Source organism: Bos indicus, chromosome 12 (assembly GCF_029378745.1).
Source record: "Bos indicus isolate NIAB-ARS_2022 breed Sahiwal x Tharparkar chromosome 12, NIAB-ARS_B.indTharparkar_mat_pri_1.0, whole genome shotgun sequence".
Taxonomy (NCBI): domain Eukaryota; kingdom Metazoa; phylum Chordata; class Mammalia; order Artiodactyla; family Bovidae; genus Bos; species Bos indicus.
In genome coordinates, this window is record NC_091771.1 from 71366019 (window position 1) to 71654376 (window position 288358).

General features: G+C 41.2%; 1 protein-coding gene across 1 annotated transcript; it reads left to right on the plus strand.

Annotated features, from left to right (window-relative positions):
• Positions 1 to 8536: 8536 nt before the first annotated feature.
• LOC109567082 (ATP-binding cassette sub-family C member 4-like) lies at positions 8537 to 179767 on the plus strand. The gene is given in 32 exon segments (XM_070799964.1): positions 8537 to 8610; positions 18829 to 18939; positions 19476 to 19596; positions 34266 to 34481; positions 38302 to 38345; positions 38347 to 38383; positions 39672 to 39835; positions 41012 to 41137; positions 42086 to 42335; positions 44538 to 44639; positions 54335 to 54424; positions 57642 to 57833; positions 67884 to 67978; positions 68200 to 68286; positions 76910 to 77006; positions 80932 to 81129; positions 82703 to 82843; positions 83602 to 83639; positions 84366 to 84457; positions 91406 to 91552; positions 96078 to 96157; positions 117071 to 117221; positions 122531 to 122650; positions 123819 to 123929; positions 124855 to 124961; positions 126064 to 126255; positions 135138 to 135293; positions 154083 to 154172; positions 167473 to 167645; positions 168081 to 168186; positions 172120 to 172254; positions 177878 to 179767. Coding segments are annotated over 32 exon segments (3864 nt in total). The 3' UTR covers positions 177899 to 179767.
• Positions 179768 to 288358: the final 108591 nt, after the last annotated feature.

Genomic DNA, 288358 nt, shown 5'->3' on the forward strand with positions numbered 1-288358 from the left:
AGTCACAGACATGTGCCAGACCTGTGCTTGGCCAGTGGCCTGGAGCTCCGAGTTTCTCTGCCTAGGAGTGACTCCTAAAGTTACTGCAGAGCTGCTCATCCTGTACATTTCCCAGGATTTCCCTCCCAGCAAGCCACATCTTGGGACTCAGATGTGTGAAGCTCAGGTTTGTGAACTAAGACTGTGGTGGTTTAGTTGCTGAGTCTTGTCCAACACTTGTGAACCCATCGACTGTAGCCTGCCAGGTGCCTTTGTCCATATGGGGTTCTCCAGGAAATAATATTGGAGTAAGTTGCCATTTCCTTCTCCAGGGGATCTTCCTGACTCAGGGATGGAACCCGGGTGTCCTGCTTTGCAGGCAGATACTTTACTGGCTGACCCATGAGGAAAGCTCCAGAAGTGAAAGTAAAGTCACTCGGTTGTGTCCCGACTCTTTGCAATGCTATGGACTCTAGCCCGCAAGGCTTCTCCGTCCATGGGATTTTCCAGGCAAGAATATTGGAGTGGGTTGCCATTTCCTTCTCCAGGGGTTCTTCCCAACTGAGGGATCAAACCCAGGTCTCCCATACTGTGGGCAGACTCTACCATCTGAGCCATCAGGGAATCTTTTAAAAGAAGTAACTATAGGAGTGTAACCCTTGGAGAGGCACTCATACACACTGTAGACTGTTCTGTAGTCAGCTTTTAATAACATGAGTGAATTGATACTGTCAGTGTCTGCCCATAAATCCTGCATGGGTGTGTGTGCTTAGTCATGTTCAACTCTTTGTGACCCCATGGATTATAACCTGGTGGGCTCCTCTGTCCATGGAATACTGCAGTATTGGGTTGCCATTTCCTTCTCCAGGGGATCTTCCCAAATCAGGGATTGAACCTTGCAGCTTCTGTATTGGCAGGGAGATTCTTTATCACTGAGCCACTGAGTTGGATACCCAACTAGGCTGGTATGAAACCTCCAGGGACAACCATGCTATACTGAAAATCACCACCAGGGGGCAGAAGACTCATGTATCCAGGTGACCAGCGTGGAAAGGCCATGGAATGAGGGGCCAGGAAGACCTCACAGAGGGCAAGAGGTGTCACAGGCCCCCACCTCACCCACCTCATCTACACCCTAGACACAGAAATGCACCTTTCTGCTCCTACAGAATCACCTAATTTGTTTACTTTGTTCCTCATCCAAATAGAGTCCTTATAACTTCAACATGGCAAAGGCCAGTGGTTTGTAAAATCACCAAGGGAGCTCTGTAAACCCAGTGCTGAAGCCTCATCTCAGTAAAATCAGAATCTCGGGAGAGGGGAGGCAGGAATCAGCACTTTAAAAAAACCACAAGAGAGCAGCCAAACAAAAACCTCTGTTGGAAATATAAGATCTCATTTCTTCCCAAATGGCAGCTGCTTTCATTGCTAGAAAATGTTAGTTGCTCAGTTTTGTCTGACTCTTTGCAACTCTATGGACTATAGCCCACCAGAATTCCATGGAATTCTCCACATAAGAATACTGGAGTGGGTTGCCTATTCCCTTCTATAGGGGACCTTCCCAACCCAGGGGTCAAAAACCCTGGTCTCCTCCATTGCAGGCAGATTCTTCACTGTCTGAGCCACCAGGAAAGCGGAAGACAGTTTGATTTCTTCCTGTTTTACTACTGACTCTCCCTAGTCAGACCCCAAAGGCCAGGGGGTTTCATTTGACAGCTGTGCATGTGTGTATATGAGTCACTCAGTAATGTCTGACTCTTTGCAACCCCATGGACTGCAGCCCGCCAGGCTCCTCTGTCAGTCGGATTTCCCAGGCAAGAATACTGGAGTGGGTTGTTATTTTCAGCTCCAGGGGATCTGCCTGACCCAGGGATCAGGCAGATTTTCTACTGCTGATCCACCTGGGAAGCCCCTCTGTCAGGTATGGCTTGTGCCCATAGAATGTGCTCCAGAGGACATGCTTTCCCCTTAAAACACCCCTGGGACTGCTCTATGTGATTCCTGTCAGCTGGGGGATGGGCGATTCTCACAGGACAGGCTCAGCTGTGCTGCCCGTGGCTCCAGATCATAGTGTCAGGCTCAGCATCTCTGCACATGGCCCTCAGAGCTGAGGTGTTGATGCAGCCATTTTGCATCAGGGAGTCTTGTCTGAAGGGCCGGGTTGAGGTTTCTGCATGAGGCGCCCTGTGAACAAGTGAAACTTGACTCAGCAACAAAGGGAGAGAAAAAAGGTAACACTTTATTTCATTAAGTAAGTATTAGTCACTTAGTCATGCCCAACTCTTTGCAACCCCATGGACTGCAGCCTACCAGGCTCCTCTATCCATGAGATTTTCCAGGCAAGGATACTGGAGTGGGTTGCCATTTCCTTCTCCAGGGGATCTTCCCAACCCAGGGATCAAACCCAGGTCTCCTGCACTGCAGGCAGATTCTTTACTGACTGAGCTACAAGGGAAGACCTTGTAGCCCTTATTTCATTATCCAGATTCTATTTTACTCCCAGGGAATGGTTGATGGGCTTTGTCAGTGACTGTTCTGTCTCAGCCCAGCCTCCCTGAATATTAAGGGCCCCACCTTACCTTTAATGACCGTTTCCTTGGTTACCTGTGGAGATAATCTTGATGAAGAGAAAGAGACCGATTTCTCCTCTATGCCTGAAGATCCAAAAGGGAAGGTATTGATATAATAAGTTTTGTTTGTTTTTTAAGGTAACTCCCTCTTGGCTGGGGCTTGATGTTGCTTCTGAAATAAGTGGGAGTCTGTGGTGCCCTTCATCTGAGGAAGACAACCTGGTATTAGTTAAATGGAAAAGGGAAGGACCTAGGCATCAGGGTACACAGAGAACCAGGTCCTGATTCCCAGATAAGAGGCTAAGAAGGCCTCATCACTGTGGAAACAGTGTTTCTATGCTTGTGAGACAGGAAAGAAGAGGATACAGATATTGAGAAAAACAGGATCTCACAAAAACTGGCTTGAACCAGCTAAAATCAATATAGTGTTGAGCATGGTCTGGTCTCTGATCTCTAACTCATTACACCTTCATTATAACACTAAAATTCATTCCCCTCTCACCATGACTGGTGCTGTGATAGTTCCAAGGCTGACCACAGAAGGCCAAAAAGTGATACCGAAGAGGAGCGTCTGGCTGCTCGCCACTCAAAAGCCAATAAAGAGGCCAGGTTGGTGGAAAGGAACATTTACTTTATTTTGGATGCCAGTATGTACTCTTGTCTGGAAAATCCCATGGGCGGAGGAGCCTGGTAAACTGCAGTCCATGGGGTTGCTACGAGTTGGACACAACTGAGCGTCTTCACTTTGACTTTTTACTTTCACGCATTGGAGAAGGAAATGGCAACCCACTCCAGTGTTCTTGCCTGGAGAATCCCAGGGAGGAGGGACGGGTGGGCTGCCGTCTATGGGGTCACATAGCGTCGGACAAGACTGAAGCAACTTAGCAGTAGCAGCAGCAGCATGTGGTGAGGGGGGAGGGTGGGCACCTCTACAAAGGCTGACTCCTCCTCCCTTGACAATGAATGGACAAGAACTTTTATAGACAGAGGGAGAGGGTTACGTGTAGAAACAGCAGAGTCAATGCTGACAGTCATCTTGAAATTGGTCATTGGTGGTCTGACCAGTGTCATCTTAATTGTTTTAAGTACAGTTACTCTTCAGTTCCAGGGTTGGTTTGTTCCCATTTCTCGAGGTCAGTTCTCAGAACTGTGGCAGTTTATGTCACGGCTACAGTCCGGTCATTATGTAGTTCTTAACCTGGAGGGGTTTTCAGTACCTATAAGACAGCTCACAGGATATGGCTCAGAATATTATCTATAGCCCTTGAGAAGGAATTAAGAGGTCCTTGACTATGCTTAATGACTATATTATTATTATTAACTGTTTTTCTTTGTATCTACATGTTCTCACTTCTGGAATTAAACATATTTTTTGGCTAAAGATTTTCCACAGACAAAAGGTAGGCAGAGGACATGGGGGGCAAGGACCATAGGGTCCTGCTCCATTTCAAAAGTGTGCAGTGGTTCAGTTCTTGAAAATCCCTGTTCCTTCCCTGGAATAGCAAGAATATTCGTCCCACTTATTATCATATGAAATTACCCAGACCATGACAATTAACAACCCCATACCCTGGGCCCTCTCATCTTCTGAGAGGGTCCACATTCTGACTATGGAGTGTGTGTCCCTGAATAACTCCATTTTCACTCTACTTCAGCTTCCTCTTCAACTCTCTCCTGCAGGAAGCCAAAGACCCTCACTTGGAAGCTGGTCCCTGGTACTCCCACGTTTCCCAGGATGAGATATTTCCTTCTCCTGCACCACTTGTAACGTGGAGGATGAAGAGTAGGGACTATAAATCGAAACTGATGATAAAGCAGATAATCTAGTTTGAGGAAGAGTTCTTATTTATCCTCCTGGTGTTGTTTCTTAAACTTTAGCAAAAGTCTGATTTCCACTTTTCTGGGCAAATATTTTTTTTAAATGTATTCTGTTTTTAAAATCAACTCTGCTGTGGAATTTTTAAGGAAGGATGTTACTGGGTTCTCATCTGCTCCCTAGCTGGATGGCACATGCTTCATCTCCCTCTATGGCATTCTTTCATCCTGGCTCACAGACTCTGTAAGCCTGTTGCCTCCCACTTTCTGAATTTTCCAGACCCCATGTGGGAAATCAGGTTTTTACTTGTAACACAGATGATGGTATGGGAATCTCTTCTGCAAAGCGGCCAACTCACCTGGCTTCTAGCAGGAGGTAAGGCACCAGTCATACTTGGGGTGGGGGTTCTATCATTTCTGATATCCCCCTACTTCGTCCTTGCCTGGGAGGTTGAGGATGGTGACCACGGGGGACAGGGATTCCCGCTCTCTGCCTCTTGTCCCCAGATCTTTGCTCTCCTCTGACTTGGGTTTCAGTCTCTCTTCTCTGGAGGAAAACTCAGTTGATTAAGTTTTCTTGAAAACTGTGCTCTTTATGCCAGCACCAGTGGCCTTTAAGCTATAACCTCAAGAATTGCATTTTCACTCCTTTATCACAAACATTTATACCATAGAAAGGACAATTTACTTACTCCTTGGAAGGAAAGTTATGACCAACCTAGACAGCATATTAAAAAGCAGAGACATTACTTTGTCAACAAAGGTCCGTCTAGTCAAGGCTATGGTTTTTCCAGTGGTCATGTATGGATATGAGAGTTGGACTGTAAAGAAAGCTGAGCACAGAAGAATTGATGCTTTTGAACTGTGGTGTTGGTGGAGACTCTTGAGAGTCCCTTGGACTGCAAGGAGATCCAACCAGTCCATCCTAAAGGAAATCGGTCCTGGGTGTTCATCAGTCCTGCGACTGATGTTGAAGTTGAAACTCCAATATTTTGGCCGCATGATGCAAAGAGCTGAGTCATTTGAAAAGACCCTGGTGCTGGGAAAGATTGAAGGTGGAGGAGAAGGGGACAACAGAGGATGAGATGGTTGGATGGCATCACCGACTCAATGGGCATGAGTTTGGGTAAACTCCAGGAGTTGGTGATGGACAGGGAGGCCTGGTGTGCTGCAATTCATGGAGTCACAAAGAGTTGGACATGACTGAGCGACCAAACTGAAGGACAATTAATTTCATATTCTGATAAAGTATCTTGCTATAATAACCTCCACTTATTAAACATCCCTTCTGCATCAGAAATTACAACAAGCACTTTCACATAAACAATAACTCCATGAGATAGTTATTAGTTTTTGTTTTTTACTTTTTGATTTATTGTGGCACTTGGGACCTATGTTGTGTCATGCAAGATCTTTTGTTGTGGTGCATGGACTCTCTCATATGGAGCAGCGGGCAGGCTCAATAGCTGTGGTGCTCAGGTTTAGTTGCTCTGCTGGCATGTGGGTTCTGAGTTCCCTGACCAGGGATTAAACTGACTCCCTTGCATTTCAAGGCAGATTCTTAACCACTGGACTACCAGGGAAGTCCCAGATATTACTTTTAAATACCCATTTTATAGATGAGAAACTGAGTTCAGAGAACATTGTCACTCAACTAGAGGTGGAAGAGTCGCCCTGTTATGAGGCAACTGACACAGCTTCTGGGAACCTAAGAGTTTCTAGTTTTTGGAGGGATCAGATAGAAAGAAAAGACAAATGTTTTAATTCTACTTACAAAGATGTAATTTTCCAAATTGTTTTAAGTCATAATTAGCTTAAGGGAAAGGATTTTTTTATGTTGGGAAAACACTAAATTAAACCAGTAATATTTTAGACAAAAACAATAAAATTTATAAGCATATTCTCCAGTTCACTCAGCAACTAGTCCTTTTTGTTAATGGTTTTATGAAGGCATCAGGTTTTCCATTAGGACTCTATAATTTCTTACAAAGTTTAGCTCTTCATTTGAAACTTATCAGAAATCTGTACTTGTCAAAAGTCCTTCCTATGGATCTTCTTGAAAATGAAGCACTTTTACAAACACATCTTAGTACAGCAACAACTGTCTGTGAATGATGAAAGATTTTTGCATACATGGGCATGCTGCACAGGTTAATAAACTTTTTCTCTTGTTCATATGTCTTATATCAATTGAATTTCCCAGGTCTCAGCCAGAGGACCTAGAAGGGTAAAACAAAAAGGAATTCTCTCCTCCATTACATGGTAAAATATACATAACACATGTGAACTATCTTAACCATTTTAAAATGTACTATTGTGGGCATTGATTAGATTCACATTGCTGTGCAATCATCACCACAGTCCATCTCCAGAGCTTTTTCACCTTCCAACTGAAACTCTGTGTCCATTAAACACTCCCCACCATCCCCCCTGCCCAGCAAACACCATTCTACTTTGTGTTTCTATGAATTTCACTAGTCTGCTGCCACTACTGCTAAGTCGCTTCAGTCGTGTCTGACTCTGTGCGACCCCATAGATGGCAGCCTGCCAGGCTCCCCCATCCCTGGGATTCTCCAGGAAAGAACACTGGAGTGGGTTGCCATTTCCTTCTCCAATGCATCAAAGTGAAAAGTGAAAGTGAAGTCGCTCAGTCGTGTCCGACTCTGGCGAGAGCCTGGACTGCAGCCTACCAGGCTCCTCCATCCATGGGATTTTCCAGGCAAGAGTACTGGAGTGGGGTGCCATTGCCTTCTCCGACTAGATCACTAGTTTATCATAAAAGGATTCAAGTCAGGAACAGCCAGATGGAAGAGATGCAGAGAGCAAGGCAGGGGGAGGGGCAGGGTCTTCCAGGCCTCTCCAGGTGAGTCACCCTTCCAGCACCTGCACATGTTCACCAGCTGGGAAGCTCTGTGAACCCCATCCTATTGGTTTTTTATTGAGGCTTCATAGAAGCATACTTAGGCAAGGTTGATTAAAGCATTGGCCATTGGTGGTTGAACTGTTTCCAGTCCCTCTTCTCCCTGGATTTTGGGGGTGGGGCTGAAAGCGCCAACCCTTTAATCAGGTGGTTGGTTTTTCTGACTAACAGATGCATTCACTAAAACTCAGGTGTAGTTGAAAGGGGCTTGTTACAATTATCAAAAGATATTTTTTCACTCTTAGAGCACCTAAGGGTTTTAGGAGTTCTGTAACAGCAACAGCATGAAGACTAAATAAATATTCTAATTGTAAGTCACAACCTCATAGTCTTCGAGGCTCATCTATGCTGCAGCACATGGCAGAATTTCCTTTCTTTTTAAGGCTGAATGATACTCCACTGTATGTTTATACCACACTTTGTTTATTCATTCCAGAAATAATACTTTTGAATGCATTTTTCTTCATATATATTCATGCGGGCTTCATATATGGGGAAAACGTTGGAAGTTCTTTATTTCCCTCTTGTACACCTGCTTATTAGCTCATTTAAAATTTATTTAGCTGAGAGATAAAGTAAACCTTGACTTCTTGCTTATGTACTTTTCTTTGTGCATCAGTGCACTGCTGAGTAACTGTCCTTCATGCCACAAGAAGAACGTGTTTTGGTCTTTCCTTTTCCCTCCTCTTATCAAAACAGGATTCCTCCAGGGCCAGCCTAGCAGTAGAACAGACACCAGGGAGCCTGAGGCTGTCATCTCAGTAGCTTGGCAGCTTTGTGCTTGTCATCTGTGCTCACCTCCACTGACCAGTATTGGCCACTAGCTCAGTGTGTCTCGTGATTGGGCGGGGGGGGGGGGTAGCTTATCCCAGGTAAGCCCCCCAGGATCCTGCTCCATTCCAGTTGGAGACCTTCCCACAGCGCCCTTGTTTTGTCCTGATGAGGGCAGCGTGCCGGGAGGGCGAGCTGCTATCTCCTTCTGCCAGCTTTCTCTGTCTTCACCACAGCTGAGGGGCGTTTATGCTGCAGCCTGCCTCTCCCTCTCCATCTTCTGGGTGGGGGCCTGGGCTCAGAGTTTAGTAGAGTTTGCAGCCCAGTTAGGGAACGTGGGCGCCTGGGGTCTTGAGCCCCGTGCCTTGCGGTTCCCCCACCGCCTCCATCAGCGGCGCCTGCGGCCTCGCTTCACACCTGCGTGTGGCCCCCGGCTGCCCCCACCCCACGCCCCTGGCTTGCGCTGGTCCAGGCCGGCAAGATGCAGCCGGTGTCCCCGGAGGAGAAGCCCAACCCGCTGCAGGATGCGAACTTCTGCTCCCGGCTGTTCTCCTGGTGAGCCCCGCCTGGGCTGAGACACCCCGCCCCTCAGGGCCAGTGCCTGACGCTGCTGCGCCTTGCAGGGGCTGAGGGTCGAGGGTCAGGGCGAGGGAGCGCTTTCCGATGGCTGCTTGTAGCGGTGGGGTCTCCCCACGCCGGCCACGGGGGTCCCTGTCTGCACCCTCTGGGTGAGGCGACGGGAAGGGGTAGCAGGAACGGGAAGAGGGACCTGGTGGCGGGGCACAGGGTCTCCCTGCCTTGCAACTCGCTGCCCCGCCAGCCTCCTTAGTCCCGGGGAGCAGGAGGGGCAGTGGGAGCAGGAGGCAGGGAGGCTGAGAACCTAGGCTGCCCAGGGCTGGTCACCGCCAGCGGGAGAAGGACTGGACCCCCATATGCCATCCTTAGTCGGCTTCCGCAAGACAGCTCCAGATTCACAGTGAACTATGAATTCAACGGGACTTTGAAAACTCCGGATTCAAAGGGAACTAATTCGCACCCTTTCCCCACTAAGCAAACAGCCCTGAGCCGCTTCCTTTATCTAGTCAGTGCTCTGCTCCTGTTGTCATCTTCTGGTAATGTCCCTACCTTTCCCCATATTCCTTAGGTGACGGCTGAGTCCAACTGCACTGGGTTCCCTTGTCCCTGTGTCTGTGACCAGGTCTCCCTGCCTCCCTCTTTCTCTCCGTGTGCATCTCTCACTGTATATCCTGGTGTCTAGTTGTGACACATTTCATGTGTGTAAGAACACTATTGTTTTTTATTTAATGAAAGTGAAAGTGAAGTCGCTCAGTCATGTCCGACTCTTTGCGACCCCATGAATTGTAGCCTACCAGGCTCTTCCATCCATGGGATTCTCCAGGCAAGAGTACTGGAGTGGGTTGCCATTTCCTTCTCCAGGGGATATTCCCGACCCAGGGATCTAACCTGGGTCTACTGCATTGTAGGCAGATGCTTTTACCGCCTGAGTCACCACCGTTTAATGAATGGGGACACAATTCTTGAACCCATTTTAATTTTACCTGGGATACACTGAGGACTGGAGTATGGATTTGACCAGTCCCTTTCCTTACTGTGAATATTTCCACTTCCACCTTTGAGAGTCACCTTGGAGATGGGGTCCCTGAAGCCTGTGGGGTCTTATCTGCATCTCTAGCCTTTCCAGAAGCAGTGCAAGGTCTTGATGCAGGTGGTCCTGCCCAGGAGTCCTTTGGTCCTGAAAACACTGAAGGGTCCCTGAGCTGGGAGGAAACACACAGATGAGAAGGGACTCCGAGAGATGAAGCTCTCAACTAAAGTTTTCCATCCAGTAGCTGGGACCACTAACTAGATGGGCCTCAAACTCTGGGTTTAATCACACTTGGGTGATTATTATTCATTTCTGGACCCTAAATCATTCATCTTTCTCACAAATTCTGACATTTCCTTTTTTTCATATGGGAAGGCCTCGGGGAGCCCCAGGAAACCGAACCTTCTATGCTTGTTCTGATGGTGGTGTATTCAGTGTGTGTATCTACATCTCTTGGGTTTTTCGTGGCCCTTAAGGAAAGAGGGACAAGAAGGAAAAATATGGGTGTAGGTTTCCCTATTGGCTTAGTGGTAAAGAATCTGCTACAATAGCAGGAGACCAGGTGACATGGATTTGATCCCTAGGTGAGGAAGATCCCCTGGAGGAGGCAATGGCAATCTACTCCAGTATTCTTGCCTGGGAAATCCCATGGACAGAGGAGCCTGGCAGGCTAAAGTCCATGGGGTTGCAAAAGAGTTGGACATGAGTGAGTGACTAAATAGCAACAACTGTAAATGATACTGAAGTAGAGACACCTCCCCTTAACCTCAGGCAGGGCAAGGAACTCTCCAGGGATGTTCTGTTTGTGGATTTTCAAAATGTGTGTGTATGCAAATGAGACGGTGAGGTGAGGACTTCTCATTGGTTTGGGTAGACACCCATTTCCAGTTTTCCTGATGAACTGGAAGGAGCTATTACCTCTTATTTTACGTGTGAAGTCACTGAAGCAGAGAGGATGAGTAATTTTTTAAAAACTTTTAATTTTATATTGGAGTACAGCCAATTTACAATGTTGTGATAGTCTCATGTGGACAGGAAAGGGATTCAGTCATACCTATACATGTATCCATTCTCCCCCAAATTCCAAGAGTTTGAGTAACTTGCCTGCATCACACAGCTTAATAGCGAAAGTTGGATCCCAAACCAGGAGTCTGGCTCCTGAGTCTGTGTTGCCCTGTATGTAACTGCTATTCTGAGAATATTCTGTGAATTTTAGAAAAGAATATATATTTTTTCTATTTATATAAAAATATTAAAACTATAGAAGAAGAAGGGCCTCCCAGATGGGTGGCACGGGGGTAAAGAATCCATCTGCCAGTGCAGGAGACTCAAGAGAGGTGGGTTTGACCCTTGGGTTAGGAAGATCCCCTGGTGTAAGAAATGACAACCCACTCCAATATTGTTGCCTGGAGAATCCCATGGACAGAGGAGCCTGGTGGGCTATAGTCCATCAGGTCGCAAAGAGTTGGACATGACTGAGCACACAGAAGAAGAAAGGAATAAGGATTTGTTTTTTTAGCCAGGTCTACTTGTGGATATTTTGGTTATTTCTTAGTCTTTACCCTAGAAATCTTGGCATATCTGCACATGCAGTTTTTTTTTAATCAAAATTATAGCTCATGATTTTTTAGAATTAATTTTTGTTGGCATATAGTTGCTTAACCCTGTTAGTTATGCACCACAATGAGACACCAGCTCATACATATTAGGAGGGCTCCCATGGGGAAAAAAAGGAAGAAAAAATAGTGTTGGCAAGGATGTGAAGAAACTAGAATCCTGCACACGGACGGTGGGGTTGTAAAATGGTGCATCACAAAGGACAAATATTTTATGATTTGATTTACATGAAGTCCTCAAAGCAGTCAAATTTAAAGAGAAACAAAGTGGCCTTGTGGTTGCCAGGGGCTGGGGGCAAGGGAAGTGGGGAGTTAGTGTTTGATGGCACAACAGTGCAGGAGGAAGAGAGTGCTGGAAACTGGTTGCATAGTAATGTTAAGATAGGTAACAATAATGAGCCGCGTGCTTGAAAAATCATCAAGATGGTAAACTTTATGTCGTGTGCATTTTCCACAGTTTTGACAAATTTAATGAGAAAAAAAATGGCACCTGATGTGCCTCATTTGGAAGTGTTCCTGTGTTAGAGTCTAGACTTTGCCACTTCCTGATTAGTGGCTAGTACCTCTAAGTATTGGCCTCGGGAAAGTGGGGAGAAGACCTGGAGAGAACACCTCCCTGGGATGCTGAGAGGGTCAGTGATGCTCTGAACAGCACAAGTGCCCCCAGACAAACAGCAGTCATCACCACCACAGAGCGCTTGAGTAATCCCATGTGGTCCCCAGTAGAAAGCCTCTGAAAGTTTGATACATGAGATTACAACAACAGCAGCACCAACAGGAAGAAGAAGGACTGCTGTCCTTTCCTAGCAAGGATGCAGGCAATGAAAAGCCATGGACTCTGTAAGAGCCCTTCCAACCTCCTCTTCCCATCTATAAAAGTGCTCTCCAGCCCTGGCACTTTGGGGACTTACACTTGGCTCTCCACAAATGCAGACCTCAAACTGCAATTCTCTGCTGATTCTGGATAAGCCCATCTTTGCTGGGGAAATATTTTGCAGTCTGTCTGTTTCAGGTCAACAGAGGGTAGGAATCAACACACTGGGGGACCCATGGAAGACTCTGAACAGCAAATTATCCACTTGATACCTCTTAAAGGACACATCAGGCTGATCAGATGCAGAACTATAAAGACCAAAAAAAAAAACAAGAATAAACTACAGGAGATAAATTTAAATTTGTTAGGCAGTTTATTTTGCTGTAAGGACATACCAATAAATTTGACTATACCTTTGGAATGTTCTACTTCTTGCTTGAGGCTGTGGTTATTGTATAAAATTACCAAAACTCATCAAAGTAAACACTCACTGGGAACAGATCAAGGTCAGAGAAAGAGCCCTGGAAAGCTCACCCAGCTTCCATCTACAACATGTGGGTTTCTGACTGTTAATGAAGAATAACAACTGGTATTCTAAAAATAGTGCAAAGAATCCTAGTTTGAAATTAAACATTTCTATCTATTCACAATTGCTAGTTACTGAGGGCCTAACAGGCCCAACCTCCCTAAACCATCTCAGCTCTTGGCAAGTTCACATCCCACCTCATGTCATCAGCTTCTCTGAAAATTATCTCCAGAGAGTCTGTCTTGACATCAATGACAGTCTTCGCATCCACACTCCTTTTGCAAGGGGACAGTTCACTCACTGAGACATGGCCAGTGTCAGGGAACAAGAATTTAACAGCTCCCTGATGGGCCAAGTGCATGTAGTCCAAGATACTACACCACCCTTATCTCTGGGGACAGGTCCTACACTCACCCCCAACCTGCTGGCCTCTGGGACGAGGGAGAGAGAAATGCAGAGCTCATCCCAGAGGCTGCAGTGAGGACAATGGGGCCATCGCCAGGGAAAGTCTCAGCAGGCTGGACAGTCCATTCCCAGCTGGACACGGTTCATTAACTGTACTTCTTATTTCCAATAGTGAGGAATAAGAAATACTCAGTAAACCACAATGGGAAAATGGACTGTTTTAGGAAAAAAATGGGGCCTATCCTATAACAAAAACTAAAAAAGTTCTAGCTGCCTTTACTGTTAGAAATAAAATAAGTTTGCATTCCTACCAGCAGTGTAAGAGAGTTCCCTTTTCTCCACACCCTCTCCAGCATTTATTGCTTGTAGACTTTTGGATCCGCAGCCATTCTGACTGGCGTGAAATGGTACCTCATAGGGGTTTTGATTTGCATTTCTCTGATAATGAGTGATGTTGAGCATCTTTTCATGTGTTTGTTAGCCATCTGTATGTCTTCTTTGGAGAAATGTCTATTTAGTTCTTTGGCCCATTTTTTGATTGGGTCATTTATTTTTCTGGAGTTGAGCTGTACGAGTTGCTTGTATATTTTTGAGATTAGTTGTTTGTCAGTTGCTTCATTTGCTATTATTTTCTCCCATTCTGAAGGCTACCTTTTCACCTTGCTAATAGTTTCCTTTGTTGTGCAGAAGCTTTTAAGTTTGCAAACTAGTACAGCCACTATGGAGAACAGTGTGGAGATTCCTTAAAAAACTGGAAATAGAACTGCCTTATGATCCAGCAATCCCACTGCTGGGCATACACACTGAGGAAACCAGAAGGGAAAGAGACACGTGTACCCCAGTGTTCATCGCAGCCCTGTTTATAATAGCCAGGACATGGAAGCAACCTAGATGTCCATCATCAGATGAATGGATAAGAAAGCTGTGGTACATATACACAATGGAGTATTACTCAGCCATTAAAAAGAATACATTTGAATCAGTTCTAATGAGATGGATGAAACTGGAACCTATTATACAGAGTGAAGTAAGCCAGAAAGAAAAACACCAATACAGTATACTAACGCATATATATGGAATTTAGAAAGATGGAACCAATAACCCTGTGTACGAGACAGCAAAAGAGACACTGATGTATAGATCAGTCTTATGGACTCTGTGGGAGAGGGAGAGGGTGGGGAGATTTGGGAGAATGGCACTGAAACATGTATAATATCATGTATGAAACGAGTCGCCAGTCCAGGTTCGATGCACGATACTGGATGCTTGGGGCTGGTGCACTGGGACGACCCAGAGGGATGGTATGGGGAGGGAGGAGGGAGGAGAGTTCAGGATGGGGAACACAGGTATACCTGTGGCAGATTCATTTTGATATTTGGCAAAACTAATACAATATTGTGAAGTATAAAAATAAAATAAAATTTAAAAAAAGAAATAAAATAAGAAAAAAGCTAAAATAAAGCACATAGATTTAGATGTTTGGATTTTTAAAAGACATACTACAAAAGCAACAGGAGAATTTGAAAGGCTCAATTTTAATTAATGATATATAATTTAAAACCTGTAAAGAAACATTAAAATCTGAAAAAAAAATATGCACTATTACAAGTTATTTCAAAAATATAAAAGCTCTATAGGAAAAAAAAATGTGTTATAGACATTTGAAAAAGACAAGTAAATGATCAATAGACATAAAAAGTGTTCCATCTCTACAAGTCAAATAGCAACCCACCCTAGTATTCTTGCCTGGAAAATCCCATGGACAGAGGAGCCCGACAGTACAGTTTATGGGGTTGCAAAGAGTTGAACAGGACTGGGGTTGTAAAATGGTAGAATGTGGGGTTGCAAAGAGTCGAACAAGACTGAGTGACTGAGCACGCATAAATCAAATAAATTCAAATTAAAGCTGTTTGAATTATTTTTAACTTTAGGCCCAGAAAAAATGTAGTTCAGGTATTCAAAGCTGACAATGAAATAAGCTCACAAACAGCTGTTAAGAGGGCAAATTGGTCTGAACCTAATGGAAAACAGTTCAGCCTTTCACTAATTTTTCTACTCCTGGGAATTTGGAAAAAGGAAAGATGCACCAAAATATATGGTCATAGATATGTATCACATCTTGATTAGCAATAAACTCTATTAAACAAAAGTGAGAGACTTCATACATTTCAATTAAATACCGATTTTTACAGAAAGAGACTCTCAGACTTTGGAGAATGAATTTATGGTTGCCAAGGAGAGTGATGGGGGAAAGGGATAGTTTGGGAGTTTGGTAGGGACGTGTACACACTGATGTATTTAGGATGGATAACCAACAAAGACCTACTGTATCACACAGGGAACTCCGCTCAATGTTATGTGGCAGCCTGGATGGGAGTGGGGTTTGGGGGAGAATGGATACATGTGTATGTACGGCTCAGTCCCTTTGCTGTCCTCCTGAAACTACCATGTCGTCAGTTGAATATACTCCTTTACAAAATAAAAAATTTAATTAAAAAATAAATGCCACATTTTGAACATTATTTAATGCTATAAATAAATGTTAACCATCAAAAGTTAAGGAAGCAGGATCCAAAGATATTTTGATGTTGAGCATTTTTTCCTCCTCAAGCAGAATTTTAAAGAGGGTCTTTTATGGGCTTCCCTTGTAGCTCAGGTGGTAAAAAGTCTGTCTGTAATGCAGGAGAACCTGATTCAATCCCTGGGTTGAGAAGATCCCCTGGAGAAGGGAATGGCTATCCACTCCAGTATTCTTGCCTAGAGAATTCTGTGGACAGATCATGGGGTTGCAAAGAGTTGGACACAACTGAGTGACTAATGCTTTCACTTTGGGGGCAGGGTGTCATCATCTGGGTAAGTCCCAGTGTTAATTCCCTGAGCATTTTATATAGGGGACATTTTATATAGGGGACAAGTGTGGAATAAATTACCCAACTTGTGTCAAACCTGCTTAGTGGTAAAGCTCCTAGATGTGCACCATTGTTTCAGAAGGAAACTGAGACCTAGAGATGTTAAAGGTCATGGAGCTGCTGAACTGGAGTGGAGACGTGGAGCAGAGGACAGCTGAGGTCCTGGGTGCTCAGCACCATTGCTGGGACTAGAGTCCAGTATTCTGACTCCTGGACCAGGGTTCTTTAGAGGTGCCAAGGTACCTGGATTAGTAAAATCTGAAGTTCAGTCTATCTTATCACTTCTTTAATGAGTCATGGATATTCATACATTCAACAAATAGTTCTTAAGCATCTATACCCATGTTGTCCTAGGAATAACAGGATAGAAGAAATGTGATCTCTGTCATTGTTATTCAGTTGTTCAACCATGTCCGACTTCATGACCCCATGGACCAGCACACCAGGCTTCCTTGTCCTTTACTCTCTCCCATAGTTTGCTCAATTTCATGTCCATTGAGTCGGTGATGTTATCTAACCATCTCATCTTCTGCTGCCCTCTTCTCCTTTTGCCTTCAATCTTTCCCAGAATCTGGGTCTTTTCCGATCAGTCAGCTCTTTGCATCAGGTTGGCCAAAGTATTGGAACTTCAGGATCAGGCCTTCCAATGAATAATCAGGGTTGATTTCTTTAGGACTGACTGGTTTGATCTCTATCCATGGGTTATTATTGTCTGGCCTTGGAAATTTCCTTACCCTGGCACATCAGTAAAATGGTGTTTACCAATGGACTGCCTCTGCATGCTATTATCATTTAAATAATGCATAATCGATCTGAATAAGTTTTTTGGTGGGATCATCTGTACAGTTACTGTTTTTTTCCCTTTATAATAAATAATTGCAGAGAGATAATTTGAGATTATGTAAATATCTCTGCTTCAAGCTTTCACACACTATTTTTAATTTCCATTGATGATTTTCTGACTTGATTGTTCCTTTTTTTTCTGAATTGTTAAACATTTTTATTGTGCAGACTTACAAGGTTGCAAGACATGCAGGATAAAAAAGTGTAAAATATCAGTAAGCATATAAAATTTCAGCCGTCTTTTGGACCAGCACTTGATTTGCACAAGGGACTAAGCATCTGTATAGAACAGACATATCTTGGGATACATAGTTTACAGATTGAATCACAAAACAATTTAAAAATTATTCAGTATAGTACATTTTCAGTTATGTACACAACTTAAAAGTAACTGATTACTCCTTTTATGTTTGTTTGCATTTGTTTGCAAGAGTTTTACTTTCTCTCCTGTTTATGTAGCACTAAGGATTCATGGATTCTTTCATTATTTACTGGATTAAGGTTAATTGCCATTTATTTGTTTTGATGCTCAACGTATTCCAGATTTGTCTAGTAAGAGCCATCCAAGCTTCTCTGTCCTTCTACACATCCTCATGAATCCTTGAGCGCTTCCTTATTTTATGGCACAAGATGTCCCAGACCCATCTTGGACTTTCTCTGCCTGTTGGTCTTGGTCTGTAGATGGTGAGGCTTTTGCTGGGATTGCCTGGGGCTCTGCTCACCAGGACTCATACTAGTTATGAGAAGCCCCCACAGAAATTCTCCTTTTGCAGTCTGTGTTGTGGCTGGATCGGTCCTTGTGGTTCTTAGGATTGTGAGATACATCTCAGCGACAACCATCAGGGAACTTTGAAATGCCAAGGTGTATCACTCACATGCCCCAGAGGATACAAGGCACCCCTGGGGTGACACAGCGAGGTCCTGGGTGGAAAGAGAGAGCTCATGAGCAAGCTTGGACTTGGGGTTCTGCCTTTTTGGGGTTGAGGGTGGTGTGTCTATGATTTTAAAGTTTCACTCTTTATTGATGAATTTTAAAAATAAGAGTGGGAATTAAAGTGCTGGAAGGGAGAAGCAAACAGTCAGTGAGATGGTCTGTTATCAGGACAACCAGAGCTTTCTAAAGCGGGAACTTCACGGGTGGGGTGGCCTGGCTCTTTATCTCATCATGTAGCTGTCACATGTTCACTGGAGATGGATGTCTTTGACATGGATGTCTCTAAAGCTTCATGTCAGGCACTTATATTACAGTGAAAAAAACAGAATTATCAGTGCTGACACACACAGCCTCAACCTTGGAACCAGTCATTTCTTCAGTTGGTTCCTTTTAGGCAAGAAGGATATTACAAAGCCAAGACCTGGGTGAAGGGGGCCAAAGGACACAAACTTCCATTATAAAATAAGTTATACAGTAGGATTAACTATAGTCACCAGACTGCACATTACATCTTCATGAAAGTGAAAGTCCCTCGCTCATGTTCAACTCTTTGTGACCCCATAGACTATACAGTTCGTGGAATTGCTGCCTGCAATGCGAGAGACCTGGGTCTGATCCCTGGGTTGGGAAGATCCCCTGGAAAAGGGAATGGCTACCTACCCCAGTATTCTGGCCTGGAGAATTTCATGAACTGTATAGTCCATGAGGTTGCAGAGTAGGACACGACTGAGCGACTTTCACTTTCATGAAGGTGTAATGTCCAGTCTGGTGACTATAGTTAATCCTACTGTATTGAATATTTGAAAGCTGATAAGAGAGTAGAACTTAAGAGTCCTTCCCACAAGAAAAAAATTGTAATTGTGTATGTTAAACAAAACCCCAAGATCGGGGGGCTAGCATGCTCTTTGCTAACAATGTGTCATTGCTTCCGGGGCCTCTCAGCCTACAGAGTTAGGGAGTGTGTATGTCTCTGTGTGTGAGTGTGTAAATACATATCCAATTATTCCACCATATCTATATATTTAAAATATAGTTTTTTTTAACAAAGCCCATCACTGTAGGATTCTAATTAGAGCTATGTAATTTAGATATATGTCACTGTCCTTTTAATTTTTAACAGGTGGCTAAACCCCTTGTTTAAAATTGGTTATGAACGGAAATTAAAACCAGATGATTTGTACTCAGTGCTTCCGGAAGATTGCTCCCAGCACCTTGGAGAAGAGCTGCAAGGGTGAGCACAGACATCAGGGAGAAGGGGAGGGAGTGTGAGGATTTCCACATGGGGCTAAAGGTGTCGGGGAGGCTTTGCTTCCTCTGGGTTCTTCTGAGCCTCCTCCCCTGACACTGCACACTCACCCCCTCAGGCTGACCATGGGCTCAGCCCACTTTGGAGTCTGGGGGAGCCCGTGTTCCCTGTACATCTGTGGGTGTGGAGGGAGCCCACAGCCACGGCCCTGGAGGCCAAGCTCTGTCCCCGGAGGTGGGGTCCCTGGGAGTCTGCCCTCCTGAGCTGCTCGTGAACTGAGTCCAGCAAAGCTTGGCAGGAACTTGTTTTCTGAGACTAACACTTCTCCCTCAAGGCCTGGTCTTGTACTTTTTCAGGTGCTTCGGTCTACACCGCTCATCCTTCAGGCACATTGTGACCCATTAGCTAGCATCTATGGGGCAGCCGCAGAGCGCCCTGTAGTGCAGGCTCGTCTTCTGCTCCTCCCGCCCCCGTTTTACCTGAACAGGGCTCTTCTTCACTGTGCTTGTTTCTCATCACAGGTACTGGGATCGAGAAGTTTTGAGAGCCAAGAAAGATGCACGGGAGCCTTCTTTAAAGAAAGCAATCATCAAGTGTTACTGGAAATTCTATTTCATTCTGGGACTACTTACGTTTCTTGAGGTAAAAGCTTTTCCACACTGTGCATTGCTTCTCAGTGTGTGCAGATCAGTACTGAGATGGATGAGATGGTGGGGAGAGAGGACAGTGGTTTAAGGTCTGAAGCTAAAACTTGTCTGTGAATCACGATGTAGTTCAGTGGTTGTATTTACTTTTAGAATGGACAGGTGCTTAAAGACAAATGCTCCAGGGGATTACAGTTGGGTTGGCCAAAAAATTCTTTCAGCTTATGGGAAAACTTGAATGAACTTTTTGCCAAGCCAATGTTTTTCTTTTAACCAATTAAAACATAGTATTGTGGAAGGATGGCACTGACATTTTATACCATATGGAGAAGGCAACGGCAAACCACTCCAGTACTCTTGCCTGGAAAATCTCGTGGATGGAGGAGCTTGGTAGGCTGCAGTCCATGGGGTCGCTACTAGTCCGACAGGACTGAGCGACTTCACTTTCACTTTTCACTTTCACGCATTGGAGAAGGAAATGGCAACCCACTCCAGTGTTCTTGCCTGGAGAATCCCAGGGACAGGGGAGCCTGGTGGGCTGCCATCTATGGGATCGCACAGAGGCGGACACAACTGAAGCAACTTAGCAGCAGCAGCAGCAGGACATTGTTAGTGCTCAGTAAATGATATAAATGCTAAAAGTGATCCTTGAGAAAGAGAAGATCCTACAACCTCAAGGAATATGTGCTTCCTGGTTTGGAGGAAGTAAACTTGGACCTGAGCCCAAAACGTAAGACATTTTATAGTCACTCAGCAATTAATTGTTAACTTGCCCAGGACACATCTGATAAATTCTTTGCTAAGAAGGGATCATTGTCTCTCCCTTTCCAGTGGAATAGGACCTGGGGCCCTGCATCTGGGCAGAAGATGCCAGAGCTCCAAGAGCACACCCTTCCCTGGGCTACTCCCTCCCCGTGGGCCAGGTCACCCAGGTCAGAGACCCCCGTGGGGAGGAGCTCCAGCTTCACCATGAATTATGGAGAATCCATGCACCATCTATGCTGGTTTCAGTCCTGACTGTAGGGATGGATTGCTGGTTGAGAGGAGAGTCTTGGTATCCTGGCACTGGCAGAAGGTGTAGGAGGGGATCTGCAGGAGAAAACTGGAGACAGAAAGCCATGAGGTCAGTGACCTCCATGACCCTGAAGATCCTGGGTCAAGACCCCGCAGTGAGACACATCCACCTGGGGACACAGTGCCGTCAGCCCCCTGTTCTGGCTGAGCCTTCTGGAGGTCTGCTGCAGACCCCCCTGGGTGGCTCATGCTCTCCATGGTCCCTTAGCGCTGCCTTAGGGACATGGGTGGGCTGTGAGTGTGTGAGAGCAGAAGGGATGGAAGATGCAGTTGCTGTGAAAGGGGTGTTTTAGGTGGAGAAGGTGTAAGTTGTCATCAGTCCATTGTGTTGGGGGTAAGGTGGATGGGCAAGGTGGTTTACAGGTGGGTGGCATGGCTCTTGTTTAAAGGCTGTGTTTACTAAAAGGCACTGCAGGCAGTGGGCAGCTGGGCAGGTGAAGTCCACCCCACACAACTGGAGAGACAGAGAATCTGTCAGTTCCCAGGGGACTGGGTGGTTCTGGGAGATGGAGTTCTCCTTGATGACAAAGGTGGGTTGACCATTGTGCCAGAGGGTGGGAACAGGTGTGTGTGGCAGAGTGCCACTTTAGACAAGGCTCTTACCACCGAGATACTGAAGTGCCTTGTGAAGGGTGGGGTGGACTGTTGATTTCAAAGTTGTCCAGCCCTAGTAACACTTCCTGCTGGGGATCCAGGAAGGCCAGGCCTGGGGGCTGTGTCAGTTGTCAGTTGGTACAGCCCCTGGCCCCTCCTTCAGGAGGCTGGTTGTTGGGTGGTCATGGCAGAGAAGTGGGGAGTAGAGGACCTTGAAAACAAGGGAGCTCATCCTCTGTAGTACTAGAAGTTCTAGTAGCAGTAACAGGGGCTCATACTCAGTAGTCATGGTGGTGGCAACAAAAATACTATTAGCAGTGCAGTAGGAACAATAGTGGTCATTGTATGGATGTGAGAGTTGGACTGTAAAGAAAGCTGAGCACTGAAGAATTGATGCTTTTGAACTGTGGTGTTGGAGAAGACTCTTGAGAGTCCCTTGGACTGCAAGGGGATCCAACCAGTCCATTCTGAAGGAGATCAGCCCTGGGTGTTCTTTGGAAGGAATGATGCTAAAGCTGAAACTCCAGTACTTTGGCCACCTCATGCGAAGAGTTGACTTATTGGAAAAGACTCTGATGCTGGGAGGGATTGAGGGCAGGAGGAGAAGGGGACGACAGAGGATGAGATGGCTGGATGGCATCACTGACTCCATGGACGTGAGTTTAAGTGAACTCCAGGAGATGGCGGTGGACAGAGAGGGCTGGCATGCTGCGATGCATGAGGTCGCAAAGAGTTGGACACGACTGAGCGACTGAACTGAACTGAGTAACAATAGTAAGTACTCAAAATTAGTTATGTATCAGGAACTGCTATGTGCACTGTATGTGTAATATCACTTTTATTCCTTGGACTAACTCAATGAAGTTGTAGGTTTCATATTACCCCTATTTTAGAAGAGAGGACTCTAAGTCCAAGTAGTTACATAGGATGCCTGTGATCACAGAGGATAAGAAAGCTGTGGTACATATACACAATGGAGTATTACTCAGCCATTAACAAGAATACATTTGAATCAGTTCTAATGAGGTGGATGAAACTGGAGCCTATTATACAGAGTGAAGTAAGCCAGAAAGAAAAACACCAATACAGTATACTAATGCATATATATGGAATTTAGAAAGATGGTAACGATAACCCTGTATACGAGACAACAAAAGAGACACTGATGTATAGAACAGTCTTTTGGACTCTGTGGGAGAGGGAAAGGGTGAGATGATTTGGGAGAATGGCATTGAAATATGTATAATATCATATATGAAATGAGTCGCCAGTCCAGGTTCGATGCACCATACTGGATGCTTGGGGCTGGTGCACTGGGACGACCCAGAGGGATGGTATGGGGAGGGAGGAGGGAGGAAGGTACAGGATGGGGAACGCATGTATGCCTGTGGCGGATTCATTTCAATATATGGCAGAACCAATATAATATTGTAACATTTAAAAATAAAATAAAATTAAAAAAAAAAAAGCATAAAGAACAAATTGAGGTTCCACTTCGGGCTCTCTGACTTACAAGCCTGTTCATCTTTGTTCATTTGACCCTAGATGAGAGGTCATCTAGGGTCAGAAAGGCTTGTCTTTAGAGCTTTGTATTCATGGTTTCAGACACATGCATCCTGAACTATGTCTAAAGATAATAAACAGGATGCCAAGAACTTCCTGGAGCAGGAAGTCAAATTTGGGATCATAAATGAGGGTAGAGTTCAGGTGTCCATGTCCCCTGGATGCCAAATTTGACTAGGATGTTGATGCCAGAAGCAACATTATGCTGTGTTCAGATGGACCAGGAGCCCTTTAACGTTGCCCTCATTACCATCCCGAAGTGGTGATAATTTTAGATAGTGGAAGATCTAAACTCAACTCAGGATTCTCTAAAATGTGAACACATTTAGTCTGTGACCTCCTGCCCTCTTTTAATTCCTCTGGTGCACAGGACAACTCAGGGGTTACCCATGGTTCCCAGACAGTGCTGTGACCAACAACAGTGCAAACCCTCCTGGCAGCACCAGTGGGAAGAGGCAGGATGATGCCAGTCCAGGGCAAGGCTTTTGGGGTTAGGACTTCAAAGTGTGAAACCTCTGTCCTGTGAGAATTCAGGAGTGATCATAATGCTGAGGAAACAAGTACCAGGCTAATGTTCAACCTGGAGCCCATGCGGGTCACCCCTAATTAGAACAGAACAGCCAGGGAATGCCCAGCAAGCCTGGCCCCTGTGTGTACCTCCATGGGGAACTTGGTTGGGGAGAACAAGTCTCTGCCTGCCTGGGGCCCTCAGGGTGGAGAAGAGGAGCCTGAAAGCTCTTCCTGGACCAGAGACACAGAGACCACCACCCCAGGTCATCAGGGCTTCTCTCTGAGATGAAGTTTTCACCTGCCATAGTGTAAATGGGGTGACCTTGAAGAGCCTCAGTGGGTTCACTCACTCCCTTCCCCTGAGCGGGGAGGAGTGGCCAGGGTTTATATCTTCTTCTTGGGAACTTTAGAAATGGCCAGCTTTCTCTAATCACTGACCTTTATCCAAGGTCACTTTTGCTGGTTGTCTCTGTTTTAGGTAGAGGCTATAGGAAGTCACATAATTGTGTAAATCTTCACTTTGAAGCTCAGCTGTTGGGCAGGAAGTAAAGAGAACCCTCTGTGTCCCAAAGTGGGCTTTGTACCTGGACTCAGGGCTGGTTCCCCAATAGCTGAGCGGTCTTTGCATTTATTTCCCAACCCTTTCTTCCATGTATCCCTCACTTCTGCTCAACCTGGCAGGCTGAGGATTGGCTGCTGGTGGCAGAGATACTGTGGGCTCAGAGCAACCACTGACCACCACACAGCAAGGGAGAGTAGGAGAGGTCACTGAGCCAAGTGGATGGGAACCTGCAGAGCAGACCTGCCCTGCTGATTCTTGAGAGCACACCATGAGCCATCGGATGTCAGTAATATCCACAGTGACGACCTTGGGACATATATGAGGGTGATGCTTTTCAATTCATTAAAAAAAAACTGTATTTTTACTGTCTCATTGAAAAATTATTTTTTTAAAATTGAAGTATGATTGACTTACAGTATTATATTAGTTTCAAGTGTATAGCATAGTAATTCAATATTTTTGTACATTATAAAATGATCACCCAGATCAGTCTAGTTACCCTCGGTCACCATACAAAGTTTTCCAATGTTATTGACTATATTTCCTATCTTGTACATTACATTCCCACAACTTATTTGTTTTATAACTGGAAGTTTGTGCCTCTTAATCTCCCTTACCTATTTCACTCATCCTCTAATCCCCCTCAATCCATTTTCTTTAATAATCAAGGAAAGAGGTGACTACTTTTTAAAAAAAGATTGCCTTCATCATGGTTAAAAATTAAAAATTCTGCTTAGAAGTGAAACTTTTAATTTCTGTTCAGAAAAGTTGGCTTCTAGAAGTGACTTTTCTCAAGAGTTCTTATTCTGCATGATGGCCTGTAAACAGCAATGAGTTTTCTAAGCCCTTTGTGAAACCAGCCTCTGCCATTAAGGATAGAATAGGTTTCTTCCCAGGACTCCTGTCTTTTGTGTATACTGTAGACATCTTTGCTAATTTTTTTGCTTTCTGGTGTGACAACAAGTTTCTGGTTTATCTTTACACACACAAAAAGCTGTGCATCCTTAAGTACAAATTTGCTCCAGCCCTGGAATCTCAATTTCTCCAAGCAGCCCTTGGCTCCTTCTAGTGGGAAATGGTATTTAGATTCTATGGCCTGGGCACTAGGGGTGCTCATTGCTGTTGGGTTGGCTATTGTTTCTCAGTTTTTTCATTGAATAAAGCTAGAATACATTGTTTACGATGAACAGACGCTGAGTTTATATGGGTATTTCCAATCTAAATCTGATTCAGGACAGTAGTGCTTTTGCTTTATCTTTTTACTCTTAGATTGGTATCTCTTTTCCTCTCATCATCTATTCTTTTTTCTGCCATGCCTAATGGTGGCTCAGATGGTAAAGAGTCTGCCTGCAGTGCAAGAGACTCACATTCAATCCTTAGGTTGGGAAGGTCCCCTGGAGGAGGGCATGGCAACCCACTCCAGTATTCTTGCCTGGAAAATTCCATGGACAGAGGAGCCTGGCAGGCTAGTCACAAAAAATTGGACACGACTGAGCGACTTCACTTAATCCCAGTTCTCAATGATACCAACATAATTAGTAATTTAAAAATCTTATAGTATCAACACTATTAAACATAATGTGATTTTTGGAAGCTTTTTTTGTTGTCTTTGTTGCTGTTCATATTGTTCTTAGATAGGCATATCACACAGGGAATGTGTTTTCAAATAATTTTTTTAAAAACCACTTTTAATAATTCTTTTTTGTATAACTTTGCCAATCTACTGGATGGATATAGCTTTTGTCTCATTTTACTCTGAAATTTAAGGAATTGATTTTGAAAACTTGATTGTTTTGTAATTACAATTCTGTATAATGTTTTCACAATTCCAATTTCAAATCAATAAAAGAGGCTATTTTTAAAGAAGATCGGTATCCTTGTTCCATTCTAATTCTTCCCCCTCTTTAGATGTAACATAACAAAATTTGATTCATATTTTTATTTTGGAAATAAAATATTTTATAAACATTTTTTTTTTCTGTGATGTCAGATGGAAGGTCTGAATTTCATCATTGAAGTCTCATGAGTTTGGGTTCATAAGGAGTTTTCTTAGAAGCATGATATGTAACATGGAACTTGGGTTAAAACCCTCTGTGGTACTTTTAAGTTCTTCAAAGCAAGTTCATGGCCCCTCCAGGCCCAGATGCCCTGATGATGCAGGAGAATAGCACATGCTTACATGGGATTAGATTCTACATCCAGAATCTTCCAGGGAGAGGGAACTTCAGGGTCCATCTTTAATCAGTTGAATCTAAACCAGTTTTTGGAGGCTTGGCTTTAGGCCTCAGAGTGCTCTTAACCAATCCCAGGTGATGCTAAGATGCAGTCAGGATGAACACCACTGTGTCAGGAGGAGTGAAGTTATATTTAGCATCGTAATGGTTATTATTTTCCCAGATTCATTGATTTTCCTCCTTAGCTCTGGATCTGTCTCAGCTCTGCTGTTTGTCACCTGTTCCCCCATTTCTGAAAGTAAATTTCCCCTTAATTTTTCCCACAAGCTCACTTTTTTCTGCTTATATATTTCACTCAAGCATTTTTTTCTTTGTCTTATATAGCTTGTTTCTGTTTTCTTCATTTTCTTAATTTTTCTCATGAAGCAGAGTTGGTGGAGTTGGGTAAGAAAACTTTTAAGTGCGTGTGAAAATGTAATGGAGAAACTATACTGACTAGGGAAATTTTAGCACTTAACCCTGTGAGAAGTTCCCCTAAGAAGCAGGAAATGGGGTCCAAAAGTCAAGGGCTATCAGGAGGCTGAATACCAAGGACTCCACCTAGAAATGTCTGCCCCAGAGACTCTGAGATGCTTGTAGAAACTTGACTGAATGTTGTCGTTTTATATTGGACTCTTTTTAAAAATCATGGTTTCATAGTTGTGAAGAATTCTTATGAAGATGTAAGAACCATATTCTCAATTGGTTTGTGGAAAGAATATTCACAAATCAAACTTAGACTGATGTTAAAGATGAAGAGTTTTGGGGAACAATTTTTGATCTTGTGCTTGCTTATCCAGAAAGTTTTAATTTGGCTAGTCTTAAGTTTGATAATGAAGATTTTCTCAGTTGTTTTATTACTCACTAGTTGAGGATTAGGATCAAGAACAGACAGAAGAGTAGAAGCTATAGACCATGAACTGGTATTACTCCTCATTGAGTCTGCTTGTGCAACTGGGTGATTAAAGACTGTCTCTCAGCAGATAAACCCAGACACTTAGGCAGTAATGACCTGCTTTTATTTTGCACTCTTTTTTTGCTGAATTTGTTGCATTTATCAGTATTCTTTTAGGTAGGTGACATTACTCTTACTCCTTCTGTAATTGCAGCGATGTTAGGATCAAATAACTGAGTAACAGACAGCTGAGTAATAGCCAACAAAGTTCCATCTAGCCAAAGCTCTGGTTTTTCCAGTAGTCATGTATGTATGTGAGAGTTGGAATATAAAGAAAGCTGAGGGCCAAATAATTGATGCTTTTGAACTGTGCTATTGGACAAGAACAGTATGAAAAGGCAAAATGATAGGATACTGAAAGAGAAACTCCCCAGGTCAGTAGGTACCCAATATGCTACTGGAGATCAGTGGAGAAATAACTCCAGAAAGAATGAAGGGATGGAGCCAAAGTAAAAAGAATACCCAGCTGTGGATGTGACTGGTGATAGAAGCAAGGTCCGATGCTGTAAAGAGCAATATTGCATAAGAACCTGGAATGTCAGGTCCGTGAATCAAGGCAAATTGGAAGTGGTCAAACAAGAGGTGGCAAGAGTGAATGTTGACATTCTAGGAATCAGCGAACTGAAATGGACTGGAATGGGTGAATTTAACTCAGATGACCATTGTATCTACTGCTGCGAGCAGGAATCCCTTAGAAAAAATGGAGTAGCCATCATGGTCAACAAAAGAGTCCGAAATGCAGTACTTGGCTGCAATCTCAAAAACGATAGAATGATCTCCATTCGTTTCCAAGGCAAACCATTCAATATCACAGTAATCCAAGTCTATGCCCGAACGAGTTACGCTGAAGAAGCTGAAGCTTAACGGTTCTGTGAAGACCTACAAGACCTTTTAGAACTAACACCCAAAAAAAGATGTCCTTTTCATTATAGGGGACTGGAATGCAAAAGTAGGAAGTCAAACACCTGGAGTAACAGGCAAATTTGGCCTTGGAATATGGAATGAAGCAGGGCAAAGACTAATAAAGTTTTGCCAATAAAATGCACTGGTCATAACAAACACCCTCTTCCAACAACACAAGAGAAGACTCTATACATGGACATCACCAGATGGTCAACACCAAAATCAGATTGTTTATATTCTTTGCAACCAAAGATAGAGAAGCTCTATACAGTCAGCAAAAACAAGACCAGGAGCTGACTGTGGCTCAGACCATGAACTCCTTATTGCCAAATTCAGACTTAAATTGAAGAAAGTAGGGAAAACCACTAGACCATTCAGGTATGACCTAAAACAAATCCCTTATGATTATACAGTGGAAGTGAGAAACAGATTTAAGGGCCTAGATCTGATAGATACAGTGCCTGATGAGCTATGGAATGAGTTTTATGACATTGTACAGAAGACAGGGATCAAGACCATCCCCATGGAAAAGAAATGCAAGAAAGCAAAATGGCTGTCTGGGGAGGCCTTACAAATAGCTGTGAAAAGAAGAGAAGTGAAAAGCAAAGGAGAAAAGGAAAGATATAAACATCTGAATGCAGAGTTCCAAAGAACAGCAAGAAGAGATAAGAAAGCCTTCTTCAGTGATCAATGCAAAGAAATAGAGGAAAACAACAGAATGGGAAAGACTAGAGATCTCTTCAAGAAATTCAGAGATACCAAAGGAACATTTCATGCAAAGATGGGCTCGATAAAAGACAGAAATGGTATGGACCTAACAGAAGCAGAAGATATTAAGAAGAGATGGCAAGAATACACAGAAGAACTGTACAAAAAGATCTTCACAACCCAGATAATCACAATGGTGTGATCACTGACCTAGAGCCAGACATCCTGGAATGTGAAGTCAAGTGGGAGTTAGAAAGCATTACTACGAACAAAGCTAGTGGAGGTGATAGAATTCCATTTCAGCTATTCCTAATCCTGAAAGATGATGGTGTAAAAGTGCTGCACTCAACATACCAGCAAATTTGGAAAACTCAGCAGTGGCCACAGGACTGGAAAAGGTCAGTTTTCACTCCAATCCCAAAGAAAGGCAATGCCAAAGAATGCTCAAACTACCGCACAATTGCACTCATCTCACACGCTAGTAAAGTAATGCTTAAAATTCTCCAAGCCAGGCTTCAGCAGTATGTGAACTGTGAACTTCCTGATGTTCAAGCTGTTTTTAGAAAAGGCAGAGGAACCAGAGATCAAATTGCCAACATACGCTGGATCATGCCAAAGCCTTTGACTGTGTGGATCACAATAAACTGTGGAAAATTCTGAAAGAGATGGGAATACCAGAACACCTGATCTGCCTCTTGAGAAATTTGTATGCAGGTCAGGAAGCAACAGTTAGAACTGGACATGGAACAACAGACTGGTTCCAAATAGGAAAAGGAGCTCGTCAAGGCTGTATATTGTCACCCTGTTTAGAGTACATCATGAGAAACGCTGGGCTGGAAGAAGCACAAGCTGGGATCAAGATTGCCAGGAGAAATATCAATAACCTCAGATACGCAGATGACACCACCCTTATGGCAGAAAGTGAAGAGGAACTAAAAAGCCTCTTGATGAAGGTGAAAGTGGAGAGTGAAAAAGTTGGCTTAAAGCTCAACATTCAGAAAACAAAGATCATTGCATCTGGTCCCATCACTTCATGGGAAATAGATGGGGAAACAGTGAAAACAGTGTCAGACTTTATTTTTCTGGGCTCCAAAATCACTGCATATGGTGACTGCGGCCATGAAATTAAAAGACACTTACTCCTTGGAAGGAAAGTTATGACCAACCTAGATAGCATATTCAAAAGCAGAGACATTACTTTGCCAACAAAGGTCCGTCTAGTCAAGGCTATGGTTTTTCCCATGGTCATGTATGGATGTGAGAGTTGGACTGTGAAGAAGGCTAAGCACTGAAGAATTGATGCTTTTGAACTGTGGTGTTGGAGAAGACTCTTGAGAGTCCTTTGGGCTGCAAGGAGATCCAACCAATCCATTCTGAAGGAGATCAGCCATGGGATTTCTTTGGAAGGAATGATGCTAAAGCTGAAACTCCAATACTTTGTCCACCTGATGCGAAGAGTTGACTCATTGGAAAAGACTCTGATGCTGGGAGGGATTGGGGACAAGAGGAAAAGGGGACTACAGAGGATGAGATGGCTGGATGACATCACTGACTCGATGGATGTGAGTCTGAGTGAACTCCGGGAGTTGGTGATGGACAGCGAGGCCTGGCGTGCTGCGATTCATGGGGTCGCAAAGAGTCGGACACGACTGAGTGACTGATCTGATCTGATCTGATTGGAGAAGCCTCTAGAAAGTCCCTTGGACTGCAAGGAGATCCATCCAGTCCATCCTAAAGGAAACCAGTCCTGAATATTCATTGGAAGGACTGATGCTGAAGCTGAAACTCCAATATTTTGGCCATTTGATGGAAAGATCTGACTCTTTAGAAAAGAACCTGGTGCTAGAAAAGATTGAAGACAGGAGCAGAAGGGGATGACAGAGGATGAGATTGTTGGATGACATCATTAACTCAGTGGACATGAGTTTGAGCAGGCTCTGGGGCTCGGTGATGAACAGGGAAGCCTGGCATGCTGCAGTCCATGGGGTCACAAAGAGTTGGACATTACTGAGCTACTGAACTGAACAGACAGCAGTGATTCCCAAAGAGAATCACAGTTTTAGGACACTTTGGGATGGCAGGTGTTACCACTGGGCTTCTGGTGGATAGTCCCAGGTTTGTAGCCTGCAGCACTGGGCTGCCCTTGATCATGTCTGGGCTGGGACGGCCATGTGTAGTTTGACTTTCTTGCTTCTCTGTGTAAGTCTCTAGCCTTCTATCTCAGGAAACTGTATAAACTCTGTTTTAAAATCTATGAGGGGCTCTTCTTAAGCTCTTAGTGCCACCAAGTGTGAATGATGGAGCTTGCTGGAAATGTAATAGTGAGCCTTTGTGTTCTTGAGAACTGGTCATCACTCTGATATGGTCATCTTATTCATAATTTTTCCATTAAACAGTCTTCTTTTCTCTGGAGTAGATGAAATCTCCTGTGACCTTGTGGAAGGTAAGGCAGGTATTACAGCCTGTGAACATATGTGTAGAACAAGACAGAAGTTTAGGGCTTCTGTGTCACAGCCTTTTGAGAGATGGGGTCAGCTTTCTGTAAATAATCTGATCAGGCACTAGTTAGTTGAGCAGAAAATGCATTTTAGTTATGCTTCATGTTTTGAATTTTGAATTCTCCTTCTCTTCCTCTTGTGGGTTCTTCAACTTTGTACAGACTGAAGAGAGCTATCAAAATCAAACTCATCAGAGGACTTCCCTGGTGGTCCAGAGGTTAAGACCACTTCCAATGCAGGGCTCACGGGTTTGATCCCTGGTCGGGGAATTACGATATCACATACCTCAGGGCAACTAAGCTGGTGCTTCCCAAATAGAGAAGTCTGCACGCTAAAATAAAGACCCAACACAGGAAAAAAAAAGTTTCATGCTGGAGATTTCTTGGTGTATGATGTTTTGGAGTCGAGTAGACCAGTTAAAGTTGATAGAGATCAAATCTAGACATTAACTGAGAACAACAATGTTATATCATATGGGAGATAGCCAACATACTCAAACTATCCAAAAAAAAAAACCAAACATTGAAAGTCATTGCACCATCTTGGTTATATTAATCACTTTGATGATTGGTTTCCACCAAAGTTAAATTCAGTTCGGTGGCTCAGTCGTCTCTGACTCTTTGCGATCCCATGGACTGCAGCACGCCAGCCTCCCTGTCCATCACCAACTCCCAGGGTTTACCCAAACTCATGTCCATTGAGTCAGTGATGCCATCCAAACATCTCATCCTCTGTCATCCCCTTCTCCTGCCCTCAATCTTTCCCAGCATCAGCATCTTTTCAAATGAATCAGTTCTTTGCATCAGGTGGCCAAAGTATTGGAGCTTCAGCTTCAGCACCAGTCCTTCCACTGAACACTCAGGACTAATCTCCTTTAGGATGGACTGGTTGGAACTCCTTGCAGCCCAAGGGACTCTCAAGAGTCTTCTCCAACACCACAGTTCAAAAGCATCAATTCTTTAGTGCTCAGCTTTCTTTATAGTCCAACTCTCACATCCATACATGACTACTGGAAAAACTATAGCCTTGACTAGATGGACCTTTGTTGGCAAAGTAATGTCTCTGCTTTTTAATATGCTGTCTAGATTGGTCATAACTTTTCTTCCTAGGAGTAACCATCTTTTAATTTCATGGCTGTAGTCACCATCTGTGGTGATTTTGGAGCCCCCCAAAATAAAGTCTGCCACTGTTTCCTCATCTATTTGCTGTGAAGTGATGGGACTGGATGCCATGATCTTAGTTTTCTGAATGTTGAGTTTTAAGCCAACTTTTTCACTCTCCTCTTTCACTTTCATCAAGAGGCTCTTTAGTTCTTCTTCACTTTCTGCCATAAGGGTGGTGTCATCTGCATATCTGGGGTTATTGACATTTCACCCGGCAAGCTTGATTCCAACTTGTGCTTCATCCGGCCCAGCGTTTCTTGTGATGTACTCTACATAGAAGTTAAATAAGCAGGGTGACGATATACAGCTTTGACACACCCCTTTTCCCGATTTGGAACCAGTCTGTTATTCTATGTCCAGTTCTAACTTGCTTCCTGACCTGCATAAAGATTTCTCAAGAGGCAGTTCAGGTGGTCTGGTATTCCCGTCTCTTTCAGAATTTTCCACAGTTTGTTGTGATCCACACAGTCAAAGGCTTTGGCATAGTCAATAACGCAGAAGTAGATGTTTTTCTGGAACTCTCTTGTTTTTTCTTTGATCCAACAGATATTGGCAATTTGATCTCTGATTCCTCTGCCTTTTCTAAAACCAGCCCAAACATCTGGAAGTTCATGGTTCATGTGTTACTAATGCCTGGCTTGTAGAATTTTAAGCATTACTTTACTAGCGTGTGAGATGAGTGCAATTGTGCGGTAGTTTGAGCATTCTTTGGCATTGCCTTTCTTTGGGACTGAAGTGAAAACTGACCTTTTCCAGTCCTGTGGCCACAGATGAGTTTTCCAAATTTGCTGGCATATTGAGTGCAGCACTTTCATAGCATCATCTTTTAGGATTTGAAATAGGTCAACTGGAATTCCATCAACTCCACTAGCTTTGTTTGTAGTGATATTTCCTAAGGCCCAGTTGACTTCACATTCCAGGATGTCTGGCTCTTGGTGAGTAATCACACCATCATGATCATCTAAGTTGAGCGAGGAGAAATACAAAGACCTTCTTGATCATATTTCTGCATACCATTCTCTACTGAAATGTAACTATTAATAAAATGCTCCTTTTCAAAAACAAATTGTGATGGGTGATGAAAAGTGAATAATGTACACTAATGCTGAATGGAAGAGATCCTGAGGTAAATGAAATTAACCACCACCAACCACACCAAAGTCTAGTATTCATCCAAAGAAGGTGACCTGTATAGGGTGAGACTGGAAGGGAGTCCTCTATTGTGAGCTCCTTTTGGAAAAACAAACATTTAATTCCAATGAGTACTTCTCCCAATTAGGTCAACTTAAAGCAGCTCTTGATGAAGTGTTGGAATTAGTCAACAGAAAATACATAATGTAAGACCATATATTTCTTTGATGACCAGGCAAAAACTGTTACAGCCTGGCCTGGAAATTCTGACTCATCTGCCATATTCACCAGACATTGCACTTTCAGGTTTCCATTTATTTTGTTTTTTACAAAATTCTCTTAATGGAAAAAATTCTAATTCCCCAGAAGACTGTTAAAGGCACCTGAAATAGTTCTTTGCTCAAAAAGATATAAAGTTTTGGGAAGACGGAATTATGAAGTTGCCTAAAAAATGGCAAAAGATAGTGGAACAGAATTTTGAATACATTGTTCAACAAAGTTCTTGGTGAAAATGAAAACTGTATCTCTTATTTTTACTTAAAAATCAAAAGAACTTTTTGGCCAACCCAATACTAAGGCTTTATTGTCTTTGAATGTAAAATTTTGGTTTACCTTAAAACTTTGTCTGGTTGTCTTACTGGAAATAGTGACTCTGTGTATTTTTCCTTTAGATTAGCAATGAGTGTAGCATTTTGTCAAGATGGCTTTTTAACATGCTAATAATAAAAGTAAAGTTTGTGTTAAAAAAAATTGGCATAACTTGTAGCTCTAATTAAGGCTTTTGTTCTTTCAGGAAGGCACCAAGGTGGTTCTGCCCATATTTATGGGGAAAATTATTAGTTATGTTGAAAACTATGATTCTGCCGCTTTGCACGAAGCCTACGGCTACACAGCAGGGCTGAGCGCCTGCGTGCTCATATGGGCCGTTCTACACCACTTGTGCTTCTACCACATGCAGCATGTGGGGATGAGGCTGAGAGTAGCCGTGTGCCATATGATCTACCGCAAGGTGAGTGTCGCTCGGTACCACGGTGTGTACCTCCCCTAGAGGATCAGGAACATTTTGGGAAAGTTCTCTGTAAATTAAACATCTTATAACTGGGATCATTTACACCTTCCTAGAGAAGCTTGCTATTTGCATCAGGCCAATTTTATTTTCATCATTTAAGCAAACTTTACAAGTGAATAATTAAAAGTTTTGTATTGAGATCGGATCAGGGCTGCCTTTGATAACTCTTATCCACAGGTTGTTGTGTGATATCCACTCAGCTTGCAATGGAATTTAATTAAAAAATAAGTATAAAAAGTATCAAATTTTTTTTCAGTGTTTTCATGCCTTAATCTTGTAGCTGTATTTGTGGCAATTTTGTTGTTCATTAAGGCCGTCTTTTACATCAAATTGGTATTTAAAAGTAAACTTCATTGATTGGATTTATAAAATTATATCTAGGAGCACAAAATGTATTTGAGAAAGGGAATGATTATATGTTTAAATGACTCATCTAGTCATATTTAATGTAATTGTGTGAACTAAAGAAAAATATAAATGGAATCCATGCCAAACATAGATTCTCTCGCTATATTCTATAGCTATGATTGTTTATATTGGTATTAAAGAATATAGCTGAATGTTGGGATGAAACTTGAAATCTTATGCAGCTTTTAGTAATTTTGGTGGGAATTTGTTGCTATTCATTCAAGTTATTTTCTTAATTCAATATTTCCTTTTTATTTAGTATGCATTTTAGTACTTTTAATAAGACCTGACTTGGTGTGTTCAGTGATTTTGTGTTGAGAATTGCCATGGAATTATTCTATAGTTTAACCTAGACTTAAGTAGTTTAAAAGAATTCAGGATTTTAGCTGTTTTCACAAGGGAATTTCCACAGTGTTAAGAGCTGAAGGGCTCATTATAAATTTGACCCCGCATATCTCTTTGCCCTGGGCTGTTTCCTTTTTCCTAGAAAAAAATTTTTTATTTAGCTGTATTTTATTGTTGAAATTTGATGAGAGAATAGATCTTAAGTGTTCTCACCACATACACGAAAGGATAACTATGTGCAATGATGGGTTTGTTCATTTGTTTTCCTACTGTAACCATTTCCCAATGTTTATTTACATCAAAACATCACACTGAGCATATTAAATATATTTAATTTTATTACAAATGAATAAAATCCTCAATGAAACCTAAAACCAGGTGATTTAAATGAAAATTATTGCTTCTTTTACTATTTGTTACTTATCTAGAGCTCCTGTTTCCTGGGAATACTTTTCTGGGCAAAATGTAGAATGTCTTCTCCCATCTTTAAATCTCAGGACTGTGTGGACTCAGGGCCCTGACCTCTCACTGTCTGTGTTTGGCACATAAGCCTGGTTTCTCCTTGGGTGACATACCTTCTAGTTAAGGGTCTTCATTGTCTGCCATCATCATTTTTGTTATTCTCTGGCACCTTCTGCCATTTAGTAGACAAATACTCAGATTTCCCCACAAATTAGCTAGATTTTTATCTTTCCAGATCATGCTTAGCTCCCATGAGTATGCAGGAAATTTCACCAGAACTGCACTGTGAAAAGCCTTAAGTTAGATTTGAGATGATGGTTTAGTCAAAAAGACCTTGTTCTTTGCTGCATAGCTGAGCCACTGTCCACCTGGTTTTTCTTTCTCTTCCAGCTAACACTTTGGAATCTCTCCTTTGGGAAATCTGATCTGACCTTGCATGTTGCTTATGTGAATGTAAACATCTCCCACAGTGTTCATTTACCAGCTTCAGTTCAGTTCAGTTGCTCAGTCGTGTCCAATTCTTTGCAACCCCATGAATCACAGCACACCAGACCTCCCTGTTCATCACCAACTCCCGGAGTTCACTCAGACTCACGTCCATCGAGTCAGTGATGTCATCCAGCCATCCCATCCTCTGTCATCCCCTTCTCCTCCTGCCCTCAATCCCTCCCAGCATCAGAGTCTTTTCCAATGAGTCAACTCTTCGCAAGAGGTGGCCATAGTACTGGAGTTTCAGCTTTAGCATCATTCCTTCCAAAGAAATACCAGGGCTGATCTCCTTCAGAATGGATTGGTTGGATCTCCGTGCAGTCCAAGGGACTCTCAAGAGTCTTCTCCAACACCACAGTTCAAAAGCATCAATTGTTTGGCACTCAGCTTTCTTCACAGTCCAACTCTCACATCCATACATGACTACTGGAAAAACCATAGCCTTGACTAGATGGACCTTTGCTGGCAAAGTAGTGTCTCTGCTTTTTAATATGCTATCTAGATTGGTCATAATTTTCCCTTCAAGGAGTAAGCGTCTTTTAATTTCATGGCTGCAGTCACCATCTGTAGTGATTTTGGAGCCCAAAAAAATAAAGTCTGACATTGTTTCCACTGTTTCCCCATCTATTTCCCATGAAGTGATGGGACCGGATGCCATGATCTTCGTTTTCTGAATGTTGAGCTTTTTCATCCTCCTCTTTCACCTTCATCAAGAGGCTTTTTAGTTCCTCTTCACTTTCTGCCATAAGGGTGGTGTCATCTGCATATCTGAGGTTATTGATATTTCTCCCGGCAATCTGGATTCCAGCTTGTGCTTCTTCCAGCCCAGCATTTCTCATGATGTACTGCATATAAGTTAAATAAGCAGGATGACCAAATACAGCCTTGATGTACTCCTTTTCCTATTTGGAACAAGTCTGTTGTTCCATGTCCAGTTCTAACTGTTGCTTCCTGACCTGCATACAGGTTTCCCAAGAGACAGGTCAGATGGTCTGGTATTCCCATCTCTTTCAGAATTTTCCACAGTTTATAGTGATCCACACAGTCAAAGGCTTTGGCATAGTAAATAATTAGTGTTTTGAATATTATACTGGTTAGTTTTAGAATGAGGAAACTAAGACCAAAGTTTTTAAATGATGTCACACCTGGAATTAATGAATGATCACATATATAGTCCAAGTCCTCTAATCTCTTTCCTTGAGGCAGCCTTTCCACTCTCATCTTGTTGTTGTTGTTCAGTCACTCAGTCCTGTCCAGCTCTCTGTGACCCCATGGACTGCAGCACACCAGCCTTCCCTGCCCTTCAACATCTCCTGGATTTTGCTGAAACTCATGTCCATCAAGTCAGGGATGCCATCCAACTATCTGATCCTCTGTTGTCCCTTCTTCTTCCTGCCCTAATTTTTCCCAGCATCAGGTTCTTTTCCAATTTGTCAACTCTTGGCATCAGGTGGCCAGAGTATTGGAGCTTCAGCTTCAGTATCAGTCCATACAATGAGTATTCAGAGTTGATTTTCCTTAGGATTGAGTGGTTGGATCTCATTTCAGTCCAAGGGACTCTCAAGAGTCTTCTCCAGCACCACATTTCAAAAGCATCAATTCTTTGGTGCTCATCCTTCTTTATGGTCCAGCTCTCACATCTGTACATGACAACTGGAAAAACCATAGCTTTGACTATATGGACCTTTGTCAGCATAATGATATCTGCTTTTTAATATGCTGTCTAGTTTTTGGCTCAAAATGACTTTAGTTGACCCCTAAGTCTAAGTCTATATTCCTTTATCCTTTGGGCAGGTCCAAGTTCACTGAGAAACAGGGTGGAGGGTTGTGTGTCTACCTCCTGCTCCTCCCTTTGCTGTCCTTGAAGGCAGGGCTGCCACCATATTTAATCATCTAAGGATGAACATGGGTCCCTAGAGCCCTGATTTCAGGCATCGTCCTGCTAGTCCTGACACCACATAAGACCCCATGAACATTCACTCCTTTTTGCTATGTTCTCAGACTGACGTGGTATCACTGTAGAAATCCTATTCTCTGTATGTTTCTCTCATTTCAGTCACTTCGCCTGAGTAGCTCAGCCATGGGAAAGACCACCACAGGTCAACCTCCTGTCCAACGATGTGAACAGATTTGATCAGGTGAGCTGCCCCTGAGGGATCCCCTTCCATTTCCCCTCCTTCTCACTGTGTTTAGCTCATTGGGATGCCAGGTGCCAGGGTTTGGTGTCAGCGAGGGTTCTGTTGAGGACATAAGACAAATGTTCTCTTTATCCAATGCTCATTTCCTCTGTGTGCAGCTTGGATGTGATAATATGTGTTGTCCTATAGATGAGGGTTTGGTTTTTCTGACAAGGTCTGCAACATACTTAAGTAATAGACAGGCAGCAGTGTTCTTGCCCAGCTTGGTTAGGGTTCCTGGGGTCCTCCTGGAGTGGTCCTTCTTGGCAAGTGGTGTTGGTGTTGCTGGACTGTATTCCTCCTCCTCCGGATGATGAAGGCTTGGTGGGCAGGGATTGTTCTTTTTCTGCACCAAGTTCAGTGCCTGCTGCATAGGGAGCCTTTGAGGAATAATGCCAAATGTGTGGTCCCTAGCCAGATACAGCTTCCCCTCTGCTGTCCCATGGTACCCATTTTACACTTACCTTATGAACAGATCGTGTTATCCATGCCATTGTAGCTGTTGGCCAGATCTATATAGACAACTTCTCTTTCCTGGCCTTTAAGTTTGGGGGCTTCCCTTGTGGCTAAGGTGGTAAAGAGCCCACCTGCACCACAGGAGGCCTGTTTTCTATCTCTGGGTCAGGAAGAGTCCCTATAGAAGGAAATGGCACCCCACTCCAGTATCCTTGCCTGGGGAATTCCATGGACAGGGGAGCCTGGTGGGCTACAATCCATGGGATCGCAAAGAGTCAGACAGAACTAAGCAACTAACACTTTCACTTTTCTTTCAATTATTCATTCATCAAACATAACATAAGGCCTCTACTTAATTTGAAAGATGAAAAAGTCTTAATTTCTGTCCTGGAAAGGCCACAGCCTGTCTGGAAGGTAAATACACGAGTAATTATCAGAGAGTGTGGTAGGTACCATAATATAGGCTCTTCTGAGGAGATAGGGGCTGAATTTTGGGACAGAGAGAGTTTGGGGAACCCCTGAGCTCATCTGTGTTGTGGACAAAATCAACATCTTCCTTCAGTGTGACTGGTCAGGTTCTCCTGGGACCTAACCGAGGCTGACCCTGTGCTACCCCGGAACAGTGTCATCTGGGGTGGACACTTGGATTTCTGCTTCATCAGGTTTAAAACTCACTGAGATCACTTCCTTTTAGATTCCTGTTTGTTCCTTCAGAGAAGATTGTTTGTATGCTGTCTCCTTACTGGTTTTGACTTTATACAGTCCTAAGAAGGCTTTGTCTTTCTCTTTTAAGGTAACAACGTTCTTGCACTATCTGTGGGTGGGGCCACTGCAGGCTATCGCAGTGACTGCCCTGCTCTGGATGGAAATAGGAATATCGTGTCTTGCTGGGATGATGGTTCTCATTATTCTTCTGCTTTTGCAAAGCTGCACTGGAAATTCATTTTCATCACTCAGGTAAGGGAAACACTGGTTTAAAAAATAGGTGATATGTGCTTGGTAGCATTCACCATTTGCTTAATGCTTCTGTTCAAAAACAAAACCAATGCCTTTTCTAGTCTCTTCTTTGCATGTATTGTAGGCCCTTCAGGCTTAGCCAGTGGAGGCTCCAAGCCTAAGCTGCAGGCTGATTTTGAAGGGAAAAAGGTGACGGCACTCACTGGCTCCTCCCAGCACCATACCTGAATAAGTGGAATGTCCTTGAGCAGAAGTTACCTATATTGAAGTTATTTAAGCATTATTAAATAGTAATAATCCTATAGGCTCAATTTTAGCTGCATGTATTTTTGTTATGATTGTAGTAGAGCAATTTTCAGGTACCTATGTTCATGTCTTGTTTCAATTCAGTGTTTCCATTAACTTATAAGAGCCTCAAGGACAAAGTCAGTCTTAATTAACTAGGTCTTTATACAGCCCCACAGTCCCAGCAGCATATGTGATAGAACAGTGGCTGGTGATGAAGGATCTAATGGTGATGAGATAGACCTGAAGCAGGTCCCAGAGGGTTGGAGGTGGGTCATTGTCCAGGTTGTCAGGTGATGGGGGTATTGTGCTGTTTGAAGCTTTTTTCCCTTCAGTTTTTTTTTTTTTTTTTTTTTCTTCTTCTTTTTTGTGATTTTACATGTGATAGTTTTGTTTATTCAAAATTTCTTTCCTGTCTTGCTGTGGAGAGATGTTCCTTACCCTTCGAGGCCCTGTTCCAGTGCTGCCAGGTCTCTGAAGCTCTTGCTCTCCTTTCCCAGTGGAATTAACAGCCCGATCTTTCCTGCTCCCCAGCACTTCACTCCTATTTTATCACAGCACAGACACTGTCTTCCCATTAGATTCAGTGTCTTTTGCCTTCCCTGCCCAACTTCGGCCTCCTTGGGCGGAGAGTTTGTACCTGACTACTTTGGGTCTTCCTCAGCCAGTACTGTGAGTTCTCCAAGTTACTCCTTGAATTAGGCTGAATGGTTGACTTCCTAGAAGTCTTTTTCTCCATTTGCACTTTGAGAAGGACCTGTCTGTGATGTCAGCACAGAAGAGCTGTAAGGAATCATGGATCCCTGGTCCCTCCCTGTGCCCCCTAGTGCTGCTGCTACAGAAAGTTGGGGTGTGGTCACTGAGGTTCATGTCTCCCATCTGTCCCCTCAGGAGTAAGACCGCAGCTCTCACCGATGATAGGATCAGGATCATGAGCGAAGTCATAACTGGCATCAAAACAATAAAAATGAATGCTTGGGAAAAGTCATTTATAGACCTTATTACCAGACTGAGAAGGTAAGTTTTTGTATATATCACACCATATTTTTGTACTTTCCCCCCTATTTTTACTGATTGAATTTAGAAGTCTTATTAAGTTTTCACATGAAGATGAACTTAAATATGAACTTCACACCTCACATGTGACAGGAGGGTTAAGTAGAATAGGGGAGATGTCATTTTAACCTACTGTTCCATTTACCATCTTCTTAAAAGAAAAATTATATATGCTTTTGAACACATACAGATAGCCAATAAACACATAAAAAAATTCTCAACATCGCTCATTATGAGAGAAATGCAAATCAAGACTACAATGAGGCATCACTTTATACTGGTCCAAATGACCATCAACAAAAAGTCTACAAACAATACCCTCCTCCTGTTGGTGGGAGTGTATATTGATATAGCTGTCATGGAAAACAGGATGGAGGTCCCTTAAACAACTAGGAATAAATATACCATATGACCCAGCAATCCCACTACTGGGCATATACTCTGAGAAAGCCAGAGTTCAAAAAGACACGTGTACCCTAGTGTTCATTGCAGCACTATATACAATAGCCAGGACATGTGCTTCCATGGGGTCTATGGTGCCTGCATCTGGCTGATGTTTTGGTGTCTCACAATTTTGGAGTGTCTTATTCTCTTCTGCACAAGTTCATGAGCTCCTGGAGGGGGCAGGCTGTGTCCTTCTGTCATCAGTGGGAAGCCTGGCCCAGGACTTGTGGTTATGAATGCTTGTTGAAAGAATGTTCAAACCCAGTCCAATTGACCCACAGTGTTTAAAAGGGTGACATGAAGCCTCTATTTAGTTGGAAGAGTGAAGTGGTGATGAAGTGTGTGGTCCTGGTGTTGGGACGGAGCCCCGGGTGTGCACTGTGTAGTGTCTCCATGTGAGGACTTGAATTCATGCCTTGGATGTTGATGCTTCTTTTAAAACTTCTTTCCTACTCTCTTTCTCAGGAAGGAAATCTCCAAGATTCTGAAAAGTTCCTACCTTAGGGCCATGAATTTGGCATCATTTTTTGCTGTGAGCAAAATTATGATTTTTGTCACCTTCATCACCAATGAGCTCCTTGACAACCGGATCACTGCCAGCCAAGTGTTCGTGGTGGTGATGCTGTTCGAGGCTCTGAGGTTCTCGAGCACCCTCTACTTCCCCATGGCCATTGAGAAGGTGTCAGAGACCGTTGTCAGCATCCAAAGAATCAAGGTTTGGGGACAAATAATTTTTTTTCAGTTGTAGGTGGATTTTTTGTAAAATGCCTCCTTTTGTTTGGTGTTACTATGTTCCAGTTAGGTGATATTTAACTTTCTCAGTGCCAAAGCTGGAAGTCTTCCCAGAATGTTGTAGGTACTCCCTTTTCTTATTAGGTAGAGTGTGTTACAGATCTCATAAGACTGGTTCTCATGTAGGGGCAGTAGTATATATAAGTAGCAGTAGCGCAGGGCTCTAGTGTAGTGATGTCTGCAGAGTGACTAAAATGTCTAAAAGCGGGAGCAAACAGAGTGCATCTCCTGTGCTGACTCCAATGACTGGGTAGTGACTGTGCACAGTCTCTGGGCCGGGAGGAGAGGAACTTGCTGAGAGCTCCCTGTTCCCTGCGGAGGAAGAGTAGCCTCAGTTCAGTCGCTCAGTCGTGTCCGACTCTTTGCGATCCCATGAATCACAGCACGCCAGGCCTCCCTTTTCATCACCAACTCCCAGGGTTCACTGAGACTCACGTTCATCGAGTGAGTGATGCCATCCAGCCATCTCATTCTCTATCGTCCTCTTATCCTCCTGCCCCCAATCCCTCCCAGCATCAGAGTCTTTTCCAATGAGTCAACTCTTCGCATGAGGTGGCCAAAGTACTGGAGTTTCAGCTTTAACATCATTCCTTGCAAAGAAATCCAAGTGGCCTCAGATTGACTTAATTCTCTGGGTTCGAAATAAGTTCTTTCTTCCACAGATGTTTTGCTTGTTGGTATCTGAGCCTACCTTTTGTATCTGCCTTTCATCCATGGCCCCTTTTTATTTACTGCTTAATTCGTTCTCTCTAGTCGCCTTCTTCTTTTTAAATTTGTAATTCCTACCGCTATGTGAACTAAGAACTTCCAGGTATACACTGGATTTAGAAAAGGCAGAGGAACCAAAGATCAAATTGCCAACATCCATTGGATCATAGAAAAAGCAAGAGAATTCCATCTTGCTTGAAACATCTACTTTTTCTTCATTTACTACACTAAAGCTTTTAACTGTGTGGATCACGACAATCTGTGGAAAATTATGAAAGAGATCAAACCACCTTACTTGCCTCCTGAGAAACCTGTATGCAGGTCAAGAAGCAACTGTTAGTACTGGACATGGAACAACAGACTAGTTCCAAATTGAGAAAGGAGTATGTCAAGGCTGTGTATTGTCACCCTGCTTATTTAACTTGTATGCAAAGTACATCATGTGAAATGCTGGGCAAAGGAGAATGAAAAAGCTGGCTTAAGACTCAACATTCAAGAAACTAATATCATGGCCTCTCATCCCATCAGTTCATGGCAATAAATGGAAAACAGTGGAAACAGTGGCAGACTTTATTTTCTTGGGCTCCAAAATCACTGCAGATGGTGACTACAACCATGAAATTAAAAAAATGCTTACTCCTTGGGAGAAAGGCTATGACAGAACTAGACAGCATATTAAAAAGCAGAGACATTGCTTTATCAACAAAGGTCTATATAGTCAAAGCTATGGCTTTTCCACTCATTGTGTATGGATGTGAGAGTTGGACCATAAAGCAGGTTGAGCACGGAAGAAATGATGCTTTGAAACTGTAGTGCTGGATAAGACTCTTTTTTTTTTTTTTTGTGGAGAAGACTCTTGAGAGTCCCTTGGGCTGCAAAGAATTCAAACCAGCTAATCCTAAAGGAATCAACCATGAGTATTCACTGGAAGGACTGGTGCTGAAGTATCAATATTTCCTTTGCCACCTGATGCCAAGAGCAGACTCATTGGAAAAGACCCTGATACTGAGAAAGATTGAAGGCAGGAGGAGAAGGGGACAACAGAGGATGAGATGGTTAGATAGTGTCCCTGACTCAATCAACATGAATTTGAGCAAACTCTTGGAGATAGTGATGGACGGGGAGCCTGGAATGCTATTGTCCATGAGATTTCAAAGAGTCAGACACAACTTAGTGACTGAACAGCAACAAATACACTGTATTATATTATTATATTGATATATACCATGACCTGTAATAATAGTATATATTATTCCATATATTATTTAATATGTTCTGATGTGAACTAATACTTTAAGTACAGTTAGCAAAACAGTATTTAGACTGTTCAAAGTTTGCAAATTCCAGGAAAGCAACTGCTTTTGTTTGTGCTTTCTTCCTGCAGTTTAACAATCTGTTTTTTCCCTCTTTTCTGTAGAATTTTTTATCACTTAATGAAATACCACAGCTCAACACTCAGCTGCCATCAGATGGTGAAATGATGGTGAACATGCAAGATTTCACTGCTTTTTGGGATGAGGTAACATATTTTTCTTTCCAAGATCCTGACTGCTAAGACACAAGTGTGATATAGATTTATAGGAGAATTTTTAGATTGTACCATGGTGTAAAATATGACTTGCTCATTAACTAAAAGTATGTTACAAAATTGGCACTAAGGTTTGTATCTAATGGAGATTAAGTATAATATCAACCTAAAATGTTTGACATGTTGGTCTCACTCTCATTTTCAAGACAGTTTTCAAAGTATTAGCACATATTGAATTTAAAGTCCATACATCTGTAATGTTAGAATTTACGGAATTGGACAGACAAAATGCGGCAATGTGGAATGGGTTAACTAACAAACATGCAACTGGTTGTTAAAGATGCTTTGGGGAATTAGTGTATATTTTTGCCTTGATTATCAGACCATTTTATTATACATAGAGTGAGGCCATGATCTGGATGTTTGCTGTGGGGTAGGGTGGGGGCTCCTGCATCCTGAGCTTCTGGATACTTTGGTGGCAGCTGGGGCAGGAGGAGACAGCAGGTAGGCATAATGACCACCAGTGATTCCCTATTAAAGGACTGCAATGTATGGCAAGCTGACAGGGAAAACTGGTGATTCCCAACACTTGGTTTATTTGTTAGGTTCAAGCAAACATTAAAAAAAAAAAAAAAAACACACAAGAAAAACAGGGTCTGGTCTCAAGAAGTTGTCAGCATCACACACCCATTGCGGCCCCTTTACCAACTGAAATGCTCCCCCTGCCCCCTGGTTCCCTGGTCCTCTGTGCACATCCTCCCCTAACAGTGTGAATTAGTCAAGAAAACAGAACCCCAGCACGGGAGAGGGAATTCCATGCAGGGAATTAGTTATGGAGATGATAAAAGAGGGAGAAAAAAGCAGAAAGGGAAAAACAGTGGTGTGTGAAACAACCCAGGGGTTATCAAAGGCAGAAAGCTGCTGCCACCCCCAGGGCTGGAGGACCTCTGGGAGGAGGCGCCTCCACCAGAGGGTCCACCCTCTAGAGCAGAGCCTAGAGCCCAGCTGCTGTCAGAGCGGGGACCACAGAGCACGCGTCCTGACTGTAGACTCACCGTCTATCATGCCTGTGACTCTGTGCTGCCACCTGCATCGTGTTCACCTGCTTCTGACTCAGCACCTGCCGTCCCCACCGATAACCAATGGTTTGTTCCCAGATACATGAAACCACATCCCTGTACCTTCTGTACATGGAAACTCACACAGGGTACCTGACCTTCCCTGATGGTTTCTCCTGCCTTAATATAGTAGATTTGCCTCCTGTTTGGTGTTTCACGGCATAATGCTCTTGAAACATTTATAGAAAGCACCACTAAAATTCTGTTATGAAGTCCACTTTTTGTGAATGCTACCACATTCTTTGTATGAAACTCAATAGCGGATTTCTTTAGTTCCTAGTAAACACGTAGATTTATTTTAAATCAATTTGGTATAGGATACAGATTGTTTCTGCAGTTTTTAATGAACTGAAATAAAAATATATACAACAGTATCTGCCTGTGCAACAAATGGCTGTAAGGTAGAAAAAGGGATTTTAGTTGTACTACAGCCTATGTGAATAAATCAGATGAAAAATCTGAAAAGGTTTCTATATACCTTCTAGAGTAAAAAAAATCCAAATTGTTAATAACTCAATGATTTTAATAAAAAATATTAATAACTCAAGATACTAAACTGCTAAAGGAAGAGGAGAAAAGGTTGTGAGTTCTGCAGTAAGGCTCTTGTAAAATCTAACTAATTGCCTGATTCTGTTAGAGCAGTATTCAGAATTACAGAGATGAGAGCCTTCATCAGCTACATTTTCACAAAAATAGCTACCATGTTAACATTAATGTGTGGCAAGATTTCCTTGGAGAAGGAAATGGCAGCCCACTCCAGGATTCTTGCCTGGAGAATCCCATGGACAGAAGAGCATGGTGGGCTACAGCCCATAGGGTCACAGAGTCAGACATGCCTGAAGTGACTTAGCAAAGCAACACAAAGGTATTCCTATCTAGGTAAATGATAATTATGCTATTGCAGCTAATTTTTACCACTTTGGGGGAATGAAAATTCTAAATATTTTCAACTGAATCTTATCTCTTATGCTACTGCTAAGTCACTCAGTCATGTCTGACTCTGTGCGACCCCATAGACGGCAGCCCACCAGGCTCCCCCGTCCCTGGGATTGCATTCACTAAAAACTAACAGCCATGGTACCATAATAAAATTTTTTGCGAGGTACCTAGACTGTTACTACTGAGACACAAAAATGTGAGGTAAGCATACCTTTTCCCAGAAGTCTTTGAAGCCAAAGATATTAAACAATTAAGGCACTTGAAAACATTAGGGATATGCATAAACTTTCAAATAAAACAAACTATAGCTGTACTAGCAAGCAATGACAAAATAGTAAATCTTCATCTTATGAATGTTTAATTAACTAAATGTAAGGAATTCTGGCTTAAGAAATGGTCAAAGCAACTTGTCATTTCTTATGGTAAAATATTGAAAACCAAGTGCTAAATTCAGCCACTATAGGATAAAGAAACTAAAACAAGAAAGCCTTAAGGACCTGGAGACTTAGTGAGCAAAAGCTCATTTTAAACTGATTGAGGCCCCTGAATTAATCTTGTGTGTCAAAGGCAGGGAAGAAGGATCTCTCTAAACTTGTAAAAGCTAGTGATTCATAAGGAAACTAAAGAAATAAAAATATGCATGCTTATCATATCACAGAAATAAAAACTGACAAAGGATACAGAAGAAAGAAAAACTGTGAACTGTTTACTCAGGGCAATCATCATTAAAAATCTACAGTAATCTGATCAACTAAAATTTTTCTCTGAAATTATACTGCTTCCATTTCCTGTGTCAAAACTTAAAATGACTGTCTCATTAAAGAGTTAGTAAATTATTCTAAAACAGCTTCCTTCTTGCCTAATAGAGGTTCAGTTCAGTGCAGTCGCTCAGTCATGTCCAATTCTCTGCTACCCCAGGAATCCCAGAAGCTAGGCCTCCCTGTCCATCACCAACTCCCGGAGCTTACCCAAACTAAAGTCCATCGAGTTGGTGATGCCATCCAGGCATCTCATCCTCTGTCGTCCCATTCTTCTGCCCCCAATCCTTCCCAGCATCAGGGTCATTTCCAGTGAGTCAGCTCTTCACATGAGGTAGCCCAAGTATTGGCTTCAGCTTCAACATCAGTCCTTCCAATGAACACCCAGGACTGATCTCCTTTAGGATGGACTGGTTGGGTCTCCTTGCAGTGCAAGGCACTCTCAAGAGTCCTCTCCAACATCACAGTTCAAAAGCATCAATTCTTTGGTGCTCAGGTTTCTTCACAGTCCAACTCTCACATCCATACATGAACACTGGAAAAACCATAGCCTTGACTAGACAGACCTTTGTCAGCAAAGTTATGTCTCTGCTTTTGAATATGCTGTCTAGGTTGGTCATAACTTTCCTTCCAAGGAGTAGGTGTCTTTTAATTTCATGGCTGCAATCACCATCTGCAGTGATTTTGGAGCCCCAAAAAATAAAGTCTGACACTGTTTCCACTGTTTCCCATCCATTTTCCATGAAGTGATGGGACCAGATGCCATGATCTTAGTTTTCTGAGTGTTGAGCTTTAAGCCAACTTTCTCACTCTCCTCTTTCACTTTCATCAAGAGGCTCTTTAGTTCCTCTTCACTTTCTGCCATAAGGGTGGTGTTATCTGCATATCTGAGGATATTTATATTTCTCCCGGCAATCTTGATTCTAGCTTGTGCTTCTTCCAGCCCAGCGTTTCTCATGATGTATTCTGCATATAAGTTAAATAGGCAGGGTGACAATATACAGCCTTGACGTACTCCTTTTCCTATTTGGAACCAGTCTGTTGTTCCATGTCCAGTTCTAACTTGCTTGCTGACCTGCATACAGGTTTCTCAAGAGACAGGTCAGGTGACCTGGTATTCTCATCTCTATCAGAATTTTCCACAGTTTATAGTGAACCACACAGAAAAGGCTTTGGCATAGTCAATACAGCAGAAATAGATGTTTTTCTGGAACTCTCTTGCTTTTTCAATGATCCAGAGGATGTTGGCAATTTGATCTCTGGTTCCTCTGCCTTTTCTAAAACCAGCTTGAACATCTGGAAGTTCACAGTTCATGTATTCCTGAAGCCTGGCTTGGAGAATTTTGAGCATTACTTTACTAGAGTGTGAGATGAGTGCAATTGTGCAGTAGTTTGAGCATTCTTTGGCATTGCCTTTCTTAGGGATTGGAATGAAAAGTGACCTTTTCCATTCCTGTGGCCACTGCTGAGTTTTCCAAATTTGCTGGCATACTGAGTGCAGCACTTTCACAGCATCACCTTTTAGGATTTGAAATAGCTCAACTCGAATTCCACCACTTCTGCTAGCTTTGTTTGTAGTGATGTTTCCTAAGACCCACTTGACTTCACATTCCAGGATGTCTGGGTCTAGGTGAGTGTGAGTGATCACACCATCATGATTATCTGGGTCACGAAGATCTTTTTTGTACAGTTCTTCTGTGTATTCTTGCCACCTCTTCTTAATAGCTTCTACTTCTGTTAGGTCTATACCATTTCTGTCCTTTATCGAGCCCATCTTTGCATGAAATGTTCCCTTTGTATCTCTAATTTTCTTGAAGAGATCTCTAGTGTTTCCCATTCTTTTGTTTTCCTCTATTTCTTTGCATTGATCGCTAACTTTCTTACCTCTCCTTGCTATTCTTTGGAGCACTGCATTCAAATGGGTATATCTTTCCTTTTCTCCTTTGCTTTTGGCTTCTCTTCTTTTCACAGCTATTTGTACAGCCTTCTCAGACAGCCATTTTGCTTTTTTGTATTTCTTTTACATGGGGATGGTCTTGATCCCTGTCTCCTGTACAGTGTCACTAACCTCCATCCATAGTTCATCAGGCACTCTGTCTATCAGATGTAATGGCAAAACTCTTCGGTATTCTTCCTTTGAGAACCCCATGAAGAGTATGAATAGGCAAAAAGATAGGACACTGAAAGATGAACTCCCCAGGTTGGTAAGTGCCCAATATGCTACTGGAGATTAGTGGAGAAATACTCCAGATAGAATAAAGGGACGGAATCAAAGCAAAAAACAAAACAAAACAAAAAACAAACAAAACCCAGTTGTGGATGTGACTGGTGATAGAAGCAAGGTCAGATATTGTAAAAAGCAATATTGCATAGGAATCTGGAATGTTAGGTCCATGAATCAAGGCAAATTGGAAGTGGTCAACAGGAGGTATCAAGAGTGAACATTGACATTCTAGGAATCAGCAAAGTAAGATGGACTGGAATGGGTGAATTTAACTCAGATGACATCCTGGAATGTGAAGTCAAGTGGGCCTTACGAAGCATCACTACAAACAAAGCTAGCAGAAGTGGTGGAATTCGAGTTGAGCTATTTCAAATCCTAAAAGGTGATGATGTGAAAGTGCTGCACTCAATATGCCAGCAAATTTGGAAAACTCAGCAGTGGCCACAGGAATGGAAAAGGTCACTTTTCATTCCAATCCCTAAGAAAGGCAATGCCAAAGAATGCTCAAACTACTGCACAATTGCACTCATCTCACACGCTAGTAAAGTAATGCTCAAAATTCTCCAAGCCAGGCTTCAGGAATACATGAACTGTGAACTTCCAGATGTTCAAGCTGGTTTTAGAAAAGGCAGAGGAACCAGAGATCAAATTGCCAACATCCTCTGGATCATTGAAAAAGCAAGAGAGTTCCAGAAAAACATCTATTTCTGCTCTGTTGACTATGCTAAAGCCTTTGACTGTGTGGATCACAACAAACTGTGGAAAATTCTGAAAGAGATGAGAATACCAGACCACCTGATCTGCCTCTTGAAAAATTTGTATGCAGGTCAGGAAGCAAGTTAGAACTGGACATGGAACAACAGACTGGTTCCAAATAGGAAAAGGAGTACGTCAAGGCTGTATATTGTCACCCTGCCTATTTAACTTATATGCAGAGTACATCATGAGAAATGCTGGGCTGGAGGAAGCACAAGCTGGAATCAAGATTGCCGGGAGAAATATCAATAACCTCAGATATGCAGACAACACCACCCTTATGGCAGAAAGTGAAGAACTAAAGAGCCTCTTGATGAAAGTGAAAGAGGAGAGTGAAAAAGTTGGCTTAAAGCTCAACATTCAGAAAACAAAGATCATGGCATCTGGTCCCATCACTTCATGGGAAATAGATGGGGAAACAGTGGAAACAGTGTCAGACTTTATTTTTTGGGGCTCCAAAATCACTGCAGATGGTGATTATAGCCATGAAACTAGAAGACGCTTACTCCTTGCAAGGAAAGTTATGACCAGCCTAGACAGTATATTAAAAAGCAGAGACATTACTTTGCCAACAAAGGTCCATGTAGTCAAGGCTATGGTTTTTCCAGTGTTCATGTATGGATGTGAGAGTTAAAGAAATCGGACTGCAGAAGAATTGATGCTTTTGAACTGTGATTTTGGAAAAGACTCTTGAGAGTCCCTTGGCCTGCAAGGAAATCCAACAAGTCCATCCTAGAAGAGATCAGTCCTCAGTGTTCATTGGAAGGACTGATGTTGAAGCTGAAACTCCAACACTTTGGCCACCTGATGCGAAGAGCTGTCTCATTTGAAATGGCCCTGATGCTGGGAAAGATTGAGGGCAGGAGGAGAAGGGGATGACAGAGGATGAGATGGCTGGATGGCATCACCAACTCGATGACATGGGTTTGGGTAAACTCCGGGAGTTGGTGAAGGACAGGGAGGCTTGGCATGCTGCAGTTCATGGGGTCGCAAAGACCTGGACATGACTGAGTGACTGAACTGAACTGAGCCAATTAGAAAGAAAGTCACGCATGCAGGATAAGGACATTTCTGCGAAAGAAACCAGTTGCATCAAAGCTGGCTTTGACACAGGATGTGAGGTTGTAGATAGAGTTGTGTTAGTTGTAGCTGAGAGTAGCTGTAGTGGGAGCTGAGGTGGGGAAAACAGCACTGTGGTTTTCATGGTGGTTGCTATGGTGTGTCAGCTGTGTTCATCACCTGGCAGTCACTAACGCTGAATTATCTGAACAGTAGCTTTTGCCTTTCATTCAATACAAAAGCAGGTAATATTAGCAGCCTTAGCATCTAAACAGGAGACATAGCTGTTGTCGTTTCCCCAGATTTCTGGTGCTGGAGAGGTGACCCTCAGGAGGCACGGCATTGGGGCTCTCATGGTGGTGGTCAGTAAAGCTGGGTGTGTAGTTACATTCAGGGCCACGGTGGTGTCCTGAGCCATGATCATCCCACAGAGTATGACCAGGCAGCCTGTGCCCAGAGCAGCAGGTGGGAGAGCCTGGACATCGCATCCTCTATGCAGGTGTTCAAGTGCAACTGGGGTGCCCAATGCTATGTCTGTCCTTTTGTCCCCTACACACGGCCCGCCCCCCGCATTGTGTACAGGTGTCCACTGAATTTCTTTTGTACCAAACTATGCAGCATTTTAAAATTAACTATTTTGTTCTTTCAAGAGCTGAATATCATGTTCTCAGACTTCTTGCCCTTAGTACAGAACACCCTGTTCTGTTGTCCTGGCCTTGCCTATGAAAGGACTGTGCCCCTTGCTGGCATCATTAGTAATTAGGGGCTGTCATAGGTCATTGGTGAGAGAGCCCTTGAAAGGGGGAGAAGCACAGACACTGGGAGTTTTGGAGAGAGGCTGAATCTGAATGAAGCCCCTGCTGGGTTGGGAGGCAGGAGATAGACATGAGCTCTGTAACCTTCTCACTATACAGCCAGGTGGACAGGTGGGGAAGGTCTCAGCTTTAATATAAATGGTCCCAGGGACTTCTCTAGTGGTCCAGTGGTTAAGAATCCACCTTCCAATGCAGTAGACTCGGGTTCCACCCCTGGTTGGGGAACTAAGATCTCATATGCTCTGGAGCAACTAAGCCCACACACCGCAACAAAGACCCAGTGCAGCCAAAATAAGAAAAAAAAGTAAAATAAAGGTTCTGTGGGGGCCTCCAAATCTCATGGGACAGGGGTTTGGAACTGTATCTGCACACAGTCGGGGTGTTCTGTTGAGTCAGTGTCCCCTGAGCCTGGATAACCAGTGGGGGAGGGGACCCAGTGCCTCTGAGCTGTCGAGTGCTGCCCTCTTCTGGTCATCCTAGATCAGTGCTGGATACTGAAGCCTGAATAGGGAGGGAACTCAGTCTGGCCGTGACAGACTGAGGGCTGCGATGGGAAGCTGATGTTTGTAGGTAGTTCACTATTTTGTAGTCATAATTGAGTGAAAAGTAGTAAAATAGGAATCCTAAGTTTCAGGCAGGAAGAAAGAAGTGGAGAAATTTAAAAAGCTTAAAAAAATATTTCTCATGTATTAAAATCTAGCTTTTTAATTCCTAAAATCTGGAGCAAGTTTTTTGGTGATGAAAAATCATTGTCAAATTTTTTTAGTATGTGAACATTTTTTAATCAGTTCAGTTCTTTCCAGAAAAAAAATTCAATTTGAAGATTATCCAGACTTTTACTTAATCATATGTAACCATTGTGTGTGTGTGTGTCTTTCTTCAACATAGCAGTTACTGAGAATTCTCTTAACATTTAGATATGTAAAGATGTACAGACACCCTAAGTCTTTCAGGAATATGACCCGTGATTGGCATGATGGTACTTTTCCTTCTCCGTCATATTGGACTATGTACTGTCTCGTGTACATTCATGTTTTTTGTTTTCCTTGTAGTAGAAGCACTTTATTGCTCCTATTTAGCCAGAATAGGTAATGCATGTATCACATATAAAATTGAGGCTTTATCACTCTGACCCATGATGTCATAATTAATTTCTTTATTCTTCATTATTTTGTTGTTGGTGTTACATTAGAGCTCTTGTTAAATTAGAACTCTGACTGTTACTTATAGGAGTTAATTTAGCATGAGTGACTTCTTCATAGAAAGTGCCCTTTTGCTGGCTGAGCATTACTGAGGTTTATTCTATATCAAATGAAAATGGAGAGATTAGTGATTTCAAATTATTTATTAAAAGACGAGGCATGCTAGGTACTTATGCTGCCACCTTGTGAAGATTAATGAGAAAGACAGGTAAAACCAGAGGTCATGATAAAAACTTATAAATGATTAAAAACCTCCCCTGAATATTCTAAGTACATTATATTAATAAGTTCGTGTGAATCATGCAGTTTGCATTTCAGGCAGGCACCTTGTCATCTCTACTACTTAAATTCTGTGGGTGTCTAAAGCTGTGTCTGTATGGAAATCTGGTGAAAGAAGATATCTTCCTAAAGGCAATTATAGCTGCTTCAAACCCGCAAAGAGATAGGATTGGATGAAAAGGCCTCCAGGACACAGTATCTTAAAATAGGAAGGATAAAAATTGTGGGCTATATTAGCATGAAAGTGAAAGTTACTCAGTCATGTCTGACTCTTTGCGACCCCCATGGACTATACAGTCCATGAAATTCTCCAGGCCAGAATACCGGAGTGGGTAGCTATTCCCTTCTCCAGGGGATCTTCCCAACCCAGGTCTCCTACATTGCAGGCAGATTCTTTACCAGCTGAGCCACAGGGGAAGTCACCAGGGAAGGTATATTAGCATATCAATGACTATTATATTATTTTCAACTACTTTCTGAAGTAATTTGTGTTACTTTGTTGAAATGAGTGTGTTTTTATACACTTTAATTTGCAGGAATCGGAATCACCAACCCTAAAAGGCCTTTCTTTTACTGTCAGACCGGGTGAACTGTTGACTGTGGTTGGACCTGTGGGAGCAGGAAAGGTAAGTTGTGATGCCTTTCGTCAGTTTGACGCAATGCTGCAGCTCCTGTTAAATTCTCAGAGTGGAGCCCAGAGCTGAGTGTGACAGGGTTTGAATTGGGTGTGTCTGGAACAGTGTTTCTCTAGGTGTGTTCCATAGAATGTTAGTTTGCAAGAAGGTTTCATGACCAAATAAGTCTGGATAAACACACACTGTGTTTTCCTTCTTGATGTTTTATGTTGCACAGTTGGGAACTGCTTGTGGGGAGTTTGGCTGTTTCAGTGAAGGAAATTATTGATGTGATAGCTGGTCAGGATAGACGGAGACAGTGGGGACTTCTTTTTGTCACAGTGGCCCCTCCAGGAAGTCTGGAGGTGGTGAAGGCTCTTGCCAGAAGCTCTGAGCATTTCCTCATGTGACTTTACCTGGTCCCGCCAGTGTACATGTAAGTGAATGTGCAGTCGTGTGGTAGAGCTCAAGATACAGACGTGAGGCAGACCCGACGCCTCTGCCTTTCAGAGGCAACTAGATTCTGAGGTGAGACAGATATGCAGGCAGATTATTTCAGCCCAGTGTGGTGCGTGCTCTGATGGTGTGGACATAGACATGACGCTTCTGTGTGTTACAACAGATTTGAAGGACATGTGTACGTGCACTTAGTCTCCTGTGTTTTGCACAACAAAATACAGAAACCTAAATGTGGGATTTGTACACGAGAGGGAGATGATTACCTCTATGATGGACTTTTTAAAATATTTATTTATTTATATTTCTTTTAAAAATTTATGTATTTATTTTATATTTAAAAATTTATTTATTTTTTAATTGGACAATAATTGCTTTACCATATTGTGTCAGTTTCTGCCATACATCAACATGAATCAGCCATGGGTGTATGTCTGTCCCCTACCTCTTGAACCTCCCTCCCACCTTGCACTCCTCTAGGGTGTTACAGAGCACTGAATTTGAGCTCCCTAGGCATGATGGACTTTTAACTCTTTGACCACAACAACCTCAGAGTTCTCTTAATTAATAATCTTTGGATATATTCTTCACGCATCGCTTTAAGTTAAAAAAGAATATTTATTTATTCGGTTGAATTGGGTCTTAGTTGCAGTACATGGGCTCTCTAATTGTGTGTTGGCCTAGTTGCCCTGCGGCATGTGGGATCTTAGTTCCCTGACCATGTATCTAAGCAGAGCCCTGGCAATGGAAAATAGATTTTTTTTTTAATCTTGGTATAATTATTAATTTTTTAAACTTTTTACTTTATATTGGGATATAGCCAATTAACAGTGTTGTGATAGTTTCAGGTGAACAGTGAAGGGTATCTTTCAACCATACATATATACATGTATCCATTCTCCGGCAAACTCCCCTCCCATCCAGACTGCCACAAAGCATTGAGTAGAGTTCCATGTGCTATACAGTAAGTCCTTGTTGGTTATGCATTTTAAATATACAGTGTGTACATGTCCATCCCAAACTCCCTAAATATCCCTTCCCCACATCCTGGAAGGTGGATTCTTAACCACTGGACCACTAGGGAAAGTCCCCACATACCTTTTTAAGAACAAGTATTTGTCAAGTAACAGATACCCAGATGCAGGAACAACTGCATTAAACATCAGATACAGAAAGTAGCGCACAAACTACCGCACAAGTGCACCCATCTCAGACGCTAATAAAGTAATGCTTAAAATTCTCCAAGCCAGGCTTCAGCAGTACGTGAACCACTAACTTCCAGATGTTCAAGCAGGTTTTAGAAAAGGCAGAGGAACCGGAGGGCAAATTGCCAACATCCACTGGATCATGGAAAAAGCAAGAGAGTTCCAGAAAAACATTGATTTCTGTTTTATTGACTATGCCAAAGCCTTTGATTGTGTGGATCACAACAAACTGTGGAAAATTCTGAAAGAGATGGGAATACCAGACCACCTGACCTGTCTCTTGAGACACCTGTATGCAGGTCAGGAAGCAACAGTTAGAACTGGACATGCAACAACAGACTGGTTCCAAATAGGAAAAGGAGTACGTCAAGGCTGTATATTGTCATCCTGCTTATTTAACTTATATACAGAGTACATCATGAGAAACGCTGGGCTGGAGGAAGCACAAGCTGGAATCAAGATTGCCGGGAGAAATATCAATAACCTCAGATATGCAGATGACACCACCCTTATGGCAGAAAGTGAAGAAGAACTAAAGAACTTCTTGATGAAAGTGAAAGAGGAGAGTGAAAAAGTTGGCTTAAAGCTCAACATTCAGAAAACAAAGATCATGGCATCTGGTCCCATCATTTCATGGCAAATAGATGGGGAAACAGCGGAAATAGTGGCTGACTATTTTTCTGGACTCCAAAATCACTGCAGATGGTGATTTCAGCCATGAAATTAAAAGACACTTGCTCCTTGGAAGGAAAGTTATGACCAACCTAGATAGCATATTAAAAAGCAGAGACATTACTTTGCCAACAAAGGTCCATGTAGTCAAGGCTATGGTTTTTCCAGTAGTCATGTATAGATGTGAGAGTTGGACTATAAGGCAAACTGAGAGCCGAAGAATTGATGCTTTTGAACTATGGTATTGAAGAAGACTGTTGAAAGTCCCTTGGACTTCAAGGAGACCCAACCAGTCCATCCTAAAGGAGATCAGTCCTGGGTGTCCATTGGAAGGACTGATGTTGAAGCTGAAACTCCAGTACATTGGCCACCTGATGTGAAGAGCTGACTCATATGATAAAACCCTGATGCTGGGAAAGATTGAGAGCAGGAGAAGGGGAGAACAGAGGATGCGATGGTTGGATGGCATCACTGACTTGATGGACATGGGTTTGGGTGGACTTTGGGAGTTGGTGATGGACAGGGAGGCCTGGCGTGCTGCAGTTCATGGGCTTGCAAAGAATTTGACACGACTGAGTGACTGAACTGAACAGAAACTACACATCCTGCTGGTCTGCTCTGCTAGTGAAGAATGTTACACATTCTTAGTCTTTGCTGAGTAGAGCACTCTGTTTGGGAAAACTCACGCAGGGTAGATTGTTACGGTATTTATTTATCCAACTTCAGTTTACATTGACCAATAGTGTTCTTTTCCATGTTTTTCCTTCAATATTCAAAGCTGCACTTTATCCTGTTCTGATATCCTTGATTAAGCACCAGGGTGGGGACTGTGCGGCATGCATGTCCCAGCCTGAGTGCTCCCTGTTCACATGTGCATGTGTTGCCGTCTTTTTCAGTCGTCACTGTTACGTGCTCTGCTGGGGGAACTGGCCCCGAGCCAGGGGAACGTCAGCGTGCATGGGAGGATCGCGTATGTTTCTCAGCAGCCCTGGGTGTTTCCAGGAACTGTGAGAAGTAACATTTTATTTGGGAAGAAATACGAAGAAGAGCGATATAAAGAAGTAATAAAGGCTTGTGCTTTGGAAGAGGTGAGTAATGACTTGTGAGCTGCATATACTTAAATTTCAAATGATAGTGTTGGCTTAAGCTACAAACAAAGCTAGTGGAGGTGAAAGAATTCCAGTGGAGCTATTCCAAATCCTGAAAGATGATGCTGTGACAGTGCTGCACTCAATATGCCAGCAAATTTAGAAAACTCAGCAGTGGCCACAGGAATGGAAAAGGTCACTTTTCATTCCAATCCCAAAAAAAGGCAATGCCAAAGAATGCTCAAACTACCACGCAATTGCACTCATCTCACACGCTAGTAAAGTAATGCTCAAAATTCTCCAAGCCAGGCTTCAGCAATATGTGAACCATGAACTTCCAGATGTTCAAGCTGGTTTTAGAAAAGGCAGAGGAACCAGAGATCAAATTGCCAACATCCGCTGGATCATGGAAAAAGCAAGAGAGTTCCAGAAAAACATCTATTTCTGCTTTATTGACTATGCCAAAGCCTTTGAATGTGTGGATCACAATAAACTGTGGAAAATTCTGAAAGAGATAGGAATACCAGACCACCTGATCTGCCTCTTGAAAAATTTGTATGCAGGTCAGGAAGCAACAGTTAGAACTGGACATGCAACAACAGACTGGTTCCAAATAGGAAAAGGAGTATGTCAAGGCTGTATATTGTCACCCTGTTTATTTAACCTATATGCAGAGTACATCATGAGAAATGCTGGACTGGAAGAAGCACAAGCTGGAATCAAGATTGCTGGGAGAAATACCAATAACCTCAGATATGCAGATGATACCACCCTTATGGCAGAAAGTGAAGAGGAACTCAAAAGCCTCTTGATGAAAGTGAAAGTGGAGAGTGAAAAAGTTGGCTTAAAGCTCAACATTCAGAAAACGAAGATCATGGCATCTGGTCCCATCACTTCATGGGAAATAGATGGGGAAACAGTGGAAACAGTGTCAGACTTTATTTTTTTGGGCTCCAAAATCACTGCAGATGGTGACTGCAGCTATGAAATTAAAAGATGCTTACTTCTTGGAAGGAAAGTTATGACCAACCTAGATAGCATATTCAAAAGCAGAGACATTACTTTGCCAACAAAGGTCCGTCTAGTCAAGGCTATGGTTTTTCCTGTGGTCATGTATGGATGTGAGAGTTGGACTGTGAAGAAGGCTGAGCGCCGACGAATTGATGCTTTTGAACTGTGGTGTTGGAGAAGACTCTTGAGAGTCCCTTGGACTGCAAGGAGATCCAACCAATCCATTCAGAAGGAGGTCATCCCTGGATTTCTTTGGAAAGAATGATGCTAAAGCTGAAACTCCAGTACTTTGGCCACCTGATGCGAAGAGTTGACTCTTTGGAAAAGACTCTGATGCTGGGAGGGATTGGGGGCAGGAGGAGAAGGGGACAACAGAGGATGAGATGGCTGGATGGCATCACTGACTCAATGGATGTGAGTCTGAGTGAACTCCTGGAGTTGGTGATGGACAGGGAGGCCTGGCATGCTGCGATTTATGGGGTCACAAAGAGTCGGATACGACTGAGCGACTGATCTGATCTGAAGCTATGAGGTTTGTTGAAAGTTTTTTTTTTTTTTTTTTTAATTTGAAAGGTCTTTGATTGTTGCTTTAAGCTGGTCTGGGTAAATATGCAGTTGTGTACGCAGTTGTTTTAATTCTGATGTGATAATCACAGAATGCCTTTATTTCATTGGTGAAGCTTCATTCAGTTTTAGGTTCTTTTTTTTAATGGACAGTTAAAAAATTTGTACAAACAGAGGGCACACTGTAATGATCCCTCATGTACCCACCCCAAGCTCTAGCCAGGATCAGCTGGTGGCCAGTCTTGCTGCATCTCCATCCCTGCCCTCTGACAGCCCCACCCTCCACCCCATTATTATTCTGGAGCAGATCCTAGACCTCAGATTAGTCCATCTGTAAACATTTCATCTGTTTTTGTCTAAAAGATAGGAAAGCCTTTGGGAAAAAAAAATTACCAACATTATTTCACCTGAAAAATTACCCTAATTCCTGAATATCATCAACTTTCTCATCGGTGTTTCCATGTTGCTAATCATCTCACTGAAAAGTCTTGTTCACCATTGATGGAATCAGACTCCACATGAGGTCTGCCCACTGCACTTGGTTAGTGCCTCCTCAGTCTCTTTCAGTCTCCAGGTTTCCCTCTCTGCTTGGTTTTGACTTGTAATTTATTAAAGAAAATGTAATGCTTTAAAATTTCTTCTTAATCCTGCTTCATTTCATTGGGGGAGAGATTGTTTTCAGAAATTGCATTGAGTTTCACAGAAAATGGCAAGAAGAAACATTTAACTCTACCTTGGAATTTAGATGAAATTAGTAAATGAATGATAAAAACTGAACTTAATAGGAAAATGTAATTTGGCAAAAAGAAAGAAAAACATAAATACAGATTAAACAGTATTTTACTCTCTTGAGTTGTAAAAATCCATGAACAATAGTGTTAAAGGGCTCCCCCTGTGGTCTGTTCAGATTTATACTGTGAGGAAAAGGCTGGGACTGTCTTTCAAAGGTGTGGTGGTGGAGACGCCAAACCTGCTTTCTGAAGAAACAGTAATTTTGCTTGAGTAATGCTTGAACATCATAGATTTTTATCAGGTGAATATCAATTTTTGATGATGTGGACAAAACGGAATTGCTCACTCTTCTGTTTCTTTCTCCTGGTCTGTGGTTGGTTAATGGGAGATTGTGTTTGCAGAACCGATGCCAAGTTAGCAGTAATCAGCAAATATTTTTATTAAATAGTGTTTATACTGTGTAAGAAAAGAAGGGGAAAGCAAACATAAAACATTGAGACAATAGCTCCCATTTATTTAGAGTCTACATGCAAACCATTTCTCTTTCTCAGGCATGCACCCAGAAGAGGGTATATGAATTATTAATTCTTTATGAATATCTTCAGTGTTACCATCTTCATTTTATAGTTGGTAAAACTGAGGCTTGGAGAGAGAACTTTTTAAAAAGCAGGTGATGAATAAAGCTGGAAGGTGGGATGAGGAATAAACAGATTTCAGGCGTTTCTTCTTTACCTTAATCCTGTCAACCTCCTGATGCCCAGATCAGACTCCAGAGACCCAGACCAGTGTGTGGGTGTTTCTTTTATGACCTTGCCTTTCTGGTGAAGCTCAGCCTTGTCTTTCTCCCCACATTTGAGTGTCTCTGCAAAAGAGCAGGTGCTGGACAGTGGCTGATATTCAGTGTTTCCCTGGGGGCCAATGCCTTGCCGCAGCCACATGGAGTGACAGGACCAGTAATATGGGCAGCGTCCGGGGCTTCACCCATCCTTGGGAGTCTGTGCAGCACAGACTCTGGTGGGAAAGGGCCCTGCAGGACTGGGCTGCACAGCGATTCTTCTGTACATGATGTGATGTTTATAAACATGGACCGCTCTCCTGTTCTCTGCACAGTCAGGACATGCAGGCAGGCCCCTCGTGCCCATTCCCTTCTTGGCAGGAAGGGAGGCCCAGGGCAGAGAAGTAGTGAAGAAATGAGCTGTGGCTTAGTCTTGCCTGCTGTCACTTTGGGTATGTTCTGTTTCCTGCCTGGGCCTCTGACATTTCAAGAGGATATTGGGTCAGAAAGTTTCCAGGAGGTTTTGCTGCTGCTCTGAAGTGTCATCTCTGCCTCTGAATAGCAGGGGTCAGCAAGGTCGTTATGATACCTGGGAACCACCTAACGAGTATTGATCCTCTGCTCATCTCCTTTTAGAATCCATGACTCAGTGGATGGGCATCAGGTGGTCACATAATAGTGGTGTGCTGGAGGTATTTTGTCCTGTAGATACGGAGACTATATGTGCAGTAGGAAAGGCTTGGCCTTTGGAGAGAAGCAGTCCTAGGAGGTATCTCTAAGTGTTTGTCTCAGTTTCCTTTCTTATTAAAAGCAGGAGGAGTGAGGTTATTGTAAAGGCTATAGGCCATGTCTGTGAAATGCAGGCATGTCAGGGTTTCAGTAAATGGTCACTGTCCTTACTATTCTAACCCTTTCTCTACATCTGTCCATCCACACATACATCCCTATAAGTATAATCAAGATTTTGTTCCCAAGGTTCTTCCTCCTCCTACATCCCCCAAGTCCTAGAGGAACGAGCACTGGAAAACAGCATTTCTTAGAATACGTATGTCAATAACAACTAGATGTATTAAACTAGGTCAAATTGAAGTAAATGTTTAAGTTCATCCAGATGAAAACATTCTTCTAATAAAACATGAAGTAATCCCATTGGCAACATCAGTTCAGGCTGATGTCAACTCCAAGGCCCAGGAGTCAGAAGACTCAGAGATTGAGTCTCAGTTTCTCTGTTTTTAGGTGTGTGGTTTTGGCTGATTGTCTGAACCTTACAAGCCTGTTTCTTCATTTGTAAAATGGAGATAATAATACTGTCAATCTTGTAAGGTTATTTCAAGAATGACATGCAATAGTGATTTTAAAGCACCTGATTGCTAGGGACATAACAAGCACTCTATAAATGTTAGAATAATTTGGAAAATAAATTAGCCTCTAATTGTAAGTTCAACCAGTTTTTGGTAAAGTCACATCCATAAAATGTGACTTGTAAGAAAGAAGATATCTTTTTGATATATGTCACTTTCATTATTTGAGCTGATAATTTATATAGGTGCTGTACATATAGTATATTACATAAATCAACAGTAAACATATTCTGTTATCAAAAGCAAAAGTGTATATAACATTGGTCTTCAGGTCATCTTTAACCGTTTTTAAAAACTTTTGAGTTTTAAGTTTTTTTTTTTTTTAACAAGTTTTTACAAAACATTTTTAAGGCTTTTAAAAACTTTTAGGCATTACACAATTAAAGGTGTCAAGCTGATAAATTCTAGTTTGATATTTTCCCACATAGATCACTTGACCTTACAAATCCCTCTTGGATGAGCTTGTACTTTCATCTCATATTTACCACATTCCTGCCAGCATGAATGTTGCAGGAAGGGGGACCCCTTCCAGGGCCCAAAACAGGGCTCTTGTCTAACACTCAGAAATGAATTGCCAGAGGAGATACATGTGCTGACAAAGCAAGACATTTTATCCGGAAAGGGCACCTGAGTGGAGAGCAGTAGGGTAAGGGAACCCAGGAGAACAGCTCTGCCATGTGGCTCGCAGTCTTGGGTTTTATGGTGACAGGATTAGTTTCAGGGTTGTCTTTAGCCAATCATTCTGACCCAGAGTCCTTCCTGGTGGTGCCTGCCTTGTTCAGCCAAGATGGATGCCAGCGAGAAGGATTCTGGGAGGTGGTCAGACATTTGGCGTCTCCTTGTGACCTTTCCTGAACTCTTCTGGTGGGTGGTGTCTTATTAGTTCCATGTTCCTTACCAGGACCTTATGCAAATGGTTACTGTGGTGCCTGGCCAGGGTAGGTGGTTTCAGTCAGTGTGCTTCCCGTAACATGAACATTTTCTTTTCAGATTGCCTGGAAAGTCATAGGATAATAAGTTAATTGATCCTTCTATGTCTAGGTATAGAGGCCTTCATGTCTTGAGTTAGTTTAGTGTTGTCTTCATTTCAAATACACTCTTTAGTCACAACCTGGGCAGCGTGATGTGAAAGAGCAAAAGGCTCTGAACTGACATGACCTGGTTCAGAGTCCAGCTCTTCTGTTTAACAGGTAACAGTCCTCATACCAGTAACGTGACCTCACTTAATCTCAGTTTCCTCATCTGTGAAATGGGGCCAGTACTTCCTGTGCAGCTTGTTGTGAGGCTTAGAGATAACCAGTATTATGGTCCAGCACAGTGCTTGGTGCACAGATCTTATCCCCCAGGAGCTGAGAAAAGCTGTCTGCATGTGTATAAATGATGGAGCAGGACAAGACGGGTCCTTCACAAGAGATGTAAACAGAGCCTTAGGAACCCAACAAGAAGAGAGATAAATCCAGGATGGTTTCATGGGAGAGTGTGTTTGGGCTGAGCCTGGAAAGAAGGGCAGGATATTAACAGGCTGTTACTGCAGTCTTCTCCACGGTGTTTGTTGTTGTTGTTCAGTTGATACTTTTGAACTGTGATGCTGGAGAAGACTCTTGAGAGTCCCTTGGACTGCAAGGAGATAAAACCAGTGAATCTGCAAGGAAATCAATCCTAAATATTCATTGGAAGGACTGATGCTGAAGCTAAAACCCCAATACTTTGGCCACCTGATGTGAAGAACTGACTCATTAGAAAAAGTTCCTGATGCTGGGAGAAATTGAGGGCAGGAGGAGAAGGGGCTGACAGAGGATGAGATGGTTGGATGGCATCATTGACTCAATGGACATGAGTTTGAGCAAACTCCAGGAGATAGTGAAGGAGAGGGAAGCCTGATGAGCTGTGTCTATGGGGTCGCAAAGAGTCAAATACGACTAAGCAACTGAACAACAACCGAACTGTGGTTTTTGAAATCTCACCCACAGAGCGGATGTGCTACCTGGCTCCTTTGCCTAATTCATTGTAGAGAAGAAGCCAATTCTGACTCCATATTGAAACTATTTCCTTGACTTGTTTTTTGTTGCTTTTGTTATCATAGTCATACTGAATGTCCTACCTCAGAGAATCCTGCTACTCTGCCTGTTAAACTAAAGTGCCTTTGTTCAGAATCCTGACCACTTGTAGATGGCAGGAAGGAAGAAATTAACACATCCCCTGCCTGCGTCTTGCCATTCTAGATTTGCAATATTAATGGCCTTTTTACTTTGCTTCCTCAACGTTGCTTCCTCAACTTCCTCAACTTTAACTTTGCTTCCTTAACTTTTTTTATAGGTCAGCTTTGACCTATAAAAGAACCTGGCATCTAGATGCCAGGTTCTATTATAGCATCTAACCAAGAAGATGGTTATTTTGAGATGCTAGCTTGGCATCTTCCTGGTCAGCGGACTCCCCAAATAAATTCTCTTCTTCCTGGCCTCAACCCCTCATCTCATTGGCCTGTTGTGTGGCGAGCAGAGTGAGCTTGGATTCAGTAAGGAATTGAGACCCCAGATGTGCTGCATCATGGGACTTCTCAGCACTGTTTGAGTCTGGATGTTGGTCAGAACCCAATTTTATGATGTATCCCTTGCTGTTTCTATTTCTCTTTTCTTTTAATGTTAGTATATTGAAAGTAAGCTAGATAATCCTATAATAAATATTGGTATTATTTATTTGTATGTAATGAGTGGCTTACTTTGTTAGCAAATCCTGGGAACCTGACATGAAAGTGAAAGCTTTTTACAAAACAGTGTTTCTACTGTAAGTCTCCACCATCGCTGAAGGGCCTTGGGTGAGCTTCTGGATGATGGCATCAAACCAGTGTCACCGTTTCCTAGTCTGCCTCTCATTTGTGTATCTATTCTTCAGTGAAAATTGGTGAAATTTAACTTAGAGGAAAATAACGTGAATAAAAACACCTTCCTGTCAGTGGGAGGAATTGTAATATATTCTCAGGATTTTCCCTCTAATTTAAGTCAGGCTTTTCCCTCTAATTTAATCAGAAGATGGTGACTGGGAAATTAGTCTACCTTGGATTTTACTTCAAGTCCTCTGAAATGTTTTGCCCATCTGGGGCTCATGCATGAATGATTTCAGAGTCACCAACACACTTGAAGTCCTACCACCACAGTTGAAGAGAGCCTGTTTCTGTCCTCTAATGTACTAATTGAAAGAGTGGATTTAGCTGCCTTTTCTAGAGTGTGGTTAATATTTTTGTGCTATGACATGTTACTATTTTGAGAAAGAAACCAAAACAATGTAAAATCAAAGCATAAAAGCTAAATGGAATAGTTTGCAAGGACTAACATTAGTGAACTGGAGGCCAAGTAACTCGTGTGTGTGTGTGTGTGTGTGTGTGTGTGTCTGTGTGTGTATGTATGTATAAGGCTTGGAACCTATCTTAAAATGGTTCATTGTAGTTCATGAAAACCAAAGTAAGAGATGGTATTAATTTCTGAGCTCCAGAAAGAAAGAAGGTGAAATAATGAAGAATTTTCACAACAGAGCAATTGCTGCCCTTCATGGGTTGCACCCAAGTTAAGCTTTGAGTGAGCAGGAAACCTGTGTGTGTCTGTGTGTCTTTGTGGCTGTCAGGGAGGGTTATGATGGAGACAGTAACTCTATCTTTTCCCTGTGGTCGTGTGCTTTGTATATTGTGATCCACACTGTGCATGGAGTCCCACTGTTGGTTTAAAGAGAAAATAGACATCAGTCACCAATAGCAAGTTATAATCAATTCATGTCCTTTTTCCATTTATGGAGGGTGTTCATACACTTCTTTAGATTCTCACAGCTTCCTTGAGTTTAGTGATTCTGGTTTCTGCAGCACATTATGTAGAAGAGGAAAATGAGACTTAGGGAGATCAGAGGACTTGTTTATCATGGAGACCCCAGTGTGCTACTTGCTTCCCCCCCAAATTTCTAAAGTAGAGACAGAAGTAAGGGCATCATCTGCAGAAAGGTACTGCTGTGTATCTTAGGTTGATGCCTGAGGGGTTTAATAGATAATTTGAAGTAAAGATTTCTCATGTAATAACTGTGTAACTTAAACCTGATTGTTACCTGGTCATTTTGGAGGTTTTCTTGTCATTTTTTAAAAATTTCCCCAGATACTCTGGGGAAAGTAGACTGATTTGTCTACTTCTTAAATAATACTCAAATATAACTTATGATAGATTCCCAGATCCTCAAGCCAAAACTTCATATCCTTCTTAACTTTGAGTATTTCCTGCTTCCATGGGCAAGCATATACTTAGTCCAACTGATCTGCTTGGTGTCCCTCAGCACATTGTTTCTTTCCTTTTGGTTTTCCTGCCCAGCCTTCTCTCTTTTTGTTCCCATTTCTTGTACAGACCTTGTCTGTCACTCTATGAATTGCCTTAAGTATCACTGTGAAGGCTCAGGTCAGGTGTTATCCCTTCTCTGAAAATGGGAAGTGGATACCAAGATCAGCAAAACTGATAATTTAAGATAAAATGAATCCTGTGCCTTTACCACCCTGGGCCACCAGCTCTCACACCTGTGTCTCTAGCACAGACCTTCACACTTGCATGTCCAGCTACACAGTGACATCACCGAGAGCTCATCTCAGCTTGTCCACAAGTGATGTCTCCTAAACCTGCATCCACCACCTTCCCCAACATGGAGACCCTGTCCTTCCCCTTCTTCACCCCAGACACCACAGTCCTCTTCTCTTATATCCCCCACCTGTCCCATCAGCAGGTCTTACAGACTCCGCCTTATAAGTGTGTCTGGAGTGTGACCCCATCTCTCCATTTCTACTGCTCCCTAGATTATTCTAGTAGCCTCACTTGTATCTGCCCTCACCATTCTCCCCTGCCCTCCACAAACAACCTTACTGTCTGTTTACTGCAAAACACAAGCGTAATTCCTTACAAACCTCAGACCAGTTCCCTCCTCACCTCCCTCTCCCCCTCTTACTGGCAGTGACACCAGTCTCCTGCTCTGTCTCTGCCCTCACTCCCCTCATTCTTACTCAGCTCTGCTCTCCTGCCTCCTTGTCCTGAACCCCTTGGGCATCTCCCCGTAGCCCCTGCATTCACCCCTCCCTCTGTGAGGAGCAGCCTCTCCAGGTCTGACTGAGCTCCACCCCCTTCCCCCAGATATGCTCAGCCCCCTCTGAGCAGAACCCTCACACCCCATGTGGACTCACTTCCCCCCTTTAGTCTCCACCCCCCTGAGCCAGCTTGCTTTTCCTTCTTATCCTCAGTACATGTGCTCAGGTTTACTCTCCTTATTGTTTGTCTCCCACCATAGAGAGAAACTCTAGGGGCTCTGTTTCCTCATGGCTGAATTCACTGTGCCCAGAACAATGCCTGGTGTGTAGTCAGTCCTCAATAAATACCTGTTGAAATGGTAAAATGTATAAATGCTTTGAAAAAATACAGAATGAAAAGCCCTGAGAAGTTTTTTAAATTTTCCTGGTTACAGTTTAGTCACTGTGAAATAAGCCCATTGCTGTTAATTAAACACTTGTATGAAGAAATGATACTAAAAGGTTAGGATGGCGGGAGGACAACACATTTTAAATCTTCTTTTTTTCCCTTTTTTGTCTCCGTATAGGATTTGCAGAATTTGAAGGAAAAAGATCTAACTGTGATAGGAGATGGAGGAACCCCACTGAGCGAAGGACAGAAAGCCCGGGTCAGCCTCACCAGGTAACTGGGGTTTCATTTGCCATCCTGCCTCTCCTCCTCCATGGCCTCTAGTGGATGTGAGCATGCAGACCCCGCTCACCGGGTGGGCCTGTGTGAAGCAGGGTCTTGGTCCTTCCTCTGGGCTCCTAGAATGAACCATGGAGTTGTTGGACACCAACATGATTCAGAGATGAGACCCAGGGAGTGTGTAGTGTCTTCTTATGTCTCTCTATGTTTTCTAGAGCCGTCTATCAAGATGCAGACATCTACCTCCTGGACAATCTGCTCAGTGCAGTGGACGCAGGAATCAGCAGACTCTTGTTCGAACAGTGAGTTTGCTCCTATTGTCTGTCATTTCTGCTTTCCAGGAACCCTGTAGAGATCAGGGAAGAGAACTCAGGAAGGTCTTTGTGCTTCAGGAGACTCAGCTTTGTCCTGGTGTCCCTTCCTCCCCTCCCTTCCCTCCACAGAAGATCCATCATAGAGAAATTTTGCATCATGATAAGGTCAGGACAGGAAGATACATAAGGTGCTTCCAGTGTGTGGGGGCCAGTGGGGTCTGTGCTTTAGGGAGTCAAGGATAGCTGGCAGATTCCTCCACGACTTGCGGTTGATGGATCCAGACCCCAGGGATAAGAAGGCTGATGTAAGGTTTTTAAATCAGAGAGTAGGACTTGGTAACCTGGTAACTGGCTGCCAGTTCTTTTCCTTTGTCATTTGTTAAAGGCACGTTAGAAGTGAAAGACCCTGTTGGTTTATGCTTAGTATTCTGTTGGTCTAGAAATACTTAGTAAAGTCTAGAATTTACAGATGATTTATTCCACATCTGAGTATGGCTCAATTATTTAACTTTTCTTCATGGATCCTTACTAGAATTAATACTTAGACCCACATGTAGGGTTAACTCAAATTTGAAACTCGGTATTTAGAATCTTTCTGAAGTCCTGACTCTCACTTTGTTTTTGGAATTTGTTGTCAATGGCTCTTTCTTGGCCACAGAACTCCTGAAGGAGAACAGTTCTGATGTTTTCTGTCCTAACGCACACCGACCAAGGCCTCTGGTAAAGTCTAGACAGGCTTCTTTGAAAGCCTCATGAATTCGCTTTTTCTGAAGCAGCCTCCACATCTACCCCCACAGTTAGTTATCTTGCTGTTATTCATCTTGTTAAAGCCAATGAGCCTTCCAGCTGCACTTATTAATGTCCTGCTGTATACACTGAGATCAATGCCCTTACAGATGTTCCTACACAAAAACTCTCAATTTACAAGGAGGATGGTGAGCCAGGAGAGGGGAAGGACCACACTGGGCCGAATAAGGGAGACTAGGACGCCCAGCTGTCAGTCCTGCCTCTGAGGAACCTGTTTCTACATGGAGCTTGTTAAGACAGATGTCTGGGGAAAGGTCAGCAGAGTCAAGGTTTAAAGAGTTTCCATACAGGGTAGGAAATGCTAAGTGGAAGTGGAAGTGGCAGCTGGAGGCTTTCACTGATGTTGGAAAGCTCCCTGTGCCCGGGGCTGGGTGGGCAGTGCCCTGGGGGTCTGGAGGCTGGGCGGGTGTGTGGAGGCTGAGAAGAGGACCCAGTTCTTTGCTAAAGGAAGAGGAAAAGCTCAGGTGTGGAGGGAGGAGGAAGCAGGGCTGTGAGGAGGACAGCAGGCACGTCCTTGCCTGGAGGAGGTGGGGTGTTCAGAAAAGAGAAGCTGTTTGGAAATTCTAGCTCTCAGGTCCTGTGTTGGTTTGCTGGGGCTGTGTCTGTCCAGGCTGTTCTCACAGGAGACCAGAGCCTGGGTGGCTAATGAGAAACAGAAGTTTATCCCTCATGGTTCTGGAGGCTGGGAAAGTCCAAGTTCAGGGTGCTGACAGATTCAGCATCTGGTGAGGGCATGATTCCTGTGTCCTTATGTGGGGAAGGGGTGAGGGAGCCCTATGGGTCCCCTTTATAAGGACACTAATTCATGTGGGCTCCACCCTCATGACCTGTCACCTCCCGATGGCTACTCTTTTAGTACACTGTGGGAATTAGGTTTCGATATATGAATTTTGAGGACAAAAGCATTCAGTCTATAGCACGTTGTCACAGATGGAGGTGCTTAAAGAATAGAAATTAATTTTCTCACAGTTCGGAAGGCTGGAAGTTCAAAGTGTGGGCAGGTTTGGTTTCTGCTGAGAATGCTGTCCTTGGCTGCTGGTGGCATCTGCCTCGCTGTGTCCTCACATGGTTTTTCTTTTGTCCATGTTCACCCCTGTCTCTGTCCTTTTTAAGGAAAAAAAAAATATTGAAATATAATTGATTTACATTATTGTGTTAATTTTTTTGTATGGTAAAGTTACTCAGTTATATACATACATACATTCTTTTTAATATTCTTTTCCATTGTGGTTTATCTAAGAATGTTAAGTATAGCTCACTATATTGTACTGTAGGACCTTGTTGTCTATCCATTATACACATAATAGTCTGCATCTGATAACCTCAAATTCCCAGTCCTTCCCTCTCCAACACTCCTTCCACCCGTGCAGCTGTAAGTCTGTTCACTATGTCTGTGAGTCTGTTTCTGTTTTGTCTATAGGATAATTTTTGCCATATTTTAGATTACACATATAAGTGATATCATATGATATTTGTCTTACTCATTCTGACTTACTTCACTTAGTATAATAATCTCCGGGTCCATCCATGTTTCTGCAAATGGCATTCTTTTTCCTTGTTTTAATTGCTGAGTTCAATTCAGTTCAGTTGCTCACTTGTGTATGACTCTTTGCGACCCCATGAATCGCAGCACACCAGGCCTCTCTGTCCATCACCAACTCCTGGAGTTTACCCAAACTCATGTCCATCGAGTTGGTGATGCCATTCAGCCATCTCATCCTCTGTCGTCCCCTTCTCCTCCTGCCCTCAATCTTTGCCAGCATCAGGGTCTTTTCAAATAAATCAGCTCTTCGCATCAGATGGCCAAAGTATTGGAGTCTCAGCTTTAGCATCAGTCCTTCCAATGAACACCCAGGACTGATCTTCTTTAGGATGGACTGGTTGGATCTCCTTGCAGTCCAAGGGACTCTCAAGAGTCTTCTCCAACACCATAGTTCAAAAGCATCAATTCTTCGGTACTCAGCTTTCTTTATAGTCCAACTCTCACATCCATACATGACTACTGGAAAAACCATAGCCTTGACTAGACGGACCTTTGTTGGCAAAGTAATGTCTCTGCTTTTTAATGTGCTGTCTAGTTGTTCATAACTTTCCTTCCAAGTTGTAAGCATCTTTTAATTTCATGGCTGTAGTCACCATCTGCAGTGATTTTGGAACCCCCCAAAATAAAGTCTGACACTGTTTCCACTGTTTCCCCATCTATTTGCCATGAAGTGATGGGACTGGATACCATGATCTTACTTTTCTGAATGTTGAGCTTTAAGTCAGCGTTTCACTCTCCTCTTTCATTTTCATCAAGAGGCTCTTTAGTCCTTCTTCACTTTCACAATAACCAGTTAAAATGGTCAGCACTAAAATAGCAATGGTTGAGAGGGTGGGGAGAAAAGGGAACTCTTCTACACTACTACTGGGAATGAAAGTTGCTGCAGGAACTATAGAAAACAGCATGGAGGTTCCTAAGAAAACTAAAAATAGAATTAGCTTATAATCTAGTATTCCCACTCCTGGGCATATATATGCACAAAACTATAAACCAAAAAGACATGCATCCCTATATTCATAGCAGCACTATTCACAATAGCCAAAATATGGAAACAACATAATGTCCACCGACAGATGAATGGTTGTGGTACATATAGATAATATAATACAAAGGTCTGTCTAGTCAAGGCTATGGTTTTTCCAGTAGTCCTGTATGGATGTGAGAGTTGGACTATAAAGAAAGCTGAGCATCAAAGAATTGATGCTTTTGAACTGTGGTGTGGGAGAAGACTCTTGAGAGTCCCTTGGCCTGCAAGGAGATCCAACCAGTTCATCCTAAAGGAGATCAGTCTTAGGTGTTCATTGGAAGGACTGATGTTGAAGCTGAAACTCCAGTACTTTGGCTACCTCATCAAAAGAGCTGACTCATTTGAAAAGACCCTGATGCTGGCAAAGATTGAGGGCAGGAAGAGAAGGGAACAACAGAGGATGAGATCGCTGGATGGCATCACTGACTCGATGGACATGAGTTTGGGTAAACTCCGGGAGTTGGTGATGGACAGGGAAGCCTGGTGTGCTGCAGTCCATGGGTTCATAAAAAGTCAGACATGACTGAGAGACTGAACTGAACTGATTCTGACTAGTGTGAGGTGATTGTAGTTTTGATTTGCATTTCTTTGATAATTCACAGTGGTGAGCTCCTTTTCATGTGCCTATTGGCCATCTCTATTTGTCCTTTGGAAAAATGTCTATTTAGTTCTTCTGCCCATTTTTTAAAATTAGAATTTCTTGTTGAGTTGTATGAGCTGTTAGTATATTTTATAAATTAAGACTTTGTTGGTCACATCATTTGCAAATATTTTCTCCCAGCTGTAGGTTGTTTGTTCATTGTGTTTATGGTTTCCTTTGCTGTGCAAAACCTTGTAAATTTGATTAGGCCCCATTTGTTTGTTTTTTTAATTGAAAGAATAATTATTTGTGGCCATACTGGGTCTTTGTTACTGTGATTATTTTTTTCTAGTTGTGACGAGCAAGGGCTACTCTAGTTGTGGTGTGTGGACTTCTCATTGGACTTCCCTGGTAGCTCAGATGGTAAACCGTCTGCCTTCAACGCGGGAAACCCAGTTTCAATCCCTGGGATGGAAAGATCCCCTGGAGAATTAAATGGCAACCCACTCCAGTATTCTTGCCTAGAAACTCCCATGGATGGAGAAGCCTGGTAGGCTACAGATCATGGGGTCACAAAGAGTCAGACATGACTGAGTGACTTCACTTTCTTTACTTTCTTTTTCTCTTGTTGCAGAGCACAGGCTCTAGGATGTGTGGGCTCAGTGGTTGCAGCTCCTGGGCTCCAGAGCTCAGGCTCAGTAGTTGTGGTGCATGGGTTTAGTTACTCTGCGTGTGTGGGATCTTCTGGGACCAGGAAAGATCCTGTGTCTCCTGCACTGGCAGGTGGATTCTTTACCACTGAGCCACCAGGGCAGCCACCATTTGTATATATTTCTATTGCCTTAGAAGATTGACCTAAGAAAACATTGGTATAACTTATATCAGAGAATATTTTGCCTTTAATCTCTTTTAGGAGTTTTATAGTGTCATATTTTATGATTAAGTCTTTAAGCCATTTTTAGTTTATTTTGTGCATGGTGGGAGGGTATGTTCTAACTTCATTGATTTATATGCCTGTGTCCATGTCCTTATGTCTTAGTCTCCTCTTCATCTAAGCACACTAGTCAGAACAGACTAGGTGCAGTGTATTTAAGGGTAGTGATTACTTCTTTATGGTCGCTGTCACCAAATTCTAAGGTACTAATAACTAAGGTGACATATGAATTTGAGAGGGGCATGATTGGTGTATATAGCAGGCCCAGGATAGCAAAGTAAAAGGACTTCAGTCAGTAGGTATGTGAGGAGCTCTGAGCTCTGGACACAAGGAGCTAGGATTCCATATCCACTAAGCAGGGATTGTTAGACTTTGGCAGAAACTGCCCAGATGTAAGATGTGCCTAGTGTTGGGGTGATAAAAGAGTCATAGAGGTGGATGCTGGTGATGGCTGCACAACAATGTGAATGCACTTAATGCTACTGTATGGCTATATGATTAAAATGGTAAATTTCATGTTAGGTATATTGTAACACACATACACACAAACCTGCATAATAGCACTGAATCTTTGAGAACACTAGAGAGTAGGATAGCTGACAAATGGCATGGTCTCCAGCTCTCTGATCTGACCCCCCTTTCCCACCTTCTCCTGTTCATGGCTTGATGAATTTTCCCTTAGAGAAGTACCTTGTATCTTGTCACAAGTTCAGTGACAGGAGCTCGTACTGTGACAGCGATTCCCCACCCCAACCCTCCTGGCATCGTGAGTATCTCAGCCTCCTTGTTCCCAGCGCCGTGCCCTGAGCTCACAAATGTGTGTCACCCTGTCTTGTGAGCATCTGCACAAGTTCTCCATCAGGGCAGGAACAAATTCTGCTGGTCACTGCATCTGTGTCACAGGGAGAGGAGAGCAAGTCATTTTGGTGCCAAGTACAGCGTGCTGATCACAGAAGTTCTTCTGAGTTCTTTTTCAAACACAGGTGATATTTATAAAATCCTCTCAAATATTTTAGGTGTACCACTTCAGATATATACTTGATAGAAGCAAGGTTAAGATAGTTGTTTGCTAATCAAAACCACTTTCTCTAGGGTGACTTATAGCAAAGAGCATGAAAGCAATTTAGAAAACCACTCAGCAGCAACTGGAGAGTGTTTTCAAGTTAGAGAGCTGGATGGAACAATATGTTGTGAGAGATAGTAGTTGTGTGGGATCTTAGTAATGAGGAATACTTTGTGTTATAAGTTAATGAATCATACTTCTACTTGCCATTAACAGATTCCTTCAGTCATGAATCTATATCCAAGGTTATTAAGCTTTGTGAGATTTGCATTTATACTCTGTGAACACTAAGTGGGTTCTATCACCTATAGAAGGCGAAAGGATTTAGGTGACCTGATGCAGTCTCGTCATGCCATGGGCATCATGCTATGGATCTCAACGAGTTTCAGCCCCACATCCCAGAACACTGCCTCCTGCATCATCAGCTCTTCAGGTCTGTCCTGATCAGATTCCCATGCTTCTACTTACATGGCTCACCCTCCTGCTCCAGCCCTTCTCAGACTATGCCCCACTCCCACATTCAGGATGCAGCTCCAGGTCCTCAAAGAACAGGCTTCTTTCCTGTCTGCCCCCATCAGCCTTTCCAGTTCATTCCCACACCCACTCAGTATCCAGCCATGATGGCTTTGCGGGGGTCCTTTCTCACCCCTGTCTATCTGTACATACTGGTCCCTCTGTCTCAGAGCCAGGGAGCAGTGTGCCAGGACACAGAAAGTGGAAGACCAGCCCTGCTGTTTCCTCCCACTCCTCTAGGGGGCACCCGTGCCCTCTGTCTTCCCACAGCCCTCAATGGGTACACTTGACCATTTATGAGTCCCACCATCCCCTATAAGCTGTGAATGCAGGAAGGCACCTCAGCCCAGCATGTTCTGTCGCAGGAACCCTGCACCTGCTGTCTTCTCCCAGGTTGTTTCCCCAGAGAGTCTCAGGGCTTCCATGTCTCCACATCTAAGACAGCAACTCCCCTTGCTTTTCCTTCAGAGGACATGTCATGGACTGACATGTCAAAAGGTAAAAAATGAATCCTTTTGGACTTAATGAAGCAACTGTGTTTGTGTATACACCACGGAATCTTGATTCTGATCACAGACCCAGTGTCCAGAGTGTCCCCTTGGGACTTTTCTATCCTGAGTCCAAAGCACAGGACTGCTCATGGTTAGGGAGGAGTAGGGAAGGGGGCTGACATTTACTGAGCGGACTGGTGGTTTGGTTTCTCTGAATGTGTGGATGGGTTGTCACTGGCCTTGTTTTGAGATGAAGAAGCTGAGGTTTAGTCACTTGACGTCATCAGCTTCATGAGAGGGACTGAGCTGCAGGGACTGAGCTGCAGTCTGCTGCCTCCAGACTCTTCATCTGACTCACTCAGCTAAGCTTTGGCCCAGGTTCCTGAGATTTGCTCTGTGAGGGTCTTGGGCTCCCAGAGTTCATGCCTGGAGCCCTGCCCATGGTCAGTGGGACCCCAGACCTGGCCACTCGCTTCCCTGAAGGGTTGTGGACCCTGTGGTTGAGACTGGGGCTGAGTTCCTAGAGGTCTGCATTTAGAGTGTAGGAGCAGTTTTTTTTTTTTTTTTCCCTTTGTTTGTTTTTTTTTTTTTTTACTGTGAAAAAAATTTAATGTTGAATAGTGAAGGGTGTCTTGACTACAGAGAACTGATGTGTCCTTTGAGCCATTGGGTTATTTCCACTGTGATTTGGGCCACTTTGATTCTGTTCTTTTATTTACATATTTTAAAGGTTTTCAGTCCTAATGAAAGAAGACTTTCTTCCTGGATGGGACTAGGAATGTTGTAGAGAATGATGGAGGCCATGCTGGCGTTCATTTTCTATTTAATATTATTTAGGAAGAAGTGTCTAGAAAACCAGAGAAGGCAATGGCACCCCACTTCAGTACTCTTGCCTGGAAAATCTCATGGATGGAGGAGCCTGGTAGGCTGCAGTCCATGGGGTCACTGGGAGTCGGACATGACTGAGCGACTTCCCTTTCACTTTCCACTTTCATGCACTGGAGAAGGAAATGGCAACCCACTCCAGTGTTCTTGCCTGGAGAATCCCAGGGACGGGGGAGCCTGGTGGGCTGCCGTCTATGGGGTCGCACAGAGTTGGACACGACTGACGTGACTTAGCACCAGCAGCAGTCTAGAAAACACTCTGACAAAGGTGCTATTAAAGAATCTATTATATTTTGTTGCTAATATTTACATCATTAATTATAAATAATAACCTAAAAAGCTATCTAAGAATGTACACATTTTTATATTATATAGATTCCTCTCCTCCAATTCCCACATAGCATTAAGATAGTCTTTTAGTTCAGTCAAATTTTGGAATCTCAGTATTACTCAGTTGTTTTTCTTTATGGAACATGTAAATAATTGTTAAGCTGAATTTTAGGGGAAAAAAATACTTAGCTCTTGGTGCCTCCTTCACTGGACTCTTTTTCAGAATTTTTAAGCAGAGCTAGGTTCAAGCTTGCTACTGATAAATTTAAGAACCTAGTAAGATTAATTGATTTATGTTTATTTAATTTTTATTATTGACTTGGTATTTAACTTAAAGATCTTTGACTGTCTTTGTCTCACTGTTTTCAAAATACAAGTTTCCAGTGTGAAGCACCCCCATTAATGAGCTTTTGCTTACTGTGTCTTTTACATTTGTAGATGTATTCGTCAGGCCTTGAAGGAGAAGATCACAATCTTAGTGACTCATCAGCTGCAGTACCTAAAGTATGCAAGTCAGATTCTGATACTGAAAGATGTAAGTAATTTATAGAAGTCTGGGGAATTGATAGCACTCAGGTATGTTCAAAGACACACCTCTCTGGAGGTCACTGTCCTTGGATTCATGATAAATGCCCTCTTCTCCCTCAGTTTTTTGCCCCCTTTTTCTAAGAGTTGGTGTTCATGCCTTGGGGCATGAATCCAAAGACCTGTAGAAATGTCACTACTATCCTGTAAGCCACATAAACCCTAAAGTGTATAAAATTGCAAACACAGGGTTATTGAATCATCACTGTTCTAAAGAAATCTGTTAAGGATAATGATGCAATTTTATTTAGAACTTTTTATTTTCCTCTTCCATGAGTTAAGTCAAAGTGTATTACTTAGAAATTAGAGATACTAAGACCTGTCTGTACCCATGCGATTATCATGTGCAGTTTGTCTAAAGAGCATCTTCTATTAGCACCAAAAGTGAGGCTGGGTAGCCGAGCACCTGGGTCAGAGATGCCCACTCTGCTGGTGTAACCAGTCGCTGGTCTCACTGCCCAGGTCTCTATGTGCCTGATATGTGTGGGAGCCTATGCAGCAGGAGGACAAGCACCTGCCTTCATGGAGCTCCTGTTCTTATGGGGAGGATGTGACAGAGAAGGTGACATCCTGGCTGCCTCCCTGAGGAGCTGGTGCCTCACAAGGTCTGAGTGACATGAAGGTGGGGGCCACACAGTCACCTGGGGGAGGGGGTCTAAGGCAGGGAGTCCTCAGGAAGGAGCTGACCTGGCAGGTTGGAGGAACAGCAGGAAGACCAGCGTGTCTGAGGAGAGTGAGCAGGGGGACGGGAGGGAGCTTGTCTTCAAGCAGTGGGCAGGGGACCGGAAGTGGGATGGAAGCCTTGGATGGTCCAGAGCAGAGGAGATATGTGGTCTGATGTGGGAGTTAAGAAAGTCCTGCTGGGCACTGGAGGGGTGACAAAAGAAGCAGTTACAAGGCTTAGTAAAGTTGAGGAGACCAGAAGTGTGGGTTCAGGCTAGAGTATCAGTTTCTAGAGCTACCGTCACAAAGCTGGGTGACTTTAAACAACAGAAATTTATTGTATCCCTGTTCTGCAGACTACGGATCCCAAATCCAGGTGCTGGCAGGGCTGTGCTCTCCCTGAAAGCTCCAGGGGACAATTCTTCCTTCTCGCCTCTGGTGTTCACCAGCCTTCCTTGTGTTTCTTGGCTTCCAGCTGCAGTGCTGTGGTTTCTGCTTCTAATGTCATATGGCCATTGTCCTCATGTCTGAGTCTCTTCTCATAGGGACATCAGACCCTTACATCAAGTGGATGTAGGGTCACCCTGCTCCAGTGTGACCTCATCTTAACTTTATTACATCTGCAAAGACCCTTTTTCCAAATAAGTTTGTGTTCACAGGTGTCATGTTGGAAGTTGTCTTTTTGAGGAGAAGCCACCATCCAGTCCACAGGTCCTAGCATGACTGGGGGTGGGGTGGAGAGTAGTGAGAAGTTTGCAGATTTGGTGGTAGTTTGATGCTTCACTCCTTGGCTCGTTTGCCTCTGGGCCTCAGCACCTCTGCCATTAACCCCTGCCTGTTATGCAGGCTCTTGGTCAGATCCCTGACTTATGAAATGAAATTCTGCTGTAAGAAAGATTATTAAAACGCAGAACCTCTCTCTCTCTGGAAGCAGTTCCATGTGTCAACTCTTCTTCATTCTTCTAGGCAGGGCTAAGGTTTTCAAGGTTGAGAGCAGTTGATTTCATGTTCAGAGGGGGTGATTCTAGAGTGCAAACCCAGTGTTTACAGTGTTATGAGCAAAGAATAACCTATGTAACCAGTCCCTAGATGTTTTGGGGCCCCGTTATGGCCTCCTTTGAAGACACTACCCCCAATTTAGTACTAACAAAACAACTATTTGTCCACTGGTGAGTACTCCTGGATGAGTTGCGGTCCATCCTCACTGTTTGTCTCGTCCCTCTCTCACAGCAGAAGAGGGTATGGCTGCCCCCTTGTCCTCTTGGAATTGTCAGCGCTTGGCTGCTGGGTGAAATTTCTGTCTTTGTACCACTAGTCATTTCATTGTGCATATTACAGATATGAAGTGGTGAGTGGTGATTTCAGTAAAAAGACATGAGAATTTCACCTCCCAAGTGGAATAAGACATACTATATCCTGCATAACTGGCTAGTTCTGCAGTATCAGATGGTACCCAAAGGCTTCACTGGGTTTCTCCCAGTGGCTCACCTCAGGGAATAGGATGAGAGGAGTCCCAGCGAGGGTCCTGGGCCACCTTCTTTCACATGACCTGCCTCAGCCAGAGCTGCTCTCATTTGATGAGGTTAGCATCCTGGGATTTTTTTCCTAGTGTTTTATTTGCCACTGAGTGAATCAGCTGAGTCTTATTCATAAGGTCAGAAGATAATGAAAACATCTGCACATTATTTTATATGATTTTGGAAGGGAGGGAACCTGTGCAAGGATGTGTCACACATTTTCAAAGAGCATGATTAGATTGGCTGTAGCTTAAGCAGTTGCCTGACTTGGGGAAGCCTGGTTGGTTACATGTGGTTGATTGTTCATAAGTATTTTCTTGGATCTGAGTGCCTTGATTCTGGCTTAGATTTTGGTTTGTGGGCACAGGCTGCCAAGGCTTTAGAGACTCAGAGCCTCCTTGTTTAATTACTTGAACAAGTGGAATACTGAATTTTCAGTTGAGAACTTCCTGAGGTGTGTGGGGCAGTTGGACAGATCATAAAGATGCATTTCGTGGATTCCCTGTCCAGGACTGGTTCCTACATGTCTTATCCCATGGGACACATGATACTGTGACAGCAGTCAGCGAAGATCTGCTGAGTGACCCTTACCTATGTATATGTGTTTATGGGTCAAGTTTAACTTTCTTCTGGAATATTCTTCCCAGTTGACTGTTTTTTAAAATTCTGCTTGTCACATGAGGCTTCTCTCAATTCCTATGATGTCTAAAAAGACTGTGCCAATCTTCACACCAACTTCTGTGCTTCTTGCTTCCCTAGGTGCCCAGGGTACTTATGTCAAAGGGCCTCCATTTTTAACAGATGAGACCACATTTCTTTCACATCATCCAGCACCTAACACAGGGTTTGGCAGAGAACACAATGCTCAGTTCTGTGTCGAGTTGACTGAATTAGATTTCTCAGCAAGTATTCTAGACCCAGGGATCTTTTTTTTTTTTTCTTCCCAAAAATCATAATTTAAGACCAGATAACTTTTTTATTAGTATTTAAGTTTTTTTTTTTTTTTAATTTAATTTTATTTTTTTAAACTTTACAATATTGTATTGGTTTTGCCAAATATCAAAATGAATCTGCCACAGGTATACATGTGTTCCCCATCCTGGACCCTCCTCCCTCCCCACACCATCCCTCTGGGTCGTCCCAGTGCACCAGCCCCAAGCATCCAGTATCGTGCATCGAACCTGGACTGGCAACTCATTCCATATATGATATTATACGTATTTCAATGCCATTCTCCCAAATCATCCCACCCTCTCCCTCTCCCTCTCCCTCTCCCACAGAGTCCAAAAGACTGTTCTATACATCATTGTCTCTTTTGCTGTCTCATATACAGGGTTATTGTTACCATCTTTCTAAATTCCATATATATATATATATGTGTTAGTATATGTATTGGTGTTTTTCTTTCTGGCTTACTTCACTCTGTATAATAGGCTCCAGTTTCATCCACCTCATTAGAACTGATTCAAATGTATTCTTTTTAATGGCTGAGTAATACTCCATTGTGTATATGTACCACAGCTTTCTTATCCATTCATCTGTTGATGGACATCTAGGTTGCTTCCATGTCCTGGCTATTATAACAGTGCTGCAATGAACATTGGGGTACACGTGTCTCTTTCAATTCTGGTTTCCTCAGGTTTAATATTTTCAAATATAAATTAAATCCCCTCAATATTTTTTTTTAAATTTCAGGGCAAAACAGTGAAAAGGGGGACTTATTCTGAGTTCCTGAAATCTGGGGTAGATATTTTTTCCCTTTTTGAGAAGGGGAATGAGCAATCTGAACCATCTCCAATTCCAGGAACTCCCACTCTGATCTCTGAGTCTTTGGGTCAGTCTCTCCAGTCTCCCAGACCCTCGTTGAAAGATGTGGCTCCAGAAGACCAAGATGTGAGTTTCTCATCCTGCAGTGTGCCTGGGTCTGTGTGCTCTTGGTGGCCTTGTGGACCTTCAGTCTGCTCTGCTCATGATTCTTCATTTGTCCCCAAGTAGACCCTAAGGTTTCAAAAGTCTTGTTCCATGGAATTGATATGAAGGAAGAAAGCCTGCTTGGAGTTCTCTTTTGAGTGTAGGATGGAGGATCTTATGGAGATCAGTAGTGGGTGCACTGCTGTGAATTTCTGGGTATATGTGGCTCACTCTGATTGAGAACTCTTCAGTTTACCTTAGTTACGTACTACTTGCTCTGAAGGTCCCTGGCTTCCCTTATGCATCAAGAGGCTTAATGTTAAGACCCCCTTAGACTGACCTGCTGTGACTACATTAAATCGGCTACTTTCCCTATATGTTGGAATATTCTGGCACTGCAGGTGACTGATAATATTATTTTGCCTCATTGTCAGAAGGTTTGGCATAAATCAGAGGTAGTGTGTTCAAAGGACCTGATACATGGTAGACACTCTGGAGTTAGTTCCCATCCTCCTTTCTTACCAGTCAAGACCGACCACATCTTATTGATCTTGAATCACAGTGGCCAGCATAGAGTCAAGGATATCCGTGGCTCCAGTGACTCTATAATGCATTTTAAGTCCTCCAATCAGAAATTCAGAAATGCACTAGATCTCCCTTAAAAACATACACAGATATTCTTCTATATTCAAACCCAAGAGCCTGGATGATTCTGATAAGTGTTCGGATTGGTCCCTCACATTCCACACTCAGGAATCACTCTCTGAAACTTAGGAACCAAATAGATCCAGATCTTATGCTTGTCATGTGCTGTCTAAACTCATATTACTCCAACTCTCTCTGTCAACTCAGTTTACTGTGTTTGGCCAATATTTTGAGACCCAAGTATGTTTTATATTTTTATTATTGAGTGACACAAGTCATATAGCAGGATACATCAGCTCCATATCATTTTGTGTATTATTTTAGAGCAAGCTTCTGCATTTATACATTAATTGATTGTGTTATGCATGTGCTATGGACTTCCCTGGTGGCTCAGACAGTAAAGCATCTGTTTACAATGCAGGAGACCTGGGTTCAATCCCTGGGTCAGGAAGATCCCCTGGAGAAGGAAATGGCAATCCACTCCAGTACTATTGCCTGGAAAATCCCATGGACAGAAGCGCCTGGTAGGCTACAGTCCATGGGGTCGAAGAGTTGGACACAACTGAGTGACTTTACTTTCATGCATGTGCTAAGAGGCATGATCTACTTTAAGCAAAGTCACTCAACAGGGAATGATCTCATGCAAATGATGTTTCCTTATTTCTTATAAATTCCTAGGAATGGAATGGCTGGGTCCAGGCGTAAATGCATATGTGGTCTGGCCAGATATTCCCACTTCCTTCTCTGTAGGAGATGTATCGTGTTGCACTTCTACCAGTGTATGAGATGTATCTGTTTCCCCACAGCTTTGCAGTAGAGGGCATTGTTGAACTCTTGCAATTTGGGGTTCATTGTTTAAAATTTCATCTCTTTCAAAATTTCATCTCTCACTGTCATTTTTCCCTTCTAGACTGAGAATATACAGGTTACACTACCTCTAGAGGGCCATTTGGAAGGAAAAGTTGGTTTTAAGACCTATAAGAATTATTTCACAGCCGGTGCTGATTGGCCTGTCATCATCTTTCTTATTCTAGTAAGCTTTGCAGCTCAGGTATGTACGGGCATTTATTTTGGCTTGTGCTCTTAGTTTGATGTTTACATACTATTTATATTATATTTTATAATTATTTTTAAATGTGTGTTAAGAGGTTTATCTCAAAGAATTGACTTATGATGTTTTGGGATCTAGCTGGTTGAATGTGAAATCAGAAAGGCAGGCCTGCAGGCTGGAACCTCAGGCAGGAGCTGACCCTGATATCTTGAGGCAGAATTTCTTCCTCCTCCAGAAAGCCTCAGGTTTTGCTCTCAGGCCTTTGTCTGACTTGATGAGGCCACCACAGTGTTAAGGGTGATCTCCTCTACTTAAGTTCTGATGATGGATATGAACCGCATCCACAAAATACCTTCACAGCAACATCTAGATAAATGTTGGTTGAATCACTGGAGACTGTCCTGGCCAAGCTGACACAGAAAACTGACCATCATAGTACCTGTCAAGATTTTTCCTTTGAAAAATCCCAACATTTGTACTGCTATTATTGCATTTTGAGGTTCATTTGGATTTGCATTGAAATACATTATATGTGGGAACAAAGTTTTCTAGAGAAAAGAGGATATGTTTTAAAGATTTAAAAATGAAACATGCCCTCACCTGTGGTCATCTGGGGTGTGGGGTTTGGTGCAGATTGGAGCCAGAAGAACCTTCTCCATGGTCCTTTGTTCTGGAGCCTTTCTGCCCCTCATCCTAGTGAGTGGGGTATGAGGGCTCAGCGATGTCAGTGTGTGAGTGACTGTTGTTTCCTGCTCCAGGTTTCCTATGTCCTGCAGGACTGGTGGCTTACAGACTGGTGAGTGATTCCTGGTCTGACCCAAAGTGCTCTGAAGTCTACACAAAGCTTCACTTTCCCACAGAGTCAGGGGGAGAGGTGAGGCTTGTTCAGCCTCCTCTTCTGACCCTCACGTAGTTTGCCTGAATTAAAATTAAACTTCTTGTGGGTGGAATATGATTCCCTGGTTGTCTCTCCTCATGTCCCTTCTTTAAGCAGCTTCTTCACAGACAACTTTTTTTCTTTTGTTAGAACTTTTAATTTTGTATTGAGATATAGCTGATTAACACTGTTGTGATATTAACAATGTTCAGATGAACAGCAAGAGATTCAACCATACATCTATATGTATCCATTCTCCCCCCAAACCCCTCCCATCCAGGCTGCCTCATAACACTGAGCAGAGTTCCACGTGCTGTACAATAAGTCCTCGTTGGTTATCTATTTTAAATATAGCAGTTTGTGCATGACCATCCCAAACTCTCTAACTATACTTCCCCATAGTTAGAGGGGAAGCTAAAATGAACTTGGCAACCATAAGTTCATTTTCTAAGTCTATCTTCATAGACAATTTTGAGAACTGAAAGTCATGATTCAAATATTTAACAGAGAGACACCACAGGGTCTTGTGAGTTGGGAAACAATTTCCAGCACAAATACATTTCTCAAATTGAGGTAACTTTTTTGATATTTGTGTTAATTCTATGTATATGTATAGTATAATATTTTTTCTTCCTTGTTCCACAGGGCGAATGTACAAAGTGACCTGTATGCTGGGGCTTTAGTAAAAGATGTCAATGTGATGCTTGTTCTGAACTGGTTCTTAGGAGTTTATTCAGGTAAAGTTGAGTCATCTGCTCTTTTAAACCAGAGTTTAAGGTACTTACAATGAGTCCATGTGAGCAACAAGGACTTCTAGAGTAACTGAGTAATGTCTTAACAGTTTAAGTGTCTGAGTTGCATTTACTCTGTGAGTTAATTAGAATAATTATTTTAAAGATCTACTAGAAGAAAAGAGATTGAATGAAGACTCTTAATTTGCTGTGTACTGGATTTTGGTAGTTATACCAGAATTGTACATTCAGAAATCAGTCACTGGAAATATATTGTTATTTATATTCTCATAGGTTGCTTTTGCTAAATCTTATATCATTATATGGATGGGCAAGGGGATTAGAAATGGATCCCCACCCTGTGGTTCACCTTGATCCTTCACCACGCTGCTCATCTCTTGAGATTCACTAATTGCTTGAGAAGCTAAGCAGGGGAAATCCAGTGCCTCGGATTAGGATTCCTTCTCTTTCTTACTTTGAGATCGGTGTTATCTCCTCCCAAAATGATTAGTTTAACATATGGCTTGCCAGACTAATATTAACATGATTATATTCACAAGAGGGTTTAGAATATATATAGCATTACATGATATTTAAAGGATATCTTCAGCTAAAATTTTAAATACCTTCTTTATCCATTCACCTGGTGATGGACATTTAGGTTGCTTCCACGTCCTGAATTTTGTAAATAGTGCTGCTGTGAACATTGGGGTGCATCCATCTTTTTGAATTATGCTTTTCTCAGGGTATTTGCCCAGTAGTGGGACTGCTGAGTCATACAGTATTTCTGTTTTTAGTTTTTTGAAGAACCTCCATACTGTTGTCCATAGCAGCTGTATCAATTTATGTTCCTGCCAACAGTCCAAAAGCATTCCCTTTTCTCCACACCCTCTCTAGTATTTATTGTTTGTGTATTTTTTTTGATGATGGTCATTCTGACTGGTGTGAGGTGATACCTTATTGTACTTTTGGTCTGTATTTCTCTAATAGTGATGTTGAATGTATTTTCATGTGCACTTGGCCAACTGTATGTCTTCTTTGGAGAAATGTCTGTTTAGATTTCCTGTCCATTTTTTGATTGGGTTGTGTGTGTGTGTGTGTGTGTGTGTGTGTGTGTGTGTGTGTGTTTTAATATTGGGCTGCATGAACTATTTGTGCTTCAGTTCAGTTCAGTTGCTCAGTTGTGTCTGACTCTTTGCGACCCCATGAACTACAGCACGCCAGGCTTCCCTGTCCATCACAAACTCCCAGAAGAAGTGAAAGTGAAGTTGCTCAGTTGTGTCCAACTCTTTGCAACCCCATGGACTATAGCCTACCAGGCTTTTCCATCCACGGGATTTTCCAGGCAAGAATACTGGAGTGGGTTGCCATTTCCTTCTCCAGGAGATCTTCCCAACCCAGGAATTGAACACAGATCTCCTACACTGTAGGCTTTACCGCTTTACCGCCTGAGCTACCAGGGAGGTCCATCATGAACTCCCAGAGCTTACTCAAACTCATGTCCATTGACTTGGTGATGCCATCCAACTATCACATCTTCTGTCATCTCCTTCTCCCTCCACCTTCAATCTTTCCCAGCATCAGGGTCTTTTCAAATGAGTCACTTCTTTGCATCAGGTGGCCAAAGTATTGGAGTTTCAGCTTCAGCATCAGCCCTTCCTATGAATATTCAGGACTTATTTCCTTTAGGATGGACTGGTTGGATCTCCTTGCAGTCCAAGGGACTCTCAAGAGTCTTCTCCAACACCATAATTCAAAAGCATCAATTCTTCAGCGATCAGCTTTTTTTTATACTCCAACTCTCATATCGATACATGACTACTGGAAAAAGCATGGCTTTGACTAGATGGACCTTTATTGGCAAAGTAATGTCTTTGGCTTTTAATATGCTCTCTAGATTGCTCTTCCAAGGTCAGTTGCTTAATTTGAAGTTATTTTCTCCCATTCTTGGAGTTATCTTTTCATCTCATTTATGGTACATATGTACACTGGATTATTACTCATTCATAGAAATGAACAAAATTTGGTCATTTGTAGAGACATGGATGGACCTAGAGTCTATCATACAGAGTAAAGTAAGTCAGAAAGAGAAAAACAAACAAAAAAAGGTTATATTAATGCATATATATGGAATCTAGAAAAATAGTATAGATAAACCTATTTGAAAGGCAGGAATAGAGTTGAAACGCTGGACTGGAAGAAACAAAAGCTGGAATCAAGATTGCCGGGAGAAATATCAATAAACTCAGATATGCAGATGACACCACCCTTATGGCAGAAAATGAGGCGGAACTAAAAAGCCTCTTAATGAAAGTGAAAGACGAGAGTGAAAAAGTTGGCTTAAAGCTCGACATTCAAAAAACGAAGATCATGGCATCCGGTCCCATCACTTCATGGGAAATAGATGGGGAAAAAGTGTCAGACTTTGTTTTTCTGGGCTCCAAAATCACTGCAAATGGTTACTGCAGCCATTAAATTAAAAGACGTTTACTCCTTGGAAGGAAAGTTATGACCAACCTAGATAGCATATTCAAAAGCACAGACATTACTTTGCCAACAAAGGTTCGTCTAGTCAAGCTATGGTTTTTCCTATGGTCATGTATGGATGTGAGAGTTGGACGGTGAAGAAAGCTGAGAGCCGGAGAACTGATGCTTTTGAACTGTGGTGTTGGAGAAGACTCTTGAGAGTCCCTTGGACTGCAAGGAGATCCAACCAGTCCATTCTGAAGGAGATCAGCCCTGGGATTTCTTTGGAAGGAATGATGCTAAAGCTGAAACTCCAGTACTTTGGCCACCTCATGAGAAGAGTTGACTCATTGGAAAAGACTCTGATGCTGGGAGGGATTGGGGGCAGGAGGAGAAGGGGATGACAGAGGATGAGATAGCTGGATGGCATCACTGACTCGATGGACGTGAGTCTCAGTGAACTCCGGGAGATGGTGATGGATAGGGAGGCCTGGCGTGTTGCGATTCATGGGGTCGCAAAGAGTCAGACACAACTGAGCCACTGAACTGAACTGAACTGAATAGAGTTGTAGATGTAGAGAATAGACGTGTGAACACAGCGAGGGGTGTGGAGGTGAGGAAGATGAATTTGGAGATTAGGATTGACATATATACACTACCATGCATAAAACAGATAGCTAGTTGAAAGCTGCTGTATAGCACAGGGAGCTCAGCTCTGTGCTCTGTGATGACCTACAGGACAGGGGTGCAGGGGACGGAGGTCCAAAAGGGAGGAGTTATATGTAAATATAGAGCTGATTCACTTCCTTGTACAACAGAAGCTAACACAACATTATAAAGCAACTATAACCCAATAATTTTTTTTTAAACTCAAATATCCTCATAGGAAGTGCCTGTACAAGTTTTCTACAAAAGAGTGAATTAGTGTAAAATTCCACTCTTTGAAATTTGGTATTTATTTAGTTGATCACTTGCTAAGAAACTTGAATCCACCAGCTATGTACGTTCTTAATTGGTGGATAAGGAGGGCTTAAGGAAGAAGAAGGGATTCTGTTATACCTTCATATGGGGTGGTGGGCTAAGGCAAATCCCTACTGATAGAATTCAGGAATTTGAGCAGCTTTCAGAATTTAAATAACACTGGTCAGCTGAATGAAAAATAAAAAAATGCTTGATGGAGTATTTATTACAGAAGTTATCCCAACTCTATTTAGCACTGTGAATTGATGAGATGTTTGGAGGGCTGTTTTAATTTTTATATGCATAGAAGTGTTCATTTATGTCATTGATAAACAAATTTAAATGATTGTCTTTATTTGCAAATGCTTTGAGCGTCTACAAAACACTTAGGGATTAATTGCTTGTTTAGATTAATTATCTCACATCATAATATAATTTGTAGTTTCTTGCAATTCAATTATTTAAAGAGATTGTCCACTTGCAACTTAACATGGTCTTTTCATACTCTTTAAAGCTACTTGGGCATAGAAGTAGCTACTTTATATTTAATATTTTAAATTTTATTACACTATAGTTGCTCTCCAATGTTATGTTGTACAGCAAAGTGAACCAATTATAAATGTATCATCTCTCTTTGCTAGATTTCCTTCCCATTTAGGTCACCACATAACATTGACTAGAGTTCCCTGTGCTATACAGTAGGTTCTTAAGAAGCTAGTTTACATGGAAGTAAATTTCCTTGTAAATTATAAGGAAATGGTAAATCATTTACCCTATTCCCTCTTAATTCACCTGCTGGTACCAGAGCATGCCTCAGTTTTAGATTACAGGACATGAAGTAAATAGTGAAATTTGAAATGTGGAAAAAGGAAGATCAACTGCTTTTTATAATTATCAATCTTGTGAAAATTTTTTAGAATTTGTAATTGAATTAGGAAAGCCTAAAATGAAACTGTAGTTTACACATGATTCCCTCCCCTCATGTTGCTATTTACTGAGAGGAAAACATTGATTTTTATATTCTTCTTTATAGGACTGGAAAAGGTCAGTTTTTATTCCAATCCCAAAGAAAGGCAATGCCAAAGAATGCTCAAACTACCACATAATTGCACTCATCTCACATGCTAGTAAAGTAATGCTCAAAATTCTCCAAGCCAGGCTTCAGCAATATGTGAACCGTGAACTTCCTAAAGTTCAGACTGGTTTCAGAAAAGGCAGAGGAACCAGAGATCAAATTGCCAACATCCACTGGATCAAGGAAAAAGCAAGAGAGTTCCAGAAAAACATCTATTTCTGTTCTATTGACTATGCCAAAGCCTTTGACTGTGTGGATCACAATAAACTGTGGAAAATTCTTACAGAGATGGGAATACCAGACCACCTGACCTGCCTCTTGAGAAACCTATATGCAGGTCAGGAAGCAACAGTTAGAACTGGACATGGAACAACACACTGGTTCCAAATAGGAAAAGGAGTACATCAAGGCTGTATATTGTCACCCTGCTTATTTAACTTATATGCAGAGTACATCATGAGAAATGCTGGGCTGGAAGAAGCACAAGCTGGAATCAAGATTGCCGGGAGAAAAATCAATAACCTCAGATATGCAGATGACACCACCCTTATGGAAGAAAGTGAAGAGGAACTAAAAAGCCTCTTGATGAAAGTGAAAGTGCAGAGTGAAAAAGTTGGCTTAAAGCTCAACACTCAGAAAATGAAGATCATGGCATCCGGTCCCATCACTTCATGGGAAATAGATGGGGAAACAGTGGAAACAGTGTCAGACTTTATTTTTGGGGGCTCCAAAATCACTGCAGATGGTGATTGCAGCCATGAAATTAAAAGACGCTTACTCCTTGGAATAAAAGTTATGACCAACCTAGATAGCATATTGAAAATCAGAGACATTACTTTGCCAGCAAAGGTCCATCTAGTCAAGGCTATGGTTTTTCCTATGGTCATGTTTGGATGTGAGATTTGGACTGTGAAGAAAGCTGAGCGCTGAAGAATTGAAGCTTTTGAACTGTGGTGTTGGAGAAGACTCTTGAGAGTCCCTTGGACTGCAAGATCCAACCAGTCCATTCTGAAGGAGATCAGCCCTGGGATTTCTTTGGAAGGACTGATGGTGAAGCTGAAACTCCAGTACTTTGGCCACCTCATGCAAATAGTTGACACATTGGAAAATACTCTAATGCTGGGAGGGATTGGGGGCAGGAGGAGAAGGGGGCAACAGAGGATGAGATGGCTGGATGGCATCGTTGACTTGATGGACGTGAGTCTGAGTAAACTCTGGGAGTTGGTGATGGACAGAGAAGCCTGGTGTGCTGCGATTCATGGGGTCACAAAGAATCAGACACAACTGAGAGACTGAACTGAACTATAAATGTATTTGTGTCAAAGCATTAAACTCTTACAGAATTTACTTTATATATTTACATATATAAAATTTATTTATCCTATATATGTAAGTTTCTATATAAATTTTATATATAGAATAAAACACACAATACGTCAATAGGAGTACATCAAGACTGTGTACTGTCACCCTGCTTATTTAACTTATATACATTATGAGAAATGCTGTATATCATCAGAAATTCTGGGCTGGATGAAGCACAAGCTTGAATCAAGATTACCAGGAGAAATATCAGTGCCCTCAGACAGCAGATGGCACCACCCTTATGACAGAAAGCAAAGAAGAACTAAAGAGCCTCTTGATGAAAGTGAAAGAGGAAAGTGAAAATGTTGGTTTAAAACTCAGCATTCAGAAAACTAAGGTCATGGCATCTTGTCCCATCACTTCATGGCAAATAGATGGGCAAGCAATGAAAACAGTGGCAGACTTTATTTTTGGGGGCTCCAAAATCACTGCAGATGGTGACTGCAGCCATGAACGTAAAAGATGCTTGCTCCTTGGAGGAAAAGTTATGACCAACCTAGACAGCATACTAAAAAACAGAGACATTACTTTGCCAACAAAGGTCCATCTAGTCAAAGCTATAGTTTTTCCAGTAGTCATGTATGGATGTGAGAGTTGGACTCTAAAGAAAGCTGAGTGCCAAAGAACTGATGCTTTTGAACTGTGGTGTTGGAGAGGACTCTTGAGAGTCCCTTGTACACCTAGGAGATCCAACCAGTCTGTCCTGAAGGAAATCAATCCTGAATATTCATTGGAAGGGCTGATGCTGAAGCTGAAACTCTAATACTTTGGCCACCTGATGTAAAGAACTGACTCATTTGAAAAGACCCTGATGCTGGGAAAGATTGAAGGCAGAAGGAGAAGGGGATAACAGAGGATGAGACGGTTGGATGGCATCACTGACTTGATGGACATGAGTTTGAGCAAGGCTTGGGAATTGGTGATGGACAGAGAAGCCTGGAGTGCTGCAGTCCATGGGTTCGCAAAGAGTTGGACATGACTGAGTGACTAAACTGAACTGAATTGATCTTTGTAAACTGCCTGCAATCCTTTAGCATCATTAAGGATAAGGCAGAGATCTTGTGCTAAGTGTTATTTCTTTATTTCAGGGTTAACTGTATCTACCGTCCTTTTTGGCATTACAAGGTCTCTGTTGATATTCTACATCCTTGTTAATTCTTCACAAACTTTGCACAACAAAATGTTGGAGACTCTTTTGAGAGCCCGGGTATTGTTCTTCAGTAGAAATCCAATAGGTAAGTCAGACACCAAGTTCCTCAGTGATAATGTCTATATAACACATTTAGTGCCTGAGTACATTTTCATATTTGAAAATGGAAGAGATGCTTGGAAGAAAATTACTGTGCATGCTTATTCATTTTCTACAAAAGTCTTGACTGATACGTTTTCCTACCAGAGAAAATCTGAATATAGGAGCATATAAGCTTTATTCCAATTTGTACATGTCTGTAAAGATTAATGAATGTTTACTTTGCAGGATGATTTAAGAATCCATTTGTCATGTGGCATATAAAACACCCAACATATGGTGTAAATATGTTGAAGTGTTTTTGACTAGTTTTGCTGAAATGCTGGCTGTGTTACATAGTGTTAAGCTAAGTAGGAAGGACTTTCTTCTGGGAACATCTCTACAGAAGACAGGCTGTGTGTTTCTTTCTTTCACTGCCCATCCATTTCTGGTACCATGGAGCTCTGGCATGTGCTCATATTTTGAGGTTTAAATAAATGGTAATGGAAAATTAATTAAAATATAAGATCAGTGAAATGTAAACATCCTCTTCAATAAGATCGGCTTTCTAGTTTTATAATAGACTTTTGGTTACATTTAAGAATCTTGTGGTAGGTAGCAGGTGGATCTTCAGTATAAAATAAGAGTGTCCCTGAAGGTTTCCTAGTGGTTGCTTCCTCCTCCTTGAGGCCTTCGACCTGTCTTGCTTCTGAAGGTAGCCTCTTGACCTGGGTTCCTATGAAGAGCTAGTTCATCAGTGCACATGCCCACTCTGTTCGGGTGGTTAGACTTGTGCTGAGGCCCAGGGAGGCTTTGTTATGCAGGTGATGATTGACAGGGCCTTTTGAGGCCAGGATGTGACTGGAGTAGCCTTGGCCTGGCCATCAACTAGCTGTGTGATCAAGGCCAAAGAAGGTAGATGCTACTATAGGCAAATCTCCAGACAGGATGTTGTCATGGTTATAAATGTGGACTCTGGGGACTTCCCTGCTGGTCCAGTGGTTAAGACTCTGTGCTTCCAGTGTAGGGGGCCCAGGTTCAAACCCTGGTCAGGGAACTAAGATCTCACATGCTGCACAGCACAGCCAAAAAATTAAAAAAAAAAAAAAAAAAAAAAGTATGGACTCCGGAGCCAACTTCCTGGATTCAGTCCTGGAGATAGTTACTAACAGTAATAGCCACTTATAGTTATGTTAATATTTATGTGCTAGTTATTTAATTTCTCTGTGTCTCATTTTCTTACCTATAAAATGAAAATACTATTAACACACTCACAAATACTTTGAAATTGTGCACGTTAAGGGGGTTAATACATTCACAGCACTTACCACAGGGTCAGTACCCAATGAACCTTAGTGAGGATGATGACACAGTGTTTGGGAACTTCCTCTCCTGTGAAATAGGAATACCTGCTGCCCTACCTGTTTCATAAGACTGTTGTGAGGATTAAATAATATTATTCAGGGCAGCATCTTGTGCAGATTTTTTTCAGCACAAGTTGTTTGGTCCAGGCACTGTGTGGAACACAGGATGGTAAAGTGTAGAGGGCCACACAATCTCATCTTATTATGAAGCTGGAGTGAGGAAGTGATAGCCATGCTATTATGGCTGTGAAGTTGCTCTGCTTTGCCGGTTAGTGTGAAAACTACAGTTGTACATTTGGCAGCATCACATGGGACTGAATTTCTCTTATCACAGCCTCTGAATGCTTGTGACCACAGTTAACCAGGCTCTTGATGGCCAGTAGGCTTCTCCAGATACTGATTTATTTATTATTCAAGAATTTTGAACCAAGTTTAAATCTTCAAGTCACTAATCCTGGAGCAGCAGGCATATACAGTGTGTGTCTTTGTCTTTTCTCTCCCTCCTGTACCTGTTATCAGAACATTCCTTCAAGGGCTTCTCTGGTGGCTCAGAGGTTAAAGCGTCTCCCTGCAATGCAGGAGACCTGGATTCAATCCCTAGGTCCGGAAGATCCCCTGGAGAAGGAAATGGAAACCCACTCCAATATTCTGGCCTGGAGAATCCCATGGATGGAGGAGCCTGGTGGGCTACAGTCCACAGGGTGGCAAAGAGTCGGACACAACTGAGCGACTTCACTTCACTTCATTCCTTTAAGAAAATAGAAACCCAAATAAGTACTAGGTTATTTGCAAAGGTTTAGGGGCATAAGTTATTTACCCTTTTAATGGTGTATTAAATCAAACTCTACCTTGTGTTTATTTCTGAAAGTGGAATTTGTAATAGATTGTTTCTGGTGGACTTTGTTTCTGGTATGTTATGTCACGAAGAGAAAACCATGTATAGCCATGTTCCTGAGTTCAAGCTCACTCTGCTCACCACATGACAGGCCAATAAATCTTACAGACAAGTATTATGGTCAGGAATAATGACATTGTTTGGAAAATTGGCAGACTGAGAAGATGGCAGACTAATGCCTCAAAAAACCATCTTATTGGGGTCTGGATGCTCATCTGTTTTATAGAACAAAGAAGGAGAGAAGGTGAGGAAGTAAAGTTAAAAGACCATTTATTTTGCAAAATAGGAGGAAATGTATTACTTTTTCTTTTCTGCAGCCATTCACAGATGGTGAGGATTAGATTGTCTCCCCATGAGCTGAAAAAGAGCCATTTTAATTTAACATTCAGGCAGAGGGGCAAGCTTTGCTGACACAAACAATGAATAGCTAAAGTTAAAGTCAAGCAGATTCAACATGGAGTCAAAATTGACTGTTCCCTGTTACAGTTCCTTTGATGGGCACCTCTGCTATCTGGGGCCAGTACCCTATGCTTTCTCATCCCAAGTTTCCAAAGGGTGCAATGCCCTTGCGGGGGTAGCTGCAGAGTCATAATGGTTGCAGCAACCTTTGTTTACAGAAATGACAAGTGGCATTTTTAGTTCACACTAGGTATTTACTAGAAATTCATTCTCATCTTCTAATCCTACAGCCTTTTGTATATGCTATTGTTGTGATTATGACAAGGGAAAGAAAATCAATGATAAGTGATCCTTAGTCATTCAGTAATATTTCTGTTTTCCTGCCTACATCCCTCTGATATTCTTAGATGCTTATTCATAAGTCTGTGTTTGTCACATCTTGTACACCTCTGAAAATAAAACTCACTATCCCAGTAGTAAACTCACAATTTGGAAATGACCAGAATCCACAATTTCCCAAAATGGGAGATGCTATGAATCATCTCGAGGGAAAAAAAAAAAAAAATTACAGAGAAGTTATGGTAGTTGGTGGTTTAGTTGCTAGGTCTTGTCCCACTCTTTGCAACCCCATGAACTGCAGCCCACCAGGGTCTTCTGTCCATGGGATTTCCAAGCCAAGAATAATGGAGTGGTTGCTATTTCCTTCTCCAGAGGATCTTCCTGACCCAGGAATCAAATCTATATCCCTGTATTGGTAGGTAGATTCTTTACCACTGAGCAACCTGGAAAGCCCAATATGGACTAGAGAGAGCAGTTATTGAAGACACAAAGCCTTGAAGCCAGTGATTTGATTATGGGATCAAAGTCATCTCAGGAATAATATATATATATATATATAATTTATATATATATATATTTATATATATAAATTATATATATATATATATTTTAGAACTTCTAAAGACTTTTATTTATTTATTTATTTTTTTTACTGGAGGCTAATTACTTTACAAGATTGTATTGGTTTTTCCATATAGCAAAAAAGGCACAGATGTATAAAACAGTCTTTTGGACTCTGTGGCAGAGGGAGAGAGTGGGATGATTTGGGAGAATGGCATTGAAACAGGTATAATATCATATATGAAATGAATCACCAGCCCAGGTTTGATGTATGATACAGAAAATATCTTTTTCTGTTACTTAATTATAAAAGAGAGATTATAATTATGTTTATTTAAAAATTGTCACAACAAAATTAATATGGATAACTAAATTATATGGATAACAAAATTAATATGGATTAACTTACTTATTTTGGAACTGTTTATTACCAGTTTAGCACTGGAGTGAATCTTAGATAGACTGAATCTAAAAGAAGGGAACATTCTGAAATTCACCAACCCTTCCTGATGCTGCCACAAAACTCTCCCAATTTTTTAAAAATCAGAGCTCAGTTTCAACCCACTGTCATTTGGTAGAATTTCATCCTATTTTCTTTTTTCTTTTTACCTTGGATGTCAGCTTATTTCATGTGAATCTATAATATATTAATATTTTGTTGTTGTTTAGTTGCTGAGTTTTATCCAACTCTTTTGCAACCACATGGAATGTAGCCTGCAATGCTCCTGAGTCCATGGGGCTTTTCTAAGCAAGGATACTGGAGTGGGTTGCCTTTTCTCCTGCATGGGATCATCCCAACCTAAGAATCAAACACATGTCTCCTGCACTGACAGGCGGATTTTTATACACTGTGCCACTAGAGAAGTTCCTAACTACATATACTTTAAGAATATTGCTTTTATTTGTTCACGAATTGTTTCTCTTAAAGCTCCTATCTGAGGAAATGAGTCATTTCTTGTGTCCTGTTCTTGCAGGAAGAATTTTGAATCGTTTCTCCAAAGACATTGGGCATATGGATGACTTGCTGCCCCTGATATTTCAAGATTTCATCCAGGTAACAAAACAGTCCTGTCAGAGTTCTCACAGGGAACAGAAGAGTGCCTGTTTCTCAAGGCCTTCTCACAGTGGCTGCTGCTGCTGCTGCTAAGTCGCTTCAGTCATGTCCAACTCTGTGCGACCCTATGGACTGTAGCCTACCAGGCTCCTCCATCCATGGGATTTTCCAGGCAAGAGTACTGGAGTGGGGTGCCATTGCCTTCTCCGCACAGGGGCTGAGGGTGGGCTTTTCAGCCTGGTGATGTGTCCTGTTATCTTCACTAAGAGGCTGTGTTTGTTAGAGAAAGGTGCTGTTCTGATTGGAAGGCTGAGCTAACATGAGTAACATCTGGGGCAGGAGTGTCTACACAGTCACGTCAAGGTTGGTCTGAAGCAGCGACGTGCTGGATGAATGGTTCTCCCTCTGCTTTCCAGGTGTCTGATGTGGATTCCCTTTACTGTGAGCATATTTCATGACAGAAACAACCATCTTTCATGGAAAGATAGCCTAGATAAGCTAAATTATGCACTGATTTACCACATAAGACAAATATTTACTGTACCAATTTATTTGGATAAAGCCAGATGTGGTTACTTAGAAAGAAAAGATTGGTAAAAATAAGGTAAAAATAATACTTTAACTAGGATAATGTTGGTGTTTAGTCACTAAGTCATGTCTGACTCTTTTGTGACCCCATGGACTGTAGCCTTCCAGGTTCCTCTGTCCATGGGATTTCTCCGGCAGGAATACTGGAGTGAGTAGCCATTCCCTTCTCCAGGGGACCTTCCTGACCCAGGGATCAAACCCACGTTTCCTTCATTGTCAGGCCAATTTTTTACCACTGAGCCACCTGGGATGCCCAACAAGGACAATCAGATCAGATCAGATCAGATCAGTGGCTCAGTCGTGTCCAACTCTTAGCGACCCCATGAATCACAGCACACCAGGCCTCCCTGTCCATCACCAACTCCCGGAGTTTACTCAGACTCACGTCCATCGAGTCAGTGATGCCATCCAGCCATCTCATCCTCTGTCGTCCCCTTCTCCTCTTGCCCCCAATCCCTCCCAGCATCAGAGTCTTTTCCAATGAGTCAACTCTTCGCATGAGGTGGCCAAAGTATTGGAGTTTCAGCTTTAGCATCATTCCTTCCAAAGAAATCCCAGGGCTGATCTCCTTCAGAATGGACTGGTTGGATCTCCTTGCAGTCCAAGGGACTCTCAAGAGTCTTCTCCAACATCACAGTTCAAAAGCATCAATTCTTCTGCACTCAGCCTTCTTCACAGTCCAATTCTCCCATCCATACATGACCGCAGGAAAAACCATAGCCTTGACTATATGGACCTTTGTTGGCAAAGTAATGTCTCTGCTTTTGAATATGCTATCTAGGTTGGTCATAACTTTCCTTCCAAGGAATAAACGTCTTTTAATTTCATGGCTGCAGTCACCATCTGTAGTGACTTTGGAGCCCAGAAAAATAAAGTCTGACACTGTTTCCCCATCTATTTCCCATGAAGTGATGGGACTGGATGCCATGATCTTCGTTTTCTGAATGTTGAGCTTTAAGCCAACTTTTTCATTCTCCAGTTTCACTTTCACCAAGAGGCTTTTGAGTTCCTCTTCACTTTCTGCCATAAGGGTGGTGTCATCTGCATATCTGAGGTTATTGATATTTCTCCCGGCAATCTTGATTCCTGCCATAAGGGTGGTGTCATCTGCATATCTGAGGTTATTGATATTTCTCCTGGCAGTCTTGATTCCAGCTTGTGTTTCTTCCAGTCCAGTGTTTTTCATTATGTACTCTGCATATAAGATAAATAAACAGGGTGACAATATACAGCCTTTACGAACTTCTTTTCCTATTTGGAACCAGTCTGTTGTTCCATGTCCAGTTCCAACTGTTGCTTCCTGACCTGCATACAGATTTCTCAAGAGACAGTTTAGGTGGTTTGGTATTCACATCTCTTTCAGAATTTTCCACAGTTTATTGTGATCCATACAGTCAAAGGCTTTGGCATAGTCAATAAAGCAGAAATAGGTGCTTTTCTGGAACTCTCTTGCTTTTTCCATGATCCAGCAGATGTTGGCAATTTGATCTCTGGTTCCTCTGCCTTTTCTAAACCAGCTTGAACATCAGGAAGTTCACGGTTCACATATTGCTGAAGCCTGGCTTGGAGAATTTTGAGCATTACTTTACTAGTGTGTGAGATGAGTGCAATTGTGCAGTAGTTTGAGCATTCATTGGCATTGCCTTTCTTTGGGATTGGAATGAAAACTGACCTTTTCCAGTCCTGTGGCCACTGCTGAGTTTTCCAAATTTGCTGGCATATTGAGTGCAGCACTTTCACAGCATCATCTTTCAGGATTTGGAATAGCTCAACTGGAATTCCATCACCTCCACTAGCTTTGTTAGCAGTGACGTTTTCTAAGGCCCACTTGACTTCACATTCCAGGATGTCTGGCTCTAGGCCAGTGATCACACCATTGTGATTATCTGGGTCGTGAAGATCTTTTTTGTACAGTTCTTCTCTGTATTCTTGCCATCTGTTCTTAATATCTTCTGCTTCTGTTAGGTCCATACCATTTCTGTCTTTTACTGAGCCCATCTTTGCATGAAATGTTCCTTTGGTATCTCTGATTTTCCTGAAGAGATCCCTAGTCTTTCCCATTCTGTTGTTTTCCTCTATTTCTTTGCATTGATCGCTGAAGAAGGCTTTCTTATCTCTCCTTGCTATTCTTTGGAACTCTGCATTCAGATGTTTATATCTTTCCTTTTAGATAGAAAGGCTTTAAGCCAGTAATTTGACTATGGGATCAAAGTTATCTCAGAAAATGTCTGGTTCATTTTTTTTTTTTTTTTCCCTCCCCATACCATCCCTCTGGGTCGTCCCAGTGCACCAGCCCCAAGCATCCAGCATCGTGCATTGAACCTGGACTGGCATCTCGTTTCATATATGACATTCCACATGTTTCAATGCCATTCTCCCAAATCCTCCCACCCTCTCCCTCTCCCACAGAGTCCACAAGCCTGTTCTATAAATCAGTGTCTCTTTTGCTGTCTCGTATAGAGGGTTATCGTTACCATCTTTCTAAATTCCATATATATGCGTTAGTATACTGTATTGGTGTTTGTCCTTCTGGCTTACTTCACTCTGTATAATAGGCTCCAGTTTCATCCACCTCATTAGAACTGATTCAAATGTATTCTTTTTAATGGCTGAGTAATACTCCATTGTGTATGTGTACCACTGCTTTCTTATCCATTCATCTGCTGATGGACATCTAGGTTGTTTCCATGTCCTGGCTATTATAAACAGTGCTGCGATGAACATTGGGGTACACGTGTCTCTTTCCCTTCTGGTTTCCTCAGTGTGTATGCCCAGCAGTGGGATTGCTGGATCATAAGGCAGTTCTATTTCCAGTTTTTTAAGGAATCTCCACACTGTTCTCCATAGTGGCTGTACTAGTTTGCATTCCCACCAACAGTGTAAGAGGGTTCTCTTTTCTCCACACCCTCTCCAGCATTTATTATTTGTAGACTTTTGGATCGCAGCCATTCTGACTGGTGTGAAATGATATCTCATAGTGGTTTTGATTTGCATTTCTCTGATAATGAGTGATGTTGAGCATCTTTTCATGTGTTTGTTAGCCATCTGTATGTCTTCTTTGGAGAAATGTCTATTTAGATCTTTGGCCCATTTTTTGATTGGGTCATTTATTTTTCTAGAGTTGAGCTGTAGGAGTTGCTTGTATATTTTTGAGATTAGTTGTTTGTCGGTTGCTTCATTTGCTATTATTTTCTCCCATTCTGAAGGCTGTCTTTTCACCTTGCTAATAATTTCCTTTGATGTGCAGAAGCTTTTAAGTTTAATTAGGTCCCATTTGTTTATTTTTGCTTTTATTTCCAATATTCTGGGAGGTGGGTCATAGAGGATCCTGCTGTGATGTATGTCAGAGAGTGTTTTGCCTATGTTCTCCTCTAGGAGTTTTATAGTTTCTGGTCTTACATTGAGATTTCTTTTTACATGTTGATTGCTCTGTCTTAACGTTTGTTAAGAAAAAAAGAAAAGAAATCGAGCCTTCTATCTAGCCTTTTTTTGTCTGTGAACTTGAGTTTCTGAAGAATGATGTAGGGTCATCTCAGTTCCCTTTTCTTCATTCAGTATTGTTGCTCATGTGGGGTGTTTGTTTGTTTTTTAATTCTATACGCTTTTCGGTGATTAAGCCTGTGGGGAACTTTCTTTTTCTATCCAAGTGTTAATTTTGGAAATGAAAGGAATTTATCAAAAGCTGTACACAGAAATGCAGCATTGAGCATCTGAATGCAAACAGCCTATAAGCAAAAGCTTCTATTGTTTACCAATAAGAAGTGAGCTGAGATTCAGAGGCAGAGGACTTTTAATGCAAAAATTAAAAAAAAAAAATCTGATTTTTTTTTTTAATTTTCTGCAAACTTGCTTTATGAATGTGTCCTGCTGGCTTTAGCTTCATAATTTATCCTCAGAAGCAATCTTTCCCAAAAACATTGTCACATTTTGACAGTGATTGTGAATTACTTTGAAAAGATTTTGTGAATGGTTCTGTTTCTTTGCTATAGCAAGCTAGATCAAGGTTAGGTTTCTACTGCATGCTTAGCTCATGGTTAGTTACCAGTCAGAATCAGAATTCATCACATTTTTGCATGACCATATAGAGGGACAGGGATCAATGCTACCTGATTTCAGTAGGAAACATTTTCATTAATGAGGAGAGAATGTTCTAGTCTCATTGATTTTCAGGTCTAGCTTTCCTGTTATTTTACCTTTTTAGGAAATGATGCACCTTGCACTAACTTTTGTGTATGGAAGAGTAGTTAGTGGTTGAGGTTTATTTTTTCCAGTCATCTTGGCCACATTTATTAAATGACTTTCTTACATTCAGTTAGCACTTTGGTTACAATCCTTTGAATCTATGCAAGTAGGTCTGTGTCTGTATACTTTATTTTGTTCCACTAATATGTTTACCCTTATATCAATACTGCAATCTTGGTTATTGTACATTTTCATAAAAGATGAAACCCATAGTCTAAGTCCTCTAACTTTGTACTCCTTTGTCAAGGTTGTTTTATCATCCTGGATACTTTTCTGTGTAAATTTTAGAAGCCTTTCAATTTTTTTTTCCATAAAAACCCACTGATAATTTTATTAATATTTCCTTTTAACTGTAGATAATTTGAGGAATCTAAGTCTTAACAATGTTGAATCTGCAACTGTAAATATGATGTCTCTCTCCACTTATTTAGGTATTGTTTGATTTTAGAAATGTTTCTTAATTTTTAATATATACATCTTATACTTCTCTGGTTAAATATATTCATGCATATTTGCTTTTTCACTGTATTATTGGGTTTTAAAAAATGTATTTATTTATTTTTGCCTGTGCTGGGTCTCTGTTGCTATGCGTGGGCTTTCTCTAGTTGCTGTGCATGGGCTTCTCACTGTGGTAGTTTCTCTTATTCCAGAGCATGGACTCTAGGGCACATGGTCTTCAGAGCTGCAGCACTCTGGTTCTAGAGCATGGGGTTAGTAGGCGTGGCCATGGGTTTAGTTGCTCCTTGTTATGTGGAATCTTTCAGATCCAGGGATTGAACCCATGTGTCCTGCTTTAGCAGCTAGATTCTTATCCATTCGGACCACCAGGGAAGTCCTATTAGATTTTTTTTTTTAATACCATTATTCAATTTCTTGTTGCTAGTCTATAGAAATATGGTTGATTTATTTATAAATTTGCTTTGCTTTGCCTGGAGTTAGTGTTTTTTTTTTTTTTTTTTTTTAATTATGTAGAATTTTGTACACATACAATTATGTCAGCTGTAAATAATGACAGTTTTGTTTCTTCATTTCCAGTATTTATGACTTTTATTTCCTTTTCTTGACTTGTTGTAGCTAGACTTTCCAGTACAGTGTTGAATAGAAATGATTATATAAGACAATCTTGTACTCTTGGGGCAAAATATTTCAGTATTTCTTCATTACAAATTATATTAACTACAATTTTAAAATAGATATGCATTGTCAGATTGAAAACATTTCCTTTAACTCCTCAATTGCCAAGATTTTGTTTGTTTGTGTTTTTTTTTTTCCTAGTAAAGAATAAGTGTTGAATTTGGACAAATAATTTTTCTACATCTCTTCAAATAATCATGTGATTATTTAACTCTTTTAATGTGAATTATACTGATTGGTATTTGAAGGTTAAACTTGCATTACTTGAATAAACTTTACTTTGTCAAAATGTAGCCTCTTTTTTATGCATTGCTGTATGTAGTTTGAAGACAAAATGATAGGACACTGAAAGAGGAACTCCTCAGGTCAGTAGGTGCCCAATATGCTACAGGATATCAGTGGAGAAATAACTCCATAAGGAATGAAAGGATGGAGCCAACACAAAAACAATACCTAGTTGTGGATGTGACGGATGATAGAAGCAAGGTCTGATGCTGTAAAGAGCAATATTGCATAGGAACCTGGAATGTCACTTCCATGAATCAGGGCAAATTGGAAGTGGTCAAACAGGAGATGGCAAGAGTGAACGTCGACATTTTAGGAATCAGCGAATTAAGATGGACTGGAATGGGTGAATTTAACTCAGATGATCATTATATCTACTACTGTGGGCAGAAATCCCTAAGAAGAAATGGAATAGCCATCATGGTCAACAAAAGAGCCTGAAATGCATTACTTGGTTGCAATCTCAAAAACGACAGAATAATCTCTGTTCGTTTCCAAGGCAAACTATTCAATATCACAGTGATCCAAGTCTATGCCCCAACCAGTATCACTGAAGAAGCTGAAGTTGAATGGTTCTATGAAGACCTACAAGACCTTTTCGAACTAACACCCCAAAAAGATGTCCTTGTCATTATAGGGGACTGGAATGCAAAAGTAGGAAGTCAAGAAACACTTGGAGTAACAGGCAAATTTGGCCTTGGAATATGAAATGAAGCAGGGCAAAGGCTAATAGAGTTTTGCCAAGAAAACACACTGGTCATAGCAAACACCCTTTTCCAATAACACAAGAGAAGACCTTACACATGATCACCAGATGGTCAACACCCAAATCAGATTGATTATATTCTTTGCAGCCAAAGATGGAGAAGCTCTATACAGTCAGCAAAAACAAGACCAGGAGCTGACTGTGGCTCACATCATGAACTCCTTATTGCCAAATTCAGACTTAAAGTGAAGGAAGTAGGAAAAACCACTAGATCATTCAGGTATAACCTAAATCAAATCCCTTATGATTATACAGTGGAATTGAGAAATAGATGTAAGGGAATAGATCCAATAGATAAAATGCCTGATGAACTATGGACTGAGGTTTGTGACATTGTACAGGAGACAGGAATAAAGACCATCCTATTGGAAAAGAAATGCAAAAAAGCAAAATAGCTGTCTGGGGAGGCCTTACAAATAGCTGTAAAAAGAAGATAAATGAAAAGCAAAGGGGAAAAGGAAAGATACAAGCATCTGAATTCAGAGTTCCAAAGAATAGCAAGGAGAGATAAGAAAGCCTTCCTCAGTGATCAATGCAAAGAAATAGAGGAAAACAACAGAATGGGAAAGACTAAGAGATATCTTCATGGAGAAGGCAATGGCCCCCCACTCCAGTACTCTTGCCTGGAGAATCCCATGGATCCAGGAGCCTGGTAGGTTGCAGTCCATAGGGTCGCTAAGAGTCGGACACGACTGAGCGAATTCCCTTTCACTTTTCACTTTCATGCATTGGAGAAGGAAATGGCAACCCACTCCAGTGTTCTTGCCTGGAGAATCCCAGGGACAGGGGAGCCTGGGGGGCTGCCGTCTATGGGGTCTCACAGAGTCGGACACAACTGAAGCGACTTAGCAGAAGAAGCAGAGATATCTTCAACAAAATTACAGATAACAAGGGAACATTTCATGCAAAGATGGGCTTGATAAAGGACAGAAATGGTAGAGACCTAAGAGAAGCAGAAGATATTAGGAAGAGGTGGCAAGAATACACAGAAGAACTGTTCAAAAAAGATCTTCATGACCCAGATAATCACGATGGTGTGATCACTGACCTAGAACCAGACATCCTGGAATGTGAAGTCAATTGGGCCTTAGAAAGCGTCACTACTAACAAAGCTAGTGGAGGTAATGGAATTCCAGTTGAGCTATTCCAAATCCTGAAAGATGATGCTGTGAAAGTGCTGCACTCAATATGCCAGCAAATTTGGAAAACTCAGCAGTGGCCACAGGACTGGAAAAGGTCAGTTTTCATTCCAATCCCAAAGAAAGGCAATGCCAAAGAATGCTCAAACTACCACACAATTGAACTCATCTCACATGCTAGTAAAGTAATGCTCAAAATTCTCCAAGCCAGGCTTCAGCAATACATGAACCGTGAACTTCCAGATGTTCAAGCTGGTTTTAGAAAAGGCAGAGGAACCAGAGATCAAATTGCCAACATCCGCTGGATCAAGGAAAAAGCAAGAGAGTTCCAGAAAAGCACCTATTTCTGCTTTATTAACTATGCCAAAGCCTTTGATTGTGTGGATCACAATAAACTGTGGAAAATTCTTACAGAGATGGGAATACCAGACCACCTCACCTGCCTCTTGAGAAAGCTATATGCAGGTCAGGAAGCAACAATTAGAACTGAACATGGAACAAAAGACTGATTCCAAATAGGAAAAGGAGTACATCAAAGCTGTATATTGTCATGCTGCTTATTTAACTTATATTCAGAGTACATCATGAGAAACATTGGGCTGGAAGAAGCACAAGCTGGAATCAAGATTGCCGGGAGAAATATCAATAACCTCAGATATGCAGATGACACCACCCTTATGGCAGAAAGTGAAGAGGAACTAAAAAGCATCTTGATGAAAGTGCAAGAGGAGAGTGAAAAAGTTGGCTTAAAGCTCAACATTCAGAGCACGAAGATCATGGCATCCGGTCCCATCACTTCATGGAAAACAGATGGGGAAACAGTGGAAACAATGTCAGACTTTATTTTGGGGGGCTTCAAAATCACTTCAGATGGTGATTGCAGCCATGAAATTAAAAGACGCTTACAACTTGGAAGGAACGTTATGACCAACCTAGATGGCATATTGAAAAGCAGAGACATTATTTTGCCAACAAAGGTCTGTCTAGTCAAGGCTATGGTTTTTCCAGTGGTAATGTATAGATGTGAGAGTTGGACTCTGAAGAAAGCTGAGCGCTGAAGAATTGATGCTTTTGAACTGTGGTGTGGGAGAAGACTCTTGAGAGTCCCTTGGACTGCAAGGAGATCCAACCAGTCCATCCTAAAGGAGATCAGTCCTGGGTGTTCATTGGAAGGACTGATGCTAACGCTAAAACTCCAATACTTCGGCCACCTCATACAAAGTGTTGACTCATTGGAAAAGATGTGATGCTTGGAGGGATTGGAGGCAGGAGGAGAAGGGAACGACAGAGGATGAGATGGCTGGATGGCATCACCGACTTGATGGAGATGAGTTTGCGTGAACTCCAGGAGTTGTTGATGGACAGGGAGGCCTGGCGTGCTGTGATTCATGGGGTCGCAAAGAGTTGGGCACGACTGAGCCAGTGAACTGAACTGAAGTGTTTGTAGTTTGTTAATATTTTGTCAAGAATTTTTTGACAAAAACAACAATTTATCTGTTGTTTGTGAAGAATATTGGTCTGTAATTTGCTTTTCTTAAAATATATTGTCAGCTTTTTGTATTAGAATTATGCAGGCCTCATGAGAGGGCATGGGAAAAGTTTCCTTTTTGTGATGGTCATTAAAGTGTCAACTTTAATGCTTGACTTCAGGCTCTACTACAAAGTGACAGTCGTCAAAACAGTATGGTATTGGCACAAAGACAGAAATATAGATCAATGGAACAAAATAGAAAGCCCAGAAATGAATCCACGCACCTATGCACACCTTATCTTTGACAAAGGAGGCAAGAATATACAATGGAGAAAAGACAATCTCTTTAACAAGTGGTGCTGGGAAAATTGGTCAACCACTTGTAAAAGAATGAAACTAAGATACTTTCTAACACCATGTACAAAAATAAACTCAAAAATGGGTTAAAGATCTAAATGTAAAACCAGAAACTATAAAACTCCTAGAGGAGAATATAGGCAAAACACTCTCTGACATAAATCACAGCAAGACCCTCTATGACCCATCTCCCCAAATATTGGAAATAAAAGCAAAAATAAACAAGTGGGACCTAATTAAAATTAAAAGCTTCTGCACCACAAAGGAAACTATAAGAAAGGTGAAAAGACAGCCTTCAGAATCGGAGAAAATAATAGGAAATGAAGCAACTGACAAAGAGTTAATCTCAAAAATATACAAGCAATTCCTGCAGCTCAATTCCAGAAAAATAAACAACCCAATCAAATATGGGCCAAATAACTAAACAGATATTTCTCCAAAGAAGACATACAGATGGCTAACAAACACATGAAAAGATGCTCAACATCACTCATCATCAGAGAAATGCAAATTAAAACCACAGTGAGGTATCATTTCACGCCAGTCAGAATGGTTGCTATCCAAAAGTCTACAAGCAATAAATGCTGGAGAGGGTGTGGAGAAAAGGGAACCCTCTTACACTGTTGGTGGGAATGCAAACTAGTACAGCCACTATTGAGAACAGTGTGGAGATTCCTTAAAAAAACTGGAAATATAACTGCCATACAACCCAGCAATCCCACTGCTGGGCATACACACCGAGGAAACCAGAATTGAAAGAGACACATGTACCCCAATGTTCATTGCAGCACTGTTTAGAATAGCCAGGACATGGAAGCAACCTAGATGTCCATCAGCAGATGAATGGATAAGAAAGCAGTGGTACATATACACAATGGAGTATTACTCAGCCATTAAAAAGAATGCATGTGAATCAGTTCTAATGAGGTGGATGAAACTGGAGCCTATTACACAGAGTGAACTAAGCCAGAAAGAAAAACACCAATACAGTATAATAAGGCATATATATGGAATTTAGAAATATGGTAACAATAACCCTGTATGCGAGACAGCAAAAGGGACACAGATGTATTGAACAGTCTTTTGGATCTGTGGGAGAAGGCAAGGGTAGGTTGATTTGGGAGAATGGTGTTGAAACATGTATATTATCATATAAATAAAAAAGTGTCAACTTGACCACACTACATTCCCCAGTTATTCAATCTGTAGATGATATCTGTGTTGCTCTGTAGGTATTTTATAGATGTGATGATTAAAGTCCATAATCAGTTTATTTTAAGTAAGGGCAATTACCCTGTATAGTTCTATGGACACAGTTCAGTTAATTGAAATGCACTAAGAGCTACAGCTTCCCTAAAGAAAAAAGAAATTCATTCTGTGGATAACAGCTTCAGCTCCTGCCCAAGAATTCCAGCCTGTCCTTTGTAACAGCCAGCCCTGCGGATTTTGGACTTGCCTAGCCAAGTCTGATTGTGAAGTATTATCTATTTTATGTTGTTAGATTCAATTCATTAGTATGCTGTATTATCTTCTTTTGATTCATGTTAATGGTAAATTTTCCCTTCATTTTTTATCTTTTATATTTCATGGTGCTTTCAAAGAACCAGGCTTTGTGTTTGTTGAGTTTTTTGCTTAGAAGTTAGTTTTTTATTTCATTCAGGTCTACTTTTTTCTTATTTCTATTATTATGCATACATATGCTGAATTTTTGAATTATAAGATGGGTCTGAAAACCCTTGAATTTAACTTTTTTAAAAAACTTTTTTTCAAAATTTAATTTTATTGAAGTATAGTTAATTTATAATGTTGTGTTAGTTTCATGTGTACAGCAAAGTGATTTGGTTATACATATATTCATTCTTTTTTTAGATTATTTTCTCAAATAGATTACCACAGAATATTGAGTAGAGTTCTCTGTGCTATTATTTTTAAGGTATTCTTTGTAAAATTAGCAAATAAATGGTTTCCAGTATTGAATTTTTAATAAACTTGAATCCTAACAAAAGGTAGAAAGGAAGCTATTGATCAATGAGATACACTAAACACGAAGGAGGAAGTGCACCATGTTTCCCTAATGCTTTCTGTTGTGCTGGTTAACAGACTATAAATCAAACCCCACCTTTCACTCTTCAATGGAGTTAGCTGTGCTCTCAGTTGTGAGCTGCCTGAAGAATATACAGGTCCCAGAGTTGGTGTGGTTGTGAAAAGATACAAGGCAGCGAAATGAGGGGTGAAGAGTGTGGTTAGTGTATCCCAAGGAAAGGACAAGTTTAGAAAAGCTTTGTCTTAGGGTTTGTATAGACCTCAGCATACAAAGAAGACACCCCAGTGTTTTATAATGTTCTGATTTAACAGAGTTAACCAAGGTGGGTGAGATCAAAACAAACAGGGGTGATAAAGCAAGGATCTGGGAACCAGAGCTGATCTCTGAACTTATTGAGATGTGCAGGGTACCATATCAGCTTACATGCAGATTCAATACTGACCCTACGTTGATGTTACAATTAGGAGCTTACCTTTAAAACCTTCCATGGTTTCTTTTTGCTTCTATTCTCCCTGTAATTGAAGGGTAATGAGTATCATTGGATAGGAATTACATTTTATTTCTCAATCCTTTCAGAATTTCATGTAGTCTGTTCAGGGTTTTATTGCATCCACAAGAATCTTGTGTTATCCAGAAGCACAATCTATGTGATAGTCTTTTCATTGACAAGTTATTTTTTTATCTCTTATATTTCCAGGATAAATGGATAGAAGAATCTCTCCTACACCCACATCCATAAACCACTGATCAAAACTAGTCATCATTTTTTCTCTTTAAAGGAAATCTTGTCTTGTTTTCTTACCAAGAAGTGACTCTTGCTTTGTTTATTGTACTTAAGTTATACTTTTGCAAAATCAATAATAGTGTAGGGCAATCTGGATGATTTGTACCTACCACAACTTGAAACAGAGTTCTTAAGAGTCTGACTGCAGAATTAAAATCTCGGAAATTCTTTTGAGATGTTAGCAGTCTTAACGATCCTGATTCTGTTTTTTTAATACTGTAAACAAATAATAAAAGTACTATCTACTGATTAAATATATATTTCACATTGTACCTAATATAAGTATAAAAGCAAGCAAGAAAGAATTTACATAAAAATGTGTTGCACTTTATCGCTCAGTCATGTCCAACACTTTGCGGCCCCGTGGACTGCAGCCCACCAGGCTTCTCTGTCCATGGTGATTCTCCAGGCAAGAATACTGGAGTGGGCTTCCATTCCCTCCCCCAGGTGATCTTCCTAACCCAGGGATTGAACCCAGGTCTCCCTCATTGCAGGCAGGTTCTTTATTGTTTGAGCCATCAGGGATCCTCTCATGCAAGAATGTAATAAGCCAAAAATATAGATAGCATATTTATTTGCATAAAATAAGGAGAATATATTTTTACTGCTGTTTATAGAAAACATGTTCTTTGGCACAAGCTTCACACAAAATATCAGGAACAAAATCCCTTGGAATTACATTTAAAGTTACATGTAGGTAAATACCTGGGAATTTCTATAGGACTGTAAGCAATTTGGAAATTAAATGCCAAGGAGGCAAACAGGTCCTTGTATTTCAAACTGTGTTTGAGAAAGGAATATGTTAAAATCTGCAGTATTAGTATACAGTGTTAACTCTACATGTGAGATTTTAACATTTCATTATCATCCAAATATAGATGTTAACCATTTAAACTACTGAGTCTAATGTTGTGTCCTTGGGGTTTATGTATTTTTTTAAAATTAGATTTCTGCCCCTCCCCCCCCCCATAATTTTGCTTCCTGGGATTATAACTCATCATTCTTATAAAGAAAGATTTTTCTTTTTATTTTTAAAAGTACAGTTCTTAAATTGACACGTTAGTGTGTTCTATTAGTGAGCACTTTTAGGATCTTTTACTGATCAGTCTGCTCTCTGAACTGAGCAGGCTGTTACTACCTAATTAGCTGGGAATCTAGAACTGGTCCCCTCATGGGAAAGACCAGATATGGCCCCAAGAAACCCAACAAAATTAGAAAATGCAGACAGAAGGAAAAATATATAAAAGAGTATGTTTAGACATTATTTTTTAAATGTGAATTTTATCTCTATATGTGATATAGTATCAGGCAGAAATTAAAAGAACAAACTTGGGGTCAAAATGACAGAATTTTCTGAATTTGGGCAAATCAATAAGCCCCTCTGAACATCACTGCAAAGTTTCCTACTTTGTAAATGGAGAGGATAATCCATCCTACTCATATTGATGTGAGAATGAGATTAAATAAAGCCTATGAAATACTTGCAACATGAGACTCATGATAAGCCTTATGAAATGTCATCTGTTAATGATATTTAGGTGTGTTGGGTGACCATGATTTCTTTGCTTGTTGGCTAGATCTAGAGAATTGTGGAACTTCAGTGTAATGAGAAAATTTGTCATGGACTCTAACAATAAAGCAAGGTCTTATTTTTCAATTTTTTTGGTTGGGCACATTTTTTAAACAAAACCATTAACATTTACACAAGCGTTATTTTCTTTGCTATTTTTTTGTATACTTCACGTACTATTCATTTAGATGCCAGTGTGGCTTGTCATAAACAGCTGCTCATAGCACAGCATCCTTTCGCGGGATGAAAGGTGCTTGTTAGACTTCCTTCCATAGGTGGTGGTGACATGTTCTCTACCTTAGTCATCCTGACATCCTAACCAGGCTACTTACCTGCATTAAGAATGCTGACCTGGAGTGGACACAGTTGAATTTCCTGAGATTCACAAGTTTACAAAATCTAGATTTTGTACTTCTACTGGTATCAATATAACAATTCCTGGTGCATAAAATAGAAAATGTGAAATTTATCTTCTCTTTGACTATATTGAATAATCTGGTTTGGTTTTGTTGATCCAGAGGTCCACCACTTTCCCCCTTAGTCACCCATAAATGCTCAGGAGTTTCAAAACAGTAAATCTGCACCAATAAAAAGGATAACTGGAAAGAGAAAGAATATATAGAATGAGAAAAGACCATCTCAAAAATGTTACTTGCTGCCATATCCCTAAGGATATCAATCTTTGGAAGGCCTAGAATTGGGTAGATAATACAGGGAGGACAGAAATTGTAGTCATGAAGTATACTGGTCATATTATTTTAAAATTGCATCTTCAAACAAAATAGACCTCAGATACATTTTTCACTGTGACCAGAGAAAAGCCACAATCATGTTGGTACATGTGACATCATTACCACATCTAGGCCTTGTGGTTCAGCTAGTAAAGAATCCGCCTGCAATGCGGGAAACCTGGGTTTGAGCCCTGGGTTGGGAAGATCCCCTGGAGAAGGGAAAGGCTATCCACTCCAGTATTCTGGCCTAGAGAATTCCATGAACTGTATAGTCCATGGGGTCACAAAGAGTTGGACACGACTGAGCGACTTTCACTTAACTAAACTAAAGGAAAAATAGCACCTGCTCAAATATGTCCTTGGATAATGCTAAGGTGTTCTAGTGGTTAGAATGAGTGGTCTTTTGGGGTCCAACTTCATGAGATTCTTAAGATTCTTTGGGCGCATAAGTCTTTGAATACCTCATCCCTCCTCCCCTGGCTTCTGGCGTCCAGAACATGCTAAAGGATGTTAATGATGGAGTTAGAGTTTTTATTTGTTGTGTATGAACTAGTTAGCTAGTTAGCACTAGTTAGCATTACCTCATTTAAATCCTACCACCATCCTTTCATGTTGTTGGTATATCCCAGTTTTTACTAAGGTTGAGAGTGAGGTATAGAGTCTTACTCTCCCTGTTTATTCAAGAAGGTTAGCCCTAAACCCTGTCTTAGCACAATACTGGTCTAGTGGAATTTCCCTTTCAGATGTAGGCTGTCATTCTCTACAAACTAAAGAATTTTTCTGAATTGTGAAAAATCACCATTTTCTCTCAAGTGAAGATTTCATCTAAGAATTTTTTTTTTATTTATTTATGTGGATTCATAGACTTTGGATAGAATTTCCCAAACGGTGTGCTCCAAATGGAAAATATATTAAAATAATTATCCTCCTTATTTTGAGGGGCATCAGGACTTGGGTCACTTACTCTGGGTCAGTATGGATTTTTCTGTATACCCATCATTGTCTCTGTGCCTGTGTGAGAGAGGTACAGAAGCACTGTCCATGGTGATGTGGGCCATCAGATGGGCCTGAAATCCAATCAGGGGAATTGTGTGTGTATCTTGAGTTGGACTTTTTGAAATTCCTGGGAATGTCTGAGAAAGAAATGAGATTGGCTTCAAGGAAGCATACTAGAATCTTTTGTTTCCTTCTGTAGATGTTGATTTTTTTCTTGGATGCTATTTTCATCTTCTACAAACTTCTATAATGGGTTTGAGATAGCTGATAATAAAAGACTCACAAATCTACATATGTATAAATGTAAACCCATACATTATATATGTGTATATGTGTGTATATATATGTATAATATCCAATCCACAATAAGAGTGGCTAAAGTATTACCTACAAGTATAAATAAACCTGTTAGAGACATCCTCTTTTAATTACTTCAGAATTTAGGGTCATGAAATCTGAAGGACCTAACCTAACTAGGGAGCTTCTGAGAGCATTAGTAATGTACCGGGGTCCAGCCCCGGTTGGATCCAGGGATTCCCTCAGGAGGTCAGCGTTGGTGAAAGGACAGATAAAAGGAGAAAGAGACAGAGGCTTGAACTAACTGGTTTACACAGAAAGCCAATAAAACCTGTGACATCAGGTTTGCACTGACCACGGAGGCCACAGACGTCCTCTCAAATCACAGAAGGTGCCCCACTTCAGGCACCTTCTCAAGTAGATCTTAGAAGCCTGGGCAAATAAGTGGTCTCAGAGGGCCCCCACGCTCCAAATTAGTCATCCTGAAGGAAGAACAGAGAAGAAAAGAAGAGAAAAGGAAGCAAGAACGACACGGGGAGACCAAGCCTGTTGAGCAAGGTCCGCAACTTTATTTTCCAAAGTAGCTTTTATACCTTAAATTGTGCATAGAGGATAATAGGGGGTGTAGAGTCATGCAAGGTCAGCAGTCCTTGACTATATCAAAGCCAGGCTTTCTTTCTGCAAACTTATCATATACAAAGCTTTAGGTGATTTACATCATCTTCTGGCCAGGAGACCTGTTAACATTTTATGACCCTTTCTTCTGAATAATGGTTAGTCAATCAGAAAACTTATTTTCTCTAAAGGTGATTATTCTAAAGTCAGGTGCCACCCTCTGAAAGCATTAGATAAAGTTGCATTCCTATAGGGAAAAAGTGTGGTGGGTTATAACAAGAAAAGAATTAACTCAAGGGTACAAGGTTACAAACATTAAAGCTACTACTTACATTTCTATATACCAACTATATTAATCAATACACTCCCAGGGACACAGTACATAAGGGATATGGAAACTTGGCAGCAAGCATTAGCTCAACAAAGAAATCCTCTACTAGTTCTATTCTAACAATTTTAACTCTCTGAGAAGCTCTGCATTGTTAGAATATCTTAAACTTCCCATGCCTCTCGTGGTTGGGAGGCTGTGAACAATCACATGCGTAGCTGCAAGAGTCCAAACAAACCTGTCAGGTAAGCTAGAAAGTCATCAGAGGGGTTTGAATTGAAACACTCCTACTATGCCCAGGAGACTTATTAACTAGAGCTCTAAGTTGATTTTTTTCAGAGAAAGGTGGTCAGGGATAGCCCCTGTTAATGTCAGAAGAGTTGGTGAAAGTCGTGAAATAGTAAAACAGACAGATTCTGGTTTTGGGGTAGCTGCTCAGGCAGATCCAGGGGGGCCCTTGAGCCCTGACTCGCCTTGCCCATCAGGGCTCTCCCACATGACCTTGTCATGGGTGGGAACTCCCGTGCTGGCTCCCAGCAGTAATGGGTCTTCAGTTCATTTCACTTCAGTCATTCAGTCATGTCAGACTCTTTGCTGTCCCATGAATTGCAGCATGCCAGGCCTCCTTGTCCATCACCATCTCCTGGAGTTCACTCAAACTCACATCCATCGAGTCGGTGATGCCATCCAGCCATCTCATCCTCTGTGGTCCCCTTCCCCTCCTGCCCCCAATCCCTCCCAGCATCAGAGTCTTTTCCAATGAGTCAACTCTTTGCATGAGGTGGCCAAAATACTGGAGTTTCAGCTTTAGCATCATTCCTTCCAAAGAATACCCAGGGAAAGTGAAAAAGTTAGCTAAAAGCTCAACATTCAGAAAACGAAGATCGTGGCACTGGTCACATCATTTCATGGGAAATAGATGGGGAAACAGTGGAAACAGTGTCAGACTTTATCTTTTGGGGCTCCAAAATCACTGCAGATGGTGACTGCAGGCATGAAATTAAAAGATACTTACTCCTTGGAAGATAAGTTATGACCAACCTAGATAGCATATTGAAAAGCAGAGACATTACTTTGCCAACAAAGGTCTGTCTAGTCAAGGGTATGGTTTTTCCAGTGGTCATGTATGGATGTGAGAGTTGGACTGTGAAGAAAGCTGAGCACTGAAGAATTGGTGCTTTTGAACTGTGGTGTTGGAGAAGACTCTTGAGAGTCCCTTGGACTGCAAGGAGTTCCAACTGGTCCATTCTAAAAGAGATCAGCCCTGGGTGTTCTTCAGTGGGTACCTAAGGAAGAAACATTGGTACAGGCCCCTGTGGAGCCCTTCATTTTGATCTTACCTCTGCTTTCCAGGTTATCTGCCAAGCTAGGTTAGTCATAAAAGGCCCTCACGTGGGGAGAGCCAGATCATTGAAACTGGTGGATGTTGTCCAAATGATGCGGGTCTGCTAAAAAAATGTAATTTGTATTTTTCTCTGGTTGACATTTTAGTAGGATTTTTTGATAACCAACAATGGGGAGCCAAGTGACTAAAGACTAGACATAGCAGGAGCTGGAAGGACCCCTCCCCATGAGCATGGAGAGTCCAGCATGGTGGGATACACAGTTAATGCAGTGGCTTTAAGAAATCATTCATCTGTAGGTCTAATAGGAGAGAGGTCAGACAGCCCTATTTTTCTCCACTTATGATTGGAATTTATTCCTTCAGAATTCTGTCCTCTTCACTCTGAGTTTCATATTGATACCACGGCAGAGATTGGGAAAAACAGGAAAGGCACATGGATCTCTATCCAGAACATGCTGTTTGGCTCACAAGGGCTCCCAGACACAAAGTCATGGTTCCGGACATTTCCTCCTCCTCCTCTCAGGCTCCCCCTGCCTACAGCTATGGCTCTAGGATTTTCTGAGTACAAACTGCTCCTTTCTCCATGACCTGCAGTCCTTCCCTGGAAAACTTAGGACAACCACTTACCCTCCTAGCTTCATGTATTATCTGTAAATGAAAATAAAGTTTTTGCTTTTCTCATTCAGAAGATGGTTGTGAATATCCTCTGAGAAAACTGATCAGGAAGAGCTGTGAAATGATAACCTGAGTCTCTGTGATAACAGACATTACCCCCCTAATCCATCCCTCAGAGACATGACATTCTGGGGCCAGCTGCCCTGGGTGACAAGGTAGGGAGGCTCTGAGGTGGCATATGTGGGATGCAAGTGATAGTGGTGCTGAGAGGACACAGAACAACTGGTGTTAATTTGGACAAACATCTTAACTTAATCCCAACTCCTTTTCCGTCCAAATCTCCATCAACTGTGATTACCACCTACTGTGATTACTCTTTCTATTTGTTAAACCAGCCTGTAAATTTCAGTCCTAAGTCTTCTCAGAATTGTCTAAGAATTTTCAGGTATTCCTCTCTGTGTTTCCCTAGCACTCAGTACCATGTTCAAATCACCATGGATTTGTATCCATCTGAGATCATAAACTCCAGAGGCCTTGGCCTAGGCCTTGTGAATCTGCATGTCTCCACCAACCCACTTCTCTCTTAGCAAGCAGATGCTAAGTATTGACTGTATTCTTATTGCCTGAAGCTGCCCACCACATTATCATACTTTTCCTGATAAAGATGAATGCTTACATCAGCATCAACCAATGATTTGTAGAAGACTATTCTCCAAGATAAAATCATCTCACAGATGATGTGGTAATTAAGTGAATGTTCATGGAACTTTTAGCACAGTGCCTTGCATATAGTAAATGCCTGGTAAATGGTGTCTGCTGTTGTTATAATCACTAACCTTTGAAATGTACATTTTATATACTTAGCACGATGATAGAAAGTTGGCTGTATGTTAGGGGAAAGCTTAAATATGTCATAAAGTCTCATGACATGGGCTTCCCGGCTTTGTGACTTATACTTTGGAGTGTCTATCAGGTTTTCCTCTCCCTGGGCCTCAGTGTCTCCATCTGTAAAATGAGATAATACTGTTACTAGGTAGAGCTCTTGTGAGGATAAACAAGTTAATGCATGTGAAGTATCAAATGTTCAGCCCTGAACACAGTCAGCACTCAGTAAATGTTAACTATGGATAGAAAACCAAGAAAGAGGAATTTCCACTTCCAAAGATCAATTTTCTGGACCCTGAATTTGTAATTAACCACTTCATTATCCCTGCATGTATAGCTGAGGCTTCCGGATTCCTCATCCTTGATGCCTGCTCACTCATCCCTCTAGTAACATCTGCTGACTCCTGATAGTTTGGGATTCAGCTCCTACTCTCTAAACCTCATATATTCTCTTCTGTTAAAGATAGTAATGACTCCCTTATAGTGCTACTGAGTGTATCACAAGAGCAGATAACTAGGAAGTTCTTATCAGAGTGTTTGGCTCATACAATAAACATCATGAGGACCACCTATAATTTTATTTCTTTGGATAGAAAAGCATTCCTTGCTGTTCCAACAAGTCTTTCAAGGAAAGGAGTTCAATCCTAACTACACAAACCATTAAAGTTTATCTTTGAAAAGTATCCTTGACATGGAGGTCTCTGTATTTTTGTTATTTCAGATGTTTCTACTTGTGATTGGTGTGGTGGGTGTGATGGTGGCTACGATTCCTTGGGTGGCTATACCTGTGATTCCCCTTGGCATCATTTTCTTTGTTCTCCGGCGATATTCCTTAGAGACATCACGAGATGTGAAACGCCTGGAATCCACAAGTGAGTACCAAGGCTCTCAGGTTGGGAGGGCAGTACTGGCTGGCTTTCATTTATGCTATAATTAACCACACCCCTGAAATTCTGCAGATTCATTCTTCTTGAATTTCTCACTAAGTTAATTTTAGGTAATTGAATGTATTACCACTGAGTCCATGTGTCCCTTAAGGCAAATGGACCTGGTGATGGGTCAGTTCCAGTTTGAATCTTAGGACAGGGAATATAAGCGCCATGAGGACAGGGACTGTTTCTCTCTGGTTCATGACATACTTCCTAACACAGAGTATCAAGCCTATACATTTTTTAAAAATAAAATATTTCATCATGTTGGAACTAAGCAGAAGGAAAACAGAGAATTTTTCTTCTCCTTAAGTTACCAGAAATGACAAGAAAGGAAACAATTAGGAAAAGGATAGGAGACATCAGGAAATATATGTTAGAACTGATATATTTGAAAAATACATTCTTTCACATGTTTATGTAAGTTGCAGTTGTTAAATGTATTGAAAAGATAAGTCCTGTTATTTTCAGCTTTGCTGTTTATCATCACCAGTATTTGGGGTGATACAACAGGGTGATCCCCTGTTTTTCTAAACTACTCATATAAATAGTGCTGAAAATGATCCCCTAGGAGAACACAGGAGGGGGAATATGTTCAGTATGCATCTGGCCTACTACCCCATTCAACTTTCTAGTTTTAGAATAATGGAGAACAGGGACTTTCCTGGTGGTTTTATGGTTAAGAGTCTGCACTTCAATTTAGGGGGCACAGCTTCATTTCCTGATTGAGTAACTAAGATCCTGTATGGTGCAGCAAAAAAAAAAAAAATGGAGAACACATTTTATGATTAATCATTCTATAGGTAATCACAGATTATGAAATAATTGAATTTATCTCATTATTAATATATATATTTCATCACTAATAAAACAAAAAATAAGGAAAATCGAATTGCTATGTATTTCTTAAAAAGTTATAAGAACTATAGCTGAAAAGTGAGGAGGGAAGGTTTGTATCAGAGACCTCAACCATTAATAATTATTTCAAATTAATACCAACTTAACCTTCTAGATACCAAGCCAAGTAGAGAAGCATATTGAGTCCCATGGTTCTTTGTATCTACTAATGGAAAAATTTCTCAATTCATCCAGTCACAGAAGCTTTTTTCATTGTGACATTTGCATGTTTTGTTTCTGTAGTAAACACTTAAGAAGTATTTATTCTAATTATTTGTGAAAAGGATAGTTATCATCAGTTTCATAAAAGCTATATAAAAAAATTTGGTCATCAAGAGAACCAGCTAAAGTTTCATAAAGTCCATTTTTGTGAGATGTTTGAATGGATGAATAGCAGTAGAGCCCAGATGTGAGTGACATTGTGCTGATGCGACCTGGGGAGGCAGAAGAGGGAGTGATGAGCTCCATCCAGTCCTCTGTGTAGACAAGGCTTCAGACGTTTTATCGTTTGAGGCTGCCCATGAAATTCAGTCAGTCAGCAGTCTTTTTTCAAGAAGAAGTACAGGATTTTCTGTGTTTGTTCTGGGGAGTTTGAGGACTTTGGCATCATCCTTGTACAATATTGGGGCTCTTTGCACCCAGAGGTTGGAGGTTTTCTGAACATAAATAATAATAATATATGATATTAATAAATCGATAATATTTTATTAATAATACAATAATATAATAATTTTTCTGGAAAAAAAATGTGCATCGTCACACATGGGCATCCTTAATCCTGATTATTCTCTCTCTGAGACACTACTGTTGTGATTAAGCACAGCCTTGGAAGTAAGGCATGGTTGACTCTCAACACCCAGGTTTATCACTAATGTGGGTCAATATACTTAATACTGAGCAGAGAGTTCTCTTAATCCTTCAGTCTTTGGAGTTCTCATGAGGATTTATTGAACTGATGCTTGTAAAGTGCTTGGTGGCCACTACTAAAGGCACTAGAACCATGAACATAAAGGGATTAAAAACTTATTCACAACTAGCAGGTCTCACACGGCTTGAATGATAACCTGCAGCCATGCTGTCAACGTGGGGTCCCTTGCCCGGGAAGATCTGCAGTCCTGGTGGGGTGTGTCCCCAGGTGTCCTCAAGGTTGTGGAAAACATAGCTGTCAGGCATGTGAACTGTAGGGTTACACATGTCTGTGACTGCAGACTGCTGCCATGGATGTTACATAGTCTTCTTCAGAACAGCAAGCTCAGTGTTTTTGAGAAAAAGGGTGTTGTTACATTGAGCAGGGTAAGATCAAAGCTTTGACATCCCCTCTACCCCTGTACTAGTTAATTTTCTTTGCAGACACTCCATTTCATTCATTCTGGCATCCTGCTCAGCCCTAAATGAGATTTGAAAGAAACAGGATGGCTTTTCACAGGTCCTGATTCCCTCTGACCTGCTGTAACTCTTGGGCATGAGGTGAGGTAGGTCATGGGGTGTTTGGTTCTCTGGTGTTCAAGGCTGAGATGATACCTGGTTTCTAAAGTCAACCCCACCCTCCATCCCTGCTGGAGAGAATCAGCTGCACTTTGATCTGAAGAGAGAAGCAGGTGAGGGAGGCCGTGCTGGAGAGGTCACTCCAGGATCTCCCTGGGGGAACAGCCACATCTACTTCTTTCTCAGAAGCCTTGTCTGTGTGTGTTGACATCACAACATTTACTCTGGAAGTGAGAGCCTGGTTCTAGTGAGTTCTATACACTCCCTGGAGCTGGACTTGTGGCATCCTTCTAACAGGGTGATGGCCCCAGAATTCACCTGCATCATCCCTGTGAGCACCCTGCTTCCAGACTGACTGGATTCTGGGGTTGAGTTGGGACACCTGCTGGGGTGAAGAAAAGGCCTTTCTAATTTGAAGCAGGAGCTCAGTCTATGTTCATTTTGCTTTTATAAGTGTAAAATTATAGGAAAGTAAAATAAATAGTTAGTTAAATGAAGAGTAGTGTGGATGTTGGAATGAAAACACAGGTACCCAACCGGATGATCAAAAACATCACTGAATCACTTTAAGCTCTGTGCCTGAATTAAGTACAAAGGGGAAATGTTAGAAAATGTAGCTTTTCAGAGAAGGTGTTTTCCCTGTATCAGTTCCACAGGTGAGGCCTCTAACAGTTAAGGTTCCTGGTCAGATGTCCTAGGTGGAAAAAGCCCCAGGGCTGAGTTGATGGTCAGCTGGCCCCCAGCCCAGAGCTTCTGACCCTCTCTAAGCCCTAGTATCTCACGGGAGGAAACCTGTTCCTTCCTTCTTTATAGAACTGGGGACACTAAGCACAGAAGAGGGTTCTGTGTCTTTGCCTGTTTGTGCCCCACCCCACCCCCCACACACACACCTGTAGTGCCTGTGTGCACATTGGTACTGACTGAACCATTCAGATGCTAGGCTAAGGAGAGAGGACTTGAAAACAGTTTAGAGTTTACCCCCTTGATTCTTTTCCCTCATCATTTTATAAAGTCTCTGTAGCCTCCTGTAAGATAAATGATCATAACTTCCTCTAAACACCCAGGTTTTACTAACAGGTCTTATCTAGGAGGGGTTTCCAAGGTGGTGCTAGTGGTAAAGAACACACCTGCCAATGCCAGATTCATAAGAGACAGGGGTTGGATCCCTGGGTCAGCAAGATCCCCTGAAGGAGGAAATGGCCACCCACTCCAGTGTTCTTGCCTGGAGAATCCTATGGACAGAGAAGCCTGGAGGGCTATGGTCCATAGGGTCTCAAAGAGTTGGAAACAACAAGCAACTTAGCACTCATGCTTCTCTAGGAGACGCACAGGTAACAAAGTGATGTCAGTATTTTCTGCTGTTAAAACACGTTACCGCTCATCCCAGACAGAGGTCACAGGCTCACTATCTGCCCCTGAGAAGAGCAAGTTACATCCTCGTTCATGGTGGGGAATGAAAACCATAAGGAGTCCTCTCTGCCTGGGAGCCTGCAGCCCACCTGTTCCCTGACAGGCAAGAGCCTGACCCAGGTGCTTGTGGTCACTATGCTCTTAGAGAAGATGGCAGGAAATGAATGGGCAATCATGTGACACCAGATCCCAAACCCACATGAAGTCACTCAAAAGAAAATGGACACTGAGGCCACTGTCAGAATCTAAAATGGTGATGTGAATGTCGCATGTCACAGTGACCTCCAAATACCAGGACAGGTATCCAGCAGGGCAGTTATGAAAACATCCATCAGGTTCCCAGAGCAGAAGTCAAGACTGTTCCAACTCTCCTCATCTGCCGGGTCCTGTGGGTACAAGGGTGGTGCAGTGCCGGGTGCTCCATGACCTGCACAGAGGCTCCTGGCGCAGGTGCAGGGGGAGGCCCAGGACGGGGGAGGTGGCAGACTGTCTGCTCCCCTTACTCGTCTCACCCTGTCCTGGGTCTGGGTCTGGTGCAGGGTAGGGGATGTACTGACTCTATCCCAGACTTTAGGCTACTCATCTAAGAAGGACATAGCACACAGGTTGCTCATCAAACTTTATCTTGGTGAGGACTCTAATGAGGAATTAAATTTTGGAATGCTACTGACTCAAAAATTAGTGAATAATACTCAGCCATGAAAAAGCACGTAATACTTCCATTTGCAGCAATATGTATGGGCCTAGAGAATATTATTCTTAGTAAAGTAAGCCACAGAAAAATAAATATGATATCGCATCACTTATACATAGAATCTAAAAGATAATATGGCTCAGAGACATAGAAACAAACTTATGGTTACCAAAGTTGGGGGACTAAGAGGGAGGAACATATTAGGAGAATGGGATTAATACACAATACCACTTGAAATAGGTGAGTAACAAAGATTTACTGTAAAGCACAGGGAATTTTTTCAGTATCTTATAATAATCTATAATGGACTATAATCAGAAAAAAATAACTGAATTTCTATACTATATACCTGAAACCAACACAATACTGTGAATCAACTGTGCTTCAATATATTTTGAAAATATGAACAATTTCCACCTGGGAGTATACCAGAAGAATTTGGAGAGAGGCGTGTTTGAGGAGGACCTTGATAAAAGAAGTAGTGAAGAATTCTAGCTGTGATTTGAATTTGGTCAAAGAAAGGTTTAAAGAGAATCTTTCATTTCTAGGTTTTTAAAGTAAAGGTTGGTGTGAGCAAGAGTTTGAGGGTCACATGGAGGACCCTCTCCAGAAGGGATGTTGTCCCTCCTCTCCCAGGCAGCCCACCAAGAAGCCACAGGTGTGTCCTTTGGTGGGACATGTGACCATAAAGCCCAGGAGGCAGTGGGTTTCCTCACATCCAGCCTCCCTGACTTTCTCTGCCATGTGTCTGTCTCTGCTTCCCCAGCACGGAGCCCAGTGTTTTCCCACTTAGCATCTTCTCTTCAGGGACTCTGGACCATCCGGGCATACAAAGCTGAACAGAGGTTTCAGGAAGTGTTCGACGCATGCCAGGACTTGCACTCAGGTCTGTACATTTCTGAAAGTGATTTCAAAGGATGGGGTGTGCTACCTTCTCAGGCCTGACCTCCCCCTTAGGTGGTCTTGCTGGCCAGGTCCTCTTTCTGTGTGCCCCATTGTCCTTCTCTGCACACCTGTGTCCCCCACCCCTTCCTCTCAGCATCCCCTCTGTGCACCCCTCTTCCCCTCTCACATGCCTGCTTTCTCCCCTGACTGCCTTGCATTGTCCTTCCATCACTGTGCCCTATGGCTTTCTGTCCCTTTAGGACAGGAGTCAGCAAACTTTCTTTTGGCAAAAACCTGGATAAAAATATTGTAGGCTTTGTGTACTGTATAGTCTCAGTTGTAACTACTCACTATGGAGACAGGCAAAGATAATACATCAGCAAATGGCTGTGGTTGCATTCCAATAAAACCTTATTTTCAGAACCCAATGGTGGCTATCTTGGCCCCAAAACTGTAGTTTGCCAGTTCTCTTGTCAGAGCATGCAGGGTGGCTGACATGATTAAGGAAAATCATTTCCTGATCATCAGATTTGCTGCTGACTTCATGTGTGTTCTTTATCTCTGAATTTTTTTTTTCTAGGTAGAAATTTCAGAATTTCCTCTAAGTTTATAAAAATTTGGCCTATCTTTCCAATCTTTATTGTGTTTTGAAGGTAAAATGGCATTTCGAAAGACACATGCCAATCTGGTTAGCTCGTGGTCATTTAGATACTGGCTCCTGAGAATAAACACTGTGCAGGACTCCGTAGTAAGATCAGAATGTGTGGGAAACAGCAGGGCTGTGCTGTTTGCATCTGAGAGCTGGGAACAGTCAACCCTATGAGAGGATGATCTTCACGTTGAGGCCCAGCACTGCAGGAAACACAGCAGTGAGACCATTTCCCATCTTCTTTATTAGAATCATGTTTCTGTTTATAAGCCATGGGTTGTATGTTTTGGTTCATGCTCCCCACAAAGCCCTTGAACTTGTTCCTATGTGTCCTATACGTTGTCTTGTGTCAAAATGTAGCTTTCTGGAATCTTTAGGCTCCTTAGGTGTGTATCTTTGCTGTTCTATCTTGTGTAAAAATCTTTTGTATTTCAACTGAGCAAAATGCTCTCCCTCTTTAGAAGCAGCTAACATGGTTTTTCTATTTATGTACTGTGCTTATTACGGTTCAAAAATCCAGAGGCTTGGTTCCTGCTTTTGATGACGTCCCGATGGCTCGCTGTGTATCTGGATGTCATCTGTGCCATCTTTGTCACTGTTGTTGCCTTTGGGGCCCTGGCTCTGGCAGAAAGTAAGTGCAGATGTGAATAATGGTTTGTGGTATGCTTACAGTTTATAGTCTTGTTTACAGTTATTAAATTATTGCCACCTCATCTAATATCATATACTGTTTGGTTCTAATGAACTATATTAAAGTGTTTGCAGCATATGATTCCACAGTGTGGTCTATATGAAGTCATTTGTGTCTTAATATGAGACTTTTAATCATTTCATCTTTTGTTGAATGGGTTGAAGTCTACACAACTGTAGCAAGCTGAACATTCTTGGTAGTATCCTGTAGTTGGGAGGAGAGAACCAAGTTTACTATTAAGCTTTTCCTTCAGCTTAGAGGTTAGGTTTTAGCTTTAGGGCTATTCAAATCTCTTGGTTGTAGATGCCTGGTACACTGGGTTGAGAAAGATTTTCTGCAGCGAAGAACATTGTCCAACTGTGTGGGTACCAGATGAGCTATTGTTGGTGTGTGTGGCATGAATTCACCGTCCCTAATGATTCCATACTAACTGCATTGAATCTTTAACATGGAACAATGAGAGTAGTATTTTACATTTAAAAGCACTTGCTCTTAAAACCTATTGCCTTTTTTTGTGTGTGTGGTTTCAACTGCAGCTGCGTTGGATATGTAGAAAGTTATATTACCTAATGGTTCTTGCAGACATAATGATGGAAGTCTGAATAATGACTTGATTCTTCACCTATATGATATTGTCACATATATGTAAGTCCTGATGGGATTAATAAACACATCTCACAGTATTTCATAGTCATTTTCCCCACTGTATTATGATCTCAATCCACATAGTAAAAGTATGAATAATACGATCATGACATATGAATGATTGAAATATGATAAAGGAATCTTCTTTGTAAAGTTACAGAAGGAGCTGAACAAGGGTTTAAGAACCATTCTGACTTCATTCCTCTTCTTCTATGTTTAGCTTTGAACCCCGGAAAGATTGGCCTGGTGCTCTCTCTCGCCCTCACGCTCACACTTACGGGGATGTTCCAGTGTTGTGTCAGGCAAAGCATCGAAGCTGAGAATATGGTGATGTTAACCTTATTTTTCTTAGCCTTTTCAAATCTGGCCATTAGCTGGCATAAAAGCAATTCTTAGGTTGAACCATAAAATTCTTGCTTTTACATCATGATTAACAGAGTTTTCTTTCTTTCTTTTTTTTTTTGCATCCTCTTCCATCTATTTAAAGTTAATATAAAATAAAATATATATGTGTTTTTCTCAGTCTTTTGTGTGCTGTGTCAGCAAGTTTTATATTCATCACAAACTGTCTTCAAATATAATAAATATCTCTGCAGGAGAAATGTTCTGAAATCCTGGAGAGAATAAAAGCTAATTTCTTAGTGGCTTTTTTATCTTTGTTTCTTAATAGATAATTCCTCATGGTTGGTTAAGATAAAGGATTCAGCATTTTGAGATTTGTTTATTTAATTAGTAGATTCCTCCACTCCCATTTTAGCATCTGTTCTTGTGTGTGCTGAACACCTGAATTTGCTGGTGTCTCTTCTTTCTGGTCATATAAGCACCCACTCAGAATGCACTATCAGAGTTGTGGAATTTTGCCACCTTAAGAGACCTTAGTCAATATGTAAATTGTAATCTCTTTTGAATATTTGCACCTTCTCCCAAAGGGAGAAAAACAAATGAAAATGAAAACTTTCCACTTCTTGCTTTTAATAAAGCAGAGAGTGACTAATTATTAAAATGAGGTTTGATAACCTTCCAGTTCTGCTCATCTATAGCAGATGGCCCTTCTGTAGCTGCACATTACTGATTGGTGTCCATAAGTATTATTTTCTTAAACAAAATTCCCTAATTTTTTTAATTCAGGTGTGAAAACTAGATCAATAAAAGCTTTGCATTCATTTCTCTAATTCTTTTAGTTTTCATATAATATTGAAGAAAGTACCTGTAAATGACAATGTTACAAGACCATGAACAAGTTTGCAAATCATCAAAGGCCTCATAAAACTCCTACTTCTCTCCTTTGTGGATGCTAAGACCTGAGATCTTCTGAACCATGGAAAAGCTGATGTAAAGATATAAAAGCAGAAGGTTTCATTTATAGTCTCTGAACATCCATAAGCAACACCCTCCTTTCCTAACTCCTGTGATGTCTTATGTATTTCAGATGATTTCAGTAGAAAGGGGGATTGAATATACAGAGTGTGAGAAAGAAGCGCTCTGGGAATACAAGTTTCGACCACCACCAGCCTGGCCCCATACAGGAGTGATTGACTTTTACAATGTGAACTTCAGATACAGCTTAGATGAGCCTCTGGTATTGAAGGACCTGATACCATGCATATTCTCAAGTGAAAAGGTTTGTTTAAGTCATTTGCCTCTTTAAAATCGAGCTAAAGATTTAGTGCTATATCCACTATTGGTTTCCTTGTCAGCGAGTCCAGAGGATTCTCTTGGATGCAGATTAGATCAATGACATTACATGAGAATCCTTCTTGGAAACTGACCATGGGATGGGGATCCCAGCGTTTCTTTCCCTGGGTCATGAGCTCACTCATGGTGGTTGTTGGCCCTGGGCTCTGGAGCTGGAGTTTAACCTGACCCGGGACACTATATATGACACCTGATTATTCATAGTTTGGGAAGTGAGCCCTAGCTCCCTGTCATGAACTCTCCCAATATCTCTCCACTTTCTTCCTTTCCATCTTTTCTTCTTTGTATTTCTGAAATATTCTCTTATTCCTATGTTACTCACTGGTTGCAGCCTCCTCCTCTCTCCCATGGCCCTTACCGTAAACTTGTCCTCCACTCACCTACACTGAGCTGTCATCTCCCTGCCCTCCCTCCCACAGACTACTTGTTTCTTTCTTTGTTTTTTAATTTATTTATTTTAATTGGAGGCTAATTACTTTACAATATTGTATTGATTTTGCCATACATCAACATGAATCCGCCACGGGTGTACACGTCTTCCCCATCCTGAACCCCCCTCCCACCTCCCTCCCAATACCATCCCTCTGGGTCATCCCAGTGAGCATATATATGGAATTTAGAAAGATAGTAATGATAACCCTGTATGCAAGACAGCAAAAGACTTCTTCTTTCTTTAGCACAGACCTAATCCTTACCGGCCTAGTTGACCTGTTGCTAGAAGCATAGTGCAGCCCTAAGTCCACTTCAGCAGGGGCCATGGGATGAGCTTGTAGTGAAAACTGAGGAGCCCAGAATCATGACTCAGTCAGAGGTGAGGAACCAGAGCTCCCAGATGGAGTCAGGGCCCAGAGATTCACTCAGAGTAGATGAGAGCTAATTGAAGGGAGCAGAGGAAGATGCACTTGGGAGACGGCAGAGAGGTTTATGATCTGGTCCTGTCAGCGTCCATGTCTGCAGGTGATGTTCCTATTTACACTCAGTTTGGGGCCCTCGACTGGGACCAGGGCAGGATCTTGAAGAAGAGAATAAACCATGACACACAAGGTGGTAGGAAGCTCTTCCCCACCTACCTGTCCAGCACTGAGTCCTAACATGCTCACACCCTCTACACTCAGGTCATGTGTAGATTCTCCCAAAGCACCATGTCCTGCCTGCTTCCAGTGTGCATACACTGCCGCTCCACCTCAGAGACACTTCCCTTCTGTCGTCTGGATGGAGAAAGTCTCCTCATTTTCACAGTCAACTCTAATGCATCTGCCTCTTCAGGCCCCTCTCTGCTTCCATAGCATCTTATATATTCTTTTAAGATAGGGCTTATGGTAGACCTGTGTTCACAGCAGACAAAAGTTGGAAGCAACCCAAGATGATGATGTCCATGATGAAAGTGACAGATGAATGGATAAACAAATATGGTATACCCTTACCATTAAATGATATGTAGCTTTAAAAAAGGAAAAAATGACCAGTGATGAAACTTGAGGTTATCATGACATATGAAATAAACCAGACACAAATGGATCCAATACCATATGATTCATTTTTTATGAGGTTCCTGGAGAAATCAAAGACAGAAAGTAGAATGATGGTCCCCAGTAACGGAGGGAGGAGAATGGGCTATTGTCGTTTAATAGGTGCAGAATTTCAGTTTTACAAGGGAACATGTGTTCTGAGGTTTGGTTATACAACAATGTGAATATACTTGACACTATAATCACTTAATATAGTTAAATTAGTAAATTTCATGTTACATGTTGGTGGTGGTGTTCAGTCACTCAGTCATGTCTGACTCTCTATGACTCACATGGACTGCAGTACGCCAGGCTTCCCTGTCCATCACCACTCCCAGAGCTTGCTCAAACTCATGTCCATTGAGTCCGTGATGCCATCCAACCATCTCATCCTCTGTCATCCCCTTCTCCTCCTGCCTTCAATATTTCCCAACATCAGGGTCTTTTCTAATGAGTTAGCTCTTCCCATCAGGTGCCAAAGTATTGAAGCTTCAGCTTCAGCTTCAGCATTAGTCCTTCTAATGAATATTCAGGATTGATTTCCTTTAGGATTGACCGATTTGATGTCCTTGCAGTCCAAGGAGTTCAAGATTCTTGACAGTCTTCTCCGACACCACAGTTCAAAAGCATCAGTTCTTTGGTGCTCAGCTGTCTTTATGGTCCAACTCTCACATCCATACATGACTACTGGAAAAACCATAGCTTTAAATATATGGACCTTTGTCAGCAAAGTAATATCTCTGCTTTTTAATATGCTGCCTAGGTTGGTCATAAATTTTCTTCGAAGTAGCAAGTGTCTTTTAATTCCATGGCTGTAGTCACTATCTGCAGTGATTTTGGAGCCCAAGAAAATAAAGTCTCTCACTGTTTCCATTGTTTCCTCATCTATTTGGTATGAAATGAGGGGGTCAGATGCCATGACCTTAGTTTTTTGAATGTTGAATTTTAGCAGCTTTTTCACTCTCCTCTTTCACTTTCATCAAGAGGCTCTTTAGTTCCTCTTCACTTTCTGCCATAAGGGTTGTGTCATTTGCATATCTGAAGTTATTGATATTTCTCCCAGCAATCTTGATTCCAGCTTGTGCTTCATCCATTCGGCATTTTGAATGAAGTACTTTGCATGTAAGTAAAAAAAACAGGGTTACAATATACAGCCTTGACATACTCCTTTCCCAAATTTGAACCAGTCTGTTGTTCCATGTCTGGTTCTAACTGTTGCTTCTTGACCAGTATACAGGTTTCTACATGTATTTTGCCACAATTAACATAAAAGATATAGCACCTGTGCTATCCTTTGTAATTTTGAGTCTGTATCTCACAGAACCCTGAGGTTTAAGTTCAGGGAGCATCTTATTTTCATCCTCATTCCCTAGAGAGTGGCATTACAGGTACATAGAGGGTGCTGGGGACTGCTGGATAGGAGAGTAACACACACATGTGAATAACCAGTAACCAAAACATATTCACAAGACAACTGGGTAAGCAATAGATTACATTTAAATAACCACTCTTTAAAACTCTCCACCACAGACATACCTAGAAGACTATAGCTGTGATATAATGAATGATAGCCTTGTAACATGAAAGAATAAACATTCAACTTAATGCCCCAAAGAGACTCAGGGAGCAGCTTCAGTTAGTCACTGAACAAAAGTTGGCTCCTAATTATTTCTAGTCTCACTGTAGGTCAGGAAGAAGGTGAGGACTTCTGTGTTTGGAAACATTAACCACAGCTCTTGACACAGCCCTGTCCCTGAGAGTACTGTAGGCAAATCAATGTTTGATTACTCATAGTTCTGTGTCCATCAGATTTCACCTTGTCAGTATAACTCCACTAATTTGTGTGTGTTTCTTCCAAAGCCATAAATATGAATTATCTTAGAAACTTCATATATAGCTTAAGAACATAACAGTTTTGTATTCTTCCATCTTAAATCTCCCAAAATCGTAGGACTATCTGAGATTCTAAAATGTTTGAGGAAACATTTGATTTGGAGACTCAATTAATAAATATGACAATCTGACTTTTGATCTGTGTCTTGGTCCACTCAGCATCACCATTAGCTTCACTTCTGTGTTGTGAGATGATACCCAGGCGGTGTGTTCTCGAAATGATTTCCCTCCACCTGTGTACAACCCATGGAGAAGGCAATGGCATCCCACTCCAGTACTCTTGCCTGGAAAATCCATGGACAGAGGAGCCTGGTAGGCTGCAGTCCATGGGGTCACCAAGAGCTGGGCACGACTGAGCGACTTCACTTTGACTTTTCACTTTCATGCATTGGAGAAGGAAATGGCAACCCACTCCAGTGTTCTTGCCTGGAGAATCCTGGGGGTGGGGAAGTCCGGTGGGCTGCTGTCTATGGGGTCGCACAGAGTCAGACACGACTGAAGCAACTTAGCAGCAGCAGCAGCAGTGTACAACCCAGTTTTCCTTTCCTACTCACCTGTCCCAGCCCTGTCACTCCAGGACACCCCTTTGGTGTTGGCTTTGATTAAGAAAGGCTGCTGCAGGAGAGGGGAGGACTTGGGCGTGAGCCCACCCAGTAGAAGGGGTGCTCTATTGTCTTTCTGCCATGTCCTCTGCTGTCCTGATTCATGGAAGTTAAAGTTAATAGGAAAGTGTAGTTGGTGCTATGCTGGTTTTTTTTCATGGAAGAAACACCAAGTAAATCTAAAGATCCAGAATGAGATAAATGCAACCCTAGGCTTCCTGGATAGATTTTGAACTTGGGCTGCATTTCTCATTTAGATGATTTTTGGTTGATTTGATAATTTTAAAGAGTCCTGGGCAATTTTAAAGCATTTTCCATCTCTAGAGGTAGATTGACTTTGCTTGTTATTTTTTTCTTGCTCAGAGGTATTACTTGAAATTTAACAGATGCTTGCTATAGTGTGTAAAAATATTGGTTTCCTACATTTTCTCCTTTTTTTAACATATTTTCTCAGTAATTCCTCCCCTCACTTCCAGTTTGTCCCACTTTGTCTCTAAGTTTCCTGATTCCTTGTGACTCAGACTGTGTTGCCAGGGTCAGTATCACCTGCATATCTTCGATCTTCTTATACAGAATCTCAGGCTCATCCAGACCACTTTCTCAGCATTGCATTTGAACAGGACCTTCCAAGAAAGTCCTTTCTCTCCCATAGACAGTTTTTGATGACACATAACCCATGATTTCCAAGAAATGTCCTTTGACAGTTTGAAACCAAATTCATGAATCACCAAAATGCCTGCTGTGTTTGAGCGTGAGGCTCTGGAACATTCTACAGCACTTAATACCCTATAGATTTATTTACTTTCATATTCTGCAAATCACACCCTTACATTATAATCCAATTCTGTGTGATCCCACTGCATTTGTTTGATCCTTTTCATGGAGTCTGTCTTCATCATGGGCAGTTTTCATCCTGCTCCCGCCTTCCCCACATCAGCCTCTTGCAGGGACTAGATGGATTTCCCACAGGCTTAGCCCTGCCTGGACCTGGAGTCAGAGACAGCCCCACCCAGCAGCATATATGTGTGGCTCTTTCACCACCTGATGGGATCCAAAATGAGTCTTGCTCCCCAAGCAGGACAAGAGGTCTGTTTGGCCTGTTCCCCAGGAACAATGTACCCAACTTAGCTGCAGGTTTCTCTCCCAGACCAACTGTGGGTGCAGGTTCTTCCTGCAGACAGCCAGCCCACCTGACCTCACTTTCTCTGTTTTACCTACACAGAGGGACATAATAAAGTGTCAGGCCATCTAGGTGATAAGAAAACCATCAGCAGATGGAAAAGAGGCCAACATATGTGGACTTGAGTCCTATCTTGTGACTTTTAGGCTCTGTTATTTCAGGTAGACTTAGTTGCCTGACACTTTAGGCATGGCCTTAGTTGCCAGGCTACTTAGATGGCCTGATACTTTTATCTTATCCCTCTGTGTAGCTAAAACAGAGAAAGTGGGGAGAGGTGTAGCTGCAGTTAAAGAACATGTCTAACAGAGATCTTATGATGGGAGAGTTGAAACATAACATGAACATAAATGCATAAAATGTGATGGGTGGAACAAGAGGGATGACTTCACTGAGCAAAGAGGGTACCTGAGGTCAGGTGGGCTAGCTGTCATGAGTTTGAGCAAATTCCAGGAGTTGGTAATGGACAGGGAAGCCTGGCATGCTGCAGTCCATGGGGTGACAGAGTCAGACACGACTGAGCAACTGAACTGACTGACTGAAGTAATCTTATGCAGGCTTTCCAGGTGTCTCAGTGGTAAAGAATTCACCTGCAATGCAGGAGACATGGGTTCAGTCTGTGGGTCAGAAAGATCTCCTGGAGAAGGAAATGGCTACCCACTCTGATATTCTTGCCTGGGAAATCTCATGGACAGAGGAGCCTGGCAGACTACAGTCCATGGGATCACAAAAGAGTCAGATACGACTTAGCAACTAAACAACAACAACAACATAATTAAGGAAAGAGTTTATTCTGTTTTTCAAAAGTAGCACAGCTGGCATTCGGGTACTGAATGTGGTCCTTAAAATGAGGAATTGAGTCATGAAGCATTGCAGGGGAAGAATCTTCAGGGCTTGGCACTACACTGGACTTTGGGAAAACTGGAAGTAAGGTAGACATTTTGAGCCTATGAGCCTGGGAAAGAAGTAATGAGATTAGAATGGGGAAGTCAGAGGAAGCAGCTGTTTTGTGTGGGCCATTGGGTGTTGATCATGTTAGGTTTGGTATATGAAGAGAGATCTAGATGCAAATATCTAACAATTTGGTGTGATCATCAGAAACCAACACCTCTGTGGTCTGGGAAAACAGCAAGGGGCCATCACAAAGCAGCTAAAATAAGATTGTCTCCAAATATCTTTTTGTTAGGAATGCAAACTTATTCATGCTGGTGACACTCTGCATGGCCAATTGGTAAAACACATTGATGACCTGGGAAAGACTTGAGACTATAGCTTTGATTGCTGAATGGTAGAAATAGCCAGAGCCTGGTTTTCTTTGAGTAGCCTTTTTCTTACTCTCCTCACTGGGGTTTGGAGCTCACAGTCCTGTTGTGAGCAGCCTGTGGTGCCCCTGAGAATCTTGGCCATTTACCAAAAGTTTGTTCCTGTTTGAACAGGTAGATCAGTTTTAGTGGAACTGAGAGTAACATTCTCATAGACACAGTTCTCACCTGTGTCCTGATTTGTGTTGATTTATATATGGGAACAGCCAGAAATACAGGCATACCTTGTTTGATTGTGCCTCACAGATAGTGCTTTAAAAAAAAAAAAGTTGAGCATTCATGGCAGCCCTGCATCAAGGAAATGGATCAGCACCATTTTTCCTACAGCATTTGCTCGGTTTGTATCTCTCACATTTTGGTGATTCTTGCAAAATTTCAAACTTTTTTGTTTTGCTTTTGTTGTGGTGATCTGAAATTTAATGTTACTATAACCCAATAAAAGCTCAGATAGTGGTTAGTGTTTTTATAGAAATAAAATATTTGAAAATTAAGGTATGTACATTGTAGACATAATGTAGACTATAAAATAGTGTCAATATTGTGATATTTATATTATTGAGGTGGTCTGGAACCAACTCTGCAATATCTTTGAGGTCTGTCTGTACACAGAATACATGAGTTATATATATATATATATATACACACACACACACACACACACACATACATCCATACATACCCTAGACCTGCCTATGTACAGAGACTGGTCCATCTATATTATATAAATTAGGGTGTAATATAAGGTACAAAATGGCCTCAAAGATAATAAAATTAGGTAAACCCTCTTTTCTTACATTTAACCTCTGTAATGATAAATTATTTTTTGAAATGCCATGACTGATTTTGCAGACTAAGATTCGATACTTTGGAGATATTCAAGTGAGAAAATATGAAAGATTCTGAGCATGGGCATTCTGATAACAGTGCTCAGAAAAATTTAGTTCTCTGTTCAAATCCAAGAGTTTTAAAAATTTACTGAGTTAATTTATAAATGATTGAACACATGTCTTACACCCCTCATCAATTCCAAATCCCTAAATAGAGAAATTGAAATCATCTCTTGGGAAGTTCCCACCAGGGAATTTGCAGTTGAGCAAGCTCATTGGTCAGGGGGAAAAAAAAAAAATGTCTCTGCATACATATTGAATGCACACAGTTAAAAGCCAGTCTTTACAGTATAGTTTTATTCCCCCCCAACATTTTTACCTGTATTATACAGATTCTTTAATCTTACTGTTAGTACACTTAATTTTTCTCTGCTTTTTAAAAAAATCTTTAAATTTTATATTATAGTTGATTAACAGTGGTGTGTTAGCTTAATGTGTACAGCAGAGTGATTCAGTTATACATATACATGTGTGTATTCTTTTTCAAATTCTTTTCCATTTAGATTTTTACATAGCATTGAGCAGAGCTGCCTGTGTTATACAGTAGGTTCTTGTTCGTTATCCATTTTAAATATAGCAGTGTGTATATGTCAATCCCAAACTCCCTATCTCTGTTTTGGTTTTAATAACTAGACTGACACTTGACATGTATCTTTCCAAGATTCAGTTGTAAGTATTAATTTGTTATAAAATGCCTTTTGAACTGCTCAAATTAAAGGCCCCATATAAATAGCAAAAGTTGTTTGTGTTGTTGACTCATTATGTGTATTCTGTCTATTGGCCACTGTCTTTTAAGACACTGAGAACTGCGTTTTATAATTTTAAGGTGTTTCCTTTCAAGATAGAATATAATCAAAATATTTAACATAAGTGATTTATTTTCTCTACCAAAGAATAATTCCTATTAAATAACAGATCCCTGAAAAAGTGAGTATTTGGTTATGTATCACACTTCTGACTAGACTTGACATCTCTGTACACTTACCCATATAATTCTAAAAGTCAAAATACCTGGACAAGTAGGGATAAAGCTAATTTATAAGCTGACTTCTTTTGGACCACTTAGAAGACTGCTGGCTTTTCACTGCTAGTGTATTGATTCTATTAGTTTTAACTTGTCTTGTGACCATGGGGTCCCAACCAGGGGACAGTTGTCAATGTCTGAAATTTTTGGTTGCTATAGTTTGTGGGGTGCTTCTGGTATGCAGTGGGTAGAGTCCATGGCTACTGCTAACCCTTCAGAAATACACAGGGTAGTCCCCCATCCCCTCAACAAAATAGCAATAGTGCCATCCATGTTTGAGAAACTTAGAGACTACTCTTTATATAGAACTTTCTAAAATCATCTTCAGCAATCAGATTTTCTGCTATGTTGGTTGCATACTGTTAATTCTTAATTCTTCCTGGATCACTTCACAGGTTGGCATCGTGGGAAGAACAGGAGCTGGAAAAAGTTCCCTCATTGCTGCCCTTCTTAGATTGTCAGAGCCTGAAGGTGGAATTCTAATTGATGACATCTGGACAACTGAAATTGGACTTCACGATTTAAGGAAGAAAATGACAGTTGCACCTCAGGTATGCACATCAGAGTGTTCTTACGTGTTCTTTTTATGAGGCACTTGATTTAATTGCTTTTAATTTGATTGTTTTTTTTTCCAAATTGCATGAAAGGTTGATCTTTTTTCTCCCAGTAGAGAATATCTTTGGCAGCAGGTATTTTCAATGGGCATTTTATCAGATACCAGACTCTGTTTGTTTATTCATTCATTTGTTTCTTTTGTGTGCGTGTTATTTAATAACTGACCCGGACAGATTTCTGGACTTAGACTTTTTTAGGTGTCATGATTTTGTCTATTAATAACCACATAATTCTAAGGCAAAATGATAACTGGTTTGTGCAGCACTGGAGAGGTTTCTATAGGGAAACCTGAATTTTGTGTTTTAATGATGGAATTTTGTTGTAGGAAATAAAACCACCTTTTCAAGGGTGATTACCTCCCTGGAGGACTTTCTGTGAAACTGTGGGGCTTTGAAAATTATAGGGTATATAGGTGCTTTGGGGAGTCTTTTAGAATTCAGCTATTAGTAAATTATTTTAACCAGGGAGGCAGTACAGAATAATGACTTAGAACAGGGGACTTGGAATTCCCTCTTTGTGTACCTCAGTTTTTTCTCCCTTACAAGGCAGCTAACAGTCCAACTCATTGAGCTGTTGTGAGGGCTAAATGGGCCAGTGCATGTGCGGTGCTTCATGTAGACCCCTTATGTGCTGGTTGTGATGGTGAAGCTTTGAATTGATCTCTTCCTGGGCTCTGATTCTGTTTTCCTTTGTTCTGATTCTTTATTTTTGTTTGTTTCGTGTGGGTTTGTTTTTGGTTTGTTGTTTTTGTTCTTCTTGCTAAAGAAATATGATTTTTAGGGAGTGTTTTAGAGGCTGGATTATATAAATATGCACAATGGAAACTCCTGAAAGTTAAAAATAGTATTATCATCAGTTAAGTTCAGTACAGTTGCTCAGTTGTGTCCAACTCTTTGATACCCCAGGGACTGCAGCACGCCAGGCTTTCCCGTCCATCACCAATATCCGGAGCTTGCTCAAACTCATGTTTATCAAGTCAGTGATGCCATACAACCATCTTAACCTCTGTCATCCCCTTCTCCTCCTGCTTTCAATCTTTCCCAGCATCAGGGTCTTTTCAAGTGAGTCAGTTCTTTGCATCAGGTGGCCAAAGTATTGGAGTTTCAGCTTCAACATCAGTCCTTCCAATGAATATTCAGGACTGATTTCCTTTAGGATGGGCTGATTCAATCTCCTTGCAGTCCAAGAGACTCTCAAGAGTCTTCTCCAACACCACAGTTCAAAAGCATCCATTCTTTGGTGCTCAGCTTTCTTTATAGTCCAACTCTCACATCCATACATGACTACTGGAAAAGCCACAGCTTTGATTAGATGGACCTTTGTTGGCAAAGTAATGTTTCTACTTTTTAATATGCTATCTAAGTTGGTCATAACTTTTCTTCCAAGGAGCAAGCGTCTTTTAATTTCATGGCTGCAATCACAATCTGCAGTGATTTTGGAGCCCAAGGAAACAAAGTCTCTCACTGTTTCCATTGTTTCACCTACCTATTTGCCATGAAGTGATGGGACCAGATGCTATGATCTTAGTTTTCTGAATGTTGAGTTTTAAGCCAACTTTTTCACTCACCTTTTTTACTTTCATCAAGAGGCTCTTTATTTCTTCTTCCCTTTCTGCCATAAGGGTGGAGTTATCTGCATATCTGAGGTTATTTATATTTCTCCCGGAAATCTTGAGTCCAGCTTGTGCTTCATCCTGGCCAGCATTTTGCATGATGTACTGTGCATATAAGTTAAATAATCAAGGTGACAATAAACTACCTTGATGTGCTTTTTTCCTGATTTAGAACCAGTCTGTTGTTCCAGGTACAGTACTAACCATTGCTTCTTGACCTGCATACAGATTTCTCAGGAGGCAGATCAGGTGGTCTGGTATTCTCATCTCTGTAAGAATTTTCCACAGTTTGTTGTGATCCACACAGTCAAAGGCTTTGGCATAGTCAGTAAAGCATAAGTAGATATTTTTCTGCAATTCTCTTGCTTTTCTGATGATCCAGCATATGTTGGCAATTTGATCTCTGGTTCCTCTGCCTTTTCTAAATCCAGCTTGAACATCTGGAAATTCATGGTTCACATACTGTTGAAGCCTGGCTTGGAGAATTTTGAGCATTTCTTTACTAGTGTGTGAGATGAGTGCAATTGTGCAGTAGTTTGAACTTTCTTTGGCATTGCCCTTCTTTGGGATTGGAATGAAAACTGACCTTTTCCAGTCCTGTGTACTCTGCATATAAGTTAAATAAGCAAAGTGACAATATACAGCCTTGACATACTCCTTTCCCAATTTGGAACCAGAATTATCATATGATACTGCAGTTCTATTTTAGGGTATAAACCCCAAATATTGAAAGCAGGGTCATGAGTAGATCTCTATATATGTGTGTTCATAGCAACATTATTCACAATAGCAAAAATATGGAGTCACCTAAGGTCCCATTTGGAGAAGGCAATGGCACCCCACTCCAGTACTCTTGCCTGGAAAATCCCACGGACAGAGGAGCCTGGTGGGCTGCAGTCCATGGAGTCGCACAGAGTCGGACATTACTGAGCGAATTCACTTTCACTTTTCACTTTCATGCATTGGAGAAGGAAATGGCAACCCACTCCAGAGTTCTTGCCTGGAGAATCCCAGGGACAGGGAAGCCTAGTGGGCTGCAGTCCATGGGGTCGCACAGAGTCGGACACAACTGAAGTGACTTAGCAGCAGCAAGGTCCCATTGATAGATAACTGGAAAAACAAAAAATGGTTGCTGCTGCTGCTGCTAAGTCACTTCAGCCATGTCCGACTCTGTTTTATATATATATATATATATATATATATATATATATATATATATATGTGTGTGTGTGTGTGTGTGTGTGTGTGTGTCTGTGTGTCTGTGTGTCTGTGTGTGTGTTTATACACACACACACAATGGAATATAGTTCAGCCTTATAAAGGAAGCCAATTCTGATACATGCTACAATACAGGTGAACCTTGAGGAAACTATGTTAAGTGAAATAAGCCAGTCACAGATGATAATTGCTGTATAATTCTATTAATATGAAGTACCCAGATTAGTCAGTTCATAGAGACAGGAAGAATGGTGGGTGCCCGGATTTGCAGGGAGGGGAGTTGTTTAATGGCTATAGAGTTTCACTTGTGCAAAATGGATGGAGTCTGTGGCTAGATGGTGGTGATGGCTGTACAATAATGGGAGTGTATTTAATACTACTGAAATGTACACTTAAAAGTCATTAAGATGGTAAATATTATGTCTTGTTGAGTGACTAAGTCATGTCTGACTTTTTGCACCACATGGACTATAACCTACCAGGCTCCTCTGTTCATTGGATTTTCCAATCAAGAATACTGGAGTGCATTGCCATTTCCTTCTCCAGAGCTCCTCAACCCAGTGATCAAATCCACATCTCCTGCATTGCAGGCATTGGCAGGCAGATTCTTTACTGCTGAGCCACACTATTTTGTCACAGTTTAAAAACAATTTTTTAAAAGATATCCCTTTCAGGAAAAATGGGAAGAAATTTTCAGCACCTGTAACCCTTATATTTAAAGATTTCCTCTGGCTACCAGATTCATGACTTAGTAGTTTCAATAGAATGCAAGGAGTTTAGATTCCCAAGTTTTGATTATACCAATCTCTGAAATGAATCAAATGAGACTAGTTAGCAGAAATAGTGGACGTGTCTAAGTCCTTTTATATCCTCAGAAGAAAGAATCTATAAATGTGCCCTGCATTATTTTTAATATCTCTTAATTTAAAAAAAAAGGTTGTATGCTTGTGTATATAAGAGAACTTTATCAATAAAGAAAAACATGGGATGATTCTTGGCCTTGCTGGTAATATTTGGAATCACATCTGAGCGAAGACTAAACATCCCTCGACATCACCAGGTTTTGGTTCTGTTCTATTAGTCTCCACCCTACTTTTGATCATGCTCTGTGTACACACTCTGGAGGAGGAGGAGAACATGATTACAAAGCAGTGCTAAACTTTGTATTCAGGTAAATAATGATCACCAACCATTATAACTACAAAACTTATTATTCCACTTTATATGCCTTTGTCTCCAAGGCACAATGTTGGTTGATTAAAGAGAGAGCTTCTACAGAGACCCTACTGCTGGGAGCCAGCGCAGGAGTTCCCACCCATGACAAAGGTCATGTGGAGAGGCCTGATATGCAAAGGCAAGCCAGGACTCAAGGGGGCCCCTGGATCTGCTTGAGCATCTACCCCCAGAACCAGAATCTGTCTGTTTTGCTATTTTACGACTTTCACCAACTCCTCTGACATTAACGGGGGGCTATCCCCGACCACCTTTCTCTGAAGAAAATCAACTTAGAGCTCTAGTTAATTAGCCTCCTGGGCATAGTAGGAGTGTTTCAATCCAAACCCCTCAAATGGCTCTCTAACTTGCCCGACAGGTTTATCCGGACTCCTACAGCTACGCATACGATTGTTTACAGCCTCCTAACTGCGAGAGGCATGGGAAGCTTAAGATATTCAAATAATATACAGCCTCTCAGCGAGTTAGAAATTATTAGAATAGAACTGGTGGAGGATTTCATTGTTGAGCCAATGCTTGCTGCCAAGTTTCCACGTCCCCTGTATTGTGTCCTTGGGATTATAATTAATATAGTTGATATATAGAAAAAAATAAGTAGTGGCCTTGGTGTTAGCAAGTTTAGATCCTTAAGGTAATAAATTCTTTCCTTGTTGCAAGCCCTATAGGAATGCAAATTTATCTAACACTTTCGGAGGATGGCGCCAAACTTTAAAATAATTACTCTTAGAAAAAACAAGTTTTCTGGTTAACTAACCTTTATCAGAACAAAGAATCATAAAATGTTAATAGGCCTCCTGGCCAGAAGATGATGTAAATCACCTAAAGCATTTGTATATGATAAGTTTACAGAAAAGAAAGGCTGGTCTCAATAAGGATCAAGGACTGCCGACTTTGCATGACTTTACACCCCCTATTATGCTCTATGCACAACTTAAGGTATATAAGCTCCTTTTAAAAATAAAGCTACGGGCCTCGCTCATCAGGCTTGGTCTCCCCGTGTCGTTCTTGCTTCCTTTTCTTCTCTGTTCTTCCTTCAGGATGACTGATCGGAGCATGGGGGCTCTCTGAGACCACTTACTTCCCTGGGCTTCTAAGACCCACTCGAGAAGGTACCTAAGGTGGGGCATCTTCAGCTATTCGAGAGGGCGCCTGCGACCTCTGTGGTCAGAGCAAGTTCGGTGTCACGAACTTTATCGGTTTCCCATGTAAACGAGTCAGATCAAGCTTCTGTCTCTCCCCTTTTGCTACTCTTTCACCAAAGCCGTCCTCCTGAAGATGTTCCTGGATCCAACCGGGGCTAGACCCTGGTACCCTGCAATGTGAAAGGTCTCAGGAAATCATACAGAAGGCAGCCAGGGATAGAATATTTAAGAATTTAGACCAAATGTTACCATGACCCACATTTTAATTCCTGCTGTGCCTCTTACAACTGTTGAGACTTGATGAAGTCACTCGGTTTCCAAACTTCAGACTCCTTATCCTTAAACTAGATCTAGGAATTACTGCTGCACAGATGTGTTGTGAAGATGTAGCTGGGTAAGAAAATGTTTCTGTTCCATGTCTGGTTCTTGAGAATGCTCAGTCAGTAGTAATTATCTTTATTCTTAAGGATTGGAGCACTGGACTTTCAGAGATTGTTTCTACTTAAATAAAAAGAGTAATACATTCTGAAACAATTTTGCTTTTCAATTTCTATTTATTTTTTTGTATGATTTTATTTATATTTATTGGTTATAAACCAAATTATTTATATAAGTTTAAACAGTAAAGCAAAAAATAAAAACCAGAAAAACACCCCCCACCAACCCAATACACACAATAGGAGTCTTGGGGAAAAGTAAACCAGAAAAATATGTCTAACCTCTTTTCTATGAGGAACAAGAGGAGAGAATATCACTTTTAATTTCATTTTGATTTCATATTCCCTTCCCACCAGCTTCTTTCCTGACTACCACCCTGTACACACTCTTACTTTCCAGTCCCCCACCAAGACCTCTGGCCTTTTTCTCAGCTCTCCCCATATTCTTAACTATTGTCTCCCTGTCCTTAAGGACAGGGCCTGTGTCTCTCATTTCTGTTGTTCCAGTGCTTGTTGCAGACTCTTACAAGCTACACAGGTATTAGTAATATTTTCAAAAGTTTGTGGAATCCCTAACAGGTTTTAGCCTTTATCCCTACCATGTCCTAGCTAATCCTCACAATTCTCCTGTTTTCCTTATCTGACAGATTTAAAAACCACAACATGTGAGTTTAGGGCATCCTTGGTGGCTCAGCAGTAAAGAATCTTCCTGCCAGTGCACAGACGTGGGTTTGATCCCTGGGTTAGGAAGATTCCCTGGAGAAGGAAATGGCACCCCACTCCAGTATTCTTGCCTGTGAAATCCCATGGACACAGGAGCCTGACAGCTACAGTCCATGGGGTTGCAAAAGAGTCATACATGACTTAGTGATTAAACAACAACAACTGTGAGCTTAACCCACTGCCCAGGTAAGCAATAAGCAGTGAAGTCAGGGTTTGAATTCTGTGTATGTCTGTTTATTTTTTTTTAAGTTGAAGTGTGGTTCTTTACAGTGTTTCAAATGTTCAACAAAGTGATTCAATTTTATGTGTGTGTGTGTGTGTGTGTGTGTGTAAGCAAGTATATTCTTTTTCATTCTATTTTCCATTATAGGTTATTACAAAATACTGAGTATAGTTACCTGTGCTATACAATAGATCCTTGTTCTTTTTTTTTATATATATATACAGTAGTGTGTATCTGTTAATCACAAATTCCTGATTTATCCCTTCCTCCTGCTTTGCCCTTTGGTAATCTAGTTTGTTTTCTATGTTGGTGAGATTATTTCTGTTTTATAAATAAGTTCATTTATATCATCTTTTTTAGATTCTACATATAAGTGATATCATACTACATTTGTCTTTCTCTGACCTACTTGGTATGATAATCTCTAGGTCCATCCTAGAGATTACTACAAATTGCATTATTTCATTCTTCTTTATGACTGAGTAATATTCTATGTGTATGTCTTTGTGTGTATATACTGTGTATGTATATATAAATATAGTGTGTGTGTATATATATATATATATATGCATACTACTTGTAAGCACTACTTTAACAAGACATGGAAGCAACCTAAATATACATTGACAGATGAACTGATAAAGAGGTGCTTTTATCAGTTGAACAGATAAAGAGATGCTTAATGTCTTATAAGCACTATTTAACAAGACATGGAAGCAACTGATTTATCAGTTCATCTGTCAATGGACAATTAGGTTGCTTCCATGTCTTGTAAGTAGTGCTGCTGTGAACATTGGGGAGCATGTATCTTTTGAATTAGAGTTTTTGTCTTTACTGGATACATGGACAGGAGTGGGTTTGCTGGGTCATATAATAACTCTTGTGTTTTTTTTTAAGAAACTTCCATACTGTTTTCCATAATGTACCAATTTACATTCCCAATTTACCAACAGTGTATAAGGGTCCTCTTTTCTCCATACCTCCTTCACTATTTGTTTTTTGTAGGCTTTTTAATGATGGCCATTCTGTCTGATGTGAGGCAATACCTCATTGTAGTTTGGATTTGCATTTATCTAATAATTAGTGATATTGAGCATCTTTTCATGTCCCTCTTGGCCATGTGTATTTCTTATTTGGAGAAATTTCTTCTTAGGCATTCTGTCTATTTTTTGATTGAGTAGTTTGTTTTTTTGATATTGAGATTTATAAGCTATTATATATACAGACATCTGTTGCACTTCTATGCATTATCATCAAGAAAACAGAAAGAGAAATTAAGGGAAATACCCATTTATCATTGCATGAGAAAATGAACAAAAAATCTGAGAATAAACCTATTTAAGGAGGCAAAAGGAAACTGTAAGACACTGATTAAAGAAATTAAAGACAACGTGAACAGATGGAAAGATATACTATGTTCTTAAATTGGAAGTTTCAATATTGTTAAAATGACCATACTAGTCAAGGTACCCTACAAATTGAGTGCAATTCCTATCAAGTTAACAATAATATTTTTCATAAAACAAGAACAAAAAAAATTAAAATTTTTATGGAAACACAGAAAATCTTGAATACTAGAAACAGTCTTTAGAAAGAAGAACAGACCTGGCGGAATCACATGCTGTGACTTCATACCATACTACAAAAGCTACTTTAATGAAAAAGTCACTCAGTCGTGTCTGACTCTTTGCAACCCCATGGACTGTAGCCTACCAGGCTCCTCTGTCCATGGGATTTTCCAGGCAATAGTACTGGAGTGGGTTGCCATTTCCTTCTCCAGTGGATCTTCCTGACCCAGGGATGGAACCCAGGTCTCCCGCATTGTAGACAGACGCTTTACCATCTGAGCCACCAGGGAAGTCCATGGAAAGATATACCATGTTCTTAATTGGAAGTTTCAATATTGTTAAAATGACCACACTAGTCAAGGTACCCTACAAATTGAGTGCAATTCCTATCAAGTTAACAATAATATTTTTCATAAAACAAGAACAAAAAAAATTAAAATTTTTATGGAAACACAGAAAACCTTGAATACTAGAAACAGTCTTTAGAAAGAAGAACAGACCTGGAGGAATCACATGCTGTGACTTCATACCATACTACAAAAGCTACTTTAATAAAAACAGTATGATAATGGCACAGAAATCAGACATATAGATTAGTGAAATAACATAGAAAGTTCAGAAATAAACCCCCACACTTATGGTCAATTCATCTAAGACGAAGGTGAGACTATATAATACAATGGATAAATGACAGTCTCTCTAATAAGTGATGCTGGGAAATCTGGACACAACATGTAGAAGAATGAAATTAGAACATTCTATAACACCATATACAAAAATAAACTTAAAATGAATTAAAGACCTAAATGTAAGACCAGGTACTACAAAACTCCTAGAGGAAAATGCAGGCAGAATACTATTTGACATAAATCACAGTGATATTTTCTTGGTTCCATCTCCTACAGTAAAAGAAACAAAAGCAAAAATAGACAAATGAGGCCTAATGAAATTTAAAAGCTTTTGCACAGCAAAGGAAACCATAAACAGAACAAAAAACAACCTATGGAAAGGCAGAAAATACTTACAAACGATGTGACCAACAAGGAATCAATTTACAAAATATATAAGCATTGTTCAAATTTGAGGAGATTCCCAACTCCAGAACCTGAGTAGCTAACTGTTCTATTAGTGACTTCAACATGCTGTTGACTGTGATCCACAGTAAAACTGCTTCGTATTATGATTTCATGCTTGTGCAAACGTCTCTCTCTCACACACACATACACACACATACAGACACACACACGAGAAACAAAAATTTTATGAAACAATGTTATTCTTGCACTGTGCTCCAATATTTTCTATTATATATGTTATATTTTAGTTTATACAAAAGACAAAATGATGGTCACAAGCCCAAAATTGATATCATGATCCACTGACTGCACCTGCAGTTTCCAAACATGGCTCCTCATTGTCATCCCGTTGGACTGGGCTTCACTGGTCTATGTTAGCATCACTTTAGGAGCTTCATTGATGTTTCAGGTTCTCACAGTAGAGCCTATTTTCCAGTAATGGAATTAGGGTTCAGGGAGATTTGCAACATACTCTGAACCAAATAGCTAATAAACGGTAACATGTATACCTGTGGCGGATTCGTTTTGATGTTTGGCAAAACTAATACAGTGTTTGAGGTTTAAAAATAAAATAAAATTAAAAAAAAAAGATTTGTCTTTTTTTAAAAATATGTTTGTTGAATGATATTCTCATCAGATATTTTCCCATTTTTTCCTACCAACCCACTAAAAAGGATTCCCCTAACCATAACAAACATGAATATGTATAAAGCAAAACTGGAAGATACTACTTCTAATGTTATGTCTGTTATTTGGACAGTATCTGTTTAGAAACAGATTTATTCACTTATACACCATGGACTAATAAGTGTCAGGGAAAGATACTCAAAATCTCACTCCTCCCCAGCCAAGAGCCCTTTCTCTTTACAATGTCTAGCTGGCTGTGGAAGTGGAGAAAATCTGTTGGTTTGGTTAATTAAGCTACTTGTTTAAGTACCAATAGGAAGCAATGATGCCTGTGTCTCAATATCCTGATTTAGGGAACCTGGGAAGCTGAGAGCAGACTCTGTAGAGGGGGAGCTGTTTCTGTGAGTTGCCCCACTTAGGTGATCCAGGCCTGCATCATCCTACTTGGTTCCCTGCTCCCTGTGATCCTGGGAGTAGCAGTGAGCTTCCAGTGTCATCTCTCTCTCCCCCAGGCTCACCCCCATCACTGTTGACTCCACCATGAGCAGGTCAGAAGTGAGGGAGGTGTGACATCATCAAGGACCTGCATAGGAACCAGAGGCAGGGTAGTGGTGACATAGACCATCAGTCCTGGAGTCTGGTAGGGAACTTTCAGAGACAAATACTGTATTCTCAAGAAAGTACTCCTCACTTTGTGTTCACAGTTTCAGGAAAAGCAAAAATGAAACTTTTTCCTAAATAATTTCCTTAAACATAACAGGTAGATGAAGTGTATGTATCCTTTGTGCTCACAACCTGAAGTATTTAGTTAAGTATGCTCCCCATAAAGAATATCAAGGGGAGATTATATTCTGGATTAGCTGCTTATCTGAAAGGATGTGGAAAATGGATTTCAGACCCTCTTCAGATGATTCTCTGCACCAAGAGCCCCTTATGCTGTTGGCACAAAGGAAATATTTGCAGTTTAAGAGGGATTCCATACACATTCAGTATTTATGTTTGCACTGCAAGTGTTGGCACATATCAGCAGCTATCATCTTTATCCTGATTAATCAGATTCATTTTTATATTTAATAGTTTTTTTAAAACTCAAAGCAAAAACTTGGTAGTTTTTAAACAGCCCTCTCTGCTCTTTCTTATTTCCATTCTGTGAGTTTTCTGCAGTAGGTCGAAGGTGAAGGTAGAGCTGTCTCTCTGACTTCTCTGTGATTACCTGGCTTTATTTCCATTGTTTCTTGTTGAGAAAAAGAGAAAAAGAAAAAGAAAATAGGTGGATGTACTATACATTTCTTTACTGTTGTTAAGATATACACTGGAATCTAGCCTAATGCAGTTGGCCCTTTGTTCCTGACACTGAAGACTCCATTAAATCCCATGGAATTGCTTCCTGGAGCCCCTGAAGGAGGACTTTAGGGACTTAAACTCTTTTTCATTTCTTGGAAAAGAATGTTTTTGTCTGAATATGGGTGATGATTATAGCTGCTTCCCTCATAGCTCAGTTGGTAGAGAATCCACCTGCAATGGAGGAGACCCCGGATTGATTCCTGGGTCAGGAAGATCCACTGGAGAAGGGATAGGCTACCCAATCCAGGATTCTTGGGCTTCCCTATGGCTTAGCTGGTAAAGAATCCACCTGCACTGTGGGAGACCTGAGTTAGATCCCTGGGTTGAGAAGATCCCCTGGAGAAGGGAAAGGGTACCCACTCCAGTATTCTGGCCTAAAGAATTCCATGGACTGTATAGTCCATGGGGTCGCAAAGAGTCGGACATGACTGAGTGACCTTCACTCACTTTATGGGTGATGATCAGTTCATTCAGAGGGTTTAGGATTAAAAAAGAAGAAAAAGAAAACAAGATTAAAGCAACTTCATATGATTCCCACATTCTTGAAAGAGAGACACTCATTTCAGTTCAGTTCATTCGCTCAGTCATGTCTGACTCTTTGCAACCCCATGAGTCACAGCAGGCCAGGCCTCTCTGTCCATCACCAACTCCTGGAGTACACCCAGACTCACGTCCATCGAGTCAATGATACCATCCAGCCATCTCATCCTCTGTCGTCCCCTTCACCTCCTGCCCCCAATCCCTCCCAGCATCAGAGTCTTTTCCAATGAGTCAACACTTCACATGAGGTCACCAAAGTACTGGAGTTTCAGCTTTAGAATCATTCCTGCCAAAGGAATCCCAGGACTGATCTCCTTCAGAATGGACTGGTTGGATCTCCTTGCAGCCCAAGGGACTCTCAAGAGTCTTCTCCAACACCACAGTTCAAAAGCATCAATTCTTCAGCACTCAGCCTTCTTCACAGTCTAATTCTCACATCCATACATGACCACAGGAAAAACCATAGCCTTGACTAGACAAGAAATAGAGGAAACAACAGAATGGGAAAGACTAGGGATCTCTTCAAGAAAATCAGAGATACAAAAGGAACATTTCATGCAAAGATGAGCTCAATAAAGGACAGAAATGGTGTGGACCTAACAGAAGCAGAAGATATTAAGAAGAGATGGCAAGAATACACAGAAGAACTGTACAAAAAAGATCTTCATGACCAAGATAATCACAATGATGTGATCACTGACCTAGAGCCAGACATCCTGGAATGTGAAGTCAAGTGGGCCTTAGAAAGCATCACTACGAACAAAGCTAGTGGAGGTGATGGAATTCCAGTTGAACTATTCCAAATCCTGAAACATGATGCTGTGAAAGTGCTGCACTCAATATGCCAGCAAATTTGGAAAACTCAGCAGTGGCCACAGGACTGGAAAAGATCAGTTTTCATTCCAATCCCAAAGAAAGGCAATTCCAAAGAATGCTTAAACTACCACACAATTGCACTCATCTCACACGCTAGTAAAGTAATGCTCAAAATTCTCCAAGCTAGGCTTCAACAATATGTGAACCATGAACTTCCAGATGTTCAAGCTGGTTTTAGAAAAGGCAGAGGAACCAGAGATCAAATGCCAACATCCGCTGGATCATAGAAAAAGCAAGAGAGTTCCAGAAAAACATCTGTTTCTGCTTTATTGAGTATACCAAAGCCTTTGACTGTGTGAATCACAATAAACTGTGGGAAATTCTGAAAGAGACGGGAATACCAGACCACCTGATCTGCCTCTTGAGAAATTTGTATGCAGGTCAGGAAGCAACAGTTAGAACTGGACATGGAAGAACGGACTGGTTCCAAATAGGAAAAGGAGTATGTCAAGGCTGTATATTGTCACCCTGTTTATTTAACTTATATGCAGAGTACATCATGACAAACGCTGGACTGGAAGAAATACAAACTGGAATCAAGATTGCCAGGAGAAATATCAATAACCTCAGATATGCAGATGACACCACCCTTATGGCAGAATGTGAAGAGGAACTCAAAAGCCTCTTGATGAAAGTGAAAGTGGAGAGTGAAAAAGTTGGCTTAAAGCTCAACATTCAGAAAACAAAGATCATGGCATCCGGTCCCACCACTTCATGGGAAATAGATGGGGAAACAGTGCAAACACTGTCAGACTTTATTTTTCTGGGCTCCAAAATCACTGCAGATGGTGACTGCAGTCATGAAATTAAAAGACACTTACTCCTTGGATGGAAAGTTGTGACCAACCTAGATAGCATATTCAAAAGCAGAGACATTACTTTGCCAAGAAAGATTCGTCTAGTCAAGGCTATGGTTTTTCCTGTGGTCATGTATGGATGTGAGAGTTGGACTGTGAAGAAGGCTGAGTGCCAAAGAATTGATGCTTTTGAACTGTGGTGTTGGAGAAGACTCTTGAAAGTCCCTTGGGCTGCAAGGAGATCCAACCAGTCCATTCTGAAGGAGATCAGCCCTGAGATTTCTTTGGAAGGAATGACGCTAAAGCTGAAACTCCAGTACTTTGGTGACCTCATGCGAAGTGTTGACTCATTGGAAAAGACTCTGATGCTGGGAGGGATTGGGGGCAGGAGGAGAACGGGATGACAGAAGATGAGATGGCTGGATGGCATCGCTGACTCGATGGACGTGAGTCTGAGTGAACTCCGGGAGTTGGTGATGGACAGGGAGGCCTGGCGTGCTGGGATTCATGGGGTCACAAAGAGTCGGACATGACTGAGCAACTGATCTGATCTGACCTAACTAGATAAACCTTTGTTGGCAAAGTAATATCTCTGCTTTTGAATATGCTATCTAGTTGGTCATAACTTTCCTTCCAAGGAGTAAGCATCTTTTAATTTCATGGCTGCAGTCACCATCTGCAGTGATTTTGGAGCCCCAAAAAATAAAGTCTGACACTGTTTCCACTGTTTCCCCATCTATTTCCCATGAAGGGATGGAACCAGATGCCATGATATTCATTTTCTGAATGTTGAGCTTTAAGCCAACTTTTTCACTCTACCCCTTAAATAAGGTGCTCAGATTAGAAATGAAAATGTAGCCTTTCTACTCAGATTAAAAATGAAAACATAGCCTTTATACATTTTACAAAGGAAGCCTCAGTGGTAGATACACTTGAAAATATACTTCAGTGGAATGCAGTTTCCTGATTTGGGACTGACATGATCAGGGTACAGTGCTGTGCTTCATCTGCTTTGTTTGTAACCACTTGTATGTTTTTTGCCTTCATCCCAGGTCTTTTTAAGCCTCTGAAGGCTAGTGGTTAGGTTTCTTTGTAAGATAATGAGAGGTTCGTCTTCTAGCACCCTCTACAAAGGGTCTAGTATGATCGCTGTACTACATTAAATGTTCTGATTCAGAGTGGCCATTTTTGGGTCACACACTGTCTTTCCACTCATATGGTTCACTAGACCCAGGGTAGATAAGGTGCCACTGGGGAAGCTAGAAGAAGATTTGAGGAGCTGTGGGGACTACAGAAAGTTTTGTTCTCTCTGGGCAGCAGCAGCCAGGAGTCTTCAAAGTCTACTGATATACTAAAACAGACAAAAGTGGCCCATCACCAAGTGGGTGCTCAGGCCCAGTACTACCAATGTCAGTAGTATGTTTTTTTTACAGAGCACAAGGTAAGAGGTGGGGAGAGAGTGGGGCAGGAGAGCCTGAGTGACACTGTGTTGTCAGTTAATTTCTCTACGCACATTCAATATGAACTTGTATTATATTAGTAACAAAGGAAACAATTACTACGGAATATAGCACAAATGATAAATTTAAATAGTGTAAACTTTAAACCATGATGAAAAACAGTTTTGAATCTAATGCTCCACTTAAAATATTACATTGAATAAGTGTCTGTTTTCCTGACTCTGTGGTGCCAGTTGTGCAAGAGTGTGCTCAGTCGTGTCCAGCTCTTTGTGACCCCATGGACTGTACCCCATCAGGCTCCTCTGTCTATGGGATTCTCCAGGCAAAACTACTGGATAGGTGTTCCCTTCTCCAGGGGATTTTCCTGACTCAAGGTTCCAATCCACATCTCCTACATTGTGGATTCTTTACCTGTTGAGCTGCTTACTCTTATTATATGAGGTTTAATTGTGTACCTTCAGAAAAAATGCAAGAGACAATAAATAGTGTATATTTACATGTAGGTTGTGTGTCCTACCATAAATCTCTACACTGTTCTGCCTGCACTTATTTATAAGATTAATTTCTTAACTTTATTGCTTAGAGGTGGGTAATTTAATATCTATCAGAAATGATCATTCATTTGACCCTTATTTGCCCTTGCGGTATATGTTTACTGTGGGCACATTTATTACCTTTTGAAGATAATGGTTTCTTATTTGGCAAATGTTGGAAGTAGAATGAGTAGAAACTGAAATGAACACTATGCATAAAACACTGACATATTAAAACAGATTGATCAAAAATTGCCTGCCAGCTTTAAAGAAAAATATAACTTCAATCAGTTAAACTTTTAATTAGTCATTCTTTTTATTCAGCAAGTTTCGATTAAAACTTTACTGATTTTGAAATGTCTTAGCAAAGAGAAATAGTCTTATTTACTAAACTATATCTTCCATTTAATACTGCAAAATAAACGTTCATAATTCTCAATATATCCTTTTAGATTGATGGTATAGACTTGAGTGGGGACCCTTATTACAATGGGAAATGCTTAATTTCTGTTTTTTGTATGACATTCAGCAGTGGTTTGGTGATAATTAGCAGAACCTCCTTAAGGCCTACGTAGTGTCTGAGGGCTCTGATAAAAGCTCAGTCTGAAGCAGCTGCAGGCACTGGTCAGGGGCTCAGAAGTGAGGGACTCCTCTTTCTGCAAAGAATCCTGCTTTAGTCCCCTAGTCTTTAAAGAACTTCATCCCCTTCAAAGAGTGTTCCCAAGAGAAGAAGGTGAGGGAGGTGACAATAAAAAGAGGCTCTAATTATGTAATTGGTGACTGAATTTTAAATGAGGACACTGTGCCTGTTCTCCTGAATCACCAAAACTGCCCTTCACAAATGTGCTAATACTGTGACACTTTTCATTGTTTAAGGAAGGAAGAAAGGTCTTTAAAAAATAAGCTGAGGTGGGAGGGGGGTTCAGGATGGGGAACATGTGTATACCCATGGCAGATGCATGTTGATGTAAGGCAAAACCAATACAATATTGTAAAGTAAAAAAAAATAAAATATATAAAAATAAAAATGATAAATAATAAGAACTTAAAAAAATAATAAGCTGATTTTTTTCATAGACTATCTTAGATAGCACTTTAATAGACTATATTTTGAAAACCAGGTTGATGCTTCATACCTTAGATGTCTTAACAGGATGTGAATTTGCTTTATGAGAGGAACCTGAGAGAAAAAGTGTTCAGGTCGTGTAAGCCAGGATGAGCAAAGCATTCTTGTCATCATTGTAAGCAGAGAGACCACATCTCACTTTTCCCAATTGAGCTCAAAGCTGGTTGCTTAAGCTGGCCTTTTTCAAGCCCTTTATCTCCTCAAACACAAATGCTTGAAAAGTCTCTTGTTTTGGGCCCCAGAGTAAAATCCTGCCATAGTTTAGATCCTTGGAGGGAAGGTGGAGGAGAGTCAGAGGAAAGGGGGGAATATCACAGACCAGTTTCCTCTCTCCTGGTGACGTCATTTGTGTAAATCTAATGGAAACAGCTAAAGGAAGAGAAATTGCCTGCATGTTGCAATCTTACAAAGAATAAAACGTTTTCTAAAAATCTGAAGTAGAATGATGATTATTCCCTGACAAGGAACTCTTACCATTGCTTAGATGGTTATTTAGTCTTTGATCCTAAATTCCAGAGTTTTAAAGGAGGCCTTAAATGTGGTTCTTGTGATTTTTCAGTTCAATTCAGTAACCATTTTGAAACATCCTGTGACCAGTGATTTTCAGTGCTTTAGAAGCATATTGGCTGTTTGCTCAACAATGTGCAAATGTAGCTCCCCTTATAATGTCTTTTTAATTTTGGATTCTACTTAGGGGTACATCTTTTTTTGATGGCCTACCATGTGTTTTCTGCATCCATTTCTCTCTTACAAGACTTAAAACTAAGACAATAGGGAAAGAGGATGTGGGAGGCGCTCCGAGTGACATTCTTCTTCATGGCTGGAGTGAAGAATTATCTATATTCATTTTCCTTCTCAGGCTTTTGTGAAATGATGAGGAACAGAACAGCTCTAAGTCCAGGCAGGAATTGAACATGGTGATTCTGATCAGTTCCCGGGCACTTGTGGAAGAATCAAGTCTCCTCTTATTCCTACACGTGTGCATCCCCTTGTTCTGCCCCCTTCGTTGAAAAGAGCCAGTTGGGCTCTTCTCTGCTGCTCATATTTTATGTCCTCGCTTACTAGAGCCTTCCATAAGAAACTTAAATGGCCTACATGAGCTTATGTACAAGATTCTCTCTTAAACACAGAATGAAAGAAAAGAAAGAAAATCAAGTCGCTCAGTCATGTCCAACTCTTTGTGACCCCATGGACTGTAGCCTGCCAGGCTTCTCCATCCATGGGATTTTCCAAGCAAAAACATTGGAGTGGGCTGCCATTTCCTTCTCCAGGGGATCTACCCAACCTAGGAATTGAACCTGGATCTCCCATATTGCAGGCAGACTCTTAACATCTGAGCCACAAGAAGAGGGATGCATTTCCAGAGTAATTTACCTGTGGCTCCTCCTAAAATAGATGAATAAAAGGAGCTATTAAATTAAAATAATATTATTATGACACAGGTCACAGTGGGTTTTAGGTCCTCCTGGCTTTGAAGTTAGTAACGAGGCTCTCTGAGGTGTTCTGTGCTGATGTACAGGTGAGAGAATGTGGGACCAGCTGGTGCAGGATCACAGAATCTCTCTCCATGGACAGAGGAGCCACAGGCCCCAGGAGCTGACTTCTCTTTGCATGTGTGGGGATGTTCATTCACACCTATTGAGAGAGTCCCCATCCCAGAATACTGTTTTACCAAATGGAGAAAATATCCTAGTTTATTCTTCATTGCAATGTGAAAATAGTTCACAATTTTGCTTTGAGGCACAAACCTCAACTAATCATGCTTTTGATGTTTCCCAGCATCACACCAGGATTGACAGTTAATTTATGTAAATCTTGATGTAAAGTTTCTCAAATAATTATATCATCATTTTGTGTGTGTGTTTAAGTAGATGTTCATTACCAGGAAGGTATTTAAAACAAATAGACAAACAGATCTTCCTTTCTATTCTTCAGTTTCTTTCTTAATATGAAAAAGCTTCTTCAACACTACCTTCTGTTAGTGTTCAATAGTCCAGAGGATATTTAGTAGCATGCTTTGTACAATGGAAAATTATTTTAGAGATACTATTTTGTAAATATACATTTGAAACCTTATTATTAATGATCACAGTGAATTTTGATATTTTATATTTTATTTCTGTCCTGTAAGCACTGGAATAAAATGAAAAGAGGTTAAGGTAAAAACATTCACTATTTTGTTGCATTTAGGAACCTGTTTTATTTACTGGAACAATGAGGGAAAATCTGGATCCCTTTAATGAGCATATGGATGTGGAACTGTGGAAAGTCTTAGAAGAGGTAATTTATTAAATGTAATGTGTAAGTATGAGTATATGTGTATATACATTTTTAACATTGCAGGTAATTAAAGGGAGCTTATCAGTTTAACTGACTTTGTTTACCTCCTAGGAAAATTCTGATGACATGAGTGCACTTAAAATGTGTGTATTGATGATGGTGATGAAAACCAACAATATAATGCTTCATGTTTCTGTTTTTGCTTTTTCCCTAATACTGTGAGCAACTAGATACATTATCTTGTCCTTAGCAGAACACTAAATTAGATGTTAAAGCAGTGGGATCAAATTCCACTAGTGACCTGGTGAATTAATTACCCTAATTACCCTCCAATGTTCATTTTATTCCTCTGGTCTTAGGAAACATCCATGATGTGGAGACAATAGTAATTTTTCATTATTAACTTAAAAATGTGACAGATTATACCAATAAAATGCTATGCAGTTTCACAGGAAAGTGTTTATAAAGATAGAATATATAACTGGAATGTGCTAATGATTATTTATTGGTGATTATGCCATTTTAATGCTGTAGCATGAATGCAGCTAACAGAACCCTAGAGTGTTTGCTTACTTTTTATGTGGACAGGTTCATTTCTAGAGAATTTTCTGTTATTTGTATCATGTTCTCCCTTTCCCCACTTCTTTGAATTTCCTTACCATTGAATGAAAAAAAAAATTGACTATTAAGTTTCCATTGCCTTGTGTATTTTAATACAAAGTACTTTGTATATTTTCCCTTGTTTTACAAATCAGTTCTACTGATGGCAGAAAGTCCAGATATCTAAACAGTAGACAGACTTCTAATTTCTCATAGAACCTAGCTCAGTCTTGTGCTTTTAAAAAATAAGCATGTGCATTCTTATACACTAACAATGAAAGGTCTGAGAGATTAAGAAAATAATCCCATTTACTATTGCAACAAAAAGAATAAAATACCTAAGAATAAACCCACCTAAGGAGGCAAAAGACCTGTACTCAGAACACTATAAGATACTGACAAGGGAAACCAAATATGACACAACCAGATGGAGGGATATACCATGTTCTTGGGCTGGAAGAATCAATATTGTGAAAATGACTATACTACCCAAAGCAATCTACAGGTTCAGTACAATCCCTATCAGAAAAATCCAATGACATTTTTCATAGAATTAGAGCCCCAAATTTTACAATTTGTATGGAAACACAAAAAACCTCAAATAGTCAAAGCACTCTTGAGAAAGAAAAATTAAGCTGGAGAAATCAGGTTCCCTGATTTAAGATACTGAGTTGGCCAAAAAGTTTGTTACATAAAATGTTATGGGAAAACCTAAATGAATTTTTTGGTCAACTCACTACAGAGCTGCAGTACTCTAGATGTATGGCACTGGCACAAAGACAGAAACATAAATCAATGGAACAGGCTAGAGAGCCCAGAGATGAACTCACAGATAGTCACCAAATCTATAACAAAGGAGGCAAGAATGTGCAATGGAGAAAAGACGGTCTTTTCTCTTTTCAATGGAGAAAAGACAGTCTCTTCAAAAAGACAGCCTCTTCCCAGCTGCTGGGAAAACTGGACAGCTACATGTAAAAGAATGAAATGAGAATACTCCCTAATACCATATACAGAAATAAACTCAAAATGATTTAAAGACTGAATGTAAGACCAGACACTATAATACTCTTAGAGGAAAATAGGAAAAATACATTTTGACATGAAAAAATAACTGCTAGATGTTTTATTGATCTTTTCATTTCAGAGAAGTGCGGTGTATTTCTTTTAAAAAAATTTCTACTGTGCAAATCTGAGTGACCAATTGTTCGTGATGTTTTGAGTTGTTGTGTGTGCCATTTAGAGTCACCCTTCCAGGGAAGCTCTGAAACCTGTAAAAGGTAGGCGAGCCTTGACTATAAGCAGGCAGATTTGGAGGTCTGACAATGTCCATCCAGTAATTCTGGTTTCTGAAGGATGTAAGCACACAGTCTTTACACACCCACCCTGCTTTCCAGCAACTGTGGGGATTTTATTTTCCTAAGTTGGGCCAATTGCTTCACTTTTTCCTGCCTGAAAAGAATTACACCTCTGATTTCATTTAAGTTTGTGAGTCTTTTACAGTGCAATTCTAAAGAGAAGAGGTGGGGAGATTAGTTAACCATCAAATGTGAAAAACAAGAAAGGATGATCTGCTGATCTTGAACTCACAGGACTATTTAATGGTGAAATTATGACATCTTAAAAAAAAGGAAGTACTAGTTAATTATTTTCCTATTTGTTTCCAAGTTTGAGATCTTTTTTTCATGGATTCTCAGGTAGCAAAATTAGTCTAGAATTTCAGAACATATTGTTCCATGGACAGAGGGTCAATGCTAATCTAAATTCTAAAAATGATGAGGTGGTACAAGTGGTAGATAATACTAAGATCTACCCTTATTTAAAGTACATTTGGAGGTTTCTATAAAAATAAATAAATATGAGTTTATTTCAAGAGTGAAGTGTGTGGTTTAGATGTATTGCTTCTGGGATTGACCATGTTAGCTTTAGTGATAATGCTTGGAGAAATCATCCCATCATTGTGTTTCTCTAGGAATTGCTTCTTTATGACTGTTTTAAAGAAAACCTACCAAATCTTTCATTGAAAAACATACAAATGTGATAAATCATTCCTAGAGAAAAAGAATAATGGGATGATTAATCACTCTAAGTGCATGCATGTGCATGCTCAGTCATGTCTGACTCTTTGCGACCCCCTATGTAACTATACTCCGCCAGAAACATCTGTCCATGGAGTTTTCCAGACAAGAAATACTGGAGTGGATGGCCATTTCCTATTCCAGGAATCTTCCCAAACCAGGAATCAAACTCACGTATCTTGCATCTCCTGCACTGGCAGGAGGATTCTTTATCCCTGCACCACCTGGGAAGCCCATCACTCTAAGAGGTATCACTAAATCAGTGAGATCAATTTTTAAGTGAAATCAAAACCCTAGTTACTAGTTTATAAATGATGCCAAACTGGACATGTGAACCCAAACTCACAGAGTTGGCCTGAGAGTGAGTAGGAGGAAACCACTATGTTTCCTCTTTTAAAGTCCTCTAGTTCTATTTCTTCCTTCTTCCTTGGGAGAGGTGGACATTCAGAAGGGATACAGTCCTGTGGATGCTGCCTGTCTCATCTTGGTTACTTTTCAAAATATGCTGAAAATACATTTTTCATATACTGAAAACTAAATAACTTACTATAAACTGACAAAAATTCATCAGAAATTAGTGCTGATTGGGGTGCAAAGGCAACTCCACAAATGTAACAGGAATGTACCTGAAAATGAAGCACTTTATCAAAGGTTAAAAGATCACAGTAGATAAAACTCTCAAAATGAATCATTGAAGTCTTGCTTCTAAAAACAAAAACAAAACAGCTTAGATTCTAGGATATGGAATTAAGTATATGGGCTATTACATCAAAACTGGGAAGAAAGCACGCAGTCAAATGGTCAACACTGATAGTATCTTTATTAGGACAGAAGTATGTCTCATATGTCCATATAGTCAAAACTATGGTGTTTCCAGTAGTCACGGATGGATGTGAAAGTTGGACCATAAGGAAGGCTGAATTGATGCTTTTGAACTGTGGTGCTGGAGAAGACTCTTGAGAGTCCCATGGAGAGCATGGAGATCAAACCAGTCAATCCTAAAAGAAATCAACTCAATATATATTGGAAGGACTGCTGCTGAAGCTAAAGCTGCAATACTTTGGCCACCTGATGCAAAGAGCTGACTCATTGGAAAATACCCTGATGCTGGGAAATATTGAGGGCAGGAGGAGGAGAGGGAGACAGAGGATGAGATGGTTCGATGATATCATCAGCTCAATGGGCATTAGTTTTTTTTTTTTTTTTTAAACTTTACAATATTGTATTAGTTTTGCCAAATATCGAAATGAATGCGCCACAGGTGTACATGTGTTCCCCATCCTGAACCCTCCTCCCTCCTCCCTCCCCATACCATCCCTCTGGGCCGTCCCAGTGCACCAGCCCCTAGCATCCAGTAAGGAGATGGTGAAGGACAGGGAAGCCTGGTGTGCTGCAGTCTGACAAATAGTCGGACATGACTGAGCGACTGAACAACAAAATGTCTCATCACAGAGGAAAACCAAGATACAGAAATCTGGGCATCAGCAGCACGTGCATTAGGAATCACGTGGATCAGTCCTTGCTGTGGGACAGTTTATATGTCCATTTCCTGGGGCCTTATGTTTTGGTGAAGGGGCTCTCCCTCGATTTCTTTTACTGCTGGTCCTGCTCTAGTAAAACCTCTTCCCTGTCTGTTGATTGCATTTCCCTGTCTCATTCTAGCCCACATCAGCCTTTCTTTTTGAAAAGTAAGAAGGTTCCACAAAATATAGAAACTATCTGACATCTATGTTGACTGCCTGTGAGGGGTGCTGGTGCCTGGTTGGTATATACAGTACATTTAGTAGATTATTTTGAAAATGTTTAAGGTGATAGAGTGCCTTACATTTCAGTTTATTATTTTTCAATTTTGCTATATTCTATTTTTTCCCAAGCTCAAAAACAATCTGAAGTATTCTGTACTGAGATTATAGTTTTTTTAATTAATTTATTTTTTTAATTGAAGGAAAATTGCTGTACAGAATTTTGTTGTTTTCTGTCAAACATCAACAAGAATTAACCATAGGCACACCCATGTCCTATCCCTCCTGGACCTCATTCCCATCTCCTTCCCCATCCCATCCTTCTAGATTGTTATAGAGCCCCTGTTTTAATTCCCTGAGTCATAATATTATTTGATCCATTTTCCTTAAGTAATAACTTTTTCAGTGCTTTCCACTGTTTAAAGTGTGATGTTATGATATCTTGGAGCCAGTTAATTGTTATAACAATACATTCCTTTTACACTTATTCTTAATAAGAAAATAGTGTTATATAAAATTATTTATCTATATGGATTTATTTTCTAATTTATAGGAACGGACATGTCACACAAGGAGATTCACTTATGCCTTCATTCATACAGCCAACAAATATCTTCTGAGAGCTTGTTAGACAGGCAGTGTTACAGATTCTGGGGCTATCAGTCATCAAGAGACAAAGTCTCTGCCCTGTTGGAGCTTAAATTCTCTTGGAGAAGATGGAAAACAAGCCTGTGCATATGTAACAAGGTCTCAATGCTGATACATGCAAAGGAAGAAAATGGAGCAGAACGTGAAGAGGCACTGCTGCTGCTGCTAAGTCGCTTCAGTCGTGTCCGACTCTGTGCGACCCCATAGATGGCAGCCCACCAGGCTCTGCCATCCCTGGGATTCTCCAGGCAAGAACACTGGAGTGGGTTGCCATTTCCTTCTCCAGTGTATGAAAGTGAAATGTGAAAGTGAAGTCGCTCAGTCGTGTCTGACTCTTCGCAACCCCATGGACTGCAGCCCACCGGGCTCCTCCGTCCATAGGATTTTCCAGGCAAGAGTACTGGAGTGGGTTGCCATTGCCTTCTCTGGAAGAGGTGCTAGCTGAGGGCATTACTAATATTGGGCAATATCTATTGATCTGTTATAAATTCTACATGTACTGATTCATTTTATACTCTATCAATGTTAGGAGGTTGTTACTGTTATTCAGTTGCCCAGTTGTGTCTGACTCTTTGCTACCCCATGGACTGCAGCATGCCAGGCCTTCCTGGCCCTCACCATCTCCTGGAGTTTGCCCAAGTTCATGTTCATTGCATCAGTGAAGCCATTCAGCCTTGTCATCCTCTGACACTCTCTTCTTCTTCTGCCCTCAATCTTTCCCAGTATCAGGGACTTTTCCAGTGAGTTGTCTGATGGCCAGAAGACTGTAGCTTCATCTTCGGCGTCAGTTCTTCCAGTAAATATTCAGACTTGATCTCCCTTAAGATTGACTGGTTTGATGTCCTTGCTATCCAAGGGACTTTCAGAAATCTTCTCCAGCACCACACTGAAGGAATCAATTCTTTCGCATTCTGCCTTCTTTGTGGTCCAGTTCTCACAACCATATGTGACCACTGGGAAGACCATAGCCTTCACTATATGGATCTTGGTTGGCACAGTAATGTCTCTGCTTTTCAACACACTGTCTAGGTTTGTCATCATTTTCCAGCCAAGAAGCAATCATCTTCTGATTTCATGGGTGTAGTCACCATCTGTAGTGATTTTGGAGCCAAAGAAAGGGAAATTTGTCACTACTTCCACTTTTTCCCCTTCTATTTACCATGTAGTAATGGGATGTGATGCCATGATCTTAGTTTTTTTTTTTTTTTTTTTCTTTCTTTTTCTTTTTTTAGTATTTAGTCTTAAGCCTGCTCTTTCACTCTCTTCCTTCACCCTCATCAAGAGGCTCTTTAGTTCTTTGCTTTCTGCCATTAGAGTGGTATTATCTGCATATCTGAGGTTATTGATGTTTCTCTAGCCTGTCTTGATTCAGGCTTGTAACTTATCCAGCCCGGCATTCTTCATGATTTGCTCAGCATGTAGGTTAAGCAAACAGGGTGACAACAGACAGCCCTGTTGTACTCCTTTCTCTATCTTGAACCAATCAGTTATTCCATACAGGGTTCTAACTGTTGCTTCTTGACCCACATACAGGCTTCTCAGGAGACAGGTAAGATGGTTTGATAGTCCCATCTCTCTAAGAGCTTTCCACAGTTTGTCATAATCTACACGTCAAAGACTTTAACATAGTTGATTAAACAAAGATACATGTTTCTGTGAAATTCCCTTGCTTCCTCTATAATCCAGTGAATGTTGGCAATTTGATCTCTAGTTCCTCTTCCTTTTCTAAATCCATCTTAGACATCTGGAAGTTCTTGATTCACATAATGATGAAGCCTAGCATGGATGATTTTAAACATGACCTTACCAGCTTGGGAAATGAGTACAATTGATGGCTGGCACATTCTTGGTACTACCCTTCTTGGGAATTAGGATGAGGATTGACCTTTTTCAGTCCTGTGGCCGCTGCTGAGTCTTACAGATTTGCCAACATAATGAATGCAAAATCTTGATGGCATTGTCCTTTAGAGATTTGAATAGTTCTTCTGGAATTTCATTGCGTCCATTAGCTTTATTAACAGCAGTGCTTCTTAAGGCCCACTTGACTTTGCACTCCAGAATGTCTGGATCTGGGTGACTAACCATGCCATCGTAGTAATCCAGTTCACTAAGATTTTTTTTTTTTTTTTTTTTATAGTTCTTTGGTGTATTCTTTCCACCTCTTCTTGATCTCTTTAGCATTTACTAGGTCTCTGCCATTTTTATCCTTTATTGTGATCATCTTTGGGCAGAATGCTCCCTTGATGTTTCCAGTTTTCCTGAAGACATCTCTAGTCTTTCCCCTTTTGTTGTTTTCTTATGTTATTAAGCTTTGTTCATTGAAGAAGGCCTTCTTATCTCTCCTACCTATTCTTCAAAGCTCTGTGTTTAATCTGATGTACCTTTCCCTCTCTCCCTTGTTTTTCACCTCTTTTCGTTCTTCTGCTATTCAGAAAGCCTCCTCAGATAACCACTTTGCCTTCTTGCTTTTCTTTTTCTTTGGGATGGTTTGTTTGCCACCTCCTGCACAATATTATGTACTTCTGTCAATAGTTCTTCAGGCACACTGTTATCTAGATCTAGTCCCTTGAATCTATTTGTTATCTCTACTGCAAATTCGTACAGGATTTGATTTAAGTCATAAATGTCTGTCTAGTGTTTTTCATGGTTTTCTTTAGTTTAAGCCTGAATTTTGCTATGGGAGGTTGGTGATCTGAGCCATAGTCAGCTCCCAGTCTTGTTTTTGCTGATTGTGTATAGCTTCTCCATCTTCCGCTACAAAGAATGTAATCATTTTGATTTCAGTATTGACCATTTGGTGATGCCCATGTGTAAAGTTGTCTGTTGTGTTGTTGAAAAAGAGTATTTTTTTTTTTTTATGACTAGTGCATTCTCTTGGCAGAGTTCAATCAACCTTTGCCTGCTTCATTTTGTTCTCCCAGGCCAAACTTGCCTGTTACTCAAGGTATATTTTGACTTCCTACTTTTGCATTCCAATCTCTGATGATGAATAGAATATCTTTTTTAGGTGTTAGTTCTAGGAGGTCTTGGAGAAGGCAATGGCACCCCACTCCAGTACTCTTGCCTGGAAAATCTCATGGGCGGAGGAGCCTGGTAGGCTGCAGTCCATGGGGTCGCTAAGAGTTGGGCATGACTGAGTGACTTCACTTTCACTTTTCACTTTCATGCATTGGAGAAGGAAATGGCAACCCCCTCCAGTGTTCTTGCCTGGAGAATCTCAGGGACAGGGGAGCCTGGTAGGCTGCCGTCTATGGGGTTGCACAGAGTTGGACACGACTGAAGCGACTTAGCAGCTAGGAGGTCTTCTAGGTCTTCACAGAACTGATCAACTTCAGCTTTTTCAACTTTGGTAGTAGGGACATAGACTTTGATTACTGTGATGTTGAATGGCTTGCCTTGAAAACAAACTGAGATCATTCATTTTTGAGGTTGCACCCAAGTACTGTGTTTCGGACTTTTGTTGATTATGAGGGTTACTTTGTGTCTTCTATGGGATTCTTGCCCACAGTAGTAAATATAATGGCTATTTGAATTCAATTCGCCCATTCTCAACCATTTTAGTTTGCTGATTCCTAGGATGTCATTGTTTATTCTTACCATCTCCTGCTTGACCATGTCTGATTTTCCTTGATTCATGGACCTAACATTTCTGGTTCCTATACAATACTGTTCTTTGCACCATTTTATTTTACTTTCACCAACAGACACATCAACAACTGAGCATCATATTTGCTTTGGCCAAGCTGCTTCATTCATTCTGGGGCTATTGGTAATTCTTCTCTGCTCTTCCCCAGTAGCATACTGGAAGCATTAGTAATAATGGGCAATATCTATTGATCTGCTGTAAATTCTACATGTACTGATTTATTTTGTACTCTATCAATGTTATGAGGTACCAACCTTTATAATTATGGTATTATAGTCTGAGAATTTAGGAAGCTAAGGCAGAGTAAGTTTAGTAACTTGCCCAGTTGGCAGAGCTAGGTAGGACTTATGCCCAGGCTGCCTGCCTTTAATCCTCCATTTTTTTTTTTTTTTTGCTGTGCTAGTTCTTCATTGCTGCTTGCAGACGTTCTCTGCTGCTGCTGCTGCTGCTTAGTCACTTCAGTTGTGTCTGACTCTGTGCGACCCCATGGACTGCAGCCTACCAGGCTTCTCCATCCATGGGATTCTCCAGGCAAGAACACTGGAGTGGGTTGCCATTTCCTTCTCCAATGCATGAAAGTGGAAAGTGAAAGTGAAGTCGCTCAGTCGTGTCTGACTCTTAGCGACCCTGTGGACTGCAGCCTACCAGGCTCCTTCATCCATGGGATTTTCCAGGCAACAGTACTGGAGTGGGGTGACATTGCCTTCTCCCAGACTTTCTATAGCTGCAGCAAATGGACTATTGCCGGGAGCCGGCATATTGCATATTGAGTGCATATTGCATATTGCATATTGAGTGCAGCACTTTCCACAGCATCATCTTTCAGGATCTGGAATAGCTCAACTAGAATTCTATCACTGCTGGGAACAGGAGCTCCACCCATGGCAAAGGTCATGAGGAAGGATGCTTGGCATACGCAAAGGTGGGATCGAGCCTCAGGAGTCCCCCTGGAAATTCTCAAGCATCTACCCCCAAAACCAGAATCTGCCTACTTTCTGCTTTGTGCTTTCACCTACACCTCTGACTTTATGGGGGTCTGTCCCCCACTACCTCTCTCTGAAAAAAGAGTTAGCTTACAGCTCCAGTTAATAATTCCTGGGTGTGACAGTATTTAACCTACAAACTCCTTTGGATATCCTCTAGCCTGCCTGAATAGGTTTTTCCAGCCACATGTGATTGTTCAGAGCTTCCCAGCTGTGAGAGGCAGGAGATGTTCTAAATGGTCTAAACACAGATTCCTTTGAGTAGTTAAAAGATTGATTAGAAATTGTATTGGTGAAGGGTTTTTCACTTATTGGGCCAATGTTTGCTGCTAAGTCTCCATACTCCTTACCTACTGTGTCCTTGGCAATGTATTGATTGATATAATGGGTGTATAGAAATGTAAATAGTAGCCTCAATGTTTGTAACCTTGCACCCTTGAGTTAATTCTTTTCTTGATTGAGCCCACCTCACCTTTGCCCTATAGGAATGCAACTCTGTCCAATGCTTTTTTGGAGGCTGGCACCTGACTTTGGAATAATCACCTTTAGAGAAAAATAAGTTTCTTAAAATGTTAAGAGGCCTCCTGGCCAGAAGATGATGTAATTCACCTGAACTTTTGCATATGATAAGTTTGAAAGCCTGGCTTCGATTAGGACCAGGAACTGCTGTCCTTGCATGACTCCACCCCTTCCCCCATTATCCTCTATGCACAACTTAAGGTATAAAAACTACTTTGGAAAATAAAGTGCGGGCCTTGTTCACCGAAACTTGGTCTCCCCATGTCGCTCTCTCTCTCAAATTCTGGCTGAGTCTCCATCTGGAGCACAGAACCCGCCATGCTTGCTAATTATGCCTGGGCTTCTAAGATCCGACCGGGGAGGCCTCAATGTCTCCTCTCCTTCGGGAGAATGGAAGGACGCCTGCGGCCTACGTAAGTGGTGCAAACTTCTTGTCTTGAAGTTTTATTGGTCTCCCGCGTAAACCAAGCTACTCAGCCTCTTTTCTCCACTGAATTTTCCTACTGAGCTATCCTCATTCTATTACTCTTTATATCCTTAATTAACGTTTAATTAAGCAGTTGTTTCCTGATCCTCGCCTACGCCGTCTGTCCTTGAATACCTTGGATCAGCCGGGGCTGGACCCTGGCAGGCTATCTCTTTATTGCAGTGCATGGGCTTCTCATTGCCATGGCTTCCCTTGTTGCGGCTCTTTAGCTCTAGAGACACAGACTTCAGTAGTTGCGACATGCAGGCTCTGTAGCTGAGGCTTGTGGGCTTTCGAATGTGGCCCCAGTAGTTGTGGCACATGGGTTTACTTACTCCATTCCATGTGGGATCTTCCTGAGCCAGGGATCGAACCCATGTTCCCTGCATTGGCAGGTGGATTCTTAACCACTGGACCACCAGGGAAGTACCAAGCCTCCAATTTTTTGTTTTAAAAATTTCAAATTACAGGAACATGAAAGGAATAATATGATGAAGACATATACACCTTCACCTGGATTCATCAGCTATTATGTCTTCCTGTTTTTTCTTCCTCTCTTTTAAAAGTCTATATTTTGATGAATTGTTTGTAAGTTGAAGAAATGTTTATTTAAAAGTTAGAATCACTTTTTAAAATTTAATTTTATTTTTTAACTTTACAATATTGTATTGGTTTTACCATATATCAATATGAATCCACCACAGGTATACACACGTTCCCCATCCTGAACCCTCCTCCTTCCTCCCTCCCTGTACCATCCCTCTGAGTTGTCCCAGTGCACCAGCCCCAAGCATCCAGTATCCTTCATCAAACCTGGACTGGCGACTCGTTTCATATATGATATTATTCATGTTTCAATGCCATTCTCCCAAATCATCCCACCGTCTCCCTCTCCCACAGAGTCCACAAGACTGTTCTATACATCAGTGTCTCTTTTGCTGTCTCATATACGGGTTATTGTTACCATCTTTCTGAATTCCATATATATGTGTTAGTATACTGTATTGGTGTTTTTCTTTCTGGTTTTAAACATATAAATATATACCTTGTGAGAACAGGACATTCTCTTATATGTCCTAATACAGTTATCTCAATCAATAAATTTAATAGTAATATTACACTGTTATCCAGGATATTTTCAGATTCACTAGTTATAATTCCTAGTTATTTTTGTTTACCCCTTCTACTATCCTTTTTCCCATTTTAATACTTAATTATAATTTGATTTTATGATTACACTACAGAAAACCTTTATATTCGTATATTCTCATAGCCATCCCTGATTTATAAATGAAAACAGAGTCTCAGAAAACATCATTTTCTGAAAACATTTCCTCTAACAACCCTTTTTCCTCATAAAGTGGATATGGACAAAATCGAAGGAAAGTAGAAAACCAAATTAGTGATGAGATGTCATCCAAGTCAGGGGCAAGTGTGAGTCAGGATGTGTCTTAAGAAAGTCCAACCACTTGTACCACAGTCCAAGTCTTACACTTTAGATTGTGTGTACTTCTCAGGATAATGCTGCATAACAATACCATATTTAATTCTAACTCAGAATTCCCCTTTCTTGGGATTGGACTCCATCAATAGCACAATTCAGGTTTACATTCATAGATATGTTCCATCATTTAGGATACCTGAAAATAAAAAAATGAAAATACTCCTCACTAACCCTTGGTGTGTTATTATCTGACATTATAATGTGTCAGATAACTTATCGGCCATCACTCATCAATCTGTTGGTCTCTTAATTTGAAGTGCATTTTGTCTTTGTTCTTTAAGTAGAGCCTGAGTTTGGTTCATGCTCTATAATATTTTTCCAAAGTAAATACTTATTTAATTGACCCCTACCACCAAACGTACTTTTCAAGTATCTGTGGTAGTCAAAAATTTGTTTTTCCTCTAATAAGTACAATTTTATGAAGATAGATTAATATAGACATCACCTATATCCATATTCTGGGGGAAATAAGGTGTTGTGTCTTATTTTCATATAATGAGTTTTCATATGAAACTCCGTGAATGAGTTTTCATTCACTGTAAGACATTTATGACACTGAGGAAAATGCATTTGATTGGTCCACTATTTATAGAATTAAACTTGGGAAAGAGTTGTTATCAAAATAGGCTCCAGTTGCCATTGTTTGAATCTGCATATTGTAAACTTCAACAAATGGTAAAGTGTTGGTAAGATTATATCTTCAGAGAAAAAGACTTACTGTAAATATTTTTAAAGTTTTTCTTTAGTGTACCAACTCCTATGCAAAGTGTACTTTGGGAAACTTGACTCAACCATAAAGATCATTTTAACTTTTCTGTTGAAACCACACTGGGAGAAATGGCTTCATTTTTTGAGAGACGTACTTAACTAATCCCTAGGCAGGGTTTCTGGTGTATATCCTGTAGCAGGGATGGAGGACACTGAGATCTTTCTGTCCTTAGTTGACTCCACCATCTTTCTCAGTGAATGCTCATTGGAAAGAGCTCTTCCTATCACCCTGGCTGTACATGCAATATGTGTAAGAAGTCCTGAGGACATCAAAGCTCTAATGTCTAAGAGGTTTGTCTACTTTAGTAATAGTTTGCTTAGGAAAAAGTCATTCTTTCTGTACCTACAGGTGCAACTTAAAGAAGCTATTGAAGGTCTTCCTGGTAAAATGAATGCTGAATTAGCAGAATCTGGGTTGAACTTGAGTTCTGGACAGAGACAATTGGTGTGTCTTGCTAGGGCTATCCTCAGAGAAAATCGGATATTGATTATTGACAAAGCAACATCGAATGTGGATCCAAGGTATGGAGCTGAGACCGGGAAACCTTGAATCTGACTTGTCAGTGTGGTAAATGGAAAACATTTAGTGATGCTTAGAAATGTTTCTAAGTGCTCTCTTAGTCCAATGGATATCTTTTGATAATATCAATTCCAGAAAACAAAGGAAAAACCAAGACATTTTGTATGGCATTAATGTTGTTATGAGGCATCCTGAGAGAGCTATATTCCTAAATCCAGCTCCTTATAGTTTCAAGCAATTTTGAGGGAAGATTATTTTCCATCATTTTATGAAAAAGAGTAAATTTCTAAATAGATTTTTATGCTTAGTTTTTTAGGAACAAGATTATATGTTAACATACTGATTTTTAGAAACATTATAAAAATATCATATATTTTTAAGTCTTAAGTCTGCTTGTCATGTCTTTACTGAACTATATTAACTTTTTTTAAATATAGAACTGATGAGTTAATACAAAAAACAATTCATGAGAAATTTTCCCAGTGCACTGTGCTAACCATCACACACAGTTTGAGCAACGTCATTGACTGTACACGGATAATGGTAAGACCCTACCATTTTAGCTTTTTTCATTTATGTTAAGTTTTTCAGCATATCCATCCTTGTAAAACTTGATAGGAACCTCCAGTAATTTAATTTTCTCTTAGTTTCTCCTCTCATTCCTGAAAATTGTTGTTGTTCAGTCGCTCAGTTGTGTCCGACTCTTTGCGACCCCCTGGACTTTGACATGCCAGGCCTCTCTTTCCTTCACTATATCCCATAGTTTGTTCAAATTCATGTCCATTGAGTCAGTAATTCCATCCAAACATCATCCTCTGTCATCCCCTCCTCCTCCTGCCTTCAAACTTTCCCAGCATCAGTGTCTTTTCCAATGAGTAGGCTCCTCACATCAGGTGGTCAATCTATTGGAGCTTAAACTTCAGCAGCAGTCATTCCAATGAATATTCAGGGTTAATTTCCTTTAGGATTGACTGGTTTTATCTTCTTGAAGTCCAAGGGACTCTAAAGAGTCTTCTCTAATACCACAGTTCAAAAGCATCAATTCTTCAGCACTCTGCTTTATTTATGGTCCAATTCTCACATCTGTATTTGACTACTGGTAAAACCATATATTTGACTATATGGACCTTTGTCGGTAAAGTAATGTCTCTGCTTTTTAATATGCTGTCTAGGTTGGTCATAGCTTTTCTTCCAAGGAGCAAGTGTCTTTTAATTTCATGACTGCAGTCATGGTCTGCAGTGATTTTGGAGCCCAAGAAAATAAAAGCTGTCACTATGTCCATTGTTTCTCTGTCTATTTGCTGTGACGTGTAGGATTGGATGCCATGATCTTAGTCTTTTGAATGTTGAGTTTTAAGCCAGCTTTTTCACTCTTCTCTTTCACCTTCATCCAGAGGTTTTCAGTTCCTCTTTGCTTTCTGCTATAAGGGTGGTGTCATCTGTGTCATATCTGTGGTTATTGATATTTCTCCCAGCAATCTTGATTCCAGCTTGTGCTTCATGCAGCCCAGCATTTTGCATGATGTTCTCTGGATATAAGTTAAATAAGTAGGGTGACAATATACAGCCTTGACATGCTTCTTTCCCAATTTTGAACCTTATTAGTATTGTTTGCTTTAGAAATACAAACATACCTTGTTTTATTGCACTTCCCAGAACTGCATTTTTTACAACTTGAGAGCTTATCATGACCCTGCTTCGAAGTCTATGGGCATCATTTTCCCAACAGTGTTTGCTCATTCCATGTCTCTGTCTCACCTTTTGGTAATTCTCACTATATGTCAAACTTTTCCACAATCGTTATAGCTGCTCTATAATTCTAGTTACTGTATAATTTCACAAACTATGGAAAATTCTTAAAGAGATAGGAATACCAGACCACCTTACCTTCCTCATGAGAAATCTGTATGCATGTCAAAAAGCAACAGTTAGAACTGGACATGGAACAACAGACTGGTTCCAAATTGGGAAAGGAGTATGTCAAGGCTGTATATTGTCACCCTGCTTATTTAACTTATATGCAGAGTACATCATGAGAAATGCCAGGCTGGATGAATCACAAGCTGGAATCAAGATTGCCAGGAGAAATATCGATAACCTCAGATATGCAGATGACACCACCCTTATGGCAGAAAGTGAAGAACTAAAAAGCCTCTTGATGAAAGTGAAAAAGGAGAGTGAAAAAGTTGGCTTAAAGCTCAACATTCAGAAAATTAAGATCATGGCATCTGATCTCATCACTTCATGGCAAATAGATGGGGAAGAGTGGAAACAGTAATAGAATTGTTGGGCTCCAAAATCACTGCAGATGGTGATTGAAGCCATGAAATTAAAAGATGCTTGCTCCTTGGAAGGAAAGTTATGACCAACCTAGACAGCATATTAAAAAACAGAGACATCACTTTACCAACAAAGATCTATCTAGTCAAAGTTATGGTTTTCCAGTAGTCATATATGGATGTGAAATTTGGACTATAAAGAAAGCAGAGTGCTGAAGAATGGATGCTTTTGAACTATGGTGTTGGAGAAGACTCTTGAGAGTCCCCAGGACTGCAAGGAGATCCAACCAATCCATCCTAAAGGAAATCAGTCATGAATATTAGTTGGAAGGACTGATGCTGAAGCTGAAACTCCCCACCTGATGTGAAGAACTGACTCATTGGAAAAGACCCTGATACTGGGAAAGATTGAAGGTGGAGGGAGAAGGAGATGACAGAGGATGCGATAGTTGGATGGCATGACCAAGTCAATGGACATGAATTTGAGTAAACTCTGGGACTTGGTGATGGTCAGGGAGGGCTGGCGTGCTGCAGTCCATGGGGTTGAAAAGAGTTGGACACAACTGAGTGACTGAACTGAGACAGATTCAGGTATTTTTGAACTCTTTAGAGAAAGCTGCCCTTAGCAATGATTCACAGTAGTAAACAAAAGATTAACAGGAAAATGGCCTTTATGCCACTTAATAAAAGTTTCCAGTTAAATACAAAGGATGAAATTAGCTGCAGTATCTGGATGTGGAAAAACAATCCATGTCTTGTTTAGAGTTCCAGCATATTCTCTTCTTTTTTAAAAAATTAATCTTATTTATTATTTTTTCCCTGTGCTGGGTCTTCCTTGCTGTGTGGTCTTTTCTCTAGTTGCAGTGAGTGGGAGCTACTCTTCATTGCAGTATGCAGTCTTCTCATTGCATGGCTTCTCTTGCTGCAGAACACAGGCTCTATGTATGTGGGACCAGTAGTTGTGGCTCCCAGGTTCCAGAGCATAGGCTCTATAGTTATGGAGCATGGTCTTAGTTGCTCTGTGACACGTGGGATCTTCCTGGACCATGGATCAAACTCATGACTCCTGCAATGGCAGGCAGATTCTTTTTACCACTGAGCCACCAGGGAAGCCCATCCAGCATATTCTCTTAAGATACATTTACTCTAAATATGACCTAAATGAATTAAATATCACTGAACATCAAAACTATTTTTAAATTTGTATCACCTTTTTCCCCTCCAGAACCATTAACCACAGTCACTAATACGCAGAAAGAGTTGAGAGCCCCTTCCTCTCCCTTTCAGTTTCAAATTAGCAGACTTACTAATGAGCAATAAAAGGGGTAAAAGGCAGGAAGCTGAGAAAAGAAAGGGGAAGAAAGAGAGTTTGTGAAAATAGATTCAGATCCTAGGCAGTTCAGGTTGGGCTGGCCCTGTGTGCTCTGCAGGCTGTAATCACAGGAATTTGAAGCTCAATTTCTTACTTGCTTCTTTAGTCTTGTCCAAAGAGAAAACTGGTTTTTATAAATTTCTTCTGTGCAGAGCAGTCCTGCAAAAGCTGCTTATGTACCAGATCTTTTTACCAGGCTTTCACTCGGAAAAGTAAACTACACCACATCCAACTTCATGAAGCATCCCAACCTCTCAGATAAGGGATTCTGCTCCTCTTAGCAGCTGACATAATCCAGGACCCTAAAGAAGTCCCAGAAGCACTTACTCTTTTCCTCAAATATTGCTTGAATTTCCAAATCAACTTGGCCATTAATTTGTTGTCAGGGCACTGCCCTTTCATTTATATGACATCAACCTACTTTTTAGATAAATGGACTTTGATTTTCTTGAATCAAGTTATTTTCCAACTCAATGTATCTGTATAAATTGCTTGAAAGCTCAGAGCCTGAGAGTTAAAAGCAGTAGGTAAAGATAACAACACCAAATGCTCTGGGCAGAATGTAAGATGCTACAGAGTGCCAGTAATCCTAGTCTAAAACTTTTGTTTTCTTCCTTTCCTATAATATTATAATATTAAATGGTTGGCTTAGGCCTTTGCCTAGTAAAACAAGGTAATCGAGCCATTTAAACACCAGCCAGTCATACCATCTAAACAGATTCTCTCTATTCTCCCTGTGCTGCCTCTTTTTGAAATACTGTCTGAGTTATAATATGTTCCTGGGAGACATTGTGTGCTAATGGCTTTCTTTCTGCTGTTCAACAGGTTTTGGATTCAGGGAGACTTAAAGAATATGATAACCCATATGGTTTGCTGCAAAATAAAGACAAACTATTTTATAAGATGGTACAACAACTGGGTGAGACCGAGGCTGCTGCCCTCACTGAAAGGGCAAAACAGGTGAGCCTGCTGCGGGAAGTTGTAATTAAAGTTCATCTCCAGGGTTCACCCTTCACATGAGTTCCACCAGGGGTCTGATAACAAGCACTCTGTGCCCTTTTAAGCCTCCAGAGAGGAAGCTTCATGACTTGGTCTTAACAACACATGGCAGATAGAAGGCAGGTCTGCTGAGAATCTGCAGCAGTGCTGTGAGTGGGGTCGGGATATGTGCTCTTCTCTGTGACCACACCTGTGCCTGAGAGAGAGATGTCAAATTGGACTTTCCACATTTTGGACCCTGGATTCAGATTCTCAGAGAGAACAGAACACCCATTTTGCAGACCCTTTACGTTCATTCTGATTGCTGTCAAAGAATATCCAGGAAATTTGAGAGTTTAAGGAAAATTTTGGAATATTTTGGTTCTAGGAAGACTTTACAGGGAAATGTGTAGGCCTGTTCTGTTTTCTGATCTGTAAAGAAAATGCCAACCCAATACTGTCAATTTCTCCCTAATTCTTTGTTGTTTAGAATTAGGTCCATTTGCCTCCCATGCTTCCTCTACCTTCTAGAAGATGTAACTGTCTTCAGGACAAATCAAGAACTTACAATAGCTTCACACTGTAGTCTGAATGATGCTTGAAGGTTTACAAAGCACTTTCACAGAGATGAGGTGTATGAAGCACTAAGCTCTGTGCATGGGTAACATTCAGGTCACATGACATCTTCCTAAAAATGATGAGGTGGTAACTGACGTCTGGTTTAGGAGACTTAGCCATTGTCATACAGCCATCTGTAATTTGAAACAAGGTGGGAGTGGGAATAGGGTTGATGAGAAGATGGAGGGAGAGAAGGGAGGTCTGGTGTTCTTGCCTCTTATCATTCATGGCTTGGGATGGGATGAGGCTTCCAGCTGCCTGTGGTGAGGTTTCCCATTGAAAATTTATCTCTGTTAGATTATGGATATATTTTCCCTTCTTCATACTTTTCTGCATTTCCTAGATTTTCATTTGTAAGTAAAAGAAGTTTACTAAAATATTTCTTAAAGAAAACATGTCCCAATATCTTAAGTACTTCTATATGAAAGCTTTATATGAATTGTTGTCTAAGTTCCCTCTACCAGTGTCTCATCTCAGTCCTCCTTAGAAAGGAGGAAATGCCGAGCAGGACCTTCCACTGTTCACAGGTAGGAAATTGCCTGGGTCGCAGAGCTGGCTGAAGAGGTGGCAGAGTTAGAGTTCATACTTAGGCTTAGGGACAAGGAAGTCTGTGTTCTGAACTTTTCATAAGTACTTATATTGTGTGCAAATGTTGAGAAGCTGAACAAAGAACTCTGTATTTTTCTGCCTGAAATTCACAAAGTGCTTTCATCTACTAGAGTATCTCCTAGTCAGAGCTTCCCTCCTGAGACCAAGAGACCCAGGAACCTCCCAAACCCTTTTGCTCTTTTGACCTTATGCTTTTCGCATCAAAAATAGTTGTACCCACCTATGTGTCAAAGTCTTCATTTAGAAACTATATTATCATTATATATTATTAAGACATTGAGTAATGAGAAATAGATCACAGAACTTTAGATAGGTCCAGATATCATAAGATAATAGGATTCAACACCCTCACTTTATAGGTGAGGAAACTAAGGCCCTTTAGAAGGAAGGTTCAGTTCAGTTCAGTCGCTCAGTCGTGTCCAGCTCTTTGTGATCGCATGAATTGCAGCACACCGGGCCTCCCTGTCCATCACCATCTCCCGGAGTTCACTCAGACTCACGTCCATTGAGTTGGTGATGCCATCCAGCCATCTCATCCTCTGTCGTCCCCTTCTCCTCCTGCCCCCAATCCCTCCCAGCATCAGGGTCTTTTCCAATGAGTCAACGCTTCGCATGAGGTGGCCAAAGTACTGGAGATTCAGCTTTAGCATCATTCCTTCCAAAGAACACCCAGAGCTGATGTCCTTTAGTATGGACTGGTTGGATCTCCTTGCAGTCCAAGGGACTCTCAAGAGTCTTCTCCAACACCACAGTTCAAAAGCATCAATTCTTTGGCACTCAGCTTTCTTCACAGTCCAACTCTCACATCCATACATGACCACTGGAAAAACCATAGCCTTGACTAGACGGACATTTGTTGGCAAAGTAATATCTCTGCTTTTGAATATGCTATCTAGGTTGGTCATAACTTTCCTTCCAAGGAGTAAGCGTCTTTTAATTTCATGGCTGCAATCACCATCTACAGTGATTTTGGAGCCCCAAAAAATAAAGTCTGACACTGCTTCCACTGTTTCCCCATCTATTTTCCATGAAGTGATGGGACCAGATGCCATGATCTTCATTTTCTGAATGTTGAGCTTTAAGCCAACTTTTTCACTCTCCTCTTTCACTTTCATCAAGAGGCTTTTTAGTTCCTCTTCACTTTCTTCCATAAGGGTGGTGTCATCTGCCAATCTGAGGATATTGATATTTCTCCCCGCAATCTTGATTCCAGCTTGTGCTTCTTCCAGCCCAGCATTTCTCAGGATGTACTCTGCATATAAGTTAAATAAGCAGGGTGACAATATACAGCCTTGACGGACTCCTTTTCCTATTTGGAACCAGTCTGTTGTTCCATGTCCAGTTCTAACTGTTGCTTCCTGACCTGCATACAGGTTTCTCAAGAGGCAGGTCAGGTGGTCTGGTATTCCCATCTCTGTAAGAATTTTCCACAGTTTCCCTATGTATATAACTAGTGTTAAGCTGGTTTGCAGCAGATACAGAATTAGAAATCTGTTCTTTCAGTGAATGTTTTAAGTCTAGTGTAACATACATATGGAAGCAGACATAGGTCACAGAGTTAGAAATCTTGTGATTCCTGTCTAGTAATCCTGCACCTACTCTAACGATATTAATGGTAAGTTACATTTGTATAGTTCTTTATCATTTCTTCTACATAGTTCTCACATATATGATTTCACTTAATCTCATGATGGTCCATTTTTATTCATGTCATGGATGAGGAGATTGGGTCCAGGGCTCACCTAAGGTCACAGAGCTGATCCAGGGTGCACAAAGCGGGAATTGCTGGGGGAGGCTGAGTGCCACCTTAAGTACTATGTTCTGTGTTGAGTCTGAGAACACTGCTCCTTTCACATAGTAGCCAAGGTGGGGCCATCACCCAAGTTCACAGAGTGCAGAACCTCACTTTTGGATTTCAGTCCTACACCTGGGTCAGGTCACCTCTTCAGAAATCCATTTCTTGATTCCCATTCCAGTGGAATATTTTCTTGGCATTATTTCTGCATACTCTGCATCCTTTTAGGTAAGCTGTCAGATTATCAATTTTTTGAATGTGCAAGCATCAGATACCAATGCATTGTTCAGAGTTATAACACTGGAAGCATTAGCCTAAATCAGCAAGTTTTTACTCTATATATGCCGTCTTCTCTCTGTGTCTCACATGGTCTTCCTTCTGTGTGCCTGTGTCCTGATCTCCTCTTCTTATAAGAGCTCCAGTCTGTTAGGTTAGGATCCACCTGTATGACTTCATTTTAACTTTATTGCCTCTTTAAATACCCTGTCTCCAAATACAGTCACATTCTGAGGTACTAGGGGGTTTAGGACTTCAACATGTAAAAATTGGAGGGGACACAGTTCACCTCAAAGTGTGAATGCCTATCGTCCATTCTGTTCTGTGATGAAGCAAATCTGGTTGAGGTTTTCTGAAGTTTCTTTGTTCCCAGTGTGTAACAGAGGTGTCAATTTGTCTATTCAGGAAATCACCTAATAGAGCCCAGAAGTTATAAAATCCTCATATTCTAGCTCGAGGAGCCTGGACCAGTTTGAATAGATGGAGGAGGCACTTAGCATCCATGTGGCCTTGTGTCCCCCAGGTCTCTGAACCTCAGGTCTTCACCTGTGTGTAAAGCAGGGATTACAGTCCTGCAGGCTTCTTCAGTTTATCATGGGGATCAGATGATAGAGCACATGCTTACGTACTTTGAGACTGTAGAGCATTTTACAGTGTAAAAGTGTGATCATTTTTCAAAAGGTCATAGACAGAAGCCTTGCATCTCAATAATAAAAAATATACCCACAGTTCTTCTAAGTAACTTTAGAGACTCTAAACCAGGGATCCCCAACCTCTGGACTGCAGTCTGGTGCTGGTCCATGGGCACACAGCAGGAGGTGAGTGGTGGGCAAAGGAGCAAAGCTTCATTTGCTGCCCCATCACTCACATTACACCTGAACCTCCCCCACTCCCCTCCGACCCCTGTCCTGTCTGTGGACAACTTGTCTTCCATGAAACTGGGTCCCTGGTGCCAAAAAGGTTGGGGGCCACTACTCTAAATAATTAAAATGTATTTTAATAATGTTTTAAAACAAATGATACATCTACTGCTAGAAAAGGTAAACACTTTAAAAAATACTTTTAAAAAAATTATAAGCAAAAAGTAAATCACTTTCCATTCCTGTCATTACAAGTTCATCCCCCAGGTGGAGCCCCAGCACCACTGCTGACTGTTCTGTGTGTCAGGAAGAACTTGTGAATATGTGGTCTTCTGGTTTTTAAGCACGAATGATAGTTGTTCTTTCCATATTGTATCTCATTATATTAGTACATACAGTTGTCTCATTCTTTTTCATGGCTACATGAAAAAGTGTTATGCTTTTTCCATGTCCTACTCCTTATTTTCAGTGCTTGTCAATCAGAGTTTATAAAATGTAGAGATTACAACCTGATATTGACATCCAAATTTGTTGTGCTCATTTTATGTGTGAAGATGAGAAACCCTTGGCAGGCACTATTAATAGATTTCACAGCCTCTTTGTCACCTTGTTTTTAACTTATCTCCAGGCTTTGAGTCAGTAAAATGATTTTACTTATCAGTTTACCCTAGTGACAAAACGGAATGATCAGAATGAATCACAATCATCAGAACGCAAGTGTATCTACAAGTTGTTTGGCATTAAGTCAAGTCCCACTGAGGGAGGCTAGTTTCTCCATAGAATAAATACACCCCTGGTTTTTTAAATTGTGCCTCCACTAGTGATATGTTGTAGCCATGCGTTCCAGGAAACAAACTTACTCAGAAGGACAATGCAGATAGTGGAGTGCTGTTTATTAAACCGGCGGGCCCAAGGGAGAGTCTTCTCTTAGCCAAGGACCCCAACCAGTTTTTGTGAAAACCTTATATATCCTAAGCATTCGAGCCCAAACCCACCTCTCCAAAATTCCCTGAAACTAGTCTGAACAAAAGAAAAAGAAAGATACAATCAAAGTTAACCCATGATTCATAAGCCTTAAGCCTAGGTAGTTAAACAGTGAACAGTTATCAATAAGCTTGTGGTTATACCCCAATAAGCATAATAGAATGTATGATTCTATTCGGTCACACAGATAATTAGGGTATTCTTTTAGGCGATGTAGAGCCCTGGGGCTCTTCCTTCTGGGGACCTGGTTTTCCAGTTGGTATGTTGTTTCCATAGATACTGGGCATATAGCTCAAAGTCCACAGTTCGGCCCAAGATGGAGTCCTGCTTTCAAGATAGAGCCTGTTCTGTCTCCTCCTTCAGTATGATTTGCTTCACATGAAGAAATTAACCTAGAAATGTGTTGCCTTTGAAGGACTTTAAAATTCTTAACCATGTTGTTTTTGTCTTTTTCCCCCCTTAGGTGCACACTGAAAGGAAATAGCCAGATATTACAGTGACCGTGTGATTATGAATATTTCCAGTGGACAGCCCTCAGCCTCAACAATTTTTGAGTCAATGTTCTGTTTCTACCATGAGTTCATGTCTATTCCAAAGGCATTTTTCCAATAGGTTTTTGCACTGCATAAATTATATTATACATTTTTTATACCAGCAACAACTATTTACATATTCCAATATGTTAATCTATAATTTTTTCCTCCAACTTCACGCAGTGATTTCAAGCTCTTGCAAAATGATTTATTATGTTTATTTATATGTTAAACTATTTTCTTTCTTATCCAAATCAGAGGTTGCAGGCCATCAATAAAAGCTGTCTCCCAGGTTTTGTGTCTTGAGAGATGCCAGAGCCAAACTGATTTTCTAAGATTTGAGACAAAGTTGTCACAGACTATTTTTTTTACTGTTCCCAGAATTACGTATTACTTTCCAATTACATCAGGGATTCTGTTTACTTGGAGACTGTGGGAAGTTGCCGTTTTGTGTAACCACTTCCTTTAACAGACCTACTGTCCATTTTGCCCCTCAAAGACCTCTAGTTAAAATACTACAGAAAAAACTAATAGGAAAAACATACCTGTAGTTTAAATGACATTATAGAAGAGAGGGTATCACCCTCCAAAAAGAAATATGTTTAAAATACAGAGGGACAATATTATGTGTTCTTCTCCTGTGTCTCCTGCATTGCAGGCAGATGCTTTACTGCTGAGCCATTGGGGAAGTCCTCTAAAAGAGAAGGAAGAGAAAATATGTTTTATCAAAGTAGGAACACTTCCAGGGTATTTGCTAATGAAGGACAGCCATGTTCTAGACTGTCTTCTAGATAGAAGATTTTATTTTTTTACATTTTCTAAAAATTGTGGTAAAGTATATATAGCATGAAATTTACCATATAGCCATTTTTGATCACACAGTTCAGTGGTATTAATCACATTCACAGTGTTGTGCAGCCACATTGTCTGGGTAACTTTTGGTAATTATGTGCTTCCTATTAAGTGTGTTATTTCTGCAGAGTCATTTTGGTAAGTTTCATTTTTGTAGGAGTGGATCTGTTTCCTGTGAGTTTTGAGCTTGATTGGCATAAATGTATTCACAATACCTTATATATTTAAACTGTAGCATCTCTGTGTTCTTCGGGCTTTTTAATTTTCTTTGAGCCTTCTCATTTTTATTAACAACCTTGCATAACTTTTTTCCTGTTTTCAAAGAATCAGCTTTGTGCTTGATTGATGCTTTCTGTTTTGTTTTTCTTTCCCTAGCTCATCGTTTCATTCTTTCCTTCAACTTTTCCTTTACTTTCAGAATTTTTTCTCTAAATTCTTAAATTGGAAACAGATTAATAACATCATTATTTTTCTAATATAAGGATATAAAGCCAACATATTTTTCTGAGATCCACTTTAGCTGCAACCTGCAAGTTTTGATACTTACCACCAATCACTAGCCATAGTATTATGTATTTTCTAATTCCTAATTTAATTAACTATATCTTTTACCTATGAGTTATTCAGAAGTATAATGTTCTCTAAATTTTAAATGCTAATGAATTTTTTCTATTAGAATGAATTATGTCAAACTGCTAACATTCAGTCTTTTTATAAGCTATAAAATGGCACTTTCATATATTCCAACATAATAGTTTTCTTTTATTACTATATAACTTAATTTCATTTTGGTCAGACAATGTTAGATTGTGGATTTTAAACCAAAGGTAACCACATACACACAAAAGTCCTTATTTCTACCATTTTGTGTTTTATTTGGGGGTTTTAAAATGTTATAAATATGTGTGTAATTAGTAATTTTCAAATAAAAATCCTCCCTGAGTACTGGAATGTTTTCTGATACGTGTTTCGGGCTGGTTCTCTGACATGCTTACTCGGATGGAGTTTAGTGCTGGGATGTGTATCAGGGGTGCCCTTGGGGTCAACACTGTGGAATCAAGAGGGAAGAAACAGGGTAGGGCGGAGGGAAGGATCAAGCTGCATCACTGGCCAGATGACCTGAGCTGACCCCGTGTGGATCTGGAGTGATGATGGCCCTTCAGGGTTGTCCTTACACGTCCACTGGCCAGGACTTTATACCTCTCCCTGGATGGATCATTGTACGTAGGCTGCCCCTAGAGGGGCTGGTGGTTTAATGTTGCCCACTGGCAGCACTTACAGCAGTTGGACAACAAGTCCTTGAAGGGAGGTCAGGACAGCATGTCTCCATGTTCCCCCCACAGCATGTATCACAGCTCCAGAGGTGATGAGGGTGTACTGTGGAGGAAATTCTTGACTGATGTGTAAGTCAAAATGGTGACTTAGTGATTCTCCTCACTACCTTCTGGTATAAAAAACAGGGGAGAAGGTCCATGTAGGACAGAAATCCTCATTTTCAAGGGTTAGCCCAGTTTTCACCTCTTCTAAGAAGTCACCTTAAGATCAGTCATCATCCCAGGTAACTCGTACTTCTGTAATACCCTGAGCACCTCTCATGTGTTAAACTGAACCATGCTTGGTTAGTGTCCCATTGTCACCATCCTGAGATACTTTATTTGTAAACAAGGACCCTGTTCTTTCCACTGTGCACTGGGCCATCTAAATCATGGAGTCTGCCCTGTCTGTGAGTGTTCACACATGGTCTGTTTCCTCACTAAATCAAGTGAGAAAAAGACTTGGAATTGTGCCCTAGTCACTTTTTAATTACATCTTCCAGCACAGTGTCTGTCACACAGGGGTTGCTCAGTAAATATTTACTGGATGAATAAATGATGACTGAGAACAAACTTTCCTTCTAAACATTATAATTTTGAAATTTTAAGAGGTAGCCTGGGATAAGAGAAAGCCCTGGTTTTGGAGTCAGCCACACTGTTATGCCTGTCAGGTCTTTCTCTACTCCTCACTAGCAGTGTGGGTGCCCAAAGAATGTACTGTCCAGAGTGGGACACTTGAGAGTGAAAGGAAAATGATAACCAGCCAAGGTTCCAAGACAATAAACTGGCACCATCCTTAACAAAATGGGCTCTGGACACACCCTACAGTCATGTAACCATAGTTACATGCTTGGGTAAGTGTCTTACCCATTGAAATCTCAGCTTCTTTGAGAAATTAATCTAATTCCTGCTCTTGAACAGTTGCTTTGGTTGGGATGATGGATGGACCAAGAGCATCCAAAGACACAGGGTGGAATCATTGACCTAGGTGATTCCTAATCACCAAGAGAGGAGAGCAGGATGGGCATGGATGAAGGAGGTTTGTAGACTGTAGAAGATGTATTTGAGGAGGTCCTCATCTGATGGCCTAAACCAAACTGCTCTTCCTTCACATGTAGTTAAAATGACACAAGCACACAGGAAGGAGCACAAGTTCTGGAGTCAGCCTTCCAGGGACAAATACTGGCTCCTCTGGGCACTGACTGGGTTTGGATACATATTCTGCTACCTGCTAATCATGGGCTCTTAAGGTTGAGAAGTGCACCATGCTTCAGGGTCTTTATCTGAAGGTTGTGGTGGGGATAGTACAATTCTCAGAGCCCTGTTGCAAAGATTAACTATGACAGTGATGCTCCAGTGGGGTCTGTGCACTAGTGCCATGAACTCTTTGCAAATAGGTCTTAAAGAAGTACAGGAAATTTAATAAAGCTGGAAACTCATAGCCATCAGCTATTGCTGTGACAGCCACACTCAGGATGGGTGGAATCCTGAACAGCCCAGAAACCAGTGTGTGTGTTGCACTTTCAGGGAGAGGGGCACAAGGCTGAGCTACACATAGCCATGCTCAGTGGATCAGTGATTAGATGGCAGTGGGCTGAAAATGTAAAATTAAATAAAACTCCTTCTTAACCCCAGATAGGTGAGAAACACTGCTTTTGAACAATGCTTAATGTGTGATTAGCTGTCAGTCAGTACTACCCTCTCTAGCGCTACCTTCTTTATTAATTGTTACCATCATATTTATGTTTAAAATAGGAACATATAAGCTTTCAAAAGGCCCTATTATACATTATCAATATTTTTAATAGAATTTAAAAGTTAGAAATAATTAGATTACTGTTCAAATTTAGAGGTTTTTTTTTTTTTTTAAGTCTAAAAACAATACCATGCATATATTGATACTGATTCTACTCTCTAATCAGCAGCATGGGCCCAATGTTGAGGAAGGTCTCTGGAAACACAACTGGCCACTTTAAAATCCTCCAGAGGTTTGTTTTTGTTTTTTCAATGCACAAGTTTTTATGTGGAAGCTGTTAATTTTCCTTTAAAGATAGAAAGAATATGGATTAATTGAAATTTTGCTTTTTAAACCTAATTTTCCAAAGGAATTTTTTTTTTCATAAACTAAAACAACAATGGGTTGAAAGCTGGGAGAAATATATATATATTCTAACTTAGAACTAAAAAAATAACATTACCAGAAGGAATAAGATGCCCCAGCCCTATGAGACCTCCATCTATACACCAGGCCCATCAGACTTGCCTTAGGAGTCAAATTGGGATTGTGTGATATTTTAAAAACCAAGGTTAAGACTTAGACACACTAAGAATGCTTTACACAAAGCTTACATTGGATGGTTCCAACTAAATACACTCTTTCATTCAGTAATCATGCTCACAATTATCCATCCCAATAGTTGGAGGCTTTGGGTATTCCAAACCAGTGTTTGATCCAATGGTTAATCATATTTAAATTTGGATGGCATTATTGGAAAAAATATTTTTTAATTAAATTTTGCAGACTACCTAGAAAAGCAATGAGTCTCTAAGATGGAGTTTATATCACATTAGAAGTGTTGTAAGTAAGTAGCAAAAGAGGATTGAGGGTTTTTAAACCCTAAATTTTACAACACTAAAAATTTTTAAAATCCTTGAGTATTTTTTTTATTTTATTTTTAAACTTTAAAATATTGTATTAGTTTTGCCAAATATTGAAATGAATCCACCACAGGTATACATGTGTTCCCCATCCTGAACCCTCCACCCTTCTCCCTCCCCACACCATCTCTCTGGGTCGTCCCAGTGCACCAGCCCCAAGCATCCAGTATCGTGCATCGAACCTGGACTGGCGACTCGTTTCATATATGATATTATACATGTTTCAATGCCATTCTCCCAAATCTTCCCACCCTCTCGCTCTCCCACAGAGTCCATAAGACGGTTCTATACTGATTCTGATAAGATATAAAAATTGAAAGGGAAAGTTCTTTTTTGCAATAGAATGCCAACTCACAAATGTAGAAATATTGACACAATAGCACCATATAGCAGCCATCGTTGTTATAAATAATTCAGACAAAATTCATCATTAGCTGAATTGGTGGTGAATATTTGGCGAGTTGGGGAAGACATGGAATTTTCATAGACTCAAAGTATCTTCCCAGATTAATTCTTTAGAGAAGGATTGTATTTTTAAATTGGAAAAATCTGGTAGACTCCAGGCTAAGCAAATGACCAGAGTTAATGTTACTAATAATGAACCTACTGACACCCTTGGCTTTTTTTTTTCCTTGTTTCTTTAAAAATGTATTTCATTGAAGTATAGTTGATTTACAATGTTGTGGTAATTTCTTCTGAGATTCAGTTTACATATCAGTTCAGTTCAGTTCAGTTGCTCAGTCATATCCAACTCTTTGCAACCCCATGAATTCCAGCACACCAGTCCTCCCTGTCCATCACCAACTTTCGGAGTTCACCCAAACTCATGTCCATTGAGTCGGTGATGTCATCCAGCCATCTCATCCTCTGTCATCCCCTTCTCCTCCTGCCCTCAATCCCTCCCAGCATCAGAGTCTTTTCCAATGAGTCAACTCTTTGCATGAGGCCAAAGTATTGGAGTTTCAGCTTTAGCATCAGTCCTTCCAAAGAACAGCCAGGACTGATCTCCTTTAGAATGGACTGGTTGGATCTCCTTGCAGTCCAAGGGACTCTCAAGAGTCTTCTCCAACACCACAGGTCAAAAGCATCAATTCTTTGGCACTCAGCTTTCTTCACAGTCCAACTTTCACATCCATACATGACCACTGGAAAAACCATAGCCTGACTAGATGGACCTTTGTTGGCAAAGTAATGTCTCTGCTTTTGAATATGCTGTCTGGGTTGGTCATAACTTTTCTTCCAAGGAGTAAGCGTCTTTTAATTTCATGGCTGCAATCACCATCTGCATACATAGGTTCTTTTTCATTTTTTTCTGTTATGATGTATTACAGGATATTGAATATAGTTCCCTGTGCTATGATGTAGGACCTTGTTGTTTATCCATTCTAGATATAAATAGTTTGCATCTGCTAATCCAGAACTCCCAATCTATCTCTCTCCTACATGTCCTCCCCCTTGGCAACCACAAATCTGTTCTCTATTTCTGTGAGTCTGTTTCTGTTTCGTAGATAAGTTCATTGCTGATCCTCATGGCTTTTGATGTGTAAGATAATGACAACAGTATATTGTTTCTGGTTTTCTTGCCTGCTACCCATCCCCCAGGCCCCATGAAGAAGAAGAAAGAATTTGTTGTTGTTGTTGTTGTTCAGTCACTGTCATGTCCGACTCTTTGTGACCCCGTGGACTGCAGTAAGCCAGACTCCTCTGTCCTTCACTATCTTCTGGAGTTTGCTCAGACTTATGTCCATTGTGGTGGTGATGCTATCTCATCCTCTGCCACCGTTTTTTTGTTTTTGTTTTTGTTTTTTCTCTCGGCCTTCAGTCTTTTCCAGCATCAGAGTCTTTCCCAATGAGTTGGCTCTATGCATGAGGTGGCCAAAGTATTGGGCCTTCAGCTTCAGCATCAGTCCTTCCAATGAATTATTGTTCAGTCACTCCCCCTGAACTGTAGCATGCCAGGCTCCTCTGTCCTCTACTATCTCCTCAAATACATGTCCATTGAGTTGGTGATGCTATATAGCCATTTCATCCTCTGTTACTCCCTTATCCTTTCTCCTTCCATCTTTCCCAGCACTGGGGTCATTTCTAATGAGTCAGCTCTTTGCATCAGGTGGCCAAAGTATTGGAGCTTCAGCTTCAAGATCAGTTCTTCCAATGAATATTCAGGGTTGATTTCCTTTAGTATTGACTGGTTGGTTCTCCTTGCAGTCCAAGGGACTCTCAAGAGTCTTCTCCAACACCACAGTTCAAAAGCATCAATTCTTTGGTGATAAGCCTTTTTTATGGTCTAGATCACACATCCGTTCATATCTACTGGAAAAAACCATAGCTTTGACTATACAGACCTTTGTCGGAAAAGTGATGTCTCTGTTTTTTAATATGCTATCTAGGTTTGTCATCGGAGAAGGCAATGGCACCCCACTCCAGTACTCTTGCCTGGAAAATCCCATGGATGGAAGAGCCTGGTAGGCTGCAGTCCATGGGGTCGCTGAGGTCAGACACAACTGAGCGACTTCACTTTCACTTTTCACTTTCATGCATTGGAGAAGGAAATGGCAACCCACTCCAGTGTTTGTCCCTGGAGAATCCCAGGGACGGGGGAGCCTGGTGGGCTTCCATCTATGGGGTCGCACAGAGTTGGACATGACTGAAGCGACTTAGCAGTAGCAGCAGCAGGTTTGTCATAGTTTTCCTTCCAAGGAGCAAGTGCCTTTTTAATTTTATAGCTGCAGTCACCATCTGCAGTGATTTTAGAACCCCCCAAAATAAAATCTGTCACTGCTTCCACTTTTTCCTTTTCTATTTGACATGAAGTGATGGAATCTGATGCCATGATCTTAGATTTTTTTAATGATGAGTTTCAAGCCAGCTTTTTCACTCTCCTCTTTCATCCTCATCAAGAGGTTCTTTAGTTCCTCTTCATTTTCTGCCATTAGAGTGGTATCAACTGCCTATCTGAGGCTGTTGATATTTCTCCTAGAAATTTTGATTCCCGCTTGTGATTCATCCAGCCTGTCATTTACATGATGTATTCTGCTGCTGCTGCTAAGTCACTTCAGTCGTGTTTGACTCTGTGCGACCCCATAGACGGCAGCCCACCAGGCTCCCCCATCCCTGGGATTCTCCAGGCAAGAACACTGGAGTGTGTTGCCATTTCCTTCTCCAATGTATGAAAGTGAAAAGTGAAAGTGAAGTCGCTCAGTCGTGGCCAACTCTTTGCGACCCCATGAACTACAGCCTACCAGGCTCCTCAGTCCATGGGATTTTCCAGGCAAGAGTACTGGAGTGGGGTGCCAATAAGTTAAATAAGCAAGACAATATACAGCCTTGTCATACTCTATTTGCAATTTTGACCCTGTCAGTTGTTCCACATCTGCTTCTTAATATTGTTTCTTGACCTGCATATAGATTTCTCAGAAGTCAGGTAAGGTGGTCTGGTATTCCCATCTCTTGAAGAATTTTCCAGTTTGTGGTGATGAATCCATTCAAAGGCTTTAGTGTAGTCAATAAAGCAGAAGTAGATGTTTTTTTCTGAGTAGAGACCTAATGGACTTCCTGGCACTTTATAGGAAAATTCTGCCCACCCTGCCCTAGGGCTCTGCTGTTCTAAGCATGGCCTGTGGGCCAGCAGAACCAGCTTGCCCTGGGAGGCTGTTGGGAACATGGAATCTTGTCTCTACCGCAGACCCACTGACTCAGAATCTCCAGATTCCAGGTGAGTCCTGATCACATTACAGTTTGAGAAGAGCTGGTTTAGAGGCCCTGCTCGGGTCATCCTGTGGTTGCACAATCCCCCAGGTGCAGGCAGCCAGAGAAGACCAGGGGGTGTGACCACCTGGAGCCCCACCCCCTCCAGGCCGTGCTCTGAGCACCTAGACCTTAGAATCCCTGCCGGAACTCCTGATGGAATCCACTGGGTTGTTTATCAAAAATTTAAATTCCCAGACCCCTTGGATCAGATCTTTGGGGCTGGTGCCTACGACTCCGCATTCTCACCCTTTCCTTTTGACTTTTGATCTGCAACAGAGCTACAGGAGCACTTGTAATGGGGGTATGTGTGGAGAGGACCTCCCCCAAGGGGCAGGAAGCATCAGGGGAAAGAGAGGGAGGTCCCAGGTCAAAGAAAGGTGCCTATCACCAGCTCATACCTTCCTGCTTCTCTCCTGATTCTCCTCACAACCTGGCCTGAAACCTGGCCTGACCCCACCCTTGGGAGCTGACTACAGGAGGAACTGCCAGAACGGGGCAAGTGTGTCTTCCTGCCGACCGTGGGGTTCTTGGGGGCTGCCCTGCAGAAGGAAGGATCCAAATCGGGGCAATAGGAGCAAAGGGGCTGTGGGCACCTGGAGAGACCACACGGACCCACCCACAGGGTCAGGCTGAAGCCGCTGAGCAGATCTTTGGGCAGGGAGACCTCCTGGTCCTGCTGGGACATGGATGGAACTGAGATACTGTGTGGTCCTACAAGGGCTCAGAAGCTGCATCTGTCAGTTAAGAGTCTATGACATGGATCAAGGTACTTAAGCTCTATAGGCTTGTTTCCTTGTCTCTGAGATGGGGATCCTAGTACCCTCTAAGCTTGAGTTAAAATTAAACATGATAAGTTAAAGCACATCCTGCCACACAGAGCAGAATAAGGGGCTGTTTCTATTTATTGTGAAGCTTATCACCTTACACCTCGGCACTTCCTGATGCTTGATATCTTAGGCACTTGTCACTGGCTCATAAGACCAATTTCCTCAAACTGCAGGCACAGGAAGGCTCCAGTCACAGGCATGTGCCAGACACGTGCTTGGCCAGTGACCTAAGGCTTCCTGAGCTTTCCTGCTCAGTAGTGATTCCTGAAGTTACTGCCAAGATGCTCATCACATATAGTTCCCAGGATTTCCCTCCCAGCAAGCCACAGCTTGGGACTCATGCTCTTAGGGTTGTGCTTAACTAAGGCCAGGCTTTTATGAAAACTCTTCCCTGTGGCTTAGCTGGTAAACAATCCACCTGCAATGTGGGAGACCTGGGTTCAATCCCTGGGTTGGGAAGATAACCTGGAGAAGGGAAAGTTTACCCACTCCAGTATTCTTGCCTGGAGAATTCCATGGATGCTATAGTTCATGGAGTCCCAAAGAGTCAGACAGGACTGAGTGACTCACTTTCACTTTTCTTTCCATGGATAACTATGCCATACTGAAAACTACCACCAGGGAGCAGCAGAATCCAGGCATCCAGGTGAGCAAAGGGGAAAGGCCATGGAATGTGGGCCCAGTAGGCCACACAGGCAACTAGAAGGGAAGGGGCCCGAGCCTCAGCCTCCCCATCTACCCCACCCTCCACACACAGAAACACACACTCCTGCTCCTGCAGAATCACCTGATCACGTTTACTGTTTCTTTGTCCAGGTACAGTTCTTTATGGCTTCCCTGGTGGCTCAGACAGTAAAGAATCTGCCTGCAACGCAGGGGACCTGGGTTCGATCCCTAGGTCGGCATCTCCAGACTTTCTTTCTTCTCTCCAGCCCGAGCTCCAATGTGTCTTAATCCCTTTCAGTTCCTCGAATTCACCAACCTCTCCTTTGTCCTGGATCTTTGGGCCCATATTTCCACTGCCTGGAAACTCCCTTCTGTCTTTTATTGACTGACTCTTACTCTCAGGTCACACGTGAAACATGGGTCTGCCAAACAGGACTTCTCCTCCATGAGATGAGACCCACACTTCCCTGTCCCCTCTCCTGACTCTCTTGTATCCGCTCCTTTCTTGTCTTCTTCCTCCTTCAGCCTGGAAGAGCAGCAGCTGTGTCTCTTCCACTGACCCCAGCACCTAACTGGGAACCTGGCACACAGGAGGGCTCATCTAGTTCAGCTAGACTTTGAAAGTGCCCAGGCTGTAGGTGAATAACTTTCCAGTCCCAAATGCTTCTCTTTCCCCTTGAACTAGGGACTTAGTGGCTAATACATTTCAGGTGTGGTGGGGGGAGGGCATCAGAGTAAGGACACATGTTTCATTTAAATAGAAGACAGTTGGAAAGGGAAGGGAGAAAAGAACTTGTGAGTTCAGAAAGCAACTTGCTTGCCATTTGCTGTGATTTGTACAAAGACTGTTCTCTGTGTGTGAAGGGGGCTCTCAGGATGAATGTGCCATGCAGACATTCCCTAAGGGCTCACTCTGGCTGGTTCTCTGATATGTTGAGGCTCTGAGGTCAAGGCTGTGAATGAAAACTGAACTTGAGGGAAACACATGTCTCCTTGTATAAATAGTTGCTACTCTCAACCCCAAAAGAAGCCATTTTAGTATGGACATCACACATTTTATAGTGTCCAGATCGAGCATCCCCTCCCAGGGAAGGAAGGATATGGATATCACTAAGTCCTGTCCTTCAGCCTCTGCAAATTCTTCCCTCATCTTCCTCAGAAAAGTAGGGCTGAGGCCAAGAGAAGGCTTGTCGTGTCTCCATCCTCAGCCCCCCTGACTGCTAGTGAGCCCATGACTGAGAGGTGGGGAGGAGGGTGAGATAAATGAGCATCCTCTGACCCTACGGCCAGTCCCCCCCACCCCCCGGTCCCCCACCTCCACCCTTCTGTTCCCTCTGCTGTTGGTCTTCCCCTCACATGCATGCAGGGCTCCCCAGAGTTCTGACTCAGAGCTGAAATATTTCTTAAACCATCTTCTCTGTTGTTTAAAAGCTTAGCCCTTGATATTTGAGTGACTTCACTCAGAAGGAAAAGGTGGAAGGTGGAAGGATGGAAAAGGCAAGAGGGTCTAGGTGTTGATTGGGTTCTTCTCTCAGCTCATAACATGTTGCAAAGGCAAACATCACAGCATTTTCACCAGAACCAGATCCCCTACAACTGTGACAGGGAAGAAAAGTTACCTTTGTTGGCTCATGACCTCCATGTCACCGGCAGCCCCTCCCAACACTCCAGGTCTTTGGTCTGTTCCTACTTCTCCTCAAAGTGAAAGTAAAAGTATTAGCTGCTCAGTCATGTCCGACTCTTTGTGACCCCATGCAGTGTAGCCTGCCAGGTTCCTCTGCCCATTGCATAATAATGACAAAAGAAAAGGAGTGGTATCAAGACTGAAGCTGCTTATTCAGTGTTTCAATGGGAAGAAATAAACCATTCCAGAAACTGCTTTCATGTAAAATTCCAAAGTGCGGTAATAAACCAATGGCTTGTGATGACTTAGAAAAGGAAGCAGGGATCATTAGAACAACCTCTTGGGTTCCATAAATAAAGGATTGTAGTGCTGAATTAAATGCATATACTTATAAAGGCTGATAGATCTGAAGGAAACTGTAGTGAAACCATAGCATTAAGATTTTGGCAGGCATCTTAAGATGTTAGTTTCTTAAGATGTTCTTGAGATACAGTACTGAGTGTGAGTGTATTATGGATATGTATTATATGCACACACACATATATTAATATTAAGGTAAAGGTAAGGATTAGCCGCAGGTGGCTACCCCATGTCCGAGGTCAGGGGCAGAAGCCGGGAGGACTCCACGCCCAAGAGGAGGCAGCCAAGAGGAGTTACCCCACGTCCGAGGTTAGGGGTAGTGACCGAGAGGAGCTACCCATGCCCGAGGCCAGGGGCGGTGGCTGGGAGGAGCAACCCCACCTCCAAGGAGTGGTGGCTGCGTGGGCGCAGGAGGGCCTAGAGGAGCTATTCTATGTTCAAGGTCAGAAGGGGCGGCGGTGAGGAGACACCCATCATCCAAGGTAAGGAGCAGCGGCTGTGCTTTGCTGGAGCAGCTGTGAAGAGATATCCCATGTCCAAGGTAAGAGAAACCCAAGTAAGATGGTAGGTGTTGCAAGAGGGCATCAGAGGGCAGACACACTGAAACCATACTCACAGAAAGCTCGTTAATCTAATCACACTAGAACCACAGCCTTGTCTAACTCAATGAAACTAAGCCATGCCTGTGGGGCAACCCAAGATGGGCGGGTCATGGTGGAGAGGGCTAACAGAATGTGGTCCACTGAAGAAGGGAATGGCAAACCACTTCAGTATTCTTGCCTTGAGAACTCCATGAACAGTATGGAAAGGCAAAATGATAGGATACTGAAAGAGGAACTCCCCAGGTCATTAGGTGCCCAGTATGCTACTGGAGATCAGTGGAGAAATAACTCCAGAAAGAATGAAGGGATGGAGCTAAAACAAAAACAATACCCAGTTGTGGATGTGACTGGTGATAGAAGCAAGGGCCGATGCTGTAAAGAGCAATATTGCATAGGAACCTGGAATGTCAGGTCCATGAATCAAGGCAAATTGGAAGTCGTCAAACAAGAGATGGCAAGAGTGAATGTCAACATTCTAGGAATCAGCGAACTAAAATGGACTGGAATGGGTGAATTTAACTCAGATGACCATTATATCTACTGCTGCGGGCAGGAATCCCTCAGAAGAAATGGAATAGCCATCATGGTCAACAAAAGAGTTCAAAATGCAGTACTTGGATGCAATCTCAAAAACGACAGAATGATCTCTGTTCATTTCCAAGGCAAACCATTCAATATCATGGTAACCCAAGTCTATGCCCCAACCAGGAACACTGAAGAAGCTGAAGTTGAACAGTTCTATGAAGACCTACAAGACCTTTTAGAACTAATACCCTAAAAAGATGTCCTTTTCATTATAGGGGACTGGAATGCAAAAGTAGGAAGAATGAAACACCTGGAGTAACAGGCAAATTTGGCGTTGGAATACAGAATGAAGCAGGGCAAAGACTAATAGAGTTTTGCCAAGAAAATTCACTGGTCATAGCAAATACCCAACAACATGGACATCACCAGATAGTCAACACTGAAAGCAGATTGATTATATTCTTTGCAGCCAAAGATGGAGAAGCTGTATATAGTCAACAAAAACAAGAACAGGAGCTGACTGTGACTCACATCATGAACTCCTTATTGCCAAGTTCAGACTTAAATTGAAGAAAGTAGGGAAAACCACTAGACCAGTCAGGTATGACCTAAATCAAATCCCTTATGATTATATAATGGAAGTGAGAAATAGATTTAAGTGACTAGATCTGATAGAGTGCCTAATGAACTATGGACTGAGGTTCATGACATGTACAGGAGACAGGGATCAAGACTATTCCCATAGAAAAGAAATGCAAAAAAGCAAAATGGGTGTCTGGGGAAGCCTTACAAATAGCTGTGAAAAGAAGAGAAGCGAAAAGTAAAGGAGAAAAAGAAAGATATAAGCATCTGAATGCAGAGTTCCAAAGAATAGCAAGGAGAGATAAGAAAGCCTTCCTCAGCGATCAATGCAAAGAAATAGAGGAAAACAACAGAATGAGAAAGACTAGAGATCTCTTCAAGAAAATTAGAGATACCAACGGAACATTTCCTGCAAAGATGGGTTTGATAAAGGACAGAACTGGTATGGACCTGACAGAAGCAGAAGATATTAAGAAGAGGTGGCAAGAATACACAGAAAAACTGTTCAAAAAAGATCTTCATGACCCAGATAATCATGATGGTGTGATCACTCACCTAGAGCCAGACATCCTGGAATGTGAAGTCAAGTGGGCCTTAGAAAGCATCACTATGAACAAAGGTAGTGGACGTGATGGAATTCCAGTGGAGCTATTTCAAATCCTGAGAGATGATGCTATGAAAGTGCTGCACTCAATTTGCTAGCAAATTTGGAAAACAGCAATGGCCACAGGACTGGAAAAGTTTAGTTTCTATTCCAATCCCAAAGAAAGGCAATGCCAAAGAATGCTCAAACTACCACACAATTGCACTCATCTCACACGCTGCTAAAGTAATGCTCAAAATTCTCCAAGCCAGGCTTAAGCAATATGCAAACCGTGAACTTCCAGTTGTTCAAGCTGGTTTTAGAAAAGGCAGAGGAACCAGAGACCAAATTGCCAACATCCTCTGGATCATGGAAAAAGCATGAGAGTTCCAGAAAAGCATCTATTTCTGCTTTATTGACTATGCCAAAGCCTTTGACTGTGTGGATCACAATAAACTGTGGAAAATTCTGAAAGAGATGGGAATACCAGAGCACCTGATCTGCCTCTTGAGAAACCTATATGCAGGTCAGGAAGCAACAGTTAGAACTGGACATGGAACAACAGACTGGTTCCAAATAGGAAAAGGAGTATGTCAAGGCTGTATATTGTCACCCTGCTTATTTAACTTATATGCAGGGTACATCATGAGAAAAGCTGGGCTGGAAGAAGCACAAGCTGGAATCAAGATTTCTGGGAGAAATATCAATAACCTCAGATATGCAGATGACACCACCCTTATGGAAGAAAGCGAAGAGGAACTAAAAAGCCTCTTGATGAAGGTGAAAGAGGGGAGTGAAAAAGTTGGCTTAAAACTCAACGTTCAGAAAACAAAGGTCATGGCATCTGGTCCCATCACTTCATGGGAAATAGATGGGGAAACAGTGGAAACATTGTCAGACTTTATTTTTTTGTGGCTTCAAAATCACTGCAGATGGGGACTACAGCCATGAAATTAAAAGACTCTTATTCCTTGGAAGGAAAGTTATGACCAACCTAGATAGCATATTCAAAAGCAGAGACATTACTTTGCCAACAAAGGTCCATCTAGTCAAGGCTATGGTTTTTCCAGTGGTCATGTATGCATGTGAGAGTTGGACTGTAAAGAAAGCTGAGCGCTGAAGAATTGATGCTTTTGAACTGCGGTGTTGGAGAAGACTCTTGAGAGTCCCTTGGACTGCAGGGGGATCCAAACAGTCCATTCTGAAGGAGATCAACCTTGGGATTTCTTCGGAAAGAATGATGCTAAAGCTGAAACTCCAGTACTTTGGCCACCTCATGTGAAGAGATGACTCATTGGAAAACACTCTGATGTTGGGAGGGATTGGGGGAAGGAGGAGAAGGGGACGGCAGAGCATAAGATGGCTGGATGGCATCACTGACTTGATGGACATTAGTCTGAGTGAACTCTGGGAGTTGATGATGGACAGGGAGGCTTGGCACGCTGCGATTCATGGGGTTGCAAAGATTCGGACACGACTAAGCGACTGAACTGAACTGAACTGAAGGATTAGTCACTCTGTCATGTCCGACTCTTTTTTACCCCATTGATTGCTGCCTGCCAGGCTCCTCAGTCCATCAGATTCTCCAGGTAAGAATACTGGAGTGGGTGGCCATTTCCTTCTCCAGGGGATCTTCCCAACCCAGGGATCGAACCTGGGTCTCCCACATTGCAGGCAGATTCCTTACCACTGTACTACCAGGGAAGCCCCTATTAATGTTAAGGTGATTATTAAAGGGATAATTGTACTGTGCTTCTCTTTCTCTAGTTTTTAACTTTTAGAAATGTGTACTGGAGTATCAGTGGGTGAAAATATATGAATCTGGGAGTCGTGCTAAATACTGGTGGCTCTGCTGCAAAAAAAAGCAGAGTTAAATGAAATGAGATGGACAACATGAAGATAATTGTTGAAGCTTGTTTTGTGGAAGTTCAATGTTGTATTATACTTTTCTATATGTTTTAAAATTTCCATAATAAAAAGTTTAAACACCTACTTCCCATGATAGGATATGAACAAATAAGAACTAAGGTCAGGGTCTTTGATCAGATGAACTCCCAGTGTTTTAGGGTTGGGAACTCATAATTCCTCATGATACTTCCTTAACTGGCAAGCACAAGATAGAGAATTACTATTCATTATGTAAAAATAAACCTATATGAGGGTCAAGAAGCAAAATTTAGAACCAGATGTGGAACAACGGATTGATTCAAATTTGGGAAAGGGGTACGTCAAGGCTATATGTTGTCACCCTGCTTATTTAACTTCCATGCAGACTACATCATGCAAAATGCTGGGCTGGATGAAACACAAGTTGGAATCAAGATTTCCAGAAGAAAAATCAACAGGCTCAGACATGTGGATAATACCACTCTAATGGCAGAAAGTGAATAGGAAACAAAGAGCCTCTTGATGAGGGTGAAAGAGGAGAGTAAAAAAGCTGGCTTGCAACTCAACATGAAAAAAATTAAGATCATGGTATATGATCCCATCACTTCATGGCAAACAGAGAAGGAAAATTGAAAGCAGTAACATATTTTATTTTTTTAGGCTCCAAAATCACTGCAGACAGTGACTGCAGTTATGAAATTAAAAGAAATTTGCTCCTTGGAAGGGAAGCTATGAGAAACTAGATAGTGTAGTAAAAAGCAGACGTTACATTGCTGACAAAGTTCCGTATAGTCAGAGCTAGGGTTTTTCCCATAGCTGGGTATGGAAGGCTGAGGGCCAAAGAATAGATGTTTTTGAATTGTGGTCTGGAGAAGACTCTTGAGAATCCCTTGAATAGCAAGGATATCAAACCAGTCAATCCTAAAGGAAATCAACCCTGAATATTCATTGGACAGACTGTTGATGAAACTCCAATACTTTGGCCACCTAATGCAAAAAGCCAACTCATTGGAAAAGACTCTGATGCTGGGAAAGACTGAAGGCAAAGGAGAAGGGGGTGGCACAAGATGAGACGCTTAGATAGCTTCATCGACTAAATGGATATGAATTTGAGCAAACTCCGGGAGACAGTGAAGGACAGAGGAGTCTGTTGTGCTATAGTTCATAAGGTCACAAAGAGTTGGACATGACTAAGTGACTGAATATGATCCGCAAAATCCAAGGGAATGAAGGCACAATTATATTTTAAAAGAACATGGTTGCCTCTGCAGAAAGATGTTCTAAGTTTTGCTGCGAGTGCCACATACAAGTTCATTCCAGAGCCCTCTCTACATTGCCCTCATGTCTCAGTTTGCTATTCAGACCTCTAGATTTCCCTCATTCAAAAATAAGCCTGGGAGGAGTTCCCTGGTGGCACAGTGAATAAGAATCCACCTGCCAATGCAGTGGACACAGGTTCAATCCCTGGTCCGGGAAGATTCCACATGCTGTGAAACATCCAAGCCTGTATGCCACAACTGCTGAGTGCCCATGCTGCAACTACTGAAGCCCACATGCCTAGAGCCTGTGCTTCACAATGAGAAGCCAGCGCAATGAGGAGCCCACACACCACAATGAAGAGTAGCCCCTGCTCTCCCCTACCAGAGAAAGCCATATGAAGGCAAGAAAGGCCAAAAGACCACCACAGCCAAAAATAAAACAAGTAAACAAACAATAACCTGCCTTATTTCTTATTTTTTTAAATGTCACACTGTGGCAGGTGGGATCTTAGTTCCCTGATGAGGGAAACTAAGATTAAACCTGTCCCTCCTGCATTGGAAGCACATAGTCTTAACCACTGTACCATCAGGGAAGTCCATTTTGTTGCTGTTGTTTCTTAACTTTTTTTTTTTTCCCTGCCTTGCTGATTTTCAATCAGTTCCTTGATCAAACTTTGGTACTATATGAGTGTTGCATCAGCAAACTACAACAGGGTGAAAGAGAACTTTACATTACACATAACTATCCTTTGCCACCCAACTATGAGTATCCCCAACACAAGACCAGATTCTTTCTTCAGAGCAGGTGGAATGTTGAAGGAGGGAAGCAGAGAGAATACTGAGGACTGGATCATCATGATGTGTCTGTCCACCCAAGTACTGCTGAGTTCATCTCTGGTCTCTGCAGTCCCATCTGCTCATATCAGCTCCTCCTCCACCACTCAAGCCAGGTGATGATAATTTCTCTCCTGGAAGACAGAGGAAACCCTACATTCACTCCAGCCCTGTGGCTCTCAGCTAGGAATTGGCTTCCCCAAGGACATCTTATCAACAATGTCTGGATATGTTTTTGGTTGTCACAACTAAAGTGGGGAGATGACTACTGGCAAACCAGTAGACAGAGGTCAGAGATGCTGTTACACATCCTGCAATATACAGGTCTCTTCACCAAAAAAAGATTTGTCTGGTTCAAATGTCAACAGTGCTAAGGTTGAGAAAGCCTGCTCCAGTCCCCTTGTAAAAACTGAAATGCATTATCATGCCCTTTCTTTAAAGAGAATATCAGATCATGTCACCCTCACTGTGTAAAACTTTTCAATGGTTTCCCACTCTTAGTACAAAGATTAAAAACATAGGAAGAAAAAACTCCTTAGTTCCTTGAACTTGCATGACCTGACACTCACTTCCCCTCTTTTCTTATATTCCTTGCAGTAACCAAAGTAACTTCATTCTGGTTTTTCTAGAAAGCATCATACTTCCTCCTACCTCACAAGGTCTTGGCACATGTTATTCTCTTTTATAAGTCAATTTCCACCCTCTTACCACACTCTGTCCTTTTTGTCTGCTCACCACTGCCTTCTAATCCTTTAGGAGAGGTCAGCACAGAGGTGACTCCATCAGAGACTCACTCCCTGAACACTGAGCTGTCAGCAGCCTGAGATAAGAGGCCACATGAAGAGAGAAACCAGGCCAACCCCACTCCTCCAGCCATCCTCGGCCCACAGTGGAAGTGAGGCCTGTCTGGACACCCAGTGCCAGCGAGGGGCTCTCAGCTGTGGGCAGGCCTGTGAGTGGGCCCAGGAGGCCAGCAACAATCAGACCTCACAACTGTACTGTGTAATAAATAAGTAACCACTGTTTTAAGCCACTTATGTATCAGGTGGCTGATGTAGTGACTGACAGCAGATTCATCCTCCCTGGTGTTTCTGATTGTGCAGTAAAGAGAACTCCCTGCTATTGTGGGGAATTCCTCCCTCACCTCCTGCTCTGTCCCTTTCCCAGAACTGCTCTCAGGACCTGAGCACGGTGTGTCTGTGCTTGTGAGACAGGGAAGAGGGGGCACAATTGTTAACAGAATGAGGAGGGGACACAGATGTTAAGAAAAACAGGATCCCACAAAAACTGGCTCAGACCAGCTATAATCAAGGTGTTGACATGGTCTGGTCACTGACCTCTAACTCATTACACCTTCATCATTACACTGCAAATCACTCCCCTCACACCATAACAGGCACTGTGCTAATTCCAAGGCTGACTATGAAAGGCCAGTATGCAGTGGGGTCAGTGTGCAGTGACCCAGTTCCTGACACTCCCCGTCCCTTCCTCAGAATAGCAAGAATATTCCTCCCACTCGCTATTCTATGAAATTACCCAGTCCATAAAAACTCACAACCCCATACTTTGGGGGCACTCTTGCCTTCTGAGAAAGTCCACATTCTGTCTGTGGAGTGTGTACCTCCCGGAATCAGTCCATTTTCACTCTATTTCAGCTTGCTTTTGTATTCATTCCTGCAGAAGCTATGGACCCTCACTGTGAAGCTAATCTCAGGGCTCCCAGGACATGATATTTCCTTTTCCTGCACCACTGGTAACCTGGAGAATGAAGGATAGCAATTATAGATCTAACCTGATTGTAAAGTAGTTGACCTACATTTAAGAGGAATTCTCATTTATTGTCCTAGTGTCCCTCAAACTTTAGCAAAGTCTGGTTTCTGCTTTCCCAGCAGATTTTGCTTTCTAAATTTGTTTTGTTTTTAAAATCTACTTTGCTATGGGATTTTAGGGCTTCCCTGATAGCTCAGTTGGTAAAGAATCCACCTGCAATGTAGGAGACCCCAGTTTGATTCCTAGGTTGGAAAGATCCGCTGGAGAAGGGATAGGCTACCCACAGTATTCTTGGGCTTCCCTGGTGGCTCAGCTGGTAAAGAATCTGCCTGCAATGCGGGAGACCTTGATTCCATCCCTGGGTTGGGAAGATCCCCTGGAAAATCAAAAAACTACCCACTCCAATATTCTGGCCTGGATAATTCCATAGACTGTGTAATCCATGGGGTCACAAAGAGTTTGACATGACTGAGTGACTTTCACCTCACTTTGCTTCATTGGATTTTAAAGACAGGATGTAATTTTGTTCTCATCTGCTCCCCAGCTGGATGGCACAGGCTTCATCTCCCTCTATGGCATTCTCTCATCCCGGATCCAGACTCCATAAGCCTACTGCCTCCTACTTTCTGAATTTTCCAGACCCCAAGTGGGAAATTAGGGTGTTCTACTTCACTCGTAACACAGGTTTATGGCATGAGAGTCTCCTCTACAAAACTGATAACTCTGCTGGCTTCTAGAAGGAGGTAAGGGATGAGCCATAGTTGAAGGGGTTTCTATCATATCCTGTATCACCCTACTTTGGGGATGGTGATCACTGGGGACATGCGTCTCCAGTTCTCTGCCTCTCATTCCCAGACCTTTGCTCTCCTCTGACTTGGGTTTTGATCTCTCTTCTGTGGAGGAAATATTGGTTGGCTGTTTTCTTGCCAATTGTGCTCTTTATACCAGCAACAGTACCCTTTAAGCTATAACCTCAAGAATATCATTTTCATTCCTTTTACACAAACATTCACACCATAGCAAGGGACAGTCAATTTAATACTCTGGTAAAATACCTTTCCATAATTGTTTCCACTTATTGAACATCTCTTCTGTGCTAGGAACTGCACTAAGCACTTTCACATACAAAATGACTCCATGAAATTGATACTGATTTTCAGTATCCACTTTACAGATGAGAAACTTTGTTCAGGGAACACAATTATCAACTGGATGTGGGAGAGTTGTCCCTGTTAGAAGGTGGCCTTCCTTATTTATCTGATACAGCTGCTGGCAACCTAAGAGTTTCCAATTTTTGAAGGGATCAGGTAGAAAGAAAAGACATGTTTTAGTTCTACTTACAAAGGTCTAATTTTCCAAGTTATAAGTCACAATTATTTTGAAGGGAAGGGTTTCATTATATCTGGAAAATGCAAACTTAAACTGGTAATATTTTAGACAAAAACCATAAAAATCATAACCATATTCACCAGTTCACTCAGAAACTAATCCTTTTTGTTAACAGTATTATGAAGCAATCAGGCTTTCTGCTAGATTTATAAAATTTCTTACAAAGTTGAACAGCATGGTCTGAAATTTATCAGAAACCCATATTTACCAAAAGTCCTTCCTATGAATCTTCTTGAATATAAAGCACTTTTGCAAAACTGTCTGAGTACAACAATAGCAATCTGTAAAGGATGTAAGATTTTTCCATAAATGTGCATGCTGAACAGGTTAATAAACTGTATTTCTCCTGTTCATCTGTCTTACAACATTTGAATTTCCAAGGCTCCATCCAGAGAGCCTACAAGTGTAACAGAGAGAGGAATTTTCCTCTCCCGTACACAGTGAAGTATACATAATATAAAACAAACCTTTTAAACCATTTCTTAAATGCACTGCTCTGTGGCATTAATTATAAATTAATAATATTCATTCATAATCATTCATTGTTGTGAATCCATCTCCAGAATTTCTACATTTTCCCTTTAGATTTTATTAGGTTTGCCATAGCTTTCCTTCCAAAGGGAAAAACCCTTTTAATATTATGGCTGCAGTCACTGTCTTCAGTGATTTTGGAGCCCAAGAAAATACAGTCTGTCACTGTTTCCATTTTATCCCTATGTATTTCCATGAAGTGATGGGACCAGATACCATGATCTTAGCTCTTTGAATGTTGAGTTTCAAACTAGGTTTTTACCTCTCCTCTTTCACCCCCATCAAGAGAATCTTTAGTTCCTTTTTGCTTTGTGCCACTAGAGTGGTATCATCTGCATCAGTTCAGTTCAGTTAGTGGCTCAGTTGTGTCCGACTCTTTGAGACTTCATGGACTGCAGCACACCAGGCTTCAACTGCATATCTGAGGTTATTGATATTTCCCCTGGCAATCTTGATTCTAGTTTGTGCTTTACCCAGTCTGGCATTTTGCATAATGTAGTCTGCATATAAGTTAAATAAGCAGGATTACAATGTACAGCCTTCTTGTACTTCTTTCCCAATTTTTCTTTGTCTGAGGAAGTATTCATTTTCCCTTCACTTTTGAACAATCATTTCACAAATTACAGAATCCTAAGTTGGTGGTCTTTTCTCTCAACACTTAAAACTTTTTCACTCTACTCTCTCCTTGTTTGCGTGGCTTCTGAGAAGATTTGAATATAACTCTTATTTTTATTCCTCTATAGCCAAAGTGTTTTTTCTTTAATTTGAAAATAATAAGCCTAGGGCGGTCCTAAGATGGCGGAGGAATAGGATGGGGAGACCACTTTCTCCCCCACAAATTCATTGAAAGAACATTTGAACGCTGAGCAAATTCCACAAAACAACTTCTGAATGCTGACTGAGGACATCAGACACCCAGAAAGGTACCCATTGTCTTTGAAAGGAGGTGGGATAAAAGATAAAAAGAGAGACAAAAGAGGTAGGGATGGAGATCCGTCCCGGGAAGGGAGTCTTAAAAAAGAGAGGTTTCTAAACACCAGGAAACACTCTCACTGGCAGGTCTGTGGTGAGCCTTGGAATCTCAGAGGGAAACATAACTGGGAGGAAAAATAAATAAATAATTAAATAATTAAAACCCACAGATTACATGACTAATGGCAACTCCCAATGGAGAAGCAGCCCAGACACTCACATCCGCCACTTGCAAGTGGTGGCTGGACAGGGAGGCACGGGCTGCATTTCTTAGGGTAAGGACCCGGCCTGAATGCCCTGAGGGCAATCTGAGGGAACTAACTTAGATAGTAACCCAGACTGTGGGATAGCTATCCCGTGAAAAGCCCTAACCTAAGACACTGCCAGGCCTGCACACAGAACAAGGGACTGAGCAGAGCTAGCTGGCTGTAGACTGGTCCATCCCCCACCAGAGACAGGCAGGTCGGGGGCAGCCAGAGCCGGAAGGGGGCAATTGTGGCCCCAGAGAGGCATCCTCTACCACAGTGCAAGCAGGGTTCATTGCTAACTAAGACTTCCTGGGATTCTGTATGGTCTACATCCACCAGGAAGGTTGAAGCCAGAGACCAGCTCCCCAGAAGAGATGCAAGGCACACCTGAGAAGGCGCACCCATTGTACACCCAGAAAACTGAGTGGCTGGGATGGGAGAGGCAATAAGATGCACTGCTCCACCTAAGGGTGACTGCGCTTGCCAAGCTCCTGGTCACCTGAGCTGCTCGGACCTGGGGAGAGCACAAAACGCAGGCCCAACCAAGTCTGCATCTTGTGGGGTACCCGAAAACCTGGACCTTAGTGGCTTAGACCTGGGAAGTGCACACAACCCAGGGCCCGCCTCAGAGAGTTCCTGGCAGAGCAACCTAGAGCCTGAGAAGTGTAGACCATGAAAGAACACACACCATGAGTGGGAACAAACCCAGTGCAGCTGAAACACTGCAAGCACTCCCCACACATGCTAGTGACATTTGTTTGCAGTGTTCCTCCCTCCCCACAGCACTACTGAACAAGTGAGCCAAAAAACGTGACCACCACCGCCCCCTTGGATCAGGGCAGAAATTAGATACTGAAGAGGGCAGCCAACAGAAGACGCTAAAATAAACGGAGGGAACCACTTTGGAAGTGACAGGTGCAATATATCAACAGCCTGTAGTTAGCACTGATTACATAGGAAGGGGCCTATAGATCTTGAGAAGTATAAGCCAGATCAAGGGACTATCTGAAAATCAACTGACCCCACACTGTCCATAACAGCTCCAGAGAAAGTCCTAGATATATACTTTACTATTATAATTTTTAAATTTTTTTAATTTTTTCAAATTTTTAAGTTCTCTATTACTCCTTTAATTTTTATTTTTATAACCTACTATTACCTTACCAAAAAAAAAGACCCTATTTCTAAAGCAAACTTCATATATATATTTTTTATAATTTTTGTGAATTTGTTTTGTTTTTTTAATATTGTATTTTTGAGAATCTAAAATCTACTCTAAATTTTTAATTTTTGCTTTTTGATATTTGTTATCAATTTTGTACCTTTAAGAACCTAATCTTCAGTACCCATTTTTACTTGGGAGCTAGATTACTGGCTTGATTGCATTCTCCCCCTTTTGACACTTTTTTGTCCACCAGGTTGCCTCTATCTCCTACATCCCCATTCTCTTCTCTACCCAAATCTGTGAACCTCTTTGTGTGTTCCAGGATGTGGAGAACACTTAGGGAACTGATTATTGGTTGGATCTGTCCCTCTCCTTTTGATTCTGGCTTTTATCCTCCTGGCCACCTCTGTCTCCTTCCTCTCTCTTCTGTTCTCTGTGTAACTCAGTGAACATCTCTGAGAGGTCCAGACTGTGGAGAACACATAGGGAAGTGATTACTGGCTAGCTTGTTCTCTCCCCTTTTGATTCCCCCTCTTCTCCTTCTGGTCACCTCTATCTCCCTCCCCCCTTTTCTCTTCTCCATGTAAATCAGTGTACCTCTCCAGGTGTCCCTCATCGTGGAGAAACTTTTCATCATTAACCTAGATGTTTTATAATTGGTGCTGTATAGATGGAGAAGTCTTGAGGCTACTGTAAGAATAAGACTGAAAAGCAGCGGCAGGAGGCTTAAGTCCCAAACCTGAGAACAGCAGAGAACTCCTGACTCCAGGGAACATTAATCCATAAGCGCTCATCAAAAGCCTCCATACCTATATTCAAACCAAGCACCACCCAAGGGCCAAGAAGTTACAGAGCAAGACACACCATTCACATTCTCCAGCAATGCAGGAACATAGCCCTGAGCTTCAATATACAGGCTGCCCAAATTCACACCAAACTCACTGACATCTCAAAACTAACTACTGGACACTTCATTGCACTCCAGAGAGAAGAAATCCAGCTCCACCCACCAGAACACCGACACGAGCTTCCCTAACCCGGAAAACTTGAATAGCCACCCATCCAACCCCACCCACAGTGAGGAACCTCCACAATAAAGAAGAACCACAAACTGCCAGAATACGGAAAGGCCACCCCAAACACAGCAATATAAACAAGATGAAAAGGCAGAGAAATACTCAGCAGGCAAAGGAACAGATAAATGCCCACCTAACAAAACAAAAGAGGAAGAGATACGGAATCTACCTGATAAAGAATTCAGAATAATGATAACGAAAATGATCCAAAATCTTGAAAACAAAATAGAGTTAAATATAACTAGCCTGGAGACAAGGATTGAGAAGATGCAAGAAATGTTTAACAAGGATCTAGAAGAAATAAAAAAAGAGTCAATCAATAATGAATGATGCAATAAATGAGATAAAAAAACACTCTGGAGGGAACAAGGTAGAATAAAGGAGATAGATGATAGGATAAGTGAGGTAGAAGATACAATGGTAGAAATAAATGAAGCAAAGAGGAAAAAGAAAAAAATAATTGAAAGAAATGAGGACAAGCTCAGAGACCTCTGGGACAATATTAAACATCCCAACATTCGAATCATCAGAGTCCCAGAAGAAGAAGACAAAAAGAAAGACCGTGAGAAAATACTTGAAGAGATAGTAGTTGAAAACTTCCCTAAAATGAGGAAGGAAATAGCCACCCAAGTCCAAGAAACCTAGAGGGTCCCAAACAGGATAAACCCAAGGCGATACACCACAAGACACATATTAATCAAAGATCAAGCACAAAGAACAAATATTAAAAGCAGCAAGGGAAAAACAACAAATAACACACAAGGGGATTCCCATAAGGATAACAGCTGATTTTTCAATAGAAACTCTTCAGGCCAGGAGGGAACGGAAGGACATCCTTAAAGTGATGAAAGAGAAAAACCTACAGCCCAGATTACTGTACCCAGCAAGGATCTCATTCAAATATGAAGGAGAAATCAAAAGCTTTACAGACAAGCAAAAGTTGAGAGAATTCAGCACCACCAAACCAGCTCTCCCACAAATGCTAAAGGATCTGCTCTGGACAGGAAACACAGAAAGAGTGTATAAACTCTAACCCAAAACAACAAAGTAAATGGCAACGGGATCATACTCATCAATAATTATCTTAAATGTAAATGGGTCGAATGCCCCAACCAAAAGACAAAGTCTGGCTGCATGGATACAAAAACAAGACCCCTATATGTATTGTCTACAAGAGACCCACCTCAAAACAAGGGACACATACAGACTGAAAGTGAAGTGCTGGAAAAAGATATTCCACGAAAATAGAGACCAAAGAAAGCAGGAGTAGCAATACTCATATCAGATAAAATAGATTCTAAAATAAAGGCTGTGAAAAGAGACAAAGAAGGATACTATATAATGATCAAAGGATCAATTCAAGAAGAAGATATAACAATGATAAATATATATGCACCCAACATAGGAGCACCACAATATGTAAGACAAATGCTAACAAGTATGAAAGGGGAAATTAACAATAACACAATAATAGTGGGAGACTTTAATATCCAACTCACACCTATGGATAGGCCAACTAAAGAGAAAATTAACAGGAAACACAAACTTTAAATGATACAACAGACCATTTAGACCTAATTGATATCTATAGGACATTTTACTGCAATACAATGAATTTCACCTTTTTTCAAGTGCACACGGAACCTTCTCCAGGAGAGATCACACCCTGGGCCATAAATCTAGCCTTGGTAAGTTCAAAAAAATTGAAATCATTCCAAGCATCTTTTCTGACCACAATGCAGTAAAATTAGATGTCAATTACAGGAGAAAAATTATTAAAAATTCCAACATATGGAGGCTGAAAAACATGCTGCTGAATAACGAAGAAATCACAGAAGAAATCAAAAAAGAAATCAAAATGTGCATAGAAATAGATGAAAATGAATACAAAACAACTCAAAACCTATGGGACACTGTAAAAGCAGTGCTAAGGAGAAGTTCACAGCAATACAGTCTTGCCTCAAGAAACAAGAAAAAAGTCAAATAAATAACCTAACTCTACACTTAAAGCAACTAAAAAGGAAGAAATGAAGAACCCCAGTGTTAGTAGAAGGAAATAAATCTTAAAAATTAGGGCAGAAATAAATGCAAAAGAAACAAAAGAGACCATAGCAAAAATCAACAAAGCCAAAACCTGGTTCTTTGAGAAGATAAATAATCTTTTATTTATTATTAGCCAGACTCATCAAGAAACAAAAGGAGAAGAATCAAAACAACAAAATTAGAAATGAAAATAGAGAGATCACAACAGACAACACAGAAATACAAAGGATCATTAGAGACTACTATTAGCAACTATATGCCAATAAAATGGACATCTTGGAAGAAATGGACAAATTCTTAGAAAAGTACAACTTTCCAAAACTGAACCAGGAAGAGATAGAAAATCTTAACAGATCCATCACAAGCATGGAAATTGAAATTGTAATCAGAAATCTTCCAGCAAACAAAAGCCCGGTACCAGACGGCTTCACAGTTGAATTCTACCAAAAATTTAGAGAAGAGCTAATGCCTATCCCATTAAAACTCTTCCAGAAAATTGCAGAGGGAGGTAGAGTTCTAAACTCATTCTATGAGGCTACCATCACCCTAATACCAAAACCAGACGAAGATGTCACAAAAAAAGAAAATTACAGGCCAATATCACTGGTGAACATAGATGCAAAAATCCTTAACAAAATTCTAGCAAACAGAATCCAACAACATATTAAAAAGCTCATACATTATGACCAAGTGGGCTTTATCCAAGGGATGCAAGATTTCTTCAATATCTTCAATCAATGTAATACACCACATTAACAAATTGAAAGATAAAAAAACATATGATTATCTCAACAGATGCAGAGAAAGCCTTTGACAAAATTAAACATATATTTATGATAAAATAAATAAATAAATAAACCCTCCAGAAAGCAGGCATGGAAGGAACATACCTCGACATAATAAAAGCCATATGTGATGAACCCACAGGAAACATTATCCTATATGGTGAAAAATTGCAAGCATTTCCCCTAAAGTCAGGAACAAGACTAGGGTGCCCACTCTCACCACTACTATTCAACATAATTTTGGAAGTTTTGGCCACAGCAATTAGAAAAGAAAAAGAAATAAAAGGAATCCAAATTGGAAAAGAAGAACTACAACTCTCACCGTTTGCAGATGACATGATCCTCTACATAAAAAACCCATAGTAAAGTTGCAGGATATAAAATTAACACGCAGAAATCCCTTGCATTCCTATACACTAACAACGAGAAAACAGAAAGAAAAATTAAGGGAAAAATTCCATTCACCATTGCAATGAAAAGAGTAAAATACTTAGGAATAAATTTACCTAAAGAAACAAAAGACCTATGTATAGAAAAGTATATAACACTGACTTCTCCACCCATGGGGTTTTCCAGGCAAGAATACTGGAGTGGGTTGCTGTTTCCTTCTCCAGGGGAATCTTTCCCACCCAGGGATTGAACCCAGGTCCCCTGCATTGCAGGCAGATGCTTTATCCTCTGAGCCACCAGGGAAGTCTGCATAAAACACTGGTGAAAGAAATCAAAGAGGACACAAACAGATGGAGAAATATACCATGTTCATGGATTGGAAGAATCGATATGGTGAAAATGAGTATACTACCCAAAGCAATCTATAGATTCAGTGCAATCCTTATCAAGCAACCAACCATATTTTTCAGAGAACTAGAACAAATAATTTCACAATTTGTATGGAAATACAAATAAACCTCGAATAGCCAAATAAATCTTGAGAAAGAATAATGGCACTGGTGGAATCAACCTGCCTGACTTCAGGCTCTACTACAAAGCCACAGTCATCAAGACACTATGGTACTTGCACACAGACAGAAACACAGATCAATGGAACAAAATAGAAATCCCAGAGATAAATCCACACACTTATGGACATCTTATTTTTGACAAAGGAGGCCAGAATATACAATGGAGAAAAGACAATCTCTTTTACAAGTGGTGCTGGGAAAACTGGTCAACTACTTGTAAAAGAATGAAACTAGAACACTCTCTGGCACAATACACAAAAATAAACTCAAAATGGATTAAAGATCTAAATGTAAGACCAGAAACTATAAAACTCATAGAGGAAAACATAGGCAAAACACTCACCAACATAAATCAAAGCTGGATCCTCTATGAACCACCTCCCAGAGTATTGGAAATAAAAGCAAAAACAAACAAATAGGACCATGCTAAAGCTGAAATTCCAGTACTTTGGCCACCTCATGCGAAGAGTTGACTCATTGGAAAAGACTCTGATGCTGGGAGGGATTGGGGACAGGAGGAGAAGGGGATGACAGAGGATGAGATGGCTGGATGGCATCACCGGTTCAATGGACGTGAGTTTGAGTCAATTCCCGGAGTTGGTGATGGACAGTGAGGCCTGGCGTGCTGCGATTCATGGGATTCCGAGGAGTCAGACATGACTGAGTGACTGAACTGAATTGAACTGAAACTTAAAAGTTTCTGCACAACAAAGGAAACTATAAGCAAAGTGAAAAGACAGCCTTCAGAATGGGAGAAAATAATAGCAAATGAAGCAACTGACAAAGAATTAATCTCAAAAATATACAAGCAGCTCCTAGAGCTCAATTCCAGAAAAATAAACGAACCAATCAAAAATGGGCCAAAGAACTAAACAGACATTTCTCTAAAGAAGACATACAGATGGCTAACAAACACATGAAAAGATGCTCAGCATCACTCATTATCAGAGAAATGCACATCAAAACCACAATGAGGTACCATTTCACACCAGTCAGAATGGCTGCTATCCAAAAGTCTACAAGCAATAAATGCTGGAGAGGGTGTGGAGAAAAGGGAACCCTCTTACACTGTTGGTGGGAATGCAAACTAGTACAGCCACTATGGAGAACAGTGTGGAGATTCCTTAAAAAACTGGAAATAGAACTGCCATACTATCCAGCAATCCCACTGCTGGGCATACACACTGAGGAAACCAGAATTGAAAGAGACATGCGTACCCCAATGTTCATCGCAGCACTGTTTATAATAGCCAGGACATGGAAGCAACCTTGGTATCCATTGGTAGATGAATGGATAAGAAAGCCATGGTACATATACACAATGGAATATTACTCAGCCATTAAAAAGAATACGTTTGAATCAGTTCTAATGAGGTGGATGAAACTGGAGCCTATTATACAGAGTGAAGTAAGCCAGAAAGAAAAATATCAATACAGTATGCTAACGCATATATATGGAATTTAGAAAGATGGTAATGATAACCCTATATGCAAGATAGCAAGAGACACAGATGTATAGAACTGTCTTTTGGACTCTGTGGGAGAGGGCGAGGGTGGGATGATTTGTGAAAATGGCATTGAAACATGTATATTATCATATGTGAAATGAATCGCCAGTCCAGGTTTGATGCATGAGACAGGGTGCTCGAGGCTGGTGCACTGAGATGACCCAGAGGGATGGGATGGGGAGGGAGTTGCGGGGAGGGTTCAGGATGGGGAACACATGTACACCCATGGCAGACTCATTTCAATGTACAGCAAAACCACTACAATATTGTAAAGTAATTAGCCTCCAATTAAAATAAATACATTTATATTTTTAAAAAAGAAAATAATAAGCCCAGCTGTAGGGATTCTTTTTCTTCATTTCTGTTATACTGCTTTTCATCTCTAGCATTTACTCTTGGTTCTTTCTTAGAATCTCCATCTTTATGCTTCTATTGTCCATCTATTTTTATATGCTGTGTACTTTATCCATTAGAGCCCTTGCCATATTAATCATGTTACTGTCATTATTGTTTAGTCTATCCATCGTGTTCAACTCTTTTGCGACCCCATAGACTGTAACCTGCCAGGCTCCTCTGTCCATAGGATTTCCCAAACAAGAATACTGGAGTGGATTGCCATTTTCTTCTCCAGTGGATCTTCCTGACCCAGGGATCAAACCCAGGTCTCTTGCATTGGCAGGCAGATTCTTTATCACTGAGCCACCAGGGAAGCCATAGTTGCTTTTGAATCCTCATCTGATATTTCCAACATTGCTGACATGCCTGATTCTGATGATGGTTTGTCTCTTAAAATACATTTTTCTTTTGCCTTTTGGTGTGCCTTGTTGAATTTCTCTTGAAATTCAGACATGATGTTCTTGGTTAAAGACACTGCTATAAGAGGGCTTTAGTAATGAGGAGGTGAGGTGTGAAGGCAGGCAGATTCCCATGATTAGGTCTCAGCTCCTCAGTGAGCCTCTTCTTCTGGACTGTGAACCACACAAGTGTTTCTAATTTTTCTCTCCCCCACCCCATCCCTTATGTGGGACATAATGGCTTGAGCCAGCTGGAGCTCCTAGGTCATTTGGGCTCAGTTAATATGCAGATGTTGATTGCAGCCATGAAATTAAAAGACACTTACTCCTTGGAAGGAAAGTTATGACCAACCTAGACAGCATATTCAAAAGCAGAGATATTACTTTGCCAATAAAGTTTCGTCTAGTCAAGGCTATGGTTTTTCCAGTGGTCATGTATAGATGTGAGAGTTGGACTGTGAAGAAAGCTGAGCATCGAAGAATTGGTGCTTTTGAACTGTGATACTGGAGAAGACTCTTGTGAGTCCCTTGGACTGCAAGGAGATCCAACCAGTCCATTCTAAAGGGGATCAGTCCTGGGTGTTCATTGGAAGGACTGATGCTGAGGCTGAAACTCCAAGACTGGCCATCTCATGCAAAGAGTGGACTCATTAGAAAAGATCGTGATGCTGGGAGGGATTGGCAGCAGGAGGAGAAGGGGACGACAGAGGATGAGATGGCTGGATGGCATCATCGACTCTATGCACATGAGTTTGGTTGAACTCTGGGAGTTGGTGATGGACAGGGAGGCTTGGCATGCTGCAATTCATGGGGTCGCAAAGAGTTGGACACAACTAAGCGACTGAACTGAACTGAACTGAATATGCTAGAGGGTTAGACTCTAGTATTAGTTTTCCTCTAGGGGAGGCCTTCTTAAGAGGACTTCTTAAGAGGGTTTTCTGATCTATTTCAAACTGGCTATCCCTCATTGCCCCACTCCCAGCAGGAAGGCTGAGGGGATTTTCCATGGTATTTCCTGTAGGATCCTGGTGAAGTTCCTGGAGGTAAACCTCACAATATTGTGAGTCCCCACACAACTGGGTCCCCCCGGAGTTTTTACTCTCAGATTGTTCACACTGAGCCTCCAGCAGTCTGTCAGTTATGGCTCTGGTTTTCTCCCCAAGCTCAGGTTCCCATGGTAGTTTTCACTGTGAGGAAGCCTCAACTTCCTCTATTCACCCGTGAGCCTCCCCAGTCTTGTTCGTGGCAGTTTGTCTCCACTTACAGATGCAAGAGGAGGTCTTCCTTTCCTTTTTTTTTTTTTTCAATCTACCCTCACCTAAGCTGTCTTATCCAATACCATGGTTTTTGTTTTTTTTAATCTTTTTTTTTTTTTTTTTCTCCCAGGTTTGCAGAAGACTGACTCACTGGTTTTGGCTAAGTTTCTCCTCTGAGCAGCCTTCTTGACTACCCAATTTAAATCAGGGCTTGCCAGCCATCTCCAGCCACTCTCACGTCCTGTTCTTCATATTCCTCATCAAACTTGATGTTATCTTGTTTATCCATTTACTTTTTTACCATCTATCTCCCACTACTTCAATGTAAACACCATGAGAAGATAAACCTTACATATCTTGTGGCCATTGATTCCCAGTTCTTTGAAGGGTAGATGTATGGTAGATGGTCAAAAGCACTTGTTTAAAAATAATTCATAATTTGTTCAATCATGTTGCTATTGCTAAACTTAGAAGTTAGGATATTTCTAAATGCTATTACAATTTAATAATAACCACTGCTCTGAGGAACATTTGTATATAAATAAAGTTGTACATAAACAGTTTTCTATAAATGACTTTTTGCCTTCATTATCTTATAAGTAAAACTCCTACTTAGTCAAAGAAGATGAACATTTTTAAAGCTCTTAATAAATATTGTCAGATTATGTTCTGAAAAGGCTTTTCTAATTTATAGTTTACCAATAGTAGATTACAGTGCCTAGCACACTTTTCATTAGCATGGGGTATTCTGGTTTTTAAAGTGTGTTGCTAATTTTATAGGTGAGAATGAATACATTCATATGTTTATATTATTTTATTATTTGTATTATTTTGCTGTAATTTTCTTTTTACCTATTCATTTTCTAGATTGTGAGCCTAATGAAAGCAGGGTTTTCATCTTTTTTAGGTTTATTCTTTTCTGAGGACACCCTTATTAACTCTTAGCAGTTTCTGGACAACTTATCTCAGTAATGGACTAGTTTTCCAAAAGGCTGAAAGCAAAATAACTGAAGCTCCCAGTATTATTATAATATCTTAATGTTATTGCTTGCTTAGTCACTTAGTCATCCTCTTTTGCAACCTCATGGACAGTAGCCTGCCAGGCCCCTCTATCCATGGGATTTCCCAGGCGAGAATACTTGAGTAGGTTGCCATTTCCTTCTCCAGGGTATCTTCCTGATCCAGGGATCAAACCCGGGTCTCCTAATTGGCAAGCAGATTCTTTACTACTGAGTCCCCAGGGAAGCCATTGGCCCAAATTGAGAAGATTTGCTTAATTTTTTACATCAGGGCTCTATATGATAGAGAAATAATGCAAATATGACTGAGGGCCAGTGGGAAGTGACATGGGAACTCATCGCTAATAACAAAGTTCTGAAATGTGAGTGTAACTTCTTTCCATGAAATGGCAACCCACTCCAGTGTTCTTGCCTGGAGAATTCCAGGGACGGGAGCCTGGTGGGCTGCTGTCTATGGGGTCGCACAGAGTCGAACATGACTAAGGCAAAGCAGCAGCAGCAACAGCAGCAAGATTTATATACTAACATGATTCTTACTTATTTGCTTTCTTGAGTGGGAGAGAAATTTTTGGTGCTAAAGCCTTTCCACTGGTTACAGCAGTACTGTCCATAGAAATATATAGTGACCCACATCTATAAATATGAATTTGTAGTAGCCATGTGAAAAAGTTAATAGGGAAAAATGATATTAATTAGTAAGACATTTTTAAACCAATGTGTCAAAAATACTCTATCAACATGTAATAAATGTAAAAAAATCTTTGAGACAAAAGTCTTATGCTATCTTTGAAATCTGTGGTGTATTGTACAGCTAAAGCACACCTCAATTTGGATCAGATACATTTAAAGTTCTCAACATCATCATGTGAATAGTGCTACTGTATTTAGTAACCCAAGGTTTATAATATTAATATGGATTTTCATGGGCCAAGGGAGTCAATGTGTTTTCAATAATTGGGAGGATGTTCCTCATAGGTTTCATAGTTTGGGTTCCCCAGTCGCAGACCTTGAGGCAAACATTTGAGTGAAATTGGTTTATTTTAGAAGAGATCCTAGGAAAACACATGTAGGGAGTGAAGTGAGACAAAAATAGGAAGGAAACCAATAAAAAGTGTGTTAGCAAGAAAGTTACTGCTTTTGCAACTGGGCTCCTTCTCTCGGAGTCACCTTGGGAGACAGAATTATTCCAACTCACAGGCAAGGGCACTGGGTCATTTATCTACCCATTCCTCATCCATCAGTGGTTAAGGGTTGAATCCAAGGTTTTTGGCTTGCTTTTCATATGGCCCCAGTATGCTTCCATAGCTAGAAAGAGGCCCTAAGTGGAGAGTTGGTGATAAGCCGTGAACTCCCTAGTCCTGGACAAGAGTCAGAGGACACGAGCTGGAAAGTGACAGCTTCTGCTCCAGCAGGTCACATCGTCCAAGTGAGAGGGCGACAGGCAGGAAGGCCAGGGTTCTCCAAATGGAGGAAATAGCCTGCAAGTATCAGACATTTTTATCTCTCTTAAGCGGCAGGAGGAAACAAACTAGCAATATTTTTTTCCTTCTCTATACAAATTTAAAAGGAGGTTTCTCTTAAAATACTGTGTGGCCATAATGACACCTGGTTTCACCTGAAGTTAGCTATTCTTGAGCCTAGAGATAACCAATGCCTTTTTCTTATGGAAATGTTCGTCTTAAGCTATGCTAATGTACTATGCCTTTACCCCAAACTCTGTCTCCAAGTTGGTTCCGCCTCTTGGCCCAGAACCTACTTGACAAACCAGTATGGATATTGTTCTCCTAATCTATGTAAATGAAACTATTTGTATGGTGATCTGTCCTTCTTCAAGATTCAAGTTAATCATTTTATGGCCCAGGATAAACCATTTGGCGCCAAGACTATCCCAAAATGCATCTTATGGGTGAGGGGTCTGGTGCCATTCTGAATTTTAAGGCATTCCTTTCTTTCATTAACAGACTGCTAGTGACTATATAACATCCAGCTGAAGACTAGCAGGCGGGTACTCTTTCTGCCCCCTTCTGATGCCTATGTCAGAAGCTTTCTCTATCTCCTTTATACTTCAATAAAACTTTATTACACAAAAGCTCTGAGCGATCAAGCCTCGTCTCTGGCCCCGGATTGAATTCTTCTCCTCCGGGGGCCAAGAATCCCTGTGTATTCGCGTGATTCAACAACAACCTTTCATCTTGGGGGCTCGTCCGGGATCCTTCAGGACAAGGTAAGGATGCTTGGAGCTTTAGTTCTTTGTTCTCTTAGCAAACACGTTTTCTGCCATGCTTTACTAACTCTACGGTGTGCTTGTGTGAATGGATGGCATGCCCTGCGTGAAGCAAGTAAGGGGCCCTGCTCTGCGGTTCCACGGTGATCTCATACGGCTTATGGCAGAAACCTGTCAGGGTGTTATACCGACCTGCCAATGCCAAGAGGCACCCAATGTCTCCTTCGGGAACCGACCAGAAATGGGCAAAGCGTGTGGACCGAACTCTCCTTTCTCGGTCAAACTTTTCGGTCTCTTTGACCATTTCATAACTCCTTGGGAATTAGAAGTACTAACATAATCTATCGGATCATAGACTTTCAAGGGACTTGTGATCTATACTGTTATTGTGTACTGTGGCTTAGGTCCCAAACTTGGATTGGTAGTCAAGAAAGTGTCTAGCCTCACTAGGAATCAAAAGTTTGGAAGCTAGATGGAGCTCTAGCTCCCAGAACATCTCTGAGGTTAAAGGTTACTCAGATTGGGACTGCAATGGGTTTTTTTTTTCTTTGGTAATGCTGGCTCTTAGTGGATCAGAGGAGGCTGTTATACTGGTGTGGTGATGCTTGGAAAGAACATCTCAGTTTTATGTTCACGTCGGTCTTATTGTGGTCAGGAAATACTCAGGGTCATGCACAGGCACTCAGGTGACAAATGTTTCCCCCGGTAGTCTTAGCTTGGGAGGCATTCCGGAAGGTTACTCTGATTCACCCCGGCTGACATCAGAGGCAAGCAAGGTTAAGGGTGAAGAGCTGGACGTCAAGTAGTGATGCTATCAAGTCTACCCCTGGTACATCCCCACCCCATCTAGGTGGTAGAACCGGGAGGGACGAGTACGGTGCCTGCGTCGGTAAGGGACAGACTAAGTCCGACCAGGAAGGAAAAGCTTTTGGTGTAACGTCTGTCTACACCCCCATCTAGAGCAGGGAGGGACGCCTCTGGTAGAAAAAATGGCGCTAGTCGCTTTTTTTCTCTCTTACAGATGGGAGCTAACAATTCCAGCCTCACTCCTTTGAACTGTATCCTGAAAAACTGGGATAGATTTGATCCCCAGGGCTTAAAGAAGACACCTGGTCTTCCTATGTGATACTGCATGGCCACGGTATCCACTGGAGGATGGCGAATGGTGGCCAGTTGGAGGGTCTCTTAAGTATAATACTGTTCTACAATTAGACCGGTTCTGTAAGAAACAAGGGAAATGGGTAGAAGTAGGATATGTGTTGCCCTTTTTCTCTCTGCAAAATATGCCAGACTTATGTCCTAAGGGTATAGATTTGGGCGTGAAACCTTCAGCTCCCTCCTGTCCTCTTACTTTGCTCCCGTACCTGGGACTCCAAACTGGGATTCAAACTGCCCACATGGAGGTCCAAACAACTCCTGTCTCAGTACGACCTCAGACTACTCTGGTTTCAGTAGAAACTCAGACCATCGAAGTAAGAGATGAGATAGAGGACAGGAGACAAAGAGAAGAGGAAAAACAGGTTTCTCCAATCTATCCCTGGGATTATATGCGCAGAGCAGCCAGAGAGACTGAGGAACAGCCACACAAGCTATTGCCTCTTTATGAAACACCCACCAGAAGAAATAATCAGTCTGTGAGAGTTAATAAGCCTTTTTCTTATCAAGAAATACAAAGAATCAAGGAGGATCTGGGAGACTATTTAGAGGACCCAGAAAAATATATTAGAGCTTTTAAAGGTGTTACTCTGCTTTATGACCTCACTTGGAAGGATGTGATGTATATCTTGGGACAAACGCTGACTCCTGAGTCAAAGACTCGAGTTTTGGGAAAAGCGGTTGCTTATGGAGATGAGTGGCTTGGTAATGAATCAGTAGGGAAGAGGGAGAATGAGATAGCGGCCCTCCCCACTGGGAATCAGGCGGTCCCAACTATAGAACCAGACTGGGACTACAACACAGCTAAAGGAAGATGGGATCAGAGTCATTTTGTTAGATGTATTCTTGAGGGACTTAGGCAGGCACATTCTAAGCCTTTAAACTATGACAAATTGGCAGATATAGAACAGGAGGAGAAAGAAGCTCCTGGTAAATTCCTAGATAGACTGAGAGAAGGCCTTTGCAGATTCACTGAGATTGATCCCAAAAGTGAAGAGGGAAAAGTGATCTTAAAACATAGATTTCTCACTCAGTTGGCTCCAGATATCCGCCGTAAGCTATTAAAACAGGCGTATGGACCAAATCAGTCTTTAGATACTCTGTTACAACTGGCTCAGACAGTCTATTATGGTAGGGAATATGAAGAAAAGAAAGAAAGGCAAAAAAAGACAAAGGAAAAGGCGGAAGCCTTCGCCATGGCTATGAAAAACGTTCTTAAACAGTCTGAGAAAAATGCCCAGAGGGGCCCAGGTGAAAAGGGATGGGCTTGCTACTACTGTGGAAAGGAGAGGCACCTCAAGTGGGATTTCCCTCAGGCATCTAAGCCCCCCGGCTCCATGTCCGGTCTGCAAAGGACCACACTGGAAGAGAGACTGCCCCCAGAGGCGTAGGTCTCCCGGGTCGGACTCTCAAGACAATCAGGACTGAAGGTGCCCGGGGGTGCCCACACAAGCTCCCGTCCTTATTACACCTGAGGAACCCCGGGTATTAATAGTTGTGGGGGGCCAATCCGTCGATTTCGTTTTAGATACTGGCGCAACTTATTCTGTGCTTACTGAAGCCCCTGGCCCACTTTCTTCCCAATGCGCTTCCGTAATGGGACTGTCTGGACGAGCCAAAAGGTATTATTTCAGTTATTCTTTATCTTGCAACTGGGATTCTGTGCTGTTTTCACACGAGTTTCTGATTGTGCCAGAATCTCCCTTACCCCTTTTGGGAAGGGATATACTGAGCAAGGTCCATGCCTCTGTTTTCATGAATATGGAGCCTTCCCTTTCTCTCCCTTTAGTTGAACAAAATGTAAATCCTAGAGTATGGACTGATGGAAAATCTGTGGGTCGAGCACAAAATGCTATTCCTGTAGTTGTTAAGCTCAAAGACCCACACGTATTTCCACATAAGAAGCAGTATCCACTGAAACCTGAAGTTAAGGAAGGGTTAAAACCCATCATCGAAAATTTAAAGGAGCAGGGACTATTAATTCCCTGTAACAGTCCTTGCAACACTCCTATTTTGGGTATAAAGAAATCGAATGGTAAATGGAGACTAGTTCAAGATTTACGAATAGTAAATGAGGCTGTAGTTCCTTTACACCCCGTGGTGCCTAATCCTTATACTTTATTATCTGAAATTCCTGAACGGGCAAAATATTTCTCAGTAATTGATTTAAAGGATGCCTTCTATTCAGTGCCTTTGGTGGAATAAAGTCAATTCCTATTTGCCTTTGAAGACCCTACACAGCCAGCTTCTCAGTTAACCTGGACAGTTTTGCCCCAGGGATTTCGTGACAGTCCTCACTTATTCGGACCAAGTTTGTCACGGGATCTACAAAATTTTAATAGCTCTGAAGCAGTGGTGTTACAATATATAGATGATATTTTGCTCTGTGCTGAGACAGAGGAAGCTTGTTCACGAGCCTCAGAAGATTTCTTAAACTTTCTGGCAGACTGTGGTTACAAGGCATCAAGAGAAAAGGCTCAGCTTTGTCAACAATCGGTTAGATATCTGGGCCTAATCATATCAGAAGGGACTAGGGCCATAGGCCCTGAGAGAATTAAACCTATACTAAATCACCCCCTACCTATGACTTTAAGACAATTGAGAGGATTTTTGGGAATCACAGGTTACTGTTGCATTTGGATTCCAGGTTACAGGGAACTTGCCTGATCTTTATATAAACTTATAGCTGAAACTCAGCAGGCCCAAACTGACAAACTGGTTTGGTCTCCAGAAACTCAAAAGGCTTTTAAGGTTCTTCAGACTGCTCTCCTGCAAGCTCCAGCTCTGGGCTTGCCCACAGGGTCAGAATTTAATTTGTTTGTCACTGAAAGAAAAGGTGTGGCATTGGGAGTTTTGACACAACCCCGAGGGCCTCACCAGCAACCTATTGCTCATCTAAGCAGAGAATTAGATGTAGTTTCATGTGGATGGCCCCACTGCCTAAGAGTAATTGGGGCAGCGGCTTTATTAGCACCTGAAGCTTTAAAAATAATTAATGGATGAAACCTTACTGTACTGACTTTTCATGATGTGAGTGGAATCTTAAATTCTAAGGTTAATATTTGGATGACAGACAGTAGGCTTCTTAAGTATCAGTCATTGTTAGAAGGACCAGTAACTAAGCTTAAAGTTTGTGGAAATTTAAATCCTGCCACTTTCCTTCCTGAGAAGGAAAATGAAACAACTGATCACGATTGTTCTCAATTCCTAACTTTGAACTATGCAGCTCGGGAGGATCTAAAGGATACCCCATTAGACAATCCTGACATGGAAATATTTACAGATGGCAGTTCTTTTGTTCAGGATGGAAAGCGTAAAGCAGGTTACGCCCGTGGTGACTGCTGAACAGGTTTTGAAAGCAAAATCTCTTCCCCAGGGAACCAGTGCTCAGTTAGTGGAGCTTGTGGCCCTGACCCGAGCTCTAGAGTTAAGCAAGGGCAGCGGGTAAATATCTACACAGATTCTAAGTATGCTTATTTGACTTTACATGCTCATGCTGCAATATGGAAAGAGAGACACTTTAAAACAGCAAAAGGAGAACCTATTAAGCATTTCAGAGAGATCGAGAGACTTTTAACTGCTATATATTGTCCTAAAGAAGTAGCTGTTATGCACTGCAAAGGGCACAGCAGGGATGGGAGTAAAATAGCCGAAGGTAATAATCTGGCTGACTGTCAAGCTAGGAAAGCGGCACTTTACGAAACCCCTTCACTACAGACGCCTTTGATCTGGACAGGTCCTGTGGAACAGGAAAGACCACAATATACTGAGGAAGAATTAGAAAGATATGAGAAACGAGGAGCAAAGATTACTGATAAAGGATGGTTACAGTCTGAGGATGGACGATTAATAATTCCTGAAAATGCTCAGTGGAAAATTCTTAAGGGTTTATATCAGAGTTTTCATTTGGGTGCCGAGAGCACTTACCAAATGGTTTCTCGTTTGTTTGAAGGTAAAAATGTAATGAAAACTTTAAAGAATATTATCAAAAGGTGTGAGATTTGTCAAAAAAATAACCCAAAGACTGAAAAGCTAGCAAAATCTGGATTACAACGAAGTGGGATGTATCCTGGAGAGGACTGGGAAATTGATTTTACTCATATGCCAAAAGCTAATGGATATTCTTGCTTACAAGTTTGGGTAGATACCTTTACTGGATGGATTGAGGCTTTTCCCTGTCGTAGTGAACAGGCTAAGGAGGTTATAAAGATTTTAATCCATGAAATTATCCCCAGGTTTGGGCTGCCACGGAGCCTTCAGAGTGACAATGGCTCTGCCTTTAAAGCTGCTGTAACTCAGGGGGTATCTAAAGCTCTAGGAATAGAATATCACTTACACTGTTCCTGGAGACCCCAATCCTCCGGAAAAGTTGAAAAAGCTAATGACATTATCAAAAGACATCTGCGCAAATTAACTCAAAAGACGCAGGACAAATGGATTAAAGTCCTACCCATAGCTTTAATGAGGGCTCGAACTACCCCCAAAAAGGAGGGAGTGTCCCCCTTTGAATGTATTTATGGAAGGCCTTTTCTTACACACAGACATTGTTATATACCCTGAAGCCTTGGAATTAACTAATTATGTAACTCAGCTCTCAGCTTTTCAATAGGCATTAACAGAACTCCGGGAGACGACTCCTGACCCAGCCTCGGAGACAAGCAAGCCTCTATTTGAGCCAGGAACCGAGGTCCTCATAAAAACATTGGGATCTGGGGGCCCATCCCTCGAGCCTCTCTGGGAAGGTCCTTACCAGGTTATTCTTTCTTCTCCCACAGCTGTCAAAGTGCCAGGAATTGATTCGTGGGTACATCATACTCGAGTTAAGAGGTGGCACCCTGACCAAAATTAAGTGACTTCATTTTATGTCTTTACTTTCTATGCTCTGACTTTGTACCTTTTAGATGGGCCTGATAACCTATGTGAGCTTACTTCTGCTGACTCCAAATATCCTGAGTCTGCCGTTGGATCCTCAAGACAATGTCTTCCTGTCCTGGGCTCACTCTTATGCTGCATTCCACAATCAGTCTAACTGCTGGGTCTGCGGAGCGCTCCCCTCTTCGTCAGTGGAAGGCTTCCCGTGGTGGACATCCCCACTTCAAGGAAAAGACTTTCTCCAAGCCTGCAAATACCTTTGACAACAATCACATGCGATGCCTCTTCTTCATCTGATGACATCTACCAACCCTAAAATGGACTGGTGCAACACTTTGTACTCTAACTATGGACATAATGTGACTTTTAATTTTGATTATACATTGTCTCGGTTCAATGACTATTTTGCTACATATAAGGTAAATAGGTCTAGATCTAATGGTTTTTTACCTGATGTTTATCAAATATGGCATGAGGTTACATGGCTAACTCCTGAAAAAGGACGTTTAATATCTACTGCCTCTATATGCTGGGAACAAACAGAGCCGTCCCCAAAAGTTAGCCAACAACTTAATTACAATGATTGGAAACAAGTGGGATATTTATCTCAGGAAACATGCAATGTAATCATTCCCATGTTTTCCAATCCCAGTTCAGGTTCTCCCTTTGTCTGGCCAGGCACGAATTGGGACTGGATATCTCAGTCGCGCTGGCTTGCTCCAAACGAGACTTATTGGATATGTGGCTCTTACCTATGGGCATGGCTTCCCCCTGGTTGGATAGGGAGATGCACCCTGGGTCTAGCCTTTACTCATGGCTTTATATTTTCAGAGCTTCCAGAAAAGCCTGCTAATTTACCCCACCTTAAAACTCAGTGGGCAAGGTCTGTATTTTATTGGTATGATTATTTGGCTGCAGCGTTTGTTCCCTCTTTGGGAACTACAGATGTTATGTTATGAGTGGATGCTTTGACTAATTTTACTCAACAGGCATTACAAGATTCTCAAAAGGCTATTTCAGCTCTTAATGCTGAACAAGCACAAATTAGAAAGGTGGTTTTACAAAACAGATTGGCTCTAGATATTCTGACAGCTGCACAAGGAGGAACTTGTGCCATTATTCATACCCAATGCTGTACATATATACCTGATATGAGCACGAATGTTACTCATTTTACTAACCACACGAACAAGATGATTAGGGCCATGGATACTCCTGAAGCCTCAATTGCTTCACTTTGGGAAACGTTAACTAGTTCCCCATGGTGGACAACTATCTTAATTACAAGAATTCTGGTTGTTTTGTTCTTGCTGTTTGCTCCCTGCATCTGTAATTGTATAACTGGATTTGTTTCTAGCCGCATGAAAGCTTTTAAGTTTCAAATGGTTGCTCAAACTCCTGCTACTGCTGTAGCTTCCTCCAACTACTATTTGGGGCCCCTGGATCAGATATCCTCAATATGAGGATTAGGAGAATATGTTGCCTCACCAATTTAGGGACAATGCCCCTTGTCAGCTCGGAAGTAGTTATGGAATGAGAACGATGCCCCTTTTCCCTAGGCAACATAATTCTCCTAAAAGAAAAGGGGGGAATGAGAGGGTAACAGGCAGGAAGGCCAGGGTTCTCCAAATGGAGGAAATAGCCTGCAAGTATCAGACATTTTTATCTCTCTTAAGCGGCAGGAGGAAACAAACTAGCAATATTTTTTTCCTTCTCTATACAAATTTAAAGGGAGGTTTCTCTTAAAGTACTGTGTGGCCATAATGACACCTGGTTTCGCCTGAAGTTAGCTATTCTTGAGCCTAGAGATAACCAATGCCTTTTTCTTATGGAAATGTTCGTCTTAAGCTATGCTAATGTACTATGCCTTTACCCCAAACTCTGTCTCCAAGTTGGTTCCGCCTCTTGGCCCAGAACCTACTTGACAAACCAGTATGGATATTGTTCTCCTAATCTATGTAAATGAAACTATTTGTATGGTGATCTGTCCTTCTTCAAGATTCAAGTTAATCATTTTATGGCCCAGGATAAACCATTTGGCGCCAAGACTATCCCAAAATGCATCTTATGGGTGAGGGGCCTGGTGCCATTCTGAATTTTAAGACATTCCTTTCTTTCATTAACAGACTGCTAGTGACTATATAACATCCAGCTGAAGACTAGCAGGCGGGTACTCTTTCTGCCCCCTTCTGATGCCTATGTCAGAAGCTTTCTCTATCTCCTTTATACTTCAATAAAACTTTATTACACAAAAGCTCTGAGCGATCAAGCCTCGTCTCTGGCCCCGGATTGAATTCTTCTCCTCCGGGGGCCAAGAATCCCTGTGTATTCGCGTGATTCAACAACAACCTTTCACAAGGAGGGATCCTGTTAGCCTCAGGAGCCCTAGAGACTTGATTTTACTAAACTCTACTTTATAGCACTCATCCTGTTCACTCATGTTTCCCTAGCTCCTGGAAGAGTAGATATTTAATAAATAGTTGTTGACTGTATGACTTTCCCTGAGTGCCTGCTTTATTATTTCAGGCTCTCCATGTAAATGGGGCACATGGTTACAACCATGGGTCATGTCCTTAAAACTCCCTCATCAGAAAGGAAAGAGAGGTTTTCCCTTTCTAGCTCCAGCAAAGCAAAACAAAACACAACAAAAATCACCCCACCTCCCCCACCCCCTACCACCACCGCTCAACATTCTCAAGGAAGAAATCCAGTTGGCTTGGTTAGCCGTGAGGTTATCTGTCAGCCAAGCCCTTTGGACAAGACATGGCATATGATTGGCTAGATTTCAGTTAGGTGCCCACTCCTGAGTTTACAGAGGTGGGTATATTACTAGGGAGGAGTGATAGAGAAATTTTCACTATATTCAGAACTATGGATAGCCACAGGATTATGTTTAAATTGTGAATCCCACTTTCCTATATGTCTTGGTTGAAAACGCTTGAGGACCAGCATTATTTCAGCTGAAACATTTTAGTACTGCTCTTATACCCGCTGCAGATTTAACACTTAAAGCTTTGACTATTTGAAAGAGATCCTGTAGATCAGTCACGTTCAACCTTTTTGGAACCATGGACCAGTTTCATGGAAGACTATTTTTCCACGGACCAGGGAGAGTGGGATGATTTCGAGATGATTCAATCACTTTATTTATTGTGCACTTTATTTCTATTATTATACATTTTGATATATAATGAAATAATTATACAACTCACCATACTGAAGAATCAGGGAGCCCTGAGCTTGTTTTTCTACAACTAGATGGTCTCATCCAGGGTTTGATGGGAGAGAGTGACACCCGAAGTGTGTTGCTTATGTCTAATCTACTCTGTGATCTTCTTTTGGTTGCTGTCACTGCAGAAAACTCTGCTTTACAAAGATAGCTTATTGGAAATGGAAGCAGGATTTTCAGTGCTTTGTGGCAATCTCAGGATATTCTGCCTTGACTTTAATCCAGAACATATAGAAATTTGAAGTTGTCTCAAACATACTTTTTAGGTCATCATAATTTACAATCTCAACAAGTTGATTCCCTTTCTAGCACAAACAAAGTCGATTCACCTGGCTTATTCACAGATGGGTCGCAGATCCATTCCTTCCCAGTTCAAGAGTCTTTTGTGGTTGGGAAGTAATTCTCAGTTCAGTTCAGTTCAATTCAGTCGCTCAGACATGTCACACTTGTTGCGACCTCATGAATTGCAGCATGCCAGGCCTCCCTGTCCATCACCAATTCCCAGAGTTCACTCAAACTCATGTCCATCGAGTCGGTGATGCCATCCAGCCATCTCATCCTCTGTAGTCCCCTTCTCCTACCCTCAATTCCTCCCAGCATAAGAGTCTTTTCCAATGAGTCAACTCTTTGCATGAGGTGGCCAAAGTACTGGAGTTTCAGCTTTAGAATCAGTCCTTCCAAAGAACACCCAGGACTGATCTCCTTTAGAATGGACTGGTTGGATCTCCTTGCAGTCCAAGGGACTCTCAAGAGTCTTCTCCAACACCACAGTTCAAAAGCATCAATTCTTTGCTGCTCAGCTTTCTTCACAGTTCAACTCTCACATCCATACATGACTACTGGAAAAAACATAGTATTGACTAGACAGACCTTTGTTGGCAAAGTAATGTCTCTGCTTTTGAATATGTTATCTAGGTTGATCATAACGTTCCTTCCAAGGAGTAAGCGTCTTTTAATTTCATAGCTGCAATCACCATCTACAGTGATTTTGGAGCCCCCCAAAATAAAGTCTGACACTGTTTCCACTGTTTCCCCATCTATTTTCCACGAAGTGATGGGACAAGAGACCATGATCTTCATTTTCTGAATGTTGAGCTTTAAGCCAACTTTTTCACTCTCCTCTTTCACTTTCATCAAGAGGCTTTTTAGTTCCTCTTCATTTTCTGCCATAAGGGTGGTATCATTTGGATATCTGAGGTTATTGATATTTCTCCTGGCAATCTTGATTCCAGCTTGTGCTTCTTCCAGTCCAGGGTTTCTCATGATGTACTCTGCATAAAAGTTAAATAAACAGGGTGACAATATACAGCCTTGACGTACTCCTTTTCCTATTTGGAACCAGTAAGTTGTTCCATGTCCAGTTCTAACTGTTGATTCCTGACCTGCATATAGGTTTCTCAAGAGGCAGGTCAGGTGGTCTGGTATTCCCATCTCTTTCAGAACTTTCCACAGTTTATTGTGATCCACAGTCAAAGGCTTTGGCATAGTCAATAAAGCAGAAATACATGTTTTTCTGAAACTCTCTTGTTTTTTCTATGATCCAGCAGGTGTTGGCAATTTGATCTCTGGTTCCTCTGCCTTTTCTAAAACCAGCTTGAACATCTGGAAGTTCATGGTTCACATATTCCTGAAGCCTGGCTTGGAGAATTTTAAGTATTACTTTACTAGCCATTTGAGATAAGTGCAATTGTGCAGTAGTTTGAGCATTCTTTGGGATTGCGGGATTGAAATGAAAACTGAACTTTTCCAGTACTATGGCCCCTGCTGAGATTTCCAAATTTGCTGGCATATTTAGTGCAGCACTTTCACAGCATCATCTTTCAGGATTTGAAATAGCTCAACTGGAGTTGCATCACCTCCACTAGCTTTGTTCGTAGTGATGCTTTCAAAGGCCTGCTTGACTTCACATACCAGGATGTCTGGCTCTAGATAAGTGATCACACCATCGTGATTATCTGGATAGTGAAGCTCTTTTTTGTACAGTTCTTCTGTGTATTCTTGCCACCTTTTCTTAATATCTTCTGCTTCTGTTAGGACCATACCATTTCTGTCTTTTATTTATTTATTTTAGAAAGAATTATTTTGTTTTTATTTTTTTTCCTTTGTGCCATTTTTAAATTTTTTAAATTTTATTTATTTATGTATTTATTTTTTACTTTACAATATTGTGTTGGTTTTGTCATACCTCAACATTATTGAGCCCAACTTTGCATGAAATGTTCCCTTGGTATCTCTAATTTTCTTAAAGAGATCTCTAGTCTTTCCCATTCTGTTGTTTTCCTCTATTTCTTTGCATTGATTGTTGAGGAAGGCTTTCTTATCTCTCACTGCTATTCTTTGGAACTCTGCATTCAGATGCTTATATCTTGTTTCCTTTTCTGCTTAGTTTTTCGCTTCTCTTCTTTTCACAGCTTTTTTTAAGGCCTCCTCAGACAGCCATTTTGCTTTTTTGCATTTCTTTACCATGGGGATGGTCTTGACCCCTGTCTCCTGTACAGTGTCATGAACCTCCATCCATAGTTCATCAGGCACTCTGTCAAAAGCTTTACAGACAAGCAAAAGCTGAGAGAATTCAGCACCACCAAACCAGCTCTCCAACAAATGCTAAAGGATCTTCTTTAGACAGGAAACACAAAAAGGGTGTATAAACTCAAACCCAAAACAATAAAGTAAATGGCAACGGGTTCATCAGATCAGATCAGATCAGTCACTCAGTCGTGTCCGACTCTTTGTGACCTCATGAATCGCAGCACACCAGGCCTCCCTGTCCATCACCAACTCCCGGAGTTCACTGAGACTCACGTCCATCGAGTCAGTGATGCCATCCAGCCATCTCATCCTCTGTCGTCCCCTTCTCCTCCTGCCCCCAATCCCTCCCAGCATCAGAGTCTTTTCCAATGAGTCAACTCTTCGCATGAGGTGGCCAAAGTACTGGAGTTTCAGCTTTAGCATCATTCCTTCCAAAGAACACCCAGGACTGATCTCCTTCATAATGGGTTCATACTTATCAATAATTACCTTAAACATAAATGGGTTGAATGCCCCAATCAAAAGACAAAGAGTTGCTAATTGGATAAAAAAAAATAAGACCCCTATATATGTTGTCTACAAGAGACCCATCTCAAAATAAGGGACACATACAGACTGAAACTGAAGGGCTGGAAAAAGATATTCCACGCAAATAGAGACCAAAAGAAAGCAGGAGTAGCAATACTTATATCAGATTAAATAGACTTTAAAACAAATGCTGTGAAGAGACAAAGAAGGACACTACATAAGGATCAAAGGATCAATTCAAGAAGAAGATGTAACAATTATAAATATATATGCACCCAACGTAAGAGCACTGCAATATGTAAGACAAATGTTAACAAGTATGAAAGGGGAAATTAACAATAACACAATAATAGTGGGAGACTTTAATACCCAACTCACACCTGTGGAAAAATCAACTAAACAGAAAATTAACAAGGAAACACAAACTTTAAGTGATACAACAGACCAGTTAGACCTAATTGATATCTATAGGACATTTCACCCCAACACAATGAATTTCACCTTTTTCTCAAGTGCACACGGAACTTTCTCCAGGATAGATCACATCCTGGGCCATAAATCTAGCCTTGGTAAATTAAAAAAAAATTGAAGTCATTCCAAGCATCTTTTCTAACCACAATGCAGTAAGATTAGATCTCAATTACAGGAGAAAACTATTAAAAAATTCCAACATATGGAGGCTGAACAACACGCTGCTGAATAACCAACAAATCACAGAAGAAATCAAAAAAGAAATCAAAATATGCAATGAAATGAATGAAACTGAAAACACAACAACCCAAAACCTGTGGAACACTGTAAATGCAGTGCTAAGGAGAAGGTTCATAGCAATCAAGCATACCTCAAGAAACAACAAAAAAGTCAAATAAATAACCTAACTCTACACCTAAAGCAACGAGAAAAGGAAGAAATGAAGAACCCCATGGTTAGTAGAAGGAAATAAATCTTAAAAATTAGGGCAGAAGTAAATGCAAAAGAAACAAAATAGACCATAGTAAAACTCAACAAAGCCAAAAGCTGGTTATTTGAGAGGATAAATAAAATTGACAAACCATTAACCAGACTCATCAAGAAACAAAGGGAGAAAAATCAAATCAATAAAATTAGAAATGAAAATGGTAGATCAGAACAGACAACACATAAATACACAAGTTAATAAGAGTCTACTATCATCAATTATATGCCAATAAAATAGACAATGTGGAAGAAATGGACAAATTCTTAGAAAAGTACAACTTTTCAAAAGTTACAACTTTCCTGGACCAGGAAGAAATAGAAAATCTTAACAGATCCATCACAAGCATGGAAATTGAAATTGTAATCAGAAATCTTCCAGCAAACAAAAGCCCAGGGCCAGATGGCTTCACAGCTGGATTCTGCCAAAATTTTAGAGAAGAGCTAACACTTATCTTACTTAAATTCTTCGAGGAAATTGCAGAGGAAGGGAAACTTCCAAACTCATTCTATGAGGCCACCACCACTCTAATACCAAAACCTGACAAAGATGCCACAATAAAAGAAAACTACAGGCCAATATCACTGATGAACATAGATGCAAAAATCCTTAACAAAATTCTAGCAATCAGAATCCAACAACACATTATAAAGATCATACATCATGACCAAGTGGGCTTTATCCCAGGGATGCAAGGATTCTTCAATATCCACAAATCAATCAATGTAATACACCACATTATCAAATTGAAAAATAAAAGCTGTATGATTATCTCAATAGATGCAGAGAAAGCCTTTGACAAAATTCAACATCCATCATGATAAACACTCTCCAGAAAGCAGGAATAGAAGGAACATACCTCAACATAATAAAAGCTATATATGACAAACCCACAGCAAACATTATCCTCAATGGGGAAAAATTGAAAGCATTTCCCCTAAAGTCAGGAACAAGACAAGGGTGCCCACCCTCACAACTACTATTCAACATAGTCTTGGAAGATTTGGCCACAGCAATCAGAGCAGAAAAAGAAATAAAAGGAATCCAAATTGGAAAAGAAGTAAAACTCTTACTGTTTGCAGATGCCATGATCCTCTACATAGAACACCCTAAAGACTCCACCAGAAAATTACTAGAGCTAATCAATGAATATAGTAAAGTTGCAGAATATAAAATAAACACAGAGAAATCCCTTGCATTCCTATACACTAATAATGAGAAAACAGAAAGAGAAATTAAGGAAACAATTCCATTCACCATTGCAACGAAAAGAATAAAATACTTAGGAATATATCTACCTAAAGAAACTAAAGACCTATATATAGAGAACTATAAAACACTGGTGAAAGAAATCAAAGAGGACATTAATAGATGGAGAGGTATAGAAAACTATAAAACACTGGTGAAAGAAATCAAAGAGGACACTAATAGATGGAGAAATATACCATGTTCATGGATTGGAAGAATCAATATAGTGAAAATGAGTATACTACCCAAAGCAATCTATAGATTCAATGCAATCCCTATCAAGCTACCAAGCTCTTTTCCACAGAGCTAGAACAAATAATTTCACAATTTGCATGGAAATACAAAAACCTTGATTAGCCAAACAAATCTTGAGAAAGAAGAATGGAACTGGAGGAATCAACCTGCCCGACTTCAGGCTCTACTACAAAGCCACAGTCATCAAGACTATGGTACTGGCACAAAGACAGAAATATAGATCAATGGAACAAAATAGAAAGCCCAGAGATAAATCCACGCACCTATAGACACCTTATCTTTGACAACGGAAGCAAGAATATGCAATGGAGAAAAGACAATCTCTTTAACAAGTGGTGCTGGGAAAACTGGTCAACCACTTGTAAAACAATGAAACTAGAGCACTTTCTAACACCATACACAAAAATAAACTCAAAATGGATTAAAGATCTAAATGTAAGACCAGAAACTATAAAACTCCTAGAGGAGAACATAGGCAAAACACTCTCTGACATACATCACAGCAGGATCCTCTATGACCCACCTCCCAGAATATTGGAAATTAAAGCAATAATAAACAAATGGGACCTAATTAAACTTAAAAGCTTCTGCACAACAAAGGAAACTATAAGCAAGGTGAAAAGACAGCCTTTAGAATGGAAGAAAATAATAGCAAATGAAGCAACTGACAAACAACTAATCTCAAAAATATACAAGCAACTCTTGAAGCTCAATACCAAAAAAATAAACGACCCAATCAAAAAATGGGCCAAAGATATAAACAGACATTTCTCCAAAGAAGACATACAGATGGCTAACAAACACATCAAAAGATGCTCAACATCACTCATTATCAGGGAAATGCAAATCAAAACCACAATGAGGTACCATTTCATGCCAGTCAGAATGGCTGCAATCCAAAAGTCTACAAGCAATAAATGCTGGAGTGGGGAAAAGGGAATCCTCTTACACTGTTGGTGGGAATGCAAACTAGTACAGCCACTATGGAGAACAGTGAGGAGATTCCTTAAAAACTGGAAATAGAACTGCCATACGACCCAGCAATCCCACTGCCGGGCATACACACAGAGGAAACCAGAATTGAAAGAGACACGTGTACCACAGTGTTCATTGCAGCACTGTTTATAATAGCCAGGACATGGAAGCAACCTAGATGTCCATCAGCAGACGAATGGATAAGAAAGCTGTGGTACATATACACAATGGAGTATTACTCAGCCATTAAAAAGAATCCATTTGAATCAGTTCTAATGAGCTGGATGAAACTCAGCCTATTATACAGAGTGAAGCAAGCCAGAAAGAAAAACACCAATACAGTATACTAATGCATATATATGGAATTTAGAAAGATGGTAACGATAATCCTGTATGCGAGAGAGCAAAAGAGACACAGATGTATAGAACAGTCTTTTGGACTCTGTGGGAGAGGGAGAGGGTGGGATGATTTGTGAGAATGGCATTGAAACTTGTATAATATCATATGTGAAATGAATCGCCAGTCCAGGTTTGATGCATGATATAGGATGCTCGGGGCTGGTGTACTGGGATGACCCAGAGGGATGGTACAGGGAGGGAGGTGGGAGTGGGGTTCAGGATGGGGAACATGTGTACACCTGTGATAGATTCATGTTGATGTATGGCAAAACCAATATAATATTGTACAGTAATTAACCTCCAATTAAAATAAATACATTTATATTAAAAAATAAATTTAGTTAAGAAACGGCAAAAAAAAAAAAAAAAAAGAAGAAAAGTAATGAGGAAGTGTACAGCAGTACTTTGTTCATAGGGTAGGAGATTGCCTGGGTCACAGAGCTGGCTGGACAGTTGACAGAGTTAGAGTTCATACTTACATTTAGGGACAAGGGAGTCTATATTCTGAACTTTTCAAAGTATTTATTTTGTATGCAAATGTTGAAAAGCTGAACAAGGAATTCTGTATTTTTTTCTTTTTTTAATTTTATTTTATTTTTAAATTTTACAATATTGTATTAGTTTTGCCAAACATCAAAATGAATCCACCACAGGTATACCCGTGCTCCCCATCCTGAACCCTCCTCCCTCCTCCCTCCCCATACCATCCCTCTGGGTCGTCCCAGTGCACCAGCCCCAAGCATCCAGTATCGTGCATCGAACCTGGACTGGCAACTCATTTCATATAGGATATTATACAAGTTTCAATGCCATTCTCCCAAATCTCCCCACCCTCTCCCTCTCCCACAGAGTCCATAAGACTGATCTATACATCAGTGTCTCTTTTGCTGTCTCGTATACAGGGTTATTGCTACCATCTTCCTAAATTCCATATATATGTGTTAGTATACTGTATTGGTGTTTTTCTTTCTGGCTTGCTTCACTCTGTATAATAGGTTCCAGTTTCATCCACCTCATTAGAGCTGATTCAAATGTATTCTTTTTAATGGCTAATACTCCATTGTGTATATATACCACAGCCTTCTTATTCATTCATCTGCTGATGGATATCTAGGTTGCTTCCATGTCCTGGCTATTATAAACAGTGCTGCGATGAACATTGGGGTACACTTGTCTCTTTCCCTTCTGGTTTCCTCAGTGTGTATGCCCAGTAGTGGGATTGCTGGATCATAAGGCAGTTCTATTTCCAGTTTTTTAAGGAATCTCCACACTGTTCTCCATAGTGGCTGTACTAGTTTGTATTCCCACCAACAGTGTTAGAGGGTTCCCTTTTCTCCACACCTTCTCCAGCATTTATTGCTTGTAGACTTTTGGACCGCAGCCATTCTGACTGGCATGAAATGGTACGTCATAGTGGTTTTGATGTGCATTTCTCTGATAATGAGTGATGTTGAGCATCTTTTGATGTGTTTGTTAGCCATCTGTATGTCTTCTTTGGAGAAATGTCTATTTAGTTCTTTGGCCCATTTTTTGATTGGGTCATTTATTTTTCTGGAGTTGAGCTGTAGGAGTTGCATGTATATTTTTGAGATTAGTTGTTTGTCAGTTGCTTCATTTGCTATTATTTTCTCCCATTCTGAAGGCTGCCTTTTCACCTTGCTAATAGTTTCCTTTGTTGTGCAGAAGCTTTTAAGTTTAATTAGGTCCCATTTGTTTATTTTTGCTTTAATTTCCAATATTCTGGGAGGTGGGTCATAGAGGATCCTGCTGTGATGTATGTCAGAGAGTGTTTTGCCTATGTTCTCCTCTAGGAGTTTTATAGTTTCTGGTCTTATGTTTAGATCTTTAATCCAATTTGAGTTTATTTTTGTGTATGGTGTTAGAAAGTGTTCTAGTTTCATTGTTTTACAAGTCGTTGACCAGTTTTCCCAGCACCACTTGTTAAAGAGATTGTCTTTAATCCATTGTATATTCTTGCCTCCTTTGTCAAAAATAAGGTGTCCATATGTGCTTGGATTTATCTCTGGGCTTTCTATTTTGTTCCATTGATAAATATTTCTGTCTTTGTGCCAGTACCATGAGGCCACCATCACCCTAATACCAAAACCTGACAATGATCCCACAAAAAAAGAAAACTACAGGCCAATATCACTATGAACATAGATGCAAAAATCCTTAACAAAATTCTAGCAATCAGAATCCAACAACACATTAAAAAGATCATACATCATGACCAAGTGGGTTTTATCCCAGGGATGCAAGGATTCTTCAATATCTGCAAATCAATCAATGTAATATACCACATTAATAAATTGAAAAATAAAAACCATATGATTATCTCAATAGATGCAGAGAAAGCCTTTGACAAAATTCAACATCCATTTATGATAAAACTCTCCAGAAAGCAGGAATAGAAGGAACATACCCCAACATAATAAAAGCTATATATGACAAACCCACAGCAAACATTATCCTCAATGGTGAAAAATTGAAAGCATTTCCTCTAAAGTCAGGAACAAGACAAGGGTGCCCACTTTCACCTTTACTATTCAATATAGTTTTGGAATTTTTGGCCACAGCAATCAGAGGAGAAAAAGAAATAAAAGGAATCCAAATTGGAAAAGAAGAAGTAAAACTCTCACTGTTTGCAAATGACATGATCCTCTACATAGAAAACCCTAAAGACTCCACCAGAAAATTACTAGAACTAATCAATGATTATAGTAAAATTGCAGGATATAAAATCAACACCCAGAAATCCCTTGCATTCCTATACACTAACAATGAGAAAACAGAAAGAGAAATTAAGGAAACAATTCCATTGACCATTGCAACGGAAAGAATAAAATACTTAGGAATATATCCACCTAAAGAAACTGAAGACCTATATATAGAAAACTATAAAGCACTGGTGAAAGAAATCAAAGAGGACACTAATAGATGGAGAAATATACCATGTTCATGGATTGGAAGAATCAATATAGTGAAAATGAGTATACTACCCAAAGCAATTTATAGATTCAATGCAATCCCCATCAAGCTACCAACGGTATTCTTCACAGAGCTAGAATAAATAATTTCACAATTTGTATGGAAATACAAAAAACCTCGAATAGCCAAAGCTATCTTGAGAAAGAAGAATGGAACTGGAGGAATCAACCTACCTGACTTCAGGAATTCTGTATTTTTTAATGACTGAGATTTACATAGCACTTGTAACTATTAAGAGCTTCCCTGGTGGCTCAGATTGTAAAAGTGTCTTCACTAAAGTGTCTTACAGCCAGAGTTTCCCTCCTACGACCTGAGAATCATTTGTGATTCCCTGCATAACCTAGAGAGCCAGGAATCTCCCAAACTCTTTTGCTCTTTTGACCTTATGCATTTCACATCAATTGTTGGATGGCATCACTAACTCAATGGACATGAGTTTGAGCAAACTCAGGGAGATAGTAAAGGACAGGGAAGCCTGGCATCCTGCAGTTCATGGGGTTCCAAAGAGTTGGATATGACTTAGTGACTGAGTAACAATTTCACATCAAAGAGAGGTGTCCCCACTTATGTGTCAGATTGTATGGCAAAACCAATATTGTAAAGTAAAAAAATAATAATAATAATAATTAATTAAAAAAAAAAACTTATGTGATCCTTATATAGTCAAGGCACTGAGTAATGAGAAATAGATCGCAGAATTTTAGCTAGGTACAGATAACATAAGGTAATAGGATCAACACCCTCAATTGGGCCTCCTAGGTGGCACTAGGTTGTAAGGAAATGGCCTGCCAATGCAGGAGATATGAGATGTGGGTTCAATCTGTGAGTTGGGAGGATCTCCTGGAGAAGGAAATGGCAACCCACTCTAGTATTCTTGCCTGGAAAATTGCATGGACATAGGGTCCCATGGTGGGCTATAGTCCATGGGGTTGGAAATAGACACAACTGAGCATGTGTGCACACACCCTCATTTTACAGGTGAGGAAACCAAGGCCCCTTAGAAGGAAGGTGGGCCCATGTGTTAAGTTAGTTTGCAGCAGACACAGAATTTGGAATCTTTTCTTTCAATAAATGTATTAAATCAAGTATAACATACATATAGAAACAGGCACTGGTCATAGAATTAGAAAGCTTGTGATTCATGGTCTAGTAACCCTGCACCTACTTTAACAATATTGATGGTAAGTTACACTTGTGTAGTTCTTTATAATTTATTTTACACAGTTCTCACATGCATAATCTCACTTAATCTCATGATGGTTCTTTTTTATCATTTGTCATAGATGAGGAGATTTGTTCAAAGGCTCATTTAAGGTCACAGAGCTGGTCCAGAGAGCACAGAGAGGGAATTGCTGGGGGAAGCTGCTCTAGGTGCTGTGTTCTGTATTGAGTCTGAGAACACTGCTCCTTTCATGTGGTTCTCAAGGTGGGGACCAATCACTGATGCTCACAGGGTGACAGAAAATCACTGGTGGATTTCAGTTCTGTCACTGGTCAGGTCACATCTATGGAAAGAAATATGTATACTGGTTCTCATCCCAGTTGAATACCTTCTTGACTTTATTTCTGTATACTCTGCATCTTCTTAGCAGGATGAGCTGTCAGATTATCTGATTTTTGAATGTGCAACATCAGATGGCAATGCCTTGTTCAGAGCTGTAACACCAGGATGATTAGCTTAAGTCAACAAGCTTTTTCTCTAATAGAGCAGGATTTATTCATCTGAAAAAGGTGCACTTAAACATCTGGAAAAAGGTGCTTCCAAGTCACATTTTCCCAAACAAATAGTTCAGGCAAGCTGAATCACTGTCTCATTGACCTTTTTAGATGACTCCTGAAATAGCAGAGAAAGTACCTGTTAGATATATAAAGCTGAAAGGGGAATTAGTTTGATAGTGCTGCCATGTAAAGTACCACAGAGTAGACGACTTAAACAACAGAAACTAATTTTCTCTTAGCGCTGGATGGAGACTAGAAGTCTGAGGTCAAGTTGTCAGCAGGGCTGGTTTCCTCTGAGGTCTCTCTCCTTGGCTTGGAGATGCCGTGTTCTCTCTGTGTCTCACATGGTCTTCCCTATGTGTGCCTGTGTCCTGATTGCCTCTTATAACTCCAGTCTTTTAGATTAAGACACACCTGTATGACTTCATTTTAACTTTATTGCCTCTTTAAAGACCCTGTCTCAAAACACAGTTGCATTCTGACATACTGGAAGGTTTAGGACTTCAATATGTAAAATTGGAGGGGACACAATTCAGCCCATAACAAAGGATACATGCCTGCCATTCATTCTCTTCTGTGATGAAGCAGACCTGATTGAGGTTTTTTGAAGTTTCTTTGTTCCCAGTGTGTCACAGAGGTGTCGTTTTGTCTATTCATGAAATCACCTAATACAGCTCCAAAAGTTATGAAATCCTCATATTCTGGATCTTGAAGCCAATTTGACCAGTTTGAGCAGATGGAGGAGGCACTTAGCCTCCATGTGGCCTTGTGTTCCCCAAGGTCCCTGAGCCTCAGGTCCTCACCAGTGTATAGATCAGAGATTACAGCCCTGCCAGATTCTTCACACTTATTACAAGGATCAGATGAGAGAGCAGATGCTTAAGCGCTTTGATAATGTAGAGTGTTTTACAGTAGAAAAGTGGGATCATTTTTTTTTAAAGGCTGTAGTCAGAAGCCTTGCCTCGCAATAATTAAGCAAATATACCCCTAGTTCTTCTAAGTAGCTTTAGAGACTCTCAATCAGAGATCCCCAAACCCTGGGCTGCAGACTGGTACCTGTCTGCAGGCTGTTAGGAACTGGGCCCCACTGGGATGTTAGGAGGTGAATGGTGGGCGAATGAGTGAAGCTTCATCTGCTGCTCCCTGTTGCTCAAATTACATCTGGACCTCCCCCAGCTACACCCTCCTCGCTGCATCTGTGGAAATCTTGATTTCCATGACACTGGGTCCCTGGTGCCCAAACAGCTGGGGACCCCTGCTCTAAATAATTTAAATATATTTTTAATAGTAAATTTTAAAACAAATGATACATTTAATGTTATAAAATTTTAACAGTTTTTTAAAATACTTTTTAAAATTTATGAACAAAAGGTAAATCACTGTCCACTCCTGTCATCACACAGCTCCCCACCCTAGGTGGAGCCCCAGCACCACTGTTGACTGTCCTGTTGACTTCTGTGTATCAGGAAGAACTTGTGAACGTGTGGTCTTCCTGTTTTTAAGCACAAATAATAGTTGTTCTCTCCTTTTTTTCCAGTTCATATTGTATCTCAGATTATATCAATGCATATAGTTATCTCATTCTTTTTAATGTCTACATCGTATTATGCTTTCTCCATTTCTATTCCTTATTTTCAATGCTTATCAAGCAGAGTTTATAAAATATAGTGATTACAACCTAATATTAACATCTGAATTTGTTGTGTTCATTTTACCTGTGAAAACGAGAAACCCTTGGGTAGACACTATTTATAGATTTCCTAGCCTCTTTGTCACCCTATTTTTAATTTATCTCCAGTTAGTAAAGTGATTTTACTTATCAATTTCCTGTAGTGATAAAACATATCTGAGAATCAGAATGATCAGAATTATAGTAAATCTACAGGTTGTTTGGCATTAAGTCCAGCCCCATTGAGGGTTTTAATGAGACTACTTCCTCCGCTGAATAAATACACCCTTTTTTTTTTTTTTCAATTGTGTGTCCACTAGTGATATGATTGCTTCACATGAAGACGTGAACCTAGAAATGTGATGCTTTAGGAGAAGGATTTTAAAACTGTTAAATACGTTGTTTTTGTCTTTTTCCTCCCTCAGGTGCATTTCGAAAAGAAATAGCCAGATATTACTTACAGTGACCGTGTGGTTATGAATGTTTCCAGTGGACAGCCCTCAGCTTTAACAATTTTTGAGTCAACACTGTGATTCTACTGTGAGGTCATATCTATTCCAAAGGCACTTTTCCAATAAGTTTTTGCATAAAGTATATTGTACTTACATTTTTCACACCAGCAACAAACACTTACAGATCATAAAGTGTTAGTCTGTAATATTTTTCTCCAACTTCATTCAATGATTTCAAGGTCTTGCAAAAGGATTTATTATGTTCATTTATGTTATATTATTTTCTTTCTTATCCAAATCAGAGGTACAGGCCACCAATAAAAGCTGTCTCTCAGGTTTTGTGTCTTGAGAGACTCCAGAGTCAAACCCATTTGCGAAGATTTGAAACAAAATTGTCACAGATTTTTTTTTTTTTTTTTACTCTTTTCAGAATTACATATTACTTTCCAATTATATCAGGGAATTTGCTTACTTGAAACTGTGTGAAGTTGCTGTTTTGTGTCACCACTTCTTTTAACAGAACTAGGATCAATTTTTCCTCTCAAAGACCTCTGGTTAAATTACTATAGAGAAAACTAATAATAGTAGGAAAATGTACTAATAGGTATTACTAATGTAATAACTAATAGAAAAATGTACAATATGTATGATTTAAGTGACATTATAGGAGACAGAGGTGTCTCCCTCCAAAAAATATAGTTAAAATACAAAAGGACAACATTAAATGTTCATCTCCTGTGTCTCCTGCATTGCAGACAGATTCTTTACTGCTGAGCTATTGAGCCTTCTAAAAGAGAAGGAAGAGAAAATACACTTTCTCAAAATAGGAGCCCTTCTAGAGGATTTGCTAATGAAGGACAGACATGTGCTAGAATGTCTTCTAGATTGAGGACTTTATTTTTTACATTTAAAAAAATTGTGGTGAAATATATAACAAAATTTGCCATAGAACCATTTTTAATCATACAGTTCAGTAGCATTAATCACATGCACAGTGTTGTGCAGCTATCATTGTCTGGGTAACTTGATAATTATGTACTCCTATTCAGTGTGTTATTTCTGCAGAGTCACTCTGGTGAGTTTCATTTTTCTAGAAGTGGATCTGTTTCCTGTGATTTTTGAGCTTGATTGGCATAAATTTATTCACAATATCTTATGTGTTTAATCTCTGCAGCATCTCTGTGTTCTTTTGGCTTTTTAATTTTCTTTGAGGCTTCTCTTTTTTATGAGTAATCTTGTATAACTTTTTCCTATTTTCAAAGAATCAACTTTTTGCTTCATTGATGCTCTGTTTTTCTTTCTAGTTCATCATATCATTCTTTCTTTCTTTCATTGCAAACAGATTAATAACATCATTATTTTTCTAACCTAAGTATATAAACCTGACATTTTTTCTGAGATCCACTTTAGCTACAGCCTACAACTTTTGATACTTACACCAGTCAATAGCCAAAGTATTATGTATTTTCTTTTTTTTTTTTTAATTTTATTTTATTTTTAAACTTTACATAATTGTATTAGTTTTACCAAATATCAAAATGAATCCGCCACAGGTATACATGTGTTCTCCATCCTGAACCCTCCTCCCTCCTCCCTCCCCATACCATCCCTCTGGGTCGTCCCAGTGCACTAGCCCCAAGCATCCAGTATCGTGCATTGAAACTGGACTGGCAACTCGTTTCATACATGATATTTTACATGTTTCAATGCCATTGTCCCAAATCTTCCCACCCTCTCCCTCTCCCACATAGTCCATAAGACTGTTCTATACATCAGTGTCTCTTTTGCTATCTCATACACAGGGTTATTGTTACCATCTTTCTAAATTCCATATATATGCGTTAGTATACTGTATTGGTGTTTTTCCTTCTGGCTTACTTCACTCTGTATAATAGGCTCCAGTTTCATCCACCTCATTAGAACTGATTCAAATGTATTCTTTACTAATTTAATTCATTATATCTTTTACCCATGAGTTATTTATAAGAATAATGTTCTCTGAATTTCAAAAGGCAATAGATTTTTTCTATTAGATTGAACATGTGGAACTGCTAACATTCAGCCTTTTGTATAAAATGGCACTTTCATGTGTTTCAACATAATAGTTTTCTTTTATTATTAATATATAACTTAATTTCATTTTGGCCAGACAACATTAGGTTGTAGATTTTAAACCAAAGGTAATGATACTCACACAAAAGCCCTTGTCTCCACCATTTTGTATTTTATTTGGGGATTTTAAAATGTTTTAAGAGCATATGTAACTAGTAATTTTCAAATAAAAGTCCTCCCTGAGTACTGGAATGTTTTCTGATACATGTTTCAGGTTGGTTCTCTGGAATGCAGACTCAGATGGAGTTTAGTGCTGGGATGTTTATCAGGGGTGCCCTTGGAATCAACACTGTGGAATCAGGAGGGAAGAAACAGGATACGGCAGAAGGAAAGATCAAGCTGGAACAATAGCCAGATGACCTTAGCTGATCCTATGGGGCATCTGGAGTGAAGACGGCCCTTCAGGGTTGTCCTGACACATCCAATGGCCAGGTCTTTATACCTCCACCTGGAAGGGTCACTGCATGCAGCCTGGTGCTTAAGGTTGCCCACTGGCAGCACCTCCAGCAGCTAGGCAACAAGTCCTTGAAGGGAGGTCTGAACAGCAGATCTCCATGTCCCACCACATCCTGTATCATAGCTCCAGAGGTAGGTGATAAAGATGTATTGTGGAGGAAACTTTTGATGACTCATGGGTAAGTCAAAATGATGACTTAGTGATTCTCCTCAATACCCTCTGGTTTAAAAAATAGAGGAGAAGTTCCACGAAGGGGAGAAATATCATTTTCTAGGCTCAGCCCAGAAGTCACCTCTTCTAGGAAGTTATCTTTAGATCAGTCATCATCCTCAGATCAGATCAGATCGGTCGCTCAGTCATGTCCGACTCTTTGCGACCCCATGAATCACAGCACGCCAGGCCTCCCTGTCCATCACCAACTCGCGGACTTCACTGAGACTCACGTCCATTGAGTCAGTGATTGGACTTCACTGAGACTCACGTCCATTGAGTCAGTGATGCCATCCAGCCATCTCATCCTCTGTCGTCCCCTTCTACTCCTGCCCCCAATCCCTCCCAGCATCAGAGTCTTTTCAAATGAGTCAACTCTTCGCATGAGGTGGCCAAAGTACTGGAGTTTCAGCTTTAATATCATTCCTTCCAAAGAAATCCCAGGGCTGATCTCCTTCAGAATGGACTGGTTGGATCTCCTTGCAGTCCAAGGGAATCTCAAGAGTCCTCTCCAACACCACAGTTCAAAAGCATCAATTCTTTGGCGCTCAGCCTTCTTCACAGTCCAACTCTCACATCCATACATGACCACAGGAAGAACCATAGCCTTGACTAGACGAACCTTTGTTGGCAAAGTAATGTCTCTGCTTTTGAACATGCTATCAAGGTTGGTCATAACTTTCCTTCCGAGGAGTAAGCATCTTTTAATTTCATGGCTGCAGTCACCATCTGCAGTGATTTTGGAGCCCAGAAAAATAAATTCTGTCACTGTTTCCACTGTTTCCCCATCTATTTCCCATGAAGTGATGGGACCAGATGCCATGATCTTCGTTTTCTGAATGTTGAGCTTTAAGCCAACTTTTTCACTCTCTACTTTCACTTTCATCAAGAGGCTTTTGAGTTCCTCTTCACTTTATACCATAAGGGTGGTGTCATCTGCATATCTGAGGTTATTGACATTTTTCCCGGCAATCTTGATTCCAGTTTGTGTTTCTTCCAGTCTAGCATTTCTCATGATGTACTCTGCATATAAGTTAAATAAACAGGGTGACAATATACAGCCTTGACGAATTCCTTTTCCTATTTGGAACCAGTCTGTTGTTTCATGCCCAGTTCTAACTGTTGCTTCCTGACCTGCATACAAATTTCTCAAGAGGCAGATCAGGTGGTCTGGTATTCCCATCTCTTTCAGAATTTTCCACAGTTTATTGTGATCCACACAGTCAAAGGCTTTGGCATAGTCAATAAAGCAGAAATACATGTTTTTCTGGAACTCTCTTGCTTTTTCCATCATCCAGCGGATGTTGGCAATTTGATCTCTGGTTCCTCTGCCTTTTCTAAAACCAGCTTGAACATCAGGAAGTTCACGGTTCACATATTGCTGAAGCCTGGCTTGGAGAATTTTGAGCATTACTTTACTAGCATGTGAGATGAGTACAATTGTGCGGTAGTTTGAGCATTCTTTGGCATTGCCTTTCTTTGGAATTGGAATGAAAACTGACCTTTTCCAGTCCTGTGGCCACTGCTGAGTTTTCCAAATTTGCTGGCATATTGAATGCAGTACTTTCACAGCATCATCTTTCAGGATTTAAAATAGCTCAACTGGAATTCCATCACCTCCACTAGCTTTGTTCGTAGTGATGCTTTCTAAGGCCCACTTGACTTCACATTCCAGGATGTCTGGCTCTAGGTCAGTCATCACACCATCGTGATTATCTGAGTCTTGAAGATCTTTTTTGTACATTCTGTGTATTCTTTCCATCTCTTCTTAATATCTTCTGCTTCTGTTAGGTCCATAATATTTCTGTCCTTTATCGAGCCCATCTTTGCATGAAATGTTCCTTTGGTATCTCTGATTTTCCTGAAGAGATCCCTAGTCTTTCCCATTCTGTTGTTTTCCTCTATTTCTTTGCATTGATTGCTGAGGAAGGCTTTCTTATCTCTCCTTGCTATTCTTTGGAACTCTGCATTCAGATGTTTATATCTTTCCTTTTCTCCTTTGCTTTTCACTTCTCTTCTTTTCAGAGCTATTTGTAAGGCCTCCCCAGACAGCCATTTTGCTTTTTTGCATTTCTTTTCTATGGGAATGGTCTTGATCCCTGTCTACTGTACAATGTCACGAACCTCATTCCATAGTTCATTAGGCACTCTTTCTATCAGATCTAGGCCCTTAAATCTATTTCTTACTTCCACTGTATAATCATAAGGGATTTGATTTAGGTCATACCTGAATGGTCTAGTGGTTTTCCCTACTTTCTTATATTTAAGTCTGTATTTGGCAATAAGGAGTTCATGGTCTGAGCCACAGTCAGCTTCTGGTCTTGTTTTTGCTGACTGTATAGAGCTTCTCCATCTTTGGCTGCAAAGAATATAATCAGTCTGATTTTGGTGTTGACCATCTGGTGATGTCCATGTGTAGAGTCTTCTCTTGTGTTGTTGGAAGGGTGTCTGCTATGACCAGTGCATTTTCTTGGCAAAACTCTATTAGTCTTTGCCCTGCTTCATTCCGTATTCTAAGGCCAAATTTGCCTGTTACTCCAGGTGTTTCTTGACTTCCTGCTTTTGCATTCCAGTCCCCTTGGGCGCGCCTTAGCGCAGGCGGCTGTGACGGGCACGCCATAGCGTGGCCGAGAGGAGCCACCCCACATCCGAGGTCCGGGGTAGAAGCCGGGAGGACCCCATGCCCGAAGGGCAGCGGCCAAGAGGAGTTACCCCACGTCCGAAGTCAGGGGCAGTGGCCGACAGTACCAGACTGCGACGGTGCAGGAACAGCTGGGAGGAGCTACCCTGGGTCCGAGGTCAGGGGGTGGTGGCCGAGAGGAGATACCCAGCGCCAGAGGTCAGGAACAGCCGCCGGGAGGAGCTACCCCATACCCCTAAGCCCAAGGCCAGGGGCGGTGGCCAGAAGGAGCAACCCACGCCCGAGGCCAGGGGCGGCAACGAGATGAATTACCCCGTGTCCGAGGTCGGGGCCACGGCCAGGAGGAGATACCCCACGCCCCAAGCCTGAGTCCAGGGGCGACGGGCGGGAGGAGGAGCTACCCCACGTACCTAAGCCCGAGGCCAAGGGTGGCGGCGGGGAGGAGAAACCGACTGAGGCCAGGGGCAGTGGCCGGGAGGACCAACCCCACATCCAAGGAGCCGTGGCTGCAGGGGCGCAGGAGGGCCTAGAGGAGCTATCCCACATTGAAGGTCAGGAAAGGTGGCCCTGAGGAGATACCCCACGTTCAAGGTAAGGAGCAATGGCTGCGCTTTGCTGGAGCAGACGTGAAGAGATACCCCACGCCCAAGGTAAGAGAAACCCAAGTAAGACGGTAGATGTTGCAAGTGGGCATCAGAGGGCAAACGCACTGAAACCATACTCACAGAAAACTAGTCAGTCTAGTCACACTAGAACCACAGCCTTGTCTAACTCAAGGAAACTAAGCCATGCCCGTGGGGCAACCCAAGACAGGCGGGTCATGGTGGAGAGATTTGACAGAATGTGGTCCACTGGAGAAGGGAAGGGCAAACCACTTCAGTATTCTTGCCTTGAGAACTCCATGAACAGTATGAAAAGGCAAAATGATAGGATACTGAAAGAGAAACTCCCCAAGTCAGTAGGTGCCCAATATGCTACTGGAGATCAGTGGAGAAATAACTCCACAAAGAATGAAGGGATGGAGCAAAAGCAAAAACAATACCCAGCTGTGGATGTGACTGGTGATAGAACCAAGGTCCAATGCTGTAAAGAGCAATATTGCATAGGAACCTGGAATGTCAGGTCCATGAATCAAGGCAAACTGGAAGTGGTCAAACAAGAGATGGCAAGAGTGAATGTTGACATTCTAGGAATCAGCGAACTAAAATGGACTGGAAAGGGTGAATTTAACTCATAAGACCATTATATCTACTACTGCAGGCAGGAATCCCTCAGAAGAAATGGAGTGGCCATCATGGTCAACAAAAGAGTCCAAAATGCAGTACTTGGATGCAATCTCAAAAATAACAGAATGATCTCTGTTCATTTCCAAGGCAAACCATTCAATATCACAGTAATCCAAGTCTATGCCCCAACCAGTAACGCTGAAGAAGCTGAAGCTGAACGGTTCTATGAAGACCTATAAGACCTTTTAGAACTAACACCCATGCCCCCGGCAACCAAAAAAAAAGATGTCATCATCCTAGGTAACTCATATTTCTGTAATACCCTGAGCACCTCTCATGTGTTAAACTGAACCATACTTGATTAGTGTCCTATTGTCTGGTACGATGATTTTTAGACAAGAGGCCCTGTTCTTTCCATTTTACACAGGTTATGTAAATTATGTAGCCTGCCCTGACTATGAGTATTCATACATGGTCTATTTTCTCACTAAACCAAGTGATAATAAGATTTGCGACTGTGCCCTATTCATTTTAAAAAATTACATCTTTCAGCACAGTGTTTGTCACATGGGGGCACTCAGTAAATATTTGCTGAATGAATAAATGATGACTGAGAACAAACCTTCCTTGTCAACTTTATAATTTTGGAATTCTAAGAAGTAGCCTGGGATGACAGAAAGCCCTGGTTTTGCAATCAGTCACACTGATTTGCCATTCAGGTCTTTCTTTGCTCCTCACCAGTAGTGTGGGTGTCCAAAGAATGTACTGTCCAGAGTGGGACACTTGAGAGTAAAAGGAAAGCAGTAACCAGCAAGAGTGCCAGGGAAATAAACTGGCACCATCCTTGAAAAACTGGACAATGGACACCCTACAGCCATGTAGTCTTAGTTACATGCTTGGTAAGTATCTTAACCTCTGAATCTCAGCATCTTTATCTAGAAGATGGCTATGATTCCTGCTCCTGGAGTTCTTTGGTTGGGATGATGGATGGACCAAGAGCATCCAGAGACACAGGGTGAAATCACTGACCTTGATGATTCCTAATCACCAGGAGAGGAGAGCAAGACGAGTGTGGATGAAGGAGGTTTGTAGACTGCAGAAGGTGTATTTGAGGAGGTCCTCATCTGATGGCCTAAATCAGACTGTCCTTCCTCCGCATGTAGTTAAAATGACACAAGCCTCCAGGGAGGAGCACAAGCTCTGGAGTCAGCCTTCCAGGGACAAATACTGACTCTGGGCATTGATGACTGGGTTTGGATACAAATTCTGCTACTGTTTACCATGGGCTCTTTAGGTTGGGAAGTCCACTGTGCTTCAGTGTCTTTGTCTGAAAGTTGACATAGGGGTACTATGATTCACAGAGGGTTATTGCAAAGATTGACTATGACAGTGACACTCACTGTGTGGTCTGTGCACTAGTGCCAGTCCATGAACTGTTTATAACTAGGTTAGAATTAAGTACAGGAAACTCAAGAAACTGAGAGCCATCAGCTATTGCCATGACATCCACATTCAGGATACGTGGGATCCTGAACAGTACAGAGACCCATGGAGTGTTGCACTTAAAGGGGGAGGTACATGTGGTTTCAGCTGCACACTAGCCATGCACAGTGGATCAGTGACTAAGTTGCAGTGGCCTGAAAATTTAAAATTAAACTAATATTTAATCTCAGACATTTGAGAAAAACTGCTTTTGAACAATATTAGACATGTGATTAGCTGTCAATCACTACTACCCTCTCCAGCACTGCCTTCTTATTAATTGTTACCATCATGTCTATGTTTAAAATGAGACCATACAGGCTTTCAAAAGGCAGTACTATACATTATCAATGTTTCTAATAGCATTTAAGAGTTAGAAATAGTTAAATTCCTGTAAAAGTTTCAGTTCAGTTCAGTCGCTCAGTCATGTCTGACTCTCTGTGACCCTATTGACTGCAGCATGCCAGGCTTCCCTGTCCATCACCACTCCCAGAGCTTGCTCAAACTCATGTCTTATCGACTCAGTGATGCCATCCACCACCTCATCCTCTGTCGTTCCCTCTCCTCCTGCCTTCAATATTTCCCAGCATCAGGGTCTTTTCAAATGAGTCAATTTGTCACATCAGGTGGCCAAAATATTAGAGTTTCAGCTTCAGCATCAGTCCTTACAACGGATAGTCAGAACTGATTTCCTTTAGGATGGACTGGTTTGATCTCCTTCCAGTCCAAGGGACTCTCAAGAGTCTTCTCGAACAGCACAGTTCAGAATCATCAATTCCTTGGTAGTCAGCTTTCTTTATAGTCCAACTCTCACATCCATACATGACTACTGGAAAAACCATAGGTTTGAGTAGATGGACTTTTGTTGGCAAAGTAATGTCTCTGCTTTTTAATATGCTATCTAGGTTGGTCATAGCTTTTCTTCCAAGGAGCAAGTGTCTTTTAATTTCATGGCTGCAGTCACCATCTGAAGTGATTTTGGAGCCCCCCAAAATAAAGTCTGTCACTGTTTCTATTGTTTCCCCATCTATTTGCCATGAAGTGATGGGACTGGATGCCATGATCTTTGTATCTGAATGTTGAGTTTTAAGCCAGCTATTTCACTGTCCTCTTTCACTTTCATCAAGATGTTCTTTAGTTCTACGCTTTCTGCCATAAGTGTGTTGTCATCTGTGTATCTGAGGTTATTGATATTTCTCCTAGCAATCTTGATTCCAGCTTGTGCTTCATCCAGCCCAGCATTTTGCATAATGTACTCTGCATATAAGTTAAAGATGACAGGGTGACAATATACAGCCTTGGTGTACTGCCTTCCCAGTTTGAAACACGTCTGTTGTTCCATGTCCAGTTCTAACTGTTGCTTCTTGAACTGCATACAAATTTCTCAGGAGGCAGGTAACATGATCTGGTATTCCCATCTCTAAAAAATTTCCACAGTGTGTTGTGATCTACACAGTCAAAGGCTTTAGTGTAGTCAATGAAGCAGAAGTAGGTGTTTTTCTAGAATTATCTTGCTTTTCCTGTGGTCCAACAGATGTTGGCAATTTGACCTCTGGTTCGTCTCCCTTTTCTAAGTCCAGCTTGATCATCTGGAAGTTCACAGTTCACATACATTTGTAGCCTTGCTTGGAGACTTTTGAGTATTAGTTTGCTACTGTGTGAGATGAGTGCAAATGTGTGGTAGGTTGAACATTCTTTGGCATTGCCCTTTTTTGGGATTGGCATGAAAATGACCTTTTCCAGTCCTGTGGCCGCTGCTGAGTTTTCCAAATTTGCTGGGATATTGAGTGCTTCACTTTAACAGCATCATCTTTTAGGATTGGAAATAGCTCAACTGGAATTCCATCACCTCCACTAGCTTTGTTCACAGTGATGCTTCAAGTTTAGAGGTTTTAATTTTCCAAGTCTAAAAACAATTCTGTATATGTATTTATAAATATTCTACTCTTGAATCAGCAGCATGGTCCTACTGTTGAAGAAGGTATGCAGAAACACAACAGGTCACTTTAAACCCCTTGAGAGTTTTTTAAAAATCAAGGTTTCATGTATAAGCTATTAATTTTCATTTTAAAACAGAATATGGATTAACTGAGCTTTTGTTTTTTAAACCTAATGTTCTAAGGGGAAAAAATTTTTTTTTTTTTTTCCAAAAACTAAACCAGCAGTTTGTTCAGTACTGGGAGAAATACATATTTATTTGAGTTTAGACCTAAAAAATAACATTACTTGAAGGAATAACATGCCTCAGCCCTATTAGACATCCATCTATACACCAAGTGAGTTGCCGTAAGATTCAGATTGGGATTGTGTGATGTTTCTAAGAAGAACAAGTTTAAGACTTAGACACACTAAGAATGTTCTACACGAAGTTTGCATTCTTGCATTGAAGGCTTCTGAATAACTTCATTCTTTCTCTCAGCAGCAACACTCACAATTATCCACCCAAATAGGTGGAGGCTTTGTGTATTCCAAACCAGTGTTTGATCTAATAGTTAATCACATTTAATTCTAGAGGACATTATGTGAAAAAATCTTTAAAATTACATTTGCAGGCTACCTAGACAAAAAAATGAGTCTCTTTTAAGGAGTTTATATCACATTTGAACTTTTGTAAGTAAATAATGATAAACAGTAGGTTGAGGATTTTTAAACCCTACATTTTACAACAATAAAAAATTTTAAAAATCCACGAGTTTCTACTCATTCCAATAAGACATAAAATAGGAGGAAGCGAAAGCTCTTTTTTCCCAGTAGAAAGGCAACTTACAAATGTAGACAGATTGACAGAATATTAACATATGGCATCCATTGTCATAAATAATTCAGACAAAATTCATCACTGACTGAACATACGATGAATGTTTGGGGGTCAGGAGAGACACAACATTTTCATATCTTCTCAGATTAACTCTTTAGGGAAGAATTATGTTTTTTTAAAGTGGAAAAATCTGGCAAACACCAGGCTAAGCAAGTAACCAGAGTATATATTAATAGTGAACCTACTGACACCCTTGGGTTTTTTTTTTCTTGTTTCTTTAAAAATGTCTATAAATATAGCTGACTTACAATGTTGTGTTAATTTCTGCTGTATAGCAGTGATTCAGTTATACATATACACACATTCTTTTTCATGTAAGTTTAACAGGCAGGGTGACAATATACAGCCTCATCATACTTCTTTACCAATTTTGACCCAGGCAGTTGTTCCATGTCTGGTTCTAACTGTTGCTTCTTGACCTGCATACAGGCTTCTCAGGAGACCAGGTAAGGTGGTCTGGTACTCCCATCTCTTTAAGTTTTCCAGTTTGCTGTGATCTACCACACAATTGCCCTCATCTCACACGCTAGTAAAGTAATGCTCAAAATTCTCCAAGCCAGGCTTCAGCAATATGTGAACCGTGAACTTCCTGATGTTCAAGCTGGTTTTAGAAAAGGCAGAGGAACCAGAGATCAAATTGCCAACATCTGCTGGATGATGGAAAAAACAAGAGAGTTCCAGAAAAACATCTATTTATGCTTTATTGACTATGCCAAAGCCTTTGACTGTTTGGATCACAATAAACTGTGGAAAATTCTGAAAGAGATGGGAATACCAGACCACCTGATCTGCCTCTTGAGAAATTTGTATGCAGGTCAGGAAGCAACAGTTAGAACTGGGCATGGAACAACAGACTGATTCCAAATAGGAAAAGGAGTACTTCAAGGCTGTATATTGTCACCCTGTTTATTTAACTTCTATGCAGAATACATCATGAGAAACGCTGGACTGGAAGAAACACAAGCTAGAATCAAGATTGTGGGGAGAAATATCAATAACCTCAGATATACAGATGACACCACCCTTATGGCAGAAAGTGAAGAGGAACTCAAAAGCCTCTTGATGAAAGTGAAAGTAGAGAGTGAAAAAGTTGGCTTAAAGCTCAACATTCAGAAAACGAAGACCATGGCATCTGGTCCCATCACTTCATGGGAAATAGATGGGGAAACAGTGGAAACAGTGACAGAATTTATTTTTCTGGGCTCCAAAATCACTGCAGATGGTGACTGCAGCCATGAAATTAAAAGAGGCTTACTCCTCGGAAGGAAAGTTATGACCAACCTTGATAGCATGTTCAAAAGCAGAGACATTACTTTGCCAAGAAAGGTTCGTCTAGTCAAGGCTATGGTTTTTCCTGTGGTCATGTATGGATGTGAGAGTTGGACTGTGAAGAAGGCTGAGTGCCGAAGAATTGATGCTTTTGAACTGTGGTGTTGGAGAAGACTCCTGAGAGTCCCTTGGACTGCAAGGAGATCCAACCAGTCCATTCTGAAGGAGATCAGCCCTGGGATTTCTTTGGAAGGAATGATGCTAAAGCTGAATCTCCAGTACTTTGGCCACCTCATGCAAAGAGTTGACTCACTGGAAAAGACTCTGATGCTGGGAGGGATTGAGGGCAAGAGGAGAAGGGGACGACAGAGGATGAGATGGCTGGATGGCATCACTGACTCGATGGACGTGAGTCTCTGAACTCTGGGAGTTGGTGATGGACAGGGAGGCCTGGCGTGCTGTGATTCATGGGGTCGCAAAGAGTCGGACATGACTGAGCAACTGATCTGATCTGATCTGACACAGTCAAAGCTTTAGCATAGTCAACGAAGCACAAGTAGATGTTTTTCTGAGCAGAAACCATAAGGCCTGCAAAGCCTTAAAATCGACTTCCTGGTCCTTTACAGGAAAAGTCTGGCCACCCTGACGTAGGGCTCTGCTGTTCTAAATGCGTCCTGTGGACCAGTAGCGTTGCCTTGCCCTGGGAGGCTGTTATGAACATGGAATCTTGTCTCTACCCCAGACCTACCGATTCAGAATCTCCAGAATCCAGGTGAGTTCTACTGGATTCACCTACCAGAATCCAGGTGAGTACAGTTTGAGAAGCACTGGTTTAGAGGCTCTGCTCAGTTCATCCTGTGGTTGCACCCTCCCTCAGGTGCAGGCAGCCAGAGAGGATCAGGGGGTGTGGTCACCTGTAGCTCTGTCCCATCCAGGCCGTGCTCTGAGCACCTGGACCTAGAACCCCTGCTCCCAGCCCCAGTGCAGGCCTCCCTCCTGGGGACCATGTCCCAACCTGACAGGTAGTCAAGATACAGCTGTCTATGGGGCAGAAGAGGATAGTCTGAGCTTGGACTTGAAGGCTGTGATACACTTGCTTGAGCAACAGTTCCTCAGGGCCCAAAGAGGGTCAGAGCCAGAGGTGGGAAAAGCAGGGGAAGGGCTGGGGGCCGTGACTGGCTCTCACTCTGCTGTCCTACCTTCTGGCTGCAAACTCCAGGGTTCAGGAATCCCAGTCTTCCAGGTGGTTGCAAAAGTGTACTTGACAGTGTGTTAGCCTGATTTACAACTTTTAAAGATATAGGATGGGCTTCATTCTTGACCTGGGCACACAGATGTGAGTGGCAAGTCTGTTAAATGCTTCTCAAAGTGTATTCAGAGGACCCCCTGCATCCCAATCCACTGGGCTGTTTGAAAAATATTTAAATTCCCATGCCCCACTTGTGTGACACCCTGGATCAGAATGTTCAGGGCTGGAGCCTAGGAATCTGCATTATAACCCCTCCCCTGGTGACTCTGATCCACAACAGAGCTTCAGGAGCACTTGTAATGGGGTGGGGGGAGTGTGGAGAGGAGCTGATCTGAGTGGTGGGAAGCATCAAGAGAAGAGAGCGAGGTCCCAGGTCAGAGGAAGGTGCTTACCACGAGCTCACACCTTCCTTCTTCTCTAATGATTCTCCTCACAGCCTGGCCTGACCCCACCCCCAGGAGTTGGCTGGAGGGAGAAGCTACCAGAATAGGGCAAGGGTGTCCTTCTGCCGACCATAAAGTGCTTGAGTGGGTGGGGTGGTTTCCCTACAGAAGGAAGGATCCAAATCAGGGACAATAGGAACAAAGGAGTTGTGGGAACCTGGAGGACCACATGGACCCACCTGGGAAGTTAGGCTAAAGCTGCTGAGCAGATCTTTGGGCAGGGAGACCCCCTGGTCCTGCCTGGACACAGGAGGAGCTGGGACAGACTGTGTAACCCAACCGGGGCTCAGAATCATCCATCAGTTAGGAGTCAAATGACATTGATCAAGGTCCTTAAGCTCTGTAGGTTTCTTTCATTGTCTGTAAGATGGGGATCCTAATACCTTCCAAGCTTGCATTAAAATTAAAGTTCAGTTCAGTTGCTCAGTTGTGTCTGACTCTTTGTGACCCCATGGACTGCAGCATGCCAAGCCTCCCTGTCCATCACCAACTCCCGGAGTTTACTCAAACTCATGTCCGTTGAGTTAGTTATGCCATCCAACCATCTCATCCTCTATCATCCCCTTCTCCTCCTGCCTTCAATATTTCCCAGCATCAAGGTCTTTTCAAATAAGTCAGTTCTTTGCATTAGGTGGCCAAAGTATTGGAGTTTCAGCTTCAGCACCAGTCCTTCCAATGAATATTCAGGACTGATTCCCTTTAGAATGGACTGGTTGGATCTCCTTGCAGGCCAAGGGACTCTCAAGAGCCTTCTCCAACACCACAGTTCAATAGCATCAATTCTTCGACATTCAGCTTTCTTTATGGTCCAACTCTCACATCCATACATGACTACTGGAAAAACCATACCTTTGACTAGATGGACCTTTGTTGGCAATGCCTCTGCTTTTAAATATGCTGTCTAGGTTGGTCATAGCTTTTCTTCCAAGGAGCGAGTATCTATCTTGCTAAAGATAAACTAAAACTAGTGATATTTTAGATAAATAGATAAAAAAAAATATAACCACATCCATAGTTCACTCAGCAATAATACTCTTTGTTAACACTTTTATGAAGACATTGGGTTTTCTGTTAGGACTCTAATTTCTTCCTTTGAATCTATTTGAAGATGAAGTACTTTTGCAAGAACATCTAAATAGGACAATAACTATAAAAGATGATAAAAGATTTTCCCCATATGTGTGCATGCTGCATATGTTAATAAACTATTTTTCTCTTGTTTATCAGTCTTATATCAATTGCATGTTCAAGGTCCCATGCGGAGAGCACAGAAGAGTAAAACATAAAGAAAATTTCCCCCTCTCCTCAGTTCAGTTCAGTTCAGTCGTTTAGTCATGTCCGACCCTTTGCAACCCCATGAATTGCAGCACGTGAGGCCTCCCTGTCCATCACCAACTCCTGGAGTTCACTTAACTCACATCCATTGAGTCGGTGATGCCCCCTCTCCTACATGGTAGTATATGCTTAACATGAAGTGAATGATTTTAACCATTTTTAAATGTCCTCTTCTGTGGTGTTAATTATATTCACCTTGTTGTGCAACCATCACCACCATCCATCTCCAGAACTTTTTCATCTTCCACCTGAAACTTGGTATGCACTGTAGCCTGGTGGGTTACAGTCCATGGGGTTGCATAGAATTGGACACGACTGAAGTGACTTAGATTCATACACATCTGTTAAACAACTCCTCACCCTCTTTCCCTTTAACAAATACCATTCTACTTAGTGTCTCTATGAATTTGACTACTCTAGGCACCTCATAGAACTGGAATCACAGTATTTGTCTTCCACCATTCTGTCTTTCAGGTCACTTATCTGTTCTTCTGCCTAAATTATTTGCTATTGATTCATTATAGTGTATTGTTCATCTGTTTGTTTTTTTCGTTCTTCTATGTCTTTGGTAAACATTTCTTGCCTCTTCTGCATTCCTTTCCTGAGATCCTGGATCATCGTCACTATCATTATTCTGAATTCTTTTCCCAGAAGGTTGCCTATTTCTACTTCATTTAGTTTTGTTTTGTTTTCTGGGGATTTTTCTTTTTCCTTCATCTGGGACATAATCCTATTTCTTTTCATTTGGGTTAGCTTTCTGTGATTGTGATATTCCTTCTGAAGTCTGTAGAATTGCAGCTCTTGTTTCTTCTGTCTGCCCTCTGGTGGATGAGGAAAAGAGGCTGTTGTGCAAGCTTCCTCATGGAAAGGACTGATTGTGGGGGGAAACGAAATCTTGCTCTGGTGTTTCAGGCCATGCTTAGTAAAACTTTAATCCAACTGTCTGCTGATATGTGGGACTGCACTCCCTCCCTGTTAGTTGTTTGGCCTGAGATGACCCAGTCCTGGAGTCTACAAGCTCCAAAAGTGAAGTGTTACTCATTTAGTCATGTCTAACTCTTTGTGGCCCCATGGACTGTAGCCTACCAGGCTCCTCTGTCCATGGAATTCTCCAGGCAAGTACTGGTGTGGCTAGCCATTCCTTTCTCCAGAGGATCTTCTCAACCCAGGGATTGAACCCGGGTCTCCTGCATTGCAGGCATATTCTTTACCGTCTGACTTACCAGGGAAGCTCTATAGTGGGGCTAATGGTGACATCCAAGAAGACTTAGGCCAAGACACATTTTTCAGGACTCCTGCTGACAGTGCCTCCATCTCCACAGTGGACCACTGCTGACCCATGCCTCTGTAGGAGACCATCAAACACTCACAGGTAGGTCTTACTCAGTCTCCTTTGGGGTCACTGATCCTTTCCCCTGGATCCTGGTGCACACAAGGTTTTGTTTGTGCCTTCCAAGATTCTGTTTCCCCCAGTCCTGTGGAAGTTCTGTAATCAAATCCTACTGGTCTTCACGGACAGATTCCCTGAGGACTGTGAGTCCCTTGGTCAGAACCTCAGGTTGGGGAACCTAATGTGAGACCTAGAACCTTCACAATAGTGCAAGAACTTCTTTTTGGTATCATTTTTCTCCAGTTTGTGGATTACCCAAGAGGTATAAGATTTTATTTTATTGTGATTGCTCCCCTCCTACCAGCTTGCTGCAGCTTCTCTTTGTCCTTGGATGTGGGATATCTTTTTTTTTTTTTTGGTGTGTCCCAATGTCCTCCTGTAGATGATTGTTCAAATAGCTAGTTGTGACTTTGGTGCTCTCACAGAAGATGAGCAGAGTACACGTCCTTCAACTCTGCCATCTTGAACCAACCTGTTGAGGGGTTTGTTGTGTACCAGCCTTTGGTCTAGGAAGATTCAAGGATGTCTCAACCTGAGGGCTTAGTGGTGGGGAAGAGGGAGGCTGACATGGACAATGAAGTGGTGTGGAGCCCAGAGCCAGCCAGAAAATTTACTCAAGGCCTGTGCTCCTGGGGGTGAGAGAGGGGCTGTGCCCACCTACCTTGGGCTCCCACAATATTTGTCTTTCAGTGACTCAATACTTCTGGACACCAAATGTGTGGGCTTCCCCCCCCCCCACCCCCCCGCATAATAACCAGTTCTCTGATTCTCCAGATATAACTGTATCCTACCATTTAAGTCAATTCTAGCACAACATATTTGGAGTTAATGTCAGACCTTGTAGGTTAAGGATTCAGTCCCAGAATACTGCCCCTCTTTCCCAACTTCAGAAGCAACTGTGAGTCCAAGTGGCTACCTGTGCTTCTTACCAACTGGTCATAAAAACCCCTCCTTGGGCTTGGTAATTCTCTAGATTCACAGAAAAAATAGTGAAAGTCACCCAGTTGTGTCTGACTCTGTGACCTCATAGACTATACAGTCCATGGAATTCTCCAGGCCAGAATACTGGTGTGGGTAGCATTTCCCTTCTCCAGGGGATCTTCCCAACCCAGGGATAGAACCTGTCTCTCACCATTTATGCACTTATAACTCAGGAAAACAGTTTGCTTAGTAGGATATTAGTTTACTATAAGGTCTTCCCAGGTGGTGCAGGGGCAAAGAACCTGCTTGCCATGCACGAGCTGCAAAAGACACGGGTTTGATTCCTGGGTTGGGAAGATCCCCTGGAGTAGGAAGTAGCAATCCAATCCAGCATTCTTGCCTGGAAAAATTCCATGGACAGAAGAGCCTAGAGGGCTACAGTCTATAGGGTCAAAAGAGTTGAACATGATGGAAAACACACACAGACAAACACACACACACACACACACACACACTCTCTCTCTCTCTCTCTCTCTCTCTCTCTTTCTGTTATAAAAGGATTCAAATTAGGAAAAGCCAGATGGAAGAGATGGAGAGAGCAAAGTATTGGGGAAAGGATTTGGGGCTTCCAAGCTCTCTCCAGTTGAGTCACCCTCCCAGCACCTTCATATACCCACCAACCTAGAATTTCTCTGAACCCCATCCTAGTGGCTTTTTGTTTTTATTTCTTAATTGAGGCTCTGTAGAAGCATACTTAAACAAGGATAATTAAAGGCCATTGACCATTGGTGACTGAACTGTTTCCAGTCCCTCTCCTCTCTGTATGTGTAGAATAGGGTGGGGTTGAAAGTTCCATCCTTTAATCAAGTGTTTGTTTTCCCTGACAAGCAGAGTCATTCACAAAATCTCAGGTGTGGTTGAAAGGGGCTTGTTATAACCAACAAAATATAACTTGTCACTCTCAGGACTCCTAAGGGTTTTAGAAGCTCTGTGCTAGAACATCATGAAGACCAAATATATTTCTTTAAAAAAAAAAAGTTTGCTTATTTATTTGGCTGCACTGGGTCCTAGTTGTGTCATGTGGGATCTTAGATCTTTTTTGTGTGATGCAGGGTCTTTACTTGTGGCATGTAAACTCTTAATTGCAGCTTGTGGGTTCTGTGTCCCTGATCAGGGACTGAACCTGCATCCCCTGTATTGGGAACACAGAGCCTTAGCCATTGGACAAGCAGGGAAGTCCCAAAAGGCCAGATATATTTCTATTTATAATCACAATATCACAGCCTTCATAGTTCATTCATGCTGCAGCATGTGTCAGAATTTCTTTCCTTTTTAAAGTGGAAAGATACTCTATTACATATTTATACCACATTTTGTTTATTCATTACAGAAATAACACTTTTGATGCATTTATTTTCTTCATATATGTTCAGATGGTTATCATATATGAGAAAAAAGAGGCTGAAGTTACTTATTTCCCTCTTGTACTGATATTCACTTATTAGCATATTTAAATTTATTTGAGGAATAACTGAACTAAAATTTTACTTCTTACTTGGGCAGTTTTCTCTGTGCATCAGTTGCTAAGCAACTGCCTTCATGCAAGGAAAAGAATGTACTGTGGTCTTTCCTCTTTCCCTCTCTTATCACAACAGGATTCCTCCAGGACCAACCTAGCAATAGAACAGACACTAGGGAGTCTAGGGTTGTCATCTAAATTAGAAGTCCTCAACATTTTTGGCACCAGGGGCCAATTTCATAGAAGACAGCTTTTCCACACACTGAGGGTCGGCGGGAGGATTGTTTGGGGATCATTCCAGCACATTACATTTATTGTGCACTTTATTTCTAATCTAATACTACAACTGATCTGACAGACGGCACCAGTCCCAGACCAAGAGTTTGGGGACCCTGATCTAAATTGCCTGGCTGTCTTTGTCTCTGTCATTTGTGCTCACCTCCACTGACCAATGGCACCCCACTCCAGTACTCTTGCCTGGAAAATCCCATGGACAGAGGAGCCTCGTAGGCTCCAGTCCATGGGGTCGCTAAGAGTCGGACACGACTGAACGACTTCACTTTCACTTTCATGTATTGGGGAAGGAAATGGCAACCCAATCCAGTATTCTTGCCTGGAGAATCCCAGGGACAAAGGAGCCTAGTGGGCTGCTGTCTATGGGGTTGCACAGAATCGGACACGATTGAAGCGACTTAGCAGTAGCAGCAGCCACTGACCAGTGTGCACAACTAGCTCCAGGTATCTCAGGCAATGGAAGAAGCATTCTCTGCTTTGGTCCAGAAAGATAAATTTTTAAAGTCACATTAAATGTTTTCAAAGGTTCCAGCACCCTCTTATTTCTGGTGAAGTGTGATACCCTCATCATTCACCAGGCATGTGCTTTTGATGACTCCTGTGGGCAGGCTGTTGAATAGACACTTGAGTCCCAGGAAATGGTCCTTCTCCACCTCTTTAAAAAGCCTGTGGTCCAGGTGTGGTGAACCAGTGCAGAACAGACAGTTACAACTCTTAGCTCCTTTTTTTTTTTTTTTTTGGAAAGCTGAAAATAGAACTAACAGGATTCTTTCTTCTGTTTCTGCTAATAGTTAGTTTACATTTTACCTGTAGATAAGGTAGTGAGTGACTGACATCTAGTAGGTACTCAGCAAATACTGCTGGTAGGTGGGTAAGTAAGAGCTGTTCTCATGTAAAATGTGATTGAAGAATATAACTCTGATCAAAAATTTATTCTACAGCATGTTATTATGTAATCTGTGCCATTTTTAGCCCTTTAAGCTTTAATATACATTACATTGTGTTTTCTTGACCTGGACAATTAAAAAAAATCCATGTCTCTGCTGTAAATGCTGACTTTTCTGCTGTTGTGATCATACTGACTGTGGTTCGATGGTTTGGAGAGCACAGAGTTCCAGTTATTCTACCCAACACGACTCTGGTGACGCCACTTCAACTTGCTCTGATGCAACCATTTGCCCCATCAAAGTGTCTTTATATACATCTGTGCTCCTGATTCTAAATTGCACCAAGTACATCAGACATATTGATACAATGATTACTTCTTTACTTACTGTTGGTGGCTCTAAAATAATAACTGAAGTCGACAGCACTAAGCATCAGAAAGATTATGGGCTTTGAGACCAATCAGTTCAGTTCAGTTCAGTCGCTCAGTTGTGTCCAACCCTTTGCGACCGCATGAACTGCAGCACTCCAGGCCTCTCTGTCCATCACCAACTCCCGGAGTTCACTCAAACTCACGTCCATCGAGTCGGTGATGCCATCCAGCCATCTCATCCTCTGTCATCCCCTTCTCCTCCTTCCCCCAATCCCTCCCAGCATCAGAGTCTTTTCCAATGAGTCAACTCTTCGCATGAGGTGGCCAAAGTACTGGAGTTTCAGCTTTAGAATCAGTCCTTCGAAAGAATATCCAAGACTGATCTCCTTTAGAATGGCCTGGTTGGATCTCCTTGCAGTCAAAGGGACTCTCAAGAGTCTTCTCCAACACCACAGTTCAAAAGCATCAATTCTTGAGCGCTCAGCTTTCTTCACAGTCCAACTCTCATAACCATATATGACTACTGGAAAAATCATAGCCTTGACTAGATGGACCTTTGTTGGCAAAGTAGTGTCTCTGCTTTTCAATATGCTATCTAGGTTGGTCATAACTTTCCTTCCAAGGAGTAAGTGTCTTTTAATTTCATGGCTGCAATCATCATCTACAGTGATTTTGGAGCCCCCCAAAATAAAGTCTGACATTGTTTCCACTGTTTCCCCATCTATTTGCCATGAAGTGATGGGACCAGCTGGCATGATCTTTGTTTTCTGAATGTTGAGCTTTAAGCCAACTTTTTCACTCTCCTCTTTCACCTTCATCAAGAGGCTTTTTTGTTCCTCTTTACTGTCTGCCATAAGGGTGGTGTCATCTGCATATCTGAGGTTATTGATATTTCTCCCGGCAATCTTGATTCCAGCTTGTGTTTCTTCCAGCCCAGCATTTCTCATGATGTACTCTTCATAGAAGTTAAATAAGCAGGGTGACAATATACAGCCTTGACGTACTCCTTTTCCTATTTGGAACCAGTCTGTTGTTCCATGTCCAGTTCTAACTGTTGCTTCCTGACCTGCATATAGGTTTCTCAAGAGGCAGGTCAGGTGGTCTGGTACTCCCATCTCTTTCAGAATTTTCCACAGTTTATTGTGATCCACACAGTCAAAGGTTTTGGCATAGTCAATAAAACAAAAATAGATGTTTTTCTGGAACTCTCTTGCTTTTTCCATGATCTGGCAGATGTTAGCAATTTGATCTCTGGTTTGTCTGCCTTTTCTAAAATCAGCTTGAACATCAGTAATTTCACGCTTCACATATTGCTGAAGCCTGGCTTGGAGAATTTTGAGCATTACTGTACTAGCGTGTGAGATGAGTGTAATTGTGTGATAGTTTGAGCATTCTTTGGTATTGCCTTTCTTTGGGATTGGAATTAAAACTGACCTTTTCCTATGGCCATTGCTGAGTTTTCCAAATTTGCTGGCATATTGAGTGTAGCACTTTCACAACATCATCTTTCAGGATTTGAAATAGCTCCACTGGAATTCCATCACCTCCACTAGCTTTGTTTGTAGTGATGCTTCCTAAGGCCCACTTAACTTCACATTCCAAGATGTCTAGCTCTAGGTGAGTGATCACACCATCATTATTATCTTGGTTGTGAAGATCTTCTTTGTAAAGTTCTTCTGTGTATTCTCGCCACCTCTTCTTAATATCTTCTGCTTCTGTTAGGTCCATACCATTTCTATCCTTTATCGAGCCCATCTTTCCATGAAATGTTCCCTTGGTATCTCTAATTTTCTTGAAGAGATCTCTAGTCTTTCCCATTCCGTTGTTTTCCTCTATTTCTTTGCATTGATAGCTGAGGAAGGCTTTCTTATCTCTTCTTGCTATTCTTTGGAACTCTGCATTCAGATGCTTATATCTTTCCTTTTCTCCTTTGCTTTTCACTTCTCTTCTTTTCATAGCTATTTTTAAGGCCTCCCCAGACAGCCATTTTGCTTTTTTGCATTTCTTTTCCATGGGGATGATCTTGATCCCTGTCTCCTGTACAATGTCATGAATCTCCGTCCATAGTTCATCAGGCATTCTATCAGATCTAGTCCCTTAAATCTGTTTCTCACATCCACTGTATAATCATAAGGGATTGGATGTAAGTCATACCTGAATAGTCTAGTGGTTTTCCCTACCTTCTTCGATTTAAGTCTGAATTTGGCAATAATTAGTTCATGATCTGAGCAACAGTCAGCTCCTGGTCTTGTTTTTGTTGACTGTCTATAGCTTCTCAATTTTTGGCTGCAAAGAGTATAATCAATCTGATTTTGATGTTGCCTATCTGGTGATGTCCATGTGTAGAGTCTTCTCTTGTGTTGTTGGAAGAGGGTGTTTGCTTTGACCAGTGCATTTTTCTGGCAAAACTCTATTGTCTTTGCCGTGCTTCATTCCATATTCCAAGCCAAATTTGTCTGTTACTCCAGGTGTTTCTTGACTTCCTACTTTCATTCCAGTCCCCTATAATGAAAAGGATATCTTTGGGGTGTTAGCTCTTAAAAGTCTTGTAGGTCTTTATAGAAACATTCAACTTCAGCTTCTTCAGCGTTACTGGTTGGGACATAGACTTGGATTACCGTGATAGTGAATGGTTTGCTTTGGAAACGAACAGAGATCATTCTGTCATTTTTGAGATTGCATCTAAGTACTGCATTTCAGACTCTTTTGTTGACCATGATGGTTACTCCATTTCTTCTAAGGGATTCCCGCCTGCAGTAGTAGATATAATGGTCATCTGAGTTAAATTCACCCATTCCAGTCCATTTTAGTTCTCTGATTCCTAGAATGTTGATGTTCACTCTTGCCATCTCCTGTTTGACCACTTCCAATTTGCCTTGATTCATGGGACCAATATCTGGGTTCAAATCTTGTGGGTCTTTTCCTTATTTTGGAGAATTCACTTTATTTTCTCCAAACTTTATTATATGTAAAAAGGTAATAATAACACATACTGTACAATAGTCTGGCAAGGATTTGGTGAGATGATAAAAGGTTATGGTTACACATTCAATAAATGGTAGCTATTGTTATTGATTGAAAAATACTGTTTTGTCAAATGATTACCTTATGTGACATGACCTTCAGTCTGAAGCATACTTCTAGACTAATTCTAAATTCCTTGGAAAGTTGGATTTTTAGTGTGTTTTTCATATGAACATAAACACTTCATTTGATATGTGCTTCTGAGAAAATAGCAGCAGCTGAGAAAACTAGCAGCAGCCATGATTTTATTTAGTGTTTAATAACAGTTTTTGTTCTTGTAAGGTCACCTTTTGAAATTCACAAAACCTCTATTAATCTGCATGTTGTACTTACGGCACTTCTTTACAAAAACTAGAAAACAAACCCAAAGTCCTTCTTTTCTTGGAGAAAAGTAAAATTTGTTTTGATTTTTAATCACCCATAATCTCACAATGCTGAAATAATCATTGTTATCATTTTGGAATACATTTTTCCAATATTTCTTTTTCCATGTATTCTTGTACAAAATTGGAATAATGGTTTCATGTCATTATATGAATATTTTCTGTTGTCTTAGTTTGGGTCTCCTAAAACTAAACTTTAAGAATTTGAATGCAATAGATTATTTGAGAGGTGGTCTCAGGAAACAGTCCGAATGGAGTTGAGACAAGAAAGCTAATGAAAGCAGTAAAGGGTGTATTATCAAGCATGTTGCCAGGATGGGCTGCTGGAGCATAATCCTGTAGGGATACTTAGGAGACTGTGGAGCACAAACCTCAAGATTAACTTCCCTGGATGAGTGAGTTGGCATACATCAGCTCCTGCCTGTCTGTTGACTGAAGGCTGTTGAGGGAGGAAAGCAGAGGTAGACATTAAATTTCCTGGCACTCCTGGGCTGCCTTGTACTTCAGCAAAATTGACTCTGGTGGCAGACAAAGCACTTAGGCAGAGTTGCATGATGTCAGTCTAGTGTGAAATGGAAGAGAGCAGGGCTTATGGGAAGACACTGACAACAGCAACTCACCCATGTTATTAAAAGTTGGCTATAGAACAGTCTACAGTGTAATGAGTGCCTCTCCAAGGGTTACACTTCTGCAGTTACTTCTTTTTCTAGTATCCGTTCCTCCTCACAGCTAAATTTCTCACAGGAGTTGTGTTCAACCAATGTCTTCAAGCCTTCATACACAGTTCTCTGCTCAACATGTTTTACAGGGTTTCTCTCTCTCTTTAAAATACTGCTTTTAATAAGAGACACAGATGTAAAGAGCAGGCTTTTGGACTCTATGGGAGAAGATGAGGATGGATGATTGAAGAGAATAGCATTGAAACATGTATATTACCATATGTGAAATGGATTGCCAGTCCAGGTTGGATGCATGAGACAGGGCGCTCAGGGCTGGTGCTCTGGGATGACCCTGAGGGATGGGATGAGGAGGGAGGTGGGAGGGGGCTCAGGATGGGGAACACCTGTACATCCATGGCTGATTTATGTCAATGTATGGCAAAAACCACTACAATATTGTAAAGTAATTAGCCTCCAGTTAAAAAAAAAAAATCAGTCCCCAAACCCTCCACTTTGCCAAATCCAATTGTTACTTTTCTGTCTTAACAGTATCACAGAAGCCTAGGCTCCAGCTTTTTCTGCAATTCTGTGACTGCATGTGCATGCATGTTCAGTCACTCGGTTGTGTCTGACTCTTTGTGACCCCGTGGACTGCAGCCTGCCAGGCTCCCCTGTCCATGAGAATTCTCCAGGCAAGACAACTGGAATGGGTAGCCATTCCTGTTTCCATGGGATCCTCCCAACTCAGGGACTGAACCCATGTCTTCAGCATTGGCAGATGGGTTCTTTACCATTGAGCCACCTGGGAAGCCCTTCTCTCCCATTTCAGTCTCCACGAGTGGGTCTCTACCCGCAAATGATGGAGGGACCCAGGGCTCAGTCTTTGGCTTCTCACTCCCTCTCTCCTTTTGGTTTGTTTCTATATATCTTACTTCTCTAATGAAAATTCTTACATAACTATTCAAAATGTCAGCACTTTATATAATCTGTTTGGAATATATGTACTAAAGAGGTATCTCCTTTGGTTTATTTCATGCTCACTCCATCTTTGCATTAATTGCTTTTTAAATATTAACATATTAATTTTTCTTTCTTCTATTTATTTTAAATAATGCAGGAAAATGGAAAACAAACAAGTACCATTACAATAAAAAGATGTTATTTTTTTATGGAAATGAAACCTTAGGCAGTTCAGTTGAGTGAGAGGCAGAGATGGATGACAGTGCATGATGCTCATTACTTTCTGCCATTTTTAAGGCAACTTCATAATTCCATCCTCCCAAAACGTACCTTTTTGAGCAAAGATCTGTTCTAGGTGCCTTTTGCAGTCTTCCATGGATTTGAAATTTTTTCCATTAAGAGAATTTTGTAAAGAACAAAATAAATGGAAATCCAAAGATGCAATTCCTGGTAAATACAGCAAATGAATCAGAACTTCCTGGCCAAGATCTAACAGTTTTTGCCTGGTCATCAAAGAAACATGCAGTCTAGTGGTACCCTGATGGAAGATCACGCATTTTATTTTGACTAATTCTGGACACTTATTGTCGAGTGCTGCTTTCAAGTAGTCTAACTGGGAGCAGTGCTTGTTGGAAATAATCATTTAGTTTTTCAGAAGGAACCCATACTAGAGGACTCCCCTCCAATTCCACCATATACACAACATCACATTCTTTGGATGAAGACTGGCCTTTGGTGTTGTAGGTATTGGTTCATTTCACTTGCCCCATGATTTCTTTCATTTCACATTTTTATACAGAATACACTTTTCATCATTTGTCAAAATTTGTTTTAAAAAATGGAACATTTTCATTATGTTTAAGTAGAGAATTGCATGCAGAAACATAGTCAAGAAATTTTTTCACTTATGTGGAATCCAAACATCAAAGAGATGAATATAACAAAGCTGGTGCAAATGATTTTCAATTCTTGATTTAGATATTTTAAGCATATTAGCTATCTCCTGTGTAGTATAACATTGATTGTTCTTAATATCTTGATTTGATTTCTATCAATTTGAACTGGTCTACCCACTGTGGAGCATAGTCCAGTGAGAAATCTTTGCATGACACTTTTCAAATCACTTTTGACATGTTGGGTTAGTCACAGGACCTTCTCCAAACACTGCACAAAATTTTTTATTGAATTTCAGTTATGTTTTTATCTTTCCTGAAATGGTAAAGCATAACGTGCTGAAAATGTTGCTTTTTAATCCACTTTCAATATTAAAATGGCTACACAGAAATTCAGCAATTTTGATAAGGATTTTTAAATGCATGATGATATTCAGTTCAGTTCAGTTCAGTCTCCCAGTCGTGTCCGACTCTTTGCAACCCCATGAATCGCAGCACGCCAGGCCTCCTTGTCCATCACCAACTCCCAGAGTTCACTCAGACTCACGCCCATTGAGTCAGTGATGCCATCCAGCCATCTCATCCTCTGTCGTCCCCTTCTCCTCCTACCCCCAATCCCTCCCGGCATCAGAGTCTTTTCCAATGAGTCAACTCTTCACATGAGGTGGCCAAAGTACCGGAGTTTCAGCTTTAGCATCATTCCTTCCAAAGAAATCCCAGGGCTGGTCTCCTTCAGAATGGACTGTTTGGATCTCCTTGCAGTCCAAGGGACTCTCAACAGTCTTCTCCAACATCACAGTTCAAAAGCATCAATTCTTCAGCACTCAGCCTTCTTCACAGTCCAACTCTCACATCCATACATGACCACTGGAAAAACCATAGCCTTGACTAGACGAACCTTTGTTGGCAAAGTAATGTCTCTGCTTTTCAATATGCTATCTACGTTGGACATAACTTTCCTTCCAAGGAATAAGTGTCTTTTATTTTCATGGCTGCAGTTACCATCTGAAGTGATTTTGGAGCCCTCAGAAATAAAGTTTGACACTGTTTCCACTGTTTCCCCATCTATTTCCCATGAAGTGATGGGACCAGATGCCATTATCTTTGTTTTCTAAATGTTGAGCTTTAAGCCAACTTTTTCACTCTCCACTTTCACTTTCATCAAGAAGCTTTTTAATTCCTCTTCACTTTCTGCCATAAGGGTGGTGTCATCTGCATATCTGAGGTTACTGATATTTCTCCTGGCAATCTTGATTCCAGCTTGTGTTTCTTCCAGTCCAGTGTTCCTCATGATGTACTCTGCATAGAAGTTAAATAAGCAGGGTGACCATGTACAGCCTTGACATACTCCTTTTCCTATTTGGAACAAGTCTGTTATTCCATGTCCATTTCTAACTGTTGCTTCCTGACCTGCATACAGATTTCTCAAGAGGCAGGTCAGGTGGTCTGGTATTCCCATCTCTTTCAGAATTTTCCAAGTTTATTGTGATCCACACAGTCAAAGGCTTTGGCATAGTCAATAAAGCAGAAATAATACAATTTAAGAAAATTGTTTTGAATAGAATTAAAGACAATTAAGCACTATTAGAGCCATCTCATGGGGAAAAATATGAACAAAATTTTGGCATACTGAATAGTTTGCACAGTTACAAATTTGCATCATGTGTCCCTGAGATTTGTCTGGGAATGAATCATCAAGTCCAACAAGACTGAATCTCTGCTTAGATGTTGTCTCATCACCCTCACTAGAGTCAATGACTGGATTCATTAGTTCAGCATAATGTATTCAGTGTTCTTCCATGTTTTAGTAGGAATCAATATATCTTTTTTTTTTAAATTTTTTTGAATTTTATTTTATTTTATTCTTTAACTTTACAATATTGTATTGGTTTTGCCTGGGGCCTATTATACAGAGTGAAGTAAGCCAGTATATCTATCTTGAAAAGTAATATTCCATTGCACAAAACACCACTTTTTATTTATTCATTCAATAGTTGATGTAACTTGTTTCCCCTCACCCAAACACACTTTGACTTTTGCAAATAGTGCTACTATGACATTTGTGTGTAAGTTTTCATGTAGACATGTGTTCCATTTATCTACTTAGGAGTAGAATAGTTGGGTTATATTGGAACTTTGGAACTGTACCACATACCAGTCCCACCAGCTAGTATGAGGATTCTAATTTTTCTACATCTTCTCCAGCACTTGCTATTGTCTTTTTAGTTATAGTACTCAACCATTTAAGATCAGTAAACCTGTGCAGATAAAGCTCTTACGACACTTCCCTCATGTTTGTAAGCTCTGTGCATGGCCTAGTAGTCATGCACTTAGAAGACATTCACTAAGCATCTGTTCAATGAATGGAAAAAAAAAAAAACACAACTTTTATTTGTTAATATTTTTATTAATTTGGTAATTATTTTTATTAATTACTTTTATTAATATGTTGCCTTAGGTTTTAGTTTTCACAAAATGCATTCACAAGTTTTGTGGTTCACAGTAACCCTGCAGGAAGTAGAAAGAGTGGGAATTTCTTGTTGTTGATTTGAGATAGGTTCGCTAATGAGCAAAGCATCTAGGTCTCTGGTTCCCCAACTTCATATTTAGTCTTCTCTGTACAATTCAATACTGGTTCTCAATATCTCTTTGAAATATCATATTAGTTAATGTGAATAAAAAATGCTAAGTTTGAAAACATCTTAGTTAGAAAAAAAAAAGAGAGAGAGAGAAAAAGTTGAAGGGAAAGAACATATTTGGCAGTTTGGAGATGGCTAATTATGGTCTTGAGATAGTCGTGGGGACTGGAGAGTACAGTCTGGGGTAGCCTGACAAGGAAAGTCAGTAGACTTCCAACTTCAGCAAGAAATTTCTTCATCTTTGAAGTAGAACTAGTAGCTGAGAATTTACAGGCCTAGAAAATGTACAGAATGTTACAGAAAACTGAAATCAGCTGATGACTGATTATGTAGTTTGTACATTGCATTATCTGAGAAAGATCTAATACCAGAAAGGCAGATAACTAAAACAAAGAAAAAAAGAAAAAACAATTTCAGTTCTAATTGTCTTTCTTTTTCCACAGAAAATTCAAACATGCATGGAATATCAATAAAATGGCATATTAAACCCCTCATCATGGCCATCAATTGAAAATTATTAAATTTTGCCATTTGTATAGGTTTGATTTATAAAAAATATTTGAATATATTATGGATTTCTTTAAAATCCATTTCCCCTCCAACCTTACTGTGGTATAATTGGCAAACAAAAATTTATGGTTTAAGATGTACAACCAGATTACCTGATAGACCCTGTGAATCATTCACCACAGCCAAGCCAATAAACACAGACATCATTTTCCACCTTAGCCATTTTTTCTTTCTTCTCCTTTATATTGAGAACACCCAAGATTTGTGTTTCTAGCAAATTAAAAGTACATAGTACAATATTGTCGGAGAAGGCAATGGCACCCCTGGAAAATCCCATGGATGGAGTCACAATCCATGGGGTCACTGAGGGTTGGACACGACTGAACGACTTCACTTTCACTTTTCACTTTCATGCATGGGAGGAGGAAATGGCAACCCACTCCAGTGTTCTTGTCTGGAGAATCCCAGGGACGGGGGAGCCTGGTGGGCTGCTGTCTATGGGGTCACACAGAATCGGACACGACTGAAGCGACTTAGCAGTAAAATATTGTCAACTGCAGCCACATTGCTGTATACCAGTGCAACAGTTATTCATCTTGAATAGCTGAAGCTAACGCCATTATTAATACCATTTTAGCCAAGCTACATGAGAAATTATCAGAGTAATAAAATGTTCCTGTTACAAGCACCACGAGCTGTTGATCTTTCTTCAACTAGTGAGTAAGGAAAGAGAAGCTATTGAGTGGGTAAGATGGCCACACAACTAACTAAAGATGAGCAGTAGTTCAAGATTTTGTTCATTCAGTCTTACAGCCATTCATTCATTCAAGCAGTGTATTCAAAGCAGTTTTCAAACACAATGTCTATCCACCAGTGAGACAGATCATGCTGGAATTGGGCTTGGACTTGAGTACAAATCAGGATTCATCATTTACTGATTCAAAGACCTTGGAGAAGTGCTGTCCTTGAGCCTCATTTTTCTCATCCATAAAATAGGATAATACCTTCTTGAATAGGGTTTTGTTAAAAGAAAAGAAAGTTCTGAAGAAATATGTGCAACCTGTGTTCTGCAACATATGTCACTGTTATTTATCTAGGCTCTGAGCATATGATGAAAGAAATCAAAGGCAGTTTCTCTTTCCCCATATTCCCCTTTCCCAGTCTAAGAGGGCAGTAAAAGGCTCACAGAGGTTCGGTTAGCATATGAGATGCCAAAAACCTGTTACCAGTGACAGTATCTATTCATCTTCCAAAACTAATTGAGCTCTAATTTTTTATCACCTTTTTTTTTATGTCTTAAATGGGCTTCCCAGGTGGCTTTAGTAAAGCCAGGTTCTGATAAAGAACCTTCGTGCCAATGCAGGAGACATAACAGACAGGTTTCATCCCAGGACTGGGAAGATGCCCTGGAGAATGAAATGGTAACCCACTCCAGTATTCTCACCTGGAGAATCCCAGGGACAGAGGAGCCTGGCAGGCTACAGTCCATAGGGCTGCAAAAGGTTGGATACAATTGAAGTGACTTAGCACACATGATGTCTTAAACACGACAAACATTATCTGTGCTGAATCCTGCTGTTGTACAGGATCAAATGCTTGCCACAGAGTGTGTTGTCCAACTGAAGTTTTTGAGCCTGACCTGTACACAGTGAGGCCTAACAAACTGAACCTTTGGAGACTGAGGCAGAGAAAGATTTATTACAAGGTCCAAATAAGGAGTACAGACAGCTCATGCTCCAAGAACTTCAACTCCTTGATAAAATTCAGGGGAGGGTGTTTAAAGGCAAGAAGAGGGACAAGGTTTTAGTGTCCATGATTAACTCCTGTACAATTCTTTGAGCGGTTGTTGTTGAGGTAACAAAGGGGCTGCAGGAGTTAAGGTAATCAATCCTTAGGTTCCAGAGGGTCTGGGAGCTATGTGTTCATGGACAACATGCAGTTAACTTATTTCATTTAGTGGGGTGTTCAGTACGTGCAAAAAAACTCAGAAATGTGGATTAGACACTGTTATCTGTAATTTTTTGTTACTGCATGTTCACATTATTTGAATCATTAATTCCTAAGCTAGCCTTTGTGCCCTGGGAGACTAACACTTTTTCATCAATACAAACGAAAGGCAGAAGACATTAGATAAAGAGTGCTTATGTGGGAGAAGGTGAGGTTGGGGGGAGCGGAGGGGAGTGTATTGCAGAATCCGTTCTCCGAAGGCTCCGTAGGGTCCTTCCGGTCACAGTTGAGGAACCTCTCATAGCACCCCTGTTTGATGCTGATAAGGGCAGGGTGAACAGAGGGCAGGTTGCCTTCCACCAGCTTTTTCCTAGTCTTCCTTGCAGGCCTGAGGGCATTTCTGAGTAGCAGTGGCAGTTGATGTCTCAGTTCCCTCCCCATCTTCTGGGTGGATGTCTGGGCTCAGAGGAAGCACTTGGCAGAATTTGCAACCAGGTGCCAGTATGTGTGCGATTGGGCGCTGGACCCAGTGTGCTGGGCAGTCTGCCTACTTGCCTTCATCAACTGCACTGGAGGCCTTGCCTTACACCTGCCTGTGGCTCCTGGTAGCTTTGCTTGCCCCATCTTCATCATGCATGGCAACCTACTCTAGTATACTTCCCTGCAGAATTCCATGGACAGAGGACCCTGGTTGGTTATAGTGTGTAGGGTAGCAAAGAGTCAGACAACAGAGCCAATGATGTTTTTACTTTCCTAATCAAGCAGCCCAGCACCTGGAGTGCAGCTTCTGTCTCCCACGGCTCAGGCCATGGCCCTTAGCTGGCGCCCCCACTCCTGGATGCAGGTGGCTCTCTGGCTTCTATGGAGCTGACCTATGTGGCAGTCGGGACTCCAGCCGCCCCTCCAGCGCTTCCAGAGCTCGCCCTGGCTGGCAAGATGCAGCCAGTATCATCGAAGGTGAAAACCAACCCGCTGCAGGTGGCGAGCTTCTGCTTGCGCCTGTTCGGGTAATGGCTCCGCCTGAGCTGTGACATTCCCCTGCCAGGCCCTTGCCTAGAGTCGCGGGCACCTTTCCTTGGCCAAGGTCTCAGTCCACTGAAAGGAAGTGCTTTCTGCTTGCCCAGTGGTTCCTGCCTGCCCTGGGTGTGGGGGCTTGAGAGGGCACGGCAGGGGACGGGACCCAGGAGGGGGGTCTAGTAGCAGGGATCCAGGGTCTCCCTACATTGCTACTTGCCCTCCCGCCAGCCTTCAGTGCCTAGGAAAAGGAGGACTAGTGGGAGCAACAGGAGCGAGGTGTGGAGTGGCTGAGAACAGAGGCTGCCCAGGAGGAATCCCCACCCAGAGGGAGAACCAGCTCTCCGCACACCCCCCGCCCCAACACCACTTAACCCTTATCTGGCAGCCTCCATATTGCTCAGGAATTCGCAGTTTTGAACTAAATCTGTACCTTTTCCCCTGGAAACAAGCATCTTATTAACAACTTCTTTATCTAACTAGTGCCCTGGAACAATGCCATCTTTTCCCCTTTCTTTAAAATTTATTTTTAATTGGACGATAATGGCTTTACAATGTTGTGTTGGTTTCTAGCATACCACCATAGTGAATCAGCCATAAGTATACACATGTCCCCTCCTTCTTGAACCTCCCTCCCTCTCCTCCTCCCATCCCCCCCATCCCGGGTTGTCATAGAGCACCAGGCTGAGCTCCCTGTGCTAAGTAGCAACTTCCCTCCAGCCATCTATTTTGCATATGATAATGTATATGTTTCAGTGCTACTTTCTCAGTTCATCCCACCCTCTCCTTCCCCAGCTGTCCACAAGTCTGTTCTCTGTCTGTGTGTCTATTCCTCCCTGCAAATGGGTTCATCAGTACCATTTATCCAGATTCCATATACATGCATTATATACAATATTTATTTTTCTCTTTTGGATTTACTTCACTCTGTATAATAAGCTCTAGGTTCATCCACTTCAATTCAGCTGATTCAAATTTGTTTCTTTTTATGACAGTAATAGTCCATTGTGTATATGTACCCCAGCTTCTTTACCCATTATTCTGTTGATGGACACCTAGGTTACTGCCACTCCACATAACTCCCTCTGTCCCTCTGTTTATGATGTCTCTCTCTCTCTCCCTTTCTCCCTGTGTGCCTCTCATTGTTTAACCTGGTACCTGGTCATGACAAATTTCACATCAGTAAAGAATACTTATTTTTTATTTAAAGAATGGGGCCACATATGGTTCTGAAGACACTGAAGTGTCCCTGAGCTGGGAGGAAACACATATGAGCTTCAGAGAGGTGAAGCTCTTAACTAGTTTTGCATCTAATGGCAATTCAGTTCAGTTCAGTCCCTCAGTCATATTCAACTCTTTGCAATCCCAAGGGGTGCAGCATGCCAAGGCCTCCCTGTCCATCACCAACTCTCAGAGCTTGCTCAAACTCATGTCCATTGAGTCCATTATGCCATCCAATCATCTTATCCTCTGTCTTCCCCTTCTCCTCCTGCTTTCAATCTTTCCCAGCATCAGGGTCTTTTCCAATGAGTCAGTTCTTTGCATCAGGTGGCCAAAGTATTGGAGTTTCAGCTTCAGCATCAGTCCTTCACTATAATTACATTTCTTGTGGTGATCTGTGATCCACAGTGATCTTCTGTGTTACTTGCTGATATCTCCGACATTGGTTATTTTTTAGCAATAAATTCTTATTATTAATTAATTTATTTTTTAATTGAAGGACAACTACTTTACAGAATTTTGTTTTCTGTGAAACATCAACAAGAATCAGACTTAGGTACAGCCATGAACAATAAATTATTTTTTTAAATTAAGGTCTGTACATTGTCTTCACAGGCATAATGCTACTGCACACTTGCTAGGCTACAGTGTAGTCTAAACATAACTTTTGTACACCCTGGGAAACCAGATATTTTGTATAATTGACATTGTTGTAAAATTCACTACATTCCGGTGTTCTGGAATTGAACACCCAATATCTCCAAGGGACCCCTGTACCTCTTCCCTTTCTGGAAAGCAGCTGATTGTCTGTTCTGAAAGCTTTAATGTGGATATAAATATGAGTCAGTTCAGTTCAGTTGCTAGGTCTTGTTCAACTCTTTGTGACCCCATGGACTGCAGCACTCTGGGCTTCCCTGTCTGTCACCAACTTCCAAATCTTGCTCAAACTCATGTCCATCGAGTCAGTGATGCCATCCAACAATCTTATCTTCTGACACCCCATTCTCCTCCTGCTTTCAGTCGTTCAGAGCATCAGGGTCTTTTCCAGTGAGTCAGTTCTTCACATCAGGTGGCCAAAGTATTAGAGTTCAGCTTCAGCATCAGTGCTTCCAATGAATATTTAGGACTAATTTCCTTTAGGGTTGAGTAGTTGGATCTCCTTGCAGTCCAAGGGACTCTAAAGAGTCTTCTCCAACACCACAGTTCAAAAGCATCAATTCTTCAGCACTCAGTTTTCTTTATGGTTCAACTCGCACATACATACATGACTACTGGAAAATGATATCTTTGACTAGATCGACCTTTGTTGGCAAACTAATGTCTTTGCTTTTTAATATGCCGTCTAGGTTGGTCATAGCTTTTCTTCCAAGGAGTAAGTGTTTTTTAATTTCATGTCTGCAGTCACCATCTTCAGTGATTATGGAGCCCAAAAAAGAAAGCCTGTCACAGTTTCCATTGTTTCCCCAACTATTTTGCATGAAGTGATGGGACCAGATGTTATGATCTTAGTTTTCTGAATGTTGAGTTTTAAGCAACTTTTTCCCTCTCCTCTTTCATTTTCATCAAGAGGCTCTTTAGCTCTTCTTCACTTTCTGCCATAAGGATGGTTTCATCCGCATGTCTGAGGTTATTGATATTTCTCCCAGCAATCTTGATTCCAGTTTGTGCTGCATCCAGCCAAGTGTTTCTCATGATGTACTCTGCATATAAGTTAAATAGGCAGAACGACAATATGCAGCCTTGACATACTCCTTTCCCTATTCCAAACAAGTCTGTTGTTTCATGTCCTGTTCTAACTGTTGCTTCCTGACCTGGATACAGATTTTCAAGAGGCAGGTCAGGTGGCCTGGTATTCCCATCTCTTTAAGAATTTTCCGGAGTGTGTTGTGGTCCACACAGTCAAAGGCTTTGGCGTAGTCAATAAAGCAGAAGTAAATATTTTTCTGGAACTTTCTTGCTTTTTCTATGATCCAACAGATGTTGCAATTTGATTTCTGGTTCCTCTGTCTTTTCTAAATCCAGCTTGAACCTCTGGAAGTCACAGTTCATGTACTGTTGAAGCCTGGCTTGGAGAATTTTGAGCATTACTTTACTAGCATGTGAGATGAGGGCAATTGTGCAGTAGTTTGAGCATTCTTTGGCATTGCCTTTCTTTGGGATTGGAATGAAAACTGACTTTTTCCAGTCCTGTGGCCACTGCTCAGTTTTTCAAATTTACTGACATAGTGAGTACAGCACTTTCACAGCATCATCTTTTAGGATGTGAAATAGCTCAACTGAAATTCTATCACCTCCACTAGCTTTGTTCATAGAGATGCTTCCTAAGGCCCCCTTGATTTTGCATTCCAGGATATCTGGCTCTAGGTTGGTGATCACACCTTCATGATTATCTGGGTCATGAAGATCTTTTTTGTATATTTAATCTGTGTATTCTTGCCACCTCTTCTTAATATCTTCTGTTTCTGTTAGGTCTATACCATTTCTGTCCTTTATTGTGCCCATCTTTGCATGAAATATTCCCTTGGTATCTCTAATTTTCTTGACGAGATCTCTAGACTTTACCATTCTATTGTTTTCTTCTATTTCTCTGCATTGATTCCTGAGGAAGGCTTTTCTATCTCTCCGTGCTATTCTTTGGAACTCTGCATTCAAATATTGGTCAGATTCTATCAAACCAACTTGACAATTTGCTGTCAGGTCACTGCCATCTGGTTTGTATGATATCAACCTGCTTTTTAGAATAATTGACATTGATTTTCTTGAATCAAGATATTTGCCAACATTGTTTATCTGTATAAATATCTTTCAAAGCTCAGAGTCTGAGAGCTAAAAGCACTAACTAATGATAACAACCCCAAATACCCTGGGCAGAATATAAGATGCTACCTACTGCTGAGTGTCAGTAATCGTACTCTAAAGCTTCTTTTTTCTTCCTTTCCTATAACCTTATAATAAAAGTTCAGGTTAGGCCTTTGTCTGCCTAGTAAAACAGGGGAATCAAACTGTTTAAACACCAGCCAGACCTACCACACAAACAGATTCTCCCTATTCTCCATGTCCTGCTGTTTTGTAAAATATTGTCCAAGTTTAATATGTTACATGGTGAAGAACTCACCTGCCAATGCAGGAGAGTTATAAGAAACATGAGTTCAATCCCTGGGTTGGAAAGATCCCTTGGAGAAGGAAATGGCAATCCACTCAGTGTTCTTGCCTGGAGAATCCCATGGACAGAGGACCCAGGTGGACTACAGTCCATAGGGTTACAAAGAGTTGGACATGACTGAAATGACTTAACACACACGCACACATAATATGTTATTGTGAAACATTCAGCTTATTGGTTTCTTTATGCTGACTGATAGGTTTTGAATTCAGAGAGATGGAAACTATATAACCAGCCATATGATTTGCTGCAAAATTCAGATATCCTGTTTTGCAAGATGGTGCAAAAACGGTGAGGCAGAGGCCTCTGCCCTCCCTGAAAGGGCAAAACAGGTGAGCCTGCTGCAGGGTGTTGTAATTAGTTTGTCTCCAGGTTCACTCTTCAGAATCTCCACCAGGGGTCTCTGTGCCCTTTTCAATCTTAAACCTCCAGAGACTAAGCTTCATGACTGGGTCTTAACAGCATGTGGCAGGTTGAAGGCAGGCCTGCTGAGAATCTGCAGCAGTGGTGGGGGTTGGGTGTAGGGTGAGTGTGCACTTCTGTGCATGCACACCTGTGCCTAAGAGACAGATTTCGGATAGGACTCACCACATACTTGGACCCTAGGTTCAGATTCCCTTAGAGCATGGAACACTCTCATTTTTCAGACCCTTTACGTTTCTTTCTGACTGGGGCTCAGCACATTTGCGATGCGAGTGCTGTCAAGGAATATCCACAAAATTTAAGAGTTTAAGGAAAACAAATTAGAATATTTTGAGTCTAGGAAGATTTACCAGGGAAAGGTATAAGTTGCTTCTGTTTCTAACCTGTAAACTCCTACATGATGCTGTCACTTAATCCCTAATTCTTTGTTTTTTAGAATTTTATTCAGTTACCCCCTCCCCAACCATGCTCCCTCTTCCTTCCAAAAGAAGGTAGATTGTCATCAGGATAAATCAGGAATTCACAATACCTTAACATTACTCTGAATAGTGTGTGAAAGCACTAAGCACTGAACATGGTTTGAGGAAGGCCCTCGATGAGTGACCTTCAGTCACGTGGTGTCTTTCTAACAAAGGTGAGGTGGTAGTATCTTGGACAGATGTGACAACTGAGGTCTAGTTTGAGGGACTTAGCCATTGTCATGCAGCCACCAGTAATTCATTCTGGAACAAGGTGGGATTGACACTGATGGGAAGATAGAGGGAGGGAGGGAAGGAGTGGTTTTCTTGCCACTTGAGATGTGTGGTTCAGGGTAGTGTGAGGTTTCCAGCTTCCTGCAGTGAGGTTTCCCATTGAAAATTTATCTCTGAGTATAAAATGATGTATGCATTTTACCTTCTTCATACTTTTCTGCCTTTCCCAGATTATCACTTGTTGAGTAGAATAAAATTATTCATGTAATATTTAAAATATCTGTTAAAGAAAGCATGCCCCAATATCTAACAGTATTTCTATATGAAAGATTTATCTAAAATGTGGCCTAAATTCCCTCTATCACTGTTTCATCTCAATCCTCCTTAGAAATGAGGAAATGCACAGCAGTACCTTCCACTGTTCATAGGGTAGGAGATAGCTTTTTGTAAGTACTGTACTGTATGCAAATGTTGAGAAACTGAACCTGGAGCTCTGTATTTTTTGTGCCTAAAATTCACAGAGTGCTTTCATCTACTAGATGTCTTCCAGTCAGAGTTTCCCTCCTGAGACATCTGACAATCGTTTATGATTTCCATATAACCTAGTCACATAGCAGTCAGGACTCTTACAAACCCTTTTGTTCTTTTGAACTTAGGCATTACACATCAAAGAGAGGTGTCCCTACCTATGTGTCAGTGTTCATTTAAAAACTATATTATCCTTATGTATGATCAAGACATTGAGTAATGAGAAATTGATCTCAGAATTTTAGATATGTCCAGATAAGATAATAGGGTTCAATATCCTCACTTTACAGGTAAGGAAACTAAGTCCTCTCAGAAGGAATATGGTCCTATGTATATAACTGGTGTTAAGCTAGTTTGCGGCAGACACAGAATTAGAAATCTTTGCTTTAAGTAAATATTTTAAATCATGTGTCACATATGATATGTTCAGAAGCTGGCATACATCATAGAATTAGAAATCTTTTAATTCCTGGTCTAGTAATTCTGCACCTAATCTAACATTATTAATGGTAAGTTACATTTGTGTAATTCTTTATAATTTATTTTACATAGCTTTCACATGTATGATTTAACTGATATTTTTTATCCCATGTCTGGATGAGGAGACTGGGTCCAGAGCTCACTTAAGGTCACAGAGCTGGTCCAGGGAGCACAGAGGGGGAATTGCTGAGGGAGGCTGAATGCTGTCCTAGGTACTGTATTCTGTGTTGAGTCTGAGAATACTGCTTCTTTCACGTGCTAGCCTAGGTAGGCCATTACCCAAGTTCACAGAGTGGAACTAGAGGTCCAAGAACCTCACTGTTGAATTTCAGTTCTGCCACTGGCTCATGTCACCGCTGCAGAAAGAGATGCATTTCTTGATCTTCATCCCATCTTGACATTATTTCGGCATACTCTGCATCATTTTAGGAAGATAAACTCTCAGATTATCAGGTTTTTGAATTTGCAAGCATGAGATATCAATGCATTGTTCAGAGCTATAACACCAGGATGATTAGTGAAAATCACAAGCTTATCACTCTAATAAAGCAGGGGTCATTCATCTGAAAAGAAAACCCAACACCTGGAAAAAGGTACTTCCTTTTTAAAATACATCATATTTTCTTGAACTGGTAGCTCAGGTGAGCTAATCACTGTCTGTTTGACCCTGATCCATGAAGTAGTAGAGAAGGTGCCTTTTAGATACATAAAGCTGAAGGGGGCAGTAGTTTGCTAGGGCTGCCATACAAAGACCACAGAGTAGGCAACTTAAACAACAGAAACTCATTTATTCACAGCCCTGGAGGTTGGACGTCTGAGGTCAAGATGTCGGTAGGGTTAGTTTCCTCTGAGGTCTCTCCCCTTAGCTTGGAGACGCTGTCTTTTCTCTGTGTCTCACATGGTCTTCCCTCTGTGTGAGCCTGTGTCCTGCTCTCCTCTTCTTATAAGAACTCCAATCTATTAATTAGGATCCACCTGTATGACTTCATTTTAACTTTATCCCCTCTTTAAAGACCCTGTGTCCAAATACAGTCACATTCTGAGGTACTGGGGGTTTAGGGCTTCAACATGTAAAATTGGAGGGGACACAGTTCAGCTCAAAGAGTAAATGCCTGTAATCCATTCTGTTTTGTGAAGCAGCAGATCTAGTTGAAGTTTCTTTGTTCCCAGTGTGTAACAGAGGTGTCATTTGGCCTACTAATGAATTTCCTAATATAGCCCAGAAGTTATAAAATTCACATATCCTAGCTCTAGGATCCTGGTCCAGTTGGATAGATGGAGGAACCACTTAGCATCCACGTGGTCTTGTGTTCCCCAGGGTCTCTGAGCCTCAGGTCCTCACCTGTGTATAGAGCAGGGTTACAGCCCTGGCAGATTCTTCACACTTATTACAGGGATCAAATGAGGGAGCAGATGCCTAAGCGTTCTGTGAATATAGAGCATTTTATAGTATGAAAGTGGGATCATTTTTTAAAAGTCAGTAGTCAGAAACCTTGCCTTCCAGTAATAAAAAATGTGTCCATAGTTCTTCTAGATAGCTTTAGAGACTCTTAAATCAGGAGTCCCCAACCTCTGGGCCCCAGACTGGTACCATCCACGGGCTGTTTGGAACTTGGCCACACAGCAGGAGGTGAGTGGTGGGCGGGTGTGCAAAGTTCCATCTGCTGCTCCCCATCACTCCCCATCACTCACATTACACCCGAACCTCCCCATACCCCTATCTGGGAAAATTTGTCCTCCATGAAACTGGGTTCCTGGTGCCAAAAATTTTGGGTACTGCTGCTCTAAATAACTAAAATATAGTTTTAATAATGAGTTTTAAAAGAATTGATACATCTACTGCTGCAAAATTTAAAAACTATTTAAAAATCTCTTAAAAAATTCATCAACAAAAAGTAAATCACTTTCCTCCCTGTTATCACACAACCCCTCCCCAGGTGGAGCCCCAGCACCACTACTGACTGTCTGTGCATTGAGAAGAACTTGTGAATATGTGATCTTTCTGTTTTTAAGCACAAATGATAGCTGTTCTTTCCTTTTTTCATTTAATATTGTATCTCAGATTATATCAATGCATATAGTTCTCATTCTTTTTAGTGGCTACATAGTATTATGCTTTCTCCATTTCCTATTTCTTATTTTCAATGCTTGTCAATCAGAGTTTATAAAATATAGGGATTACAACCAGATATTAACATTTAAATTTCCTGTGTTCATTTTATGTGGACATTTTATGGACAAAATGAACACATATGGACAAACACATATGTTCATAAAATGTGAACATATGAACACATATGAACACATAGGTTCATATGTTCATAAAATGAACACATATGGACAAAATGAGAAACCCATGGGCAGATGCTATTAATAGATTTCCTAGCCTCTTTGTCACCCTGTTTTTAATGTATCTCGAGGTTTTTAGTTAGTAAAATGATTTTACTTATCAATTTGCTTTAGTGATAAAACACATCTGTGAGTCAGGATGATCAGAGCTCTCCTGGATCTACAGGTTGTTTGACATTAAGCTCAGCCCCACAGGCTCACCGGACCCAGGGATTCTCCAGGCAAGAACACTGGTGTGGGTTGTCGTTTCTTTCTCCAATGCATGAAAGTGAAAAGTGAAAGTGAAGTCACTCAGTCGTGTCTGACTCTTTGGGACCCCATGGACTGCAGCCTACCAGGCTCCTTTGTCCATGGGATCCTCCAGGCAAGAGTACTGGAGTGGGGTGCCAGTACCTTCTCCTAATACATCCCTGTTTGTTTTTTTTTTTTTAATTGTGTCTCCACTAGTGATATGATTGGAGAAGGCAATGGCCACACACTCCAGTATTCTTGCCTGGAAAATACCAGGGAGGGAGGATCCTGGACTGAACGACTTCACTTTCACTCTTCACTTTCATGTATTGGAGAAGGAAATTGCAACCCACTCCAGTGACCTTGCCTGGAAAATCCCAGTGATGGGGGAGCCTGGTGGGCTGCCATCTATGGGGTTGCACAAAGTCAGACATGACTGAAGTGGCTTAGCAGCAGCAGCAGCAGTAATATGATTGCTTCACGTGAAGAAGTGGACCTAGAAAGGTGTTGCCTTAGGAGAAGGACTTTAAAACTCTTAAACATGTTGTCCCCGCCCCCGCCGTGTGTGTGTGTGTGTTAAGTCGCTCAGTCGTGTCCGACTCTTTGAGACCCTCTGGACTGTAGCCCACCAGGCTTCTCTATCCGTAGGATTCTCCAGGCAAGAATACTGGAGTGGGTTTCCATGCCCTTCTCCAAGGGATCTTTCTGAACCAGGGATCCAATCTGCGTCTCCTACATCTCCTGCCTTGGCAGATGGGTTCTTTACCACTATCACCACTTAGGAAGCGCCCCCCACCCCCCAATTCAGGTGCACTTCAAAAAGAAATAGCCAGATATTACTCACAGTGACTGTGTGGTTATGAATGTTTCCAGTGGACAGCCCTCAGCCTTCACAATTTTTGTGTCAACTCTGTGATTCTACCATGAGTGCATGTCTATTAAAAAGGCATTTTTCCAATAGGTTTTTGCAATGTATAAATTTTACTATACATTTTCTTACACCAGCAAGAAATATTTACACATTGCAAGATGTTACTCTGTAATTTTTTTTTCTCCAACTTCACTCAGTGATTTCAAGTTCTTGCAAAAGGATTTCTTATGTTTATTTATATGTTGTACTATTTTCCTTCTTATCCAAATCAGAGGTGCAGGACACTAATGATAGCTGTCTTCCAGGTTTTGTATCTTGAGAGACTCCAGAGTCAAACTCATTTTCTAAGATATGAGACAAAATTGTCACAGTTTTTTTTTTTTTTTTTACTGTTCTCAGAATTACATATTACTTTCCAATTATATTAGGGATTCTGTTTACTTGAAGACTGTGTCAAGTTGCTCTTTTGTATCACCACTTCCTTTAATAGAATTACGGTCCATTTTTCCACTCAAAGACACCTAGTTAAAATACTACAGAGAAAACTAATAGGAAAACATACATTTAGTTTAAGTGACATTATAGGACAGAGAGATGTCCCACTCAAAAAAACAACATGTTAAAAATGCAGAAGGACAATATTATATTTTCATCTCCTGTATCCCCTGTATTGCAGGCAGATTCTTTAAAGCTGAGCAGTTGGGGAAGCCCTCTAAAAGAGAAGGAAGAAAAAATATGCTTTCTCAAAAAAAGAACCCTTCTAGGGGATTTGCTAATGAAGGACAGACATGTGCTAGACTGTCTTCTAGGTAAAGGACTTTATGTTTTTACATTTAAAAAAATTGTGGTAAAGTATATATAACATAAAATTTGTCATTTGACCATTTTTGATCACACAATTCGGTGGCATTAATCACATTCACCATGTTGTGGAGCCGTCATTGTCTGGGTAACTTTTGGTAATTACGTGGTTCCTATTCAGTGTGTTATTTCTGCAGAGTCATTTTGGTAAGTTTCACTTTTCTAGAAGTAGATCTGTTTCCTGTAAGTTTTGAGCTAGATTGGCACACATATATTCACAGTATCTTATATGTTGAATCTCTACAGCATCTCTAACTGCGCTCTTGGCTTTTTAAATTTTCTTTGAGTCTTCTCTTTTTTATGAATAATCTTGCATAACTTTTTCCTATTTTCAAAGAATCAAATTTTTGCTTGATTTATGCTCTCTATTTTTTTTTTCTAGTTCATCATATCATTCATTCTTTCCTTCAAGTTTTCCGTTGAAGATATTTCCTCTAAATTCTTAAATTGGAAACAGGTTAATAATGTCATTAGTTTTCTAATATAAGTATATTAAGCCTAAATTTTTTTCTAAGGCCCCCTTTGGCTGCAACCTACAAGTTTTGGTACTTACCACCAATCAACAGCCATAGTATTATGTATGTTCTATTTCAATTCATTAACTATATCTTTACCCATGAGTAATTCGTAAGCATAATGTTCTTTAAATTTCACATGCTAATGGATTTTTTCTATGAGATTGAACCATGGGGAACTGCTAACATTCAACCTTTTATAAACTATAAAATGGCACTTCCATATGGCTTAACATAATACTTTTCTTTTGTGCTTAACATATAACTTAATTTGATTTTGGCCAGACAGCATTAGATTATAGATTTTAAAAGTCCTTGTTTCCACAAATTTGTATTTTATTTGGGGGTTTTAAAACGTTATAAAGAGATGGGTAGGAGTTAAGATGGCAGAGGAGTAGGACAGGGAGAACACTTTCTCCCCCACAAATTCATCAAAAGAACATTTAAACGCTGAGTAAATTCCACAAAACAACTTTTGAATTCCAGCAGAGGACATCAGGCACCAAGAAAAGCAAGCCAAGTCTTGGAAAGGAGGGAGGAAAAAATATAAAAGACAAAAAAAGAGACAAAAGAGGGAGAGACAGAGTTCCATCCCGGGAAGGGAGTCTTAAAAAGAGAGAAGTTTCCAAACACCAGGAAACCTTCTCACTGCCGAATCTGTGTGGAGCCTTGGAAGCAGAGATGGCAACATAACAGGGAGGAAAAATAAATAAACAATTAAAACCCGCAGATCACGAGCCCTACGGTAACTCTCCCAGTGGAGAAGCAGTGCAGATGCCTGCACACGCCACTAGCAAGCGGGGCCTGGGCAGCGAGGCAAGGCTCGGGCTGCATTGCTTAGAGTAAGGATCTGGCCTGAATACCCCTAGCGCTATCTGGGCGAAATAATTTGGGCTAGCAAACCAGACTGTGGGATATCTACCACGCTAAAAGCCATCCCTAACCTAAGACACTGCCAGGCCCGTGCATGGAACAAAGGACTGAACAGAGATAGCTGGCTGCAGACCATCCCCCTCCGGTGACAGGCAGCCAGAGCCGGAAGGGGCCAATCGCAGCCCCAGAGAGACATTATCTACAAAACTGTAAGCAGGCTTCTATGCTAACTAAAACTTCTTGCGGGTATGGATGGTCAACATCTGCCTGATAAGGTACACCAGTTGTATACCTAGATAACTGAGCAATGGGGAGGCGATAAGTCCCAGCAATTGCACTAGCCAAACACCTCATCACCTGAGCTGCTGGGACCTGGAAAGGGCACAAAATGAAACAATTATTTACACATTGCAAGATGTTACTCTGTAATTTTTTTTTCTCCAACTTCACTCAGTGATTTCAAGTTCTTGCAAAAGGATTTCTTATGTTTATTTATATGTTGTACTATTTTCCTTCTTATCCAAATCAGAGGTGCAGGACACTAATGATAGCTGTCTTCCAGGTTTTGTATCTTGAGAGACTCCAGAGTCAAACTCATTTTCTAAGATATGAGACAAAATTGTCACAGTTTTTTTTTTTTTTTTTACTGTTTTCAGAATTACATATTACTTTCCAATTATATTAGGGATTCTGTTTACTTGAAGACTGTGTCAAGTTGCTCTTTTGTATCACCACTTCCTTTAATAGAATTACGGTCCATTTTTCCACTCAAAGACACCTAGTTAAAATACTACAGAGAAAACTAATAGGAAAACATACATTTAGTTTAAGTGACATTATAGGACAGAGAGATGTCCCACTCAAAAAAACAACATGTTAAAAATGCAGAAGGACAATATTATATTTTCATCTCCTGTATCCCCTGTATTGCAGGCAGATTCTTTAAAGCTGAGCAGTTGGGGAAGCCCTCTAAAAGAGAAGGAAGAAAAAATATGCTTTCTCAAAAAAAGAACCCTTCTAGGGGATTTGCTAATGAAGGACAGACATGTGCTAGACTGTCTTCTAGGTAAAGGACTTTATGTTTTTACATTAAAAAAAAAATGTGGTAAAGTGTATATAACATAAAATTTGTCATTTGACCATTTTTAATCACACAATTCAGTGGCATTAATCACATTCACCGTGTTGTGCAGCCGTCATTGTCTGGGTAACTTTTGGTAATTACGTGGTTCCTATTCAGTGTGTTATTTCTGCAGAGTCATTTTGGTAAGTTTCACTTTTCTAGAAGTAGATCTGTTTCCTGTAAGTTTTGAGCTAGATTGGCACACATATATTCACAGTATCTTATATGTTGAATCTCTACAGCATCTCTAACTGCGCTCTTGGCTTTTTAAATTTTCTTTGAGTCTTCTCTTTTTTATGAATAATCTTGCATAACTTTTTCCTATTTTCAAAGAATCAAATTTTTGCTTGATTTATGCTCTCTATTTTTTTTTTTCTAGTTCATCATATCATTCATTCTTTCCTTCAAGTTTTCCGTTGAAGATATTTCCTCTAAATTCTTAAATTGGAAACAGGTTAATAATGTCATTAGTTTTCTAATATAAGTATATTAAGCCTAAATTTTTTTCTAAGGCCCCCTTTGGCTGCAACCTACAAGTTTTGGTACTTACCACCAATCAACAGCCATAGTATTATGTATGTTCTATTTCAATTCATTAACTATATCTTTACCCATGAGTAATTTGTAAGCATAATGTTCTCTAAATTTCACGTGCTAATGGATTTTTTCTATGAGATTGAACCATGGGGAACTGCTAACATTCAACCTTTTATAAGCTATAAAATGGCACTTCCATATGGCTTAACATAATACTTTTCTTTTGTGCTTAACATATAACTTAATTTGATTTTGGCCAGACAGCATTAGATTATAGATTTTAAAAGTCCTTGTTTCCACAAATTTGTATTTTATTTGGGGGTTTTAAAACGTTATAAAGAGATGGGGAGGAGCTAAGATGGCAGAGGAGTAGGACGGGGAGAACACTTTCTCCCCCACAAATTCATCAAAAGAACATTTAAACGCTGAGTAAATTCCACAAAACAACTTCTGAATGCCGGCAGAGGACATTAGGCACCCAGAAAAGAAACCCAAGTCTTGGAAAGGAGGGAGGAAAAAATATAAAAGACAAAAGAAAAGACAAAAGAGGGAAGGACGGAGTTCTGTCCCAGGAAGGGAGTCTTAAAAAGAGAGAAGTTTCCAAACACCAGGAAACCTTCTCACTGCTGAATCTGTGCAGAGCCTTGGAAGCACAGAAGGCAACATAACAGGGAGGAAAAATAAATAAACAATTAAAACCCACAGATTATGAGCCCTACAGTAACTCTCCCACGGGAGAAACAGTGCAGATGCCTGTACACGCCACTAGCAAGCGGGGGCTGGGCAGGTAGGCACGCCGTGGGCTGCTTCACTTAGAGTAAGGATCTGGCCTGAATACCCTGAGTGCTATCTGAGCAAAATAATTTGGGCTAGCAAACCAGACTGTGGATATCTACCACGCAAAAAGCCAGCCCTAACCTAAGACATCACCAGGCCCGCACATGGAACAAAGGACTGAACAGAGATAGCTGGCTGCAGACCATCCCCCTCCGGTGACAGGAAGCCAGAGCCGGAAAGGGCCAATCGCAGCCCCAGAGAGACATTATCTATAAAACTGTAAGCAGGCTTCTTTGCTAACTAAAACTTCTTGGGGGTATGGATGGTCAACATCCGCCTAAGAAGGTGTGCTGGTTGTACATCTAGATAACGGAGCGGTGGGGAGGCGATAAGTCTCAACAATTGCGCTAGCCAAACACCTCATCACCTGCTGGGACCTGGGAAGGGCACAAAACGCAGACCCAACCGAGTCTGCGCCTCTGAGGACTACCTGAGTGCCTGAACCTGAGTGTCTTGGACCTGGGAGGTGCAAGCAGCCCACAGCCGGCCTCGGATGTTTCCCGGTGGAGCAAACTAGCACCTGAGCAGTGTGGGCAGGGCAGGGCGGCTACACTTGCCATGAGCATGGGCAGACCCAGTGTGGCTGAGGCACTGCGAGCACACACCAGTGTTATATCTTTGCAGCGTCCCTCCCTCCCCACAGCGCGACTGAACAAGTGAGCCTTAAAAAAAAACAAAAAAAAAGTGTCCACCACCATCCCCTTTGTGTATGGCTGGAAATCAAACACTGAAGAGACCAGCAAACAGAAGAAGCTATAACAGAGGGAACCGCCTTGGAAGCTACAGGCAATAGATTAAAACCCTGTGGTTAGTACCGACTACATAGGAAGGGGCCTGTAGATCTTGAGAAATATAAGTCGGACCAAGGAACTAGCTGAAAATGAACTGACCCCACAATACCCACAACAAAACCAAACAAAGTCCTAGATATATTTTTACTATTTTTACAATCACTCTTTCTTTCTTTTTTTTTTAATTTTTAAATAATTAAGTCCTCTATTATTTCTTTAATTTTCACTTTTATTACCTACTATTACTTTGCAAAAAAAAAAAAAGACCCTATTTTTTTTAAAGCAAACTTCATATATATATATATTTTTTATAATTTTTGTGACCTTGTTTTTTTTTTTTTTTTTTTCTTTTCTTTAACATTGTATTTTTGAAATTCCAAACTCTACTCTAGATTTTTAATTTTAGCTTTTTGGTATTTGTTATCAATTTTGTACCTATATTTTTTCTTTATAATTTTTGTGACTTTTTTTTCTCTCTCTTTCTCTTCTTCTTTTATATAACATTGCATATCTGAAATTCCAAACTCTACTCTAGATTTTTTATTTTATGCTTTTTGGTATTTGTTATCAATTTTGTACCTATATCTTCTTTATACTCTTTGTGACTTTTTTTGTTTTTGTTTGTTTTTTCTCTCTTTCTTTTTCTTCTTCTTTTTTTTAACATTGTGTTTTTGAAATTCCAAACTCTACTCTAGATTTTTAACTTTTGCTTTTTGGTATTTGTTATCAATTTTGTACCTATATTTTCTTTATACTTTTCGCGACTCTGTTTTTGTTTGTTTGTTTTTTCTCTCTTTCTTTTTCTTTTATTTTCTTTAACACTGTATTTTTGAAATTCCAAACTCTACTCTAGAATTTTAATTTTTGCTTTTATGTATTTGTTACCAATTTTGTACCTTTATGAACCCAATCTTAAGTATCCATTTTTCACTAGGAAGTGAGATTACTGGCTTGACTGCTCTCTCTCCCTTTGGACTCTCCTTTTTCTCCACTAGGTAGCCTGTGTCTCCTCCCTAACCCCTCTCTACTCTACCCAACTCTGTGAATTTCTGAGTGTTCCAGACAGTGGAGAACACTTAGGGAATTGATTACTGGCTGGATCTGTCTTCCTCCTTTTCATTCCCCCCTTTTATCCTCTTGGCCACCTCTGTCTCCTTCCTCCTTCTTCTCTTCTCTGTATAACTCCGTGAACATCTCTGAGCGGTCCAGTTGTGGAGTGCACATAAGGAAGTGATTACTGGCTAGCCCACTCTCTCCTCTATTTATTCCACCTCATCTCATTCAGGTCACCTCTAACTCCCTCCTCCCTCTTCTCTTCTCCATGTAACGCTGTGAACCTCTTTGGGTGACCCTCACGATGGAGAAACTTTTCATCTTTAACATAGATGTTTTATCCATGGTGCTGTATAGAAGGAGAGGTTTTGAAACTACTGTAAAAATAAGACTGATAACTGGAAGCAAGAGGCTTAAGTCCAAACCCTGACTCCAGGGAACTCCTGACTCCAGGGAACATTAATTGACAGGAGCTCATCAAACTCCTCCATACCTACACTGAAACCAAGCACCACACAAGGGCCAACAAGTTCCAGGGCAAGATATACCAAGCAAACTCTACAGCAACACAGGAACACAGCCCTGAGCTCTAAGAAACAGGCTGCCCAAAGTCACCCCAAACCCATAGACATCTCATAACTCATTACTGGACACTTCATTGTACTGAAGAGAGAAGAAATACAGCTCCACTCACCAGAACACCGACACAAGCTTTCCTAACCAACAAACCTTGACAAGCCACCTGTACAAACCCACACACAGACAGGAAACGCCACAATAAAGAGAACTCCACAAACTGCCAGAATACAGAAAGGACACCCAAAACTCAGCAATTTAAACAAGATGAAGAGACAGAGAAATTCCCAGCAGATGAAGAAACAGGATAAAGGCCCACCAAACCAAACAAAAGAGGAAGAGTAGGGAATCTACCTGATAAAGAATTCCAAATAATGATAGTGAAATTGATCCAAAATCTTGAAATCAAAATGGAATCACAGATAAATAGCCTGGAGACAAGGACTGAGAAGATCTTGTCCTTGCAAGAAAGGTTTAACAAGGACCTAGAAGAAATAAAAAAGAGTCAATATATAATGAATAATGCAATAAATGAAATCAAAAACACTCTGGAGGCAACAAATAGTAGAATAACAGACGCAGAAGATAGGATTAGTGAATTAGAAGATAGAATGGTAGAAATAAATGAATCAGAGAGGAAAAAAGAAAAACGAATTAAAAGAAATAAGGACAATCTCAGAGACCTCCAGGACAATATTAAACGCTACAACATTTGAATCATAGGGATACCAGAAGAAGACAAAAAGAAAGACCATGAGAAAATACTTCAGGAGATAATAGTTGAAAACTTCCTGAAAATGGGGAAGGAAATAATCACTCAAGTCCAAGAAACCCAGAGAGTCCCAAACAGGATAAACTCAAGGTGAAACACCCCAAGACACATATTAATCAAATTAACAAAGATCAAACACAAAGAACAAATATTAAAAGCAGCAAGAGAAAAACAACCAAAAACACACAAGGGAATTCCCATAAGGATAACAGCTGATCTTTCAATAGAAACTCTTCAAGCCAGGAGGGAATGGCAAGACATACTTAAAATGATGAAAGAAAATAACCTACAGCCCAGATTATTGTACCCAGCACGGATCTCATTCAAGTATGAAGGAGAAATCAAAAGCTTTACAGACAAGCAAAAGCTGAGAGATTTCAGCACCACCAAACCAGCTCTCCAACAAATACTAAAGGATATTTTCTAGACAGGAAACACAAAAACGGTGTATAAATTTGAACCCAAAACAATAAAGTAAATGGCAACGGGACCATACTTATCAATAATTACCTTAAAAGTAAATGGGTTGAATGTCCCAACCAAAAGACAAAGACTGGCTGAATGGATACAAAAACAAGACCCCTACATATGCTGTCTACAGAGACCCACCTCAAAACAGGGGACACATACAGGCTGAAAGTGAAGGTCTGGAAAAAGATTTTCCATGCAAATAGGGACCAAAAGAAAGCAGGAGTAGCAATACTCATATCAGATAAAATAGACTTTAAAACAAAGGCTGTGAAAAGAGACAAAGACGGTCACTACATAATGCTCAAAGGATCAATCCAAGAAGAAGAGATAACAATTATAAATATATATGTA